We start from the raw sequence: 288,358 nt of genomic DNA, 5'->3' as shown, positions 1-288,358 counted from the left end.
CTTAAAACCCCTTCAAAGTAGTCCGGACTCCGTGTCGATGCAAGCCATTTTGGGGGGATTGTGAATCATGTAGTGGGCGCGGCGCTCACAGTATTCCTAGCTTGTTTGATCACATGTAAACTATTGCGGAAGCAAATTATATATGCTAAAAGTGGAGCAAGACACCTTATCTTGCATATCAAAAGGCCCTAAACAGTCTGCGGTGCCACGGACTGTTTTGGGGTATCAAAGACGTTGCTTCAGGCATAGAGCTAGTGGGCTACAAGCTGCATACAGAGAGAGATTTGATGGGCAATGTTGGGGTTGCTATGTAAGCTAATGCTAATTCTACGGCTTGGTGCACCCTATTTTTTGGCCAGATAATCTCTCTCTCTCTCTCTCTCTCTCTCTCTCTCTCTAGAATAAATCTCTCAATCGACTCTTTGTGTCTCTCTCTTTCCTACACAGCGAGGGTTGTATTCCCGCCTAAGGATCTCCAGGCCAACCACAGAGAGCACCAGCTCAAGAAAAAGCTTTCCTATCTATCTCCGGCTCCCCAAATTTACTGGGAAAACCTATTATTGTCTAACTCTGCCTACCTACTATTGTCATACATACCACGATGGTCGGCTTAGCAACCCCTAACACTTACATTGTGTAGGATCCGTGTTCAACAAGATGCTCACCTTCTACAACTTGCACATTGATGCATGTTATGCACTTAGTAGCCATGTCTCATCACCCTTTAAGCGCATTCGAATACCTATGACTTCACACACACACGCACCCGTGCGCGTGCGCGCACGCACACACAAGAGGGGAGGTGAGATAGAGAGGTTTAACGGTGCACTCAAGTAGGAAGAAGAATAAGCATTGGAGAATTTTTATTGTCATAGGAACAATCCCATGAGACCTCTATTTGATGAGTCTGGCACTCAAGACCTAATACTTCGGAGTCTAGCACTCAAGCCTAATACTCCAGAGAGATCATAGAGGAACCTTTATCTTCTCGGTCCACCTTGTGAGCCATGCCCTGCCAAGGGCATGTTCTCCCTTCGCTAGTCCGAACAGCAGCATGCCAAAAGACACGCGCCATAGACAACAGCTCCTGGTTTCATGTGCACTGTGTTGGTCCTCTTCCATCCACTTGATCTGTTGGCACTGTTACAGATCTATCCATAAACGAGCATCAGCTCCGCTTTGTTGCGCAACCACGGGAGGCAGACACTGCACGAAACCATTCTCGTCTGCACATTGTTCTTCCTCGGATTTTCATCCGCCGCTCCTGCTATTTCCATGATATCAAAAAACAACGAAAAAATCTCTCCTTTGTTTCTAGTAGCGCGACATATGTGCCCTCTTTCTCTCTCCTCCACGTCCCATATTTCCCAGTTTTTTTTCTATTGATGAAACATGCGTGCCATCTTATTTGCATACATTTCAGATACAGGCTTCTATTTTTCTTTCTTACTAGTCATCTATTTCTCTTTCTCTCTAAAGGAAAATATTTACCCTAGGTAATGTATCTACGACTTTGGGTCAATTTGTTTAGGCAATATCTAGCAAGATCGGGTTTTGCCATTAGGAAGTGAAATGAAAAGGTGATCGAAGAAAAGGAAAGGGCTGGGGTGGGGTGGGCATGTCTTGCAGAGGAAAGGTGGCGGATGCAGACGGTGAGGACAAATGCTACAAAAAAATTACAATCATGCGATGAGTGTTTAAGCTCGCACCAAGTGGGTACGAACGCAATTGCTTAGTGCAATCGTATGTTGATGCTCACACATTGAGCTCGAGCCTTAATCTCACAATCGATGTGCCTGCTATTGAATTTTTTATTGGAGCGTGCAACCAAGATAACCTAGTGAAATGGAGAAGGAGCAAATACATTTATCAAGTCAAACACATTGTGTATGGAATTAATATATGAACAAGGACTATCAATCATTCTTGCATTCAAAAGTCCAAAATAGTAAAAATTTATGTAAGTCTACATCTGATTACTTAACTTGGACAAGTATAAAATGGCATATATATCGACCAAGGCATTGCCTTTGACAAATTTCGTTTTCAATAGCCCCTAACTGACAATATCATTGTAAGTTTTGTTGCCCATATGAGTGTCTTGGATAGTGCCACATGCCTTCAAGATGCAAGTATAGGTGATTGTATCTCGAGAGATGCACTCGCTTCACATCATCTGAAGACAGTTCAAAGCTTCCCTTCCTGTCCTTGTTCGCATTGGGCGGCCTCCCTTGTGCTTTTGGGCGGCCGACTCCTAAAAGGACACCACATTTCGTTTACATGTCGACCAAAGCCTCACCAATCACATCATGTTTCTCCCAAAGCCTTTAATGGCATACACACTCGACCAAAGCTAGGTATGGCCTTTGGGATACTTATTAACAATCAAATCACTGCGAAAGACAACATTTTTCTCCAACAATCCTTGACTAACAGTCACATTGTGAATCCTCTCCACCATATCAATGAACTACTCAACCATGTAAGGCATACCTTGCAATCAATGCTTTGCAAGAGATGACAATCCGGCAAAGATGCTCCTCAAAAACTTATTGCCCTCTAAAGTTCATCACGTTTGACATATTGACCAACCAAGGAATTACCAAGTACTCCATTACTGTAGAGCACAATGTGTATCCCATTTAACTTGGTTGAAATCCTTCTTTTGAGCACATGCTTTTAGCCCAATCACGAAAGAGAATCTTACTGCCTTTGACTCCTCATGATGCTCTACCTATCTACCCTTGACTTGAAGAAATCTCATCACTTGTTGCTTTTTCCTCTTGTGGAAGCAGAGTGACATGACAATGGTTGATTTGGGTGCCACGGTGGGGTTATCTTTGAGTTTGTTGAGAAGTTGATTCAGTTCTTTGCAGTAAGATGTTGACTGAGCCAACTGAGCATTTGTAATATTTAGATATACTTGCAAACATTGAATTGATGATGTGGAGTCTTGTAACACAATGGTTACCTCCTGAAGCTGCTGCTCTTGTTGCTAGTTCTTTGCTCTTAGGGCTTCCAATTCTACTTCGGACTTTTCAATCAGCTTGTCTAGTTTCTTGTTTGTGGTATCCATGGATTCTTTGTATGCTTCATTAAAGGAATTTTCTAGCACAAGATTTTCATTTGAGTACTCTATACGTTGATTCAAGTTATGAAGCTATTGATGGCGAGCGTAAATCTCCTCTTTCATCCTTTCCATAGCTTCATGAGCATACTAGGCATACTCATCGATCTCTTCCAAGTTTTTTAACTTTTTGGAAGTTCCCTCTTTAGGCTGATTTGACTGTGTTCTTGATCTTCCATCAAGAGTGCTTCACTTGCCTTGTCAGCTTGTTCTTTTGCAGGCATCTCAGAAGGTTTTGTGTGTTCTTCTAAATTTTCTACATTACGAGCCTTGCATCTTGTCAAGGTTGTTCACTAGGAGGAGTTATGCGTGGACTTTCCTCGTTGTTGCTTTGTTGCTGGTCGGGTTGTTCCTCTCTTGGTGGTGTTGATTCTTCTTCATGTGCCTTTGCTTGTTCTCTTTTTGACGCTTCTCTCTTTGATAGAAGCATTCCAATCCTGCCATAGGATCATCATGTGGGTAGTACATGGGATTCTTGAAATGGACTTTGAAACGCTTGGGTGAGGGTTTCCACTTTTCTTCAAAATCTCCTTGGAGTCCTCTTTTGAGTTCAAATGCTGGCTTCTCTTTCTACCCTTTCCGCTCTTTGGGCCGACTCTTCTACTGGTGCAGCGGGGTAAGGTTGCTTCTTTGGCATTGCCTCCTCGACTTTGGCTTTCCCTCTTTCTCTAGTTTTTCTTTCTATGGGCGTTTCCTCTTCATCCTCTTCTTCTTTGTCGCTTTTTGTTGCCTTTGTTGCGGCCACAATTGCTGTGGTTGCCTCTTGTTCTGAGACATTGACAATTCTCATCCTTAACCTTGTGGCCATTGGTGGTGCCATGGTTTGTACTTCTTCTTTGTCTTTTCTTTTGCCTGCTAGCCATAAGTTTTGTTTTGAGGATGGCGATAGGTGTTTTGCCTGGCTGTCGATAGCATGATATGCTATCCTTGTGAGCATTTTTGGAGCCCCCAAGAAGGAACTGTTCTCTAGATTCTTTACATGCATGAAGGTGGTATGAATATAGTGGGCATGATTTACTTTGATAGCCCCCTCTTTCTTGGATGCATGTGTGAAGTTAGATGCCACTACATGATTCAGAACGATGTACCTTGGTGACCTCTTTGTGGTGAAATAGAAATGCTGATGGTAAAATCTAAGTGCTCTCTCTATATCCTTTTTATTGAGATCCAAGAATGATGTGGATCTACTAGTGAAAATGCCAGTAGTAGGCAGTTGACGGTGTCTCATTGGCTTTCCCCCCTTGGGCAATCTTAAAGCATCTACCACCCACCTGATCCTTTGTGATGTTCACCTCTATGGGAGTGACATTCAAGTTTAAAATAGTAGCCTGACCTTCTCCAGTGATGCTATGCAACAACTCTAAGCTCTCTTGTAGTCTACACGATAGGGTTCCTATTGGATGTAATCCTTGAGGTAGATATTCTCCCACAATGGTCTAATTGCATCTTCTTTTTCTAGGTCATGAGCTTCCTTGGGCAACATTTTCACTTCTACCATGAATCCTTGTGCACTTTTGAATATGCCATGGTATACTATGACATGTTGGCTCTCTAGTTGTTCTTTGGCCAACCATGTAACATTTGCCTCCTTTAAAGATTCCTCTTCTATCTGATATGGGGGAAGCTCAGCTAGCTTTGCCTTCATAGTTTTCTTCTTTGGAGCTCCCAAAGTGGATGAGAAAGATCCTGACAGAAAAGCACCAAATCTGTTTATCAGTCTTGTTCCAATAGCTCCCAAAAAACTAGAAAAGCTAGTAAAGAATCAAGGTGCACTAAAAACACAAATTTTGGCAATCTTTATCTTAGGCGCGCCTAAAATGCGAGAGAGAGAGAGAGAGAGAGAGAGAGAGAGAGAGAGAGAGAGAGAGAGAGAGAGAGAGCATGCAAATTGATGCTAGATTGGATGTACAAGATGTGTATGTGTTGCAGGTGATAGGCATGAAGTATGATGGATTTTTGACCCATGTGGTGAGAGTTATGGGCAACTCTCTGTCCGCTTTTCCGCTATCAGATTTTGTGGTGTTTTAATGAGTTATACTTTGACAAACTTGATGAAAATTGACCTGGTTCTTCATGTGAGCCATTTAAACATATATGTGACTAAATTCGATGAGTCAGGTCCCTCTACTCACAGTTCTATCTTAGGTGTACCTAAGATAGATTTATGTGATTTTGGCTCTTTTTGGGCTTCTTTCAATTGGAGTGATTTTGTAGGGTTGAAACTTGGCTGATGATGAATTTTGGGCTCAATTGCTAAGCTAGCAATCAATTGTGTCTACTTTTAGCGTCTTTTGGGCGACGGTAAAGTGCAACATGGGGTAATGCATGAATGAGAAGAGTGTACCAGTAGGTTGGTGTAGACTATGTGTTAGCTAAGGAAATCATGCTTAGGTGAAAAGATGTGCAGAAAATGCTTCAAACATGGTAGATTATCTTCGATGCACCTAAGATAAAATTTGCATTTTAGTGTCATTTATGCCCCTAACTTGCCCTATCTAGATTCTACTATGTTAGTTATGGTGGGTGATGGACTTGGTTGTGTATCTTGCACTTTGTGTTGATCTCTAAGAAGTTGATTGTCATAATAATCAATATCTAATTCTCCTAAATGATTTTCTCATGTTAAACTGATCATTTCATATGGGGAAGTGCCAGGGGAGAAAAAGCTAGAATATTGGTTAAGCTAGCAGACCGGCCATAGTAGGATCCAAAGGAGGGAAAATAGGGATCCAAAGGGGGGGGGGGGGGGCATCTGCTAAAGAGCCATGTGCAACAATGGGCTAAAAAGACCCTAAGGTTCATCCCATTAAGACTTCCAAAATGCTAAGGTTCCAAAATTCAAAGGTTGTGTCCAAAGGTCAACCTTAAGGGAATTGGATGCTTTGTGTGTGTACAAGAAAGTCTTTGCAATCCCTACTTGGGAGGGGGCAAGCCTTGCATGTACAGGATGAGAGAAAAAACCACACACACACACACTCACACACAAGCTCCCTTTACACAAAGGGATGAGGGACACATGTCAGCTCCCTAGGCCAGATGCCCACAAGGTGTACCCAATTCCTATTGGATGGCCTTGGAGGTGGACCAATGAGAATTAGGCTAGAGTAAATCTAGTTTAATTTATTTTAAAAAAATACTTAATAAAAGAACCAATGAGAATTAAGTCCTCTAGAAGACTATTGGACAATCTCCCAAGGGGTCCAATGAGCATTCAGCAACCTAATGGCTTGCCTGATTCCTATTGGCCAGGAGGCAAAGGGGTCCAATGAGATTTTAGTTGAATTATTAAATTACCTAAAGCTCTCACAAAAGGGGAAAGGGGGAGACATGTCAGAAGGCTATCACTCTTGCTGCTTAACAAAAGGGGAAAGGGGGACACATGTCAGAGGGACGTCCAATGAGGGTAGAGCAAGAGCAAATAGCAAGAGGGCTCGCCCAAAAAAGAGAGGAGTCTGATTTTTGAAAGGCATTATCACACACACACACACACACACTCTCACACAGTCTATGTGAGAAGTAAAGAAGACTATCTCTTCCCAAGCTTTAATGGAGAGCTCATCACCTACTCCAAGCTTGTGAGATAGAAGCCTACATCGACACACTCTTGGCATGTGGATGCAAATCCAACCAAGAGCCAAGCTTCAATGCATGCTCATCTCCTCTACCGAGCTAATTACTAAGCTAAGCTATGCTAACATGAGTGATTATGTGAGGAGATGTACATCTTTCTCGTAAGATACTCCTTCTTCCTCTCAATCTACTCTCATACCCTGCTAGCTCTCACCATCTTCGAAGGTGTGTGAGGTCTTGGGTCTGAGACCGGGGATAATTGATGTTGTGTTCGCTAAGTGTTTTGCTTAGTGCATGAAGCTTTCATCTTCATTGCACTAGCTAGTCTTGAAGGAACACAAAGAATTGTATTGTACAATGTCTCTCTTGATGGGAGAAACCATAATACAAAGCCTTTTGGAGGGGGGACCGCCTCCATGCAAATCCGGTCCTCAACTGTTGTCAATAGCTTAATTTCTCTCTCTTTTGAAAGTATTGTTCATGCTATCTAACTAGGTGTTATGCTTTTTGTTGCTCTCTCCACCCAAGCACTCTTGTAATTCTCATTAGGAATCTATTCTAATGATATGCCCACTATGTTCATGTTAATTTCCGCTACACACAAGTTTTTAGGCCATTAAATGTTACATTGGTATCAGAGCACAAGGTTTCTCTTTTCTTGCTCAAGAAGGGAGGTCCTCAAGCTAGCTATAAATGGTTGGTATTATTAATTGCATGTGAGTAAGTAGAATAGGGATTTTTCAGCCTTGCAATGCGCCTGCCTTTGTGAAGTTAACGGGGCATCACCGTCGAGAGGTATGGTCTTAATACTGGAGTCCTACGGGGCTTGCCTACGGCTTATTAACCACTATTGAGCTATTAGAAGCTTCACATGAGCCGGTGCTGTTTTGGTGTTGAAAGACCCTCTCTTCTATTCCTTGCAATTAATGGTATTCGAGCCACGGGTACAATAGCTTGAGTGCTTTTTCTAAAGGGGTAAAGAGGAGTAGCAACTAGGGCTTGAAGTGCCAAAGTACACCTAAAAAGTTTACACCTAAAAGTTGTTAGAATGGCTGACAATAGTAAAGAGAGTGAAATTAATGTTGATAACTTTGATTTTGCTAATGAGCAAGCTACTAATGATGATCCGATGCTTGTTAACTATCTTGTTTCTAGGCTTCAACAAGCCATGGGCAATCCATCTCTCCAAAGTGAAGTGCAACGGCAGCTTCGTGCTCACGGGATTCTCCAAGCTCATCACCATGACGAGAGAACACCTAGGAAGCCTCCTTGTGAGACTCCCAAAAGAGTTCTCTCTCCGATTCGGGAAGAAGAAGAGAATCCATATGAAGGGCTCAAGAATTTACTTCTTGATGATGCATCTCCTTCCCAAAGGAGAACTCAAGAGCCTCCATCGAAGGAACGAGAAAGAAGTGAGTCTCCCGCCACCTCGGCGGAGATGGCTCCACGAAGACGGCGGGCTAAACGCTCTCCATCACCACCAAAGCGGAGAAGACCATCGCACCCTTCTCCACATCATAATTCAAAGAGGGATGATAAAAAGCAAGAGAAGAAAAAGGCGAGAAAGAGGACACCCTCTTATCCATCTTCTTCCTCCTCTTCCTCTTATGAAAGTGATGGTGAAGACGATGAAGATCAAGACAAGAAAAATACGAGAAAGAGGTCACCCTCTTCTCCACCTTCTTCAAATTCTTCACCTTCTGAAGAAAGTGATGGTGCAATCTTTGAACCATCAAAAAGAAGAGGCCATAGGAAATCCTATGCCGCATGGAAGAGGTCATCCAAGCTAAAGAAGTTCAAAGAGGGAGGGAAGAGCATCTCTTTCCTTACCTATGATGCTACCTTTGGTGCTACGGACAAAGTCTTGGTCTTTATCCAACAGTTCGGTGCGGCGTTTGGAGATGAGGGCTTCACGGAGTCCTCTAAGCTACGCCATGTAGCTATGCACTTTTAAAAGTCCGCCAGGCAATGGTGGTCTAGCCTACGAGCCAACGGTGAAGCTCCACGAACATGGAAAGCTTTAAGAGCTTCCATTATGAAGCAGTTTTTGGCCACCGATGCCAAAAACAAAGTACTCATTGAATGGCGAAGCTTAAAGCTCTCTCCCTATGAATCCATCCACAAATATGTAGACAAGTTTTGGGACCTACAACTCAAAGCCACTGTCTTCAAAAAGTTGGATTTTGGAGAGCAAAAGCAACAATTTTGTGCAGGCTTAACCGAAGAAATGGCAGAGTATGTCAACTCCCAAAGGCCACGTACCATATCGGCAGTAATACACCATACTATGGTGGCCTCTCGAATCAACTTCCAAACGGGGGCTAAAAGAAATAATAAGCCCATGGAAAACAAGGGTTCCAACGAGCCTAAGGGGAAGGACAATGTCCAAAAGTCTCCTAAGGGCAACTCCAACAAAGCTAAAGAGAAGGGAGTTTACAAAGGTAAAAACAAACTCTCTCTTGAAGAGCTTGAGCGTTATCGTAAGGATAACCGGTGTTTCAAGTGCGGTGAACAAGGGCATGCGTACCGCGCTTGTCCCCAAAAGAACAACCACCAAGATCCTCCTAGAGCTTCCTTGGTTGAAATCCAAGAGGAGGAGACTCACCAAACTCACCACAAAGGATCTCCTCTATGCCATGCTTGGGGAAAGGTAAGAGAACATTATGCTTTTATTCTCTTTGACCCTGATTCTACTCACAATTTTATATCTATAGAGTTGGCCACCAAGCTAGGCATACAAGCTTACGATTGGAGATGTCCTACCCGTAGATAGTGCTTTCAAGGAGCAAGAAGCTTCAGTCACTCCCTTAATCGGGAAATTGAGGCTTCATATTCAAAGCTATTTGGACAAAGACATCCCTTGTGAGATACCTCCTAAACGAGGTAATGATGACCATGCAATTGAACTTCTTCGAGGAAGTTCACCGCCTAACAAACCTCCTTATAGAGTTTCTCAAGCTCAACAAGAGGAGATTATGCGGCAAGTGCATGAGTTAGTTGAGAAGGGCATGGTTAGGCCTAGCTCATCTCCATTTTTCTCACCTGTGCTATTAGTGCAAAAGAAAGACGGCACATATCGAATGTGTGTCGACTATAGAGCACTAAACAGGATCACTATTAAGAATAGGTTTCCCGTTCCACGGGTAGAAGACCTATTTGATAAGCTACAAGGATCGACCTACTTTAGTAGATCGACCTACTTGAGTAAGATTGACCTAAAAAGTGGCTATCATCAAATAAGGATAGTTGATCAAGACATTGTAAAGACCGCATTTCGCACCACATTTGGTCTTTACGAATATATTGTCATGCCTTTTGGCTTGACCAATGCACCAGCCACATTCAACCGCTGGATGGAGAAGCTGTTCAGGCCTCATCGAACCTTCACTGGAGTGTTCTTTGATGATATTATCATCTACTCTAATTCATTAGACGAACACAAGCAACACCTCCAAGTAATATTTCAAGTTTTAAGAGAGAATAAAATTTATGTTAATCGAAAGAAAAGTGAATTTTTCTTGCAAGAGATTCAGTATTTAGGTCGCATTATCTCTCAAGATGGCATCCAAATGGATCCATCCAAATTAGAGGTAATAAAAGGATGGCCTAAACCAAGGAATCTTCATGAACTAAGAAGCTTTATAGGTATATGTGCATACTATAGACGCTTCATAGAAAAGTTCTCACAAATTGCGGGACCATTACATGACCTAACAAAGAAAAACGTTAGGTATACATGGTCTGCTAAAGAGAACAATGCTTTCGAAAAGCTTAAAGAAAAGCTTATCTCTCAACCTGTGCTTACACTACCGGATCTCTCAAAACCATTTGAGGTCCAATGTGATGCTTGTGGTGATTGCCTTGGAGTTGTTTTGCTCCAAGAAGGGCACGCCATAGGCTATGAGAGTCGAAGGCTCGACCCTGTTGAGCAAGCTCTAGGCATATATGAAAAGGAACTCCTTGCAGTTCTACATGCCTTAGACTCATGGAAGCACTATTTATTAGGGACTCCTTTCATTCTGTGAACGGATCACCAAAGTCTTAAGTACTTCATGACGCAGACCAAGCTCTCGGACAAACAAATGAGGCGGGAAAATTTCCTTTCGCAATTTCATTTTCATATTGCTCACATTGCTGGCAAGCATAATCAAGTACCTGATGCACTCTCAAGACGGCCGAGAGTGAATGCGGTTTCCATAGCAACTCACAATGATCTATCTTCAATGATAGATGAGTATGCTATTGATTCCGATTTTAGAGATGTGATTTCAGCCCTTGCATTAGGGAAGAAAGAAGAACCATTTACTTTACAAGATGGTTATCTTCTCTATGGCAATAGACTATGCGTTACTAACTCACTACGTGAGAAAGTAATGTATGAATCTCATGCTCCACCTTATGCGGGGCATAGAGGGATTCAGTCTACCTTAAAGGGAATTGAAACATATTTCTATTGGCCTACCATGAAAGTGAACATACAAGAGTATGTTTCTAAATGTGTGGTATGCCAAAAGACAAAATTTGATAGAGGGAAGCAACTTGGATTGCTTCAACACTTGCCAATCCTTAATTCACCATGGGAGAGCATATCCATGGATTTTATCTTTGGATTGCCTAAGTCTATCCATGGGAATACAGGAATATGGACGATAGTAGACAGGTTCAGTAAACAAGCTCATTTTATACCTGTCAAAAAGACTATCAAAGCCCATCAAATGGCAACCCTCTTCATTTCACAAATTTTCAAGTACCATGGCTTGCCAATGTCCATAGTGTCGGATAGAGATCCTGGAATGACTAGTAATTTCTGTAAGGCTCTCTTTGAGAATTTAGGGACAAGGCTAAACTTCTCTTCGGCTTATCATCCACAAACGGATGGCCAAAGTGAAATAGCTAACCTAACCATTCTCGATCTACTAAAAGCCTATGTAACGGAACTAGATCAAAGATTCCAATGGGAGAAGTACTTACCCTTAGTGGAGTATGCTTACAATAACATTGTACATACTTCCACGGGAAAAGCACATTTCGAGGTAATTGAGGGAAGATCAAAAAGTCCCTTGCTACTTAAGGTACATGGGAAGATCTTCGCTGCAGATGAGTATAGCCGAGACCTACAAGAATCTTTTCAAAAGATTAAGGATGCTATCTCTATCTCACAGCAAAGGCAAAAGGCTGCTGCTGACAAGCACAGAAGAGCCCAAGCCTTTAAATAAAATGATTGGGTCTTATTAAATTTTTCCAAGGCTCGATTAAGGCACACGACGGGCAAGAATGCTACGGGACACCAAAAGTACTATGCTAAAGTAGCAAAAAGGTACTATGGTCCCTTCCAGATTCTTAGGCCAATCAATGAGATGGCCTATCAACTCAAGTTGCCCAATCATTGGCTCATACACAATGCTTTCCATGTGAGCCTATTAAAGCCTTACAAAGAAGAGCCACCTCAAGAACCAACTATTGAAGACCCACCGGAGATCGAGGACCAAGAGGAGGTGCTGCACCCCGAGTTCATTCTCCGACATAAAGACATGGTATTAAGAGGCGGTAAGACTATCCGACGATATCTTATGAAGTTTAAGAATTATCCTTTTGAAGATGCTAGATGGATGCAAGGCATACAATTAAAGGATAACCTAAACCTTGTCAATGCTTACAATGCTTCCCAAGAGTAAGCAAATGTACAAAATGTTAAAAATGAACAAATTTTTTTTGTCTTATAAGACTCTCTTTTTCTTTATTGTGCACAAAAATGAAGTAGTATGCATGCTTAGATCAAGTTTGCGGAGATGACATCTCCCAAACACAAAGTAGAGCTTGTCACTCTACTATGGAAGACTGATAGGACTAATGTGCAGACATGCTTGCGGCAACCTCAGGCTCTCAAGCGCCAAATGGACTAGTCATCCATTGTGGAATGATGTCGTAGGGTAACATAGGGATCCTCTACCCGCTAAGAAAAGGACTCATGAATATGCTTTATCTTCTCTACACCATAGTCGAGGACGACTATGATTTCAAGAGAGAGCTAATGTCATAATAATCAATATCTAATTCTCCTAATTTTCTCATGTTAAACTGATCATTTAATATGGGGAAGTGCTAGGGGAGAAAAAGCTAGAATATTGGTTAAGCTAGCAGATCGGCCACAGTAGGATCCAAAGGAGGGAAAATAGGGATCCAAAGGGGGGGGCCACCTACAAAAGATCCATGTGCAACAATGGGCTAAAAAGACCCTAAGGTTCATCCCATTAAGACTTCCAAAATGCTAAGGTTCCAAAATTCAAAGGTTGTGTCCAAAGGTCAATCTTAACGGAATTGGATGCTTTGTGTGTGTACAAGAAAGTCTTTGCAATCCCTACTTGGGAGGGGGCGAGCCTTGCATGTAGGAGATGAGAGAGAAAGCCACACACACACACACACACACACACACCAGCTCCCTTTACACAAAGGGATGAGGGACACATGTCAGCTCCCTAGGCCAAATGCCCACAAGGTGTACCCAATTCCTATTGGATGGCCTTGGAGGTGGACCAATGAGAATTAGGCTAGAGTAGATCTAGTTTAATTTATTTTAAAAAAACACTTAATAAAAGAACCAATGAGAATTAAGTCCTCTAGGAGACTATTGGATAGTCTCCCAAGGGGTCCAATGAGCATTCAGCAGCCTAATGGCTTGCCTGATTCCTATTGGCCAGGAGGCAAAGGGGTCCAATGAGATTTTAGTTGAATTATTAAATTACCTAAAGCTCTCACAAAAGGGGAAAGGGGGACACATGTCAGAAGGCTATCACTCTTGCTGCTTAACAAAAGGGGAAAGGGGGACACATGTCAGAGGGAGGTTCAATGAGGGTAGAGCAAGAGCAAATAGCAAGAGGGCTCGCCCAAGAGAGAGAGGGGGCTGATTTTTGCAAGGCATTATCACACACACACACACACTCTCACACAGTCTATGTGAGAAGTAAAGAAGACTATCTCTTCCCAAGCTTTAATGGAGAGCTCATCACCTACTCCAAGCTTGTGAGATAGAAGCCTACATCGACACACTCTTGGCATGTGGATGCAAATCCAACCAAGAGCCAAGCTTCAATGCATGCTCATCTCCTCTACCGAGCTAATTACTAAGCTAAGCTATGCTAACATGAGTGATTATGTGAGGAGATGTACATCTTTCTCGTAAGATACTCCTTCTTCCTCTCAATCTACTCTCATACCCTGCTAGCTCTCACCATCTTCGAAGGTGTGTGAGGTCTTGGGTCTGAGACCGGGGATAATTGATGTTGTGTTCGCTAAGTGTTCTGCTTAGTGCATGAAGCTTTCATCTTCATTGCACTAGCTAGTCTTGAAGGAACACAAAGAATTGTATTCTACAATGTCTCTCTTGATGGGAGAAACCATAATACAAAGCCTTTTGGAGGGGGGACCGGCTCCATGCAAATCCGGTCCTCAATTGTTGTCAATGGCTTAATTTCTCTCTCTTTTGAAAGTATTGTTCATGCTATCTAACTAGGTGTTATGCTTTTTGTTGCTCTCTCCACCCAAGCACTCTTGTAATTCTCATTAGGAATCTATTCTAATGATATGCCCACTATGTTCATGCTAATTTCTGCTACACACAAGTTTTTAGGCCATTAAATGTTACATTGGTATCAGAGCACAAGGTTTCTCTTTTCTTGCTCAAGAAGGGAGGTCCTCAAGCTAGCTATAAATGGTTGGTATTATTAATTGCATGTGAGTAAGTAGAATAGGTATTTTTCAGCCTTGCAGTGCGCCTGGCTTCGTGCAGTTAACGAAGCATCACTGTCGAGAGCTATGGTCTTAATAGTGGAGTCCTACGGGGCTTGCCTACGGCTTATTAACCACTATTGAGCTATTAGAAGCTTGACAGGAGCCGGGGTTGTTTTGGTGTTCAAAGACCCTCTCTTCTATTCCTTGCAATAAATGGTATTCAAGCCACAGGTACAATAGCTTGAGTGCTTTTTCTAAAGGGGTAAAGAGGAGTAGCAACTAGGGCTTGAAGTGCCAAAGTACACCTAAAAGTTGTTAGAATGGCTAACAATAGTAAAGAGAGTGAAATTAATGTTGATAACGTTGATTTTGCTAATGAGCAAGCTACTAATGATGATCCGATGCTTGTTAACTATCTTGTTTCTAGGCTTCAACAAGCCATGGGCAATCCATCTCTCCAAAGTGAAGTGCAACGGCAGCTCCGTGCTCACGGGATTCTCCAAGCTCATCACCATGACGAGAGAACACCTAGGAAGCCTCCTTGTGAGACTCCCAAAAGAGGTCTCTCTCCGATTCGGGAAGAAGAAGAGAATCCATATGAAGGGCTCAAGAATTTACTTCTTGATGATGCATCTCCTTCCCAAAGGAGAACTCAAGAGCCTCCACCGAAGGAACGAGAAAGAAGTGAGTCTCCCGCCACCTCGGCGGAGATGGCTCCACGAAGACGGCGGGCTAAACGCTCTCCATCACCACCAAAGCGGAGAAGACCATCGCACCCTTCTCCACATCATAATTCAAAGAGGGATGATAAAAAGCAAGAGAAGAAAAAGGCGAGAAAGAGGACACCCTCTTATCCATCTTCTTCCTCCTCTTCCTCTTATGAAAGTGATGGTGAAGACGACGAAGATCAAGACAAGAAAAAGGCGAGAAAGAGGTTACCCTCTTCTCCACCTTCTTCAAATTCTTCACCTTCTGAAGAAAGTGATGGTGGCTCATTGTACTATGTAGACGATGCGACTAGGAAAACATGGGCTTATGTAATGAAGAATAAATCCAATGTGTTTTTCATGTTTCAAAGGTAGAGTTTTTGTGGAGAATGAAGCAAGTACCAAGGTTAAATGCCTCAGATTCGACAATAGACGCAAATATTGCAACCAAGCTTTTGTGCTAGCAATGGAATTTGGAGGCAAAGGAAAATCCCAAGGTTACCCCAACAAAATGGCATTTTCGAAAGGATGAACAGAACAATCATGGAGTGAGCACGAAGCATGCGGCTACATGCAGGCTTACTGCTTGAACTTTGGGCGGCATAAGCAATAAGTACGTTTGTGTACTTGATCAACCGGTCACCCTGAACAACATTGGATGGGGGAGTTTCAAAAGAGGCATGGACACATGTAAACCAATAAATTATACATTTGTCAAAGTGTTTGGGTGCGAGGCTTTCATGCACGCGCGCGCGCACACGCACACACACACACACACACACTCACACACACACACACAGAAAGAGAGAGAGACTTATTCAACAGTGCAATGAGAGAGAAGTAAAATTTTGTAAAAGAGAGAGGGGGGTTGCTACTTTGCTTTTAGGATGCCTTGATGAACTCAAAGCTTTTGGCCAGTGTGCTCTAGCCATGCTTTCCTACTTTTGGCCAAGAGCAAGTCTATTTTCCATATTTAATTTAATATTCAAGAAGATATTTTATCACATGGCCACCATGCCCTGCCCATGCCTCTGCAAAGCTTAGTCACGATGCCATTTCACTAAGTGGCCTAGTGTAGGTTTGCCTGTTGCAATCATGTTGCGGTGCTTCCTGGCTATCTCTTTAAATTTTTAATGCTAGCTTTTGGGCGTTACATTACTTTAAAATTTTTTTTTTAATCTATATTTTTTAGAGTTTATACGAGGCAGGAAGCCAAACTATGTGAAACTCTTTTGAACTGCTTTTTGGGGATCTTACATCCTCCCACACTTTAGAAATTGAGGTGTCGTCACCTCAACATAAGGCAATGGAAGTTATTTAAATATACATAATGAGTGCCTTTATGACCAAGACATCTACTCACATGGTAATTAAAATGGATTTTAAAAGTCATTTCATGTCTTTTTGTGTGACCTAAAAGTATGAAACTGGGAAATCTCTGCTAATGTCTTAAAGTGATGAGGTGGTTCTCGACTTACTCTTCTTTGATTGTTGCTTGTACTTGATTTACTGGTGCATCAGTGTGTTTGACATTAGGAGAAGTATTTGGTCTGTATGGTAAGGCATTTCTCTTAAAAAGAGTATTTCCTTGCTGAAAGTTCCTTTGAGCTTGGTTTTGTCGTTGAGGATAATTTTGTCATTGTTGAGGATTAAAGTTACCTTGTTGTGAGGTACCCAAATTACGATGAGAACTAAAGTAGCTAGGAAATTGGCTTCTTGGCTGAAGAATCTTAGGGAGAAAATAACATTCACTCCTTCTTGATGATTTGGGTCCATGCAAATGTAGCATAGCCTTCCTTCCTGGCTTTCTCTCTTAAAAAGATTTCATTAAGATCCATAGATGTTATTGAGATTTCTCGTTCAATTCTAACCTTCTTAGATTCCTTGTTAGGTTTGGAATCGATTTTATGCTTACGTTGAGCATTCACTTCCTTTTTAGTGGGCTTACCAGCTTCCATTACATCAATAATTATAGTAAGATATAATGCTTGAAGTTTCTCCTTCAAAGGAGAATGTAATCCCGATACAAACCTTTCTTGAGTTATTCCTCTAGGAGCATACTTACCCAGGGTAAGAAAGTGTTGATAGTATGCCTCAAGGTCTAGCGTGCCTTCATTACTATCCAAGAACTTATTCATCCTTTTAGAATGATAAGTCTTGTTTTGATAGTTTTTACAGAGATGAGCTTTGTTGATTAATGCCCATGTTATATTAGCTGGAGCGACGTGGATTCTCTTGGCAATGATCTTTTCACCATCTTTTGGCTGCCTTTTCTAGTTTGAGACTAGCTATAGTAACCTTGTTCTCACTTGAAAGCTGGGCGAGATCAGAATAGTCATCCATCTTCTCTATCCTGTCTTCAAGTACTTTGCGAAAATCTTTGTCTTCCCCACTAAAGGTACTAGGTTGGGACTTGCGAAGCACATTAGAAAGAGAATGGGGTCTAGGAGGGCCTCTTTATTTGGTAGTTTAAGGGAGCCAAAGCTCTACTATTAAGAAAGCATCCAAAGGAAAACTTTTGAATTCAAACAGGCAACACGACTAGCTTATTTGAATTTAAATTCTCCCCCCCAAAATGAAATTTAAAATCTAGCAGGCAAAACCATATCATGTAACATATCTATGGAAAGAGCTTGGCGTGTAGATTATAGATCTATGATCTCCACTCAAATCGGACATTGTATGTAAGAGTTATGGAAGGCCAAAATCATAAAGCTGTCCACCCCCGTTTTGGGGAAAAAAGTGCATCCTTTGACATTCTTATACCCTTCTTACACACCCACCATTCTTGCACAAATGGCATGCACCTATTTGTCAAAATATTAATCACCTCCATAATCTCATGGCAAATAAACCTTCCTAGACCCCATCCTCTTTCTAATGATGGCATCAATGCCTCTCTGAATGGCATTCTGGACTACATTACCTCCAGCATTGGTGATTACGGTGGGTGCTCTATTAGGTGTAGAGGGTCCATTGGTGCTTCTCGGAGGCATTTTAGCAGTTTAATTGTGCAAGTAAAATGAGTTTATAGATATAGCTTAAATTTCCAAGAAGATCTACACAAAATCAAGTAACTATGAACTTGTCTATGAACTTGCCTTCCAAATATGAGATTTCAAGCAGGATTCTTTACATTAAAAATGCCATGAATATCATTTCAAGTATAGTGTCTAGCAATGGGCTTCCATAAGATATCTTTCTGGTTGGGATTAAGAGAATCGTCAAGATGTTAATGAGGTTCTCAAGCACTTAAGTTAGATCTTTTGTGACCTTTATACAATTATCTTAAAGTTGTTATTCTAATAATTTAGTGATATTATTTCTCAAGACTATGTCGCTACTTCATTTTTTTGGTCCACACAATTAAGTAAAGTAGGGTCTGACACACAAGAAGCATGCTGCGAGTCCCAATGAGTGCAACTAGACAAAGGTGCATTCAATTTATTTTCATTCAAAGTCTGCACTAGCCATTTTGGCATATTTTTAGCTTCCTCATTCTCAACCCTCTCTTTGTCAAGTACATCTTGTACATTTGAATCAAAAATTGGATAACATGTATCATTAGAGTCTTCCATAGGGTGCACATTAGCCTCGTTGGAGCCTACATTGAAATTTGCACTGAAATGAGGTCACAAAGTATCATATATGTCCTGTGAGCTCACATGTGTGTTTTTGGTACATGACAGCAATGGCTGAACAAAATATTCCACAAACACTACATCTCAAGAGACCAAGATACATTTAGTTTGCAGATAATACAACCTGTGACCTTTGCTCTCAGCACTATAACCATAAAAAATGCACTTTGACAGCGTTGTGATCAAATTTTTTTGCTGTTGTTTAAGAACTAAAGCATAAGCTAAAAACCAAAAATACACATGTGACTAATAGAAGACTTCTTGCCATGCTATGCATCATAAGAAGTAATAGTCTATAAAGCTTTAATGGGACATTTGTTAAGTACATAAGTAGCACACACAACAATTGTAAGCCAATATGCATGTAGTAAAGTTTGACTTTGGTCATACATCATTCCATCTCCATAAGTGACCTGTTTTTTCTCTCGGCAAAACCTTTTTGTTGAGGACTATACAACATTTCACATTGGTGTTTTTCCTACGACTAGCCAAAAATGCATTAAATTCTTGAGATATATATACCCCACCCAATTAGAATGGAGGGAGACCCTCAAGGGGGTCACTTAATAATTATGTGACTATCATGTGAGTGCAACAGAAAGGGTAAGTAATTTTTTTTTTCTCACATTTTCATATACAAAAGAGTACCCTAAAATGGAGTTTGATTTTTTTTTAACAGATTGAATAGGTAAAGGGTGTATTTTATTTGTTGAAAATTCATAGATAAAGAGTTTTATAAATAGTCATTGAACGCACGTGATATACACAAATTATACATAGTGACCCCCTCGAAGGGTGGCCACAATACAAAGAGATACATTTTTAGCCATAGATTGAGATTATTTGAAGCACATAAACACTTCCTACATTGATATTAGTGGATATACACATGCATGCTTGGAATAATCACCAATGAAAAACACAAAGTATAAATAATTATACTTAAAGATGGAGTTTGCGTTTGAGCACAAACATCACTATGAACAACCTGCAACTTGTGAGTGACCCACACCACACCATCCTTTAAAAAACTTAAAACTGAGGTCAACAAACAGCTTTATGCATGAGTTTTTACAATAGGAATTCATGTAATCTATGTGTGGTACCAAGATTTTGCCCAATAAAGGGCCAATAAAAGTAAAGAAGGTGAAAATAAGATATGTGTCCAAATGGTGTGCAAAGGGACGTTCTATCCTTATTGGAATGCTCTAAGCTCTTCGTTTGGCACAACCTCCTTTTGGGGTGTTTTTGGTCATAACTCCCTCATATGATATTAGAATTAGGCAAATAGACTGTCATTTTGTAGGTTTTGGCCCATGCCACATGCATTGGTGATGTTAGAGAGATGTTCTATCCAAAATGGAATGCCCTAGGCTCTCCGTTTGGCACAACCTCCTTTTGGGGATTTTTTGGCCATAACTCCCTCATATGATGTTAGAATTAGGCAAATAGAGTGTCATTTTGTAGGTTTTTGCGCATGTCAAATGCATTAGTGTTGTCAAAATCAGGATATTATATCTTCTAATCATAGTTCCAAATAGGCTTTACTTTTGGTGACGGTAAAAGCTACATTTAATGGGGCCTCGTGTAAGTCATGTGCAGTTAATGAAACGATGATCATTGTATATGTAGATGGCTTATAATTGATAATTATGCATATATCTAGCTATTGTTCTAAGTAACATAGGGCCTTCTCTCATATGATATGCTCTTTTTCCTATTCTACTAAAAGCCCTCCAAAAGACCTCTTAATTGTCCTCATGTAATATCTCAATTATTAGACCAACTCTAGTGATATTCCTAGTATTGAGTTTATTGGAAGCTTGAGAAAAAATTGGAAATATTTTTTCCAATTTCTTATTGATATGCTAGCTTGAAATAATGTTTGTATATGGCTTCGTTGTCAACTTATACATTCCAAAAATCTGCAATTTTTGAAGATTCCAAACATATATATCAATTTAGGGAACATTATCCTCTTAGAGCAATTCTCATGTCATGGATTGGAAATCATAGTGAAAGTACAATTTAGGGATTTTGATGGAAAGAAGAATGGGTGTAGAAGAGATAGAACTCCTTTGAAGTTGAACTCTATATAGATAGCAACTACCTTGCAAGAAATACATGTAAAAGAATACTCGACTCATACCCAAATCCAACGTAAAATATGCAAAAAATATATACAAAAACACAGAAATTAGTATTTCATTCTCTCTACTTCACACACACACACACACACACACATCCATCTAGATAGGAAACCATCTTTAACTATTTATCTCTATCCCACCTTGGCACAAACATATGCACGAAGATGCTTATGATGCAGAATGTGAAGCTTGAAGATGATATCACACATGTGTACAAGCTTTATGGCAATGTAACCTCGTGGGATCACTTTAAATATCACCTAACATGGCCAGGACCATACAAGAGAAGGTCAGAAGTATGTTGTCTAATGCACAGCTGCCAAATGGTTTTTGGGCTGAAGCTGTATCAACAGCGTTCATCTTGTAAATAGATCTCCTAGCAAGGTTTTGCAGAAGGATTCAGTGCCAGAGATGGTATGGTCAGGCAAAATGCCCTCATACAAGCATCTCAGAGTCTTTGGATGTGAGGCATATACTCACGTTCCAAAGGAATTTAGGAAGAAACTTGAGCCAAAGAGTAGAAAGTGCATCTTTCTAGGCTATGGTAATTCTGGTGAGATGGGGTACTGACTTTGGGATCCCGAATCTAGAAAGGTTGTCCGAAGCAATGTGTTCACTTTAATGAATCCAAATATCATTCTAAACGAGAGAGGGTTGAGGAGATTAGAAGAGTTGTCTTCCAAGAAGATGGACCTGCACGTGCAAGACAAAATGTCAGGGCTCAAGAGGAGCAAGGACATGATAGATTGGAACCACAGGTTGTGGGTGAGCCTGAGCCACCTATTGTGCGTAAATCTGGACGTATCACGCAACCTCCTGATAGGTTTTTTCCATCTATGAACTATGTCATGTTGACTGATTGCAATGAGCCTTCATGTTACAAGGAAGCAGTGCAAATGAAGGACTCCGGGAATTGGCAATTGGCCATGCAGTCAGAGATGACAGCTCTGCATAAAAACTAGACATGGAAGCTAGTTAAATTACCACAGGGCAAAAAGGCTCTACCTTGTAAATGGGTTTACAGGTATAAGATCACTGCTCATGATAGTCAACCAAAGTACAAAGCAAGTCTTGTTGCCAAGGGATTTAAGCAAGAACAAGGCATTGACTTTGATGAAGTCTTCTCTCCGGTGGTCAAGATGACTACATTGAGATGCTTTCTTGCATTGGTTGCCATATTAGATTTGGTGTTGCACCAAATGGATGTCAAGACAACGTTCTTGCATGGTGATTTAGATGTGGAAATTTACATGCAGCAGCCAGAAGGGTTTGTTGAGAAAGGCAAGGAAGATTTGGTATGCCAGTTGTTAAAGAGTCTTTATCTCTTAAAACAATCACCGAGGGCATGGTACCATAAGTTCCACAAGTTTATGCTTTCTCAAGGCTACAAACGTAGTGAGTTCGATCACTGTCTATATACAAAGAAGGCTAAGGATGGTAGTTGGCTGATCCTTATTTTGTATGTGGAAAGGCATTGAGTGTTCCATTGCCACCATATGTGAAACTTAGCAAACAAGATTGTCTTGTGTCTGAGGAAGAACAGGCTGAAATGGATAAGATTCCATATGCGTTTGCAGTGGGTAGTTTAATGTATGCAATGATTGCTACTCGCCCATACATTGCATTTGCAGTGGGAGTAGTAAGTACTTCCGCTCGTACTCCTTCAGTGTCGACCTCCACAAGTATGTAGACGTTGTGTGTATCCTCTAGCATCCAGTCGATTTTCACGGCATGCATGTGCACACACACACACACACACAGATGCCTCAACGACCTGTGCGGATTGTAAGGTGAGATATCCCCAACGGTAGAGAAAGAGAGAGTGAGTTTGAATTTGGAACCAAAAGGTGCAACCTGCACCGACACAGGCTACAGAGAGAGAGAGAGCGCGAATGCGGCCAACTAGCTTAGAGAGAGAGAGAGAGAGAGAGAGAGAGAGAGAACAGAAAAATGTTGCCACTACATGTTCATCTTCTTCTTCGAAGGTGTGCAAGCTCAAAACTGATGATGCAGCTACGCATGGAGCTACGTGTCACTTCGAAGACCTCGGACTGCAACGACCTGTGATTGCTCATGACTGCGTTGTGGTGTACGTGCTTCAATCCCTGCTCACCATTCGCTCCCCCTTCTTCCACGCCACTGATCTTGAGAGAGGTTGCAGTTCCCTCTCTCTCTCTCTCTCTCTCTCTCTCTCTCTCTCTCTCTCTCTCTCTCTCTCTCTCTCTCTCTCTCTCTCTCTCTCACACACACACACACACACACACACACACACACACACACACACACACGTTTGCAGGTTCCATTGCATTAGGAGATAAATATAGAATTGAATATTAACTTGGACGATACAATGTCAGCAAAAGTGGATCGGGCAATTGCAAAGCTGATGATGATTGTGATTGTAGCGATGGTGGGTAGATTGTGTAAATGGAGGAAGGTAACAGCAATGGAAGCACATGGCTATGAGGCAGATGTAATGCTGTCTGTGATTGTGTGACAACGTTAAAAGGTAAGAGACTCTTTCTCTCAAATTTGTCCAAAGATTGTGGTGTCGATGATGAGTCAATCTTAGTTATGTGAAGAATCCCACAGTGAGGGAATGTTTGATATCCCCAACCGCAAAAATCGTGATGTTGATGTGCACACATTCAGATCTGATATGGAAGAAGGGGCCAACGATGATGGCATGCAAGGGTATGGATAAGCATCCACATGGATTTTACTAGCGACCCTTTTCCAGCCCACGACCCGGAAGAGGCTCGACATAGCAAGAAGAGCAATAATATTGGGAAGGTAATGGGTACCTGCAGTGGAGATGGCATACTACATGGCGTGGCGCCTTATTAGGGAGCGCTGAAGGTAAGAATCCCCTATGAGCTCAAGAGGCCTGCCATTTTGAGGTGGCGAATGCAAAGAGTATGCACAATTTCTCCAACAATGTAGGGCAAAGGAGGAAACAAGGGGTGCTCTTCATGGTTGATGAGAGCCAGTTGGGGGGTGCCCAAGAATATGCAATGAATCTGTATGAGAACATACATTAGAAAGATTGAGAACCGGCACCACCATGAGATTCTGTGAGCGAGTGGCACACCCACGAGGGATGCATCCACCTCCCTTGCAAGAAAATGTGTCTTTAACACCAGGAAGAAAGACCTCAGAGCCACGAAAAACAAGTAGAAGGTTGTAGGTTCTTTGCGGATGCCAATGTCCATTCTGTCAAGCTAGAGAGAGAGAGAGAGAGAGAGAGAGAGAGGAAGCCGTAGTTACCCTGCTTTAGTTTTGAATGCAAGCTTACGTCTTTCATCCAAAGCTTCCATCGTAGAACAATATCCATCGCGGCACCAAACGAGCATGCATTCATGCCACGACCCCTGATTATACAGAGGACCATGTAATGCAGGGCATTCGATTGGGCGCCTACAAGCGTAGGGTGTTGATGCATGAGTATTTTATTCAACATTGTGGAGGCTTGCAGATGAGCGTGAAGATCATCGAAGGCTTGCAAGGCCTTTGCGAATTTACAACTCCTAGACACAATTGCATGCCCTTGAAGCCTCTTAGGCACTATGGAGGCAATCATGTCGAATACACTCCAAAGTCTCAACCAGATTCTTGAAGCGCGGACTGCCAGTTTTTTGCACATGGCAAGTTGCAAGCTCTTGCTGCAAGGATGAGTGGGTTGGGATCTTGAAAGGTGCGGGGGCGGGGGGGGGGAGGGGGGGGGGGGCAAGTGAGAAAAAGAGGGTCCATGCCGCCGCCTGAGGCGGCGCCACTATACTAGTTGCCATAACAATCAATATCTAATTCTCCTAAATGATTTTCTCATATTAAACTAATCATTTAAAGTGGGGAAGTGCCAGGGGAGAAAAGGCTAGAATATTGGTTAAGCTAGCAGACCGGCCACAGTAGGGATCCAAAGGAGGGAAAATAGGGATCCAAAGGGGGGGCCATCTGCAAAAGAGCCATGTGCAACAATGGGCTAAAAAGACCTAAGGTTCAGCCCATTAAGACTTCCAAAATGCTAAGGTTCCAAAATTCAAAGTTGTGTCCAAAGGGTTAAAGCTTAGGGGGAATTGGATTCTTTGTGTGCTCTCCAAAGTCAACACATATCCCTACATGGGAGGGGGCGAGCCCTTCTTCTAGGGGATGAGAGAGAAAGCCACACACACACACAGGCTCCCTTTACACAAAGGGAATGAGGGACACATGTCAGCTCCCTAGGCCAGATGCCCACAAGGTGTGCCCAGTTTCTATTGGATGACCCTTGAAGTGGACCAATGAGAATTAAGCTAGAGTAAATCTAGTTTAATTAATTTAAAAACATTTAATAAAAGAAACCAATGAGAATTAAGTCTCCTAGAAGACTATTGGGCAGTCTCACAAGGGGTCCAATGAGCATTCAGGAGCCCAATGGCTTGCCTGATTCCTATTGGCCAAGAGGCAAAGGGGTCCAATGAGAGTTTAGTTTAATTATTTAATTACCTAAAGCTCTCACAAAAGGGGAAAGGGGGACACATGTCAGAAAGCTATCACTTATGCTGCTTAATAGTCATTTGCTTGACTTGGGGAGAGCCAATGAGGGCTCAGCAAGAGCAAATAGCAAGAGGGCTCGCCCAAGAGAGAGAGGGGGCTGATTTTTGCAAGGAATTATCACACACACACTCACACAATCTCCTGTGTGAATAAAGAGAAGACTATCTCTTCCCAAGCTTTAATGGAGAGCTCATCACCTACTCCAAGCTTGTGAGATAGAAGCCTACATCGACACACTCTTGGCATGTGGATGCAAATCCAACCAAGAGCCAAGCTTCAATGCATGCTCATCTCCTCTACCAAGCTAATTACTAAGCTAGCCTATGCTAATATGAGTGATTATGTGAGGAGATGTACATCTTTCTCGTAAGATACTCCTTCTTCCTCTCAATCTACTCTCATACCCTGCTAGCTCTCACCATCTTCGAAGGTGTGTGAGGTCTTGGGTCTGAGAACGGGGATAACTCAAGTTGTGTTTGCTAAGTGTTTTGCTTAGTGCATGAAGCTTTCATCTTCATTGCACTAGCTAGTCTTGAAGGAAAACAAAGAATTGTATTGTACAATGTCTCTCTTGATGGGAGAAATCATAATACAAAGCCTTTTGGAGGGGGGGCCGGCTCCATGCAAATCCGGTCCTCAACTGTTGTCATTAGCTTAATTTATCTTTGTTTTGAAAGTATTGTCGATGCTATCTAACTAGGTGTTATGCTTTTTGTTGCTCTCTCCACCCAAGCACTCTTATAATTCTCATTAGGAATCTATTCTAATGAAATGCCCACTATGTTCATACTCATTTCCGCTACACACAAGTTATTAGGCCATTAAATGTTACACTAGTCGGTATAAGAGTCGGTATAAAGCACATTATTTAAGTCATAATAACCTCCAATATATGCGTTAGAATAACTGTCAATATGTCCCTCGGTATGGGCGCCAGTAATTGTTTTTTAAAACAAAACAATTTGAATGTACTTCTCACACGCTTGGCAATGGATATATCGATGACGCGTCAAACCGTCAGTATCTGGACCCTCGGCTTGGAAAACACTGAATGGAGAGAGGTTTTCTTAGCAACAACAATAGTTCTCATTGGAAAACATTTCATTGTGTCCTATGATGTAAGAATGTACACATTCCAATCATATGTAGAGACCTTTTGCATTGTTGGGAGCTCATAGAGCTAGTAAAAACATCCTTGATAAAAAATCCATTATAAAACCAAGCGGTTTATCCAAAGGTTACTAGTACCCTTGTTGGTTGAGGTGTTATTGATGTAGCCCCAGGTTGTGGGTTCAACCCTCATAGAGCACTCGATGGATATGTTACTCCTTGGGGTGTATAAGAAACGGGGGTAGAGCTTTGGGAAAAAGTTAGATTTTTCCATTTCACTTTTGTGGTAAAGAAAATATTTCATTATACTTTCTTGGATTGAAGGGAGCTTTGAACTAAAAGAAACTTTGGACTGAAGGGAACTCTTTCTCCTTAGACAAGAGAGAACTACCCTAGGCTAGGAAGCCACCTCACCCTAAATTGAAAAAAGGTAAGCTATTTAGTATCCTTTGGACTGAAGAAAGCTGATAAGAAAGCTTTCCTTTGGACTGAAGGGAGCTCTTAAAGTCTTATCATGTTACTTTGGACTGAATGGAGTTCTTTCATTGATGTCTTATTATGTTAATTTGGACTGAAGGGAGCTCTTAATGTCTTATCATGCTACTTTGGACTGAATGGATCTCTTTCATTGATGCCTTATTATGTTAATTTGGACAGAAGGGAGATCTTAATGTCTTATCACATTACTTTGGATTGAATGGAGCTCTTTCATTGATATCTTACCATGTTAATTTGGACCGAAGGAAGCTGCTCTCTTCTCTCTTGTTAGACTAAAGGAAATGCTACTTTTTATCCCATACCACAGGAAGCATCCTATCCTTCTTTGTGGTCCTTCTCTCAAGAAGTTGTTGCTTGTAGATAATGAATTGTCTGGGGTAGTGCCCTCGAACGGTTTGACCTTGTCACATTAGATATCATAATTTTGTTAATGGCAAAGCCACTACCCGTCTTGCCTTACCTGCAGGAAGGAGTGGGCCAATCTCATTTCATTGAGGGAGAAGACCTGACATCTGCTCAGTGACAAGCCAAGTGTGGTTGCTGGTTCTCACCTTTTCAACGGCACGGCACAAATCTACCCACCTTGGGAAATTGCAGCTTAGAGTAGCTCGTTCTCCTCACCACAAGCAACCTCTTTACATCACAAGTAGCATTCCTTCAGGAGTCTCATGCTGATGAATCAATTGCTTGCATCTGGGTCCTTGTTCGACACAATCCTGCCCACATTGGATTGGCTGATTGCAAGTTTCTTGTCTCGTTAGATGCTAGTGGCAATCAGCTAGAGGGCTTCATTTTGTTGGAGCTAGCCATGGTAGGAATGTAGCTGGAGGTTATAGAGAGATTCATTAAGCCTCCCCCATCTTATTGGTTCTCTTCTCTATTTGCAAAGCCTTTTTAATTTCATCCGTATCTTGACATTGCACCACACCATTTCCACCCCAGGCTCAAAAGCCTCACATACTGTGATCTTGCCAACAACAATCTCAACAGCGCCATCCCAAAGGACCTGGACATCATAACCTACGTGACTGTGATTCCCATTTCTGACCAAAACCTCACCAGAGTTTAGGGCAATAGAGATTTTATGGCAAATATGGAAAAAATTGGATCAAGGCAGAATAACCTCATTCCTTCCCTTGTTGGGCTACTATAATGCAAGGCAGCTAATGAGAGATTGTTCATTTTTTAATACATGGAGGATGGAAGCTTGGACTGTTAGCTTCACTCTATGGCAGAAACATAAAGCAAAATAGTCACAATGAGCAGCCTATGTCTGCTTGTGATGGAGCTTAGTCAGGAAAGTCAAAAGCTATGTGCTTTTGACACAACCAAGTCAAGGGTTTTCTATTCTTACGGAAGTGTTTCCCCACATTTTCTATCAGAACCTTAAAACAACAAACGTGCAATGATAAGCTATCCATAGAGGTACACGATGTAATACGGCATAATGTCTGCATAAAAATGCGTACAATTACACCTTTGCTCTGGAAGTTTGGAGTTATGCTTAGATTTGAGGGGTGGACTTCTCTCATGGTAAGCACTGAACACAAGACATACTATGTGAATGCGTTTCTACTAAGGTCTTTGACCTTTAAGCTACTAGAATTTTCATGCACCTGCTCTTTTATATACTGCCATTCATTCTCCCTCAAGCATTGTGAAGTGGTTTTCTTGTATCCAACATTTTTCCCACCCTTCCTTCAATTACATGTCTCATCACCCATCCAACTAAAACCATAGCTCACCTAGACAAGGGATACTTTGTACTTGGTCTAAAGCAAAATCTCATCCTAGTAGGAGAGCTCGCTTCAAAGGGAATTACTTTCTCAATCACACATGATAAGTGCATCTTGCAAACACTTGATACCAATCACAAGCGTTTCTCTATATCTTCCTAAGGAAGGGCAATTATATCCTCTAGTCTCTAGCAAGGTTGAAGCCGAAGTACTTGCCTCTGTCATCAATACTCCTAAACAAGAGGAGACTCTTACTTGGCACTATAGATTAGGTCATGCCTTGCAACAAGTGTTTAAAGATATGCAGCAAAAGGTGCTAGTGGTGGGTATGCCAACCACAATTACAAAAATCACATTTTATGAAGCATCCATATTGGGCAAGGCTAAGGGATTTCAAATTTCCAAGGTCAAAGTCCCATACAACTCATCCTCTTGAGCTCATACACTTAGATTTGTGTGGCCCAATGCAGACACCATCACTCGCCGGTAACAAATACTTCTTAATCTTCATGAAATACTTCCTAATCTTCACGATGATTATACAAGATACACTCATGTATATTTCTTGGTAGATAAAGGTGCAACTTTTATCAAATTTCAGGCATTCAAAGCTGTGGTGGAGACATAATTGGATAGAAAGATCAAAGCCTTGAGGATAGATAATGGTGGGGAGTGCACAAGCAGTGAGTTCCAAGAATATTGTGTATCACAAGGTATCCGACGGGAATTCACAATTCCGGATCACCCTCAGTAAAATGGAGTTGCCAAGTGCAAAAATCACACCTTGGTCAAAGTAGAATGCTCAATGATATCACTCGCTCGACTTCCACTCACATATTGGGAAGAAGCTATAGCCACTAGGGCTTACCTCCAAAGTCGCATCCTTTCATGTCAAATCCACACAAAACGCCTTATCAGTTGTGATATAATTGCCCGCCCAACATATCACATCTCTAAATCTTTGGATCCTCGGCATACCCTCTCTTCACTGGTTCTCATCTGAAGGTAGATGCTGAATTTTGCAAAGAATTCCACGAAGCAGAAAGACAACTGGGCACGCAAGAAGTTTGACGATTGGCGAAAGATTTTTGGCGTAGATTGTGACGTGCCTCTAGAGAAGATTGGGCTTCGACAGCTAAATGACATGCTAACTAAGTTCTTTCTTGTAGTGTGCAAGCAGGGTGGGGGGTTATTTCCTTCTGATACGTTAATGGGGATGCTACGATATTTTGGTAGGATGATTAAAGAAGAGCAGGATCTAAGAATGGCTGAAACAGGTGTTTGTGAAGTAGCTTTTGATATTGCACGGAACCCAATCTTCAAAAGTACGCAAAATTCTGTTTTGGTTGCTATGCGAAGGTATGTTGTTGGGGAAGTTTGTAAGGACAGAAAGAAGGCACATGTGATTGGCATTAGCATGGAGGAAGAAATATTGAATGATGTTGATTTTAGTATTCAACATGGTCGTGGATGTCAGATGCGGTTTGCTTTCTTTTGCATGCTGCATTTTTCTGTTAGGGGTGGACTAGAGCTTTACAAGATTTAGAGGGCTATGTTTTCTCGTGGTAATGATGAGCTTGGTAGATATGTGAGGTGGGATTATTTTACTGGTTTTCTTTGTGTATAATGCGTTCTATTTGTCTTTTGAATGTTCTTCTTTTCTATGTTGCAGATTTTGTGAGTGTCAGAGTAAGAATTACAAGGTTGACCTTATGCATTATTAGCCTTAGCACTTTAGGCTTGTTGTTTTACAGTCCGCGATAATGATGTTATTTCTACTTTTGATCAACTAATGCGGCACATGCCTCGTGCTGATGAGGGTGACAAAAACCTGTTGTATGTTTTTTTACAGCCTATTAACATTCCGCGTACAGAGGTTTGGCCTTGATCTTGTATCTCATTCAATGTGTTGTTCGTTGGTTCTTTGATTATGCTACAATCTGATTATATGATTATGTGCTTTGTATAGATATGGTACAGTCGTAATCGGGTTTCTGTGAAAGTGTTGAGTGGCCTTGTCAAGAGTATTGGGGAAAGAACTGGTACAGTTTGTAATTTCACCAACAAGAGTTTACGCAACACATGTGTGACTCGAATGAGTCTTGGGCAGGTACCTCGAGATGTTGGGATGATGGTAACTGGCCACAAGCGCATCAACTCATACGATAAGTATGATATGTCTAGCAAAGTGAGAATGGCTGTTGCACATGACATTCTTTCTCAGCCGTATAATGAGCTCGGTAAACTCAAAGCTTATCCACAGGTGTTGGAAGAGAATTTCAACAAATTCTGTCAGAATGTTGAAGGTGCTTTTCTTTAATTGTTTATTTTGTGTATTTATTTATTTGATTTTTCTTGATGTATGTTGCTTTATTTTCCTTTGTGCAGGTAGTCGTAGCAATGTAAAGGTGGCTGGTGGTTCTTGTAGTGGTAAGAAAAGTGATCTTGCACGTTTTGGGACTGATTCTGCTGATGATTATGGTAGTGGAATTGCCAATGGTCTATGTGCTGGAGACATGGAAGCTGGAGAAATCTCTGCAGGGCCTGCTCTCGAATCTCTTGTTGGTGGAGGTGTCAAAGATATGCATGTTCAAAAACAGTCTATAGGATGTGCAGCAAGAGGATGTAGTGGACATGGCGTGTCTCGACCTGTTGTTGGTGGCAAAGAGGGTGCAATAAAACATGTTGGAGTGCAGTCTTCTCATGGAATGTGGTTCTTGCCATACAGGATTGGCGATGACATCCCTTTTGAAGAAGATATTCTTCAAGATCTTCCAATCAAGTCCGCTCAAGCTCTTGGGATTCATCCGCGAAGTGGTTCAAGCGACAAAATGTCTTTCTTTTTTGGTTGTAGCATTAGTAATTGTGTTTTGAACGTGTATGTGGGCAAGGAGAACATGTTAGTTGGTGACTTTGGGAAGTAGTGGGTCTATGCACATAGGAGTTCTTTTTATTATTTCTGGCTCTGCTAGAAGTTTTTGTAGACTGTGTATTATTGTCATGGTGATACTATAGCACACCTACTCAGACATAATGCGAATAGCAAGTTGCATTATTTTGATGATGAATGAGTGTTGCTGAGTTATGAGCATCTGGTTTAATTTCCCTGTGCTGAGTTGTGAGCATCTGGTTTAATTTTCTCATGCTGAGTTGTCAGCAGTTGGTTTAATTTCACTGTGCTGAGTTGTGAGCATCTGGTTTAATTTCCTCATGCTGAGTTGTCTGGAGTTGGTTAAAATTCCCTGTGATGAATTGTCAGGAGCTGGTTAAAATTTCTTATGCTGATTTGTCAGTTTCTGATTTGATTTTGCTTTATTTTAGTGTGTCTAATGTATGATGAGTTATCATGTTTATATAGCAAGCTGATCACTGTCTTTGTAGTTTAGGAAGCACTCTGTATGCTGAGTTATCATCTTATATAGGCTACTGTTGCACTCAGAGACCATCAATTTTTTGAGTGCTGATGTGGCAATCATCCAACGATAGCTAACTTAGATTCCTGTGTATAATGACTGTGAATTTAATGGTCCAGATGTATTGCCTCCTGACCCTGGACCTTGACGGTTTGGAAGAGATTGTCCTCCTCACACGAGAATGGTGCAGCTCAAAAGCATATGCATATTTCCACAGAGCTGGTATTGCTGGCATACAACGATCTTGGTTGTAGCAGGTTCAAGATGTTGAGCACCTTGTCCACAATCAAAAGACTACCTCGTGACCTTCCTACTTGAGAAACACTACGTTAAAGTCTTCGAGAATCGCAAGAAAGTGTGGATTGAGCATGTCGATACCGTCAAGGTCCAGGGTCAAGGGACAATACATCTGGACCATTAAATTCACAGTCATTATACACAGGAATCTAAGCTATCTATAGTTGGATGATTGCCACATCAGCACTCAGAAAATTACTGGTCTCTAACTGCAACAGTAGCCTATATAAGATGATAAATCAACATACAGACTGCTTCCTAAACTACAAAGACAGTGATCAGCTTGCTATATAAACATGATAACATTATGTTAGACACACTGAAATAAAGCAAAATCAAATAAAAAACTGGCAAATCAACATATGGAATCTTAACCAGCTCCTGAAAACTCATCACAGGGAATTTTAACCAGCTCCAGACAACTCAACATAAGGAAATTAAACTAGATGCTCACAACTCAGCACATTGAAATTAAACCAACTCCTGATAACTCAGCATGAGGAAATTAAACCATATGCTCACAACTCAGCACAGGGAAATTCAACCAACAAGGAGATTCAACCAACAGATGGCACATCATCTCAAGGACTTTCAACCAAGAAGTGCAGCACTCATTCATCATCAAAATAATGTAGCTTGCAAGCATTTAAACCAACTGTTGAATCTCAGCACAAGGAAATTCAACCAACATCTGGCACATCATCTCAAGGACTTTCAACCAGGAAGTGCAGCACTCATTCATCATCAAAATAATGCAGCTTTCTATTCACATTATGTCCAAGTAGGTCTGCTATAGTATCTCCATGACAATTACACACAGTCTACAAAAACATCTAACAGAGCCAGAAATAATAAAAAGAAGTTTTATGTGCATAGATCCACTACTTCCCAAAGTCACCCATTGACATGTTCTCCTTGCCCACATACACGTTCAAAACACAATTACTAATGCTACAACCAGAAAAGAAAGACATTTTGTCGCTTGGACCACTTCGCGGATAAATCCCAAGAGCTTGAGCGGACTCGATTGGAAGATCTTGAAGAATATCTTCTTCAAAAGGGATATCATCAACAATCCTGTAAGGCAAGAACCACATTCCATGAGAAGACAACACTCCAACATGTTTTACTGCACCCTCTTTGCCACCAACAGCAGGTCCAGACTCGCCATGTCTACTACATCCACTTGATGCACATCCTATAGATTGTTTTTGAACATGCATATCTTTGGTACCTCCACCAAAGGGGGTTCGAGAGTAGGCCCTGCAAAGATTTCTCAAGCTTCCATGTCTCCAACACATAGACCATTGGCAATTCCACTACCAGAATCCTCAGCAGAATCAGTCCCAAAATGTGCAATATCACTTTTCCTACCACTACAAGAACAACCAGCCACCTTTACATTGCTACGACTACCTGCACAAAGGAAAATAAAGCAACATACATCAAGAAAAATCAAATAAATAAACAAACCAAAAAAAAAAAAAGCACCTTCAACATTCTGACAGAACTTGTTGAACTTCTCTTCCAACACCTGTGGATAAGCTTTGAGTTTACCGAGCTCATCAAACGACTGAAAAAGAATGTCCTGTGCAATAGCCATTCTCACTTCGCTAGACATATCGTACTTATCGTATGAGCTGATGCGCTTGTGGCCAGTTAACATCATCCCAACATCCCGACGTACCTACCCAAGACTCATTCGAGTCACACATGTGTTGCGTAAACTCTTGTTGGTGAAATTACAAATTGTACCAGTTTTTTCCCCAATACTCTTGACAAGGCCACTCAACACTTTCACAAAAACCCGATTACGACTATACCATATCTATACAAAGCACATAATCATATAATCATATTGTAGCATAATCAAAGAACCAAGGAACAACACATTGAATGAGATACAAGATCAAGGCCAAACCTCTGTACGTGGACTGTTATAGGCTGTAAAACAACATACAACAGATGTTTGTCACCCTCAACAACACGAGGCATGTGCCGCATTAGTTGAGAAAAAGTAGAAAGAACATCATTATCCCGGACTGTAACAGCAGGCCTAAAGTGCTTAGGTTGATAATGAATAAGGTCGACCTTGTAATTCTTACTTAGACGCTCACAAAATCTGCAACATAGAAAAGAAGAACATTCAAAAGACCAATAGAACGCATTATACACAAAGAAACCTAGTAAAATAATCCCACCTCACATATCCACCAAGCTCATCATTACCACAAGAAAACATAGCCTCTCAAGCTTGTAAAGCTCTAGTCCACCCCGAACAGAAAAATGCAACATGCAAAAGAAAGCAAACCGCATCTGACAACCACGACCATGTTGAATACTAAAATCAACATCATTCAATATTTCTTCCTCCATGCTAACGCCAATCACAGGTTCCTTCTTTCTGTCCTTACAAACTCCCCCAGCAACAACAGACCTTCACATAGCAGCCAAAACAGAATTTTGCGTACTTTTGAAGATTGGGTTCCGTGCAATATCAAAAGCTACTTCACAAACACATGTTTCAACCATTCTCAGATCCTGCTCTTTTTTAATCATCCTACCAAAACATCCTAGCATCCCCATTAACGTATCAGAAGGAAATAATCCCCCACATTGCTTGCTCACTACAAGAAAGAACTTAGTTAGCATTTCATTTAGCTGTCAAAGCTCAATCTTCTATAGAGGCACGTCACAATCTAGGCCAGAAATCTTTTGCCAAGTCAAACTTCTTGCGTGCCCAATTGTCTTTCTGCTTAGTAAAATTCTCTGCAAAATTCAGCATCTGCTCCTCAAGAGTAGCATCAACACTCAGAAAACCCTTTTCACACATACTTTTCCCTTGAACCTTGACATTGGCTCTAGGACATGTAGCCTGCACGTCATTTTTTTCACATTCTACAGAGTCCATATGAGAAATTAACCCTTCGCCACTACCTGCAGAATTTGCTAAATCAAGAGGCAGGAGGCAAAATGAAGGTGATGTGCACATAGCACACCCTGCACACAAAAACCAAAAGCGAGCACCAACAACAAATTGTGAGCACCACAAATCTGAATCTTAAACACTAAGATCTACAACAAACGGAAAGCATTAAGACCAAAAACACAACTTAAACAAATAAACAGTATGCAAGCAAAGAACATGACTTTGTTGGTCAAACTTTGCAAGAGTGACATGCTCGCCTTGGTGTCCTGCTCATCACTGTGTGCCATGTCACCATTTTCCAACCCCCTCTCTCTCTCTGTCCCATATCCTCATGAGGAGCAACTCGTGTTGTGATGGCACTCTTGCCTTGCTCATCATTGAATCAGCAAAACCTGTTAACATCATTGAATCAGCTTTGGCATGAGTGCCATCCTTGAAGATGGTTGCCTTGGCCAAAAACGCCCTACTTGAAGAGGGTTGCCTATGGGAATAGCCCTTGGCCAATGACCCTACCTAAGCGCTGCTGCAAACAGTGCAACGAAAAAACAATTGTTCCACGGCTCTCTCCTGCTTGCTCAGATGCCCTCGCTGCAGCAGTGCGTTTTCCTTGACACCTTGCAGCAACGAGCTCCGAAATGCAGCTACTTAGCCTTTACGACTACTCCGCATCTCTCCACAAAGTCCTCTTCCGAGGTAGCTCTTGCGTTTACTACCCATGGCGCCCGTACTGTTTTCCACGAGCAGTGCGCGCACACAAACACACACACACACAATGAACGAGAGAGAGAGAGAGAGAGCAGCCCCGGTCACGTGAGGGTCTCCTTACTGTGTTGCCAAGTAGATGTGATCTCCGGCCCCTTAGCTGCGCACACAGACATGTATTCTCTAGACGTTTGCATAGTTAAGAAAAGTTACCTCATCTAGCTCCAAAACGAAGGAAACCGCCTCTGCCTGGCATGGAGGAGAGCCACTCCGTACTGTGCAACCTCAGAAACTTCCCGCGCCTTGCGCAGGAGCTTCATGCCGCAGAACCCTACCCCCGCCATGCGCACTTAGGTCTAAAATTTGTTCACACTACTTGGCTCCCTTCCCTTGGACCCTTGATGGTCGGGAAAGGACCTTTAGTGTCCTTTCCCCCGTAATCAGTGCTCCCACGTGGCTCCCGACTCCCCGCTGGTCGCCACATGGTCACACTGATTACGGGGAAAGGACACTAAAGGTCCTTTCCCTACCCCGTCTCCACACCACACTTGCATTGTCAAAAGACAAAAGGCTATTGTTATTGGCAGGAGCATGGAGGTTTCCCCAATACAAGTGTGTAGAGTTTGTGAGAAATACACATGCAGATGCAATCAATCGTATGGTACTGTCTAACAATGTCAGAGTTTTGTACACCGGCTTTGTTGACGGCCCTCAATTGGGCGTATATGATGTCCATAGCTATCATTATAATGTTGAGCAGGAGAACAATGTCGATGAAGGGATTGGGATACGATATACGCCGCTCGTGTAAATGATGGTGAGTAGCTTGGAGGGCCACAAATTGACAGTGAATGCATGCACTCATGATGAGTCTAGACGAGAATGTGTTGTGCTCGGGGATAGGAGACAAGGCCATAGTAGTGTGGGAATCTAGGAAGAAAAGCCCTAAACACAGGGTGATAGCATGCACATTGAGAGGCCATCACCATGCCATCTTCTGTTTGATTACATGGCTTCCCAACGCCAATATGTAGATCAAAATATGGACTTTGCACCCACACATTGTTATACCCATCCTCGTCATGAGCTACATATGCTAGTTAGTGGGTCTGCTCATAAGACCATACACAAGAAGTTTTGCACAAATTCTCAGTATAATTCCCATGTTGTGACTTATCTCAACATCATGAGGTTCTGTGAGGGAGGCACCGCATGCCTAGCTAGGTATGATTGGGGACAGGGGACCACCGGCCCGGTGGGGGGGCCGGTGGTCCCTTGCCCCCAATCGTACCTAGCTAGGTATGCGGTGCCTCCCTCACAGAAGCTCATGATGTTATTCATTGTATGAAAAACACTGGAAAGACTCTGTTTTCCTTCATGAGAAAATTTCTAAATCTTCTTGTGATAAGAGTGTGGAAGAGGGGAACTACATGGTCAAGAGTGAATATAAGAAGGATAACTACATGGTCAAGAGTGAATATAAGTATTGGTGTGTGGCTATTTTGGAGGGCCATACTGCACCTTTGAAGTGCTTATTAGCCACCTACATCAACACCTCCCACGATGTGCTTTACATCTACAGTGCAAGCTTAGGCAAAACCATCTAAGTTCGGTGCATTTTTATTAGCACCATATTATAGCCTATTACCCTAATTACATATGCTTTCCAAACTCTCCCTACACCACTAGCTTGACGAAGTAACATGTCTGTGAAGAAGATGTCAAAAGCGATTATAAACGTGTATATGCTTTGTAAATAATGTATCCTTCAATATCATGCATGTGTGCCACATGCAAACTTTCTATGTAAATTTTAATAAACTTACGACTCTTTGTATAGGTTGATTATGGAGAAACAAAGATTAAGGATATTTAGGGTAGGTTACAAACCCACCCCAATTTAGGGACAAAATATTGGAATATTCTTAGAATCTTGCTTATGCGTCCCTATTTTATTTACTCAAACTTGTACCATTACAAGTTCTGACCGTCTCTAATGCCTCGAGACCTGTCAAAAATTGAAGTTTCTAAGATATAGCAGTGAAGATAAAGTCTAAACAAAATCAATCTTGGTATTAATCATGTCATATTTTAATGTCGAATCTAATGCAATTTTCACATTCCAAAAATCACTAGATTTGCAAAATCCCCCTGAAATTGTGAGATTTTAGCTCATGAATGTCTCTAAATTGGCTCCTCTTTGCTATGTTACCAGACTTAGAAAGAGCTTTAAATAGTGCAGACTTGTGTACTCTATAGGCTATGTAGTTAATTTTGCTGGGGTAGAGTACATGGGCGGTGTGATCTATGTTCATATACCAACCATGTTTGATCTCTTTGGGGTAGTATGTGAATTTACATTAAAGAGACAAGAAGTAAGATGTACGCGAGAAGATGCCATATAGTTTGTACATATATAGTGTTAGATGTATCCTATGGTGCAATGCATCATGTGCAATGATTTATTTAAAACAAGCATTGTATACTCTTTTCACTCCTTATAAAAAAGGACACACCACGTGCGAGCGAAGAGTCTTGGAAAACCTTCTATTTACGACTCATGTGAGGTAAAAATGATCCCCCTTTCTGCACTTGTATGACATATAGTTACTAAAATTATTATGCCGCTTGCTTGTATATAAAGATAGGTATAGTTTCTCACCTTCAATTTTTAAAAGACCAAACTTAATTCCATACAACTTACGTTTTTAAAGTCAATGCCTTAATCATATTGACGTGTATTCTCTTTATAAAGGTTATCTAAGAAGCACATATTTATATGGTCTATCAACAGGACATCCTAACAGAGTGTATGTTGTCTTCGGCTTTGTAAAGACCAAGTCTAGGATGCACACTTCTACACTACAACAATTCACCCCAATAAGAAGGTGTATTCCGAAGGGCTACGACGGGGCGAAAGGGTGCCACTATGCACCTTGGATTGTCTGTCGGGATGATAACAAAAGAATATGACCCTCGATATTGGCCACAGAATAAGCTTCAAAATACTCCTTTTACAAAACCATACAATTGTAATGTCCATGTATGGCTTTGTATCTACCCCCTTCTTCTTTGGTTTGGCAAGATGGGTTATGGTTGGGTTTATGACCATGGAGAGCCGCAACGCACTGTGCGAGAAGGGTGACTCCATGGTGCGTCGGTGGGTGTGTGTGTTTGGGTTTGGGGGGGGGGGGGGGGGGGGGGGGGGGGGGTTGTGCTTTTATATCTTCATGGCATGAAGAGTCGAGCAGCGTCGCTTGCATGCTCGAGTGCTCTAAACTTCAGCTCGTGGTGGGAGTTCAAGTCTGCTCTACCCTCCATCTTTTGTTAAGGGTGAGTGAGTGGCAAGGTTGGGGATATTGAATGTATTGAATAAAGCCAACTGGCTGCCAATAATAGGTGCCACCAATAATGGCCAATCAAACCGCTTCGATATCTCTCTTTTGTTTCCACCTAGGCCTCCTCTACCGCAATTTGATCCCACTCCTTCGAGTAAGGCTTTTTACACTCGTCTTTGTATGCGTCACGGGATTTTAACTGAAAATGGGACATAATGTTTTTAGCAACATTTGTAATCCACACATTGGAGACATCTGGGAGTGGCTTTAACTCTACATGATTTATCTCGATGATTACTTTATTTTTACCTTGTCTTGTTTCCATGGCGTCATACACTATGCCTAAACTGTATGGTGCATAGCTATCAAATACGAAACCAGATGGCCTTTTCTGCATTGTCCATGACCCATGCCCCATTTTGAATTCTATAAAGCTTCCACGATGTTAGTGCAGATCATTGTCATGCTACCATAGCCAAGGCATTTTGGGTCAGTTACTCTAAGGATGTCAATGATGAAAAGTTGTGACTCTTCTACAAGCCATCTCTTGGCCGTACTTCCCTACAAACATGCTCTTTGGTGCATGAAAGCTTTTAGCATTTCCATAAAGCACTCCAAAAAGAACATCCATTTGCTATGGACAATACAAGTCACTACCACTTTGCTCAAAACATGGACAAAGAAGATGAATCTATATTCTTGACACACTACTTAAGAGAACTGCTCTACCAAGCACACTGCATCAATGGAGTTGAATCGAGCTACCTGTATGGAATCCTTGCGGATCTCGTTGGAAGATATCCATTGCACTAAGCTTCTAATCTTGTATATGGTGGTTCTAATATAGTGTGTGAGGCAATCCTTTAGGACAAAGGGGAGCACAGAAAACAAAAACGTGTGCCAATCATGAGATTTCAAACCTGCAAAGTCATCATCCCGTGTAAAAGTTGGTTTAAGACAACTCATACTTCTTGTTCTTCTCTCTTGTGTAACACCCACGGTGCCTTAGGTAACTCTACTACTTTATCAGACCCTTTGAGTGCAAGTCATCACTTTGGCTCTTTTTGTCCTCGTTACCTATTATTGTCCTCCAAAGGAGATCCATCACGTTCTTAAAGATATGCATTGAATGGAGAAAATAGTTGATTACAAAATCACCCCAATATGGCAGGTTAAGAGCCTCTGCATGCTAGGTGCAATGGCACCAGTAGCTGACCACACATCCCTCCAATGATCGACGGCCTTTAATAATTTTGATTGCATCCCTAGTAGCTGACAATCGCACAACTCATGTTTTTTGAGAAGTTGTCTATGGGTTTCTTTGTATAAAGTCTTTCAAAGTGCCTCTGAGTACCAAGCATGAAGGCTTGGGCCGCACAATGAAATTCCATGGTAGCCTGATACACATAGATCTTCACACCAACAAATGTAGAGCAGTAAGTAAGAGGAGATTCCTTTGAGATCATGTGAAGAAAATGGCAAATAACTTACCAAAGCATTTTTTGTATTTAGCTAGCCAATCGTGCATTGTCACTAACATCATGTGGCACGACCATAATGTGAAATGATGTATATAAGTCAATCTACATGGGTTTTGATTTATAGCATTGGGTGCCACAATGTACATAGTCTCACATGCTTATGAACACAACTAGAATATGCTTATGAACACATTGTGTTTCTCATACTAGAATATGCAATTTTTTAATTTGAAAATGTTTCTAAGATAAGGGTATGATGTGGAACAATATGATCCTTATACCAATTTTGGCTTTTCCCCATTCCATTTGTTTTTTTTTTTTTTTTTTTGCAAAACAAGCTATTTTTGAACTAAAAAAATGGTCACACAAAAGGCGTAGAAATAGTTAAGGAGCATTATATTTTGACTCAATAACTTAAAAATAGGGGAGGCAAAGAGACACTAACTTCAACCCCGCCCCCCCCCCCCCCCCCCCTCTTCCTAGCTTATATCATCTAAAAAAACTCCTTTTACTTCTTTTTTTTTTAATTCAAATTGGGCTGATTGTGCATTGGGAGAGAAAGGTAGGGGTTGCGCTCAACAAAATGGTGCTATATATATGTAATTGGAGGCAAGGTTGCAAGTTTTAGTCAAAGAGACTAGGACTTTGGGTATTTCTTGTGACTATTTAGAAGTGGATCTCTCATGGCTGAACATTTCTACTTCTTAAATGTAATTTGTTCTTCGATCATTCAATGATGTATTCAATTCTCTTATAAACTCTCACAACTAGATGCCTGGTGTCTTCTCAGTTGCACTGCCAACTTTGTGACATAGTTTTTGGTGAACCCGATGGAGAGGGGGAATAGGGAACACACCCAGCACACAAAATATATGTCTCTCTATAGCCCAGGGATTCCATAGCACCCCTAACCTCTCAAATAACACCTTCAAATTGGCTAATTTGCACTAACAACTCCACTTTAGCGTACAAGAAAACTATCTCACACCTTGGAAAAAACACTCCACAGCACAAATGCACCCACACTGCTCAACTCACCCTTTCCAACTCACAAAACACTCATAATCTACCCTCTTGGTAGCACCTTTCGAGCTGCAGGCAAACCCTTTGCAAGCAATGGCCAATACACGAAGAGCGAGAGAAAAGGAGAGGAATGGGGAGAAGCAACACAAGAGATTGGGGCAAATGAGTGGTATTATTGCATAGGGAGTAATACAATCAATGTATGCAGCTTCAATGGCAAGCTTAGCAACACACAAGCTTTAAGCTTCCACTCACCCACACAGGCAAAAAAGCCCTCAAATTTTCGCATTTACAACCTTTTATAGAGGTGCCTCTAGGAGGCCCAAAAAAAGAAGAAAGGATGAGTTTCTTCTCCCGTGGCCTTCACTTAGAGCTTCTTTTAGAATTTGATTGCATTGCCAACACTTGGCATAGTTTATTTTTGGAAAGAATCCCATGGTGTGCACATTTGTCCTTTACCCCTTCCATTTAGCCGCCCGGCTTGCCTCTTGGGCCTTTCTTGCCTTCGCTTGCTCTTCAAATGCCCTTGTCGGCACCTCTTAGCAGCGAGATCCCTCCTCTGTCGAGGCAATAGCGATGTCGCTATTTTTTTATTTATTTATTTATTTTTTTGGGGGGGGGGAGGGAGGGTACACCCCTTTTCCTCAAACTTTCTAGCCCTTGGCGGGCGTGGGCACCGGCCCCTCTTACTGGCTACCACATCATCACCTAACTCCACACCACGCGGCCGCCCGCGGGCGCGTCACCTCCCTTCACCACCGACTCGCGCCAAAACCGCCGATATACCGCCTCGCAGGGCCGCTGCGCAGCGCCACGCCTACGCCATTGCCATGGGAGGGAGAGCTCCCCTCTCTCTCCCCTTGTGTGCTAATGAGGAGCCACGCTCCGGATCATATACCGCGGCCCCTGGCCCTCTTCATGCGCATGTGGGACTTTGGCGCGGACACGTGGCATCTCCGCAGGCCTTGCCCCCCCAAGGGTCATGACCCCCTTCAAAAACATTTGGAAAAAACTTTTTTGTTTATTCCTTTTACCAGACTCCCATTCTGTGCTCCAAAATTGGACTGCCAAGCTGTAACCACCTACTGAAACTCCACTTTCCCGGCTCCAACCACACCCTCTGTCTCTACATTTTGATTCCTCGGCATCCTCGAACCAAGGTCTTCAAAAAAGGAAAAAATCATCTACAATCAACTTTAGACAAAGGCACCCCGTTTTTCGACTTCCATATCTTTCCGCTCCGGATTCCGTTTGGCATGCAGTCTCTTTCTTGGTAGCTCCGTATGCTGCACACCCTGCTGTAGAACTTTGTCGGTGCTCAAAAGATGCCAGATAGCACATTCTCCAATGTGGCCAAGTGGGCTCAGACCCAGCCCCCGAAAAAACTTCAAATGATCATATCTTGCAAACCATGGCTCCGATTCGTAATCCGAAAAGACGGGTAGGCTCCATGAATTGAGCTCTACGCATCTTTACCCCAAGTTCCACTTGGATCACGTGTCCCCAGCTGCCATGTCCGGCAAGAATTTGCAAACCACTAAAGCTTCAACCTTCAATAACATCGGCTCCATAGCTCGGTTTGATGAACCGTCTGGACCTGCTCCTTCAACACTTCAAACTCTTCATTCCTGGACCCAAAGGCTGCACTTTGCATCTCCTTCACCTGCTACCCAAATTAGCCCCTTATGGAGCCTTCCCTGGCCTATAAGCCGCATCATACATACACTTCCGTTGCTACCTGCCATCCCATGACTCTCTTAGCTGCTCCATTCCTTTGCCATGCTTTTGCTTGCCTGCATACATCTGTCCATGCCATCTTCTAGAGTCAACACACTTTGGCTACACTATCATTGCCCACCCCCCTGTTGAGCATTCATGCTCAACCACATAAAAGCTTTATTCCACTATAAACTGCAAAACCTGACACACACTATGAGAAAACTAAAAAACCATATGTACATTGTTTTATTGCACTCTGTTGCCAAACCTTCAAGTGGGTTGCCCCACCCCCTGCATAAGAATCTGATGCACCACTTGCACTAACTCCCTTTCAAAGTAGAGCTTGAGACGAAGTCCATTTATCCTGTGTTTAAGAAACCGACCATCCAACCTGACTAGTGCATAAGTACCATTGGGAAAAACTTGATGAACCTTGTAAGGTCCCATCCACTTTTTCTTGAACTTCTTCTGAAAGGTGAAGTCAAGATAACTCTCGTACTTCATCACTAGATCACCCTTCTCAATCTGCTTAGCTGGCAAATGTTGGTTGAATTTTGCTACCCTCTTTTCTCGTTGCTTCACATAAAAATCCGCCGCCGCCCCATGATCCATCTTCAAAGTTTCGAGACTTGTAATTCTATCCTGCAAAATATCTTGATGAGTTTTATCAATTCGCCATAAACCTTTGAGAACCCCTAGTTGCACATGCACAGGCATGATCGCTTCCTTGCCATATACCAACTCGTACGGAGTGAAGTTGGTTGCCACCTTATATGAAGTCCTGTAAGTCCACAAAAATTTATCAAGGTTAGATTCCCACTCTTCAACCTGCTGGTATATATACTTCGTAAGCATCTTGACTATCTGCCCATTTGCACTCTCCACCAAACCATTGCATTGCAGGTGGTATGGAGATGAAAATGGGTATTGGATCCCCAATTTGTCCACCAGAGCACGCACCAACTTACTCTTGAATCCCTGTCCTCGATCCGATATAAGCACCCAAGGCACTCCAAAACAACAACATATGCAATCAAATACAAACTGAGCAGTATGCGTATTTACCTCCTTGACTGCTTTAGCCTCGACCCACCGTGTAAGGTAGTCTATGGCCACCACCACATATTTCTTACCTCTCGCTGACTGGGGCAATGGACCAATTGCATCCAAACCCCACTTTTCAAATGCATCATGTGCGATGATAGCCCCTTGTTGCTCGGCTATCAGTCGTCTTTCACCCATCACTAGGCACTGATGGCACGTCTTGCACCAATAATGCACATCTCGCACCACAGAAGGCCACCAGAACCCACTTCTTAAGATACGAAACAAAACTTGACTCTTACCCTGATGACCCCTTTCCTCATGGCATTGCTCCAATACCATGTCAATCTCTTCTCTGTAAAGGACACAACGTAGCACCCCATCTCGACCGTGCACCATAAGATCTTCGCCAATAAAAGTGAACCTCTTAGCCTTTTGAACAACTCTCCTCTTTTGTAGTTTGGAAAGCCCGTCGGAACATTGACCTGTACTCAAGAAATCATCAATATCCTTCAAAGTCTCTCTACCTATATAAGTGGTCGGCCCCACATACAAACTCGACACTTGAGTCTGAACACGGCTGCTAACCAACCGATTTGCTTCCTGGTTTTGTTCTCTCCTCACATGTTTGAATTGCACTGCTTCAAAAAAACTTCAACAGCTTCTTTATAGAAAAAAACCAATTCTTGAGAGAATCCCTCTTTACCTGCCATTGGCCCAAAAGTTGTTTGATAACCAATAGAGCATCACCTTTTATGACCAATCGTGATATGCGAAAGTCAATGCATTGCTTAAGCCCCAGGTGTAAGGTAAGATATTCTGCTTCATTGTTGGTATGCACCTCCTCCAAGTCGTAAGCTTTGGAGAAAATGATTGTGCCATGCGGATCCTGAATGACTACACCTCCACATGCTTTCTGTGTTACTCGTCTGTAAGCGCCATCAAACCACATCGTGAAGGCCCCTTCCAAATCAGGTTCCTCCTTATCCTCCTCTTGTACCACCCTTGGATAAATTTGTAACTCAACCTCCTTGTTGACTAGGATATCCGTCAAATGAGACTGCCGAGCGTGATCCACTTTGAACTCAAACTCAAACTCTTGAAGCTTGATCACCCACTTCATGATCCGCTTCCCTGGCTTTAAGTGTAGCACCACTTCAAGCAAAAGATTGTTAGCAGTCAATACATAAAACTTTCGAACGACCAAATATACTTTGAACTTTCTGCAAGCAAAGACCAAAGTCATAACCCACTGTTCTGCCTCTGTATAAGTAGCTTCACCCGGACTACTGACCCTGCTTTCGAAATAAATAGTCTTATAACTCCTTCCTACCTTTTGTAGCAATACTGCTTCAATAGCCACCGCTCCCACCGTCATAGCATTATAAAAATCATCCTCATGATTAGGAGGACACACTGTAGGTAATTGACATAGAATACCTTTCACTTTATCAAAGGCCTCTTGAGCTTCCTCATCCACTAAAATCCATGCACCTGTTGAGCCCTTTTCTGAAGAGGGTAGACATATTGAGATAGCATCTAAAAGAAGCGGGATAAATACTTTAACTTATGCACGAATGACGCCAATTTCGTTGCACTGGTTGGAGGCTCCATAAGAACCAATGCTTTCACCTTCTCTGGGTCTACTTCAATTCCGTTCTGTGATACCACATGACCTAGCAACACTGACATAGAATGCCTTTCACTTTATCAAAGGCCTCTGGAGGCTGGAGCTTCCTCATCCACTGAAATCCATGCACCTGTTGAGCCCTTTTCTGAAGAGGGTAGACATATTGAGATAGCATCCATAAGAAGCGGGATAAATACTTTAACTTATGCACGAATGACGCCAATTTCGTTGCACTGGGTGGAGGCTCCATAAGAACCAATGCTTTCACCTTCTCTGGGTCTGCTTCAATTCCGTTATGTGATACCACATGACCTAGCAACTGAACCCTTGGTTGTGCTAGCTTGCACTTCTTTGGATTCAATTGACCTCCTCCTTCATCTAGCCTTTGAAAACACAGCCTTAACTTGGACAAATGTTCTGCCCTGGAACTCTAGTAACCAATATCATCCATAAACACTCTAATGAACTTATCCAAGTAGGGTCCGAACACCTTGTTCATCCAATCTTGAAAAGTCACAACCCCATGGAGAAATGAAGGTAGTCTTCAACTGGTCCTCCAAAGCAATACTGATCTGAAAATACCCTAAAAACCCATCCATAACGGAATAGCGCTCATGTCCGGTAACTTGGTTTAAAATCTCATCTTGAAAAGGCAAAGGGTAATGATTCCGGTTGGTTGCAGCATTCAAAGGCTTATAATCTACACATACCCGCCACTTTCCATTCTTCTTCGGGGTAATGACAACAGGAAAAACCCACTCAGACTCCTTTACTGGATATATAATACCTGCCTCGAGCAACTGGTTGATCTCCTGCCATAGAGCTTCCTTTTGAATATCTCCCAACCTCCTGAGCTTCTGTGCTTTTGGCATGTATCCTTCTTTAAGTAGAATCTGATGCTGCACTCCTTTAGCTCCCCTCATATCCTCATACTCCGTTGCAAATAAGTCAGGGTAGGATGCACATAGGTCTATATAGCCTTCTTTCTCTTGCTTTGTTAAATCGGAACCTAGCATATCTTCTACCTCTTTAGCTTGCAAACTACAAGCAGGAACTTGCATACCTTTCCTTGCAGTGGTAGAGTCTACTGTGACTCCGAAAAAATCTGTATCCAGCTTCAATAAATCCTCATCACTCTCTTCCTCTTCGACACTGGTCAACCCTTCATCATAAGTAGACTCTGTTTCGTACTCATAGCTGGTACTGAAATCTCGATTATCTCCACCTGCTGAGGGATGAAAGAGACTTTCCCTGGTCTTTAGATCCAACACAATGTGTCCGCGATTTTCCCGATCTGGCAAGGTAAACACCCCTGTCCCTCAATCTTGCTTGGCTCCAATTGCCAACAGCCATGGCCTCCCCAATATGATTGGATAAGCATTCTCTCTTGCTTTCATGATAAAAAAAATAAATTAAGCATTCAATTCCCATAACCTTTACCTTCACATCCTGTGCCACTCCTAAACAACGAGCTTTGGCATGATTAGCCATCCTCATTCGCACATTGGATCTGACAACAGCTTTAATGCCAATATCCCTCATAGCTGACTCCGTAATAACACAAACTTAGACACCACCATCGATGTAGGCTTGAACCTGTTTCTTCTTCTCAACCAAAACATCCACCACCAGAAGCACATCGGTCGGACTCTCCACTTTTAAGGCTAGATTCTGCACTGTATGCACCTCTCCTCCCACTCGAGGAAGCCTCGTGCTGACATTGGTTGACCATTGCCTTCTTAACTTAGAGTTTAATGCAAGCAGCTACCCAAAAGTGATGTTAGCCTTTTGATTTTGAACATCTCTTACCAAATCATACTCCGGATTACCGCGTCCCAATTGAAAATCCTTTTGGGTAATTCTTTGTCTTCGCCTCCTTCTGCTTGGCTGTAGCTGCTCTCTGCCTTCATTTACCTTCTCTTTCCCCTTCTTTGCTCTAGTTTCACGCTCCGTCTCGGTCTCCCTTTCACCTTGTGCTCTTTTGTTGGCCAAGATGTCAACCTCCTGCCTGTCAACACCAATAATGTTAACCCTTGGTATTTCATCATTACCTGATGGAGCCGCCTGTGCTTGGTTTTCAACTTCTTGCTGCCCTCTTTGGCCATTAAACTGTGCTTGACCACGATCTCGACCAAATAGAGGATACATGCCGTCCCTTTCCCTTGGTGGATGAGGGCAATCTGGAGCATAGTGGCCCTCTTCACCACAATTATAGCACCTCCCAGGCAATTGCCTAACTCTGCCTCTTCCTGTCCTTGCTTGACCTCTGTCCATAACACTTAAGCACAACTCTTGCATTTGCTCAGACAAATCTTGAACTGTACGTACCCATTGTTGAAGAACGGTTGTTGCCCCTCGATTAGCATGATTCTCCGTTTGAACTTCTTCTCTCGGACTAGAAGCCGAATTGGGAATCATCGTCTCATATCCCAATGCACCTTGCTCAATCTTCTTCTTTAATTTACGGCTTTTAGACCGCGCAATAGCAACTGCCCCGCTGTAATTCTTCGGGCCCTCGAAATCCACCTTTTCACGAACTTTGGGATGTAAACAACACATAAACTTTTCCAATTTAAAGTACTCACCACCATTGACCAACTGCATGGCCACTGCAAAGTCCCTCCAGCACTATTCAAAGCGGACGAGGAAGACGCTAAATTCTTCATTAACGTCCTGCTTCAAATTTTTCAACCTTGCATCCAAGACGACAAGAGACACCTCTTTTCGAAAGTCTTGCAGAAAACCGACCCACAACGCCGGCCACATAATTCTTGGCTCTCCCTCCAACGCATAGAACCATGTCTTTGCTTTTCCGTGCATCAAAAACGGGATCGTTTGCATCTTGCTAGCTTCATCCGGCATATGCAGCGACACCATATACAACTCAAAATCGGCCATCCACTCTTCCGAATCTCCTTCTCCGGCAAAAATTGGTCCGTAACTATGTGTTGTCATCCCTCCTTGATGGAAATAACTGTCTTTGATCAACACCAACAAGCAATCAGCTGCTCCTCAGTAGGGGCACTATACGATGGAGAGGGGGAATACGGAACACACCCAGCACACAAAATATCTGCCTCTCTATAGCACAGGGAATCCACAGCACCTCTAACCTCTCAAATAACACCTTCAAATTGGCTAATTTGCACTAACAACTCCACTTTAGCATACAAGACAACTATCTCCCACCTTGCAAAAACACTCCACAGCACAAATGCACCCACACTGCTCAACTCACCCTTTTCAACTCACAAAACACTCCTAATCTGCCCTCTTAGTAGCAACTTTCGAGCTGTAGGCAAACCCTCTGCAAGCAATGCCCAATACACGAAGAGCGAGAGAAAAGGAGGGGAATGGGGATAAGCAACACAAGAGATTGGGACAAGTGAGTGGTATTATTGCATAGGGAGTAGTATAATCAATGTACGCAGCTTCAATGACAAGCTTAGCAACACACAAGCTTCAAGCTTCCGCTCATCCACACACGCAAAAAAGCCCTCAAATTTTCGCATTTACAACCTTTTATAGAGTTGCCTCTAGGAGGCCCAGAAAAAGAAGAAAGGATCCTCCCGTGGCCTTCACTTAGAGCTTCTGTTAGAATTAGATTGCATTGCCAACACTTGGCATAGTTTATTTTTGAAAAGAATCCCATGGTGTGCACATTTGTCCTTTACCCCTTCCATTTGGCCGCCCGGCTTGCCTCTTGAGTCTTTCTTGCCTTGGCTTGCTCTTCAAATGCCCTTGTCGACACCTCTTAGCAGCAAGACCCCTTCCCTGTCGAGGCAATAGCGATGTCGCTATGGGGGAGATACACCCCTTTTCCTCAAAAATTTTGGCTCTTAGCGGGCGTGGACACCGGTCCCTCTTACTGGCTGCCACGTCATCACCGAACTCCACACCATGTGGCCGTCCGCGAACGCGCCACCTCCCTTCACCACCGACTCGCGCCAAAACCGTCGACATACCGCCTCGCAGGGCCGCTACGCAGCGCCATCGCCATCGCCATCGCCATGGGAGGGAGAGCTCCCCTCTCTCTCCCCTTGTGTGCTAATGAGGAGCCATGCTCCGGATCATATACCACGGCCCATGGCCCTCTTCATGCGCATGTGGGACTTTGGCGCGGACACGTGACATCTCCGCAGGCCTTGCCTCCCCAAGGGTCATGACCCCCTTCACAAACATTTGGGAAAAACTTGTTTTTTTATTCCTTTTACCAAACTCCCATTCTCTGCTCCAAAATTGGATTGCCAAGCTGTAACCACCTACTGAAACTCCACTTTCCCAGCTCCAACCACACCCTCTGTCTCTGCATTTTGATTCCTCGACATCCTCGAACCAAGGTCTTCAAAAATGGAAAAAATCATCTACAATCAACTTTAAACAAAGACACCCCGTTTTTCAACTTCCATATCTTTCCACTCCGGACTTCGTTTAGCACGCACTCTTCCTGGTAGCTCTGTATGACGCACATCCTGCTGTAGAACTTCGTCGGTGCTCAAAAGATGCCAGATAGCACATTCTCCAATGTGGCCAAGTGGGCTCAGACCCAGCCCCCGAAAAAACTTCAAATGATCATATCTTGCAAACCATGGCTCCGATTCGTAATCCAAAAAGACGGATAGGCTCCATGAATTGAGTTTTACACATCTTTACCCCAAGTTCCACTTGGATCACCTGTCCCCAACTGCCCTGTCCGACAAGAATTTGCAAACCACTAAAGCTTCAACCTTCAATAACCTGGGCTCCATAGCTCGGTTTAATGAATCGTCTAGACCTACTCCTTCAACACTTCAAGCTCTTCATTCCTGAACCTAAAGGCTGCACTTTGCATCTTCTTCACCTGCTACCTAAATTAGCCTCTTATGGAACCTTCTATGGCCTATAAGCCGTATCATACATACACTTCCGCTACTACCTGCCATCCCAAGACTCTCTTAGCTGCTCCATTCCTTTGCCATGCTTTTGCTTGCCTGCATACATCTGTCTATGCCATCTTCTAGAGTCGACACACTTTGGCTGCACCACTGACATGAAATAAACTGTAGTGAGAGTTTGTAATGATGGAGAATGAATTTGAGATGACGAAAATCTTTGTAGACTTGCATACATGGTTGTCTCTTTTATTATATCGTCAATAATTTTAAGTGGAAAAAACATAAGAATTAATTGAAACTTGGAGAATTTAGCAAAGGAACAACATCAGCAAAGTAATAGTCAACCTTAACGGGATCATCAAGCTCTAACCCTTTCGCATCTAAGGCCTCATCATTACGATGTTTTACTTCTTCACCCTTAGATAATAATCATCAAGAGTAGCCTATTTGTATTGGCTTGCAAATGTGCTGAGTGTGCCACCTGCATGTGCACTTGCTTTATGTTTATGTGGTCATCCCACATTTCTAGCAAGCTCAAGAGATGGATTTGTGCTTGTGTCTTCTCATGCATGGAACAAACCTTTGGTCTACCCCTTGTTTTAGATTTTGGTAACCTCTCTGGCCCTCTAGATTGTGGTATCGCTACATTTAAATTTGGTAAGTCCCCTTTGTCTTTATCAAGCATAATATCTTCCCCACCCAAAATCAAAGCATCATGCACATTATCCACCTAGCATGGCGATTCAACAATAGAAGGATTGCAATCAACAACAATTGAATCAAGAGTTACATGCGTGGATTTCCAAGGAGATTTGAAGTGCATAGTATTTTGGATGACATACAGGCTAAGGTATTCTTTGGACGCCCTTCAAGCCAGCATGAAAATATTTGACTTCGATGATCGAAATTCTTCACCATGAAAAAACACCACCAAAAAATGTATTTCTCAAAGAATTTGGTTAGCTTGAAAAGTTAATCAAATTGTGATATCTCAATCTAGTAATAATTTTAGTTTTCCAATCCTTCAAAGTGTCATAATATTCTGATCATTTTCTTTAATTTTAATAAACCAAAGAACTTAATGTATTTATTTAACTAGAGTCACTCTTTTAATTGCACACAAACACTCAAGTATGCAAAGAAAGGTGTGTATATTTGTAGATAAACACACCTATATATACACAAGTAACCAACTAACAAATAAACGAACGGATTTACACCCAAAATATATATGCATTCTACAAACAAAGATGTTGAAAGGAAATATATAAAGAAAATGAGTGATAAGGTAACAGAAACATAGCACACAACTCATTTTTTGAATGAAAAAACATTAAAACCCAAGAAATATATGATATCTTGGACTTTGTAGCCGAGAATTTCTCAGAACACAGGTTTAGCACATGAAATACTTGTATTTCACTACAACATATGGGGTCCATTATGGCCCCCCATACCGACGAAAATACAATGTTCATAAAAGGCAGCGGCAGCGGTATAGATGCCGGTATATACGTCGATATAGTCACGTAGTATAATCATTGGTGTAGGTGTCGATATACACGTTGGTACTGCACACAAACATCGATGCCTATACCGGTGCTCATACCGATGACCATAGCTGCAAAAAAAATTTGGGCAGAGTGCAGTGCCCCTTGCAGTAACAAGAACACATCACTTGCAGTATTGATGTTTAGCAAGGACAATGCACTCCCCCAAAAGTAACCGAGTACATGTTGTCACATGTACTGTAGTGGTTGCCAGGACGTGTATAAATGTCACACTTCATGACGGGCAACCAAAACAAGATGTTATAGACATTGCCACAAAGACCAAAGTACATTGTCCAAATTGAAAGAGTTGTGCATAAGTACAATCAAAACAAACGTATAATCGAACCTATTCAAAATATATGGAGTTGCCAATTATATACAATCAAATACGATGCAACCATCATGATATAAGATTATTGTAGAGTACTCATATACAAATATAAGGGTCATATGGATGAACACTCCCATATGCAAATTATACAACAAATATATTGTAGAGTACTCATAAAGAAATGTAACGGTCATATGGTAGAACACTGCCATATGCAAAACCATACAGCAATATACTATAGAGTGATCATCTGTGACAACAAAACTATGGCATGCCACTGTCATAAGCAACATAGGCTGCATCAATCATGGTGACAAAACACAACATCATGATGTAAACATACTTTAGAGAACTCATATATAAATATAACGGTTCTATGGTAGAACATTGCGATATGCGAACCATACGGCAATTATATTGTAGAGTGATTATCCGTGACAAGAAACTATGGCAGACCACTGCCATGTGCCAAACATGTTGAATCAATCATTGACATGCTGTAATCTTGGTGACAAAACACAAAGTATACAAACGCATGTATCAAGTCAAACAATGAAAACAACGTTTCAAACCACATAAAAGAACACTAAACCAAATATGGACACTCATCTGAAGGTATATTATCCCATGCAATCACCATACCGCACCCCTCCAAGTCCTCCAATAGCGTTACAAGGCCATGGAGATATCCAAAAGTCTCCTTCGCTTGTGTCAGAGGATGACCTACTGCCAACTCCTACAACAAATGCTCAGAACATGAGATCAACAAACATGACGTATTTTATATACAACAAAGTGATACATATGAACTCACGGTGCATCGTCTCGTATCCGCCGCTACCAATATACGACACACCCACAAATTGTAGATGTGTGGCTGTTGCATCCCTCTGCTGACGATACCTCTCTAGAGTCTAGTACTACTCAGGTGAATGCACTCCCACTCCTCAGCATCTAGCCATACCGACTTTGATAAGCCTTGTTTGTAGGCATCACAAACCTCTGATCGCCAATGCAACTATGTGTTGAATCCACTCTGAGCTGACAACTATTGCATTCGCTAGTGCATGGCCTTTCCGTCCGTATCCATCAATAGAGCTCCATCTCTTATGTGGTAAAATGTGGAGTCATCACTGTCATAAGCACCCCAAGGTGTGCGTGGTGTATCAAGCGGCGTACCTATACCTAAAACACTTTGTCTAGGAGTGGCCGTCAGTGACGATGCGTTTGTCACACCGCCTCCACAACATCCACCTCCTCCTCCTCCAGAACCACCTCCACACATAGACCCTCCTCTGGAACCTCTCCACCAGAATGCGACCTCGACCTCTCTAGACAAAAGAGACCTAGACTCTCATACATCGCACTATGCCGTCAATCGTTGTCACACGCTCGACTGATGGAGCCAGAGGTAGCACCAAATGGACTGTCGCAGAGTCTGGAGTGAGACTTTGAGGAGTGGTTCCTTACGTGTGATCCAATACTGTGATGGAGGACGGCCTAATAAGCGGGTGGTGCACAAGAGATAAATTGTAAGATCTGGTCCTCTATCATGTGATCCACAATAAGTTTTGGAAAAATTCTCACAATAATTCTCACATTGTGGCTTACCTCAACATCATGAGCTTCTGCGAGAGAGGCACTGCGCACCTAGCTAGGTACGATTGGGGGCAGGGGACTGTCGGCCCGGTGGGGGGGCCGGTCGTCCCCTGCCCCCAATCGTACCTAGCTAGGTATGCGGTGCCTCTCAAGCAGAAGCTCATGATGTTATTCATTGTCTGAAAAACATTGGAAAAGACTCCCTTTCCTACATGAGAAAATTTCTAAATCTTCTTGTGATCCGGGCTAAACGACGGTGTTTATTCCTCCCCCATCGCACTCTGAAACACAACCTCTAAACAATAAGCATATGCATAACAATATAACCTCTTAGCTCAGATGTACATAACACTTTTGTACCACGATAAACAATGCAAGACTAGGAAAAAATCATAGCAATATTACAAAAAATGCAAAATTGGATTCCATTTCATTATAGGTATAAATAAGATTATACAAACGCTTCATAAGCAACCCCTCAAATTCTATCATCGTCCTCGTACAAGACATGGTCTTTCACCTCCTCGTGTGCTTGGTCCTCTTCTATAGCCTCCTCCTCTTGTGGAAGGATTTCTTCCTCCTAGACTAGCACATGCATCCCATAGTACTCTTGTGAAACCTACTCTACATCCACATCATCGTCGACATAAGTATACCTTGCACTCGTACCTCCCATCTTATTAAAGGTTGTGATATGTCTTGCACAGTTATTCCATCCCATAAAGTGCGTAGCTCCTCCACAAGTGGTGATAGGTGTACATCCATGTTTTTTACTTTGTACTTACATGACACAATAAGGGCTAACAATAGAGGACCCTTTTTTCTGGCAAGCCATGGTGGAATGTTATACTTAACCAAACAGACAGGCCATGTGCTCCATGATTTGGTTCGTAGACCAAATGAATTTACACCGTCCATAGCTAGGCCCAGATGTAGATTCCGAGGCTCTCCAACAAATAAGGACCACTTGCTATCTATGTGTTTCCAAGCATCAAAATTGCACTCATTTTTGGATTTTCTCTTTAAATTCCATGACACTAATTGGACTATGGATTTGCATCTGAACATGCTCTTGATTTGGGGGATGATAGGAAAGTGTCTAAGGACCTTTGCTTGGACTACTTCGTCCACAAGGTCTTCCCTAAATCTTTTTGCTTTACACTTTGGACATATGTGCAGGTGCTCGTACTCGTTCCGAAAAAGAACGCAATCATTCAAACATGCCCCACGTGTTTGAGGCATGTCATTCCCATATGGAAAAATTTGATCTTTCAAAGGATGCAAAGAATCAGTATTCTTTTCGCATTTAGAACTATAAAAACAAATCTGACTAATCTGGTGGAGCAAAAAAGTTCCAATTACACTCTACCTGAAGAGTTCAGAGACACTTGCATCCAACCATCCATAAATGGATTGAAGAATGAGCATCGTGAGTGACACATGCAGAATGGAAATCTTTGTGCCATTGTAGAGTGGCAAATGAGCTAGTTTTTGCATGATCTGATCTTCTTTATCGGCTTTTGATCGTGGGAATTCACTAATATGCATGAAACCCACATCATTGTGCTTTCCATCGTGGTCTTCATCCATGTCGTAAAATGTATCAAGCATTTCTCCCATGTGTTCATTCTTTAAGGAAAAAACAAGATACCACCTGTCATAAAATCTAACATCTAATATCTAACCAACCCAAATGATTTTCTCATATTAAATTGATCACTTAATGTGGGAGAATAAACGGGAACAAGTGTTAAGATATAGACATGTGCTTATAGATCTATCTCAACACGGGGCCAATGGTAAAGGGGCCCAAATGAGAGATGGTCTATCAAAGAGCAAGGATAACAAATGGAGCATAATACCTTAGGGTTAGCTTCATTGAAGACCTCCAATAATGTGTGTGAAAGGCCTTTGACCTTAGGTAAGCTAGGGCTGAGAGCTTGAGGCGCGGGAACCCGACCCAGCTCGAGGTGCTTGTCCTGCTTGTCATGCTTGATGACTAAGGTGCTTGAGGTGCTTGATGATTGAGGTGCTTGAGATGCTTGAGGTGCTTGACATGCTTGAGATGCTAGGGTTGCACTTGAGGTGAGAACCCAGCCCAAGCATAAAGTGCTTATGAGCCAAGCTTGTGGTAGGAACTGGGCCTATGCATGAGGGGCTTGAGGTGTCAAAAAGTCAAAGATTCAATCCCTACAAGGAGGGGCGAGCCCTACATGAGGGGGGATGAGAGAGAACACCCACACACTCACACAAGGCATGCATGGTACAAAGAAAGCAAAAGGGACACTTGTCAAGTTCCTCCTCATGTTGCCCTCATGGTGTGCCTGAAGCCTATTGGTTGGCCACCCAAGGGGTCCAATAATAATTTAGGAGATTTAATTAATTGATTTGGCATTTATCTAGCCCTCTCTCTCAAAAGGGAAAGCGGGACACTTGTCTCAAAGCTACCCTTGCTGCTTGTAATGCCTCCTGCTTGTGATTGGCTAGGCCTGGAGGGGTCCAATGAGCTTCAAGCATGAGCTCAAAGGGAGGGTCGACCCAAGCAAGCTAGGGGGTTGCTTAGGGGGTATACTCACCCACACACACTCACAAACACTCTCATTGTGTGCTATGCAAAGTGCAAGAACTCCCTCTCCTTCTCCAAGCAAGTAGAGGTTGAGAGCCTACACCAACACTCTTGGATATGGAGTGTAAATCCAACCAAGAGCCATGCTTCAATGCTCAAGCTTGCCATCTCCTTCTTCTTCATTACTATGCTATTATGTATGCTAGCAACAAGAGTTATGATAAGTGAGGAACTAATTCTTTCTCCTACAAAATGTTTCTTCTTCCTCTTCCCTACCCTCATTCCCTGCTAGCTCTCTCCACCTTCGAAGGTGTTTGAGGTCTTGGGACTAAGGCTTGGGATAGTTAAAGCTTTCTTCAAGTTTATGTTATGTTTGTGATGCATGAAGCTTTCCGTCTTCATTGCATCACCTAGGTCACAAGGAACACAAAGATTGTATTGTAATAAGTCTCTCTTAATGGGAGAAATAATAATACAAATGCCTATTGGAGGGGGGACCGGCTCCACATAAATCCGGTCCTCAACTGTTGTCATGTTCTCTAAATTCTCTCTCTTGCAAAAGTATTGTTCATGCCAAGTTAACTAATTGCTATAATTATGTTGCTATCTTCAATTATGTTCACCCCCTATGCTCACAAAGTCATTTCTCAAAAGTACTCTCATTAATTTCCGCTACTCTCAAATTAATTTCCGCGACTCTCAAATTAAATAGGCCAATTTCATTACATTGGTATGAGAGCATTTGGTTTCTCTTTTCTTGCTTAAGAAGAGAGGTCCTTAAGTAGCCTATAAATGGTTGATGTTGTTAATTATATTTAGGGTAAGTGGAACTGGGATCTATTATCCGTTTTGTTGAGCCCACTATGTGGGGGATGGTGCACACCTCGGGAGCTTTGGACTTAATAATAGAGTCTTTTTAGACTTGCCTACGGCTTTACCATTATTGAGCCATAAGAACTCCGAAAGAAGCTAGCCCTTGGCAACTCTGCTATGTTAGACCTACTCCTCTACTCTCTATAATTAACCACTTCGAGCCGTGGGTGTAGATACTTAAGAGCCGATTTTCAAAGGCTAAGAGGAGTGGCAACTAAGGTTTTGAATTGCCAAAGCATACACTAAGTACATACATAAATTTTGTTAACATGGCTGACAATAATCACGAGAGTAGAATGAACATTGATAGCTTTGATTTTGCACATGAAGGTGCTAATGATGATGCTCCCATGTTTGTGAATTATCTCGTCACTAGGTTGCAGCAAGCTATGGGCAACCCTGCTTTGCAAGCCGAAGTTACTCAACAACTTCGTGCTTATGGAATTTCCCTTCCTCTCCAAGAGGAGAGAGAGCTTAGGAGGCCTCTTGAAGAGACCCCCAAAAGAAGACTCTCTCCCATTCGAGAGGAGGAATCCAAAGAGCAAGAAAGCAATGAAAGTTTAAGTTCCTCTGAAGATATGGCTCCACGAAGACAGCAGTTTAGACGATCGCCCACTCCTCCCAAGAGGAAAAGATCAACACATAGTCCTTCTCCTCATAACTCTGAAAGGCAAGAGAGGAAACAAAGGAAGAAAAGGGCTAGGAAGAGGTCACCCTCTTCTCCTTCTTCTTCATCTTCCTCCTCTTCTGACGAAAGTTATGGTTATTCTCCTAGAGAATACAAGAGGGGAGGACATCGCAAATCATTTCCTGCATGGCGAAGGTCACAAAAGCTAAAGAAGTTCAAGGAGGGAGGAAAGAGTATCTCTTTTCTCACCTATGATGGCACCTTCGGTGCTACCGACAAAGTGTTGGCCTTCATCCAGCAATTTGATGCGGCCTTTGGAGATGAGGGCTTCACAGAGTCCTCTAAGCTACTCCATGTAGCTATGCACTTCCAAAAATCAGCTCGTCAATGGTGGGCTAGCCTTCGTGGAAATGATGAAGCCCCAAAGACATGGAAAACTCTACGAGTTTCCATCATGAAGAAATTCCTTGCAAGCGATGCAAAGGACAAAGTGCTTACCGAATGGCGCAGCTTGAAGCTCCCCTCCCATGAGTCTATCCACAAATATATAGACAAGTTTTGGGATTTACATCTCAAGGCTACTGTCTTTCAAAAGATAGACTTTGTCGAGCAAAGGCAGCAATTCTGTGCGGGATTACCTGAAGAGATGGCCGAATACATCAACTCTCAACGGCCTGGTACTATTAGCGAAGTAATCCATCACACCATGGTTGCTTCACGCATCAATTTCCATCAAGGGGCTAGACGTAATGTCAAGCCCATGGAAAACAAAAACAAAAATGATGCAAAGGGGAAAGCCAATGTTCAAAATACTTCCCAAGTCAATTCCAACAACAACAACAATCGGTCCAAGGAGAAGGGAGTTTACAAAGGTAAAAACAAACTCTCTTCTGAAGAGCTTGAAGCTTTTCTCAAGGACCATAAGTGTTTCAAGTGTGGGGAGCAAGGACATGGCTATCGTTCTTGCCCCAAGAAGAATACTCGCAATGAGACTCCTAAGGCTTCCACCATCAAAGCTCCAAAAGAGGATGCTCATTGCAAAGGATCATCACTTTCCTATGCTTGGGGAAAGGTAAGAGAGCATGATGCCTTCATCTTGTTTGACCATGGCTCTACTCTCAACTTCATATCAGCGGAGTTGGCCACCAAGTTGGGCATTCAAGCTTTTGAGATGGGAGATATAGAAGTGGTTGATGCAGCTTTCAAGGGACAACAAGCCTCCGTTACTCCCTTGATTGGGAAGTTGAGTCTTCATGTCCAAAGCTATGTCGACAAGGAAGACTTCTTCATCTCTCCTCTCCAACATGAGGATGTTATCCTAGGGGCACCATGGTTTGATCGCATGGTTGCCAACATGAAGTTCCCTGAAAGGAGAATCTACTTCAACTACAGGGGAAAGAACATGTATATAGATGCTAGTGAGCGTGGTCACACTATTCCACTTGTAAATCCTCTTGCTTTTGATAAGTCAATGAAGAGCTCAGTTTCTGCGTACATGATTTTTGTCAAAGAGTCTCTAAAAGATACTAATGTTTCATCAAATGTAAATGGTAGGAATCAAGAAGAGTTAGACTTGTCTAATTTTCTAAAAGGATTCCAAGATGTGTTCATCGATGATATCCCTATGGACTTACCTCCAAAACGAGGGGATGATGACCATCATATTGAGCTCCTTCCTAGAAGTTCACCACCTAACAAGCCTCCTTATCGAGTCTCACAAGCTCAACAAGAGGAGATCGTGAGGCAAGTACCAGAGCTGGTAGACAAAGGGATGGTGAGGCCTAGTTCCTCTCCCTTTTGTTCTCCAATCCTTTTAGTGCAAAAGAAAGATGGTACATACCGTATGTGTGTGGACTATCGAGGACTAAACCATATCACTATCAAAAATAAATTTCCCGTACCTCGGGTAGAAGATGTGTTTGATAAGCTACAAGGTTCGACCTACTTCAGTAGGATTGACCTTAAGAGTGGCTATGATCAAATAAGGATAGTGGATGAAGATATCTTAAAGACCGCGTTTCGCACAACGTTTGGTCTTTATGAATATCTAGTCATGCCTTTTGGCTTGACTAATGCACCAGCTACGTTCAATCGTTTGATGGAGAAAATTTTTAGACCATACCGCAAATTCACTGGAGTGTTCTTTGATGATATCATCATCTACTCCAAGTCTTTGGAGGAACATAAGCAACATCTCCAAGTGATTTTTCAAGCATTGAGGGAGAACGAGCTTTTCCTCAACCAAAAGAAAAGCGAATTCTTCCTTCAAGAGATTCAATACCTATGTCATATTATCTCTAAAGATGGTATCCGAATGGATCCATCAAAGTTAGAGGTAATAAAAGCATGGCCTAACCCAAGAAATCTACATGAGCTAAGAAGCTTTGTTGGTATGTGCACATACTATAGACGCTTCATAGCAAAATTCTCTGAAGTAGCAAGACCACTATACGATTTAACTAAGAAGAACGTTAAGTTTGTATGGACTGCTAAGGAGCAAAATGCTTTTGGAAAGCTCAAAGAGAAGCTTACTTCCCAACCAGTCCTCGTGCTTCCTGATCTCTCAAAGCCATTTGAGGTCCAATGTGATGGTTGCGGTGATTGCCTTGGAGCCGTTTTGCTTCAAGAAGGGCATGCCATAGCATATGAGAGCCGAAGGTTCAATATTGATGAACGAGTCTTGGGCATTTATGAGAAAGAGCTTTTAGCTGTTCTACATGCCCTAGACACATGGAAGCACTACCTATTGGGGACTCCATTTATCCTACGAACCGACCACCAAAGTCTCAAGTATTTCATGACGCAAACCAAGCTTTCCGACAAACAAATGAGGTGGGCAAATTTTCTTCCGCAATTTAATTTCCATATTGCTCACATAGCTGGTAAGCACAATCAAGTGGTTGATGCACTTTCACGACGACCCAAAGTTAATGCGGTATCTATAGCTACTCACAATGATCTATCCTCTATGATAGATGAGTATGCTACTAACCCTGACTATAGAGACATAATGTCAGCCCTTGCTTTGGGGAAGAAAGAGGAACCATTCACCTTGCGGGATGGTTATCTTCTCCATGGAAATAGGCGATGTGTTACCCATTCCCTTCGTAAGAAAGTTATGTATGAATCCCATGCTCCTCCCTATGCGGGGCATAGAGGTATTCAACCTACTCTCCGAGGAGTAGAGACGTACTTCCATTGGCCTGCCATGAAAGTGGACATACAAGAGTATGTTTCAAAATGTGTAATATGCCAAAAGACCAAGTATGATAGAGGGAAGCAACTTGGATTACTCCAGCCATTGCCTATTCCAAATTCACCATGGGAGAGTATATCCATGGATTTCATCTTTAGATTACCCAAGTCTATCCATGGGAATACAGGAATATGGACAATAGTTGACAGGTTTAGCAAGCAAGCACATTTTATTCCTGTCAAAAAGACTATTAAGGCACATCAAATGCCAACTCTCTTCATATCTCAGATTTTCAAGCACCATGGATTACCCACATCCATCGTGTAAGATATAGATCCTAGAATGACCGGTAATTTCTGGAAAGGTCTCTTTGAAAATCTAGGAACAAGATTGAATTTCTCTCCGGCCTATCACCCACAAACGGATGGCCAAAGTGAGATAGCCAATCTTACGATACTCGATCTACTCAAGACTTATGTTACCGAAGTAGATCAACGCTCACAATGGGAAAAGTACTTACCTCTTGTATAGTATGCCTACAATAATACTATACATACTTCTACAGAAAAAGCACCTTTTGAGATCATTGAGGGAACACCTAAAAGTCCCTTGCTACTCAAAGTACATGGGAAGATCTTCGTTGCCGATGAGTATAGCCATGACCTACAAGAATCTTTTCAAAAGATTAGGGAGGCTATATCAATCTCTCAACAAAGGCAAAAAGCTGCTGCTAATAAGCACAGAAGAGCCTTAATGTTCAAAGAAAATGATTGGGTCTTACTCAAGTTTCCTACGGCTCGATTAAGGCAAACGACGGGCAAAAATCCTACGGGCCATCAAAAGTATTATGCTAAACTAGCAAAAAGATACTATGGTCCTTTCCAAATCTTGAAGCTCATCAATGAGACGGCTTATCAACTCAAGTTGCCCAACCATTGGCTCATACAAAATGTCTTTCATGTAAGCCTAATTAAGCCCTACAAAGGAGAGCCACCAACTGAACCAATTATTGAAGACCCTCCCAAAGTTGAAGACCAAGAAGAGGTGCTACAACCCGAATCTGTCCTTCGGCATGAAGATAATGTACTACAACATGGTAAGATTATCCGACGGTATCTTATTAAGTTCAAAAATTATCCTTTTGAAGATGTTAGATGGATGCAAGGAATACAGCTTAAGGATAGTATGAACCTTGTCAATGCTTACAATGCTACATTAGAGTAAGAAAATGTACAAATTTCTTTTAAATGACTCATGTTTTTGTCTTATAAGACTCGTCCTATTTTTAATTGTGCACAAATTAAACTAGTATGCATGCTCAGAATCATGTTTGTGATGACGACGTCTCTCAAACACCAAGTAGAATTTGTCACTCTACTTTGGGAGAATGAAATGGACTAAAGAGCCGACATGCTTGTGGCAGCTATGTCTCCCAAGCACCAAATGGATTAGTCATCCATCTTGGAAAGATGTCGTAGGATAAAAAGGGATCCTCTACCCGCTAAGTAAAATTGACTAATGACTAAGGCTTTATCTCTTCTACCTCATAGTCGAGGACTTCTATGATTTCAAGAGAGAGGTAATGTCATAAAATCTAACATCTAATATCTAACCAACCCAAATGATTTTCTCATATTAAATTGATCACTTAATGTGGGAGAATAAACGGGAACAAGTGTTAAGATATAGACATGTGCTTATAGATCTATCTCAACACGGGGCCAATGGTAAAGGGGCCCAAATGAGAGATGGTCTATCAAAGAGCAAGGATAACAAATGGAGCATAATACCTTAGGGTTAGCTTCATTGAAGACCTCCAATAATGTGTGTAAAAGGCCTTTGACCTTAGGTAAGTTAGGGTTGAGCTTGAGGCGCGGGAACCCTACCCAGCTCGAGGTGCTTGTCCTGCTTGTCATGCTTGATGACTAAGGTGACACTTGTCAAGTTCCTCCTCATGTTGCCCTCATGGTGTGCCTGAAGCCTATTGGTTGGCCACCCAAGGGGTCCAATAATAATTTAGGATATTTAATTAATTGATTTAGCATTTATCTAGCCCTCTCTCTCAAAAGGGAAAGGGGGACACTTGTCTCAAGGCTACCCTTGCTGCTTGTAATGCCTCCTGCTTGTGATTGGCTAGGCCTGGAGGGGTCCAATGAGCTTCAATCATGAGCTACAAGGGGGGGTCGACCCAAGCAAGCTAGGGGGTATACTCACCCGCACACACTCACAAACACTCTCATTGTGTGCTAGGCAAAGTGCAAGAGCTCCCTCTCCTTCTCCAAGCAAGTAGAGGTTGAGAGCCTACACCAACACTCTTGGATATGGACTGCAAATCCAACCAAGAGCCATGCTTCAATGCTAAAGCTTGCCATCTCCTTCTTCTTCATTAATATGCTATTATGTATGCTAGCAACAAGAGCTATGATAAGTGAGGAACTAATTCTTTCTCCTACGAAATGTTTCTTCTTCCTCTTCCCTACCCTCATTCCCTGCTAGCTCTCTCCACCTTCGAAGGTGTTTGAGGTCTTGGGACTGAGGCTTGGGATAGTTAAAGCTTTCTTCAAGTTTATGTTATGTTTGTGATGCATGAAGCTTTCCATATTCATTGCATCACCTAGGTCACAAGGAACACAAAGATTGTATTGTAACAAGTCTCTATTAATGGGAGAAATCATAATACAAATGCCTATTGGAGGGGGGACCGGCTCCACATAAATCCGGTCCTCAACTGTTGTCATGTTCTCTAAATTCTCTCTCTTGCAAAAGTATTGTTCATGCCAAGTTAACTAATTGCTATGATTATGTTGCTATCTTCAATTATGTTCACCCGCTATGCTCACAAAGTCATTTCTCAAAAGTACTCTCATTAATTTCCGCTACTCTCAAATTAAATAGGTCAATTTCATTACACCACCCATTTCGGGCACCCACAAGGTTTTAAGGCACCACATAATAAAAACCATTTTCTCTCTCTCTTTCTATGTTCCAAAATATGGGTGTATGAGAGATGGTGGTCGTAATCTAGAATACAAAGACGTCAAAACATTAATCTTTGCAAATTGTCAAGCACTATAGATGTATCTCTGACGAGTCTGACGAGCAGGGGGGTGTGTGTGTGAGTGTGTGTGTGTGTGCAATTGGCTGCTCTTGACCTGCTGCCAGCCTTGCTTCAAGGTTTCCTTGCAAAGCTCTTGAGTGACGTTCAAAAAACCCCAATATTTTGCTGCTCATGTCCGCTTCACTGATGCAAGCCAATTTCAAACCTTCAAAATTTCTAATGCTTTGATTTGCTTGGTTTTGCTGCTCCTTGATTACACATCAGCCCTGCCTGTTCTACAGCTCCTCGATGATTGCAATGTTGCAAAACCAATCTTGCTTCCATTTGCTCGATTGCACTGCTACTGGCCGTTAATTGCTTGCCTTTGAATGCTTTCCCAAGCTTGGATGTGATTCTTGCCCAAGCTCCTCCTCTTGCTCTAATCACTCGATTGTTGGAATTAGGGTTGCAAGCAAACACACACAGCTTGGAGAAGACAAAGGAAGCTCAAGGCACACAACAGAGAGTGTTTTACTTAGTGTGAAATAGAAAGATAAGATAGCCCTAGAGTGATGGGCGTATATACAGTGCACGGGGATAAAACCTCTTGGTGAGGAAAAAAAATGCCCCGACGGTCCTAAGGTGTTCACACACATCACTACCACGTGTATATGGTAACAAATCCCCCCTGGAAGTGATGCGGTGAACGAGAGCTGGCACCTATAGTAAAGGGAAGTGTCATTCCCTGTGAGGACATGATCAGCCCACAAAGGGGAGTAAGCCCAAAGCTTTGCGAAAAGTTTCAAACTTCTCTCGAGACAGTGCCTTTGTAAAAAGGTCTGCAAGGTTGTTGTGTGTTCGCCTATAAGCCAAGTTGATCTCTCCTGTTGAGAGCCTCTCCCTGACATAGTGGTAATGCACCTCAATGTGCTTTGTGCTAGCATGAAAATTTGGGTTCCTTGCAACTGCCAATGCGCTCTGACTGTCAGTGTAGATAGTGTTGGTAGTGTCCTCTCCAACACCCAAATCATCCATAAGGCGTATGAGCCATACACCCTCAACCATAGCTGCCAAGACTACCATGTACTCAGGATAGCAGCTGGAAGTGGCCACAATAGGTTTCTTCTTGCTCAACCATGATATGCACAAGGTTCCAAGCATGAAACAAAAATTACTTGTGAACACTTGTGTGTCAAAACAACCAACCCAATTTGAGTCTGAAAAAGCATGTAACTCTAGCAGCAATGATCCCCCCTTGGAATAAAACAAGCCAAGATATAAAGTGCCACTCAAGTAGCAGAAAATCCTCTTGACAACCTGCCAATTATTACCCCCTGGGCTATACATAAATCTACTGACCTGTGAGACTGCAAACTGAATATCCAGCCTCGTGTTGCATACATAACTGAGGCATCCAATAGCAGTTTGCTCAAGAGTGACATCTCCAGGATCACAAGCATCGTGAAGATTCAATTTCAAACCTGTTTCCATGAGAGTGGCAATAGTTTTGCAATCCTCAAACTCACATATCAATGTCTCTATGTAACTTTTTTGACACAAGGCAATACCACCATCACAATGCTTAAACTGTATACCCAAGTAATGATGCAACAATCCCAAATATTTCATCTTGAAAGTAGGATTAAAAACCAATCTTGAATTCAAAATATGTCTTTCATTTGGTCTAGTGATCAACAAATCATCCACATAAAGAAACACAATGAGAAGTATATCACCCTCACGCTTTACATACAATGTACTTTCTGTTGGACTGTTACAAAATCCTCGTTTGACCAAATGAGTGTCAGCTTTCTCATACCAAGCACAAAGAGATTGCTTCAATTCATACAAATCTTTCATCTGTACACTTTTTCCTCTTGTCCTTTCTTGAAAAAAATGCGAGGCTGCGTTACATAAACTTCCTCAAGTATGTCACCATTCAAGAAAGCAGTAACAATGTCTGACTGATGTACAGGTCAACCAAAACGAGCTACCCAATGCACATAGAAAACGCACAGTAGTCATACGAGAAGTGGGATAATATATGCCATTCTGCTGTGCATAACTTTTTGCAACAAGTCGAGCCTCATAGCGATCAATCTCACCATCCGGCTTGCATTTCAACTTGTAAATCCACTTTGTACTAATGGGATTTTTTCTAGGAGGCAAATCAATAAAGTCCATGTGTCATTTTCTATAAGTGCATCATATTCTGATTGCATGGCAGTCATCCATTTTTTCATAATTCTGTGCTTCATCAAAAGACAGAGGTTCCTCAACATCATGTAAGCTAGACAGAGCCAAAGCATGCCAATCTGATTCATAAGATGCATGGCGAGAGCCTGAACGAGTAAGAATAGACAAAGGTGCATCCAATTTACTATCACGCGAAGTATGCACTAGCCATTTAGGCATAACTCTAGCCTGCTCATTCTCAACCCTTTCCTCATCAAGTACATCATGTATATCTACATCGATAATAGGCTAATCTATAACTTTTTCAGAAACCCCCATAGGCTGTACATTTGCCTCATTGGAATTTACATTCAAACATCCACCACTAAAAAGAGGCAACAAAGTGTCATAAATGTCATGTGAGCTTACATTACTGTCTCTAGTGCATACAGTAAGGGCTGAACAGAATCTTTCACAAACACAACATCCCGTGAGATGAGCAACTTATTTCTGCAGGTGAAGTCATTTCAGACAGTTCCCTTTTGAAGATTGTTCTTGATGCCTTGCCAAATTCTTCGTAGACTTTTGCTAGTACTTGGAGACTTATGACCCAAGGAGATCCTGAAGCTGTCAAAGTTCGATGTATTATGCGCATTGTTGTTGCAAGAGTCACTTCCAACAAAAAAAAAAAGGACTAGACAACGTGCAATTGAACAGGTCTTATTGCTGCTCAAAGAAAAGGTGGTAGCATCAATGCAGCCACTTCTTATGCTTCTTCTATGAGTGGAAAATCACATGTTCCTAATGCTTCTATTGGCAAAAATTCGTCTAGAAATTCTGGTGATAAGGGAAAAAAGAAGATGTGTTGCGACTATTGTAAAGCTAACAATCACTTGATCAAGTGGTTTCCTATGTTGAAGGCCAAAGAGGCTAAGAAGAAAGAGGTTGGTTTCACTCAAATGTAGCTATTGTTGAGTCTTCTATGGAAGGAGATTGTGATGCTGATGTTGATGCAGAATAGGCTTTTAGTGCAAAGTGTATCTATAATCTTACTGTACATGATGCATGCATGTCAATTGCTACAGATTCACATGTATGGTATTTTGATAGTGGTGCTACAAAGCACATTAACTCACATCATGATTTGTTCACCTCTCTTGAGTCTGTCCCTCATGGGAATTTAGTTACTTGTGCCAACAATGCCTCTTATCCGGTTCAGGGAGTTGTAAAAATGTGCCTACTACTGCAAATGGCAGTTCTTTCACTCTTGTTGACACACTTTATGCACCTGGGATTAAGAAGAATCTTTTATCTGTATCTGCACTTTCTAGACTTGGACTTGTAGTCAAGTTTGTGGATGGCATATGTATAATACATGATCTCAATTTAGGTGATGAAATTGTTGCATCTGGCATTTTATGTCATGGGCTGTATAGGCTCACTTTATATGACAAGTGTGGGCAAAATTTTGCAAATGCAGTTGTGGATTCTAAGGCTATTTCATATGAAAAACTTTGGCATGCACGTTTTGGACATTTGAATTTTTCCAGTTTGCTGCGTTTGCAAAAATCTGACATAGTTGCTTCTTTGCCGCCTCTCGAAGCCCCTGTCAAACATGTTTGTGAAGGATGTATTTCGGGTAAGATGTAGCATTCAAAGTTTTCAAAGGATGGTTTAGTTAGGGCCACATGCAGGTTGCAACTTGTGCATAGTGATGTTTGTGGACCCATGCCTGATTTTCTTGTACTCCTCCTCTGCTCTTTGAAGCTTTTGTTCTGCTGCCTGACTCTGTCTTTCCATCTCTTGGCATCTTTGTAGTGCCGTGTCCAGATCGGCTTACAGCTTGGTTTGTTTCTCTATGTTCTCTTGGTCCTGTTTTTGCAGTGAGTCCACTTCAGCTTTGATATGAACTTCATTTGTTTTGAGATTATCAATTTCAATCTCGGTGACCACCATCGATCTTGCTCTGAGCCCGGTGAGTTTTTGCATCACTACATCCCAATCATTGGTTTGTGGCTGTAAATCCATTGTATCTGTGGCCATCTCCTTCAACTCCACTAACCGAGGGCTCTGCATATATTCCTTGGGTCTTGTGCTCGATAACTCAAAAGCTGCATTAGCTGCCTCTTCTCAAGAGTACCCAGCAGCTAGGAGATCAAGAAATATTCTATAGTTTCTTTCTTTTGGATCTGGCTTCTCATCTTTTGGCTCAACTTCTGCCTTCTCCTCTTCCTCTTTGTTCTTCTCTTGCTTGGAGTCTTGTTGCCCATCCGGTTTGTTCAACTCCTCTTTCTGTTGGGTTTGTGGAGGACTAAGAGGAGGTGGTGATGGTGGTGGACTAGATTCTCGGCTTGATGGTGGAGTTGGTTGCTTCTTCTTGAAATCCCGATCCGTCTTTGTTTTCCTCTCTCTTTCTTGGCCTTCCTGCTCTTCTAGCAGTTGCCGTCTCACTTCGTCAACCTCTTCTTCTGTAAAAGGTATATTTGGGATATTCTCCGCTGTAGCATCTAAGATCTCGAAGTTCTTGATATAATCTTCAAACCAATCCCTTTGAAACCTTCGAGATGATCGAGACATAGCCTCAAGTGATGGCTTCCATAACTCGCTCAGATCCCCTTTTAGCGCTCTCTCGACTTTGAAACTTTCCATTAGTCTTTCTAGCCTTGATGCTTTCTGTGACTTTGTTTCCTTGATTGGCACCTGTAGAGTTTCTATCTTTCTCTTCTTTGGCTCTAGCGGCTTTTCTAGCACTATCTCTAAACGGCGCTTCAACCTTGTGGCTACCCTGGGTGCCTTAGTAGGTTCTTCTTCTTTGTCTTCCTTTAGCTTGAGCCAATCATTTTGTGAGGGAGGTAGAGGCCAGTTTCCCTTGGCATGCAATGCTCCATAGACGAATTTTGTTATCAACTCACCAGGTACAATATAGGTGGGATTTTTGGTCCCCATCTTCACAAGATTGTCGTGGATGTAAGCGGCATAGTTTATCTCCTTTGGTTTGCTCTTCTACATTGCCCAGGTGAAAGTGGTGGCAATAGCTCCAGGTGGCATCCTATATTTCTGTGGCCACTTGGTACACATGTGGAAGTATTGATTGTATAGTTGGCTCATGATAGCCACCTTCGGGTTTGCAATATCTTCAAATGTATAGTTATTCTTCTTTTCCGAGTAGACCTTAATGTCATCTCGCCTCTTTGTCACACTGTCTCCTTTGTTAGAGATGTCAAGTGTTGCTGCCACCACCTTCTCTGTGATGACAATCATTGTATTAGGCTTGCCTTGCAGATCTGTAACTCGGGCTATGCCGTCCTCTTTGATTGTGGTGACAAATTCCCACACTCTTTTAACATCAATCCCTGCTGGCAAGGCTTCAAAGTAATTGTGGAGATCCACTTTCTCCAAGTAGTCTCCCATCTTGCTCGTGACAAACTCATTGAGCTCTTGAGGTATCATGGGTAGCTCCACTGCATTTCCCTCCGGATCTTAAATACTCCTTGGTAGATTCTCATATCATTGGTCTCTAGCAGGTGCTTGTGGGCTTGTGGGCTTGAATCCAAGTGCTTGTGGGCTTCAGGGTTCCCTCTAGGATAACAAAAGGCTCCACTTCTTCTAAAGTAGTCCTTGATAGTCATCCTCTTCTTCTTTGCAGGTGATTTTGTGGCTGCCATGGATCCTGTTGCACTGAGTAGTCCAAAGTTAGCGTTTTTTACATATTAGTTGATAAACTAAGCTCTGACTACCCAAATGACTTGAAAATTGAAATAAGAACTCAAAAGGAACTAGGGAAACCCTGCATATGCCCATAGTAGATTTCTGGCTGAAAAATAATCATGTAGACATCCTACGTGTAGGATGTATACCTTCTCTGTTTTTGGTGAAACTTGACAGGCTTGTGGCCCTTGGCCTGTGCAACATGGCTATGTACTTGGAATTTGGCTTGGACATCAAAAAGTGTAATTTTGAACAAATTTAGGCTTTTGGCTCACAAAATGGGTAGGATGTCCTAAACAGGTGGCAAATGATATTCAATTGGGTTGAAATTTGATATATAGGCTTATTATACCATGTAAAAGGCTCCCATGAACTCAATTCCTGCACAGAAGGTCAATATGACACTGGAGACATCCTACGCGTAGGATGTCTATTTTCTCAGAATGACTTCAATTTGGTTATGTAGGTAGCCCTTAGCATGTAGAACATGGCCCTGCTCTTAGATTTTGATTTGAATAAGCATTGGTGTTGTTAAGAGCATGTGTAGTGTTTTTAGGCTCAAATAGTGCATCTTGGAGGTTTTGGGGGCCAAACGCGATGGGTATGGCTTGAAATTTGATACATGAGCTTGTGAAGGTGTTATAAAGACATTTGGAACTCAAAAACACCAACTGGAGGTCAAATAGGTCATTTAGATATCCTACGCGTAGGATATCTATTTCATTAATTTTCATATATGACCCCACAGTTAGCTTGGCAATGTGCTAATGAGTATATTGTGCAAGTTTCATGTGATTTGGACTAGTTTTGGTAGGTCTATGACCCATTATTGCCTCTATGCTTTGAATTTTCGTTTTTTGATTGCATATGAGGTCAACTCTTATCCAAATGTGATGAAACTTGATGGCTAGCATGTCTAAGCTATGTAGAAGCTGTGTATGAGATGAGATGTTGAGTTTGGTTCCCAAACATGGGCTTGAGACATCCTATGCGTAGGATGTCTCCTAATGAATTTTATATGAGAAATGCTATCGGTACATGCCATGAGCCCCCCTGAGTCCCCTTTAAGCCCTATTTCAATAAAAAAAGTCAAAAAGATAGATAGAAACTCCCTATTTGGTTTTCAGAGCTTCTGAGCCGTTTTCTGACTCTTGGAGTGTTTTTCGGCGATGAAATTTCTTGATGTTAGTCTCCATAGCTTCATGGTTCCTTGGGGATCCTTGCCATATGGTTTTTGTTGGCTTTGGCTTCACCGGAGTTCCGTTTGGCAATTTGTCGCTCTGGAAGCGCCCGTGGCTGCGTTTGCATGCCGTCGATGACTTGTGGTGGTCTACCCCCATAGAACTTGGTTGTTGATGGTCTAGGAAAGCCTCTCGTGAAGTTTGGTGGCAAATGAACATCCGGTCCGACCGTGAGAGCTAGTTGACGCTTTGTGTGTCTGCTGTCATTTCTGAAGTTTAGTCTCGCTTCGGGTCGCCTTATGGCCATCTTAGCTATATAGCCTTCTAGAGCATGTCGAGATGCTCTTATCCATGAGTTTTGGTAGCATTTGGATGACTTTCCAACGATTTACCATTTGGTGGCCTCTTGCAGGGCTCTAAAAGTTAGGGTTTTTCCCAATGGTTTTTTTTCCACCTTTGTGCATTCAAGAGTGGTCTCATATGCTACGGTATACCGTTGATAAAGCCTTATTGCTTTTTGGGTTAGCCGTTCGGTGGCCACCTCTACCTGTAGGTCTCTACTGCTCGTTTCTCGCGTGAACCCTACACTAGTTTTCACGACAAAACATCAAACATACGAGAAAAGCTCAAGATGGTGAGCCTACCTCTCATATCTGGAGCCTGTCGGGTGATCGTGCGCGTCGTAGAAGCAGCTGGAAGTCCTGTTCGCTCTAGGTGGCAAGAGCTCTCTCTCAAGAAGGAAATAGTAGAAATGAGCTCTAAGTGAAGTGAAAAAATCTTATAATGGGGGTCCCCGAACAACTTTCTATGAAATTTTGACATGTGCTCCCAACTTCTTGCGAGATGCGGTTTAGGCTCGAAAAGTTCTTGATTTGGACTTTGTTTGCCCAGTTTCCGAGAAATTTGACGTTTCGGTCAAAATCTGGCCAAAACACGCCTTCCGTTCCATTCACATAATTGCACCCCCATTGTACTATAGGTTGTCCTATAGTCACTGATTATCCCCGTATTTTTTGTTTTTTATTACGATCGTATTTCACCTTCTTGTATTTTTGAAGTTTTTTTGCCGATAATTAGTAAAATTAAAAAGAAAATAGCAAATTAAACCCAAAAAATCCCCAAAAATCATAATAACTCAAAAACATCATCGCAAAACACTATATACACTCACATGCAATTTTTATGATCGGATTTCTCCGTTTTACTAATATTTTACCCGGAAAATGGCTATTTTTACATATATACACACACCTAGGGGCCTGATTTGGAGTTTGGTCCCATATACTTGTAGATTCGTGCTATATAAGGACATGTGTACTTAGGTTAGTCCAAAAAATTTCGCAATCAAACAGAAAACCTTCAAAATAGTCGAAACATGCCCTTTTTTACTCTTTTTACCTTCATTGGGTCCGCATTGGAATGCCTCCCCCCTTCCGAGTCGGAGTCCTCCCCGATGACATGGTATCGCCTCGGAGTATGTGCAATGCATGGGTTAAAAATTGTGCTAATGTGCGGCCTTGTAATGTGGCCCTATTTGATGCATACTCAGTCAATGCATGGAAAAATCAATGTTGTGCAAGAGGAGGGAATAAGCAAGATGCTTATTGGCATTCGACATCGAGGTTTCCTGTTTATTGTTGATTTGGTTGGCGGATTTTCTTTGCAAGTAAAGGTTGTAACTCTACAGCTCTTTGTTTGATCGTCTTTCTTGCAAAAGTCGCTTGGTTTGCAGCTACTGTCGACATGGCCATGGTTGTCTCCGTGGAGAGAATTGTCGTGGTGGAATTGGCCATAGTCTTTTTCTCTTTTGCTTTCCATTTGTAGCTTTGTTTTGGATGTTTTTGTAGGTTTATTGCCACATCCGTGGTCGTCATTGTTGTTCTGCTGATCGGCACCCACATAGATCGGTTTGCCAGTTTCATATGTAGTGTGTGTCTGCATGCTGGTGTTGTTTGTACTAAAGGGAGTTCCTGTTGCTTTTATTTCGAGATCCAAATGCGAGTCGCATTTAAGTTGTTATTGAGCATTCTCTTTGGGATCCATATCTTTTTTATTCCCGTGGTTGTTGGTTGAACTGTGTTCTTCTGTTGACTTCTTCTGTTGACTTCTTCTGTTGTATTGTGGTTTGTATGCCATGTCACCTCTATCCTTCCGCACCCATACTTGTCTTTCGCGTGTTGCTAACCTTGATCTATTCACTGTGGTCTATGTTGTCTTATTTTTGTAGTGAACATGGTTGGCAGTTCCCTGGTTGTTCTCCATGGGTATCGTGTTATTCTTTAGTGGCACCCATCCTTTTGGTTCTTTATCCAGTGATTGTGGTGTTGTCATCTGGTTCTTCTGGGTTTACTGAGCAAAGGCTACCACCTATTGTTCTTGTGCATGCTAAATTTTGATTGTATCCGAATTCCAATCTATCTGCACATTATACTCTTTTTGCCAAGGTTGTTTCAACAACATGGGGTGTAGTGTGCTCTCATCCTCAACCACGTAAAACTTGTGGGGGTAAATATATTGATGTATTTGTACATGCAATATAGTCCAGCCCAATGTTCTTAGCGAATGTGATGTACTACTTTCCAACACTTGTGGAGTAGGATGTAGGTGATCTATGGGCTTGAGTTGTTTATATAATTTGTAAGAGATCAGATTTTCTTGAGCTCCAGAATCAAGCAATGCCGTCGATTCAACTTGATTTCTACCCACTTTGATTGCAATTATTGGTTCCACTGTGTCTTCACCAAAATTCGTTAGTCGAATAGTATTTATTCGCAACGGTGATCCACTTTGTTGTTGTTATCGTAGAAGCCTTATTTTTCCAATGTGTTCTTTTGCTTCTGCTTGGGCTTCTTCTCGTAGCCTCTGTTTCTCCTTCATCCGTTGTTTTTCTTGATGGATTTGTTGAAGCATATCCTGTGTTAGTGGTAAATGATACTTTTTTAATCGACACCCACTTATCCAATTTGGCATTTCTCCTCGCTTTTTAAAATTCTTGGCATGTTGCTTCAAAGTATAAACAAGTACATAATCACCTATTTTGAACTCTTTTGTGCGCACATGCTTGTCCAAAAACTCTTTTTGTCTTCTCTTTTTAACATAGATCGAAGCTACAGCTTTCAGTCGAAGTTCATCTAGCTTTTCAAGATTATCTATTCTTGAAGAGAGCTCATGCCCTATCCATTCTAAGTGTTAATTCGCTACTCGTAGAGTTGGAACTAAAAACTCTATGGATAATATAGCATTTAGACTAAACACCATGGTGTACGGTGTTGTTCCGATCGATGTTTTGTAAGCTACCTTGTATGCCCATAGTATTGAGTGTAACTGTTGATCCCAATCTAACCTTGACTTTGATACAATTTTAGTTAGAACATTGCATAGTGGTTTATTTGTGGCCTCAGCTTGTCCATTTGACTGTGGATGATATGGAGCAGATTTTCTATGTATGACCATGAATTCCTCTAGCAGATATTCAATGACTTCATTAAGAAAATGTGTTCCTCGATCACTGACAATTTCTATTGGTAATCCGTATCGTACAAAGACATTCTCGTACAAAAATTGTGCAGTGGTTCTTGCATCTGCTTTTTGTGTTGCCTTGGCTTCCGCCCATTTTGTGAGATAGTCCGTAGCCACAATGATATATTGGGTATGGGTGCGGTATACAGGGGGTGAAATAGGCGCCACAAAATCAATGCCCCATTTTGCAAATGCCCGTGTCCCCATCATCGGCCTTAGTGGCATCTCATCTCTCTTTATCGACACCTTAGTGCGCTGACATGCATCACAACGCTTTACAAAATCCTCAGCATCCATGTGCAATGTAGGCCACCATATTCCTGCAGTTAAGACAATTTTTGTCGTCTTATCACCTGAAAAATGGCCTCCACTTATTCCTCCATGTGCGTGTTCTAGAATCAGCAGGTATTCTCTTTCACTTGCGCAGATTCTAAGTTGATTGTCCTTTCCTCGCTTGTAGAGTTGATTTCCAATTAAATTAAAGTCGCGAGCCTCTAGCTCTATAGCCCTTTTTTGCACTTTTGTTATGTTTTCAGGAAATGTCCTTGCTGTTAAGAAATCAATGATATATTGACTCCATGCAGACGCAATGTTTACCTTAAACAATGTCGCGTGATCCACCGGTCGTTTGGCACTACATATAGTACCATTGTTAACATAAACATGTGTGTCGGTATACATAATTGGCCAATAAACTCCTAATTATTTCAGCCTTTGGTGTGTTTTCATTGTTGAACAATGAAATGCACAATCGTGGATGTGTGCTTCTTCGAGATAACACTCGAATTCCTCTGGATTTATACATAATTGTAGAATTTGATCCGAGCCTAGATGGTACAGTCGTCCTGCAATCAACCAGAAGTTACTTGTTTGTTGAAATATTTGTTGTTTGGATCTGTCTTCCTTGTTATCAAATCTACCTCCAAAGGAAAGAATGCTAACAATTTCCTGAGACCATTTGCGTATCATTTCAATATTGAAAAGATAAGCATCAGGTATGTCATCGTCTATTCCTTCAAGAGATTTCCCGTTTTACAGCCTTGAAAGATGATCCGCACATAGATGAGTTTTACCCTTTTTTACTACCACTATGAAGCCAAACTCTAGCAATATAAAAAACCAGCGTACAATTCTTCCAGTATTGCATTGTTTATTTACTAGATACAAAAGAGCTTGATAATTTGTGAAGAACACAAATTTATTTGCGAGCAAGTAATGCCGAAATTTCTTTACAGCATAAATCATTCCTAATCCCTCTCTTTCAGTGGTGGTGTAGTTCTTTTATGCACTATTTAGCTGTCGGCTCGCAAAACAAACTGGAAAATCCATTATTTCGTCTCCAGGTTGAGCCAGAATACTCCCAATTGCATATGCAGATGCATCAATGTGAACATGGAATATCTTTTCCCAATGTGGTGCTTTAAGTACAGGTGTTGATACAAGGTTTTCCTTAAGCTTTTGGAATGAAGTTTCACACTCCTCAGTCCAGTCAAAACTGACTAATAAACGATACAGAGGTTGTGCAATGACTGCATACATATATATGAATCTTTGATAATATCCGCAGTGTCCCATGAAGGACTGTACTTGTTTGGCATTAGTAGGCCTGGGCAAGTCTACTATGACTCTTATTTTGTCTAGGTCAGTGGTTATGCCATTTCTTGAGACAATATGTCCTAAGATGCGGCCTTGCCTAACCATAAAAATGCACTTTTCCGGGTTGAGACAGATTCGATATGTTCTGCACTTCTCAAATACCTTTTGTAAATGGTCAATATGTTTTTCTCGTAGAAGAGATTGGACACAGAGATCATCCATATATATTTCTAAGATATTCTCAGGTATTCTTTGAACGCATGAATCATTAACCTTTGGAAGGTAGCTGGGACATTGGTTAAGCCAAAAGGTAGAACTCTATACGCATATATTCTCCACTCTATGGCAAATGTTGTTTTGTGTTGATCCTCTATTGCAATTGCCAAGTGGTTATACCCTGAAAATCCATCTAGAAAAGAATAAGCCCGTTTCCCAGCTACCCTCTCAAGCACATGTTTTGTGATTGGCAAGGGATAATTATCCCTTATTGTGGTTGCGTTTACTTTTTTGAGGTTCACACACACACACACACGCAGATTTTCGTTATTTTTGGGGACAACCACAATGGGTGACACCCAATCTGTATGCTCAATTTCATAGATGAATTCAACATCCATCAGCTTGTCAATCTCCTCTTTGATTCGTTGAGCAAATGTGTCATTATATGTGTAAGGACGTTGTTTGCTAGGTTTGGCATCTGATTTCAACGGAATTGTATGTTGACATTTCGATGGATCAACTCCTTTGAGGTCTTTGTAGGACCATGCAAACACATCTTTATACTTCTTGAGAAGTTGTGTTAGCGGTTCTTCTTCTTCATGCTCCAAATCAATTGCTATATAGACAGGCTGAGGCTTTTCGCCTGGCATAGCGAGGTCTATCCGTTTTGCATTTTTCGGCCCATTGTAAGATTCCTAGTTTATTCTTTCCCTTAGTGGTGGTGTCATTATGATTTTTCTGTTTTGGATGGTGAATTTTCGATAGTGGGATGGTACTTTCATGTTTCCTTTTTCTGAATCCTCCTTACCATCGCTTTCTCCCTTAGTAGTCCATACCTCTCGTAATGACCGTTTTAGTTCTTGGTATTTCTTTTTACGCTCCATTTTGGTCCACTCTGGGTCTTTTGTATTTTCCTGTTTTGATTGTTGATATTTTTTTATTTTGTTTCTGTTTTAATCTTCCGTACTTGTTTTATTTCCTCACGCTTCCTTTCCCTTCGAACTCTTGAGAATCTTCCTGATATTTGGTCTTTTACACAATCCTCTGCCTTGACAAGCATTAGATAGTGAGTTTTATCTTTTATCCTGGGCATCAGGTTCTCTCTAATTTTATTTTCTGCTCTTTTTTTCTATAGCATTCCTGGCGTCTAGGGTATTGATTTGCAAAATCACAAAACTTGATATTCGGTGTTGTCTCCCCACGCTCGCTTGAGCTGTCTGAACACTCGTTATCTGCATCGTTATTTAACTCCAGATGCTCAGATGAGTCATAAAACTCTTCTTGTTATGGTGGGTCTACATTCTCATCTCCTATTGGTATAAGGCTTACCATGTAATAGGATAGCACATCATAGCCATCCTTATCGTAAAATTTTGTCGTTGGGCTATCTGTAATGGTATAGACATCCAATGTTGCTAGTATGTGTTTCCATTCCAGAGGTTCTAAGGCATTTTTGGGAAAAGGTTCCGGAATGTAATCCTTGTCCTCAATAGCTCTTTCTAAGACGCATTCCTCTCTTTTTAAGCTCCCACAATGTGAAGCTCCGCACATCCATAGCTCTTTCTTCTGCCCTAACCATGCTGGGAGTTCGGACCCTGCCAAAGTAGCTGAATCAAACTCTTCCACTGGTGTCTGGTTCACATCTTTGTAACTATGGTCTTTTAGGTATATTTTGGTTGTAGTCTCGCCATGTCTGAGGTATATGTAGTCGTAACCCCAATCCTGGACCATCTTTAATTGTCTCATGAATGGTCTTCCCAAGATGATCTCGTAATTGTTCTTTTTGTCGAAATCAACTATTGTAAATGTATGCTCATACTCGATTCCGCACGAGGTGACAATTACTTTTTTTAAAAGTCCTAGAGGCTTTTCCATGAACCCATCTGCCAGTTGCAATTTCATTCTGGTTGCTCTCAAAGCCGGTTTTCCCCATTTTTTCCAGACTTCCTTGGTGGCAATAGCAACTCCTGCTCCACTGTCAAGAATAGCTTTGGAAACTACTCCTTGGAATTCTACTGGTAGTGTGGTATTTCCATCTTCTCCCTCGCAATATTCTCCGACCTTGGTTAAAGGTACTGGCCTCGTGTTTAGTTGAGGCTTGTCCAATTATCTGATCCCTTCTTGAAGCTTCGAGGTGGGGTCTTTTACTCCAAATTTTTCTAAGCATTTGCCTACGATGGTCCACATGTTTGGCCGTAACCTCAGGAGTTCGGCTAATGTGATTGTGCATGTCATAGGGGTGGACAATAACTCAATCAACCCTTGTGAATCCATCACTCTGTTGGAAGAAAGTCTTTGAGATGGGATTATTCTCACCTCAGACTTAGTTTCATACTCCCCTAGGTAAGAGGGTAGAGTTTTTAGTGAGTCTGGTTGGCTGTGCCCCGAACTAATTGATCCCTGGTCTCCCCCTTGTGAATGCATATCAAAGTTCATTTGTGATCTTGCCTCAAATTCTTCAATGGGAGGTAAGATCTCATTTTTCTCCTTTCTCGTGCTATTTATTTGGTGGCTCACCCTGTTAGCTACGTTGGCGTCATGGATTTGCTTTCGCAGGTCATCTAGACTGTTACAATCCTTACCCATTTCTACCAATGTTTTAGGCTGGAAACCATCAATTGTCTCATCTCTTGTATTTGGCACTATGATAGGTTCTCTCCTAGACTCAGAGGCAGTCATGAGTCTCTCCTTCGTGTCTACTTATTTCTGTAAAGTTGGTTTGATAGGGGTTGGAGCTAGTCCCTCGAGCCAACGTGCAGGTTTACCAAGCGGGTTTCTATCAAGGATTGGGCTGTTTCAATCATCTTTCGACACATTTCCAACCTCTATTTTTCTATGTCTGCATATGGATAAGTCATCCATCTTTGCTCTTGGGTTTGGTTGTTTTTGAGTCTGGCTTTGTATGCTTTTAAAAGTACGTCTAACTGCTCATTTACCTTTTCTGCCAACACTGATCCTCCTGATCCTGTACTTTTGGGTTCTACTATTTTCTTGGGTCCTATGGTTGCCGCAGTGTGTGAGCGTAGACTAGCTAGATCCTCTAACCGCTCTAATCTATCCTTGTGTGTTTTAACTCCTCAGATAGAGCCGTTTGCTCTCGTTCTCTCCTGGCTTTCATACGCGCCTTTCTAGCTTTCCAAGTGCTTCTCTGATTTTTTATTTTTTCACTTGAGGCATCGATATTTGGCTCTTCAATTATGGATTCATTTGTCATTCTTTGCGCTTGGGCTCGTGTCACTGCCTGAATAGGTATTACTGTCTCGTTTTCTGACCCTCCACTGGAAGGCACTGCTTCTAGTATGTTCAAGGTAGTCTTTGCTCCTTTGCTCGGGTTCTTAGGGCAGTCAGGAATCAAATGAGTAATTACACACTCGGTGCAATATGCGTTGACTCTAATGATTTCATTATGAGGACAGTCTCTTAGCCAATGGTCTCCACCACACTTGTAGCAGGGTCCCTTAGGCTATTGAGGTGCTCCTGGAGATCCTCTTTGTTGGTATGCATGTCTCTGTCCGCCCATGCTTCCGTTGGCTATGAACAACAGTGTTCATTCATCCAAGCTATATCTTCCTTCTCCTGCTGCCTGTGCAGATGTTGGTGGTCCTGTACTTCCCATCATGCTCCAAGGTTCTAGTGTTGTGGATTCTTTCGGTGGATAATAGACACGATTTGCAGTATATCCATTGGAATCTTCGTAATATGCATGCATAGGTACCAAAGCCTTCTCTTCTGGTTCGTTTACTGTTGTGTGTATCTTATGCCGATTGGTTGTAATCCTGATAGGGGTGGTTGTTTCCCCAATACTGATTGTGGTCTTTCTACACCTACAGGTCCTGGTAGGTTGCCTGCTTGATACCTAGGCATCGATGGAAGTTGAGGAGATGCTACCTGAGCCTAGGGAGCATAAGGTCGCTCTCTCAAATATCCCTTGTTATAATAACATTCCTCCGTCACATAGTTTGTCCATTTTTGTTCAATAGCACACCAATTTGGCTGTTTAGCCTGAGGCTTGGCATACATATTAATCTTTTTTAGCACTTCCTCTACAAGCTGCTCCTGACTTATAGCTACTTCTCCTTTCGGTGTTGTCTTAGCGGACTTGCTTCCACTTTGTTGTGAGGATGAATCATTATCAAGATCCTTGAATTCACCCTCCTTGTAGACCGCACAATTGTCTACAAGGTAAAGAACCTCCTTAGTTAACTCATTTAACGTCGTGCTCCTCTTCATATGTAAGTCCTTCTGGAGATCTGCGTTCCTTAGTCCCTGAATAAATATAAGCATAAGTCTGGACTGAGTTGGCAGTTCTTCCACAGGGCAAAACTTCACATATCTTTTTAGTCGTAGGGCTGCCTTTCACACAGATTCCCCTTCTTTCTGTTTGAATTTATGGATTTGTGAGACTGTATTATGAGCTATCCCCCTTTGTGAGAATTCCTCAATAAACTCGTCAAACACCTCCTCCATAGACTCAAAGTCTCTACGCTCCACAGAGTCAAACCAAGTAGCAGTATCCTCCTCTAGGGTAAGTCCAAACCCTGCAAATTGGGTAGGGAAGTCTAACACCTCTTCAGCTCTAATTACACGCACAAAGGCTGCTACATGATCCATAGGATCTCTGTTTTCCGTGTATTTCTTGTTTACCCATTTTTGCACCTAAGAATGTCTAATTCTACAATGGTCTACAAATCTCATCATTGGTTCTCCTCGTCCTACTCGATATACCTCCTCTAGCCTTTAGTAGTAGGAGGGTTCCTCTCCCAGAGGTGCCCCTAAGCCATAATTTCTGATGCTTTTTGCAAGAGGTTGTTCATCTCTTTGAACTCGTTTTATTGGTTGTCTTCCACGCTCTATTGACTCTTGAGTTTTTGGCTTACTCTCGTCTTGATACTGTGAATAGAGTGGTGGTCCTTGTAAATCTCTTAGCCCTCATGCGGCTGGATAACCATCTCAGTTTCGGTCTTGTTCTAATGTCGCACTTTGTCGAAGCCATGCTTGCAATGATGGTTGGGTTGCTTGTTGGTTCTGGTAGTTGAATGTCTGTTTGTCGATTAGAATGTGAGGTCGCTTCATACTCTTTTGAAAATGGATTTGTCGACTTGCTAGGGATATAGGTGAACCTTGGCACTTCTTCAGGGGTATATGTTGATGTTTCTAGAACTGTTGCCTTTTCTACCTCCTCTGGGAAAATACGTTTGTATTCTCGTCCATACCTGTCAACAAAAATGATATCCTTCCCCATAGCAATTTCATAAGAGAATAAGTAAAGAACCTTGTTTTTGCTTAATTCATTTGGGTAGGGTTCTTTGCATCGAAAATAAGAGACTACTCCCTTGCTCTCATGCTTGTAAATTCCCACATTCTCATTATAGGTAGAGACCCTGGTTGTTTTTTTATCATACATAAAAAGAGCTCCAGGTCGATCAATTTTTGGAGGCGGTTCTTGAGTTTCTGAACCATTTTTCCTTTTGCCACGTTATCTCCATATCTGTTGTAATCCTCATGGTTACTAACTATCAGATAGTGGTTCCCCTTTTTGTCTTGGAATCTATCTCCATCATCATAGACTCAAATTATCTGCAGTCTTTGAGTAGGTCTTTCTTCTATACAAATACACTTGCGTCCCCTATAGTCAGAATAAACTAGGGCTCCCCTAGAGTTTGTTCCTTCTAAGAAGATTATCGTGAACTTGGCATCGTTCAAAGGGTTTTGGGAGGTACTTCCTCCTAGCATTGGTCCTTCATCGGAGAAACCTCCTGGCTGCTGACTACCCATCATGAAGAAGGACTTATCTGATGAAGTGTCAGTATCACTACCCTCCTCAATGATCGGTGCTAATGGATCTAGCCTTGCCTTAGTTACACTCTCCTTAGTGGACACTAAGCTACCCTGATAACCTGCCACTTTTTTATCTCTAGGAATGTGTCTTCCTGATCTTAAATTCATCAAACTTATCAATGCAATTTATCACAAATCCAACCACTTACTTGGCAAAGAATCAGTTTCCGCACTTCTTGCCTTGCCGTTGAATATACCTATACACAAGCGTTTAATTTTGACAATTGAATCAAAGCATTTAACCGCTAGAGGTGGTCTTAGTAATGATTGGTATAACTGGAGGGTTTACCTCAACCACTACTGTACTTTATACACTTCAGATGTTCTTGATTAGGTCTGCTAATCTGGAACTGTACTTCACTCGAATATTGGTCAGTTTACAGGGAAAGTCTTAATTCAGTCTTTGCTCCGTCAAAAGGTCAAACAAGGTCCAATTTCACTTCTGAAAGAAGTTATGGAACTCTTAAATCAATTGGAACATCACTCTATATGTCCACAGTCAGATTTTCACTTCACTAAGCCCCTATAGACATACTACGCGTAGAATGTCCACCTGCTCTGTTTTGGCTAGATTTTGCACTATAGATTCCCCTTGATGTGCTGAGTCCACATCTGTTTTAACTTTTTGATTTGGACACCTATAAGCTGGTCAATTGATCAAAAATCTGTTCCAGCAGCCTGATGTTGGTCTAACCAGTCAAATCAACTCCAATTTGGACCAAAATTGACTAGGAGGCTTGCCTCAGGCTATACAACACCTTGCTATGCCTATAGTCAGTTTTTGACTTCAATATCATGCAGTAGACATCCTACATGTAGCATGTCTAACTGCTCAAAATTGCTTCAAATGCAAACCACAGACTCCTCTTAAGGTGCTGATCACTTTGGTATGCTCAAAGTTGGATTTGGAGTGCTAAATCACACACAACACATCCTACGTGTAGGATGTCTAAGTGATCTGTTTGACCCCAAACTTGAGCCATAGCTTCCCCTTGATATCAGCAACCCAATGCTATGCGTAGATTTTAGTTTGGATTTCAAAAGACCCCAATTTTAGTTATCCTAGCCCTTTTCAGTCAAAAATGCTAAAGTCTGCTTAAAACCCAATTTTCTCACCCAATTGAGATGAAACCTTTCTCATGCACTCAATAAATCATGTAGATCATGCTCATGCAGCCATCCTATGGTTTTGGTCTTAAATCAATGTCTTGGCACAATTTGGGTAGGATGTCTGGCAATTTCCTTTCTTTTGGCCTTATCCTGTCAAGATATGGTCAAACTTCCACTTTCCATGTGAAAATAGGGTAAAACCTACCTTCTAATCACATTGGTCAACTTAGATTTTCAAAATTCTCACCAGGACACCTTGTAGACCGCGTAGGATGTCTACTGGATTTTTTTTAATTTTTTTTTTTGACAGAAGTGCTCCCTATGCCCTGCAACTCTCTCAGAAATACTCACAGAAACTTTTGAACTTCACTTCAGCTTCTAAACACTCTTTTCCGTCTTTTACAACTCTTTGATGAGCCTAACCAGCAAATATAACATGCATGAAGTGCTCCAAATCATAAATCATGATGTCCTACTTATCCTACTCCTACTCATCATGTGAGATGGTGATTTTGGTGTCTCGATTGCTTCCTGGCCTCTCCGGACTCTCAAGCTGTCCTTTCACTGTCTCTACCACTCCAACTCCTACTCTCTACACCACAACTTAACTAATACCTAAAACTACCTAAGTCTACCTGAGTCGAAGGATCTAGGCTAGACACTCGCTCCCTAGACTCCTCGTAAGACCTAGAGAGTCCTTCACCCTCTGATCCTATCTAAATGTAAAACAAGACTCTGGCACGCCAGAGAATCCCTATCCTCAAGGACTAGTTTCGGTCACCTACCTAGGGTTTTCGTCCCAGGCAGCGGCGCCAATGTTGGCGGATACACCGCGACGGACATCAGCACAGCGAGAACTCACCTAACAAGATTTGTGAGCTAAGGATGAAGCTCGACGCGCAGGCGCATGGAAGCAAGCATAGGGTGTCAACCTACACTCGCCCTACACTCGACCGACTCTCGACTACTTCCTACAGAGGTCTCTACCCAATGTCTAAGCTACAGCCTTCAGGAGTACATAAGAGGAGATTTCCTACAACGCTTTCAAGAGCCAAATACCCATCAAACGTTCTCGAAATGCTACGGAACTTGAAGGAAACCCTATTAACATCAATAGGTCGCTCTCCCTAAGGTCCATGAACCAAAACCCCAACCTTAAAGACCAGGTACAAAATCACGTATGATGTCTGGTCGAAATTTGAAGGTCGTCGTTTCCGAAAACTAAAGTGCCTAATGTGTAGCTCTACTCAATGCAAACGCGTGAATATGTTGAAATGCGAAAACAGACAACGTATGCTCACCGAATCACCAGATATAGCTCGTGGATCGAGCTCGCAAATCCAGATCGTACACACTCAATGTAGGTGTTGCGCATAGCTCTTTTCGGGGGCAACATGATGCACTTCTCCGCACTCGATTCCGACCACCAGTGCGTGCGTAGCATCAAGATAAAACTCTCACTCTCTCTCGTACACAGAGTACGCTCACTCACACAGACAAAACTTACAAAATGACAAAAGGTTTTTTGCATTAAGGTCAAAAGTGGTATAAATACCTTACAATCTCAAACCCTAATGTTCCAATTTAACCATTCACCTAGTCTAAATGTCAAAAATGGGATACAATCTAGAAGCTTCGGCAAGCCCCACTATTTACAAAGGTGAAATGACGATTTTTTTCAATTAAGGATAATTACCAAAAAAAAATCATGTCGGGCAATCATCCTCCGTTGGGTGTGTCCAACCGCTAAAACAGGCTACATCTACCTTGAGTTGTTCAAAATTGCATGGTTGGTTTTCTTCCAAGAAAAGGTCTTACCTTTTGCTTTAAGTTGATATATCATAGGAACATCGATTTTGGCATAATCACGGATATATTTTTGATAAAATCTAGCCATGCCTAAGAAGATCTGAAGCTCCTCAACCATGGTGGGATGTGGTCATCGAAGAATAGTGGCAACCTCGTCGGTGTCCATCTTGATGCCAGAATAAGAGATCACATGATCGAGGTAATGTATCTCTGTTTTAAAGAAATCACACTTGCTTGGCTTAACATACAGGGTGTGAGTTCATAGCTGTTCAAACACTAGTCATAAGTGTTCTATGTGTTTATCTTCAGTCTTACTATAAATGAGAATGTCATCAAGGAAAACCACATCAAATTTTCCAAGATAGGGACGTAAGACACTATCCATGAGTTTCATATATGTAGCTGGAGAATTGGTTAAACCAAAAGGCACAACCAAAAAATTCAAAATGCCCGAACCGTGTTCTAAAGGCAGTCTTAGAGATATCTTTCAAAAGGATACGCACTTGGTAGTATCCTGAACAAAGATCTATCTTTGTATAGTATCTTGCCCCATGGATTTGATCAAACAACTCATCCACTTGAGGCAGACGATACTTGTTCTTGATGGTTATGGCGTTTAATCCACAATAATCTACGCACATGCGCATAGTACCATCTTTCTCTTTTACTAATCGAATTGGCGATGCCCAAGGAGAAGTGCTAGGTGTAATGAAACCACGGGCGAGGTAGCCAGTAAACTGATGCTCAACTTCATTGGCCTCACAAGCACTCACACGATAAGGTGGTTTACTCACCGGTTTAGTGTTTGACACGACATCTATGCCATGCTGCACATCATGTGTAAGGGGTAAACCCGGCGGTAAATCACTTAAAAATATATCACTATACTCCGTGAGTAAGTGAGTCAGATTTTGTCCTGCAAAAGGAGAAAGTAAACTAGAGCTATATTGGGATGGAGAATCCTGTAATTCCTTTAATGTTTGTTTTACAACAGTTGCACATTGCTCAACATAATTAGAATTGAGAGAACTTTGCTCTCTAAAATTGTTAGCACTTTGCTTTTCATTAAAATTTATTGCACTTTGCAATACCATAACTAGAAGCCACAACACTTTGCTCTTGAAAATTCACAAGACTTGGAGACAAGTAGTAACACAAACATACTTCATCTATTTTTTATAGAAAGCTCGACTGTACATATAAGAGGTGCAGATGGTATATTTTCTTACCAAGCAAGAGCACATGTTTACCATTGGTCATAAAGGATAAGGAGTTGTGTTTGTAACTAATGTGAAATGTGTTTCCTAAACCATGCAGCCACTCCCGTCCTAAAACTACATCAGCACGGTCCATGTTCATAACTTGAAAATCAAGGGTCATTGTATAATCGTGTATCATACTTCTTTATCATTTCTAGATATCTGTTCTACCACATATTTGTGGGAGTAGGGAGTGTGTAAGCTTCAATTTATTAACTAGCTTATAGTTCAAGAAGTTATGAGCTGCACCATCATCCACTAAAATACAAACACGTTGTCTGTTAATAGTGCCATGCATTCAAATCAACTCATGGAGGCCATAGGTGAGAGCTACCACATTGAAGCAGGCACACAACACTTGTGCTTTTCGTCCATATGAAGAACCTCTACATCACAATATTTAGGAGATGAATCTAATGTGAGGTGTTGCACCGTGTGCATGGCCTTTTCCTTGCCTTGCAAAAGAGGACAATCCTTCTTGTTATGTTGGTCTGAAAGACATTTGAAACACAAATTGTGTTTCTTTGCACGCTCAAATTTGACAGTGCTGAGAGACCCACGTGGAGTATCTCGTGATTGCTTAGGCTTCTTAGCCTCTTGAGGGGGCGGAGAGGTGGATTGTCTCTTGTTCCTCTTGGAACGTGTGGGAGATCTACCTCACCATTGGCTCTTAGCCAAATTGCTCTTAGCAAAAGTATTCTTAGAGTAGGAAACATTTCCCTTCCTCTCTTGGTCATCATCATACGTTTGGGCATGAGCGATGGCTTCTTCCAAAGTTTTGGGATGTTGGGTCTGACAAAGACTGTCTTCATGTCAAGACCCCTATTGAAACCTCGTATCTTTTGGAATTCATCTAGATCTTCTAGTTTTAATATGATTTCTTGATACTTAGAAAGATATTGAGTGAGAGAGAGGCCAGACATGCGGCATGCATCCCATGCTAACCAATTCTTATCTTCTTCATTGAAGTTCAAATACTATCTGGAGAAAGAAGCTTGAAAAGCAACCCAAGACTGAGGACGAGCATCTATTGGAAATGGCATCCACCACTCATAGGCCTTGCCTTTAAGAGATGAACTTGTTTCCACAGCTATCCTAATATCTAAGATGTGTCTTAGCCTATGAATATCACTCCATTTGTGTAAGAACGTATTGATTGCATCCTTGTTGTTGCAATTACGCTCTTCACTATGAAACTCAAGAATGGTGATATTCTTAAGTAATGCATTGCTACCTTCTGCATCTTTTGAAGCACTTGCCTCATGGACTCCTTGAATTGTGCAAATAAGGGTTCCTTAAACCGTGCGTGCTTGGGTCCCTTGAGCTATCTGTGAATTCATAAATTTCATAAGTAGCTTTGTAAGATTTGTAACATTTGCATATAATGCAGAGAGGTTGCGTTCAAGTACGCTTTGCCGATTTTCGAAAGTCTTGAAAGCAACCATATCTACAAGACCATGATCTCCTAGACCATCACCATCATGCATATTAGTGTCGGCAGCGCTCGTGGTTGCCGGATTTTGATGTGCATGGTCAAACAAAAGGTGTGTGTTTGTGGTATATCCTCGGCAGCCATGGTAAACACACGCTAATGTAGAAAAAGAAAAAAATTGTCAACTTGTACCTTGTAAAGCTTGAAGTCGTTGTGTTTTTCATGCTCGATGACGTTTGTGTTGCATGCGATCCTCACCTTGTGGAATTTGTAGTGTTTCACGTCTTGTTCTTTGTAAGAACATCTTTGTTAATTTTTCACAAAAACTCGTTGTTTTTGTGAAGGCTTTTGTTCACTTGTGAAGCATCCTTCTTGAAGCAAAAGGAATTTTGGAAGAAAACTTGCATTTCACTAAGGAGTGAAAAGGAAGGTGAAACTACTTCCTTGAAGTTTGTAGCTTCTAGCTTTCTTTTTCAACTCAAGTCTGTTAGCTCCCCTTGTCGTATACAACAAGTCCCAATACCTTGGATGATAGGGTGTTGGCTTCTTACCCTCATGGGGTGGGTTCAACCCTCCTTCATGCAAGGGTTTAGAGGGCCTTCCTACACACGCAACCAACAAAGCCTCGATGCCGTAGAGTTGTTGACCGAGTTTCCTTCGTCATCTATCTTAGACATCAGCCTTGGATGGCAATCGTGGGTGATTGTCGTTCCTGCCTTCTCTTTTGTTGCATTGTGGGTTGTCGTCTTCCCTGCATGTTGCCTGCGGTTCCTGGGAGAGGAGATGTGCATCGCATGCACATGCAGCCACTTTTCCCCTTTCCCATAATAGCTTGGATACCACTGAAAAGAGGAGATTAGTGCAATGTGCTAGTCTCCACCCAACCATGCTATCTTATAGCCTCCCCCTAGTATACACACTGTCCGACCGTGCCGTTGACCTTGCCCATAGGACTCGTGTCCTTACACCATGAGCGTCATGAAAGTAGCTAGCGCATTGGTTAAACTAAAAGGCATAACCAAAAAATAAGAATGTCCAAACCTTGTTTGGAAAGTACTTTTAGGTATATCAATAATCTTACTTGATGACACCATGATCAAAAATCTATTTTTGTAAAAATACGGACATATGTGATTTTATCAAACAACTTATCTGCCCTTGGTAATGGATACTTATTCTTATTAGTATCTGTGCTAAGAACACGGTAGTCTATGCACATGTGCATACTACTGCCTTTTTTCTTCACCAACAAAATGGGAGAAGCCCATGGTGAAGAGGTAGGTTGAATAAACCCTTGACTAAGGTAGTCAAAAAGCTGAATTTCCACCTCGATAGCCTTAGAATGACTCAATGTAGAAGGCGGTGTCGAGGATTAAGTAGTTTGGGAGGAAGAACTGGCTAGGCACCGTGCCTCTTGCTGTGTGAGAGATGAGCAAGACACAAATATGCATGCAAGATGCAACAAAAAATTACACAAGACTCAAAACCTATAAATTTATTTTAATTCAGAAATTGTGTACAAGATTCCAGTGTTTTTCACTTGCACCAAGCGCTCACTGCGATGCTTGCCTACAAAATGAAGTCGCGGAGCGGAGCGTGGATCGACTCTCTCTCTCACACACACACACAGTGAGCTTACACAGTACACAGTACGCAGAGAGATGTTAGAAGGGTTATCTCCCAAATCCTTAGTATTCACAAAGAATATGTTAGTATATACAAAGAGTTAGAGGTAAGTGAGTTAGGCGGGCGGCCGGCCATATCCGCATAAGAGGCCACTTGGGCTTTAATCCCAACAACCTCCCACTTAAAGTCCAATGTGGCACTTTAAGTAACTGTAAATCTATGAACATAAATGTACAAAGATTTACATGGCTGCCATCTATCCAATGCCCAATAACTCACGACAATGCACAAAGCCCTCTCCTGGAAGTCCCTTTGTGAGTAGATCAGCAGGATTGTCCTTGGTGTGGATCTTCAGCAGTTGTATCTGCTTGTCTTCAAGTACTTCCCTAATGAAGTGATATTTCACATCAATATGCTTAGTCTTCGAATGGAACACTGGATTCTTTGCCAATTGTATAGCACTTTGACTATCACAATATAACTCTGGCATATCTGCATTGATTCCCAAGTCTGCAACCAATCTACCAAGCCAAATAGCTTCTTTGCATGCCTCATTTGCTGCAACATACTCAGCTTCTGTAGTAGACTGCGTAACACAATCTTGTAATCGAGATCGCCATGATATGGCACCTCCAGCCAATGTAAAGACATAGCCTGATGTAGATCTCCTCTTATCCAAGTCTCCTGCATAATCTGAGTCAGTGTATCCTCTGACACTCAAATCCTGACTACCATAGCATATGCGCATACTCTTTGTATGTTTTAAGTATCTCATGATACCTTTCACTGCCTCCCAATGTTTCTTGCCGGGATTTGACATATATCTGCTAACCACTCCCACTGCAAATGCAATATCCGGACGTGTAGCAATCATTGCATACATCAAACTACTCAAAAGAATGGGGTTGCAGAACGTATGAATAGGACCATACAAGAGAAGGTCAGAAGCATGTTGTCAAATGCTGAGTTGCCTGATGGATTTTGGGCGGAAGCAGTGGCTACAGCAGTCCATTTGATCAACAGGTCTCCTAGTAGGGTTCTGGATAAGAGTGCAGTGGCCGAGATGCTATGGACAGGCAAGGCACCTTCGTATAAGCATCTCAGAGTCTTTGGTTGTGAAGCTTATAGCCATATTCCTAAAGAGTTCAGAAATAAGTTAGAACCAAAGAGCAAGAAGTGTATATTTCTTGGCTACGGAGAATCGGGCGAGATGGGTTACCGGCTTTGGGATCCTGAGTCCAGAAAGCTTATTCGTAGCAATGATGTGCATTTCAATGAAGCCAAGTTTCACACTAAGCCAGAGAAGACAGAGGAGATCAGAAGAGTTGTCTTCAGGGAAGATGGACCTAGTGCTAGCACATCAAGACAGCATGGTCAGGCTCAGGAACAGCCTATAGTGGCTAGAGAGGCAGAATCAGTTGTGGTGAGACGTTCTGAGCGTGTCTCCAAACCACCTGATTGTTATGTGCCATCTCTAAATTATGTCATGCTCACAGATTGCGGAGAACCATCTTGTTACAAGGAAGCATTACAAGTGGTTGACTCGAAAAAATGGCAGTTGGCCATGCAGTCAGAGATGACAGCTCTGCATAAAAACCAGACATGGAAGTTGGTTAAATTACCACAGGGCAAAAAGGCTCTACCTTGTAAATGGGTTTACAGGTATAAGATCACCGCTCATAATAGTCAGCCAAAGTACAAAGCAAGGCTTGTTGCCAAGGGCTTTAAGCAAGAACAAGGCATTGACTTTGATGAAGTCTTCTCTCCAGTGGTCAAGATGACTACATTGAGATGCTTTCTTGCATTGGTTGCTATATTGGATTTGGTGTTGCACCAAATGGATGTCAAGACAGCGTTCTTGCATGGTGATTTAGATGTGGAAATTTACATGCAGCAGCCAGAAGGGTTTGTTGAGAAAGGCATGGAACATTTGGTATGCCAGTTGTTAAAGAGTCTTTATGGCTTAAAACAATCACCGAGGGCATGGTACCATAAGTTCCACCAGTTTATGCTTTCTCAAGGCTACAAACGTAGTGAGTTCGATCACTGTCTATATACAAAGAAGGCTAAGGATGGCAGTTGGCTGATCCTTATTTTGTATGTGGATGACATGTTGATTGCCGGCAAACACTTGGAAGAAATTTCAGCTTTGAAGTCAAAGATGGCAAAATCGTTTGACATGAAAGACATGGGTGAGGCAAGTCATATACTTGGTATGCGCATTGAGAGAGACAGATCAAAGAAGTTGATTTGGTTATCTCAAACAGAGTATATTGACAAGGTTTTGCAACGTTTCAATATGGAGAAGGGAAAGGCATTGAGTGTTCCATTGCCACCATATGTGAAACTTAGCAAACAAGATTGTCCTGTGTCTGAGGAAGAAAAGGCTGAAATGGATAAGATTCCATATGGTGGCAATGGAACACTCAATGCCTTTCCCTTCTCCATATTGAAACGTTGCAAAACCTTGTCAATATACTCTGTTTGAGATAACCAAATCAACTTCTTTGATCTGTCTCTCTCAATGCGCATACCAAGTATATGACTTGCCTCACCCATGTCTTTCATGTCAAACGATTTTGCCATCTTTGACGAACGGTTAGCTCTTGTACACAGTGACCTATGCGGACCAATGCCTAGTTTGTCACTAGGGGGAGCAGCGTACTTTTGTACATTCATCGATGACTATTCTCGCAAAGTATGGGTTTACTTCTTGAAGCACAAGGATGAGGTGCTCAAGGTCTTTAAGACATTCTTGCAGCTGGTGGAGAATCAGAGTGGTCAGAAGCTGAAGTGCTTGAGAACTGACAATGGTGGAGAGTACGTTTCCAAAGCTTTTCAAGACTTTTGTCAAGAAAAAGGGATTAAGCGGGAACTTACTGCACCATATAATCCTTCACAGAATGGGGTTGCAGAACGTATGAATAGGACCATACAAGAGAAGGTCAGAAGCATGTTGTCAAATGCTGAGTTGCCTGATGGATTTTGGGCGGAAGCAGTGGCTACAGCAGTCCATTTGACAACATGCTTCTGACCTTCTCTTGTATGGTCCTATTCATACGTTCTGCAACCCCATTCTGTGAAGGATTATATGGTGCAGTAAGTTCCCGCTTAATCCCTTTTTCAAGACTTTTGTCAAGAAAAAGGGATTAAGCGGGAACTTACTGCACCATATAATCCTTCACAGAATGGGGTTGCAGAACGTATGAATAGGACCATACAAGAGAAGGTCAGAAGCATGTTGTCAAATGGACTGCTGTAGCCACTGCTTCCGCCCAAAATCCATCAGGCAACTCAGCATTTGACAACATGCTTCTGACCTTCTCTTGTATGGTCCTATTCATACGTTCTGCAACCCCATTCTGTGAAGGATTATATGGTGCAGTAAGTTCCCGCTTAATCCCTTTTTCTTGACAAAAGTCTTGAAAAGCTTTGGAAACGTACTCTCCACCATTGTCAGTTCTCAAGCACTTCAGCTTCTGACCACTCTGATTCTCCACCAGCTGCAAGAATGTCTTAAAGACCTTGAGCACCTCATCCTTGTGCTTCAAGAAGTAAACCCATACTTTGCGAGAATAGTCATCGATGAATGTACAAAAGTACGCTGCTCCCCCTAGTGACAAACTAGGCATTGGTCCGCATAGGTCACTGTGTACAAGAGCTAACCGTTCGTCCCTACGATTCCTCTTTGATCTGTGCGGTTCCTGTGTTTGCTTACCATAAACACAATGCTCACAAAACTCGAAATCTTGAAATGAAAAGCCAGGCAAATAACCATAATGAGAAAGTATTTCCATTCCTCTTTTTGACATATGTCCCAACCTACGATGCCACAGTGACACACTTGGCTGCTCAATCACATTAATTACATGGTTTTTAACCTCTGAAACATGTAAAGTGTACAGAGTTCCTGACTTGCTGCCATGTGCTACAGTCATCGAACCTTTGGAGATCTTCCAAACGCTGTTCCCAAAAACTATCACATAACCCGCATCATCCAACTTCCCTGTACTAATCAAGCTCTTTCGGATTGCTGGAACATGTCTGACACTCTTGAGCCATAAAGAAGAGCCATTCTGAAACTTCAACTGCACATCTCCCACTCCAAGTATGTCACAAACCTGCTCATTGCCAAGTCTGACATAGTCTTTAGTAGCCACATATGATGTAAACCACTCTTTGTGCGGAGAAACATGTAAAGATGCCCCTGAGTCGATAATCCAATCACTCATAGCATGTCCATCCTCTGCAGTCAAGAAAACAGAATCAAGATTGCTTGTAAGGAAGATATCACCAGCTGCTATACCAGAATCACTGTCTGAACCAGATCCTGTGACATTCACCTCTTCAATCTTCACTGAACTCTTCTTTTCATCTTGCTCAAAACTCTTTGTTTTGCCTTTTTCTTGTTTCCACTTCGTACAGTCTCGCTTCATGTGGCCCTTCTTGCCACAATGGTAGCATTCTATGTCATCCTTTGACTTCGAATCACGAGACTTACTTCGGTTTTGTGCCTTCTTACCCTTCTTCTCTTTAAACTGTCGTCTCCCTCGAACGACCAAAGCACTATTGCCTTTGCCTTTGTCAATGTTCTTCCTGTTCACTTCCTCTGTGAGCAAGCTGCCTTCTACATTGGCACTTGTAAGACCTTCTGGCGCGACAGAATTACTTAACGCTGTACGAAAAGTATCCCAACTGTCTGGCAAAGTGATTAAGAGAAACATAGCCTTCACTGAATCTGGAAAGACTATCTCCTGTGCTGTTAACTGGCTGAAAATTGAGTGAAATTCATTCAGATGATTTGACATGGCTGTCCCTTCCTTCATCTTCAAATCCACCAATTTCTTGAGCCAGTAAATCTGAGAAGCAGCACTTTGTTTCTCGTACATATCACATAGCTTTTGCCATACGCCATACGCTGTAGTCTCTTCTGCTACGTTGAAGTAAACATTTTCTGCCAGTGTTAGCATGATTGTGGAACAAGCTAACTCGTCAAGCTCTTCCCACTCATCTTGAGCCATAAATTCTGGTCTCTCCCCTTTGAGCTTCAGTGGCTTCACTTGTTTTTTCTGCACCAAAACCTGCCAAATCTGCTTCTTCCAGAATGGAAAGTTTGTGCCATCCAGCTTCTTTATGTTGTAAAGAGTCTCACTGTGAGAAGATGCCATATCTGCCAAACTGTTTACTCCTGAGAAAAATCCGGCAGAGTTTCCCCTGTAAACTGGCCTCTGTACACAGTAAACAAGCTATAATCAACAAGCTGAACACCTCTCCTCAGGAACTGTCAGTATTTTTGAAAATTTTTGACAGAGTCTCCCCTGTAAACTGAGCTCTGGGAACCAAAAGATAGCTCAAGAAACAATCATAAATAGCTGACCAATGACAAATCTAAAAAATCCCTGTAATATGCTGTCCTGTAAGCATACACTGTCTCCTCTCTGGGCGATGACAGAACCTGTATCTGTCTCAAGACTGAACCCTGAACAATGCCTCAACGGCCTGACGCATAAGATGCAATCCAGTGTCTACACAAAGTCATACATCCTAAGGGATAAAAGTCGCCGAAGAGGATGCGTGTAGAGGGGAACTCCAGCAACCTAATCCACCTCACACTGGGTAACCCAGCCCCCAGTGCTTGGCTTCAAAAAACCTCACACACGACCCTCTCAGATGGCTCAGCAAACTGCCCAGAACTAGCATACATCCTATAATAGACCAATCACTGTCCTATGACCGCTGCGGCGGTCTGTCTGCTAGCGTGACTCACAACTAGCAGACCCACAATCACAGTACATCAATCTGCAATACATGCCAGTGGTGTCAAGCCGTCGTATGGCCACACCTCCCCTGGAACCTGGCAAGCACAAGAAGTAACAATGCAGACTGCAATATATATATCTGATGATATATATGTGTACCTGGTCTATAGATGATGCTCTGAAGACGAATAAGTGATGTATGTCGATGTCGATATTGATGTCGACCACCTCCTGCTTGCCAATCTACACAAGATGGATTTCTTTGCGGCTGAAATCTATCTTCTGCTGTAGTGCTCAGAACGAAATTCTGAGGGCATAAACGGCTTCGAAAGGGGGGTAAAACCCCAGGTCGCCTGATGGAAACGCTCCCGGAACGCCGAGTGTGAATTTTCGAACTCCGGATCCAGAATCTGTCGGAAAAGTGCGCGCGCGCGCGATTGCGCAAATCCGCACTGAACCAAGGCTCTGATACCAATTGAAGTCGCGGAGCGGAGCGTGGATCGACTCTCTCTCTCACACACACACACAGTGAGCTTACACAGTACACAGTACGCAGAGAGATGTTAGAAGGGTTATCTCCCAAATCCTTAGTATTCACAAAGAATATGTTAGTATATACAAAGAGTTAGAGGTAAGTGAGTTAGGCGGGCGGCCGGCCATATCCGCATAAGAGGCCACTTGGGCTTTAATCCCAACACAAAACTCTCTCTTTGCCTCTATGTTAGCTCTCTGTGACTAACACTAGAGTAGAAGCCCATAGTAGATCACCGTCTTCTTGTCAAGCACTTGTTATCTTCATGCACTTCATTTGCACCTCCTCTTCTTTGCTTCACACAAATCACACACACTAACTCCTTCATACACCGGGATACATAGAAGACACACACTCTAGAGCTTTGAAGATCTCCACACATGAACTTCTTCTCTTTCACTATCTTATAGTGACACACACTCCGGAGCTTTGAAGATCCACACACATGAACTTATTCTCTTTCACCGTCTTACAGTGAGAGAGAATCCTTGTTTAGTCACAAACCTTCTTGGTTCACGCACTTTGTTCGCACTCATATATATAAGCTTATCTTCTTGCTCTCGAGTTCTTCTTTTCCTGAAAAGCTATCTCCTAATGATGTTGAATTTGGTGATGCTCGTGAGACATCAAAAGATGTAGAACAGCTTTTCCTTTGTCTTCAAAAGCTAGATTGCCCAAAAAAATCTTATTAGAAATTTCCCTTGTAAGCAGTTTTTGTACCTATCTATAAATAGCCTACTGAAAAATCCAAAAGCTCGCCATAACCTCATTAATAATGACCAAACCAAGCTTGGTTGTACCTTCCAAAGTAAGACATTGGCTTCACATTCCCAAAACACCAAAAAGGCTCATTACAATCTTCATCCGTGACTACAAGGGGCATGACATTAACTCCCTCTAAAGCTGCATAGCCTTCGATATATGCCAATCTACATGAACTTCCCCTTGATATCCATTGCAAACACCTCCTTGTGGTAACACTGCTCCTACACCCAATTCTCATACCATTCATATACTACTTGACATAAGATATTCACACCATAGAATCCTCCCGACCTAAACACCATGAAGGTCCTCTGACATAGACCATAACCTGTAAAATATCCTCTAGGATGATACGGCATATAAACAAGTTGCCTAAGCACATAATCATCACCATAAGGTTTAATTTCCCATACTCCACATGTCTTAACCAACAGCAAACGTTCAATGGAAAAGCTTTCTATGCCTATGTCAAACACTACCACTAGTACATAGCATAGATGACCTCTACAAGAAACTAAAACCCGTCCTGAAATACCATGTAATGTCCACTTCCCATCCAAAGCAAGCATAGAAGAGACCCGATTCCCTTTAATAAGAGGCATCTAGAACATCATTTACCACATCATGAGTAGAGGAGTCACCCAAAACCAACCACAACCTATACACCATCCAAGAAAGCTAAATGAACCCAGTATGATCTTCGTTCCTTGCAATACCCATGGCAATTTAGTAGATGCACCCACCCCCTCTAGCTTCATAGTCATCATAGAACACTTGACAATCTTTATACGTGCCATACACAGCTAAACTTGGTTTATCTACTTTACCTTAACAAACTACCTCAACATCTAAACCTAAATCCATAGTAAGCTCATGAAGGCATGCAATCATAAGAACATCATCATGAATGATAGGATATGGTATGCCTTCATCATTTTGTCAAAAAACGTAGAGTTTTAGCTTCATGTAGATCTACTAGATCAAGTTTAGGGACAACCTCTTACTTAAAACCTAGAATGACATGAAACACCTTTGATTCACTAACCACACAGATATCTTTATCCACACAATTATCACCAAATAGTTCTTCAACCTCTACTATGTCACATGCTTCCATGTTGTTTGGAAACTCATTAGCGCATTGCAAAATCTCTTCTAGATAGAAAAGAATCAATGATGATTTCCCCTTCCTTAAGTCGTCAACATATGACTTCATATCTTTTGCAACAACCATAGACTCAACATGAACCTATGTATGCATCTCTTGTGATGTCTTCATGGTCCCCTGTACACCAGCATCATCCTCAATCTTCTCACGTTCTTGCAAATATCTTTGTACCTTTGCTTCATAGAACTGCACATGCATTTGATAGATAGCATTCACTTCCTTCTCTAGATCGTCATCATAGCCCTCTCATTAGTGAAAATAAGAACAATCAGATCCTCTTGCACCTGCTTTGAAAGATCACTTCCCTACTCAAAGTCATCATATGTAGAACGCTATGTATGTATCACTACATAACACGCATCCTTACCCCTACGCATGAATTTGAAATAGATACTATGTCACACCCCCCCTTTAAACCAAGTTCATCATCGTCTTCTTCTATCTACTTGCATAGAACCTATGAATCATATTCAACTTTGTCTTCTTCAATAAGTATTTTGTCTTCACCTAACCCTTGCTCCCAACAACCATGTTGAAGAGCATCTTGGAATTCATACCAGTCTTTATTATGTTTTGCTTGAATTTCCTAAACTTTTTTCTTTAGTTCTTGAACTATGTGTTCAAAAGCTTGAATTATCTTAGGTTCTCAGACATCATTATAGTCTATCTGTCCTTTGTAATGGCTTGAATATATGTCCATGTCAAATCTATCAAATATCCTGATATCCTCATATACTTTCTCAAGTACTGCCTTTATCCTTTGAATTTTTCTCTCAATATGTTCTTGTCTTCTTCTTCCCCTGATTCCTAGTTTCACATTGAGTTCACCAAAGATGTCGAGGATTAAGTAATTTGGGAGGGGGGACTGGCCAGGCACTGGGCCTCTCGGCCTCTTGCTGTGAGAGAGATGAAAAAGACACAAATACACATGCACGATGCAGCAGACAATTACACGACTCAAAACTTGTAACTTTGTTTTGATTCAAAAACTACGTACAAGATTCCAGTGTTCTTCACTTGCACCAAGCTCTTACTCTGATGCTCGTGTTAGGGTAAGCACAACTTGTGGCACCACTATGGGAAAGCCCTCTAGCCACCTAGGAAGAGATAATTGATGACATGGTCCAATAGCAACATGATGAAACCCATCTAGCCAATGACTGTAAAGCACCAAGCATATATAGATGCTACTTTCTAATCAAACAGTTGCACTTTTGGGTCCTATCATTGTGTCTATACTCTGGCTCATCAAAGCTCAAAGCCACATAGGGGAACTTTCCCACAACGATAAAGAAAAGCTTTGTGACCTCAAGGCTATGAGAACTTCAAGGCAAGAGAATTTGATACATGAAATGTATGTAACATTTGGCATTGGGCACATAAGCACGACATCAAGCAAGTTCAAAAGCATCACTAGCACCAAGCTCAAGCACAAAGGGCACTCCAATATGAATGTGAAGCTATGAATGATATGTATGCTATATTTGTGCCCAAAAGCACTTTACATGGGTTTAGACACTGCCAAAAGGAGTCCTTCGTGGTAAGACTACCCACAAACACAAGCACACACACAAGTACACGACATGTTATGTATGTGTGTATTACATTGTTGGCCAAGAAGGCCGCATCCTTGACAAATCAGACCAACAACATAATGAAGTTCAAAGAATGCAACATTACAAATGAAGATGAAGAAGATGAAAACATGACGACGACAACACATAAAGCTAACAAAATGAGGATAAAGACGGAGCAAAATTTGTAGATGACATCAACAACACATTTGACTCTGTGACACTTGAGGCAAATAGACAAAATCATTTAAAAGCACCTTTTGTATTTTGATCTACCACCTAGTTGCCTAAAAATCTCTAGGGGAGGTGCACACATTGATCCTACACCCAGTTGACAATTCTCTGGGGAGGATGTTGTGACTTTGGTCTTACACCCAGGAAGATACTTTTTATATTTTGGGTGCTACCTTTGACTCACTAAAATGTTTCCCATCTACACATAAACACATGAAAGCTTTGTAAATCCCAAGTTTGTCTTAAGGGGGCGTATGTTAGGGTAATCCGAACTTGTGGCACCACGATGGGAAAGCCCTCTAGCCACCTAGGAAGAGATATTTGATGACATGGTCCAATAGCAAAAGGATAAAATCCATCTAGCCAATGATTGTAAAGCACCTAGCCTATATAGAGGGTACTTTTAATCAAACAATTGCACTTTTGACTCCTATCATTGTGTCTACTCTCTCTCTCTCTCTCTCTCTCTCTCTCTCTCTCTATGCTCTTGCTTTTGGCATAACATAACCCTAACTACCATCTCTCTAACCCTAACCATAACACCATGGTTGAGCTAAGGCTTCACCCTTTATATCCTAGCACTAATCATTGGTGATTAGGGAGTACACTTTTGCAACCACTAACCCATCACCCCGCCTACAAAACATTGTCTCCTTGCCTCTATTTAGCTCTCTGTCACTAATACTAGAGCAAAAGCCCACATTAGCCCACCATCTTCTTGTCAAACACTTATTATCTTGACACACTTCATTCGCACATCCTCTTCTTTGCTTCACACAAATCACACGCACAAACTTCTTCATACACCGAGCTTCATAGAAGACACACACTCCAAAGCTTCAAAGATCCCCACACACAAACTTCTTCTCTTTCATTGTCATACAATGAGAAAGAAGCCTTGTTTAGTCATGAACCTTCTTGCTTCATGTATTTTTTTCGCACACATACACATAATCTTCTCTTCTTGCCCACAACTTCTTCTTCTCTTGAAAAGCTATCTTCAAAAAAAAAAAACGAAAATGACATCCAAACGATGTTGAATTTGGCGATGCTTGAGAGACATCAAAACTTGCATAATTGTGTTTTTGTTGTCATAAAAATATGGGTTTCCCAAAAAAGATTATTTTTAGAAATATTTTTGATAAGCACTTTTTGTACCTGCCTATAAAACAACTTACTGAAAAGGCTAAAATCTCCCCTCAACCTCATCAATAGTGACCAAACCAAGCTTGATTGAACCTTCCAAAGTAAGACATTGGCTCCACACATACCCAAAACACCCAAAACACCAAAAAAAGGACATAATTGAACAATCTTCATCTGTGATCGCAAAGCGGCATGACATCGGTTTACTAACGTGCTTACTAGTTGCAACCACATCTATGCTATGTTGCAAGAATGTTTCACTAGTAGCCCACATGGTAAATCTTGTGAAAAAACATCACTGTATTTTTTTAAGAGTTCCTTCAATTTATTAGCAAGATTTGCTTGTTGTGTTGCTTGAGACTTATAAGAGAAGTATGAGAGGAAAGAGAAGCATGTAATAGTGATAGTCTTCAAACATAAGAATCATTATCAACATTTGATAGCAAATGACACAAAGAGTTCTTCTATTTTATCATTGGAAAAGAGCTTCATAAGCTTGACTGTACAAATGAGTGGTGAGGGAGGTACATCTTTTTCCCCCTACATTAGTATGTGTGTACCATTGGTTTCAAATATAATATTATTATGCTCATAGCTATAATGTAATGATGAACCTAACCCATGTAACTACTCTTGACTCAACACCACATCTGAGCTATCTATGTTCATCACCCAAAATTCCAAGGTTGTTTGATACCCTTGGATCTCAAGAGGTACACCTTTAACTTGGGTATGCAACACTTCAACATCATGGCCATTTATTATAGCTACCTTGTAGTGGTGTGAACTAGGTCTCAAGGTAGATCGAGACATTCTTTAACTTATAGTTTATGAAAATTTAAGAAGCTCTATCATCCACTAGGATTCTCACCTTTTGACTTTGAATGTAGCCATGCATTCTCACAAGCTCATGTGGGCCAAATGCCGGTTCCCACATAGATACAATACTACAACACTCATTAACCACTTCGGTATGTGTCATCTCCACATTTGAATAACGAGAAGAGGATTCCAGCGGAAGAAAATGCACCATGTGCACCGCGTTTTCCTTACCCTTGACAAAAAATTTCCCTTGGGTCATGCCCGTTTCCAGTGCAAGAAAAATAGAACTACTCTTTCTTGAGTAGCAAATTTTCCCTTGGGACAATCCTTTTTTCCATGCCCACTTCCCATGCAAGTAAAACATAATTTCTCTTTCTATGCTTTTTTTAATCCCTCAGTTGAGAGATGGCCTCCATGCCTCTTGGGCTTCTTGGACGCATTAGATGAGGCTACACAATTTTTTCTTTTAATATGTGATTGACTGCTATTGTGAGATGCACATACATGCAAACTATCAGGCATATGCATTTTATGCAATGATTTATCATCAATAACATCATGAAAATGTGCTTGCAATATAAATTCCTCAAGAATTTTTGGATCCCAAGGTTTAACATGCTTCTGAAGATCAAGATTTAACCTACAAATAAACCCTCGTACTTGTTGGAAGTCATTTATACCCTCTAGTTTGAGGATAACATCTCTATAGTGGGAGATATATTCAAGTATTCTTTTATGTTGTCTCATAGAACACCTATCCCATGCTGTCTAATTTCTATCCTTCTCATTACTAGGATGAAATTATTTTCAGAACACATTCTTGAACCCATGTGCGCATGCGCATGGTACAATGCCCTTCTCCTTGAGAGACATCCATCATTTATAAACTTTGCCTTTCAGTGTCAAGTTGGTTGTATCGTCCCATTTATTGAAAAATATATTTACCATATATTTTGTTGCATTCTTTTTCCTCCCTTGAAAAGACTCATGGTTTTGTGTTTTCCAACAACTCGTCCACCTCTTTCTGAGTAAGAGTTTGCAAACAATATGTATTGGAGCCTTGCTCTAGTGCACCACGGGTATAATTTTTAAGCCTTGAGTCGAAAAATTTCTTAGGCAGCTCACTTGAATTGCCCTTGGCCTACTGATTCATAAATTGCACTACTAGATCAGAAAATTTAGTGACATTCTCATTTAGATGCACAAAATTTGCTTCTAACATAAACATCTGCGATTACAATGCTCTAAATTCTTGAAGGTCAAGCAGTTCTATTTGAGCTGCAGGGCAAGAATTCTCCATGAGAGTATCCTGTTGAGGGGCAACGATAGGCCTAAAGGGTGACAGATGCTCAAAAATGAAAGTATGATGCATGCTTGTCTGAATCCATGATGCAATGCTATTGTTAACGGAAAAGTACCTTGTAAAAAAGAACACCTTGCAAAATCTTAAGCTTTTTGCTGATAACCGGAGAATCTGTAACATTTAATGGTCTAGTAACTTGTGTGTAGCGGAAAATAGCATAGACATAGTGAGAATTTCATTAGAATAGATTCCTAATGAGCATAGCAAGAGTGCTTGGATGGAGAGAGCAACAAAAAGCATAACACCTAGTTAGATAGCATGAACAATACTTCAAAAAGAGAGGGAAATTAAGCTATTGACAACAATTGAGGACCGGATTTACATGGAGCCGGTCCCCCCTCCAAAAGGCTTTGTATTATAGGTTTCACCCATCTCAAGGGAGACATTTTACAATACAATACTTTGTGTTCTTTCAATAACTTGCTGGTGCAATGAAGATGAAGCTTCAAGCACCAAGATCACACTTATAAAACACAATATCAATTCCCTCACTGTCTCAGACCCAAGACCTCACACACCTTTGAAGATGGTGAGAGCTAGCTGGGTATGAGAGTAGATCGAGAAGAAGAAGGAGTATTCCCACGAGAAAGAACCGACGTACAATCTTGAAGACATGACCTCCAAGATATTGTTGCTCCAGCAAATATGAAGACATAGCCAGATGTCGATCTCCTATTGTTGACACAACCCACATAGTCTGCATCCGCATAACCCACGATGGATGCATCACTGTTCTCAAAGCGTAAATAGCTGTCGATCGTACCTTTGAGGTACCTAAGAATGTGCTTCACTGCTTCCCAATGCTTGCTGCCAGGATTTGCCATATATCGGCTCACTACTCCCACTACAAAAGCAATGTCTGGTCTTGTGGCCACCATAGCATACATGAGACTGCCCACTGCCAAAGAATTTGGTACCTTAGCCATTTCAACTCGCTCAACATCAAATTTGGGTGCATCTTCCTTGCTCAGTTTCAAGAATGCCTACATTGGTTACTGAATGCTTTCCCCCCCTGCATATTGAAACGCTGCAAAACTTCCTCAAGGTATGTTTCCTGAGATAACTCAAGAATACGACGTTTGCAATCTCTTCTGATTCGCATGCCAAGAAAGTGTGTAGTATCCCCCAAATCTTTCATTGCAAAATTATCCCTAAGTGTTTTCTTCAAGTTGGCAATTTCCGCAATGGATTTCCTAGCTATAAGCATGTCATCAACATACAAAACTAGAATGATCATCCAGCCATCATCTAGCTTTCTTGTGTACAAGTAGTGATCCTCTTCGCTCCTTTTATATCCTTGAGACCTCATACATGCATCAAATTTATGATACCACTGCCTTGAACCCTACTTTAAGCCATAAAGTGCCTTTTTGAGCTTACATACTAGCTCCTCACGAGATGCATTCTCCTGAACAAACCCTTCAGGCTGCTGCATGTAAACATCCTCATAGAGATCCCCGTGAAGAAATGCTATCTTCACATCCATTTGGACAAGTTCCATGTCCTCGATTGCTACAAGATCAAGTACTGTTCTAAGTGTTGTCATCTTGACCACAGGCGAGAAGATTTCATCAAAATCGACTCCCTTTTGCTGTTTGAACCCTTTGGCTACAAGTCTAGCCTTGTACTTTGGATTTGGATCACCTGAGGTAAATTTCTTCTTGTAAACCCATTTGCAAGGTAAAGCTTTTGCATCATTTGGAAGTTCTACCAAGTCCCAAGTGTCATTAGCCAGAATCGAGTTATACTCATATTTCATAGCCTGCTCCCACTTCACCACATCATCCGTCATCATGGCTTCTTGGTAGCAGCTTGGCTCACCGCCATCAGTCAACATGATGTAATCAAGACCTGGCACGAAACGCGTAGGTGGACGAGAGACTCTAGTAGACCGTCTCACTCCTTGACCATTGCTATCCGCTCCCTCTGGAGCATTGCTAGTGGAAGGTATATCACTAGCCCACTGAGGTGATTTCACTGTCTCTGAGGCAACATCCTCAAAAGTGACTCTCCGAATTTATATTTCCTTGATAGGTTGTTTATCCATCTTCGACTCATTGAAGATCATATCTGAACAACAGATGACTCGATGAGATTTTGGGTGCCAGAGACGATATCCCATCTCTCCATCTACACCATATCCAATGAAAATACATTTATGTGACTTTGGCTCTAACTTTTGGCGAAGTTGTTTAGGCACGTGAGCATAAGCTTCACAACCAAAAACACGTAGATGGTCATAGTGGGGCTTACGTTTAGACCATAACTCTTCTGGAATCTCATAATTCAATGGCGTACTAGGCGAACGATTTATAATGTGCACTGCGGTCAAGACGGCTTCTGCCCAAAAGCCTTGTGTGAGATTTTCCCTAGAAAGCATGGCTGTGACTCTTTCCTGAATCATACGATTCATGCGCTCAGCAACTCCATTCTGAGTTGGTGTGTATGGTGCAGTAAACTGCCCCCTTTTAGCACAAAAATTGTCAAACTCCTTGGAGACATACTCTCCACCGTTGTTAGTCCGCAACCTCTTGAGTTTCTTGACAGACTGATTCTCAACGAGTGCTAAAAAAATTTGGAACACATAAAGAATTTGATCCTTATGTTTCAAAGGATATGTCCACACCTTTTCATCTATGAATGTCACAAAATAGATGCCCCCCCCTAGAGATTTGGTTGACATAGGACCACAAACATCACTATGCACTAAATCTAGAGGTTCAACTCGCTTTTGACCCAATGGTAAGTGCGCGGACCTAGTCTGTTTGCCATAGATACAGTGCTCACAAACAGGAAAGTCAACATAAGACAAGACAGGAAAGTAGCCAAAATGAGTCGGAGTTATCATTCCTTTTTGGCTAATATGACCTAGCTAGCAATGCCACAACTCAGTAGACGGCAGCTCGGCTATAGATATGTAATCATGACCAACGTCTGACACATGCATGGAATACAAGGAACACAACTTATCCCATACATCTCTAACAGTTCTTTCTCCAACTATAGTAAAGTACACAGATTCGGCCAAATACAAACAGAGGATAGATTTGGCCTTAGCATCAAGTTTCTCCCACTCAACATCTGTATACTCGTCCTCTGGGAGCTCCATGATAGGATCTAGCTTCCCTTTTTTTATAAGAACATCTTGAATCTGCTCTTTCCAGATAGCAAAATTTGTCCCATCAAATTTCCGGATATTGTAAATATCTTTTTCACCGCTAGATGACATGGCTGCAAGCCAAAGATATATGGTGATAAACACTGGTAATTCTGGAAAAAAATCGGTAGAGTTTCCCCAGAAGAACTGACAGAATCTCAATCTAAAACTGTCACAAGAGATCAGTAATACATCAAAAGTAATGCTCTCAAATCATAAGACAGGCACATCAACCACTAACTGTGCATAAAAAGTCAAAAGCTGACCAAGACTGCCAACACGGCGTCAAATGCACCTAGCCCTCTCTATACATGTCCTATCCCTTTGTTTGCATTTGGCGGAATCTGTGTACTTTACTATAGTTGGAGAAAGAACTGCTAGAGATGTATGGGATGGGGACTTGTGCCTGCCTATGCCACACCATCTAATTGAGCCTGCGGATTCTACAGGAGGCTATACTGTGTCGTACAGCTGGTTTCGTCGCTCAACATGGCTAGACGTGCCCAGGCCTTGGGGAAATAACGCCTTGAATGCCTCTCAGTACTCCTACAAGTCCTGCTATGTATAAAGGTGAGAGCCCCTTTGTGCTTCTCACTTAGATCGTTTGCGCTACTGTCTGTTTTTCTGCATTGAGGGATTAAGTGAGGTGAAGGGAGAGATTCTTTCATTAGTAATCATGCCTAAGAAGACAACACAGACTGCTGGGAATGAACTCGAGGCTATGCAGGTTAGCATGCTTCTTGAAGGCTGTGGCTTGAAAACCTGGATTACTTGTTTGTTCTCTGAAGCAACATAATATAATGATTGTTGTCGTACATTTAACTCCTCTTGATTCTGGCTTGGCAATAGCTGCGAGACTCTAGTTAAATGTTTCCTTTTTAGCCATAACCATTGGGCTACTTACTATACATCCTGGCCCTTATGACTCAGGCTTGCTAACTTGTTCATTATGGAACTACATCTGTTATTGGTTGATAGCCTGTATAAACAGCGATTATGTGTTTGGTTCACCTTACTCAGCTTTGGTTCACCGTACTTGGCCTACCGTTGGTTGGATTGAGGTGGGGATTGGTCTATTGCATCTTTAAAGCCCTAATGATACTGGGAATATTTTGAAAAATGTCATAAGGAAAGATCACCTAGTAGTTGACCCTGCTAAGCTTTGTATAGGGCTCAGTATATGCGGGCTAGTAGTTGAGTTGTTAGCTGGCTGTGAATATAAGGCACTTATGGGTTGCTATATTGTTGCTCCTTCCTTTGACTATATAGTAAAGACACAATTTTTAATTTAGTCCTGTAAGATGGGCTTGCTGTTGAGTCCAGGCTGATGTACATACTACTGGCTTTTGCATGGCATGACTAATCTAGAGTAGCACTGGGACTAAGATAGAGTGAGCTAGATGGATGTCCATCCGTAAAATAGCATTACATTAAACTGCGGAAATACATAAGGTTGTTAACATAGAATAAATTAACTGTTGGCTGAGTGTGCTTGACTATACTGACATTGGTACTTCTTCAGGGCGTTTTGTTACATTGCCAAACTAAGGGAATCATGAAACTATGACTAACTAGTTGGTTTAACATGGATCATCGGAACGTATATGGCAATGGTAAGGTGCATCCTAACTGCATATGGGTCACAAATTCATTTGGCTGATTATGGATACTGTATATGGTGGTGAATCTTCATCAGTAAGTAACACTAAGGTGTCATAAACTGGTCATTGTTTGAGCTTACTATAATGGTGAATCTTCATCAGTAAGTAACACTAAGGTGTCATAAACTGGTCATTGTTTGAGCTTACTATAATGGTGTTTAAATATACCTACCCTATGGGTGTTTTAAGAGGGGTCTGGCATATGAACATGGATTGAGAGATGGAAGGTATGGTATGTCTGGAATAACTCTGGCTGAGAAGGCTGCTGCTGTTGGGAAATCCGGCCTGAATTCTACTTTTTGTAAAAAAAACCTATGGCTTGCAATATGTAACTTGTGTACAAAGTAGACTAAATAAAGGTTTTAAAAAAAGATCATAATCGGGTATTTACAACAAAGTATGGCCATAGGATGGGCCTCTCCGTTCTGCATAATATTCACAAACATTGTTGCTGGATTTAGTTGTTTAATTTTATCACCATCAGCAGGTACCACTCGGTTGATCAATGATTGATCTACTGTGCGCTCCTTGCCGCACTGTCGAAGCAAGGGACTTGCCAATACACCGTGTGCGAGCCACAAATGGCTCCAAGCACACAACAAGCATAAACTAGCAAGCGATGAAGAAGAAGCTGCAGTCGTGCCGCGCTCAACCGCTTCGCCGCCGTCGTGCCTTCGTAATGCTCGATCGCACACACACACACACTCTCTCTCTCTCTCTCTCTCTCTCTCTCTCACACACACACACACAAGGAGGTGAAGAAGAAGAAGATGGAGATGGGGCAAGAGCACTCTTCTATTGCACAAATGAGAGAATGAGTAAAAATTAGGTTTAGTTGGCTTTTATAGGAGCTCACCCCATTCACACTTGGGCGCCCATGCTTAGCCAACTAATCCCTTGAATGTCCCAGTTAGAGTGCGCCTCTCATCGGCGATCACTCCTACCCTTTTCCTATTGGTCCGACAAGCCCGATACCTGACTCTAAATAATACATAATACACGTCCGTCGTAGGTGATAGGGTGTCCGTGTGCCGTGAGGGTTAACATGCCCCCCTTCCTGATGTAGATTCCGTCCTCGGAAGCTATTGAGTTGAAGCTGGTTCGTCGAGGTGGAAGAGCATTTGAGATGAATGTCCTTAGCCTTCTTTAGTCACTGCAAAATCAAACAACATTGGCACAGTAATTGCATTCTCTTAAAAAGCATATGCAGTTTTAGGTAGACAAATTGATTGGTAAAAGAATTTCAAACAATTTGTTAGCAATGAACATTAAATTGCAATGTAATCAAATGCATAAACAGATGTAAAGGTAAAAAATTAAACAAGTCTGGGGTCGCTAATTTGACGGTCGAAAGGCACTAGAGATCGAATATTAATACCATGGGTAAGCTTCTTAATTATCTGTGGTCAATTAAGTTGTTTAATCGCGAGAGCCAAGTATTCATGTTCGAGGGCTTACTAGAGGCTATATCTAGAAAACCTTGTAGTTAAGCTACCATAAAAGGAATTTCTCATGAAATCATCGCCTGACTGATTACTTTTTCTTTGACCCCCCAAAGTCTTTTCACATTGATTCAATTATGATGTGTGTGCTTATTTTGTATGCCTTGGGTTTTTTGCTTTTCAAGGAAAAGCGCCCACACTGGGAACCTCTAGGGCTCTAGTACCATAGGCAATACATGTGAGTGAAGTACCAAATCAAGCTGAGATTTCTCTTCCAGCTTAAAATTTTACATTGTAGCACTTTGAATTTTTGTTTGTTCATTTTCAGCATTTAAATTTTGTAACTTTGGGGGGTCATATAACACTGTTACCCTCCCCAGGCTCATCACATTAGTAAACTCCCTTTATAATACTTAAGCTAAAGGTCAATAGGGTTAAGCCCACTAGAAAGCCCTAGTACATTTCATACAATGCTGCCTAAATCGGATTAAGAACCTAAGTAACCATTGATTATTAGGAAGGCATTCCCCATGGTATTAAGAGAAGATTTCTAATACCTAGCTTGGTCAAACTAGCTTAGTCGGATTGCTTGATTTTTAAACCTAGACAAGTGATTATGACAAAAGATTGCATTGAATTAAATGTTTGATACTAAGCCAATGCGCTGAATATTATGCTACCAATCACAATCAAAGCAGACAAACATGGATGCAAAAAGATAAGGGCAATGCTAATGGACAAGAAACACCTGTTTGTGTCGATGGTTGCGCTTGATTTGAAGTGTGAACGAGAGAAAGATTCCATGAAGGTCCAAATCCTATCAATAGCAACACGCTCTTGTACACACTATGAAACAAAAGGAATACCTCCAGGAGGCACATTAGTGGGAAAAGAGAACTTCGCTAATCTCTCAACTCTAAAACAGAAACACTCCTATCGTACTAATCTTACCTACCCTCCATCACTCAAGTGATGAGGATCAAAGGTGTTTTATGGCATAGGTTTTTGTTTCACTGTACCAGATGTGACATGTGTAGGTCTGAGTCAATGTTTTGACTTTTAATGTGCATACTCGTTTGCAAATTGCTCTTGCTCTTTATTTTTTTGTTTTTTTTTTAAAAAAATTTGTGAGTATAAAGCTTTATATGTACATTCCCTAAGATTGGTGATTGAGAGGTCAGGGAAAAAGGTTGAGAGGGAAACAAATGAATGAGGACTGTCAGCAAACACTCCCCCCTTCCTTGGGTAGATCATACCGTTTGAAATGAGCTTGTCACCCTTTGAAACCAATTGTTCCAGTTGGTAATAGGTGAGGATTTTTGCTAGTAGTTTTCTATTACCCTAGGTGCCTCGTCAAGTTGCAACGGTGGTAAGGTACTCTCCCAAGATCGAACTTGAAGTGGTTCATCAAGTGATTCTTGAACACTGGGAGGTGTGGATTCTTTTGTAGCTTCATGGAGGTCCACTACTATAGATGGAGGCTGTGTAGAAGCTTTTACCTCTATGGATGTATTACATGAGGAGCTAGAAGCTTCATGGGACTCCCCCCTTCCTGAGCTAGGTGGAACAAATCGTTTTTTCTTTGGTACCCAAACTAGCTCTGAAGCGGGTGTGTAGCGTTCTGTGATTTTTCCCTTTCCACGATCATTGATTCGTTTTGGAGCTACGGGATTGGGCTCACTTGGGTCAGGTGATAGGTAAGAGCACAATCTACGTTTTGGCACCCAGATTTGATCATTTCCTTGATAGTAGCCTTGGGCTTCCAATAGTCGTTTAGGGATCCATCGCAACATTTTCTTACTTTTCTTGGAGCGAGTGGTACGTTTCTTACAAGGCTTCTGTTTTTTAGCACTAGCTATGGTCACTAAAGAAGCTTTAGGGATCCACTTGTATGTTTTCTTCGTTACCTTAGGATGAGTCTTGTCGGAAGCGATATGCATTGCTTGTAGCATATTTAAGGGTATAGGCATTTCATCCCCCTCAGGTGTTACCCAGGTCGTCCCCCTATTTCCCCAAGTGTCTATGGTTGATGCTAGGTGGACCCAATCCACATTGTCCGATTCCGTCATACCCGATAACACATCCATGTAAGGAGAATCTTGGCCAATGTCTGTATCCTTCTTACAAGTGTAACAATATTGTAGTGGGGCCGAGTGAACTGTGGTGTCAGAGCGATGATCAATAATGGTTTTACTCCCTAAGGGGTGTACCTTACCAGTCACCAAATCCACTCTAAGGACAGAGTCTTGGAATTGCAAATAGACATGATTTTTAGACCAATCGTGAACCATTTGTGCTTCCCTCATGAATGGTCGTCCTAAAATCATTTCATATGACATAAGGTGTTTAGAGAAATCCATTACAATGAACGTATGTCGTACCTTGTGTCCTAGAACTTTGATCTTAAGATCCTTGAGCATCCCCATAGGTTTGGCTATGGTACCATTTGCCATCTTTACCACAATGTTAGTAACACTGAGGCGGGGTTTTCCCATGGATTCCCAACAATCTTTTGTAACGATGCTAACTCCCGCACCACCATCAAGAATTCCCTTTATAGTTAATCCCTTGGTAGTGATGGGTAGGGTCGCATTAAACTCGTCGCCTTCAAAATACTGCCCTAATTCCTTAATGGTTACCTCGATCACAGACTCGTGTCCATCTAAGTCAAGTGATTGCACATGATTTTCCTCATCAATCACAATCGAGTCAGGCCTATTTGGTTGCGCAAAATGCGGTAATCCCGTTCGTAGCTCTCCGTTAAGGAATGCTCGAAGTGCAAGGAATAACTCAGGATCTCCATACAGCTTTGCTATGATCGTGGTTCGGACCTCAGAAGACATGAAGTCCACTAGTTTGGCAACATTCATTGGCGTTTTGCAGGGTGTAGGTCCTTGACTAGGAACTGGTGAGGATGGAATCTCATATTCCTCAATGGTATCAGGTATTCCTTCGTTAAACATCCTTTCCAACAAGAAAGGTGTATGCTCACTTTCTGATGTCCCGTCCTCACTCCCTTCTTGGATGATACTAGATATGGCTAACGGTCTATGGTTCATGTGGGGTGGATGAACTTGCGTGGGAAACACTGTGTCATGAATTTTGACATGCATGGGTTCTGGTTCTAGTTTCCTTTGAGTCTCCTCCACTAAACCTCTTAGATGTTTCACCTGCTTAATCTCGTCTACTGGGTTTGGGTACGTCCCAATCTTCTTTTTACGATTCTTCCCTTTTTGCCCCTGCAGTTTATCTTGGGGGTCTTGGATTGGATTTGGAAACACTTGTGGTGTTTTCAGAGGCTCTTATGATTTTCTCTTATTCGGTTTTCATTTGGTCCCATGTTACGGTTTTCCTTGTCGGTCTTTCCCTTTGTGGTATTGGTTCTAGTCTCCATTGTCTCGATTGAATCTGAATCATCCTCGAGGTCATTCATATACACGGGGTCATCTCCTGTTCCTATGTTTGTTTTGGAACTTGGCTTTGAATTTTCCATATTCTGCGACTTCTTCCTTCGTGTCTTCTTTTTCTTTGCTTGGATAACTGACGCGGTATCTCTCTCTTTGAGGATATGGCCTGGCCCTTGAAGCATGGACCGTGTAATCGCATAAGCGGGTGCGACGGGTGGTATTGGCGATGTCGCACTAGCAATTTCGACCAAATTTAGGGGTGTGATTTTAGGCGCATTTGGGTTATAGGGGCATTGGGCAATCAAGTGATCTATGCCACAACGATTACATGTGAGTATTGGCATTGCAGACGTGCTCCCTTGATTCATTTGCATTTGTGCAGTATTCTTTTGCAGCCTAATAGGGCACTCCGCTACTCGATGTGGTCCACCACACTCGTAGCATTGAAGAGGTGGCCTCCTAGCCTGGGTGTTGATATTTTGACCTCTGGATGCGAGAGCAGCAGCTTGATAAACCGGCTTGACTTGCCCCCAACAATCTTCCATGTAGTATATAGGACACTCTTCCAATGTATCAAGTCCGTAGGCAATACTAGTGTCTATTTCCTCCTCACAGCCATCTGGATAAGCATTTGATGGCTCGCAACCCACTTGGTTCATAGGGGCGACCCTTGGATGCGGGGGCTGCGGTCCTAGCACAGGAGGTGGTAGCGGTGTAGCTTGTACAACATTTTGAGATATAGGGACCATGTGTTGTGGTAGTTGCTCAACAGGTGGAGCAGGCATCAATACAGGAGCTCGAGGCGCATCCATCCAGGCTACAGGTGGTCTATTTGCCATCATACGTTTGATCATTAAGCAATCCTTAGCTTGGTGACCATACCTACCACATGCGTTGCAAGTTCCATTAAATTTTACTCTAAACGTAGGGCACTCACTAGTGCTATGTGGACCTAAGCAAATGGAACACCATTGTTGCTCCCTTCCTGGATACATGTGACTATTTTGAGGGGGTCGATTATCCTTAAGAGACTCTTGGATTGCCTTGGTGAGGTCTGTCAAGAATGTCTCAAATACCTTTGGCTCATTGGCAATGGGCTTTGCAGTCATGGGTTCATACTCAATGGCTTGTGAGCTAGTGGATCTCGTGTCAGTAGACACCCTCATGCCTGCTATCATCAAGTTGTCCTCTAATTGGATTGCATTGGCAGTGACATCTTCCCAGGTTGTGATACCTCTAATCACTAGTCCATTATAGATTCCTTCATTCCTCAACCCTCGAATGAATCGATCAAGCAGTTGGTTATTGTTGAAGCGCTCATTTACAGGGCAACGAGAGTTTAAGTGCTTTAGACGACTAATGAAGTCCCTTACTGACTCTCCTTCCTTACGTTCGGCCTTCTGTAGCTGAGATGCTACACCCCAAAGCACACCTTCTCGTATGTACTCCTTTCGAAACAACCTTCGAAGGGTAGGGTAGATTGTTTTCTCGTCCACCCTTAGGGTCCTATACCAATCTCCAGCCTTCCCACTTAATGTCAAGCTTAAGGCATTGCACTTATGTAGTTCGTTGCGTTCCCCTAAGGAATCACATACTTGTTCAAACACTTCAATGTGTTTTCTAGCATCTTCGTCCCCATTGAATTTTTGCGTGAGTTTGGCGATTTGTACTGCCTTACTTCTAGGCTCTCTATCAGATGCGTGACGCATATTTTCCGCGATAGATCGACCTATGGTTTGAGCAAACGCTGCCAAGTCACCTATGTGAGGAGGCAGGGCCGGTGGAGGTACTCTTGGAATCATATGTGGGAGAGGGACGGGTGCCGGTCTTGGCATATGTGTGGATGATGCAGGATATGGAACATAACCGGGCATAGGTCCACTCGGATAAGAGCTAGGGAGCGGCACTCAAGGAGCATAAGCAAGTGGTACAATTGGAGGTGTGGGGGCCATGTGTGCATAAGGGGCTAGAGGCACATATGGTCGAGGCCCCATATTAGGTACTATGACACTAGGTAGTGGCACTGCGCTAATCGTAGATGTCATCGGTACATTCTCTGTCAGGCTTATCCCTGGAGTGAGCACTGTGTTTTCCTTAATAGAGGGTTGAGCCAAGTTAGGGAAGCTAAAGTTGTCGCTCGGAGGCTCAGATTGCATAGAGACCCCAGGTGAAATGACGTAAGATGGGTCCATGGGACTCATTAGAGGAGTCTCCATTTGTGATAGAGTAGGCTGTTGAGCCTTGCTCATATCCAGAAATCTCATGGGGCCAGTTGAGAGTATATTTACCCCTCGGTTTTGCCTTTCTGATTGAATAATGCCATGGATAACATTACAGATCATTTTTTGTTGATCTTCGATGCTCGTGGCACTAGAGGTGGATTGTACAATCTCTATCCATCCTACATGGTAGGCGTGGCCAGAGTGTAGATCCGTCAACACCTCAGTGTGGAGGTCGTATGTCCAATGATCATTAATGAACAATCCTTCTAGAGTCGACGTGTTAACGGTTTCTTGTGAGGTAGAAGCAATGTTGCTCCGCGTGGTTTTACTTGTCACCAACGGTACTCTAAAGGGAACTTCTGAAGGAGGCAGCTCAACAGGGCCTTCTTGGTAAGAAGTTGGTAGGATATCCACATGGACACTCTTTGGGGGTGTGGGGTCCACGTGCGATGTGAAAGGATAGTCCACTTCCCCACCCCCTTCGTGTGCTTCATATGCATCAGGTTCCGAGCGAGTAGCTCTACCTAATGTTTCCATGAAACGGCTAAACATACTAGTACTAGGCTGTGGAGCTTCGGGAGGTGCATGGCCTTCTCTCTCAGTGTTTTGGGTAGGGTATGCTTCCATGATTTCTGAGTCGGAAGAGGAATCACTAGCAGCTATCTTAGGGTCTTGGGTGGTGCTACCTTGTGTCCCCGCTGAGGGTCTAGAGCTTATCGTGGATGGGTAATGGGTGTCCGTATGAACAGAGGCACTCTCAATATGCTCTTGTTCTAGCACCCGCCCAGAGCGTAAGTGCATGTGCTTTTGATACCCTAAGGTGTCAAAAAGCTGCTCTAGGAGGCCTTGTGACTAGTTTTTAGCGTGTTTTTTGTTTGTTTTTTTGCTAGATTTTTTAGAGCGTGTCGTGGAATGGGCCGTGTGATAGCTCGAAACGAGCGTATCGCTAGGAGGGACGCGCCGTGCTTTACAGCCCTCCGTTTGGTCACTCTATGCCCTCGGAATCCCTAAAACTGTCAATTTCCAGTAGGGAACTAGGCCCAAACTAGAAAGTCTAAGGGTGCAAGTGGGAAGAGAAAGGAGGAGAGTGGAGGACTTGTCCCACATGCTCTCATTCTCTCTTGAGGGAGTAGGGTATATATATAAGAGTGAGTCTAGTATATATCATAGGACTGAGGCCTGGGCCTGGGCCTGGGCCTGGGGAAATGATCCCGATCCCGATCTATTTTTTATACAAACCAACCCGCCCGTTTTAAGAGTCACGTTTTTTATTTTCGAAAAATTTAAACGCTCGCTCGCGTTTTTATTTTTCGAATTTTATTATTATTTTTTTTAAATAAATTTTTTTTCTCAGAAATATTTTTTTTTAAAAAAAGATTTTTTTTTTTGATGCAGAAAATACAGAAATGCAGAAAATTGAAAAAACGCAGAAATGCAGAAATGCAAAAAATTACAGAAATTGAAAACGCCGAAATTGAAAATGCAGAAATTGCAGAAATTGAAAAAACGCAAGAAATGCAAAAAATTGAAAAAGCACAGACAATAGCAGAAATTGAAACTTGACAGAAAATGCAGAAAACGCAAAAAAGAGAAATCTCCACACACTCCTTCCCTGCCTTTCCTATGATAGAAGTTGCACCACAAGGAAGCGTAAAGTGCTAACCGAGCTTAGTGTAGGGCATATCCCCGGCAGCGGCGCCAAAAATGTGCGCTCCTTGCCGCACTGTCGAAGCAAGGGACTTGCCAATACACCGTGTGCGAGCCACAAACGGCTCCAAGCACACAACAAGCCTAAACTAGCAAGCTCAAGAAAGCAAAGGGTGTGTCACTCACCGCTCTACGCTCGCCTTCGTGGTGGATTCCTCGCCGCGATGAAGAAGAAGCTGCAGTCGTGCCGCGCTCAACCGCTTCGCCGCCGTCGTGCCTTCGTGATGCTCGATCGCACACACACACACTCTCTCTCTCTCTCTCTCTCTCTCTCTCTCTCTCACACACACACACACACACAAGGAGGTGAAGAAGAAGAAGGTGGAGATGGGGCAAGAGCACTCTTCTATTGCACAAATGAGAGAATGAGTAAAAATTAGGTTTAGTTGGCTTTTATAGGAGCTCACCTCATTCACACTTGGGCGCCCATGCTTAGCCAACTAATCCCTTGAATGTCCCAGTTAGAGTGCGCCTCTCATCGGCGATCACTCCTACCCTTTTCCTATTGGTCCGACAAGCCCGGTACCTGACTCTAAATAATACATAATTCACGTCCGTCGTAGGTGATAGGGTGTCCGTGTGCCGTGAGGGTTAACATCTACTTTGAGCTCACAGTAAATGAACCACTTGTTTGTATACACTAAGTTTTGGCCTATGACCATATGATAGTTTTTTTTAAACTTATGCATCTGTAGAGGTAGGTATAGCATTTTGTGTAGTAAGAGGTGTAGTCCCTCATACTATGGCTATGTCAACTCGTGCTAAAGATCCTGTATCACTGATAGCTTCTTCTTGGAAATAGATTTATGGGATTCAGGAGGATGTTTTGGAAAAGAATTTGATTTAATTTCAAAGACAAGGTTATGCTACAAATCCTCATGTTGAGGGTCTCCTTGAGAGATGCTGGTTTTTTTTGAAAAATAACCCGTTTTTCAAACAAAACTCTGGCAATTTTTTACATACTCGTCGTTATGGTTGGGAAATATGAGGATAAGCTATATACTATATCGTATACACTAAATTACACTCGACTTTTCGTTAGACACAACTCAGTAAAAACATTGGGTGTTATGCACGAATTGGGTGATTGTAAAACACCACCACTTGGCCACCTGCACTCTATGCATGTTTGAAAAGCTTGCAGTGTTTTTAGGTAACCTGACTTGTTAATGATACTTTGACGTGGGGAGATTTCGTAAATATTTGGATTAGGCACTTCACTGGCCTCCCCTAGGATGTCATGACCTATGGGGAAAACTATGGCCTATATACTTAGACCCTTATTGTCTGCACTATTAGGTGTAGCAGTAATTTAAGTTTTCAGTAGATTGACATGGATAACAACTGACTAGACCTGATGATACCTGTCTATACGCAGCCAGATCTAACGAAATGTTGCTCTGTTTGTATGGATGCAGGTAAGGGTCTATCTTGTTTGCTGTTGCTTTGTTTACTGCTATCCGACTCAGATGGGTGATTGTATCATCCCCCCATTTACGATGTTCCAAGCTTGATGGATTTTGTATACTGTAATAATGCAAAATGTCTGTAATAACAAGGGATGTTTTGTATTATCTTTTGTGAGAATCAGGAGTCTGGAGTCTATTGAATATGTAAGTATTCAGTTGTGGTTATTGTAGCCCTAGAATAAATGAAACACACACACTTTTAAACACAAGATTATCGCAATTTTTGCGATACTCAGGGCTCTGACTCCTGGGTACACTAAGGCTGAAAACTAGTTAACACCCACTACTGTAAACCCTGAAAAGGTTGGTAGGTGTTAGGTGGTGTTGTACTAGCCTAGGGTGGGGTTCCTCCTCCTGGTCATGATATCCTCTACGGGATGACCGATAGTTAAGAAGGAGGAACTACCAATGATTTTTTTATCCACACCCATCTTGACATGCTTTAATTCACTTACTTTTCTCATGAAAAGCAATACAGACTTACCTCTGGTAGGAGGGCAATTGCTCACCGGTCTGTGACGGCCATCATATTTGTAAAGATATATGCTGCCCAATGACTTGACCACACATGTCCCTACCATATTTTTAGAACTAGACCGTATTTACCATGGTCTGCTAAAAACAAGCTCCCCACAAATAAGAACTAATGTTTGGTTGTACTTGAACAGACTTTGACTCTGGCGCAAGGGATGGATATACCTATGGAACATATCTCTATGGCCAGTTGTCTGGTCTTAAGATGTATAAATGATCCCGAAGCTTTTGTTCTTATTTTGGAATCCTCCGTAGAGGAGGAGTCTTCTTTGCTTCACCTCTTATCTTTTAATGACTGAGTCAAAATCCTCGCTACATTGGAAAAGAATGTCACTGAAGGACGGAAGATGCTGGCTGATTTGGCCTTGCAATCTCCAGTTCTAATTAAAGGTCATAATTTGGATTTAGCTACTTTTTCCTCCAGCGGTGCTGAACTGTCTAATTTTCTAAAAAAACTCTGTGGTCTTAACCCGGTGTTTGTCTCTACTCCTGCCACACCGATGGTGCAAAATGGTGGGCTTTTCTGTCGGGACAAAGCAGCTCTTGAAGCAGTAAAGGAGTTCCAAAATAATTTGTGTACACTTAGTGAGGCCACCCTCCTGGAAATGGTGCCTAAAGTATCAAAGGTCTTCCCCTTTCTGCCTTATAAACAGATTGAAGTTGAATCTCTAAGCATCGATCATCAACTATGGGCTATGTCTAATAAATCTTTCATGGCCCCTATTAAATTAGAAACTTGGGTCTTTTTAGCTAACCTCCCTGCAGCAACCATGGAAGAATGCAGACTGCAAGTTCTTAAGGGTGTTTAGTTTCTGGATAAGGGAGATCTTATCAAGGCACCATTCAACATGAACTTCCTTGATCCGGCCAAATGTGCGTCCACTACTGGGATTTACGCTAGAACTAAAGGAATGATGATCTTCTCCAAAAGTAACCGAGACTACTACACAGAGTCCATTTGGAATATTTACAGGCCGTACCTCAAATGTGCTTGTAAATTTCTTGACAACAAAGCCGCTTGTGAATCAAGCATCATCTGGTTCGACCATGCTGTTTGGTACACCTTGAACCATTTGGAACTCTTATTTCCAGACAAACCTACAGAGTTTCTCCTCACCCTATTCTGTTCTTGGCTGGGAGGTCAAGCTAAGGCCCTGGTATTAGCACATATAGCTTTTTTACATTTTAGAGATATGATGTTGGATATCTTGAAGGAGCTTAAGGAGGATGTCCCGGGAACATTCTTAACTACTTACGGTAACTTCAAAGGAGTTAAGAACATTATTGGAATACTTAAACCTTGTATTGAAGAGGATTCCACCCCCTCATTAAAACGACCTATTGCCTTAACCTCCCCTAACAATGCCTTTCCGTCTTTTTTAACCCCTAGTTCTTCCTCTAACTCTGTTAATAGGGGAAGAGCTAGAAGCTTTACTAGAGGAAGAGGCAGAAGCTTACCGGTGCGACATCTCCTTGATATGTAATATGGTTGTGCAGGTTGGCTGGACTATCTCTGGAAGAAGATGTCTTGCGAAGGCTACGGAGAATGTGAATCTCAGTTTTGTGCACTGCCTTTATATTAACAAACTTTTTGACTTTTTCACACCTAGAAGTATCTTCTTAGATGCATTTTTTTATTATTTTGGTGATAACATCAAGCTTGATAATGTTCTGATTGGATGGAAATATTGTGAACCAATACAAAAACTGTTTTATAAAACTGATTTTCTCGCTGAGGAACAAGTTCCTGTATGTCATTGTTCTAACTTCCCTGATTACGTAAAAGAATTTGAAAAGTTTGGGGCCCATGTTTGTACTATGGACCTTAAATTTATTAGCAATCCAAGTATCAGAAGCGTGTTGGCTAAAGGTCTTAATCATATACCTTGTGAACCTCTTAACCCACACTTGGCTATGGCCGCATTATTAAACTGCCTGGCAGATCTTACTACAACACTCCAACTTAGCTCAATATGTCAAAATCAATTTTCTAAAGAAAATTAGTTCTCTTCCCATAAAATGGCTTAGCAATGACACTAGTTGGTTAACACCTGCTCTTGCGATCAATTGTCAAGAAGTGGCCAGCAAGTGGTTCATTGTCGGCTTAGACAAAGCTGCAAACAATGCTAGTATCATGTGTAAAAAACTTGCTTGGGATGCAGCCAAAGAACAACTTAGTGGAAATGAATTTTACTCATCTAACCATACTCCTTTTGTGCTTACAAATAATATCCTAATTGAACTACAAGCATTAGGATATGGTAACACTTGCAGGAAACTACCTATTTTATTTCCTACATATAAGAGCCATAAGCATAAGTTTCGATGGATCTCAGATGCATCCAAATGTATATATACTGATATCACACAGAACATTACAGTATGCCTTAATCTTATTTTACTCGAATTTGAAGCGGTTTGTGAAAGAAAGAAGACACTATGCAAGAACTTCTTTGGCCTTGACATCTGCCCGTTCTGGATTATAAAAAATGCTACAGATGTATTATTAAATCTACCAGATAAGATATATAGCATCTTTACAACTGACATTTCTCAATGTTATGAGAATATACCTTTATCAGGAGACTTTGGCCTGATTAACACTCTTGAAAAGATAATTGAGTTGACCTTCAACTCCAAAAATAAGCAAGGATACCATATGATTTCCCTTGTAAAGAAACCGAAATGGGTAAAGACTACTACGCTTAAAACGCCACTTCATTTTGATCGATATAAGCTATTTCAACATATTATCTGGGTTCTCAATAATTGTTTCGTACGTATCGGAAACTCATGTTTTAGACAGGTACTTGGCATCCCTATGGGTTTCTCATGCTCACCGGTTATGTGTAATTTGTACTTAGGCTACTTTGAATACTCTTGGATATTAAAACAACTGGCGTGTCATCATAAGGCTATGATGCTACCTAGCTTTATGTATACTTTTCGGTTTATGGATGATATCTTTAGTATTAATAACCATGCCAACATTGACTCCTTCCAAAACATTTATCCCTCAGTACTCTCAGTGGTTCCCACTGCTGCTCATAACATTGATATCAATTCAAAATCATTTGCAATAAGTACAAATTATCTCAATATTGGGATAACTCTTGTCTCACCATTCTCTGGGGATTTTTTAACAAGATTCAATTGGAAGCGCGATAAGCTGGAGATCCTACCCTCTGAGTTTGTGAAAAGGAAAAGTAACCGACCACATAAAACTGCAATTAACTCTCCCTTGGCATGCTGCATTTAATCATGTACTCTTCAACTAATACATATGTAGCTTTCGAAGAAATCACAAAATTGCTTAGAAAATTTCAAGGAAATGGTTTTCAGAAAACTGAGCTGCTGAGCTTATTGTCTAGGACGATTGAAGAAAAAGATTGGCCTGGATGTAAAGTAAATAAAACTTTGCTCATCTCTATGATGAGGTAGTAGGCCCATACTCTATGGGCCTGCTACCTCTTAGAGTATGGTGCCTGGGATTGGGAGGGCACACGCACGCACACACACACACACACAAGTGGTGATTCTTTACGCTACATGAATACTATGCTAGAAGAAACTGCATCAACCATACACACACATATGGGTCTCGTGAGCCTGAATGGCTGGGCATGCTCACAATCGGTCTGATTTCCAGAAGTCACACACACACAACACACACACACACACACACACACGTACACACACACACACACTCACACATACACACCCAGGTAGTGGCTTGTTGCTCTGCATAATTCTATACTAAGCCCGATGGGACCGCATAAACAGTACACACACATACACATACACACATGTGGTTTGCTCGCTACACCGCGTAAAAAAACTATACCTAATGTTTGCAAGCTACATCCAACTAATTTCAGGCTTGACCATATTGGATTAAAATACGGGGTGGCTGAGGGCTTAACCGGTAGTGTCCCTAGTCGAACCTTTCAACACATGATACTACCACATGGACCAATAGGGGTTTTTTTTAAAAAAGGGGGACGAGTCCTTTAAAGACTTGGCTCTCACTTGTTGGGTAATTTACTGTGAGACTACCCAGTGGTAGCGTGGCTTGCTCTTCACCGAGCCCTGCATTTCTGCGTATGTGGAAATTGCACCATACAAGGCGATGCCTCCACGGATATTTGATGGGGACTTGTGCCTGCCTATGCCACACCATCTAATTGAGCCTGCGGATTCTACAGGAGGCTTTACTGTGTCGTACAGCTGGTTTCGACGCTCAACATGGCTAGACATGCCCAGGCCTTGGGGAAATAACGCCTTGAATGCCTCTCAGTACTCCTACAAGTCCTGCTATGTATAAAGATGAGAGCCCCTTTGTGCTTCTCACTTAGATTGTTTGCGCTACTGTCTGTTTTTCTGCATTGAGGGATTAAGTGAGGTGAAGGGAGAGATTCTTTCATTAGTAATCATGCCTAAGAAGACAACACAGACTGTTGGGAAGGAACTCGTGGCTACGTAGGTTAGCATGCTTCTTGAAGGCTGTGGCTTGAAAACTTGGATTACTTGTTTGTTCTCTGAAGCAACATAATATAATGATTGTTGTCGTACATTTAACTCCTCTTGATTCTGGCTTGGCAATAGCTGCGGGACTCTAGTTAAATGTTTCCTTTTTAGCCATAACCATTGGGCTACTTACTATACATCCTGGCCCTTATGACTCAGGCTTGCTAACTTGTTCATTATGGAACTACATCTGTTATTGGTTGATAGCCTGTATAAACAGCGATTATGTGTTTGGTTCACCTTACTCAACTCTGGTTCACCGTACTTGGTCTACCATTGGTTGGATTGAGGTGGGGATTGGTCTATTGCATCGTTAAAGCCCTGATGATACTGGGAATATTTTGAAAAATGTCATAAGGAAAGATCACCTAGTAGTTGACCCTGCTAAGCTTTGTATAGGGCTCAGTATATGCGGGCTAGTAGTTGAGTTGTTAGCTGGCTGTGAATATAAGGCACTTATGGGTTGCTGTATTGTTGCTCCTTCCTTTGACTATATAGTAAAGATACAATTTTTAATTTAGTCCTGTAAGATGGGCTTGCTGTTGAGTCCAGGCTGATGTACATACTACTGGCTTTTGCATGGCATGACTAATCTAGAGTAGCACTGGGACTAAGATAGAGTGAGCTAGATGGATGTCCATCCGTAAAATAGCATTACATTAAACTGCGGAAATACATAAGGTTGTTAACATAGAATAAATTAACTGTTGGCTGAGTGTGCTTGACTATACTGACATTGGTACTTCTTCAGGGCGTTTTGTTACATTGCCAAACTAAGGGAATCATGAAACTATGACTAACTAGTTGGTTTAACATGGATCATCGGAACGTATATGGTAATGGTAAGGTGCATCCTAACTGCATATGGGTCACAAATTTGTTTGGCTGATTATGGATACTGTATATGGTGGTGAATCTTCATCAGTAAGTAACACTAAGGTGTCATAAACTGGTCATTGTTTGAGCTTACTATAATGGTGTTTAAATATACCTACCCTATGGGTGTTTTAAGAGGGGTCTGGCATATGAACATGGATTAAGAGATGGAAGGTATGGTATGTCTGGAATAACTTTGGTTGAGAAGGCTGCTGCTGTTGGGAAATCCGGCCTGAACTCTACTTTTTGTAAAAATAACCCATGGCTTGCAATATGTAACTTGTGTAGAGAGTAGACTAAATAAAGGTTTTAAAAAAAGATCATAATCGGGTATTTACAACAAAGTATGGCCCTAGGATGGGCCTCTCCGTTCTGCATAATATTCACAAACATTGTTGCTGGATTTAGTTGTTTAATTTTATCACCATCAGCAGGTACCACTCGGCTGATCAATGATTGATCTACTTTGAGCTCACGGTAAATGAACCACTTGTTTGTATACCCCCTGTTTGTATACACTAAGTTTTGGCCTATGACCATATGATAGTTTTTTTTAAACTTATGCATCTGTAGAGGTAGGTATAGCATTTTGTGTAGTAAGAGGTGTAGTCCCTCATACTATGGCTATGTCAACTCGTGCTAAAGATCCTGTATCATTGATAACTTCTTCTTGGAAATAGATTTATGGGATTCAGGAGGATGTTTTGGAAAAGAATTTGATTTAATTTCAAAGACAAGGTTATGCTACAAATCCTCATGTTGAGGGTCTCCTTGAGAGATGCTGGTTTTTTTTGAAAAATAACCCGTTTTTCAAACAAAACACTGGCAATTTTTTACATACTCGTCGTTATGGTTGGGAAATATGAGGATAAGCTATATACTATATCGTATACACTAAATTACACTCGACTTTTCGTTAGACACAACTCAGTAAAAACATTGGGTGTTATGCACGAATTGGGTGATTGTAAAACACCACCACTTGGCCACCTGCACTCTATGCATGTTTGAAAAGCTTGCAGTGTTTTTAGGTAACCTGACTTGTTAATGATACTTTGACGTGGGGAGATTTCGTAAATATTTGGATTAGGCACTTCACTGGCCTCCCCTAGGATGTCATGACCTATGGGGAAAACTATGGCCTATATACTTAGACCCTTATTGTCTGCACTATTAAGTGTAGCAGTAATTTAAGTTTTCAGTAGATTGACATGGATAACAACTGACTAGACCTGATGATACCTGTCTATACGCAGCCAGATCTAACGAAATGTTGCTCTGTTTGTATGGATGCAGGTAAGGGTCTATCTTGTTTGCTGTTGCTTTGTTTACTGCTATCCGACTCGGATGGGTGATTGTATCATCCCCCCATTTACGATGTTCCAAGCTTGATGGATTTTGTATACTATAATAATGAAAAATGTCTGTAATAACAAGGGATGTTTTGTATTATCTTTTGTGAGAATCAGGAGTCTGGAGTCTATTGAATATGTAAGTATTCAGTTGTGGTTATTGTAGCCCTAGAATAAATGAAACACACACACCCAGAGTAACACATGAACACCACATACACACATCATGGACGCGAACGCATGTATGAGCAGCTGTTGTAGGTCGAGATTGGACTGAGACCTTCAAGCACTGAGGTCGTCAGGCTGCAGGTTATTTCATGGAGTTACCAACATGGACATTTGTGCAAGCTCCAATGGATGACAGTGGAAGGCCTCTCCTTGCTTGGAAAACTTAAGCTCCATCATATATGTATAGATTTACTTTAAGATTATTTTGATCAAGAAAACTCACACACACACACACACACACACACACACACACACACACACACACACACACACACATGCCCTTCCATTTTGGGGCTATTCGAGACCTTCAAGCACTGAGACCGTAAGGCTGCAGGTTATTTCATGGAGTTTCAAACATGGATTTTTGGGCAAGCTGCAATGGATGACGTGGAAGACCTCTCCTTGCTTTGAAAATTTAAGCTCCATTATATATGTATAGATTTACTTTAAAGTTATTTTGATTAAGAAAAAAAATTTGACACTCTTTGAGACCCCCCCTCTCTCTCTCTCTCTCACATTGGCACACACACACACACACACACACACACACACACACACACACACACATGTCCTTCCATTTTGAGGCTATTCGAGATCAGTGTTCAATTAAAACTGGGATTTAGTGCATTAATTAAAAAATCTTAGCTAGATTCGAAGTTCACCTTGAAGTAAATCGGCAAAATTTCGCTAATATGCATACGAAAAATCTTTTAAAATTTGAAATTTTATGGCCATTTGCTTTCCAAAAACAAAGTTGAGCCAAGCTTCAATTAAGGAAAAGTAAAGTTGGAAAAGTAGAGTCAAACCTTTTTCTTATTCTTTGAAAGGTTAAAAATTGAAAGCTAAAAAGTTTAAGAGGTTCTACGATTTTAAGCTTTAGAGAAATGGTACATTTTGTAAAGTTTCCTTTGAAGGGAAACAGTGAGCGACACTTGGAGGATTTCTCTTTCCTTAAAAATTTTAAGCTGCATTATATATAGTATAGAAGTTAACATGCATTGCCCAAGCTATCCAAGTTTAGTGCTTATGCAAGTTTAGTTTTTGATTTGATATTTACGATTACGATCTTCTCGGCTTTCGCATGTGAACTTCTCCGCCTTCAATCCCATTGCCTCCCTCTCTTAAATATAGGTGTTACTTAGTGATGAGGCTAGCATTCTTAAAATCAAATCAAGACTTCAAATCCAAAGCTAATAGTCAACTCCTCCCTCTCTACTCAAATCTCGTGCTGCCTTTGGCAAAGTTAATTGAATCACGTCCTTTAGGCTAGATGCTCATCATCCCTATCATTTGCCCTTTTTACATTTTCGATGTTGGACGTGGAAGGGGAATAGTAGTGTGAGGAGGGGAAACACTCGTTAGAAAAGAGGATATTGGAAAATGTCAGCACGAGGGAGGCTTTCCCTGTCTGCAATCCGACACGTATCTCTCTGTGGGGCAGTGGGTGGGATCGCCTTCATTGGTCTGCTATCGAAGAGGCTGAACTGTTGAGAACAGCGAGAGAGCGAGGGCGCCAATCAAGCTGTTTTTGATACCCTGCATTGTCCCCCGCTCTCCAGCACAATCCCAAATCGTACCTCTCTCTCTCTCTCTCTCTCTCTCTCTCTCATTCCTCTCGTCCCATTGGTACATTTCCTGTATGCAGCACCAACGTCTCTACGTTTGCTGCTGCTTCTGCATTGTTTGATGCCCATCCACAGGATCTGAATGGCAACACGAAAAGGCACAGCCATGGCAGACTCCATCGACAGGGCTTCATCAGATCCCTCTTTGACGATAAAGGATGATTTAGTGAACGATGAGAACCGAGATGACAATGAAGCAGGAGGTGATGCATCAGGAGCACTCGAGAATTCTAATCCTCGCAAGAAGCGGAACAGCAAGATAGGTGCACTAGCGCTCATAACCAAGTTCAGATTGTCTCTTTCCCGCAAAAGAACCAGCAAACCCCATAGAAGCATATCAATTGCAATTCAAGATATTCGGGACTGGAAACAGCAGCGGGCTGTTGAAGAATTTCGCAAGCTGTTGTTTGGCGAAGATCTATTACCTCCTCATCTTGATGACTACCACTCGCTGTTGAGGTATACGACCATACAAATGAGTGTCTCCTCCTTGAACACATGTGCTATGGTCTTCCTTTATCATAATCATGGTGGCAAGTGCAAGTGCTTGCACAGGTCCCATGTGCAAGTTGTACACACATGCCTAGCTTGAGGAAGATTCCCCATGCCCTGTTGGGCATGCAAATTTTAAAGATGCATTGGCGAAAGTTTGTGTCATTGTCCTAATTAGATCGAAAACTGGCCGGTTGTTTTGACAAAACCCAGATATTGGGAATGCATGTATACTAGATGTACATACATGCTCTTTTTTGAAGTTATTATCATTTACACCAGGGCTTTGTGCCCGTCGTCAGGTTCCTCAAAGCCAGAAAATTCGACTTAGAGAAGACCAAAACTATGTGGAAAGACATGCTACAGTGGCGGAAAGAGTTTGGTGCAGACACAATTGAAGTAAGTTCTGTACTTTCATTTATTCCAAGCAAGATGGCATTCAATTTGTCACATTAGGTACCAGTTACCTTGATTGTGTCTTTTTGGTTGTTGAAAGAACTTTTCCGCCGTTGTGTGTCAGAAATCTTTTACAAGGCCCCACTCTTGTTTCCTTATTCTTTACAATGGAGAGATGTCCGTGCCGAGAGAGAACTTATGGAGTGAATATCTTGTTTGGATTTTGGTGATGTGTTGTAAGTACAAGTTTTAAGAGTGCAGAAGAAAGAGGAGAATGTTGATGCCTTTTTTGCGCCAAACACCTTTGCATACCTTGAGTAACAGTTCATTTTTAGGCTAGAGTTGGAAGTTGAGATTCTTGCATTATATAAAAATAGGTTTTGAAATGCAGATGATTTCTGGATCATAGTGGTGGCATGTAAGTCTTCAATTATGTCAAGTCTTGTCAAATTATGTATGTGCTAACGAAAGGTCTTGGACATGCAGGATTTCGTTTTTGAGGAACTACATGAAGTTAAAAAGTGCTATCCACAAGGCTTTCATGGGGTTGACAAAGATGGCCGGCCAGTTTATATTGAGAGAATAGGAAAAGTGGACCCACAAAGGCTATCGGAAGTCACCACTTTGGATAGATACTTGCGGTATCATGTATTGGAGTTTGAACGAACTCTCAACAAAAAGTTTCCAGCTTGTTCAATAGCTGCAAAAAAGCACATTGACTCAACAACAACAATTCTTGATGTTGCTGGAGTGGTAAGTTTTGGTCCTTATTCATAAAACACCTTATGAGAATCTTGAATTTAGTAGGCTGAGCCTTTATCATTGACAATTTAGTCTAATTGGGTAAACAAATTTGTGGGGAAGAGAAAGAAAGATTCTATGAGCCTCTTCAAGAGGCCAAACTTGTCATATGAGACAAAGCAATGTATGCTTGTGATATCTTGAAAGCGAGAGCTTGAGCTTTGGGGGGGGTCGCTGACTAATTAGAGTAACAATAGCTGGTAGAGGGTGATGTAGGTGAGGGTTGAGCTCTAACGTTAGGGGTTTAAAATGCAAAGCTATATGCGTCGGGTGTACAAGCATGCTAGGCATAGTCTATCTATCTCCATCTTGTCCTTTAGCGAGGGTTTAGCATGGTATGTATTAAATTTATTTTAGGGGTGGGGAGTGAAGAGCTAAGCTAATCTTTCCTGACACTTGCCCTCTTTGAAGTACTCAACATGTTGCTCTTCTGTCAATTTGGGCCATGTGGATTTCTTCTTTTGATTCTGCTTCCCCTTGGAAGACTCTTGCATGGACTTTGGCTTGTGTGTAGGATAGGTCAATGTGTAACAGACTCTTGCCTGGACTGTGGCTTGTGTGTAGGATAGGTCAATGTGTAACAGACTTGGACACTCCAAGTCAAGAATCAATCGCGACAGCACCACATAACCACTTCAAAACAATTCACAGATCACAATAGATTTGCACTGGCCCGGCGGAGTTCCGTGCCTAGAGATATTGGCCCCAAAGACTGGTGCCCCTTTCGGTATTTCTTTTTATATTAATCAATCATCAAAGTACAAGAGAGTGGTTAGGGTTTCACTCTCAGACGCTGCGTCCAGATGCTCTGAGAAGTGAGGCCCTCACCACTAATTTAAAGGTTACAAGGGATGCCCAAAAGCAGAGCACCAAAAGCTTTTAAAAATAAAAAGCATAAGTTCTCTCTCTCTCTCTCTTAGAGAGTCTCTTTTTTTAAAAAAAAAGCAAGTTCTCTCTCTTTCTCATGGCGTAGAGAAAAAGCAAGATTCGCGTCGCTCGTCATTTTTTTTTTCAGTCTCCATGATTTTCGGAAATTAGGGTTTCTGGCAGAAATTAGGGTTTGCAAGAATTTTAGGGTTTCTGGCAGAAATTAAGGTTTCTGCTGTCCGCCACATCATCACTTTGTGACACAATGAGCCAGCATGCATACTAAAACCTTCTTTGGCATGTCCCAAAAGCCTTTAAATGGATTCTAACTTTTGCTTTAGGCAATATTTGTCATAGGTGGCAGCGAAAGATGCAATGAAGACAAGAACTGGCTCGTGATCCGATGGGTACCTCGATTCCGATTTAGAACACCTGCAATGTCACACACATGAACAAGGCACACGTGTGGAGAAGAGATATCACTGAGGTAGAGAGAGACAGGACATTTGAGAATGAGAGAGAGAGAGAGAGAGAGAGAGAGAGAGAGAGAGAGAGAGAGAGAGAGAGAGAGAGAGAGATCTGGGAAAGGCTCTCCATGCTGATAACAATCTGCTCATACAAGTGACCAAGGGTGGTTCGGCATAGAACTGACATGCCCAATGGATAGATCCGAGGACACACAACTACGACTGTTACTGACACTGCCAACTGTTCCTGCACATGAGACCACTGACATGGCCACAACATGGGCTGGACTCTCCACCACTGATCCACCTCCTGGCAAAGGAAAACTAGAGAGAGAGAGAGAGAGAGAGAGAGAGAGAGAGAGAGAGAGAGAGAGAGAGAGAGAGAGAGAGAGAGAGAGAGAGAGAGACGAAGGCCTCAAGGCTGCCATGGTGGATGCCCTCTAGAGGAAGTAGGGATTTCTGCTCTGACTCGGCCTCTGACTCGGCCTCTGACTGCTATGCCCACCGAATGGGCTGCCTTGAGGAGAAGTGTGGAAGTGAAGATCTGCTGCCCATTGCCATGGAAGAAAAGCCTGCAAGTGCTGCCCATGACCATCGCCAGAACTCCACAAGGCTGACCATGGAAACGTTGGGGAAGTGACCCCCTCTGGCTGGAAAAACGCTGGGCAAGGCATCAAAAACGCTGGGTATGGGGCTGCACAAAAACGCTAGGCAAGCCCTCTCCATACCTATGGTGACTGGCCTGCATATTGCCCAATGAGACACCCTAAAGAGGGTGCCCGCTCTAGGGATGGTCTGTATATAAAGAAGTGACCCCGCCCCCCGCCCCCTCAATATAGGCTGTTGCCCGACCCACTCCTCCAACAACCCGACCTGGTAAATATGGGAGAATAGGGAAAGAGTAGAAAGAAGGGCACCGGATGTCCATAGGCTCAGGGGGAAAAATATGCGAGGGCTAGGGAATACTATTCCCAGCTTGCAGGACAATTGGAGACCATGGAACCAAGCCAAAAACCAAGCCAAACATGGCTAGACACTACCCGACATGAGAGACCTACCTCACACTGGCCGGACACAACCACAGAACAGCCCCCACTCCCTAATCTACTCCTGGGAGATACTGGAGCTACCATTGGACATGAAAATGAACTCTTAACATCCCTTCTCAGATCCTGGACGGGAAACAAGTCCAAGGAGCTGGAGTGAGCAATCTGCAACTGTAAAGATAGGGTTTCGTGAACAAGGATATTTGCTACAGAACTCTGGGGTCAAATCAATACACGGCTGTTGTATCAGCCAACCACTACCCCCGAAAGACGTCTGCGAAGTATAATGCGTCCGTTGAAAGTAAATCAAGCTCTATCAAGAATCTCCTCAAGCCAACCAACTCACAAGTCGCACAACTAGCATCTGTAGAAGCAAGAGTATGCATCCGAACCGAGGGTAAAAAAAAAACATAGAAGATTGGTACCCGGATCATGTCCCAACTCTAAAGTACTCCACCCTCGAGGAAAGAGTCGGAAATCTTTGGTTATATACCACATGCCTGAAACTCCAAGCGGCGATGGAAGTCCAAGGAAAGGGACAACCGAGGCTACTAAGGAACTATATGTTCGATGACAAAGAACCAAACAACTGCACCAACCACCATATAGAATGATGAACTACATACTGTATTTGAAGGAACTTCATTGGAACTGAGAGTGAAATTGTAATTGAACTTCAATTGTCTCGAACATCACTCGAGAGAATATCACCCCACTCTTAGAGAACAAACATCCGGCAGAAGAAAACACACATCAATACTGAGACTGTAGCTAACACGGCAAGATCAAGAGACCCTGCATCCAAGTTCTGCGAGAGAAGAATAAGGTGCTATGCAAAGCCACCAAATATTCTGTCAACCCTGTTCGTTGCACATGGAACCACAAGAACGGTATGGAAGTAGTCTTGGAAATTGACTCCCAAGCTGGCTTCATGTCCCCCTTTGAAGGGAGAACACCCAAACCATGGACAACTGTCATAACTCTCCAATAGTCTGTGCCTGTGTAACTGAATCATCCAAAGGAAGGTGAATCTGAAGAGAAAAAATAATATACCTGTGGAACCCGGAACCAAATCTAAGAGAAGCAAGGAGACTGTCTCCCCACTGTAAAAATGCTCGAGCTGATTGTAATTGGGTCCTAGTTCGAGAAGGACCACTATCCACTTGTAAGAGAGAGAACATGCCAGTCTAAGGATAAGGGAAGTAGGTGCGTGCTAAATGGTACAGCCTCCGAGGATCATTCTGGAAGACAAGGCATAGGAACTACTGCTCGGATGCAATGGGAAGAGCAACCGTTACACCACAAATCCGAAAGACGAGGCAACCACCAAAAAGACGAGGCAACCACCGAAATGGCTACGGAAAACATCTGCGAAGATAATAACTGCACTGTGGGCTCAAGCACACCATCCAAATCCGCAAGAAATGGGCAAGGGAAACCAAGGACTAGAAGACACCGTGCATGGTACTCCGTTGAATGGAGCACCGGAAGTCGATTGAAGATAATAACTTGGAAGCTCCCTCTGAAAGAGAAGTATCCTCAAAAGTACGCTTTGAGGTAATAACTGCCTCAACCCACATCGGAACAGAGCAAAAGACTGTCACACTGAAAGCTCAAGAGCTAAAGCTGAGAACTCCAAAATAAGAAGTCCCTCTCTTGCTCAATCCTGGGGAAAGAGAATGAGTACCACTAGAAAGAAATTTGAGACAACCTGGAGTAAAACTGCTTCATCTGTAATTGAATAGCAAAACTTGAATCTCATGGAACTTGAGACTCAAAGAGAATCACACCATCGGTAAACTCGGACTACTAAGAATAGGAAGACCTGAATGGTCATCACTTGAGGATCATGTTTGCAAAAGAAGCCGTCGGGGTCCAACAAGACCTAGCTACTCAAGAAAACTCTCTGAGATCAAACCAAATGTCCGCCACATCTCTGCATCTGCCAAGATTACACCTGTAGGTACAATCCAATACAATATGCCAAACGGCATACAACTCGAAAGAGCATATATACTCCCATTGTTTTTTTTTTCCCCGAGAAAAAGATCCTTCTATTAGTCAATGAAATTGCCCATAGGTCTACAACCACCTCTTCGAGAGAGGGCTACAACAAACATGATGGGGAGACTCTCCCAATGAAAAAACAACATATGTACAATGAGGCTAAATCAAGAAATGGAAGGAGGGAAAAGCCACACAGGTGGACAATAGTGCCATCTGAGTACACCTTGGACCATGGTGAAAAAAGGCCCAGTACGCCACAATCGAAGGAAAGCCTCTCTACGCTCCTGCATGCGGTCGGAGCTGCCTTGGAGTCTCTCGAGCTGTCCTTTGAGAGTAAGGATCAACTCTAGCCAAAGATCGCGAATAGTCTCTGCTGGTGGTACAGGGCAAGCCTCAAAGATGCAGAAGCAGCGGGCCCGCCAGATAAACTAGAGTGTCAGGCCACTGATGAGCTCTTAGCACTCCTCTCTCTCACTGCACCACTCTTGTGGAGTAAGCTCTATGGCAGGCTGGCGTGTAGGTCGCCCCCCCCCCCCCCCCCCCCCCCCCCCGCCCTGCACCACTATCATCCTGCTGGTGGAAGATAGCTCAAACTGAAGTGCCGGGCCCGTGAGAGTAGACCAAGCAGTTGCCCCCCAAGTGTACTGCCGAGCCGTGGAAAGAGCAGGCATCAGCCGAAGAACACGAAGCCACATCTGCTGTGCCAAAGGATAGTCCCAAAGACAGTGACGCTGACTCTCCAGAAGATGGTCACAAGCTGCACATGCGGCCTAGAGACCACTATGTACAAGCCAGCTCCCAACTGCTGTAGCTCTGTGTGCGACCTGCCCCCACTGGAACAAAGTGACTTGCCTCGGCTGTCTCGAGTCTTACCACCTCTCCCAAAAAGCTTCCAAGAACTCAGCTGTGAGACCCTCCTCCTGCCAATCAGGTGCTGTAGTAGGTCGAGCCTCTCTCTGTGCTGCCAGTATGTGTCACCAGGAGGTGTATTTTTTCCTGTTGCCTTCAATAAATAAGTACTAGATATTTTTATTTATTTTTATTTTTACTTGTTTCCCTGGGACCCTTAAAAAGGTCCGAGTGGACATTGCATGGCCAGTGTGAAATGGCTGCGGCCGAATAGGTTTCTCACATCGGGAGTCTGGGTCGGTCAGTCGGAGACTGGTCGGGCCAGTTAGCACTGAATTCTGATGAGTATGGAAGCCTGTGCCCGCCAAATGAAATCTGGGCCACTCGGAAAGTCACTCACAACTTTATAAGTGAGTGGGAACTAGGGAATTAACTCAAAGGGGCAAATTGAACACTTGGCAGTTGTAGAGCCATTTGCAGGACACCTCAGCTGGAGGGGGCGCCCATTTGAGGTTGGGGTTGATTTTTGCTCATGCAAGTGACCTACAGTGTGTGTGTGTGAGTAGTGGGTGAAGGTCTACAGCTTTAATGGAAAGCTTGCCTTCTCCTCTGTCTCATGTAGCGCGATGACTTGCTCTCGTGCATCTCTCTCTCCTCTTTGGCACACATGGTAATGCCCCACTAGTTGGGCTACTCAGATGAACATGTACAGTTCTGGGGGTTTATGCGCGTTTGCCAAGGCAAGAGCCTTCTGAATAGGAACCGGATTAGCTAATTGCTAATCCCCCACAGGTACGCACAGTTCCATCGCGAAAGATTGCGAGTTCGGAGAGTTTTCTCGCGTGAAAACTCGTCCAATTCACAGGGGAACTGTCCCATTGTGTGCGGGAGCCCTTGGGACATGCGTAGGTGTGTTCGCTCCGCTAAAAACAATCCGAAACAGCGAATTACAGCCTGCTGTGTTTTTCTGCAGGTTTAGGGTTTCACACCTAAACTGCAAGGGAACACCGGGGGAGCCTCGTGAGAGCCTTGGGATGCGTGTACAGGCTTTTGGGCACCTGGCAGTGAAAAACAGGGAATTACAGCCCGCTGAATTTCTGTGACAGCTCACTAGAAAGCTTCCAGATAGCGAGGGAATCCGTCCTAGACAGGTGCTTTTGACCTACAGGGGTTCTTGCGCCGTTATGTTGCCAAAATCAGGTCGAAAACCTGCGTTTTCAGCCCTCGCTAGGTTTGGACAGCTTTGTGAAAGCTTGTGATAAGTGGTCGGATCGTCTACCTTAATTTGAATAAAGAAATACCGAAAGGGGCGCCAGTCTTTGGGGCCTACAGGGTGTCAGTCTCGTGTGCGCAGGGACATTCTAGTCGCTGAACGCAACTGTGTTCTCTTCCCTTCTGAGTGCTTTGTGTAAAATTAACAGGTAATTGAAGTAGTACCGCCCTCTACGTTGTACATGCCGGTTATAGGGTTCCATAGACGGGATAGTCACTTTTTCTTCAAAAAGTGCAGCGTGGATTGTTGTGGGTGAAAACAACACAGAGCTTGTCGTTGTGGCAGAGAAGAGAGACTAAGTACCTGAAGAGGGATCTTCCTCACATGGAACAGAGAAAGTTCCTTCAACTCTTCAAGAAGAGGATAGGTTGTTTAGATGTCACTGCGTTGTTGCATGGACATGTTTCAGCAGTTGGCTAACAACCCAAGGATGCAGGAGTTCTTACAGGCTCCGACACAGGGTTTTGAGCCTCCTACACAGGGCACGACTGAGCCGTTGCAGGAAAAGGAGATTTCCAATGCGCAGAGGACTCATGATGCTCGAGGGAAAGCCCATGTGGTTGAGCAACTAGCGGTGTCCAATGATCCAAAGCAACTTGCTTTAGCTGGACAAGAACCGTTTGTGAATGGTCAAGGGAGTAATGAACACGCTATGCGTCAGACCCTTCCATTACCTAATACTTATTCTGGTTATTTTGGAGGTGGTTCAGTGTTTCAAGCTATGGCTGGACCTTCCACAGGTATATGCCAGGGAATGTGTTCGGGACAATGCAAACAGGCATGGGTAACCCTATGTACGCGAACATGGGTGTCCAACCAGGTTTTTAGGGTGCCTATGGCCAGTTTCGAGTGCCTGGAACACAATTTGGTATGGCTGGTTTTTCGCAGCCATACGTACAAAATGCAGATATGACAGGGAAAACAGTTGATGCGATTGCTGGAATGAACACTCATGGAGCACCACTGTTACAGGCACTTGTTTATGATAATGTGGCTCCTTTGAGTCAGCCCAAGGATTACAAGGAACGTGGGCAGGGAGTGAAGTTTGAAACTTTCAGAGGAAGTGAGGATCAATTGAAGGCTTTGACCTTCAAACAGCAGTTCGATGCAGCTTATGCTGGAGGAAACTTCACGGAATCTTCAAAGATACGCAAGGCTGCCACTTTCTTGAAAGGGAATGCGCTTCAATAAAGGGAATGCGCTTCAATGGTGGACCGCATTGTTGAACCAGGGTCAAGCCCCAACAACGTGGGTGGACATTCAAACAGCTTTTTGCGCCTGCATGGTTGACAAACACTTTTGAAGTGGATGTGATGACAGAATGGCACGAGTTGAATGCTAAACAGTGTGCGAATCTGGAAGAGTACAATAAACAATTTTGGGCCGCACTGTTGCCAATCACCTCTTACAGGTTTGTGCCATTGTCAGAACAGATTGAGAAGTACCGTTGCGGATTGCCCAAGAAAATCAGGGACTACTGCACAAAGACTACTGTCATGAATATGTTTCAGTTGATAGAGAATGCAAGAGTGGCCAGCAATCTGTTGAAGGGAGATTCCGTTGGATTTAATAGCCACAAGAAAGGGTCCTAGGGCAAACAGTTTTCAGCCAAGGGAAATGTTGCAGCAAAGCCTTCTGAGCCTCCCACAAAGAAGCCCTCCACTGAAGAAGGTGATACGTCCAAGAAGCAGTCTAAGTCTTCTCGTGACGAGGACAAGGACAAAAAAGGCATTTTTCTGGCAAAACTTTTGAAGAAAGGAAAGCTCTTAGGGAGGCCAAGAAATGCTACATTTGTGAACAGGAAGGACATTTTGCAAATGAATGCCCACAGAAGAAGTCACAGGATAAGGATGACAAGTCAGGATAAGGATGACAAGTCAGACCATAAAGGGAAGAAGCCAAAGCCAAGTGCAGGACTTGTTCCAGATTTGGTTGGAGACAGCCAAACACAGATGCCACGGAGTTGTGCAGAGCTTGGGGCAAAGTTAGAGACCATACAGTACTGGTTTTCTTTGATCCAGGAGCCCGTGCAAATTTCATATCACCAGAATTGGCATCAAAGTTGGGCATTCGTGCAGAGGAGATGGGTATGACAGGGGAAGAAGGTTTGGCATGCCCAGGTCATTCAGAGCCTGTTACTCCCATTTTGGGAAAGCTTAGTCTACACATTCAGAGCTATGTGGATGCGAAAGAATTTCATATTATGCCACTTGAGGGCTGTGATGTGTTAGTGGGTATCCCATGGTGTTACAGGTTGCATGCTATGGTGGATACTTACAACAAAAAGATTACCCTTGTACATAGAGGAAAGACTCATGTCCTTGATGTAAAGCTTAAAGGCGAGTCTGTTCTAGTTGTTTCTGCTTCTGCTATTTCATCTGTAATAAAGAATCATCTTTCTGCGTACTTGATCTTTGCAAAAGAAGTACCTCAAGCTGTATCTAATTTGTCTACCTTAGATAAAGACAATTCAACTTTTTTGAGTGGTTTCAGTGATTGTTTTTCGGACTCTTTGCCAGGGGGTTTAGCTCCTGAGAGACTTGAGGATCATACTATAGATCTTGTGCCAGGTTCTAGTCCACCGAATAGACCACCATACAGGGTTAGTGCAACCCAGCTGAAAGAGATTATGAGTCAGGTCAACGAGCTTTTAGAGAAGGGGCTGATTCAGCCCAGTTCATCCCATTTTTGTTCGCGTGTACTCTTAGTGCAGAAGAAGGATGGTTCATGGCGCATGTGCATTGACTATCGCGTCTTGAATATGAAGACCATCAAGAACAGGTTCCCCATACCGAGGATAGATGACATTCTTGATCAGCTTGAGGGAGCGTGATTGTTTACAAGGATAGACCTAAAGAGTGGCTACCATCAGATTTGCATTAGGCCACAAGATGTCCATAAGACTACATTTAGGACAACATTTGGTCTCTATGAGTTTCTTGTCATGCCATTTTGTCTCACAAAGGCTCCTGCCACGTTTAATAGAATGATGGACAGAATTTTTAGATCACATAGAAACTTCGTGGGTACCTTCTTTGATGACATCATTGTCTATTCGAAGTCCGAAGAGGAGCATAGGGATCACTTGACTGCAGTTTTCAATGAGTTACGTAAGAACAGGCTACTCATTAATGCGAAGAAGAGTGAATTCTTTTTGCAAGAGATTCACTTCCTTGGGCACATTGTTTCAAAGGATGGGGTACGCATGGATCCCGCTAAAGTGGAAGCAATTAGGTCATGGCCAGACTTGAAGTCCGTACATGACATTCAAAGCTTTCTAGGCTTATGTTCCTACTACAGGAGGTTCATTTGAAATTTTGCTGAGATTGCTTCTCCACTCCATGCATTGCAAGGGAAAGGAGTTACTTTCAAGCAGCCAAGGAAATTTTAGCGTTCAAACACTTGAAAGAGAAGCTGACTTCAGATCCGGTAATCATTTTGCCAGATCTTTCCAAACCTTTTGTGGTTCAGTGTGATACGTGTGGCCATAGTCTTGGTGCAGTTCTAATTCCAATGCAGAATGCCCGAGTAGTCGCATATGAGAGCAGAATTCTTTTGAAGACTGAAAGGAACTTGCAAGTCTATGAGAAAGAATTGTTGGCAGTAATTCATGCTCTCACTAGTTGGAAACACTATCTGCTAGGGGCTGATTTTGTTGTCCAAACAGATCATCAAACGTTGTCATATTTTCTTACACAGACGAAGTTGTCTGAGAAGCACATGCGATGGGCAAACATCTTGTCAATGTTCCATTTTCAGATTGTGCATGTGCAAGGGAAAAAGAACGTGGTGGCTGATGCGTTGTCACGAAAGCCCCAAATTTAAGCAGTGTCAATTCCGTACCATTGTGAACTAGACGAAATGAAGACACAATATGCTGAAGATTCAGATTTTGCAAGGATCTATGACCAGCTTGTTGATGGGCAACATCATGAGCACTATATGCTTAAGAATGACTTTCTCATGATGCATGGAAAGTTATGCGTTACTAAACAGTTACGGCCAAAGATTTTGATGGAAAGTCACGCTCCACCTTATGCTGGGCATCGTGGAATTGATGCGACAGTGAAAGGGGTTGAGGCATTCTTCTATTGGCCAACTTTACGTTCAAGATGTTGACACATTTGTAAGATCATGCTTAGTATGCCAAAAAGTCAAATTTGACAAACAAAAGCAACCGGGATTGTTGCAGCCATTGCCGATCCCTGATAGGCCATGGGAAAGCATAGCTATGGACTTCATCTTTGATCTTTCAAGAACGCAAACAAGCAATGATGGGATTTGGACTATCATTTGTAGGTTTAGTAAGCAGGCCCATTTCATTCCTGTGAGGAAGAAGATAAAGCCAGAACACATGGTCAAGATATTCATCAGCAATATCTTTAAATATCACGGGATGCATCAGTCAATTGTCAGTGATAGGGATCCACGTATGACGAGTCTTTTCTGGAAGGCATTGTTTGAGAACATGGGCACTACGCTAAAGTTCTCTTCTTCGTTTCATCCGCAAACTGATGGACAGTTAGAAGAGGCAAATTCTACTGTCCTGGACCTGCTTAAATGTTATGTGTCAGAGCACAAGGCAACTTGGGAACACCATCTTCCATTGGTGGAATATGCTTACAATATCACTGTGCATACGTCAACAGGTAAGGCACCATTTGAGATAGTGGAAGGAGGGAAGAAAGTCCCGCCCATTTTGCAGACTAAGGACAAGATATTTGAGGCAGACAAGTATGTGCAAGATATGGATGAAACATACAGGAAGATAAAGATTGCTCTTGAGAAGACTCAGGCTAAGCAAAAGAAAGCTGCTGATCGTCACCGTCGTGAACTTGTATTTTCACTTGGTGATTGGGTGCTTTTGCGCTTTGAAAAGGCCAGGTTAAGGAAAAGGAAAGGCAATGCTTGTTTTTTAAGCTCAGTATGCGATATTATGGTCCTTTTCAGATTTCAGAAAAGATCAGCGATAGCGATGTAGCTTTTAGGTTAAAGCTACCAGAAGGCTGGAAAATACATAATGCTTTTCATGTCAGCCTTCTAAGACCCTTTGTTAGTGATGTGCCAGTGAATATGCTTGATGAGGAACAACCCGAAGTGGAAGAATTGGATGAAATCCTTGTTCCTGAACAGATATTGGCACATAAAGAAAGAAAGGTTGCAAGACGCTATTTGGTGAAGTTCAAGAACTATCTATCGTTGGATGCCAAATGGATGTCTGAATTGGTTGATGCACCTCAGCTATTGCAATTGTATCTTGAAGCCTTTCAGATGGAACCCAGTGACTTGATGTAGCCTTTTCTGGAGCAAGGCAAGAGCATGGTTCATGATGCTCAAGAGAGTAGTTAAGCAATTGTATCTACTCTTTCCATGCAGAATTTAGCTAGAGAAGTTTGTGCTTGAGAGTACACTAGAAGACTTCTATGCTTGATATATGTGTCGTAGCCAGGTTGGTGGGATTGTTTAATCATCCAACGCTACATTTCCGGAAGCATGTATATCTTGGATCCCATCATAGAATATATGTGATATCAGGAGATACCGCATGTATTATTGGCATGCAAGCGAGGTCGCTTGCAGTATTTCAAGGGGGGGGTGTGTCACCAGGAGGTGTATTTTTTCCTGTTGCCTTCAATAAATAAGTACTAGATATTTTTATTTATTTATATTTTTACTTGTTTCCTCGGGACCCTTGAAAAGGTGCAAGTGGACATTGCATGGCCAGTGTGAAACGGCTGCGGCCGAATAGGTTTCTCACATCGGGAGTCTTGGTCGGTCAGTCCGGGACTGGTCGGGCCAGTTAGCACTGAATTCTGATGAGTATGGAAGCCTGTGCCCGCCAAATGAAATCTGGGCCACTCGGAAAGTCACAACTTTATAAGTGAGTGGGAACTAGGGAATTAACTCAAAGAGGCAAACTGGACACTTGGCAGTTGTAGAGCCATTTGCAGGACACCTCAGCTGGAGGGGGCGCCCATTTGAGGCTGGGGCTGATTTTTGCTCATGCAAGTGACCTACAGTGTGTGTGTGTGAGTAGTGGGTGCAGGTCTACAGCTTTAATGGAAAGCTTGCCTTCTCCTCTGTCTCATGTAGCGCGATGACTTGCTCTCGTGCATCTCTCTCTCCCCTTTGGCACATATGGTAATGCCCCACTAGTTGGGCTACTCAGATGAACATGTACAGTTCTGGGGGTTTATGCGCGTTTGCCAAGGCAAGAGCCTTCTGAATAGGAACCGGATTAGCTAATTGCTAATCCCCCACAGGTACGCATAGTTCCATCGCGAAAGATTGTGAGTTCGGAGAGTTTTCTCGCGTGAAAACTTGTCCAATTCACAGGGGAACTGTCCCATTGTGTGCGGGAGCCCTTGGGACATGCGTAGGTGTGTTCGCTCCGCTAAAAACAATCCGAAACAGCAAATTACAGCCTGCTGTGTTTTTCTGCAGGTTTAGGGTTTTGCACCTAAACTGCAAGGGAACACCGGGGGAGCCTCGTGAGAGCCTTGGGATGCGTGTACAGGCTTTTGGGCACCCGGCAGTGAAAAACAGGGAATTACAGCCCGCTGAATTTCTGTGACAGCTCACTAGAAAGCTTCCAGATAGCGAGGGAATCCGTCCTAGATAGGTGCTTTTGACCTATAGGGGTTTTTGCGCTGTTATGTTGCCAAAATCAGGTCGAAAACCTGCGTTTTCAGCCCTCACCAGGTTTGGACAGCTTTGTGAAAGCTTGTACTAAGTGGTCGGATCGTCTACCTTAATTTGAATAAAGAAATACCGAAAGGGGCGCCAGTCTTTGGGGCCTACAGGGTGTCAGTCTCGTGTGCGCAGGGACATTCTAGTCGCTGGACGCAACTGTGTTCTCTTCCCTTCTCAGTGCTTTGTGTAAAATTAACAGGTAATTGAAGTAGTAACGCCCTCTACGTTGTACAGGCCGGTTATAGTATGTGACGTCCCAGTCGAACAGTGTACTGAAAGAAAGGGACACCTGGGTGGTCTGTAGAGGAGAAAGGGTCCCTCCAAAGCCACTCTCCAGGATCCCACTGTACTCGTGCCAGTGGACAGCTCTCCCAAGCCCACAGTCTCCAGTGTCCAGTCTCAAGAGCTGCTGGGTCAGGATCGATGACACAAGTCCTCCCACAGATGCCCACCACACGGATCCTCTGAAAATAGCACTCTGCCACCTGTGGGGCCTCTACTGCAACTCGGTGTAAGCGTCCCTCACCCTGTATCTCAAAAAACAGGGAGGGTACAATCTCTGAGCAAGCCCAAACTGAGATGAGAACCTCCAATCGCGTGAAGGCTTCCATCCATCTGGGTGCTGCTGGCTCGAGAGGTGTGAGCCACTCAGCTGGTATTGCCTCTAAGATGTCCTGGCACATGCTTTGCACCCCTCTCATGCCCTGTATAGCTGAAAGCCCTGCAGCTCCTCTGATAAGCCTGAAACTGTAACTAGTCACCTAAAGAGCGTGGTGGACTCGCTGCCATGGGACCCCAGGAAACATGAGGCCGACTACCAACCATGTGGCCTCTCTGAGTGCTAACCATGGGGTTCCAAACAAGGGGTTGTCTTAGGCGCTCCTCCGTGCAAGTAGGCTGACGCTGCTCCAGGCCTCGCCGTAGATGCTCCCAAGATCGGAGCAAACTCACAGCGAAGCAGTCCTCCAGTCTCCTGCTCAAGCCAACTCTGTGCATCTCTGTGAAAATCCATCTGGTCGAAGGTCACCAGGGGCCTCCAGTCTGAGGCACCCTAGCACGAAGCCGCAGAAGTAAGAACTCCTCCCAGGGCTCCTTACTTGGAAGAAGTCCTTTGACGATGAACTTCCCAAGAAGGGCTCTGCTCTGCTGTGCTGGGTCTATGATCCCAAGCCCTCCCTGAGAACAAGGAAGAGTGATGACTTGCCAAGGCACTTTGGCCCGGGCTATCTGAGTGTCACGCCCTGACCAAAGGAAGTTCCTTATCAGCCTCTCTACCTGGCTGATACAAGAACTCGAGAAGATCTAGCAAGAAGTGATGTACCACATAGTAGCCACCAACACCTGGTTGGCCACTACAACTCTGCCTGCCAAAGAATGTCGTGTGGAGCTCCAATGTAACAACTTCCTCTTGATAGACAGGAGGAGGGGAGCAATCTACTGCTCGGGAGACAAGTCCAAACCAACCTGATAGCCCAAGTACTGAACTGCAGTCCTTGGGGGAATCCACCTGAAACCCTCACCTGGCATCCAATCGGGCAGAGGAGCACTACCAACCGAGAAAGCCACTGTCTTTCTCCAGTTGATCAGTGCGCCAGATGCACAACAGGTCTCTAGAGCCTGCTCGCACCTGTGAAGGTTGGCCTCTTGGCCATCCAAGTACAAGGCTGAGACGTCTGCAAACTCAACGTCCGGTGCTCATCTCCCCGAATAGGAAGTGCTAAGCCCCGTAAACCAACCTGCTGCGACACCAAAAACCTGCTCATTGCCTCAGCATAGAACAGAAAGAGGAAGGGGGCAAGAGGGCAGCCCTGTCTGACCGAACGTGTGAGCATGAAACGATCACCTCTACCTCCTGACAAAAGTACTTGACTGTGTGCCCGTCTGTACAAAGCTGACACCCCTCTGATCCAAGCATCTCAGAAGCCCATCCTGCGTAGAGTGCCCTCCAGAAATTCCCAGCCAACTCTGTCGTAAGCCTTCTCAAAATCGAGAAGAAGAATCACCAGCTCCTCACCACGGAGCCGCGCTAGGGCAGAAGCCTCCCAAAAAGTAAAGATGTTGTCAAGGATACGACGCTCCTTGACAAAACCTATCTGAGTTCCATGTATAAGGCTCTCTAGAAGTGGCTGAATCCTCAAACTCAGAGCCTTGGCAAGAATTTTGTAGGGCCTAGGCTGAGTTGAGGATGGTGATGGGGCGCCACTGTCAAATCTCATCCAAGGAGCCACCCTCCTTGGGAATGAGGTAGATCAGGCCCTCTTATACTCCCACTGTTGTACCTTGCTTCCTTAAAATCTTCATCGAAACTATCCTTTCTACTTGTGCTGAAGAGAATATACCCACCTTTGAACTGTGCAATCAATATCCAATACACAAGATAACTCCAATTGTCATGAGGACGTGGCAACTGCTAACCTTAGTTGTTGGTTTCTTTCCAATGATTTTTGTTTAATTTTTGAGACCCTCTTTTTGAAGTTGCAAATGATCGGACATTGTATGGCCAATGTGAATGGTAGTTTCACCCACAGACGAGAAGTTGGCCAGCACTGGAACTTGTAAAGTAAAAGGATGTCTAGGCTCAGTTCAAGATCATGTAGGTCCACCCGTCGCACTTAGCAAGTTGGTGGATACTAGGAAGTGAACTCAATAAAGGCATAAAGTCAAGGTGGGATCACCAACAGAAAGTATCCGACAGTTGGGCCACATTGTACTTTTGGATGCGGTCCCAATGAGGATAGATGGTCAAATGACCAGTGGGAGCCCAACGGAAGCATCTCCTAAAAATTAGGGAACTGCTATTTTGGGCCGTGAAATATGTTCGCGTCATTACCTTCGGTATGATCAGGGGAACATTTTACAACTCTGTTGCAAAGTCAACTGATGCACATGTTGAGAGATTTTTAAGCGAGAAGCCCAATGCGAGGAAATTGCATGCATGAGTGCCAAGTGGCACTTTTTGGTCAATTTGCGAAGTCTGGGAGAACAGAACCCGTAACTGACTTTTTGGAGGAGTTTTGGAGGTTGTTAACGCTGATTTTCAGCCATTTCTCTCCATTTTTGAGCTTCCCATGACTTTGCCAGGTCCAAGGAGCTCATTTTCAGCAGTGGAAGGCATCAGATGCGTGTTTACAGGGCTGTTTTGCTGCGTTTTCAGCGATACGCAGGTTTTGGCAGCCATGGAAATCTTCCCCTTTTTGCATCTATTTGTTCAGAGATGCATTACAGGTCAAGGGCAGCAGAGGGGGCGCTCGATTTATGTTGGGGGGATGCTTTATTGAGAACCTGTCTCACAGGTTAAGAGATATGGAGTGCTTTCTTTCCCACTCATGTACAGTGTGGTGCTAGGAGTGATGCCCTGCACGCTACACACTGCTCTCTCTCTCCCTCCCCTACGTGCAGTTATGTGATGCCCCACAAGAGGGCTCTTCATTTGACTGATGTACAGCTGTGTGGGTTCATGCTTTTGTGCTGAGGCAAGAGCCTCTTTGAGCAGGAACAAGGGTAGCTAGCTGCTACTCCAAAGCAGACACCGGTGAGGGTCATAACCTCACCGTACAGGTGCAAATTCAGCGTTGTGTATGCGATGTAAATTGACTGTTTTTCAGCCATACGGACGCTAGAACCATTGGGAATAGTACCCCATTGGCAGAGGACAGTTAGGGGACTGTTTGGGGCTGAAAACAGGGAAAAAACCAGTAAATACAGCGTGCTGAATTTACTATTTTTGGGCAGGAATCAGAGGGTTTATGCTAGTGGAAGTGAGTTCTAGCAGGGGAATTGGTTTCGCGCAAGTTTTGGGGTTGTTATGCTGTCGAAATTTGGCCAAATCAAGTGGTATCTAGTTGGATATAGACAAGGATTCCCAGGACTCTACTTTGTAAATTTACCCTCTCAAAGTATAAAGAAATACCGAAAGGGGCGCCAATTTTGGGGCCCACAGGTTGTCGGCGTCTGTTCGGAGCATTCTAGCTTTCGAGCTGTGTGTGTACTTAGGTGTTAATCCCCGTTACAGGTTACCTTTGCAAAGTACTCTGTGTGTGTCTAAAGTAAAGAATTTTGGGTGAAAGCCAAAGCCTACCGCCCCACGGGCCGGTTTCACCAATACTCAAACGGAGAGTGAAGGAACTTGCTTGGAGAGCAAGCCCATAAAGGACGCTGGGGCTGGTTTGTAACATGCCAGAAAGCTGGGCAAAAGACTACAAGGGAAGAACCTGCTATACTAGCCAGCTGTGGCCAAATCTGCGCACCTGAAGAAGGGCTGTCCCAAGGTTGGAGCTCTCTCAAGAAAAAACCGCCAACTGAAGGTTGCAAACTTGTCCCAACACAGGTGCTGACAAGCTCACAAGGATAGTAAACTGTCCCACAACTGATTCTGACAATCTCACAAGAGGGCAAGGAAATGACCAAATCTGTAGGGCCACACTATCATCGGGGAAAGGAGAGAACATGGAGAAAGGAAGGGTCCACACTCCAACAAAACCTCCTCGAATTGTTGTCATTGTTGGCTAAGGGTTTGGCACCACATGCTCCATCTCTAACCCTCATCCAAGGAAGCCGGATGATCAAACAAGAAGTGGTTTTGGAGATAGAATATCCCCCTCTACCTGTCGAAGTTTACTCCAACACATGCACTTGAACATGCACTCGAACATTCAGGTGCACTGGAACATGCACCTGAATTTCTGCATACTGGATAAACAAGAGTCTATTGAAGCGGAACTGGAACTTCCATCCTTAAATGGAAAATGAAAAATCATGGAACATCCTTTGCTTCAAGAAGGGAAGAAACCCCCCTCTGTCATCCTCAATCCACAATCTGGTACAAAAGTGCAACTGAATTATCAACTTGCTACCGATCGGATAGGTAACTCCGTCGACAATTCCAAGAAAGATGTGCATTCGCAAAAGGCAAAGCAGATCTGCCAATCCATCTCCTCGAAGAAAACACAGCCATAGAAGACTTATTCAGAAGTGATGAAGAAGATCCTACTGCTATCCAAACACTTCTCTCCGAAGAATAGCTCCCCCTTTTGATCCAACAACCGCATGCTTGCTCCCCTTGTGGGAAGGCACGGTAACATGACTCCATCTGGGATAACCAAAGCAATCCAACACTGCTACACATCCTAAAGTCTCCATCCGGTCCCCCTCGGTGAAGAGAGGTTGGGGTAATCAAGGGTAAAGACGGGGAAGTTGTAGACGAAGATCCAAGGCCTTCACATACTCAAATCTGCCCCAAACTTGGAGAAAACTAGAAAAAAAAACAGCAAGCTTCTTCTCTCTCAATCATGTCCAAAAGTGCACCGAATCAGCCACATCCGAGCATCCAGGTGATCGTATCACCATAGGGCTCCAATACCGTGTCAAAGGTGGCAGTGGAAGATGCAATGAAGACAAGAACCGGCTCGTGATCCGGTGGGTACCTCGACTCCGATCTAGAACACCTGCAATGCCATACTCGTGAACAAGGCACACTTGTGGAGGAGAGATCACTGAGGTAGAGAGAGACAGGACATCTGAGAGAGAGAGAGAGAGAGAGAGAGAGAGAGAGAGAGAGAGAGAGAGAGAGAGAGATTTGGGAAAGAATCTCCATGTTTATAACAATTTGCTCATACAAGTGACCAAAGGTGGTCCGGCATAGAGTTGACATACCCAATGGATAGACCCGAGGAACCTCCTCGCAAAGGAAAATTGGAGAGAGAAAGAGATGCCCTCAAGGGTGCCATGGTGGCTGCCCTCTAGAGGAAGTAGGGATCTTTGCTCTCCTCGGCCTCTGATTGCTATGCCCACCGAATAGGCTGCCTTGAGGAGAAGTGTGGAAGTGAAGATCTGCTGCGCATTGCCATGGAAGAAAAGCCTGCAAGTGCTGCCCATCACCATCTTCAGAACTCCACAAGGCTGACCATGGAAACGCTGGGGAACTTCTGGCTGAAAAACGCTGGGCAGGGCAGCAAGAACGCTGGGTATGGGGCTGCCCAAAAACGCTAGGCAACCCCTCTCCATACATGTGGCGGCTGGCCTGCATACTCCCCAATGGGACACCCTATAGAGGGCGCTCCCTGTGGGGCCGGTTTGTAAATAATGAAGTGACCCCCCCCTGCTTGCCTATATAGGCTGTCCTCAGCCTTTGCCCGACCCACTCCTCCAGCCCGACGACCTTGTAAATATGGGAAAATAGGGGGAGAGTAGAAAGATGGGCACCGGATGCCCATAGGCTCAAGGGGGAAAATATGTGAGGGCTGGGGAATGCTATTCCCAGCCTGCAGGACAACTAGAGACCATGGAACCAAGCCAAAACCTGAGCTAAACATGGCTAGACACTACCCGACATGAGAGACCTACCTCACACTGGCCGGGCACAGTCACAAAACAACCCACTCCCTAATCTACTCCTGGGAGATACCGGAGCTACCATCGGACATGAAAATGAACTCTAACAATATTGTCGGATCTCTTTTGGTAGTCCGCAACAAAATTGCTCAATCTGGTTCTTCAGGGTGATCTTCCGAAATGAGGACACTTGGCAAAAGGTATCCCAAAACCTCTTACAATAGTCAACCAAAGTGTCTTCCTTTTTCATCCTCATTCTTCCGCTAACCACGCTGAAGTAGAAATTTTGTTGAATTTGATCCACTTTGTAGGTGCTTCTCTGTGCAGAAGCAAAGTAGACCACATGTTTGGACGTTACCTTTCCGATAAGACGCCGCCCTTCGTATCTTGTAGGCTTCCAAGAAACGACCTCCCGAAAAGATGTTGTCAAACTGTTGTATAAATGCAAGGGCTTGATGGCTGGTGCAGCGGAAGGGTTTAAGGATTTTAACTCGGATCTAGTACTTTGCACAAGCGCAAGACCACTTTACTTCACTTGAGAAACTGAATTGAAAAAAATGAAAGAGAGAGGCAAAGAGAGACGCACTGCATGTTGGGTCCCAACCACCCTCAAGAGTCCCCTTCTTTGTTTCCAGAGCAAGTACTTGCTTTAATTACTTGCACAAATGTTGATACGATGGCTAAATGCTGATGTTGAACTCTTCATGCAAAAACGCTAGGCTGGATCTGACGTGGACACTGAGAATCTGCAAAACGGCAAGGCTGATCTGATGCTATAGGCTGAAAACACTGATCTGGTACAAAAACGCTAGCCGGTCTGCTGTAAAAATGTTGGGGCTGAATCTAATGCAAAAAGGCTGGCTGATCTGATGCTGTAGGCTGAAAATGCTCGTGCTGAACTGTTGGTACTCAGGGGACTGATGATGATGGAGGTGTTGGCGATGGAAATGCTGGTGGGTGCTTGTGTTGCGGGTACTGGATTCTATTGTCTTTAAAATGAATGCCAAGTGACTCTTTTATACGTCTTTTAGCCATTTGCCCTACCTACTTTTAATAAATGTTATGTCAAAGTCACTTATTAGTAAATGACTCAAGTGACTGTATTGTGCAGGTGAAGGTATGTAACTATGACCTCTGCCTAATCATGCACATCCTTCTAGAGGCTCACAAAATGCAAGGCTAGAGCCTAGGCTAACTAAGACCAACGCTAAACTGTAGCAGTAGCTTGTCCACGTGGCTCTAGTGCAATGCGCACATGACCTCGAGGGGTTACTTTGTAGCTTGAAAATGTGTCAAAGCTTCATTGCTTGACCCCCATCAATTGATAGTAGAACAGCATGCGAAGTACTAGGAAGAAGGCAAGGTTACAGTCGTGGGGAACAAGGGCACATCCTTGCGAAGTGTCCGAAGGCGGAAACTTCGAATCAACAGATGAGCGAGCAAAGAAAGGAAAGACAAATGCAAGACTGGTTCCAGATTTCATGGGAGTGACCTTAGAGTAGATGGATGAGAGTACTAGATGGATGAGAGTACTGAGCTTTGTAGAGCGTGGGGCAAAGTACTAGACTAGGAAGTCCTTATATTCTTTAATGGAGGAGCCAAGGCCAACTTCGCGCCTCAACAAATGGGACCAGAGTTGGATGTGCTCTTAGCGGCACCAATGCATGATGTCACCGTTACACTTGTCATTGGCAAACTATGGTTGCATTCTTGGGGGTATCTAGGGTACAAGGACTACTATATCATCCCACTAGGGGGGGTGATGTACTCTTGGGGGTACCTCGGTTCCACAAGGACTGTGTTGTTGTCGATTATTGGCAAGGAAGGCAACATCGAAGAATAAGAAAGACAAATAAGTTATCCTAGATGTAAAATAAAAGCGTGCATCCGTCTCCCTTGTATTGGCTTTGGTCATTTCTAAATTAATGACATCCACCTTACAGAGTGAGCAAAGCTCAGAATGAGGAAAATGACGAATCAAGGAAAAGAACTTCTCAAAAAGGGTATAAGTCAACCTAGTACATTGCCTTTTTGTTCACCAATGCTTCTAGTTTTAAAGAAAGCTGGATCTTGGGGAATGCCCATTGACTACAGAGCTCTCAATAAAATCACCGTCAAGAATAGGTTTCCAATACCCAGAATCGATGATATACTTGACAGACTACAAGGTTCTTTGTGTTTTAGCAGAATCAATCTGAAATGTGGCTATCATCATATCAGGATCGCTCCTGTAGATGTGTACAAGACTGCGTTCAGGACATCCTTGGCACCTTCTTGGACGATATTATCGCATTCTCCAAGAATGAAGAAGATCACATGAAACATCTCTTACATGTTTTTGAGGCATTGCGGAAACACAGATAGTGATTCATGGGAAAAAGAGTGAGTTTATCATGCCAGAGATACACGTCTTAGGACACATCATCTCAGAAGAGGGTGTACAGATGGACCCGACTAAGATAGAGACCATTCGGAATTGGCAAGAACTAAAGAATGTGCATGAAGTTCGAAGCTTTTTGGGTTTTTGCTCATATTAGAGGCGGTTTGTAACAAACTATGACGTGTCAAAGCCTTGAAGAAGGGAGCCAACTTGCAGATGTCGGCTGAGGGGCCTAAACTCTAAGAAGAACAAGTAACAGAAGAAGAAGTCCTACCAACTTATGGGGACCCCGTTCGATGGGGGGCCCCAAGTGACAAAGATTAAAATAAAGCAAGACCTGTACACACACACACAAACTAATGACGTGACAGATTTTTGAAAATTGCGCTGACATGATGATGTGGCAGGCTGTACGGATTTCCGTAAATTGCGCTGACAGCTTTTTGGCATTGCTTTTGGACCATAAGCTTTTAAGTTTTAAAGGCTTTTTACTGTAAATGCTTTTGGGGCCTAGGGCCTTTAAATATGAGGTTAGGGCTCATTCTCTGGCATGCTTCCTGGAGAAGGTGCAGAGTCTGGGTACCGGCTTGTACTGTGTGGATGTAATTTAAAGAAATACTGAAAGGGGTGCCAAGGTTTGGGGCCAATACTCTTTGGGGTGGAATTCCGTCACTCTGTCGCGTGTCGTCTCTCTCTCTCTCTCTCTCTCTCTCTCTCTCAATTCAGTTGTTATTGAAGTGCTAAGAGTCTGTTCAGTCTGTTTTTTTCTATTGGCACGTGGTGCCCGTCTTGTGACAGTGGTATCAGAGCATCAGGCATGTGCTTTTCTGAAAGCATACCCGTCCTACAAAAGAGCAGACAGAGCTATTGGATTTTTATTTGAGGTATCTTCGCCATCCAACCCAGACTTATTAGCCACTCCCACCCTTACTTCATCGCGCATCGGACGCGCTCCCGTCTTCACCGCTCATGTCTTACAAGGCATAAGCCATAAAGATCACTTGCAAGAGAAGTATCCAAGATTTGTTTCAAGTCACTGTTTTTCTCAAAAGCAGTGCCATGCAGATATTGATGTCTACAGTTACCAAGCAACACACTCCAAGGACTTGAGTGGGGTATCTTGAAATGCTTGCCATGGAAACCCTAGGAGATTATAACTTGAAATTTCTCGACATCTCTCAGTAGATGTCTCTTCACAAGCAGATGACCTTGGAGGTTCGGTGTGATTGCTATCACTTGGGACTACCATCGCTGCCAAAGAAACACTGTCTGTCCAAGAGCTGATGGAAAATGCTGTGCTCGGCTACGACCTCATGGAAGGAACCTAACCCTAATTTTTGGTGCAGGTTTCAAGATGAAAAGTCAGTCGACTTTTCGAGCTCCATTGATGTCGAGATTGCCTTTTAAGTTTCAAATGTGTTTGAGAACTTGTTTGATGATCCTGTTTGGAATCTGTTTGAAATGGATGGTATCTGTTTTGAACCTGTCTTGGTGTCGATTTGAATTGCTTGACTCTGGTTTTAAATAATGGTTTCAATGATTGGTGATTTTACTCCCGGGTGGAAATACTGTTTTGGTATTGGTTGAACCTCAGAACGACGCAGGCCGATGCCTGGGGAGCGTTCCATCGTATGCTAGAAAACCTCTGAACGATGCAGGCCGATGCCTGGGGAGTGTTCCGTTGTATGCTAGAAAACCTCCAAACGAGGCAGGCCAATGTCTGGGGAGCGTTTGGTTGTATGCTTGGACCTCCAAGCCACGCAGACTGCGGTTTGGGGAGCGTTTGGTTGTACAATCCTCTGAGCTCATGGCCTAGACCTTTTTAGGTTTTTTGCGGGGGGAGTGACGAGGTAGTCGTTGAGTAGCTTCATATCGCAGACCACTTGTCTCGGGGGAGTGCTCAGCGGCGCTGTTTGTTGTGTCTTGTAACATGCATATGTAAGCATTTGTGTTGCATTGTGATATGCCAATTAGTGAATATTCCTGATTGGATGAGATTGCCTGGGTATGTAATTTTTTAGTGCATCAAGACACCCATGGAAGATCAGTACGGTCTGGGTGTGATGGCTAATTTAACTACGCCGGAATATCAAGAGTTTCAATCTGGACGAAAGGAGAAGCTAACTCCTTGATCAAAAGAGCAGAAAGGAGAAGCTAACTCCTTAATAAAAAGAGCAAGCTGATTGTCCTTGGGAATGTCCCTCGGAAATTTTTGAGCTAACTTGAGTTGTTTTGCAGATATGTTGTAATCGCGGACGATTCTCTTTCAAGAAGGGGAGATGTAACAAACTGCTGACGTGTCAAAGCCCTGAAGAAGGGAGCCAAATTGCAGATGTCGTCGAGAGGCCTAAACCCTAAGAAGAACAAGTAACAGAAGAAGAAGTCCAATCAACTTATGGGGACCCTGTTCGATGGGGCCCCAAGTGACAAAGATTAAAATAAAGCAGGACCTGTACACACACACACAAACTGATGACGTGGCATATTTCTGAAAATTGCGTTAGCTGATGACGTGGCAGGCTGTAGGGATTTTTGTAAATTGCGTTGGCAGCTTTTTGGCATTGCTTTTGGACTAGAAGCTTTTGAGTTTTAAAGGCTTTTCACTGTAATTGCTTTTGGGGCCTAGGGCCTTTAAATATGACGTTAGGGCTCATTCTTTGGCATGCTTCCTGGAGAAGGTGTAGAGTCTGGGTATCGGCTTGTACTGTGTGGATGCAATATAAAGAAATACCGAAAGGGCGCCAAGGTTTGGGGCCAATACTCTCTGGGGTGGAATTCCGCCACTCCATGTCGCGTGTCGTCTCTCTCTCTCTCTCTCTCTCTCTCTCTCTCTCTCTCTCAATTCAGTTGTTATTGAAGTGCTAAAAGTCTGTTTAGTTTGTTCTTTTCTATTAGCACGTGGTGCCCGTCTTGTGACACGTTTCATTAGAAAGTTTGTAGAGATTGCTTTGCGGTTGCATACCCTGACTCAAAAAGGTGATCGTTCACTTGGGGACCCTCCAAAATTGTAGCCTTCCCGATTCTTAAAGAAACGTTGACGACTGGTCTACCAGTGCGGTCTTAACGCAGGAGGGCCATGTCATAGCTTACAAGAGTAGAATGTTCTCTACACTGAGATGAGAGGGTTGCATAGATCTAGGAGAAGGAGTCGTTAATAGTAATACACACTCTCACTTAGTGGGGACATTACTTGCTTGGAGCAGATTTCATAGTATTTACAGATCATGAGAGTTTGCGATGCTTCTTGTCCCAGAAGCAGCTTGCAGATAAGCAAAGAGATGGGCTTACATTTTGTCTCATTTCCATTTCTAGATTATTCACGTTAGGGGAAAGAAGAATTTGGTGAAAGAAGAATTTGGTGAAACATGCGTTATCTCGAAAGCCACAGGTATTGACCATCTCGGCAATGCACAATCAGAATTTCAAAGATATCCTTGATCAGTTGCTACAAATCCTGATGTGTAACATGTGATCGGAGGACAAAGGTGTTAATAGAGTGCCATAGTCCTCTTTTTGTTGAGCATCGAGAATACCTTGAATGGGGTGGAAAAGTATTTCTACTGACCTCAACTCAACAAGGACATGGATGAGTTTGTATGCACTTGTTTGGTGTGTCAAAAGGTCTAGTTTGACATACATAAAGAATATAGCAATGGATTTCATCTTCAATCTTCCAAAGACTCAGGGTGGGCATGATAGCATTTGTACTATTATCGATAGATTCGACGAGTGGGCTCTCTTCATACTGGTAAAGCCAAAGTGTTTCTCTCACATGTTTTTTGACTACATGGCATGACTACATCTATAGTGTTAGATAGGAACCCCAGATTTAGGAGCTTGATCTGGAGAGTAGTGTGGGAGAATGTAGGCACTCAACTTAAATTCTCATCGTCGTTTCATCCACAGACAAAAAGGAAATTAGAGATAGCCAACTCTATGGTTTTGAACTAGTTGAAGTCTTATATCTCTAATCACAAGACTCAGTGCGAGAAATATCCGCCTTTGGTGGAGTTTGCTTATAACAACACTGTTCAGGCCTACAGGGAAGGCACTGTTTGAGATTGTTGAGGGTGTGTGAAAGGTTCCACCAATTATGAGCACCAAGTGCAAGATATTTGAAGTAGGTCAGTACACATTGGATCTAGACACTCCTTTCGCCAAGGTAAAGGAGGCACTCCTTTCGCCCAGGTAAAGGAGGCTCCGGAAAAGTCTCAAGCACAGCATAAGAAGGCAGTAGACAAGCATCGGTGCGACTTGTTGAAGGAGAATGATTGGGTGCTACTTCGGTTTGAGAAAGCACACCTACGGAAGAGGAAGAGTAAGGAGAGTCTTTTCCAAAAGCTTAGTATGCAATACTATGGGCCCTTCCAGATACAGGAAAAGATCAACGATGTATCCTTTCGGTTGAAGTTGCGAGATACTTGGAAGATTCATAATGCATTTCATGCGAGTCTATTTAGAACTTTCAAAGATCAAGGGTGAGAGGACAAGGAGCCAGATGAGCAACCAAAAGTGGAAGAAACGGAAGAGATTCTTGTTTCAAAACAGGTCCTAGTGCACAAGGTCTGTCAATATCTGGTCAAGTTCAAGAACTGTTCAACTCTTGATGCAAAGTGGATGGAGGAGGAGGACTTAGCAGATTCTTCTTAGATACTAGAGCTCTACCTTGAGGCTTTTTGTTTCTCATCGACTATTCTAAAAGTGACCGATAAATCAGTAGGTTGAATTTGGTGCGGTGCGGATTGCACGAGGGGAACCACTCCACTCCCTTGTCACATGTTCCCTAAAATGGAATAAAGTCGCTAATTTCTCCATGAGATTTTAGGGATATTGACAAGCTCATGGTATTGTGCTGAATGACTTTTATGAAAAAGAATCAGTAGGTTCAATCTGGTGTGGTGCGGAGTGGACGAGGGGAGCCACTCCACTCCCTCGTTAGAGGTTTCCTATAATGGAATAAAGCCACTAATTTCTCCATGAGATTTTAAAGATATTGACAGGCTGATGATATTATGCCGAACGACTTGTATGAAAGATGTACATTGAAATGGGAATTCCTAAAATGAACTTGCCAAAAAGTTGAAATGAGTGCATCATTTTATTTCTTTCACTTGACAGGTGATGTGAATGTGATAGTAACGAGGTTTAGAAGATCAAGCCATCTGTGAAAAGATCAGTGCGGTCTGGATGTGATTGCTAAATAAGTTACAATGATCATGATTCTCTTCTAAGATCTCATGATGTGATTGTGATGTGAATGTTCAGTGACTTCCGTCTTTGTGCAAGTGTTGGATGTGCGCATTCTAGTGCATAGGTACATAGAGTCAGTGTCTATTGAGCTAGTTTTTGTCCTTTGCCTGTTTTGTAGGCGTAATCGAGGGCGATTACTCTTCTTTCAAGAGGGGGGTATGTCACAAGTTAGTGACGTGGCGAAGGATTAAGCATATGGCCGAGGGGCTCAAAAACCCTAAAAAGAATCAACTGTGAGATATGTACTGACATGGCAGCGTACGGTCCAGCCCGGAATTCGCCCACGTGCTGATGTGGCAGCTGTTTTGTTCTGCTTCCACTGCAACTAGAATGCCACAGAGAGAGCACTCCATACCTATTTGAAGGCCCTTGGGCCCCAAAAACGATTGATATGAAAAGCTCTGGGACCAAAAGCTCCCGAAAAAAATCAACTCAACTCAAAAGCCACACAAGCACCAATGCCTTCCTAATAGAGCAAGGACATACAACTCAAAGGTTTACTAACTTCTTTCTTTATTATCATCTCAAAGCCACTCCCTTTAAACACCACCTCCCCCTACCAAAGAAAAAAAGTAAAAATATTTTGCTGGAATCCTTTGAGGATGTGCGTTTATATGTGAATGTGCAACAACCCAGAAACATATGTAGCCAGGAATTGACACCAAGAACAAAAAATTAGACACGAAGGCCCATTACGTTGTCCCCAAGTACTAGTTTACAAATCACCAGGTTTACATGTTGCCCGACTTTGTACTTTTGTGAAGTAATAAAGGAAGAAGTATTGAAAGGGGTGCAAGACTCTGGGGCCAGTGCATCTGGGAACACCACCGCCGTTTTGTGTCAACTCTCTATTTCCTCTTCTCTCTCTTTCTATTAAGTTTGGTGGTTGCAATTTTCTCACGTGTGTTGCTATAGATTTCTCGCTTGGAGTGTCCAACCCTGTTACACTACCTTGTATCACTTTGTTGTTTGTGAGTTTGAGGATTACACACTCTTGTAATTGGTTATGAGTTGTATTTTGGCCTTGAACTCTGTGTCCTCAAAGGTTATAGAATCTTTCTTGCAAAAGCAAAAAGATATAGGGTGTGTCTGTAATGATGTATCATGTGATGTTTCGGTGAAGGACAGGCCAAATAGAATGTTGTGGCCTTCCTCATTCACCAGTTTTTTTAATGGACCAATAAATTGTGTAGCAGCTCTCGAAGGGGGAGGCCCTCAGTAAAATTGTCCACTGGCATGTGAATTCTTTGACATGGCAAGTTGGCTTTCACTCGGCAACTCCTGCAGTTATGTATGTACTTCAGTTTTAAATCTATTTGAGAGAGGTTAATTTCTGCTGCTCTATTCGAGATAGTATTACAGGTCATGTTTTGCATATATTTTAGAATTGTTGAAAATCCTCTCTAATGGAGGTTTGATGTCCATAATCAGAGCAAGCTTTCAACTATGCTGCAGAGTGATGAAAAAGCTTCGTTCATGTGCAGGGAATGAAAAATTTTAGCAAGAATGCAAGGGACTTAGTCACGGGAATTCAGAAAATTGATGCCAATAATTATCCAGAGGTGGTCTTTCCTTGTGTATCTTTAATTACTGATTTATAAACCCGTCAGTTGGTGTGGTAGGCTGAATTTCAGAGTCCCTTCATGCATGTGCACTTTCTCGAAGTTAAATGTATGCTCTTACTCATGTTGTATCATTGCTATGCTTTTCCTCGCTGTGTTCTTGATCTTACTCTAAATGGGCAGACACATAAGTATCTGCTTTGTATGTTAGAAAGATCAATATTGTACTCGTTTATTTGGTGCAGACTTTACATAGGCTGTTTATTATCAATGCTGGAGCTGGCTTCAAAATGCTATGGGGTTCAATAAAAGGTTTTCTAGATCCCACCACGGCATCCAAAATTCATGTAATCTTCTTTTTCTATGATAGCATTGCGATACTGTTTGTCAGTACTCAGAATTTGTTTTGAAAATGGCGTGATGCATGAATAAGGGACACATAACTACACATCTGGTTTTCTGCGAATCTAGGATGAAGTCCGCAAAGCTATAGGGTCATCCAAGTGTCAAGGGGTGAAACTTTTACCGGAGGCCTTAAGAAATGTGCAAGGGTTCTGTCAAATTGTTTCATTAGTGGCTAGAAAGGATAAAATGTTATCTTTCTGGTTTCATGAAGACACAAACTTTGTGCTCTTCTCAACTTGGTGTGCTTATATTGCAACAACTCACCTTGATACTTGTTAAATTGTCTGGACACTCATTTTCTGTTAGTACATTTGATTAACTTATACAGTTAAGCTTGTTAGGCATTGAGATAAATCCTTATGATGTAAGGTTTAGACATATATAGGCTCTTGAAATACTGAGGAACTTCGTTTTGAAGCTCATAATGTTTAAAGCATGGTGTAGCGAAGGAATTGTTTTGCAGAGTATGTTTTGGCTGGTCTCATGCACTAATAGTAATCACTAATGCTGCACAATATTTATCACTGTTAGTCAGGAGGTTTTGCCTACATGGGGCATTTATCTTTCAATTTGATTGTGAGGTCCCCTCCCTGTCTCACCTTGACAGAACTAGAGGACACCTAACGGTTGCTAGATCCTATGCGGAAGCAAACAAAAATTGGCTAAGAAGAAAAAGAAGACCAGTGAATGGTCTCTCATTACTTAGTGAGTTTAGTCCAAGCCACCAGTGAAAAGGAGTCTAGCTCCGCCCCACAGGGGAAGCATAATTACGTACTATCGGTCCTATTCTCATTTTCCAGGAAGAGAAGTATCCTCGGTGCCTTTTTCCCCATAGCTTTCAGAGACACGTACAACGAGTTCCTTCTGCTCTGGCATAATGAGATATCTAATGACGTACTCTATTGCACAGGGCAGAGAGTTCCCGACTGATCCGTCTCGTAGGCTTTGGCAACCTGAGCCAAGCCCCCACTTTCCACCCCGCACTCACACAGATTCTTTGTGTGGCCTAATTATTAACACATTGTTGTTCAACATTTAGGTTTCTTTTTATATTTCCTCGACACAAGTTCGTTAAGACAACCCTTCAAACATTGTCAAATCGGCACCAAAACATATCTTTTCTAGAAAAAGTACTCAACAAACAATACTTCATTGAGAATTCCAATGTCCTGGAGTCGTGAGGACCTCCAGCGAGTGTTAACTCCACCCGTTGTCAACTGACCGCCCATACAACCAGTCCATGATCCCACCCAATTCATGGAGTAACTCTCCGGGTAAAAATCATGTATCCACCGCATAGAAAGCAAGCTATGGACATATCCATCGCATAGAAAGCAAGTTGTGGATTTAGCTCCTGCGATAACTTCGCGAGCTACCGCCCTGTGATCAGTAGGGGGTTCAGACTAAATCAACATTGAAATAATGAATGAAATTTGTTTGAGATAGTTTTTCCTACCAAAACCATTCTTTCCTACTTCCAAACAGTCTTTCCAGAAAGCATTTCTTTCCTATTTACTTCAAACTTAAATTTAAATAAAACCTTTAAAAAATACCAATGCCGCTGTCTTTGTTGGATTTCCAACATAGTTCGGGGAGTTTAAACATTTCTAAAGTTATCGTAATGCAATGCTTATTATAAAATACAAAAATTAAATTCATCCTACCTCATGAATTTCCTCTTCGATGCCTCGTGAGATGGCCGGATTTTACCGTTGTTTGCCATGTTGCTAGTTCCTGCCTTGCAGTCGTTAGCACCACCAAAACATGTTCTCTTGGGGGCCATATCTCACTACCTTGGGTTAGAAAAACTCAAAAGAAAGAAAGCTAAAATATGGTATCAAGTAACCATATCAATAATGATTAGACATTCACAAGGATTAGGAAAAGGAGTACCTAATCTTACTCGTAACAATACTCTACATCTAGGAGAGTGCAATGAAATGCTTTTTAAGCCATAGCTTTTCTCAAGTAGAAGTCGATTTGAATCATGGATTATCATACATAAACTCGTGCAAAGCAACATTGACAAAGAGGAAACTAGTTAAGATTAATCGACATGCTATTATGCACAAGTGATTTAGAGTAAAAGAATTCTTTCTCTAATTAGGTATCTAATGTTACATAAAAAAGAGGGTAATTCTTCCCTAATCTAGTCACTTGACCATGAATGAAGAAAACAAGCTTACCATAAACACACATGCATAATCTTTACGATAATATTACCATAATTACATCCACCATGTGCAATATAGGAATCACATACATGCATCACTTTTGGATCATCATTACTATACACAATGTATGCCTATAACCATGCATAGACTTGGATAAAAGAGAGGATTAAAATTTACTTTACCATGCATATATATGTGTAATTAGATTAGTGCAAATAGAACTCCAATCATACATAATCTCTATTGCACAAGGGAATATAATCATGCAGAAATTTAATGCACAAAGAGAGATTGATTTCACCCTTTAATCCTGTATTAACTAGAGCATAAGAGGGAAGATTAAAAGATTAATTCTTTCTTAATCATGTACTAAAATCACATAAGTGGGTAGGAAACAATTAAACATTAATTATGCATATTAGATCTCTTTGAGAGATTAGGGTAACTTTAACGCTCTTTAATCCGGCAAAGAAAAGAATGATCACTAGGTAAGAGTCTATTGATAATCACCCACATTAATTAAATTGTAACCATCTAGCACGAATAATAGAATAGGGTAGGCTCAACATAGATCCTCCAGAGAGAAGATGCTATGGAGCAATTAGAGTAATACAACTTGAACTAATCACCTTGATTAAACCTCTTTGTGTATGCTAATGGATGTAGGTAAGCTCCTCCAATGGAAGCTCCGGCAGCAGCACTTTCTTATGAGACTTGGGGATTGTGTGTAAAATTGGGTGGAAATGCCCCTTATATAGGCTTCTGGGGTTGCTTGATGGCCCAGGCTTGCCCATACCTCCCTTGCTCGCCCCTTCTTGCCAAAAGAAGAAGTAGAGGTGTCACAAGCCTCTCACTAACCACTAGAGGTGTCCCCTTTTACCTAATTAAGTGATACACCTCTCTAGTCCATACTTAGCCTCCATGCCACACTCCCACACTTGACCCAACACTTGGCACAAGACTATTTATGTGCATGACCCATGGCCATACATGATGGGGTTACATGACCATGCATGCACACCCATGACCATGCATACCCATGCATGCACATCCACATACATGCCATACACATACCTTAGAAAATGCTAACCTTGATCTATACTAACCCAAATTAAACTCTGAAACTTGCTAACTCGAGACAGACCTGCAGGTAACAGATACGACTACCTATCATAAATAGTAGCTTCCGGCGTCCGGACTCTATTTTGATCCACAGTTTGACGAGCCGGTCGACCCTAGACCATATCGAGGGTCAAAAACTTTCTATTTTTGAAATTTTTTTCACTAAAATTGAATTTGACCAGAATTAAAAGTTCTCCAAGGATCACAACATAAAAATGACATCTGATCACTGAAACCTGTTAAAAATAACATCTTTTGCCAAACTGATATTTAGACTTAAAATTTTACATAGGTAACCCTCTTCTAGGGCAGGTAGAGACCTTACATTGATATTCTTTATTTTTCCCTGTCCTCTCTTTGAGTCAGCAAGATCAGACTTTTTGTGTGTAGGATTATACTAAAGCCAATAATGGCACACTCTCTTCAATGTGAGAGTGCATGTCAAAGCATCTCTATGGAATCTGCACTAGTCATTGCACCAATGATTGAATTTGAACATTCAAGAATTTTTCAGTTTTTGGGTCTGGTTAACAATGATTCTTGTATTTTATTTGATGCCTGAAATCTGCAATATTCATTCTTTTCAAGGTTCACTGTGGCAGGTTCTAGGAAACAAATATCAAACCAAACTTCTGGAGTTGATAGACTCAAGGTATACCCAAAAAGTGTATGCTTTAAATGTTGGAGTGAATTTGTATTATCTTATAACGATCTCGGTTTTGTCTTAAGGGTGGGTTATATTGCAGTGATTTGCCAGACTTTTTTGGAGGAACTTGTGTGTGTACTGAACATGGTGGCTGCATGAATTCAGACAAGGGCCCCTGGAATGATCCTGACATAATGACGGTATTTCATAAATGGCTGGCCTTGAATGCATGATGTTATTGTTTTTTGTAAATCATCTCTTTCCTTAACAATTGCTTGCTTTTTTGTGTCCCTGTTTTGATAGAAAGTGAGAGAAGGTTTTGCAAGAGGAGCTCGACAGATCATAACGTTATCAGAAGATGGACCTGTTGTACTGGAGTCCAAAGTGAGTTTTTTCTACATTAAAAAGTATCAGAGTGTGTGGACACGTTTGTGTGTGTACGTACATGTGTGCATGGACCAATTCGCAGGGCTTAAGAATGTCCCCAACTTGCCCAGTATATTGCGCCCCCAAAATTGTTCTGTTGGGATCTGCTTATTTTCGATTATGTATGTCTACTTATGACGTGCATAAGACATGAACACACCTGGTGCATATAGACATTCTCCTTTAGGCATCTTTGGTAATTAGTAGTGGTTTCTCTTGTACTTCTTGTGTATACTTAATTTTTGTAATCTCTCTCTCTCTCTCTCTCTCTCTCTCTCTCTCTCTCTCTCTCTCTCTCTCTCCAGTCCTTAGCCTTAGTTCCCGTTAAATCATTTTATCGTGTTCGTCCCCTTTTTTTATTTGGGATGATAGAGGAGATACTACCGGTTGTACATTGATTTGTCTCATAGGCCGTGTTCGGCCTCCAGAAAGAGGCTGATTTCTATTACTTGAAAAATCCCTCAAAACGCCCAGACGGTGCCAATTCGAAGAGCAAGTACATAATTGTTTACAAAGCAGGTCCGAAGGCAACAAACTGGCAATTGTAAAGACTGGATACAACTAGCCACATGGGCAAACTGTAGAATCTGAAGCCAGGGGAAAAACGTCACAAATTGATGACGTGACAGTGCAACCCAAACACACATACACACAGCAAAGTGATGACGTGGCTGACTGTACGGACGCCCGAAAAATGCGTTGGCAGGCTGTTTGTACAGAAATCCGTGGAACGCGTTGATAGCTGTTGACGTGGCAGAACTGTACGGAAATTCGTGAAACGTGCTGACAGCTGTTGACGTGGCAGACTTTATGGAAATTCGTAAATTGTGCTGATTGCGCCAAAAGCTTTTGAGACTTATTTGCATTTAAGTTTGAAGCTTTTGGGACTGTAAACACTTTTGAGTTTTGAAGCTTTTGGGGCTCTGCTTTTGGCATCCCTTGTAAGAATAAAGAGCCCACAAGGCCTCAGTCTCCAGGGCATTTGGACGTGGAGTCTGAGAGCGGAGGACCCTTCAGGAGTTGTACTTTGCTCAAAGATACCGAAAGGGGCGGCAGTTTTGGGGCCAATCTCTATGGGCACGGAACTACGCCGGGCCGTGTCGACCAAATGAATTGTGATTTTAAAGTCGTGAAGTATTTTAAGTGATTCTCTCTTGTGTCGTGGACACATTCCAGACTTGGGGTGCCCACGTTTGTTACAAAAAACCTCTTTTACAGAGAGTAAAAATGCAATGGCAAGGTAAGCGGAGAGAGGATGACAACAACCTCTTAAAGATAGACACTTCCACCAAAAGCACACTCTACAACTGGATATCAAGAACTTGAGCCACCAAAAGCCGGAAGCGATGAAAAGGAACATATGCAATAGCAAGAGCTTGACTTCGACCATACGCGCACCAAATTGTATCATCTGATAGCAAAAGACAATGGGTAAATAGAAAGGAGGGAGTAGTCGATAACGAAGATGATGGACAAGAAACAACTGACATCACAAGAGACCACAGGAGGAGGCCACATGTTGGGGTAGCAAAGTGCTACACTGGAGCAAACAAGGAGCTTTCAGCGACTATAGAGACCGGTCCACTTGCTGAAGGTGGCTCCTGAAGACGAGAGCTGGGAAGGGAACACCAGGAAAACAGTGAAGGAGGTTCGGATGACAACCATGTGAAAAGCTGTTGTAGAATTGTGGTAAGAGCGAGAAGAGAGGAGAGCCGTGGGCTAACAAGCCACTAAACCACAACCCAACAAACCACAACCAACAACCTTAAGCAAAAACACCAAATCCGGAAAACAAAACAAGAAAAAGAATGAAAGGAAACAACAAAAACAAAACAAACAAAGTTAAAACACTCTGAGGACAAACTTCACCCACACCCACCATAGTCACCACAAAAAAACAGAAACGGCGGAAACAAAGACGGAGAAGGGGGAGTTTTGGAGTTTCAATCGATGTTGAAACGATCAAGAAACGGCGTTTCTTTCGGTTATATTATATATATATATATATATATATATATATATATATATATATATATATATATATATATATATATATATATATATATATATATATGAGAGAGAGAGAGAGAGAGAGAGAGAGAGAGAGAGAGAGAGAGAGAGATGAAATGTTATATTAACCTCTTCAAGAGGCCAAAATGACCTATGAGACCAAAAGGTTACATCCATGTGTGACTCTACTACTCTTGTCAAGGGAACATACATATAAAAATAAATGAGGGTACCTAGGGTGGGTAGGTATGTAAGCCTAACCTACATCCTCATCATCATCAACGTCTTCATCACATAATACATCAGCTCAAATCATATGAGGAGGGGTACAATCACATGAGAGCTAATGAGGTGCACAATGGGGGAAGTAGACAATGGTGATCATCCCATCAGCTCTTTCATGGGTCCCTGCAATATGGCCTCAATGTCCTCCATGGTTAGCTCTCCGGGGGCGCGTGCTCGATGTTGCTCAATGATGCTCCGTAGCCTTCGATGTAGACCTCGTCTACAGTGTGAAGATCCTTGCATCCTCTAGCGTTGTGAGCGGCCAAGGTGGATGGCTTGATTAAGAAGAATGCCCCGATGAGGGTGTGTGAGAGGGGGAGAGAACAGTGCACAAAGAGTGCATAGTTTTTCGACAGAGAAATGCAAGTGCATAGAAATGATACTCATGCTAAAAGATAATTGATTGAGAATAGAAAGTGACATGCAAATTTTTTACTCTAGAAAAATAAGGTTAGAAACACCGGTTCTCTTGAAATGGAACGGTGGGAAACGGCCAATCCGTGAGATCATTGTCAACGCCTTTAGAGAATATCGGGGGTAAGTGTAGTACGAATAGATGAGGGAGGATGGATGGAAGAACCCTTAGCCTCAATTGCTTCTTTCATTGTTCTTGCTTCCCGTTGGCAACTCCTTAGGCACAACCAAGGTCTGATACTATGCAGAGAGAGGGAGAAGGAGAGAGCTTGAGCTCTTGCAAGCATACACGTCTACAACCAAGAGAGCACACAATGGAGATGGGAGATTGAAATCGGCCTGTAGGGCGGTAGACTTTAGCTTTCACCCGATTCTTTACTTAACAAACTTTACTTGAAAATTAAAACACAAAGAAACTTCACGAATAAGCTTGTGACTGGAAATTACACTCCAAACAAAATCACGGCTTGGGAGCTAGAGTGCTTCGAAGCAGACAGCGACACCCTGTAGGCCCCAAAGACTGGTGCCCCTTTCGGTATTTCTTTTTCCTTATTTCAAATAAACGATCTGAACGCTTTCACCTAACTCTCACCAAGATGTCCAAACCTGTCCATGGCTGTAATTGCAGGTTTTTGACCCACCAGCATAATGGCGCAAAAGCCCTTATAGGTCGAAAGTACATGTTAAGGACACTTTCTTGCAATTTGGAAGCTTTCCAATGATCTACAAGTCAATTTCAGCATGCTGTAATTCTCTGTTTTGTCACTGTCGGGTGCCCAAAACCTTGTACACGCATCCCAAGGCTTTCTTGAGGCTCCCCTGGTGATCTGTTGCAGTTTAGGTGCGAAACCCTAAACCTGCAGAAAAACACAGCAGGCTGTAATTTTCTGTTTTGGATCGTCCTGAGCAGAGCGAACACGTCTACGCGTGTCTCAGATGCCCGCACACAATGTGACATTCCCCTTTGAACCGGACGAGTTTTCAGGCGAGAAAACTCTCCGTTTTCGCAATCGTTCGCAATGGAACTGTGCGTACCTGTGGGGGATTAGCAATTAGCTAATTTGGTACCTATTCAGAAGGCCCTTGCCTTGGCAAACGCGCATAAAACCCCCAGAACTGCACATGGTCAACTGAGAAGCCCAACTAGTGGGGCATTACCATATGTGCAAAGGGGGGAGAGAGATGCGCGAGTCCTCGCGCTACATGAGACAAGGGAGAAGGCAAGCTTTCCATTAAAGCTGTGATTACTTGCACCCACCTCTCTCTCTCTCTCTCTCTCTCTCACACACACACACACACACACACTGTATTCACTTGTGAACAAAAATCAGCCTCCTCTCTCAGTTTTGGGCGCCCCCTCTTGGATGAGGCTTCTGAAGCGCGTGTGTGGCTTGTAGATTGCTCTCCTACTGCCATGTGTCCACTTTATTCCTTTTGGTTTAATTTCCTAGTACGCACGAACTATAAGTGTCGCGTGGGGCCTAAATGACTTTGAATTGAGCATAGCCACCCTTTTACTGCTCGGATTTCAGTGCTGATCGGCCCGCCGACCATCTCCTGGCGATCTGCCCTTCACTGCTGCGGGTGAAACTCTCCGCCATCGGTCGTTTCAAACTGGCCATACAATGTCCGGTCATTTGTGACTTCAAAAAGAGGGTCCCAAAAATTAAATAAAAATCAAGGGGAAAGAAACCAGTAACTAAGGTTAGTGGTTGTCACAGCCTTGTGACATACCCCCCTCTTGAAATTGCAAACGTCCTCGATTGCATTCCAAATATACATGCCATAGATGATTTACTGCTCAGATTTCAGTGCCGATCGGCCCGACCATCTCGTGGCGACCTGCCCTTCACTGCTGCGGGTGTAACTCTCGGCCATCGGCCGTTTCAAACTGGCCATACAATGTTCGGTCATTTGTGACTTCAAAAAGAAGGTCCCAAAAATTAAATAAAAATCAAGGGGAAAGAAACCATCAACTAAGGTTAGTGGTTGTCACAGCCTTGTGACATACCCCCTCTTGAAATCGCAAACGTCCTCGATTGCATGCCATAGATGATTTAGTGGGGTTAACACTCTTTTATCATCACATGTATCTGCAAAAAAGGTCATGGAATATAGACACAAATGACTTTATAAAACCTGCTTGCTTTCTTCTATCATAGAATTGAGCATTGTACCTTTGACACTTGTAGAGCGATGTACACTTCTATTGCACTGAATCGGTATGTGCATATGATGTGCTAGCTCCATCATTGCCCCTCGTTTGAACACGTTGAGTTGGGGCAATATATTCAGTGACTCAAGTAGTTCACACTCTTCCATCGACTTCGCATCCATAGGTGGATAGTTCTTGAACTTCACCAAATAGTTGTCGTGCAACTTGTCCCTTAACTTTTTTTTCCTTATGTGGCAAAATCTGCTCAGGAACCAATATCTCATCAAGTTCCTCAACTTCTGGTTGATCCTCACTTGGCATATCTTTTGGCACATCACCCACAAAGGGTCTTAGAAGACTCACATGAAGCGCATTATGAATCTTCCAAGTGTCAGGCAATTCAGCCTATAAGCAACATCGTTGATCTTATCAAGTACTTGAAAAGGCTCATAGTAATGCTTGCTGAGCTTAGGAAACAACCTTTCCTTGCCCTTCATCTTCTTTAACCTTTTTTTTTTTCCGAGAAAAAGATCCTTCTATTAGTTCACCTCATTGGCAGAAGAACACGAAGCCACACCTGCTGTGCCAAGGGACGGTCCCAAAGATAGTGACCTTGGCTCTCTACAAGGTGGTCACAAGTTGTGCATGCGCACGAGAGGCCACTGTGCACAAGCGAGCTCCCAACTGCTGTAGCTCTGTGTGCGACCAGCCACTGAAACAAAGTAACTCGCCTCGGCAATCTGGAGTTCCACAACCTCTCCCAAAAAGCTACCAAGAACTCTGTTGTGAGACCCTCCTCCTGCCAATGAGGTGCTGCAGCAGGGCGAGCCTTTCTCTGTGCTGCCAGTATGTGACGTCCCAGTCAAACATTGTACTGGAAGAAAGGGACACTTGGGTGGTCTGCAGAAGAGAAAGGGTCGCTCCAGAGCCACTCTCCAGGGTCCCACTGTACTCATGCTAGTGGACAACACTCCCAGGCCCACAGCCTCCAATGTCCAGTCTGAAGAGCTGCTGGGTCAAGATCAATGACAAGTCCTCCCACAGATGCCCACCACTCGGATCCTCTGAAAACAACACTGTCACCTGCGGGGCCTCTACTACAACTCGCTGTAAGCGTCCCTCCCCTTGTAGCTCGAAAAACAGGGAGGGAACAGTCTCTCAGCAAGCCCGAACAGAGATGAGAACCTCCAGTCGCGTGAAGGCTCCCATCCATCTGGGCGCTGATGACTCGAGAGGCGTGAGCCACTCAACTGGTACTGCCTCTGAGATGTCCTGACACATGGTCTGCACCCCTCTCATGCCCTGTAGCTGAAAGCCCTGTAGCTCCTCTGACAAGCCTGAAAACTGTAACCAATCACCTAAAGAGCGTGCTGCACCCGCTGCCATGGAACCCCTGGAAACAGAGTGCTAACCATGGGGTTCCAAACAAGTGGTTGTCGTAGGCGCTCCTTCGTGCAAGTAGGCTGGCGCTGCTCCAAGCCTCGCCGCAAGTGCTCCCAAGATCGAAGCAACCCCACAACGAAGCGATCCTCCAGTCTCCTGCTCAAACCCACTCTACGCATCTCTGTGAAGATCCATCTGGTCGAAGGATGCCAGGGGCCTCTTGCCTGAGGCACCCTAGCACGAAGCCGCTGTAACAAGAACTCCTTCCAGGGCTCCTCGTTTGGAAGAAGACCTCGGACGATGAACTTCCCAAGAAGGGCTCTGCTCTGCTGTGCTGGGTCAATGATCCCCAGCCCTCCCTATGAACAAGGAAGAATGATGACCTGCCAAGCCACTTTGGCTCGGGCAGTCAAAGTGTCTCGCCTTGACCAAAGGAAATTCCTGATCAGCCGCTCAACCTGGCTGATACAAGAACTCGAGAAGATCCAGCAAGAAGTGATGTACCACATAGTAGCCAACAACACCTAGTTGGCCACTACAACATTGCCAGCCAAAGAAAGTCGTGCGGAGCTTCAATGTAACAGCTTCCTCCTGATGGACAGGAGGACGGGAGCAATTTGCTACTCGGGAGACAAGTCCAAACCAACATGACAACCCAAGTACCGATCTGCAGTCCCTGGGGGAATCCACCTGAAACCCTCACCTGGCGTCCGGTCGGGTACAGGAGCACTACCAACCGAGAAAGCCACAATTTTTCTCTAGTTGATTAGTGCGCCAGATGCACAACAAAAGGTCTCAAGAGCCTGCTCACACCTGTGAAGGTTGGCCTCCTGGCCATCTAAGTACAAGGTTGAGTCGTCAGCAAACTCAACGTCCAGTAGCTCATCTCCCCGAATAGGGAGTGCTAAGCCCCGTAGACCAACCTGCAGCGACACCAAAAACCTGCTCATCGCCTCAGCATAGAACAGAAAGAGGAAGGGGGCAAGAGGACAGCCCTGTCTGACCGAACGTGTGAGCATGAAACGATCACCTCTACCTCCTGCCAAGAGTACCTGACTGTGTGCCTGTCTGTACAAAGTTGACACCCCTTTGATCCAAGCATCTGAGAAGCCCATTCTGCGTAGTGCCCTCTAGAAAGTCCCAATCAACTCTGTTGTATGCCTTCTCAAAATCGAGAAGAAGAATCACTAGGTCCTCACCACAGAGCCACGCTAGGGCAGAATCCTCCCAAAAAGTAAAGATGTTGTCAAGGAGATTGCGCTCCTTGACAAAACTTGTCCGAGTCCCATGTATAAGGCTCTCTAGAAGTGGCTGGATCCTCAAACTGAGAGCCTTGGCAAGAATTTGTAGGCTGAGTTGAGGATGGTGATGGGACGCCACTATCGAATCTCATCCAAGGAGCCACCCTCCTTGGGAATGAGGTAAATTAGACCCTCACTCATGCTGTCAGGCATCACTCCTGTGTGAAAGATGTACTGAAAAGCACTACAGAGATCTGGGCCAAGCAAGTCCTAGTACTCCAAGAAAACACTGGGAGTCAATCCATCCTCACCTGGACAGCTACCACAAGGGAGGGCACTAAGAGCCGTGTGCAGCTCCTCAAGCTGAAGTGGCAGCTCAAGCCTCTGGCGCATCTCCTCAGTCACAAGGCAACGCATCTATTCCCACACCTACTCCCTGCATGCATCCTGACGCTCTGATTGAGGCTCTGTAGACAGTAACTCACAGTAAAAGTCAGTAGTAGCAACTGCACGCATATCCTTGGGCTCAGAAGCAACTGACCCGTCGGGCCTCCTCAACTGACTGACCTTGGCATGCAAATGCTGAGGTCCCACTGCCTCGAAGAAAGCACCAGTCACTCTGTCGCCCACCTGTGTCCACTGAGATGCTTGTCGATGGAAAGCAAACTCATGTCGTTGCTCCACTGTACTAACTAGCTCCTGGCGAGCCTGCTGTAGCTGCTCCTCCAACCAAGGACTGTCTGGATGCTGCTCCTGCATCCTTTGCAACGAAGCAATGCCCTGTTTGAGACGTTGCTTCTCCTCTCTCGCTGCAGCCCGGCGAGCCCAAGACTCCTGGAGAAAGAAACGACTAATCTGAGCTAGTCCTGAGGCCACTCTGTCAGCAGGAGAATCCTGCCTGTCCAAGCTCTCTGTTCAGAGAGCCTCTACTCGCTCTGCGAGTGCAGAGTCCAGCAAGACCCTCTCTGGGATGCGAAGCATCTTGCTCCCCCTCCTCTGCCTGTCTGCCACTGTGAAGATCACTGGTGCATGGTTCGAGAAGGAGGTCCTTGCCAGAATGCCAACTGTCCCACCCATGTCACTGAAATGGTCACTAGTGTAGAAGCGATCTATCCGCGATAGATTCACTCCTCCCACTGCGGTCTGAACGAGAGAAGGCTAGGCTGTCTGGGGGCCTCACAAAACTAGAGTGCTGCCACACACCCGACACCCTCAGAGTCATACAAAAGCTCTCCCAAGCTGCCAGCTCAACTCCATGCACAGTAGCATGGCTACTACCAATTCTGTCAGAAGGGTCCTCCAACATGTTGAAGTCCCCCCATGCACCAGTATTCTGCCTGCGGCAGAGACTCAACTATCTTTGACCAAAACTCTGCTCGTGCACTCGCCACATTGGGCGCATAGATGTTGAGGAAGCCCACAAGGCAACCCTGAACGTGCATAGTAATCCACTGAGCCCTGCCTGGCACATTAATCCTTCTGCCCACAATGGCCTGCTGCAAAGAATCCGCAATAGTTATACATACCCCACCCTGGATGCCTCCTGTTCCAAAAGCAGCTCACCAAAAAGTATCAGATCGTCCACACAAGAGCTGACCACAACGTCTAATGCGGCTCTCACACAGATGGTGCTCCAGTAGCATAAGGAGATCAATCTCTCTTCCCACAAGGCAGCGCTGAAGCTCCTGATGCAGTCGGCCCCGCTGACGTTGAAATTGGGGCCCACCAAGTCCCTGCACGTTCCATGAGATGATCCTCATGGGGAGCGAGAGAGAACAGATGTTGCCGCAGCAGCTAAACGTGCTATCTTCGAGGCTGGCTTGGATGGGGAGTAATCCGCATCCAAGCGTCCTCTAGATAGGCGTGACTGCAACGAGTGCCTGGCCCAAGCCCAAGTAGAGCGAGCCGTCCGTAAAGCAACCTCCTCTGTCCAGGAGTCCTCATGAATGTGTACATAGCATGGCAAGCACTGCGTATCGGCAAAGAAGTAAACCACAATGTGTCTACATCCTGCTATATCTGGAGGGGTCACCGCAAACTTGGCCAGTGGCCACAAAGTCTGAAGCATGTCTGTAACTCCTGGTTCTCCCATGTGGTGAGAGAACTCTAGGACCTGTGTGTGCAACCACCCCAACACTGAGTCGAGAGTCCACTCAGTCTGGTCCCTACCGCAAAGGGGAAAAGAGAAGCCAATCGCTGAGTCCAAGGCCTCTATCCCCCTAGTTGCAAGGAACAGAACATGACCCTGAAGTAGGCTGCCTCATGGTCTGCTGAGGGGTCGCCGAGAAAATGAGTAAAGTCGTAGTCGAAGAAGTCCCACCGGCGCCGAATGTTGATGCTTGTCAGACCACGAGGGATAGCTGCAAAAGGAGACGTCTGTACCTGTAGAGGGGGTTGCAAGAAAGGCTGTCCCTCTCTCGTCAAGCGACTCGTGGCCAAGGCGCTGCCAAGAGATCTCCTAGCAACCGGAGATGGCCCTGCCCCCTAGGTCGGCTGTGGAACTGGAGCGGGAGGGGGGGGGAGTAGGAGCAGAGGGAAGAGGTGGAGAAGAGGGGCGGGGGGAAGCGGCAGAGGTAAGAGGGGCGGGGGGAGGAGGCAGCGGGAGCAGAAGGCGATGATGAGGAGGGGGGGAACTCTGGGGGGGGAGGGGTTGTCGAGGGTGAAGCTGAGGTGGGGGTTGGAGCAGGGACCTCATCCTGCTCAAGAGGACAGAAACGGTTCCCCGTGGGAACCCACTGCTGCTGGGCAGGCGCCAGAGGACCACTCTGAGTGCCAGGTTGTCGCTGTGGCCCCTGTCGTCGTCGACCACAGACCTGCTCCAATCCCTTCTCCGGTGGAGCCCTAGGCTCGGAGGGAGGCTCTGCATGTGTGCGCTGTGTCTCTGCCTGTGGCTGCTGGGCAGCCCTTGCAGGCTGGGGCTGAGTCTGTGGTGTAGGTCGAGGCCTCCTCCGTGGACAGGCCTTCGCAAGGTGGCCCATCTGTCGACAAATGAAACACTGGTTTGGGAGGCCCGAATACTCCACGCTTTGTCTAAACCAACCCCCACTCACCCGAGGCAGAAGAATGACCTTCGGGAGCGTGTGAGTGTCCCTAATGGTGGGCTCAGCGGGAAAGAGCAAGTCGAATGGTGGGCTCAGCGGGGTCGGGCGAGGGGGCTTCGGTAGAGTCCCTCTGTGGCGGAGCTGGAGCCTCCATCTGTGTCTGCTGCTGAGTCGAAGAAGGCGGGAAGGATGCAAAGCTCCCAATAGGCCGTGGGGACAGGCTCCTGTGAGCAAAAAAGGGGGGGGGGGGGGGGAGGGAGGCAATGCAAACGGGAGAAAAGGGGTGGGCGAGCGGGGGGGGGGGGGGGGGGCTGAGGCGCAGGGATCGGTTGAAGGCGGAAAAGCTTGGGGCGGGTAGGCTAAGGCGGTCAGCGGCCGCGGGGGGGGGGGGGGGGGGGGAGGGCAGCGGGCTGGCGACAGGCGGGGGTTGGCAAGGGCAACAGGGGTAGGCAGCGGTAGGAGCTGCGGGGAGGAGCAGCGCGCAGGGGGCGGGTTGAGGCTGCGCGCAAGGGGAGGGCTGAGAGCTGTGCTCAAGGCAGGGGTGGGGATGGCGAGAGCAAGGGGGAGGGGGGGTACGAACAGCAGCAACGAGCTCGCAGGTCCTTTGGAGTTGTCTCTTCATCTTCTTTAACCTTGCCTTTTAAAACCGCAAAAGAACCCAATCACTAGGTGACGAACACCTACCCTTTTTTGCTTTGCTTGAGTCTTCTCCAAGGCAAGCTTGATTTTCTTATACATTTCATCCATGTTTTCAATATAGCGATCTGCTTCAAAAATCTTGTCCTTTGTGTGCAGAATGGGAGGAACCTTTTTACCACCCTCGACAATCTCAAAAGGTGCCTTGCCTATTGACGAATGCACCGTATTGTTGTATGCATACTCAAGAATGGGTAAATATTGTTCCCACCTGCCCTTTTTATAACATTTCAGCAGATCTAAGACAATACAATTAGCCTCTTCTGACTGGCCATCAGTTTGTGGATGAAAATGAGGAAGAAAACTTTAGCATGGTGCCCATGTTTTCAAACAAGCCTCTCCAAAATAGGCTCGGCATACGAGTGTCACGATCACTAAAAATACAATGTGGCAATGGGCATACCATGGTCCTTAAACACATTGTACATAAGCAACCGTGCCATCTGATCAGATTTTTATCTTCTTCAAGAATAAAATGGGCCTGCTTGCTAAACCTACAGATAATGGTCTATATACCATCATTCCCTGTCGGCGTTCTTGGAAGATCAAAGATAAAATCCATAGCAATACTTTCCCATGGCTTATCTGGAATAGGTAGTGGCTGTAACAAGAGCTCATGGTGTTGTCCATCTTGTAACTATTCAAAGATTCTTGCAAAATCTTCATCAGTGTTGTACTGTTCCTTCATGTCATCAAGCTCATGATGATAAGGAATTGACACAGCTGAAATTTGTGGCTTTCTTGATAACGCATTAGCCACAACATTCTTCTTCCCTTCCACATGCATAATCTGAAAGTGAAACATAGAGAGAATGTTTGCCCATTGCATATGCTTTTTAGATAACTTTGATTGTGTCAAGAAGTATCGCAAGGTCTGATGATTTGTCCAGATGACAAAATCAGCACCGAGCAGGTAGTGCTTCTAACTTGAAAGCGCATGAATCACAGCTAGTAGCTCTTTCTCATAGATTTGCATGGTCTTTTCTGTCCCTTGCAAGATTCTGCTCTTGTAAGCTACTACCCGACCATCTTGCATTAACATTGCCCCAATACTATTGCCACACGCATCACACTAGACCACAAATGACTCCCTGAGGTCTGGTAAAACAATTATTGGATCTGGAATCATCTTTTCCTTTAAGAGGTTAAAAGCTGAAATCTCTTTTTGCGTCCACTTGAACGTGACCTCTTTCTTTTGCAAAGCATGTAGGGGTAAAGCAATCTTGGCAAAGTTTCTGATAAACCTTTTGTATTAAGAGCATAAGCCCAAGAAGCTACGTATATCATGCACAGTCTTCATATTTGGCCATGTCCTTATTGATTGAACCTTGGCGGGATCCATTCGGACACCATCCTTTGACACTATGTGGCCAAGAAAGTGGATCTCTGCCAAGAATAATTCACTTTTCGTAGGATTGACAAGCAACCTGTGATTGCATAGCTCTTCGAACACAACGGTCAAGTGACACCTATGCTCCTCTTCGTTCTTTGAACATACCATTATGTCATCAAAGAATGTGCCGACAAACTTTTGATGTGGGCGGAAAATCCGATCCATCATGATTCATTGTATTGAACGTAGCAGGAGCATTTGTAAGACCGAACGGCATCACTAAGAACTCATAGAGACCAAATGTCGTCCTAAACGCAGTCTTGTGTACATCCTCTGGCCTGATACGAATCTGATGGTACCCACTCTTAATGTCTATCGTGCTGAAAATTGCAGCACCCTCTAAATGGTCAAGAATATCATCTATCCTTGGGATAGGAAACCTATTCTTGATGGTATTCTTATTCAACGCACGGTAGTCAATACACATGCGCCAAGAGCCATCCTTCTTCTGCACTAGAAGCACTGGGGAGCAAAAGGATGAAGAACTAGGTTGAATCAACCTTTTTCTAAGAGCTCCTCTACTTGGCCCATAATCATTTTCTGTTGAGCCGCACAAACCTTGTAGGGAGGCCTATTTAGTGCGCTACAACTTGACACGCAATCTATCGCATGATCCTCAGGCCTCTTCGGCGGCAACTGAGATGGTAATGAATCAGAAAAAGTCACTAAACTCTCGCAAAAATGCAGACCTTTCTTTATCTAACACGGATAAATTTGACTGACAAATATCTCAAACATCACGTGGAAAAATCAACTACGCGGAAGGATGTTTCTTAATTACAGAAGTGACAGCCTAATCAGATACAATAGGGATAGACTCCCCTATAAGCTTTACTTCAAGGATGTGAGTTTTATCCCTATGCTAAAGGTGATCTTTTTGTTGAAGACATCCAACATTCCATGTATACGGTGTCACAATCCAATGACGTGGCATGCCCAACAAATACACACACACCCTCCCCGGTTGGCCAGCTCCCGAAAATTGCGTTGAACTGCTGACGTGGCATGGCTTGTACGACGTTGGAATTGCTGACGTGGCTGAGTGTACGGACGCCCGTATTTTACGACAGCTGTACGGAAAAGTCTTCGCAAAAGCAGCGTGCAGCTTTTTGGGCTACGCTCTACGCAAGAGAGAGAGAGAGCTTTATTTCACCATTGCTTTATTTTAGCAAGCCCTGTGAGAGAAAAGTTGCTTTATTTTTACAAGGCTTTTGATTTACAGCTTTTGGGGCTCTGCTTTTGGCATCCCTTGTAAAACCTTTATAAGTGTGGACAGGGCTCTCACTTCTCAGAGCATTTGGACGCAGAGTCTGAGAGTGAGACCCTCCCACTCCCTTGTACTTTGAGTTGCAAATTAATACAAAAAGAAATACCGAAAGGGGCGCCAGTCTTTGGGGCCAATATCTCAGGCACGGAACTCCGCCGGGCCGTGTCGAATCAATTGTGAATTGTGAATTGTTTTGAAGTGAATTCCTGTCGTGTCATGGTAGATTCTTGACTTGGAGTGTCCAAGTCTGTTACAGTGGTATCAGCGCGCGGCCGATTTCTCTTTTATCGGGAAATTTGATCCTCTTTACGCGGCACTTATGGAATTAGACAGAGATCAGTTGACTTCCTGCATCCGGAGATGCGGGAAGAGATCACGAAGAAGATTCACGCGAGGAGTACGGCCCACCTTGGCCTACTCAGGCCTAGCTTGAAGAGATGGAGCGTCGTCGATTGATTGACGATGCAACAAAGATGATGCTAAATTTTGTGAAGAATCTGAAATTTGCAAAATTTTTGACTCAGACCTCCTTCAACGAGGTGCACTCACAGTGGCGGCAAACCACAAAACCACCCCTCAAACCGGCACTCAAGAAACCTCCTACTCCAAGGATGTTTACAGAGCAAGAATTAGAAGAGGTGGTTGATACACAGATTTCTCAGCTTTTTGACGCGCAGAACAAAGCTGAAAAGCACGACAAAAAGCAAAAGAAAGGAACTGACTTCCCAGGTTATTTGGGTTGTCAATCTGCTTTTGCCTTGGCAAGAAAGCAAAAAAAGCATGTCAAATTTGAAGGAGTATCTAGTTCTTCTTCTTCTTCTTTTGACAGTTCTTCAAGCTCCTGTGACTCGAGCGAAGAAGACAAAAAAGAGAAAAAGCGAAGCAAAAGGCAAAGCTTCGGAAAGGGCAAGAAAAAGGCAAAGAAGCCTAGATTTCGCCCAGTTTCTGACAATTCTATAGAGGACTCGTCTTCAGATAGTTCAGACTCCGATGATCACCGATTCTATGCAAAGAAGAAGAATTTCTATAAAGCCAACCGATATGACTTTTTGGAGGATAAAAGCAAGAAAGTCTGAGAGTTTAAAGAAGGTGGACAATCAATTACATTTGACACGTTTTCTGGATATCGAGATGCTTCGAAGGTTTTTGCCTTTATATAGCAGTTTGACATAGCTTTCTCTAGAGGGTGTTACTCAGAACACTCCAAGATTCGGAGGGCTACCTCTTTACTTCAAGGGAAATGCTCGAACTTGGTGGTCCACGCTTCTATTGAACAAGACAGGGCCAGTTAAATGGCTGAAATTTAAAAGAATTTTTATTTCTTCTTGGTTGACTCGGAGTACGAACACGACATACGAATTGCTTGGAACCATCTTCGAATGACCAAGAAGGATACACTGGACGCACATTGCGAGAGATTCTGGAGCTCTTTTCTACCAGCCTCTTCATTTAAGAAGATCTCGTTCAAAGAACAGTTGAGCAGTTTACCCTGGGACTTCCTACAGAGATACGAGATCACTGCTTAGAGCAAAAGTCAGATTCCATTCAGGAACTGATGAGTCATGCGAAATGGGGTTTTGCCATTCATTCAGGCAGTTTGACCTACCCCATAGATGAAATCATGACGCAAAGGACCGAACAGACTTTGAACAATGAAAGTAGAAAGAAGAAGAGCAAGAGCAACCCAGAAAAGAAAGAAAAGGATGCACGACCCAAGCTCACTCTTCGAGAGAGGGCTAACTACATCAAAGAGGGGAAGTGCTTTGGATGCGGGGAAAGTGAGCACATCTCCGCGAAGTGCCCTAAAAAGGCACCGAAAAAACATAATGGAATTTTTTCAGCAGTTGGTCAAGAATCCAAGGATGCGAGGTTCTTACAGGCTCCTATACAGGTTTACAGGCTTTGATATAGGGCATGTCTTTAGGTGTTGTAGGAAAGGGAGATTGTCACAAACTGGTGATGCGGCATGGCCCTGGACATGGGGCTACAAAGCACATACACACACACCCCGGCTGGCAGATAGGCCCGAAAAATGCGGAGGCTGTGCCACGTGGAAATTGTACGGCAGCTTCGTGATTTGCGGCGGAAAAAGCGGACAGGCTGTACGGACTTTTTGCTTTTGCGCAACATTTGATGACGTGGCAACATACGGAAATCAATGATTTTTACGATGGCTGATTTTAGCACATCTTTTGGGCTAGTTCCTTTATTTAGGAGGCTTTTAAAAATTACTTGCTTTTGGGACTCTGCTTTTGGGCATCCCTTGTACCAATAAATAGTGGGCTAGGCCTCACTCCTCAGAGCATCTAGACGTAGAGTCTGAGAGTGAGCACCTACCCACTCTCTTGTACTTTGAACACAGATTAATACAAAAAGAAATACCGAAAGGGGCGCCAGTCTTTGGAGCCAATACCTCTAGGCATGGAACTACGCCGGGCCGTGTCGACTCAAGTGTGAATTGTGAACTGTTTTGAATTGAATCTCTGCTGTGTCGCGAAAGAATCTTGACTTGGGGTGTCTAAGTTTGTTACAGTGGTATGAGAGCTCAGAAAGATTCTTCTTCTACGGAGGGTCCGATCCTTTTTGCAGCGCACACAGCTTTTGGAAAAAAATATGTGTCCCGACCCTCGACTTATTAGCCACTCCCACTCTTCATACATCGCGCATCGGGCGTGCTCCCGTCTTCATCGCATTTTACAGGGCATAAAGCCATTAAGAATCCTAGATTACACATGGGTTCTCGTGAAGAATCTGAGGGAGATGACACCTCTCAGTGGGAAGGCAAAGAAAAGTTGAAAATCTGGCGCGGGAACTGAAGAAGAATGAAGATTTGGCAATTTTTTTTTTGGAAAAATTTACTAGAAAAGGAGTACAAACGTCAACTGTAGATTGGCATATGTGTGAACAGATTGATTAAGTACTCCAGGGACCTGAGATGGGTGATACACCTGAAGGATTACCCGATTGATAAGATTTACTCGAGATAGCGTCTGGCCATTGCTTCTCCTCTCAGATAGGGAGGAAAGCCGAAAAGACAAACGAGTGCAGAAAAGCAGAACTTGTACTCGCAGAAAGACATGGGCAAGCTAACCACAAAGCAAAGCTTCGGAAAGGGCAAGAAAAAGGCAAAGAACCCTAGATTTCGCCCAGTTTCTGACAGTTCTACAGAGGAGTCATCCTCAGACAATTCGGACTCCGACGATCACATCTTTTATGCAAAGAAGAAACATTTTATAAAGCCAACCAATATGACTTCCTGAAAGATAAAAGCAAGAAAGTAAAAGAATTTAAAGAAGGTAGATAGTCGATTTGAATCCTTTTCTGGGTTCCGAGATACTTGAACACTGTGGTCCACTCTTCTATTGAACAAGGAAGCTCCGATTAAATGGTTGAAATTCAAAAGGCTTTTTATTTCTTCTTGGTTGACTTAGGAGTACGAACGAGATATACGAACTGTTCTTGGAATCATCTACCGATGACCAAGAGAGATTCTTTGGACGCTTATTGCGAGAGATTTTGGAATTCTTTTGTTAAAGGAATAGATTGAGTGGTTTTGCTGCGGACTTCCTACAGAGATCCAAGACTACTGCTTGGAACAGAAGTTTAATTCTTTTGAAGAATTGATGGGTCATGTGAAATGGGATTTTGCGATACATTTGGGAAATTTGACTTACCCCACTGATGAGATCTCGACTCAGAGAACCCAACAGGCCTTTCACAATGAAAGTAGAAAGAGAGAGAGTTCCCAGAACAAAGAAAAGAAAGATGCACGTCCTCGATAGACTCTTAGAGAAAGGGTTATCTATCTCAAAGAGGGGAAGTGTTTTGGATGCGGGGAACATGGACACATCTCCGCGAAGTGCCCTAAAAAGACACAGACAGAACAGGCTGAAGACAGGTCAAATAGTTCTAGAGCAGTAGAAGAATGTGGCAAAAAAGGCAGATGAAAACAGAACTGGTACCACATTATGTGGGGCCTGAACCAAATCAGATGAACGGAAGTACAAACTTTGTCGCACTTAGGGTTGAAAACTTTGACTATCGAGTTGAGAAAGCGACTTTGGCAAATGAAGGGCAAAGAGATTGTACTCCATGGAATTCAGGTTCTTTACTCGATTTTTCCGGAGAGAACTCAATGATGATTGAAGGTTGAATTTGTTTTGACCTTGATAAAGAACGCCAAGATTTTTCTCCACTCATGCCGATTGCTTTTCTGAGGGCCTGCCAGGGGAGTTGCCACCAGCTCGTTTTGAGGATCATACCATTGATCTGATACCTGGAAAAACACCACCGAACCGGCCACCTTACCGTGTGAGCCTAGCCCAAACGAAGAGATTATGAACCAAGTGAAAGGCCTCTTGGAAAAGGGTCTTATCCAGTCGAGTACTTCATCTTACTGCTCTCCGGTGTTGTTGGTTTGAAAGAAAGATGGATCTTGGAGAATGTGCATTGATTATAGAGCTCTCAACAAAATCACCATCAAGAACAAATTTCCGATTCCTAGGATCGATGATATTCTAGACCGACTACAGGCATCCTCTTGTTTCAGCAGGATCGATTTGAAGAGCTGATATCATCAGATCCGAATCGCGCCGGCAGATGTCTACAAGACAGCTTTTCAGACGACCTTCAGTTATTCGAATTTTTGGTGATGCCTTTTGGCCTTACCAATGCTCCAGTGACCTTTAACCGAATGATGGACTTGATTTTCAGAGAGTACATATCTTTTGTTGGCACTTTCTTTGATGACATTATTGTCTTCTCCAAGGATGAGGCAGAACATAGAGAACATCTGCTACAGGTCTTTCAAGCATTGCGAGATCACAAGTTGGTGATGAATGCAAAGGAGAGCGAATTTTTCCTACCAGAGATACACTTTTTGGGACACATCGTCTCAACAGCAGGAGTGCAGATGGACCCGGCCAAGATTGAGACTATACGTGATTGGCCCGATTTGAAGAATGTCCATGAAGTTAGAAGCTTCTTGGACTTATGTTCTTACTACCGGCGGTTCATTAGAAAGTTTGCAGAGGTTGCTTCCCCTTTGCATATTTTGACACAGGAAGGAGTCTCTTTCTCGTGGGGACCCACAGAGGTGACTGCCTTTTAGACCTTGAAAGAGAAATTGACTACCGGACCAGTTTTGACTTTGCCGGATTTGCAGTAGTCATTGAAGTATATGGTGATGCTTGTGGTCGTAGTTTGGGTGCGGTCTTAATTCAAGAGGGCCATGTCATTGCCTATGAAAGCCGATTGCTTTCAAGGCCGGAATTGAGAACACAAATATATGAGAAAGAGCTTTTGGCGGCTATCCATGCTCTTACTCAGTGGTGACATTACCTACTCGTACCGATTTTACGGTTTTTACAGAGATACACTTTTTTGGGACAGATCGTCTCAGCAGTAGGAGTGCAGATGGACCCGGCCAAGATTGAGACTATACATGATTCGCCTTATTTGAAGAATGTCCATGAAGTTAGAAGCTTCTTGGGCTTATGTTCTTACTACCGGCGGTTCATTAGAAGGTTTGCAGAGGCTGCTTCCCCTTTGCATATTTTGACACAGAAAGGAGTCTCTTTCTTGTGGGGACCCACAGAGGTGACTGCCTTTTAGACCTTGAAAGAGAAATTGACTACATGACCAGCTTTGACTTTGCCGGATTTGCAGAAGTCATTTGAAGTATATGGTGATGCTTGTGGTCGTAGGTTGGGTGCGGTCTTAGTGCAAGAGGGCCATGTCATGCCTATAAAAGTTGATTGCTTTCAAGGCCGAAATTGAGAACACAAATATATGAGAAAGAGCTTTTGGCTGCTATCCATGCTCTTACTCAGTGGTGACATTACCTACTCGGAGCCGATTTTACGGTTTTTACAGATCACCAGAGTTTACGCTACTTCTTGTCACAGAAGCAGCTATCGGAAAAGCAAATGCGCGAACATCTTGTCATAGTTTCACTTCCAGATTGTCCATGTGTAGGGACAGAAGAACTTGGTGGCAGATGTTTTGTCCCGGAAGCCGTTGGTTCTGGCTATTTCTGCGAAACACCATAGTAGCTTCGAGGATATGGTCGATCAGTATACCACAGAGACAGATTTTGCAGATGTATTCAGTCGAATACAGAATGGGGAGGTAGTAGCGGGATATTCCATTCGGGATGGCTACTTGATCAAGAAAACGATGTTGTGCGTTACACAGTTGTTGAGGGAAAAGTTTTTAACCGAATGCCACTATCCACCATTTACGGGTCACCGCAGCATTGCTACCACCTTGAAAGGTGTGGAGAGATACTTCTTTTGGCCGAGACTCAAGAAGGACGTGGACGATTTTGTACGCAGTTGCTTGGTATGCCAAAAGGTCAAGTTTGACAGGCATAAAGCACAGGGATTGTTACAGCCTTTACCCATACCCATCGCCCCTGGGAAAGTATTGCTATGGATTTCATTTTTGACCTCTCGAAGACAGAGTGGGCACGATGATTATCTGGACTGTTATTGACAGATTTAGCAAGCAAGCTCATTTCATTCTAGTGAAGAAGATAGTCAAGCCGGATCACTTGGCGAGACTGTTCATTGCCCAGATATTTAGATTACATGGCATGCTTGAGACAGTTGTCTCTGACAGAGATACCCTATTTACGAGTTTGTTTTGGATGGCGATCTGGGAGAACATTGGCACACGGTTGTAGTTCTCGTCATCTTTCCACCTGCAGACAGATGGGCAATCTGAGATTGCAAATTCAGTCGTACTGGATGTGTTGAAGTCTTCTTCTTTAGATTAGAAGACTACATAGGAAAAGTATTTTGCCCTTGGTGGAATTTGCCTACAAATACACGATCCACTCTTTGATGGGGAAGGTGCCATTTGAGATTATTGAATTTGCTACGAAGTTTCCACCCTTCCTTAGCACGAAAGATAAGATTTTTGAAGCCGAACAGTTCACGAGGGACTTGGACTTGGTTCGAGAGGCTTAAGAGAAATTTCAAGAAAGACATAAGAAGGAAGCAGATCGACATGGTCGCGATTTGAAATTAAAGAAGAACGATTGGGTGCTCTTACGTTTTGAGAAGGCACGCCTGAGAAACGAAAAGGAAAGGAGCGGCTTTTTCCTGAGCTTCGCATGAGATACTATGGACCTTTTCGGATAAAAGAAAAGATAAATGATGTCTCCTTTAGATTGAATCTGCTCGATACTTGGAGAGTTCACAATGCTTTTCATGTGAGTCTCTTGAAGCCTTTTAAAGGCGATGTGCCGGCTGATGGGAAGCCAAATGAGCAACCTGAAGTGGAGGAAAACGAGGAGATGCTCGTTCCAGAGCAGATATTGGCACACAAGATAGAAAGATAAAAGGTAAAGCGATAAGACGGTTCTTGGTTAAATTCAAGAACTATCCCGCATTGGATGCGAAGTGGATGGAGGAGGAGGACCTGGCAGATACTCCTTAGATTGTGAACCTTTACCTTGAAGCATTCGGTTTAGCATACTTTACTCGGATAGAACCCCGATTTCAGCATGGGCGAATCTAGTGCAGTGGGTATGCACAAGAGGAGAGTCACTCCACTCCTTGTCGACAGATTGTCCCAATACCCTGATTTGATATAGAGTCACTAATGTTCATTTGGGTTTCAGGGATACTGCTGAGCTGATAGTATTCTGCTGAATGACTTCATGAATTGGAATTCCCGACAATATGATACCGATTTGTACTTGACTTGTTTGAGTGCAGGAACTGATAGACGAAATGACTGCAGCATTTTGGTCTGATAAATCTCTATAGACATGATTGCAATAAGGATTAGTCAATCAGGCATCTGAGAGGTTCAGACTGTATCTAGATGCGATTGCTAAATACGTTGCCGATTAATCATGGTCTGAGATTAGAATGATTGTTGAATGTGATTTGTCCTATGATGTCAAGTGATGTCCTGTCATGTGATCGTCGATTGGTACATGTGCTAGATGTGTTGTTCCTAGTGCATATGTACTAACAATCAGTGTTTACTAAGACAGTTTATCATTGATTGCTAAGACAGTTTATGGCCTCTGTTTGTTTTGCAGGCATAATCGAGGGCGATTACAATGCTTTCAAGAGGGAGGTATGTCACAAACTGGTGACGTGGCATGGCCTTGGACATGGGGCTGTAGAGCGTACACACACCCCCCGACTGGCAGAGAGACCCGAAAAACGCGGAGGATGTGCCACGTGGCAATTGTACGACAACTCCGTGATTTGTGGCGGGAAAAGTGGGCAGGCTGTATGGATTTTTTGCTTTGGCGTAGCATTTGATGACTTGGCAGCGTACGGAAATCGGTGATTTTTACGCTGACTGATTTTAGCACAGCTTTTGGGCCAGTTGCTTCATTTAGGAGGCTTTTAAAAATTACTTGCTTTTGGGCATCCCTTGTACCAATAAATAGTGGGCTAGGCCTCACTCCTCAGAGCATTTGGACGCAGAGTCTGAGAGTGAGCACCTACCCACTCTCTTGTACTTTGAACACATATTAATACAAAAAGAAATACCGAAAGGGGCGCCAGTCTTTGGGGCCAATAACTCTAGGCACGGAACTACGTCGGGCCGTGTCGACTCAAGTGTGAATTGTGAATTGAATCTCTACTGTGTCGCGGAAGAATCTTGACTTGGGGTGTCCAAGTTTGTTACAGAGATTCCCCATGCACATGGGCCTCTTGATGGTTGAGGGAAAGCCCACATGATTGAGCAACCAGGGGTGTCCATTGATCCAAAGCAATTCGCTTTACTTGGAGAGGAACCGTTTGTGAATGTCAAGGGACAAATGAACAGGCTATGCGTCATACCCTTCCATGGCCTGCTTCATATTCTTGTTGTTTTGGAGGTGGTTCAATGTTTCAAGCTATGACTGGACCTTCCATAGGTTTGCAAGGTTATATGCCAGGGAATGTGTTTGGGACAATGCAACCAGACATGGTCAATCCTATGTATGGGGACATAGGTGTCCAACCAAGTTTTCAGGGTGCCTATTGTCAATTTTGAATGTCTGCAGCACAGTTTGAAATGGCTGGTTTTTCACAGCCATATGTCCAAAATGCAGATATGACTGGTAAAACAGGTGATGCAAGTGCTAGAATGGTCAATTCCGGAGCACCACTTTTACGGGCACGTGTTTCTGACAATTTGACTCCTTTGAGTTAACCTAACGATTACAAGGAAGGCGGGGAGGTAGTGAAGTTTGAAACTTTCACGGGAACTGAGGACCAATTGAAGGTTTTGACCTTCATATAGCAGTTTGATGGCGCTTATGCTGGAGGAAATTTCACAGAGTCCTCAAAGAGACACAAGGCTACCACTTTCTTGAAAGGAAATGTGCTTTAGTGGTGGACCACATTGTTGAACTAGGGTCAAGCACCTACAACATGGGTCCAGTTTAAACAGCTTTTCGCAACGTGTGGCTTACATTTGAAGTGGATGTGATGACAACATGGCATGAGTTAAATGCGGCAAATTGTGTGAATCTTGAAGAAGTGATGGTAGAAGATGTATGCCGTTAGGCAACAAGCTCTGTGGTGCATACACAGGTTCAATTATATATATGGTCAGCTTATCTAAGTAAACTCATGGACACCTTTGGCCTTAAAAATATGTCTTTGCCATTATCTTCTCTTTTTGATCAGGCCTGATACATGTGGGTGAGATTGAGGGCTGAGAGAGGTAGATTCTTGTACATCGCTATATGTTACTTTGCCCCCAGCACATCAGTGTATGCTGTACCTAGAGGACAGTCCATGTCTTTGCATTAGATGAGGACATATGGGAGTTTCCAGAGATGGTGACATCACTCTTATGGGGGACTTCATTGCCCACACGAGAAATCATCAGATAATTTTTTATGATACCTCATATGAGATACTGAGAGAGCTAGATACCAGTGATGGGGCTTGACTGATGCTCACAAGATGAGTACACTGAGTACGCAAGATATTTGATGGAAATAGGGGCCTCACATGAATTGCCATGTTTAATGGCATACAACAGTTTTCCGCAGCAGCTGGGTTTACTTGCTTCCCACATAGGCATTGGCCAGCACAATGGACTATGTCATGTCACAACCGAGCTTCATCCCCTGCATTCAGGATTTGACAATAGGACCCAGACCAATGGGTGTAGCAGTGGAATCGTGGATCATGCTCTTTTGACACTTTTAGTTTGATTTCAGTACAGTGGAGCTCAGTGTTAGGAAGGAGGACACATACCTACTATACATTTACACCAGTACACCAGAGACTGACTCTTTTTGTGCATAGGAGATCTAAGATTGTCTATGTACAGTAGCCAGGCTAGGGCTCTCGGTGGAGGAGATTACCACTTTACTGACTAAGACATTGCATGATGTAGCAGTAGAGGCATACCCACACACCCAACCTGATTAGAGACGGCAACCTAGGAGCGCGCCTCAAAACAATCGGTATGATGAGGAGTGTAGAGAGATGAGAGCACAACTTCAGAGGGATCTTCTCCTAGGGGTCATCTCTCGAATAGCCCTCTGATGCCTTGTGCGATGGAAGAAGCGAGTGTTCCTAGCTTAGATGTAGCGAAACTTATACCAATTTTCTTTAGTGGAGACTCAGGAGAGGCATTGCATCTCTTTCATGAGCATTCCCCTCCCCGAGCAGTGATCACTTCCCCTGGTGTGGGGTTAGTATGCAACATTCTTATATACGGTCCTTGGACAAACACCCCTTCCGGATCTTCCTGAGCCATGCCCATCTACAAGTACCTTCTTTAATTTCTTTACCACTAAGATGCTAAAGACGGCCATTTTCAGGATGAGGACAAGGAGGGCATATGATCATGATCATTCATGGTCTAGTAGCAGAACACGTTATGCATGCTAGAGATATACTGACAGAGGTTTTGTTCAATCGTGTCATATGTGAGGGTCTATGCGTGTCTACTATTGTGCCTATCTTCAAGGCAGGTGATCCTATGGAGCTTGGAAACTACCGTACTATTATGATTGGACACACATTGGCACGATTCTATGCATCCATCCTTGAGCAGCAATTGAGCAGATGGGCAGAGAGAGAGGTCATATGGGCAGCGGGATAGGCCGGTTTTAGGAGATGCTTCTCCACTCTTGACTATATTCTGACACTCAGAGTCATCATCGAGGAGAGTAGGACACATGGGAGACGCATTTATTGTAGCTTTGTAGATTTCCGCAAAGCATTTGACATGGTTGTTGGGTTAACACTAGACTTGTAATGAGCCACAAAAGTGGCTGAAGCCACAAAAATGGCTCACATTAGGATTCTAGTATATGAAACATGACTTTTGTATATGACATCAAAATTTCATGAAACTTCTTAATTGTGGGTGCATGATATGAAAAAGGTTTCTAAATACACAATTAACATGAAAAGCTCAAAAATAAAAAAATTACTTTTCTAAAATTAGTAAATTCTACGTAAAACTGCACTTCAACACTTAACTTGGAGAAGTAAAAAATGTCGACAGTCTTTGTATATGGGTTAAAAAAGCTTGGTACATCTATCACATACCTATTGAGGGATTTTTCAAAGAAGTTTGGCCCTCTTAATAATGATTTGATTTACTTTCAAAAGAAAATATAAAAAAATTGTCAATCCACACAAATTAGTTGTAGAAGATGGCAATGGAAAGACACCTTCAGGCCTTCATTTAGCTATGTACTCGTCCCCGGACACTAGAGAGCTCCCAGCAAGTCAAATTGACCTAAAACAAGCTGAAATTAGGTCAAAATCAGCAAATTACAGGTTATGACAGCAAAATACAGGTTTTGCAAATGATGTATTAAGATGTGGGAACACTTTTGCTAAGTCCCCGCTACCCAAAAACACTGAAATTGCCGAAAAACAAGTCCTAAAACAGGTGTTTTCAACAAATTTCAGATTTACGCAGGCTTTTGCAAGTGTTTTTATGATGGGACTACATTGGGGAAAGTGCAAATTGATGCAATCTACGCACGTTTGACAAATTTTGGCTATGTATGACCATTTGTGGCTCGATTACGTGCAATTTGATGCTACAATTTGGGGCTTTTGCTCTTACAGCTTCTAAAGGCTGTGCATTAGCCTTATGTATATTCTGTGAGGCTAAAAACAACTAAATTGGTTGTTTTTGAGCACAAATTCGCTCGCTGAAATTTCCTGCGCATAAATTTCAGAAAATGTTTTTTGTACCCAAATCGAAGTATTTTCCCTAAATTGCTCCTGTGACCATTTTGAGATGTAGTGCACATCTCTGTGAGGCTATACTCCGGTCTTTGTGCATTTTGCCAAAAAATTCAGCAAATTAGCCATCTTATTCGTGCAACTATGACGTCATCTTCTTCGGATGTGAAGAATCTCTTCGAGATTAGGAGGTTCGATGGAACAGGTTTCGACCTTTGGAAAGACAGGATCGAGGGAATCCTATTTCTTAAGGATTTTGAAGGGGCACTTGAACAGCTAAAGCCACAGACTATGACGGATGAAGCATGGGTTAGCCTGAACAGGAAGGATGTTACATATATTAAAATGACGATGATCGATGAGACAGTCATTGATGTGAAAGGTCTCACAACTGCTTTTGATGTGTGGGAGAAGTTAAAGAGAATGTATGAAAATACAACGCTTGTCAACCAAGTGCATTTGATGCGAAAACTTGTTGGAATGCAACTAGATGAGTCCAAGAGCGCTGCAGAGCACTTGTCATTGTTCGCCGCAGGTACTTTGTCGCAGTTTCAGGCTTGCCTCCTTTTGATGATAAACTGAAAGCTATCTTCTTGCTTATGACCTTACCTGAGTCATGGGAAACTTTGGTGGTTTCATTGTCCAATAACCCCAATTTGACCTTTGATGGTGTTAGGGGTTCTATCTTGAATGAGGAAATCAGGAGGAAAGCAAGTGGAGAGGGAGGCAGCTCTGCCAACAAGGTTAGAGGCGGGACAGAAAAGAAGAATGCTTATGGACAAAGGAGTAAGAGTAAGAGTAAGGAAAGGGGAAATGCCAACAAAGGCAAGGGTGATGTGACTTGCTATGAGTGTGGCAGGAAATGTCACAAGAAACCCGATTGCAGGTACTATAAAGCCAAGTTAGAACGGAAAAAGAATGGCGGAGACAAAAAGAAAGAGAAGAAGGAAGTCAAGACAGATGCACAGGATAGCTCAAAGGACAAAGAGAAGGCTAATGTGGCTTCTAGTGTCGTGATTGAGGAGCTGTCAGATGTAGAGGACATCTTGTGTGCCTCTTTGTCAGATGATGATGCTTATGACATTTATGCCTCTCTTAATGTTCATTCACAGGACATGCAGATCACCAAGAGTGATCTTATTGATGCTTTGTTGACTGTCAATGATGCATTATCCCTGACTTGGATTGTTGATTCTGGTGCTTCATTTCATGTGACTCCTATCAAGGAGTGTTTTTCTACTTTTGATGCAGGCAAGCGTGGCCATGTATACCTTGGAAACAATCATGCATGTTCCATTGAGGGTATTTGCACTGTGCATCTCTCCATAGATGGCACAAATGAGCTTGTCTTGCATGATGTTAGATATGTGCCGGGAATCAAGAAGAGTCTGCTTTCTGTTGGCCAGATGGATATGCATGGTTACAGCATCTTGTTTGAGAGAGGATCATGGAAAATGACTAAAGACTCAAGGATGATTGTAAAGGGCACAAAGAAAGGGACACTTTATTGCATGCATGGAAAGGCCGTGTTAGGCAAGTTTATTGCATTGGTTGAAATTAACTCTCACATGGAGTTGTGGCACAAGAGGCTTGTCCATATGAGCCAAAAGGGCCTTTCTAAACTCTGTACTTTGAACAAGCTTGATGCTAAAGGCACAAAGCTTGACTTTTGTAATGAATGTCAATATGGCAAGCAAGTAAAGCGTTCTTATTTCTCTGGTGTCTCTCGTAAATCTTGTGTGCTTGATCTTGTACATTTTGATGTATGTAGCATGCCTACTAAGTCTATGGGAGGTGCATGCTATTTTGTCTCCTTTGTTGATGATCATTCTAGGAAAATTTGGGTTTATTTGCTTAAATCTAAGGATGAAGCCTTTGCTTCGTTTAAGAAATTTCATGCATTTGTGACCACCCAAACAGGTAGAAAGCTAAAATGCTTGCGTACGGACAATGGGGGGGAGTTCACAAGTGCCTAATTTAACAAATTTTGTGAAATTTGGGCATTAAGAGGGAGCTTATTGTGCCATACAACCCCTCTTCTAATGGTGTGGCTGAAAGATTTAATAGGACACTTTGTGAGAGAGTGAGATGCATGCTGTCCATAGCTAATCTCTCTCATGGATTTTGGGGAGAAGCTTTGAAAACTGCAGTGCATATATGCTATCGATCCTCTCACATGTCTTTGAAAGGTGACATCCGTGAAGAGGTTTGGTCTGGCAAGCCTGCTTCATATGATCACTTACGCATTTTTGGTTACGAGGCTTTTGTGCATGTTAGACCTGAGTTGAGGAGTAAACTAGATGCCAAGTCCATTAAAGGCCTCTTCATGGGATATGGTGAAGAAGGCGAAATGGGTTACAAGATTTGGTTACCTCAGCTCAAAAGAGTTGTACGCAGTCGGGATGTTGTTTATAATGAGGCAAGGCTGCTTCAAAACAATTGTGCCTCAAAGCATGACCATAAAAGGGTCAAATTTCAGCATGATCAGCCACCTGCTAGGCCTATTTTTGACCCTCAGGATGCACCACATATGGCTGAAAATGTAGATGATCCAGTGGTGTTTGAGTCAGATGATGTTGGACAGCAAATTGAGGCTCCTGAAGGGCATTTACAACCAAGAAACAATGCTGAAAATGGTGCTGAAAATGATGTATAGCAGCCCATTGTTGATGATTTTATCATGCCACCTGATGTAAACCCATTTCCAGATAATGTGGATCGTTGGGTGAGGCGGTCTACTCGTCAAAGACTGCTTGTGAGCAGATATGATCCCTCTTTGCATTACATTATGTTGACAGATGAGGGAGAGCCTCTTATGTATAAAGAGGCAAAGACATGTGAGCACGACAAGTGGGAGCTTGCTATGCAGGAAGAGATTAAAGCTTTGCATGCTAATCATACTTGGGATTTGGTTGAATTGCCCAAAGGAAGGAAGGCTATTCCTAACAAATGGGTGTATAAAATCAAAACAGTTTATGTAAAACCCAAGTATAAGGCAAGACTTGTGGCAAAGGGATATGTTCAAACCAAGGGCACAGACTTTTAGGAAGTGTTCTCTCCCGTTGTGAAGATGACCACTTTGCGTGTATTGTTTGAAACGAACGAGGAGACAGGATCTCCCGGCTACACGGACCGCCTACAGACACACGTCGGACAAACCATCCGACCATAGCCACCATCCGGTAGCTTCCCTGTGTTGGGGCAAGCGACCGAGGATGTAGGCGTGCACCTGTAAGACCGAGCGTCCCATACCACCCAGCCTCACCTCCTCGAGGTGACCTCGCGCACTCCTAGCCTCGCGGGCTAAGCACTGGCACTCTGCCAGTGGGGGTCGATAACTGAAAATGAGGCCTTGGCCTTTTATAATAATAGCCGGCCACACTGGCCGTGTTCACACTACGTCCGCCCGGACACTGGACGCCCATCCCGACAGCATCTGGGCTAGATTCCCTCTCCTATGAGCGGAACATAACACTACTCTTGATTTGGAAATGGACCAAATGGATGTACATACCGCTTTCTTGCATGGTGATGTGGAAGAAGAGCTTTACATGAAGCAATCCGAGGGTTTTGTTATTCCTGGCAAGGAACATATGGTATGTATGCTCAATTGTAACAAACTTGGACACTCCAAGTCAAAAATCAACTGCGACAACACCAAATAACCACTTCAAAACAATTCACAGATCACAATAGATTTGCACTGGCCCGGCGGAGTTCCGTGCCTAGAGATATTGGCCCCAAAGACTGGCGCCCCTTTCGGTATTTCTTTTTATATTAATCAGATCAAAGTACAAGAGTGTGGCTAGGGTTTCACTCTCAGACTTTGCGTCCAGATGCTCTGAGAAGTGGAGCTCTCTCCACATATTTAAAGGTACAAGGGATGCCCAAAAGAAGAGCCCCAAAAGCTTTTAAAATAAAAAGCATAAGAGCTCAAAAGCTCTTCTCTCTCAAGTCTTCCCCGTCGAAGAGGGTATCGTGTTATTGTAGGCAAATTTCACCAAAGGTAAGTTCTTTTCCCATTGAGTCTTCTGATCCGAGATACAAGACTTCAATAAATCTAAAATCACTGAATTGGCAATCTCAAATTGCCCGTCAGTCTGCATGTGGAACGATGATGAGAACTGCAACTGCGTGCCAATGTTCTCCCAAATTGCCTTCTAAAACCAACTCATAAATCTGGGCTCTCTGTCGGAGATAGTCATCTCAAACGTGCCATGTAATTGGAAAATCATCGTGATCATTCTGTGTTCTCGGGAGATCAAAAATGAAATCCATTTCAATACTTTCCCAGGGGTGGGTGGGTATGGGTAAAGGGTGTAACAATCCCTGTGCCTTGTGCCTGTTAAACTTGACCTTTTGGCATACTGCGCACAACTCTTCCACGTCCTTTTTGAGTCACGGCCAAAAGAAGTATCTCTCTACCCCTTTCATGGTGGTAGCAATGCCGCAGTGACCGGTAAAAAGTGGACAGTGGCATTCAGTCATAACCTTTTCCCTCGACGGCTGTGTAACGCACAACATAGTCTTTTTCATCAAGTAGCCTTCCCAAAGGGAGTATCCAACTACTGTCTCCCCATCCCGTATCCGTGCGAAAATATCTGCAAAATCTGTAACTGTGGCATACTAATCGACCATATCCTCGAAGCTCCTATGATGTATCGTGGAAATAGCCAAAACCAACGGTTTCCGAGACAAAGCATCTGTCACCACATTCTTCTGTCCCTACACATGGACAATCTGGAAGTGGAACCGTGACAAGATGTTCGCCCACCACATCTACTTTTCCGAAAGCTGCTTCTGTGATAAGAAGTAGCGTAAACTCTGTTGGTCTGTAAAGACAGTAAAATCCGCTCCGACTAGGTAATGCCGCCACTGAGTAAGAGCATGGAGAACCGCGAATAGCTCTTTCTCATAAATCTGTGCTGTCATCTCCGGCCTAGAGAACAAACGGCTCTCGTAAGCTATGACATGGCCTTCTTGCATCAAGACCGTACCCAGACTACGACCACAAGCATCACAATATACTTCAAATGACTTCTGCAAGTTCGACAAAGTCAAAATAGGTCCCGTAGTCAATTTCTCTTTCAAGGTCTGAAAGGCAGTCACCTCTGTGGATTGCCACGAGAAAGGTACTCCTTTCTGTGTCAAGATATGCAAAGGGGAAGCAACCTCTGCAAACTTTCATATGAACCGCGTGTAATACGAACACAGTCCCAAGAAGCTTCTAACTTCATGGACATTCCTCAAATCGGGCCAATCACGGAGTCTCTATCTTGGCCGGGTCCATTTGCACTCTTGCTGCTGACACAATGTGTCCCAAAAAGTGTATCTCTGGTAGGAAAAATTCACTTTTCTTCGCATTAATCACTAACGTGTAATCTCGTAATGCCTGAACACCCCTGTCATTGCAAACGAAGTTTGCCAATGCTTGGTGTAATGGCAACATCCCATCCGGGTGCCAGTCGAACTACCTCCGCCTATGGCGTCAGTTTGTCGGGCGTAATTTCCAGATCGAGCCGCCAATTCCAAGTGAAAAGAAGTTGGCCTTGGCTCCTTCAAAAGAGCTTCCTGATCCTTCACTTTGCCCCAAAAGCGGCAAAGTTTGTACTTTCATTCATTAGATTTGGTGCAGGTCCCACGACATGTGGTACCAATTGTACTTTTCTCTCTGCCTTTTCTGCCACATTCCTCAGCTGCTCTCGAACTCTCAGGCGTGTCGTCGTATTTATCATTCTGTTCTTTCTGTGCCTTTTTAGGGCACTTCGCGGAGATATGTCCATGTTCCCCACATCCAAAGCACTTCCCCTCTCTAATGAAGCGAGCTCTCTCCTCAGGAGTAAGCTTGGGTCGTGCATCCTTTTTCTCTGGGCTGCTCTTTTTCTTTCTACTTTCATTCCCAGAAGTCTGTTTGGCTCGTTGTGTCATGGCCTCCTCTGTGGGGTAGGTCAGACTCCCAGAGTGAATGGGAAAGCCCCGCTTCGCATGACTCATCAACTCCTGAATAGAAGCTGACTTCTGTTCTAAGCAGTGATCTCGGATCTCTGTAGGTAGACCCAAGGTAAACCGCTCAATCTGTTCTCTGAACGAGATCTTCTTGAATGAAGAGGCGGGTAGAAAAAAAACTCTAGAATCGTTCACAATAAGCATTGATTGTATCTTTATTGGTCATCCGAAGATGGTTCCAAGCAGCTCGTATATCTCGTTCATATTCTTGCGTCAACCAAGAAGAAATAAAAAGCTTCTTAAATTTCAGCCATTTACTTGGCGCAGTCTTGTTTAAAAGAAGCGTGGACCACCAAGTACGAGCATTCCCCTTAAAGTAAGAGGCAGCTCTCCGAATCTTGGAGTGCTCTGAATAGCGTCCTCCCGCGAAAGCGATGTCAAACTACTGTATAAAAGACAAAGCCTTCGAAGCATCTGAGTATCCTGAAAAATTATCAAACTTGATCGAGTGGCGTGAGATGTAGCCTTCTTTGCCTTTTTCTTACCCTTTCCGAAGCGTTGTTTCTTGCTTCGCTTTTTGCTTTTTCTGTCTTCTTCGCTCGAGTCTGAAGAGCTAGAAGAACTGTCAGATGAAGAAGAAGAAGAAGAAGAAGAACTGGGTACTCCTTCAAATCGAACACGCTTCTTCCGTTTCTTTGCCTTATCGAATGTTGACCGACGACCCAAATATCTCGGGAAGTCAGTACCTTTCTTCTGCTTTTTGCCGTGCTTTTTGTCTTTCTTTTGCACGTCGAAAAGCTGAGCAATCCGTGCATCAACCACGTTCTCCAGTTCCTTCTCCGTATATTTCTTGGAGGTAGAAGGTTTCTTGAGAGCGGGTTTCGGGAATGGTGTTGTGGTTTTCTGCCACTGTTCATGCACTTCCTGAAAAGAAGTCTCGCTTTTATATTTTGCCAATTTCGGATCCTTCGCAAAACTGAGCATCATCTTCGTTGCATCGCCGATTAATTGACGACGCTCCATCTCTTCTCTCTCCGCCTGAGTAGGCCGAGGCGGGCCATACTCTCTGCCTGAATCTTCGTTGTGATCCCAACCCACATCTCCAGATGCAGAGGGAGTCGACTGATCCTTGCGTGAAGCCATAGGTGCCGCGGAAAAAAAAAAAATTGGGGATCGGATTTCCTGTAGAAGAGAAATCGGCCATGCTCTGATACCACTGTAATAGACTTGGACACTCCAAGTCAAAAATCAACCGTGACAGCACCAAATAACCACTTCAAAACAATTCACAGATCACAATAGATTTGCACTGGCCCGGCGGAGTTCCGTGCCTAGAGATATTGGCCCCAAAGACTGGCGCCCCTTTCGGTATTTCTTTTTATATTAATCAGATCAAAGTACAAGAGTGTGGCTAGGGTTTCACTCTCAGACTCTGCGTCCAGATGCTCTGAGAAGTGAAGCCCTCTCCACATATTTAAAGGTACAAGGGATGCCCAAAAGCAGAGCCCCAAAAGCTTTTAAAATAAAAAGCATAAGAGCTCAAAAGCTCTTCTCTCTCAAGTTCTCCTTAAAAAAAAAAAAAAAAAAGCATTCTCTTCAAAAGCAAAATTCGCGTCGCTCATCATTTATTTATTTTTTCTTTTTTCAGCCTCCGCGATTTCCGAAAATTAGGGTTTTTGGTAGAAATTAGGGTTTGCAAGAATTTTAGGGTTTCTGGCAGAAATAAGGGTTTCTGCTGTCCGCCACGTCTTCACTTTGTGACATCAATAGAAGCTTGTATGGGCTCAAACAATCATGTAGACAGTGGTACAAGAAGTTTGATCGTTTCATGATTAAACATGGTTACAAAAGAAGCCATGCAGACTATTGTTTGTATACCAAACGTGATGAGGATGGCAGCTGTATTATTCTTGTGCTCTATGTTGATGATATGTTGATAGCTGCAAAGAAAAGAAGCACTGTTGATGCTCTTAAAGGACAGCTGAAATCTGCGTTTTCAATGAAAGAGCTTGGGGCAACTGAACATATACTTGGAGTGCGTGTTACAAGGCAAAGAGACAAGCGCCTATTGTATTTGTCGCAAGAAAAGTACATTGAAAAGGTGCTGGACAGATTTAACATGGCTGAAGCAAAGCCTCTTGGTGTGCCATTATAGCCATATGTCAAGATTTCCAAGGATGATTGTCCCAAGTCAAAGGAAGAAGCCAATGACATGCAAAGTGTGCCTTATGCTTCAGCTTGTGGTTCACTTATGTATGCTATGGTTGCTAATAGGCCTGACATAGCCCATGCAGTGGGAGTTGTGAGCCGATTTATGGCTAATCCAGGCAGGTTGCATTAGGATGCAGTGAAGTCCATTATGAGGTACTTGAAAGGGACTAAAAACAAATGCCTCTGCTATGGTAAAGGACCATTGGAGTTGAAGGGATTTTGTGACTTTGACATGGTTGGTGATGTGGATACATGGAAATCCACGAGTGGCTATGTATTTGCTCCTGCAGGAGGTGCTGTTTCATGGTGATGTAGATTGCAAAAGATTGTTGCATTGTCTACGACAGAAGCTGAATATATTTCAGCCACAGAGGCTTTCAAAGAAGCCATTTGGTTGTCACGTCTATGCAGTGAGTTTGGTTTGCTTGCTAAGGCACCTATGCTTGGTTGTGATAGTTAGAGTGCCATATGTCTGGCAAAGAATGCCATGTTTCATACATGCACAAAGCATATTGATGTACGGTATCACTTCATTCGAGAAGTGCTTGAGGATGGCCTTATTACATTGGTTAAGGTCCATACATTACAAAATCCAGCTGATGCTCTCACTAAGTGCTTATCTAAAGCACATCATCATCTATGCATAGAGATGGTGGGAGTCACGTAGCTTAAAGGCGCTATTTATGCCTTTAAGTGGGAGGTTGTTGGGTTAAAGGCCCAAATGGCCCCCTTTAATGTATATTTTAAAGGTTACTAATCTTTGGTCAAGTTCACATTGAACTTGGCCACTAACTTTAAATTGGTCCTATACACATTAATAAAGGGAATGTGAGTTTGTAACTCACTCAATCATTCCCCCGGCTAACGAGTAGCGTGCTCTCTCTCTCTCTCTCTCTCTCTCTCTCTCTCTCTCTCTCTCATATCGTTCTGCTATAGCGCCCTCCTTCCTGTCTGCACTCGCCCCTCTCCAAGGTGCACATCCTGCACATTCCCGCGTGCTCTTTCACTTGCACACACCGCCGCGCGCTCATCAATGGTGCCTTTAACCTGATTGATGCACAAACTACAGGAGATGGGAGTGCCCAATGAGTTGATTTGGGGGATCATGGCTCTATACAAATCAGTGATGGGACAAGAGGGATATCTGATTTAGTGCACTCCATTATTGGAGTGAAACAAGGTTGTCCATTGTCCCCCACTCTATTTGGTATGTACATAAATGAGGTTACATTGACAGAGACTGTGACAAAGGTGCCCAGTTGGCAGGGATATGGATTCCATTGTTGTTATATGTTGATGGTATTGTGTTGATCTCTGACTCACTGCAGGGCTTGCAACAACATTTGGATGCATTACATAGCTTTGCAGAGGATAGTGGATTGTTTGTAAACCCTTGGTAAAACTAAATTTATGGTGTTGAACACCTTACTGCTGGATCAAGAGATCAACACCTACATTCACTTATGGTCAAGAGATTGTGGAGTACTTAGATGCATACACTTCTCTTGGGGTAGTCTTTACTGGGCCAAGGTTTATTTAAAGAGAGCAGCAAAGACTAGACTGAACAAAGCGTATGCGGCCTTGGGAGGATTGGAGAGGATGTGTTCACAGGTTTAGTTCCAAGAACCCGGAACAAAGCTCTGGCTCTCTGATACCTTGGTAGCTTCAGCTATGCTCTATGGGTTTTAGGTTTGAAGGATACTCATTCAAAAGAATCACGAAAAGCGTTCGTTCATTTTTGCATCGTAGTGAGTTTATTTTCAACATTTCTTCTTTGGAATGTTCTAAATACTCGGTAGTAAATTCAATAAAAGTGGGGAGCTTGAAAGCCCACTTATTGTTTGACTTAGTAACACACTCTTTTGATGTTTTGATCTCTAGTGCTTCTAGTCTTTTTACTCTAACTTGAAAAATGCTAGCCTTTCTCATGGCTGAGTATGCCCATCACCTTCGGAGGGTGATAGAAATTCAGCTCGTTGGTTTTATAGAGTACGTTCAAAGCATGAATGACCTCTATACAAACGTGCACCTACTCTTGGGCAGTGACGACGTGAATACGGATGTCATAGATGTTGTCCAAGCTATGCATGATAAAGGTAATAATCTTATTCTTCCTGTTTGGACAAGCAGCGAAGTTGAAGGCACATATTGTCAAGTTTGGATCTTTGTACTTCTTTGGTTATTTTCAGCCTCTTCTTTGTAGGTTTGTAGTAGTATTTATTTTCAGTATTTAGCTTACATTAGGACTGAAGAATTTGTTCCTTTAGAAGTTGTGGAGTCTGATTTCTAGGATGAATTTGTTCCTTTAGAAGTTGTTTTGTGGAGTCTGATTTCTAGGATGAAGTTTTTAAGTTTATCCTTTTTGTTTGAAGTTTTAGCCAAGTAAGATGCTTCAACTTTATTTGCGTATGCCTTTTCTAAAAACATTCTAAGTGAATAATGGTTTGTTTTATCTAGTTTTGTTTAGTAGCAAATAAAGTGATTTAGTTTTTTTCTTTCTTTTCTTATGTCCCTTGCTTTTGTAGTTTTGTGAGTATTTCATCCCCTCTTTTAATTTGTGTGTTCAAACTATTCTAAACTACTAAGGTATATATAGGTATGGAGAGGCCCTTGGTATCTATGATCAGAGCCAAGGCCTCCGTGCCACATGAGATCATTAGAGCAGAGTTAGCAAGCCCAACCCCCCCCCCCCCCCCCCCCCCCAAATGGAGATAGAGGCGCTTACCAGATCAATCTCCTTTATGCATAGCTTATGGGATACTACCAGAGATAGATATGCCAGATTGACCCTTGAGTCCTCCGGACAATTAGCTTTATAGGGGGACACATCATGCTGGTATGCAGAGATGTCATCATGGTTCCAGACAACTTACCTCCCTTTCAGTACTCGCTTGATGCACCATCGTTGTCTCTTACACGGGTGGATATTACTAGACTCAATTTGCCAGGACCTGACCAAGTTGGACATCAGGAGGACATGGATAGAGCCGACCCAAGAGTGGGGCACGAAGATGGCTTTCTATTCTCCAACTCATAGGGGATGGGTTTGTGATTCGCCCCAGCTATATGATACACATCTATCTCATGGGTTACGGTGTGCCATTGGTCAGATACGAACATCTTCATGCCAGCTTGAGATTGAGACTGGTAGATTCAAAGGGATACCAGCAGCCAACAGGATATGCCGCCTATGCTATACAAAGCCAGAGATGGAGATGCATTATATATGTTATTGCACAGTGTAGTATGAGATGCAGGGCTTCCATTGTCTATTCAGAGAAGGCTTCGGACCCTTTTCCAGAGTCTTTAGCTATCAGAACCAGAGATGTCTCGGATTGTATCTACTTGAGTTACACAGACAGAGAGACAATTTACTGAGGAGGTCTGAAGAGAGACAATTCTAGAGACAGATTACTGATTTCTTCACACCGGCCACTGGACAGATAGAGGAGCAGCCACCGCTGCAAAGCTCAGCTCATACTCACACCTGCGGTACACTCATTGACCGAGCATTGGAGCTAGGGAGATCGAGACGCCCGCGACTGAGGAGAGGAGCTTCACAGCATCGACGGAGACTGCAACAGAGGATTCGAGCCGCACTATCTCGACATCCAGAGTGCAGATTCTTGACCCATTGTATCACCCTCTTGTATTGGGCACCCATTGTATCAGTGATCACACATACCCCACACAGTTCCAGCTAGTAGCACTTCTGGATTCATTGTAGCATCTGTTTTTTGTACCCAGACATGGTATCAAATTCACCAGTTTGTAACGGATTGGTCTCATAGGTCATTTTGGCCTTTTGATATATCATTTCAACTCTCTCTCTCTCTCTCTCTCTCTCTCTCTCTCTCTCTCTCTCTCTCTCTCTCTCTCTCTCTCTCTGTTTCTGTCAGTTCCCAAGCTTATTTTCTCTAGTTTTTTTGGTTGATGTTCTCTGGGGGATTGAGCTAGAAAAGTGATATTTTGTGGTGAATAAAACAGGATAACGAAGAGTCAAATTTCTCAACAGTTGCACCGGATGAGTCTAGTTTGCAGTCTGGACTCCCTGCAGAGTTGTCAACTCAGGGATCCCCCGAGTCTCAAAAACCAGAAACAATTTCTGCTCACAAGGTACCAGAATGTTAGCGCAGTTTGTCTAAAGATGACGTCGAGTAGCTTGGTGTTTTATACTTGTGGTGCAACAGGAGACCTTAACAGCTGCAGTCGCCCTCAAGGCCGATACTGAAGAATGTGTCTCATCAACAGTCAAACGATACACATGTCTTACTGGCAAACTGGAGAGAGATTCTCAAAGTATGAGCTCTCTGCTGATTGGATGTTGTTTATCAGGAAAAAATTTCTTTGAATGCTGCATGCTTCATTTGAAGGATTTAACATTTTTTGAATAGAGTGTTATTATTCAAGTTTTTCCTTATTTTCAAGCACAAAAATGTTGTCACACCAGGTGCAATGATGGCAAGAGGATTGAGCTCTGCTCAGGTTGTCAACTCAGCTTTCTCTAATCTTATCAAGTACCTTGGAAAGTTACTCTCCCTTGTTGCACTGCTTTGGCAAAGGAGCCTCGTTTTAAGAGGTGTTCCCATGGGAAGTTCCAACTCGATCAGCTCTCAAGAGACTGCAAATGTTTCAGCTTGCCAGAGGGGTGAAAAGCCATGCGTTTTGGAACATCGGGTTTCAGTTGTAGAAGAGCAAGTAAGACGTTTCAATGTGTCACCATCAGATAGGCGACCTTTTCTCTTTGTAGACTCCATTTCGTGCCGTGAGCAGATGAAGAGAGTAGAAGCTGACTTGGCTGAAACTCACAAGGTAAGGCTGCACATTGTTAGTGATTGGTTTTTGGTTTTTGCAAGATAAGGTGATCATTCTTTTATATTGTTGTTTGACTTTAGAGCATTCCAAGTGTTTGGGATTGCATTACTGAGAGTAAGTAATAAGCGGCAGTCAAGAAACGTTGAGAGCTCTACAAACATCTAACTAAAAATATCTCAAAATTTGCAGACGTGCCCAAACTTGTTCACATGCAGTGTCTAAAGTATCTAGTAAAATTTTTCTTCTTAGGAGATAGTTACCCTTGACTCTGTATTTAACCATTTTAGCGAGTGTACTTCAAGCTTTGTTGCTACTCTTACTCCAAAGTACTATCTATGAGATACGGAAGTTAGTTTTTGGTGCCATAGGTTGTCTCAACAACTAGTAGTCATGAATCAGCCAAGAAACAAGAATCCAGATATCTTCGTTCTTCAAGCCTATGGGTCCCCAGAAGCGAGAATGCAAGTGGTAGAGGAATTTTTTTCCTGGTGTGGGCTAGAGGCATATAATTATTCTGCCTCTCACCTCATTATACTTGATGAGGCTCAAGGTTGCATAACATTCTGAAATTTATCGTTCATAACTTTACATTTGTGTACATTTGGTCATACAATACAGATGTATGGTTGATATGGTTGATTTTTAAAGGTCGCTAATGTTGCATCTTCTTCAAGACCTTTTTATCACACCTTTATGGCCCATTGATGAGCTGGGCCCACGTTCAAGGCCATTGATCATGCTCTTTGAGGTGGGAGCTTGAATAAGATTAGGATGGAAACAGTCACACAACGAAAATGTGTTATTTTTATACGTTTCTGTAATTCGCACACAGCCACATTTTGCTACCTTGCCATTCACATTTCGCATAAAAATATTCTGACTTTTGTTTGGACATGCCATGCAAGTTGAAAGATTGTAATATGTTTTTGAGAATCTACAATCAGTAAAAACACACGTCTTTTTATTTTGGTAAGACTATAGATCACTAGTGAGAGGGACTCAAGGCAAGTAAAAACCAAGAAAGAACATAATATACAAAGATGCCTCCCAAAAGTCAAACTCAGTTGAAATATCATGCAACTAGAAACAGTTAAACATGAACATCTCTAAAGTTTTTTGAGAGATGTCCTCATGTTGAGGGAGAAATGTAATGGGTGTAGGAGAGACGCCACAAAGAACTGAAATGGGTCTGTTGGAGGTCTTTTCTAGACTTCCAAATGACCGTTAAGCCCAACAACAAACCCAAGCAAAGAAAATGAAGGAATCCTCTGAGGGATATGACCCAATACCAAACATCTAAAAACCCCTTTCAAAGCAAACAAAACAAAATTAATTCAAAAGATTTTGGCAAGGCCCACAAAGGGTACCTGGGAATGAGGACAATACCAAAGTAAATGCATATGAGTCTCCTTGAAGGACGGCAACAACCACATTGCCAGTGTGATAGTTTGCGCTTAGCAAGAATAGTGCCTATTGGAAGCACACGAACAAGACATTTCAGTAGAAACGATCTTTCCTTAAGAGGAAGGTGACACCTCCATATCCTAGCAAGATATGTACGACACCTCCGTATCCTAGCAAGATATGTACCCCACTGAACCTCATTTTTCTACAAGATGCCCAAGAGGAAGGTTGTAATAGGACATATACGTTTTTAGGTGTAATCTGAGATAATGAATGGAAAGGTGTAAATATGCCAATCTAGCCATCCTTTTCAGAATTTAAAGGGGCATTGGGAAAAAAGGTTAAAAGCCAAGCTTTGATGCCACATAACCGGCAATGATTTTTCAGGCCAAAGTGATGATTAGCCATAAGAAATGAAACACGATACCCATTGGCATTCACAATACCATCAATTGTGTTTACTTCTTTTTGAGCCAAAAATAATCTTTTTTTTTGCGTGAAAAAGATCCTTCTATTAGGCTTTTGAAATGGCCCAATGGGGTACATCTCCCTAGCAAAGTGGGTATCTCTACAAGAGAAAAAGTGAGAGTCTTCCATGCTAAGAATAAATGATAGGCTTGGGATTCAACTCTTTTCGAGAAGGAGGTGAAGGTGTGGATAATGTTTTGTGGAAAGTTGAATACAATGATGGCTAACCAAAAAATGGGAGGGGGCAAGGGCCATACACGTGGTCGATAGTGCCACTGGATACCCTGGCCCACCACAAATAAAGGCCCTGGTTGCCACAAGCATATGAAAGCCTGGTGTTGTCTCTCTGCTTTGTCTGAGCTACCTTGTATCCTGTCATACTAGTCGTGGTGTGTGTTTACTCGGACCAAAATGTAGGAGTTGTCATTGCTGGAGGCTCAGGTGTGCCCTTAGAAACTCTGCAGCAGCAAGCTAGCCATATAGGCTACTAATGAGCTCCCATATGGGGTCTCTATTGAGTCCAAGCTGCTCTCAATAAATCAGTCAGCGAACACTGCTGAGGTGGTCCTACCAGGGGCAGGATCCCAAGGGTATCACTATCTCCTTGACACATGAAGGCGGGTATCGAATCAAAGCGACGCAATTCCTTCCAACGGCTGGACATCATAAACAAAGTACGCAATATCTACTTCCAAGACGAATCACGGAAGGTGCGAGCTAGCGATGCAAACACACTGGGTCACCAGGAATGTGACCGGGGTTGCAAATTGACGCGACTCCAATGGAACGTGGGAAGCCCGGCGGCAAATGGCTCAGCCGTGGCTCAAGTTATACACAGAAGACATGCCCAGCAGGGGTATTTTCGAGTCGTCAGGATATGTCGGCTCCAATTTTTTTCGGTGAGGGCTCTAGGTGAAGAGTCCCTCCATGCTCAGCAAGCATCCATAAAGAAGCAAAGCCACGGCCAGTCATCGGGCAGCCGTGGGGGCACAATGCTAAGTGTCCCCCTCAGCAATCACCTTCAAACGGGCGACCAGTTGGATCCGCCCTCAAAAATGAAATTTCTCATTAGTCAGGCTCGTCAGGAGTTGACCAGCACCTTGTGAAGAGGTAAGCGGACCCGTAGTCAATCGTGACCATCATCCATTGAGCTTCAACCTGGTATTGGTATGGCTTGGAAGAGCGGTCCAAGGTAAGGGGCCAACTCATTCAGATACAGCCTCCGCTGTAAGCAAGGATGGCGAGGTGATTTTTGCATTGGCACTTCAAGCGTGGTGGCACAGGCTAAGAGTCACAGTGGCAGTGGCTCATCATCAAAATGCAAGAATATGCACATAGTCCCCTGTGATAGGGTCACGGGCAGCGTGACAGGTTGTCCCTCGTTCAAAACATGCAAACCCAGCATCATCGAGCTTAAAGGGTACAAGGAATGAAGAATGTACATGGAGTATGATCCTTGACACGAACATCGACGGCAAGTGCAAATTGTCTACGAGGGCTTCGAACCCGAATAGCAAACAAGCTTGGACGGAATCTCGAGCTCAAGAACTCACAGGTAGGAAAGAAAAGCAAAGCAGTTCAACTGCCTAGGCCTGGGAACCTTGGTCATCATAACAGTGGAGCTAAGTGAAGCTCACCAGCATCTCCAACGGCAAGCCCCCATGGGAAATCGGAACAATAGTGCCTTGGATGGAGGGCGTGTTAGGAATACTCCACCCTCATGCGAGTGGGAACCGAAGGACTGGAAAGAGACTACTTCAGAGGAAGTAGGAACAGGTACAAGGATGCTACCACCAAAATGTATCATCATCATCGAGCACAACGAAGCCGCGAGCTATAAAGCACCCGGGATGGGATGGGGTTGCTCATCCTTCTAAGTATCTCCTAGACTGTGTTGGGCGCAGTGTCAGAGACGCGGTGACTTGAAGTAAGACAACATTCAGCATCCAGCTGCTAGCGAGCGTTTATCCTAAGATGACCAAGGCCTACTTCGACGTAGTCAGAGCAAAGGACTAGAGCCAAGGATTCTTCTCCGTCAGAGGACAACGAGATGTCACCCTAGCGAGTAGTCCAGTGGGACTCATCGAGGTCAGGCTAGACAGCTCCCTCATTCAGCAGCAACGAGGTAGGTGCCAAAGATGGCCCTCCTCAGCATCGGCAAAGATAAGTCGGCAGGGAAAGGCCGCGCTAGATCAACGTGAGGTCGAGAGTACGTCTTGAGGAGAATTCAATCGGCAGGTGAAGGCAAGGCGACCGGATCCTAGCTCCTATCTTCAGCGGGTGAGCCGATTACCTCCACGTGATGAAGTGGAGGGGGACACTCCCGTTACCGGGCACTCTCAAACCCTCTCACGCGTCCGTAGTACCCAAACGGTGAGATGAGGAGAAAATCAAGGTCAGGACTATGTCCCATCGTCCGTCTTCCGCAGACCGGGTCCATCGCACGTCCTGTGGCACCGAGCCGTGGTTTGCCAAGATCGGGTGGTCACGTCCCACCGTCACCCCGGAGGTGCCCGCTCGAGCGGAGCACAACGTACACACCCCCCCTTAGAAAACTCTCGTCCCGAGAGTAGCATTGTTAGGGTAGGAAACTTCCTGGTTAATGCTTTGGAGGGTGTAGAATGAGTGCGTCTACTTAATCCAAAATGGGCTGCATGAGCGGTCTTACCGAGAAGGTAGTGTCTATCTCAAACAGCCGTGCTGTGGTTGAAAGGCAGAAAGTTGTGGGTATCAAGTCCGCTTGGCACTTTTGATGGGGCTTGAGGGTAAGAATATACATTGAGTGGCATAGACCACGTTGTTGCGTTGATCCATGCCGAGGAGCCTGAATGTTCTGATCTGAGTCTTGCACACATGAGGGTAAAACTTGAAGTAGGTAACTAGTAGAGAAGAAGATGGCTGATCCGCTTCTGTTCCTTGCTATCTGCTTGAAGCTTGTCGCTTGAGTTGAGCCTGAATGCTCACATGTATCTGTCTTGCTCTGGAAGAACTTTGACTTGTTCTTCACAAACTTGCCTTCGTTGGCCGACGAAAAACAAACCTGAGAATCACTCATCTTGGGTCTTCTTGTTTCCCTTTGCTTAGATCCACTGCGATCTGGATGAAGGGTTGAAGGTGCGGTTGAAAGAAGAGGGTTGATGGTGGGGCTCGTCCTCTAGAGCCCGATGTGGAAGCACCACCTACCTTTTCTTGTGTACCCGTGAGGCTCCACTTTGAGCCGAACGTGGGTCTTGACTTCGTGTGTACCTGTAGGGGCTCCTGTCTGAGCTGAATGTAGGTGTACGCTCGTTGCACTTGAATGGGCTCCTTGTGAGCCGGATATAGGCGTCTCTGCTGTCTTACCTTGGAGGGGCTCCTGTCTGAGCCCCGATGTAGGTGTCTTTGCTTGATGGGTCTATGTCATCGTTGGGTGAACATAGCCTTGGTTGCCTGTCTTCTGCTCAAGATGTGCCCACTCTGATTGGGCTGATGTTGTCTTAGGTGTATGAGCAATGCTATCTCTAAGACCGTCACTGCGGGAGGCATCACTCATCCTCCGGCCTTCTTGTGAGGGGGCCTTCCTCATGTGGCCCATGCGTTGAGCTGTCTTTGTGGGGGGCTATCCCCGAATCGTTGTGCTTTGGAAAAAGATGCATGGACCGCCCGCTCCAGGCCTCCAGCTTCGCTATGGTGCTCGATCCACCACTTCTGGGTCATCCGGCTTAGCTTTGGTGCTCGGTCCACCCGCTCGCAGGTACCCGGCTTCGATGTATCTGTGCGCGGTCCACCCAAGTCGAGTTGGGTCCCTGGCTTTGCTGAAGGGGTTTGGTCCACCACTTATGGGTCCCCGGCTTCGCTGTATGGAGAGGGGCACGGTCCACCCGAGTCGTTTCGGGTCCCCGCCTTTGCTGATGCTAAACTGGCTCTTACATAGGCTGATGGTCTGCAGGCACATGGTCCTGCTTGTGAAGATCCTGTCTCTCTGTGAGCTGGGGCTCTAGTGTAGCCTGATGTTCGGCAGGCACTCGGTCCTGCTTTTGAAGTTCATCTCGCTGCTTTGAGGCTCAAGATGTAGCCTGATAATCCGCAGGCACTCGGTCCTGCTTTTGATGATCTGGTTGGTTGGTTGCTGCTTGCGTCTCGATTGAGTTGGGGAATTGTTGCCTTGCTTGGCTCACCCGCTGAAGATAGGGGCTAGGATCTGGTCACCTTGCCTTCACCTGCTGATTGAGTTCTCCTCAAGAGGTACTCTCGACCTCACGCTGATCTAGCGCGACCTTTCCCTGCTGGTTTATCTTTGTCGATGCTGAGGAGGGCCAAATTTGGCATCTACCTCGCTGCTGCTGATGCTGCTGAATGAGGGGGCTGTCTAGCCTGACCTCGACGAGTCCCATTAGACTACTCGCTAGGGTGACATCTCGTTGTCCCTTGACGGTGAAGAAGCCTTGGCTCTACTCCTTTGCTCTAACTACGTCGAAGCAGGCCTTAGTCATCTTAGGATAAACGTTGGCTGGCGGCTGGCTGCTGAATGTTGTCTTACTTCAATTCACGGCGTCTTTGAAACTACGCCCAACACAGTCCAGGTAATACTTAGAAGGATGAGCAACCCCATATCATCCCGGGTGCTTTATAGCTCGTGGCTTCATTGTGCTCGATGATGATGATACATTTTGGTGGTAGCATCCTTGTACTTGTTCCTACTTCCTCTGAAGTGGTCTCTTTCCAGTCCTTCGGTTCCCACTCGCATGAGGGTGGAGTATTCCTAACACGCCCTCCATCCAAGGCACTATTGTTCTGATTTCCCATGGGGGCTTGCCGCTGGAGATGCTAGTGAGCTTCACTTAGCTCCAAGGTGGTGGTACCAAACGTACTGTACGTGGCGTATATGTACGTATTGTACGTTGTTCCGTACAGGAAAAAATTTTATGTACGTAAAAATACGTACTCTTGTAAAAAAACCGCAAAATACTACATTTTCTAAGACTTTTCCAATATAAATAAAGAGAGAAGCCAACAACTTATAGAGACATTCAAAGACATGTTTTACAACCACATACTATTCAAAGACATGTTTTACAACCACATACTGTGTAACTACTGCAAGAGACTTAAAAGTTAAGACGACATTGATAATTGAACAAGAACATTCAAAGACATGTTTTACAAGACAACCACATACTGTGTAACTACTGCAAGAGACTTAAAAGTTAAGACGACATTGATAATTGAACAAGAACATCAAGGCTCAAGAGTCAAATGAGATTTGAAATAACAATGAACACACCAATGCTGAAAACATCAAATGACAAAGTACCATAGGTGATAGCCTACAAGGCCCATGCCATAACAAAAGGCTCATCAGCCATCATAAATGAAAGCATCCTACTCAAAAAGTTTGTCTACATAGTAGTAGAAAGCACTAAATAGCTAGCTCAAAGCTAGCCCATCATCCATGTGATGGCCTCATCCTCAAAAGTCATCATCAAATGCAGATGAAGACTCTGTTGAAGAGACCAAGTCCCCATCCGTCAGGACATTGCCCTCTTCATCATACTCTGGCTCTGCCATCACGGACACCTGTGCCACATGTAGATCATCCTCTACTGCTTCTGTCGAAGCCTCAATGAGACGAACAGCCTCGTTTGCCCGTTTCCGAGAAGAACGAATAGGTAGCTTTTCTTTACGAATGCTCTCTCTTCGAGCACTATCTGGGTCTGGATCATGCTCACGTAGAGGAATAGCCAAAGCTCGTGCGCGTGACCTCGTCACACGCCGATCAACACTCTCCAACTCCCTGTGAAGCAGCCGAATAATCTCCTGCTCATTTCTGATCTGCGCCTCCACCTCCTCTAGCACAAGGATTTGCCACCATCTTCACCTTGGTTGGGTCCGCCTGTTGAAAAATGAAAACAGAGGAAATGTTATTTAGTATGTGCTAAGTACTCAATGGCCGAGTGTATCATGATTCATGACTATATCATTCATGTGAAAATTAATAGTAGACCTGCTTCGGTGTTCCCAAAGCGTGGTAGGCTCGCACAAGCCTCATATTTGCTCGGCAATAGACTAACTTCTCTAGTTGAGAAGTGCTGAGACGATTGCGGATCTTCGTATGTATCAAGGAATAAGCACTCCAGTTGCGCTCGCATGTACCAGCCGAGCAATCCTACAACAATGAGCATTGAGATTTAACATATGTCAGATGGCAATAGTAAGTACTAAGTACATTGTACAAAAACTGTAAGTCTCAAGATTCTCAATTACCTGTGAAAGTACTCGTAAAGCCAGATGTGTAAGCGTTGGAAGACCTTGTCTCCCATAATTCTGCCACCATGTAAGAGGAAACTTGGTAGCCTCTGGCCTCAGCACCACAGCTCTAGCAAAGGATGCTTCTAGATTGTTCATGAAGCTGATCATCTCTGCATCAATCTCCAGCTGATCGTCAATGTCGTACATCATATTGATGTAATCATCCTTGAGCTTTAAGAGAGTCCTCTCATGGAAAAGCTCTGGCGTCTTGTAGAAAGGATGAAGCAATGCAGCCATCCCATGAATGGGACGACTCATGAAAGTCCATCTCCTTTCTACAATGGCCATGATATCATCTCGGCTGAAATTTTCAGCAATAAAATAAAGTTGAATTGGCAAATTCAAATGACAAGAAGTCTACTAGAAGATTTCAAAAGACAAGTACTTACCAGCTCTGTGTCAGAGACACGCACTCTGTAAGGTGTCTCTTTATCTCCATGAAGAGATGATAGACTAGGCCCAATGTAGAGCCCTCCATGTCTGTGACTCCAAGAAGCACATATAGTGGCTGCAATGCCACTGTCAAACTCTGAACCTATGTCCAAAAGGACTCATCGAGCACCCGTCGCTGTATGTATTTAGTGGGCTCTGTCTGCGAGTGATGCATCAATCTCCACTTCGGGTCCACGACTGTCTGGAGAAGTGGATCCCTCAATTTGAAGAGTCTCTGTAGCACTAAATACATATAAGCAAATCTGGTCTTTGAGAGTCGCACCATATCAAGTGTACTGTGGCTCCTGAAGATAGCTAAAGCTTGATGTTTCTTGCGGAAAAAGGTGGTCATCTTAGTGGCATCTGTAACAATAGGCAATACCCAAGGCAACTTGCTTATATCCTCCATAAGTAAGTTAAGACAATGCGCAGCCGAGGGTAAGCTGCCTCGACCATTTCACCCATATGTTTACAATTTGAGGCATTGTGAGTCACAACTTGTACCACATTATCCTTCCCAACCTCATCACTAGCTTTCTTGATGTGCCCAAAGATAAACTCACCACTGATGCGCTCTCCGGCCTTGCCTGTATCCACAGCGCGCAAGAAGTATGTGCCAAGACAAGACGACACAAGAATATTAATGATGTGCCGCCTATGAACATCACTCCAGCCATCTGATATGATGGTGCACCCAAACTGCTGCCAACCGGGGACCAAAGCCTTATCTATCAAAGCCTTCTGCTCATCAAGCATTGTAGTGCACATCTTCTTATACTCCACCCCTGACCATGAATCTGGGTGACCAACATCAACTATAGCCCGAACCATCCTCTTCCATTTCTCAGTCCTCAAAACATTGAAGGAGATGTTGCACTCAATGAGAGTACGCGCAATCTCCATCTTAGCCACCTTTTGACGCTCCTTCACCCAAGAGAGAGAGTTCACACACGAAGGCAAGGTGCTTTGCCTACGTGCATCCATATCACCTCGATCTTCCTCCTCCTGCACAGCTCGAGCCCTCTTTCTACTAGAACCAACTCTGGGATGATCCTCTTGAACCTCGGAAGATAAACCACCAAAATCCCCAATAAGAGCATCATGAAGAGCATCTTGTGTGTGCTGGCTACCTGTATTTGTTTTTTGGTGTTGGTACTTCTGGAAAATTCTCCGCAATCAGCTTGTCCCTAATATCCTGTGGAACCTTTTTGCACCCTCCACAACTGTTGGTCATGCCAATGCCTGTCAGATGCTTGACGACACGAGAAATTGTACTCGTGAGCTCAAAATTACAGTACTTGCATTGCCATCGTCGAGTGCCGGAACCCGCTTGGCCTGGAGTGTTGATAATGCGGATGACATTGGTATGTTCCTTCCAGTACGGGTTGCATGGCTTAGGCATGATGAATTTGTCGCAAACAATAAGACAGACACGTGACACGAGTGAGACAAAGAGACACAGAGAGAGAGAGAGAGAGAGAGAGAGAGAGAGAGAGAGAGAGAGAGAGAGAGAGAGAGAGAGAGAGAGAGAGAGAGAGAGAGAGAGAGAGAGAGAGAGAGAGAGAGAGAGAGAGAGAGAGAGAGACTTTACCTGCACAGTGCACACTTTCTCTGCAGAGAAAAGTGACTGGTTACTGGTTCTCTGCAACTCAATGCAAGCGCCTTAAAAATAAGCCCCAAAAATTGGTCGCCTGGGCCTAGCGAAACCCTCACGCTTGGAAGGGGGCAGAATTAAAAAAAAAAAAAACCAGCACCGTACGGATCGAAAGGATCCGGACGTACGTGTTGATCCTACCTTGCTTAGCTCTACCGTTATGACGACCAAGGTTCCCAGGCCTAGGCCGTTGAACTGCTTTGCTTTTTTTCCTACCTGTGAGTTCTTGAGTTGGACATTCCGTCCAAGCTTGTTTGCTATTCGGGTTCGAAGCCCTCATAGACAATCTGCACTTGTTGTCGACGTTCGTGTCAAGGATCACTCTCCCTGTACATTCTTCATTCCTTGTACCCTTTAAGCTCGATGATGCTGGGTTTGCATGTTCTGAACGAGACCCCGCCTGTCACGCTGCCCGTGACCCCGCCACAGGGGACCGTGCATATGCTTGCATTCTGATGGTGAGCCACTACCATTGTGACTCTTAGCCTGTGCCACTAGGCTTGAAGTGCCAATGCAAAAATCACCTCGCCGTCCTTGCTGACAGCGGAGACTGTATCTGAATGAGTCGGCCCCTTACCTTGGACCGCTCTGCCCAGCCATACCAATACCAGGTTGAAGCTCAATGGATGATGGTCACGATTGACTCCGGGTCCGCTTACCTCTTCACAAGGTGCTGGTCAACTCCTGACGAGCCTGATTGATGAGAAATTTCATTTGATCCAACTGGTCGCCCGTTTGAAGGTGATTGCTGAGGGGGACACTTAGCATTGTGCCCCCGCGGCTGCCCGATGATTGGCCGTTGCTTTGCTTCTTGATGGATGCTTGTTGAGCATGGAGGGACTCTTCACCTAGAGCCCTCGTCGAAGAAAATTGGAGCCGACGTATCCTGATGACTCGAAAATACCCTTGCTGGGCATGTCTTCTGTGTATACCTTGAGCCACGGCTGAGCCATTTGCCATCGGGCTTCCCACGTTTCATTGGAGTTGTAACTAAGTCAGACTTTGTAAATAATTAATTTATTTACGAGAAAAGAATTATCTAATTAGTTGTGTGCACACCAGAATAGACCTAGCAGTTCTAAGGCCTCAGGTGAGCCTAAATGCGGGCTAGAACACCTCAGAGGGACCTTAGCAGAAATTACCCTGAAGCCCTAGTGATTGGGAAATCGGGTCTTTAGAAAGGGGTAAGCAGTAGCCTCGGATTTTAGGCTCAGGAAAAATACGCGCGTCAGTACAAGCACATGAATGAGATGGGGTCCTTAGTGACCCTAAGGCTAATAAAGCTAATAAAGCCTTAGGGTAAGTTTGGAGAAATTAAATTTAACGGTCCGTGCCTGGGCGGGCGGCCGGACAAGTGTGAACACGTAAAGGCGGTGCAGTGCCCGTGCGGCATTGCGCCGGCAGACCTTTGGTGTTCTCATAAAAGAATCATTGGTAGCAGTTGTTAGTTAGTTGCACATTTTTTTAATTAATGAGCTAGAAGTTTTTAAAGTCAAAAGTTGAATGGTTTTTAAGTTTTTAAAGTAAGTGTGCCAAGTGGCACTCTTACCAATGCAAACTAACTCTCTCTCACTCTCACTCTCACCCTCTCTCTCTTCCTAGCGTCCCCTCTCCCTGATGGCTATTTAGGAGCTCCCCCTCCCCCATTTTCAGGGTTGGCAGTGCACCTACCCTCCCTAATGTGAGCGTGCTCTACGCGGTGGAGCCCTCCATTGAAGCTTGAGAGCAGCCCCTTGCGACATATGTGGTAGCCTTGTGCTCCCATTGTCAAGAACAAGGGATCTCACAGTCATAGACACCTTCTGGTGAAGTTTCATCGCGAGAAGTTGCCGTAGACGCTCTCTTAGCAGAGTGCGGCTGCTGAAATTCTCTGTTTTCAGCCCCTAATCACCTCGATTAGGGCTGTTTTCAGCAGATCAGCCATAGAAATTCTCTTCTCTCTCCTTATCCTAAGTCTACATCAAGTTTGGCGCGATTCCATCGCGAAGAAGACCTCTGTTTCGGCGTAGGGGTGTGCACAGGTAAGAATTTCAGGTTATGTGCAGAAGGAATTGGAAGACAGTTTCTCCGGAAGACATGTTTCTCGACGATCCGTCGCAGCAAGAAGTGCATTCAAGGGAAAGGACTCCTGTCCACAAGGAGTCTAAGCATAGAAAGAAGGAGCACCATAAGAAGAAACACCATAGGCAGAAAACATTCAAGTCGGGAGATAAAGATGTGAAATTCGACACCTACAATGGACGGCGTGATAATGACAAAGCTTTGGCTTTCATCCGCCAATTTGAAGTTGCATTTGCAGAAGGGAATTTCAAGGAAAGATCCAAGCTTCGCCATGTCAGTTTGTACGTGAAAGGCACCGCCAGCAATTGGTGGTTAACCCTTATTCTGGAAGATCGCAAACCCCAACATTGGATTGCCTTCAAGAAGGAGTTCTACGCACAGTTCCTTCCTCCAGACTATGAGGAAGAGGTAAAGAAAGAATGGGATTGACTTTCACAGTCAGAGAACGAAACTGTTCCACGCTATGTGGATAGGTTTTGGGACGTTCTCTTGAAAGTCACTCCATTCAAGAAGATTGACGATTCGGAGAAGATGCGCAAGTTTGAAGCAGGTTTGCATGAAGCTTTGCAAAAGGCTATGAAGCTTTACCCTCGAGGTAACTTGCAGATACTTATGGAATCAGCCCGCATAGCTGACGGAATACATGACAAGGGTACTCCCAGGAAGATGGAGCAAAGCACTTACCATGCTAAGCAGAAGGCTCTCCATGAGCAGCCTACCTCTTCTACTTCTTCTCAAAAGAAGAAAAGAACCGCCTCCGAAGCAGAAGCAAAGCCAAATCAGCCCAAGAAAGGGGGATATCTCTCTCCTGCTGAGTTGCGAACATACATTAGTGAAGGAAGATGCTTCAAGTGCGGACAAGTTGATCATATGAAGGGTGACTGTCCTACCAAACCTCCATAAAGACCCTCTTCCAATGCAGTCCCAGATGTACAAGGAAATACAACCAAGGATGGAAAAGAAAGAGCTCTTCTCAAAGCATGGGGTAGTATCAACAACCAGCGGGCTCTTATTTTGTTTGACCCTGGTAGCACAGACAACTTCATCTCTACCAAGCTAGCTGACGACCTGAACCTGCAGCCCAATCGTTTCGGAGTCTCTATTCAAGCGCAATCTGCTTTCAAAGGGCAGAACTCAAACTCTACTCCAATCATAGGGAAGTTGAATCTAAAGGTCGACGACTACAAGGATCAAGAGTCTTTCTTACTAGCTTCACTTGAAGGATGCGATGTTATCTTGGGAATGCCTTGGCACTACAAGATGCATCCCATTCCTGACTATGTTCAGAAAAACTTATCTTTTGCTCATAAAGGAAAGGAGTATCTTGTACTTGCAGATGCAGGTGATTGGGGTATTCCTATCGCCAACCACATTGCCATCAAGAAAGAAATGAAAAAGTGTGTTTCAGCGTACTTGATTTTTGCAAGAGAGAGAGATGTGTCTGTTTCACAACTTTCTTCCTCTTTACAGCAAAAAAGACTTAAGCTAATAGAAAGATATAAAGATTGTTTTGCAAATGAACTTCCAAATGAACTCCCACCTTCACGACCTGAGGATCATACCATTGATTTGATCCCAGGAAGTTCTCCTCCAAATCAGCCCCCTTATCGAGTTAGTCTAATGCAACAAGAGGAAATTCTCAAGCAGGTTAACGAACTTTTGGAGAAGGGCTTAATAAGGCCTAGTACTTCTCCATATTGTTCACCTGTCTTGCTAGTACAGAAAAAGGATGGCACATTCCGTATGTGCATAGACTATAGATCTCTAAACAAGATCACAATCAAGAATCGATTTCCAATCCCTCGGATTGACGACATTCTTGATAAGTTACAAGGAGCCAGTGTCTTTAGTCGTATAGACTTGAAGAGCGGTTATCATCAAATCCGCATAGCTCCTCAGGATGTGCATAAGACTTCATTTAGAACAACCTTCGGGTTGTATGAATTCTTAGTGATGCCTTTTGGACTCACTAATGCACCAGCTACATTCAACAGAATGATGGATAGAATCTTCCACTCATACATAAGCTTTACAGGCGTTTTCTTTGATGACGTCTTAATCTTCTCAGAGACGGAAGACGAACACTAAAAGCATCTCGCCTTAGTGTTTGAAGAATTACGCAAACACAAATTATTTGTGAATGCTAGGAAGAGTGAATTCTTTTTAAAAGAAATCCACTATTTGGGCCATATAGTGTCTCACAATCAGGTGAGAATGGACCCTGATAAGATTCAAGCAGTTGTAGAATGGCCTACGCCAACTACAGTACATGATGTACGAAGTTTCCTTGGCCTCTGTTCTTATTATCGGCGTTTCATTCGAGCTTTTGCCGCGATAGCAGGTCCCCTCCATGACCTGACAAAGAAGCGGATTCCATTCCATTGGGGGTTTGGACAAAAACAAGCTTTCGAAAAGCGTAAGTATCTACTCAGTCACGGACCCGTTCTCACCGTCCCTGATCTTCGCAAACCTTTCGAGGTATACTGCGATGCATCTGGAGATTGTGTAGGAGCAGTTTTGAACCAAGAGGGTCACGCGATAGCCTATGAAAGTCGGCGCCTTAAAGATGCAGAGTTGCATGTCTCCATATATGAGAAAGAGCTAATGGCAGAAATTCATGCTCTTTCCATTTGGAAACAATATCTATTAGGAGCTGATTTTATTATCAAGACAGATCATCAAAGTCTTCGCTACTTCCTCACACAAAGAAAGTTATCAGAAAAGCAGATGAGATGGGCCAACTTTCTTTCAATGTTTCATTTTCAGATTTTACACACTTCTGGAACAAAGAATGTAGTTGCAGATGCTCTCTCCAGGCGTCCAAAGATCAATGCACTAACAACAATTTATCATGAGGAACTAGAATCTCTCAGCGAGATGTATCCTCAAGACCCAGACTTCGCCACAATTTGGGCAGATCTTCAAGCTGGTCACTCAAAGCCACCGTATTCTATCAGGGATAATACACTCTATCGTCAACAAGCAATATGCATAGCTCAGCCCTTACGACAAAAGGTGATGGATGAAGCACATAATTCTCCTTATGCTGGGCATCGGGGAATTGCTTCCACCACTAGTGCCCTCGAAAGGTATTTCTTTTGGCCAACACTCCGTGCGGACATTGAAAAACATGTACGTGAGTGTTTAGTATGCCAAAAAGTGAAATATGACAGACATAAAGTTTATGGCAAGCTTCAGCCGCTCCCTGTGCCTAACACGCCATGGGAAAGTATTGCCATGGATTTTATTACGGATCTTCCTAGATCCAAGAATGGAAATGATGCAATCTGGACTATAGTAGACAGGTTCAGTAAGCAAGCACATTTTCTTTCAGTAAAAAAGACGATCAAAGCTGATCACATGGCTAGAATATTTCTAGCTCAGATTTTTAAACACCATGGATTGCCAAAGACTATTGTCAGCGATAGAGATCCCCGCATGACTAGTCTATTTTGGCAGGCATTGTTTGAAAACTTGGGAACTAAGCTTGATTTTTCATCAGCTTATCATCCTAAAACAGATGCTCAAAGCGAAATCGCTAATGCCACTGTTTTAGATCTCCTCAAGTGCTATGTTTTGGAACGACAATCCGAATGGGAACAATACTTACCAATAGTTGAGTTTGTGTATAATAATACCATACATTCCTCAACTGGTAAAGCCCCTTTCGAAATTATTTATGGGAAGCCATTCTTACTTCCTATTATGGTGACCAAAGAAAACATCTTCGCCGCAGATGAATTTGTGCGCAATATTGATATTGCCCATCAACAAGTAAAGCAAGCGATTCTTCGTACTCAAGAGCAGCAGAAGAGAAAAGCAGACAAGCAAAGAAGGAATCTCAATCTTGAAAAAGGACAATATGTCCTGCTTCGGTTTGAGAAAGCTAGATTGAAAAAGCGGGTTGGCAACGGGAAAGTTGTCAAACTTTCCCATAGATTTTACGGCCCTTTCAAAATTACAGATAAAGTCAATGATGTGACTTTCAGATTGGATTTGCCTTCTAACTGACGCATCCACAATGCTTTTCATGTCAGTCTCCTCCGACCATATGTTGGACCTCCTCCAGTGGCGCCCGTACAAGAAGATCCTCCAGAAGTCGAAGAGACTGAGGAAATCCTTCAACCTGAACAGATAATATACCACTCGGAGAGACAACTCAAGTCGGGGAGTCTACATCGAAAGTATTTAGTCAAGTTCAAGAATTACACTCCTTTAGATGCAAAGTGGATGACTGAGTCCGATCTCAAGGACTACCCTGACATCTTGCACAGTTATGTTGACGCTCTACAGTTGAGGTCAACTGTTTAGAACCAAGAGGGATGTAACTAAGTCAGACTTTGTAAATAATTAATTTATTTACGAGAAAAGAATTATCTAATTAGTTGTGTGCACACCAGAATAGACCTAGCAGTTCTAAGGCCTCAGGTGAGCCTAAATGCGGGCTAGAACACCGCAGAGGGACCTTAGCAGAAATTACCCTGAAGCCCTAGTGATTGGGGAAATCGGGTCTTCAGAAAGGGGTAAGTAGTAGCCTCAGATTTTAGGCTCAGGAAAAATACGCGTCAGTACAAGTACATGAATGAGATGGGGTCCTTAGAACAGTGACCCTAAGGCTAATAAAGCTAATAAAGCCTTAGGGTAAGTTTCGTGAAATTAAATTTAACGGTCCGTGCCCGGGCGGGCGGCCGGACAAGTGTGAACAGGTAAAGGCGGTGCAGTGCCCGTGCGGCATTGCGCCGGCAGACCTTTGGTGTTTTCATAAAAGAATCATTGGTAGCAGTTGTTAGTTAGTTGCACATTTTTTTAATTAATGAGCTAGAAGTTTTTAAAGTCAAAAGTTGAATGGTTTTTAAGTTTTTAAAGTAAGTGTGCCAAGTGGCACACTTACCAATGCAAACTAACTCTCTCTCACTCTCACTCTCACCCTCTCTCTCTTCCTAGCGTCCCCTCTCCCTGATGGCTATTTAGGAGCCCCCCCTCCCCCATTTTCAGGGCTGGCAGTGCACCTACCCCCCCTAATGTGAGCGTGCTCTACGCGGTGGAGCCCTCCATTGAAGCTTGAGAGAAGCCCCTTGCGACATATGTGGTAGCCTTGTGCTCCCATTGTCAAGAACAAGGGATCTCACAGTCATAGACACCTTCTGGTGAAGTTTCATCGCGAGAAGTTGCCGTAGACGCTCTCTTAGTAGAGTGCGGCTGCTGAAATTCTCTGTTTTCAGCCCCTAATCACCTCGATTAGGGCTGTTTTCAGCAGATCAGCCATAGAAATTCTCTTCTCTCTCCTTATCCTAAGTCTACATCAAGTTTGGCGGGATTCCATCGCGAAGAAGACCTCTGTTTCAGCGTAGGGGTGTGCACAGGTAAGAATTTCAGGTTATATGCAGAAAATTACAGCAAGCATGTGCGTGTGCATTTTGCTTGTTTCTCTTTTGTGTTCGATGCATGAATGAATGAGCATGAAGGCAACACATAACGGAAGATGGACTCTCCTCTGTGAGAGCTTCCGATGAGCTGTTTCGGAAGATAGACTCTCTTTTCGAGAGCTTCCAACCAGTCTCGCAGAAGAGGGGAAATCCCCTAAGCAGTAAGAAAGTGGAAACACTTTCTCAGTCAGTAGTCAGAGCAGAACAGAAGAAAGAATAGAGGACGGGCGTATGCCCCGTTCCTGTGCTTGTAAAGATTCTCCCTTAGTAATAAAGATATTCTCTTTATGGGGGGGGGGGACCAGCCCATCTTCTGGTCCCCAATGAAGTGTCAAGTTTTCTCGCTCCATCTAATTCTCTTGAGTATTTGAAGTGCAATTAAACGTCAGTTTACGCTTTCGTATTTTTGTCACAGGAGTCGCGTCAATTTTCAACTCCGGTCACATTTTTGGTAACCCAGTGCGTTTGCATCGCTAGCTCGCACCTTTCGTGATTCGTCTTGGCAGTAGATATTGCGTTCTTTGCTTATGATGTCCCGTCGTTGGAATCTGCAAGTTTGCCATCTAGGTAGCCAAATGAAATTATGCTACGCACCCAATCCTCATCCACTCTTGGCAACCACTTGTGATGGCCTTTTAAATCTGTCACATATGCATTCCATAGCTAGGTGAGAGGTCTGACATTGAGTGGGATAAATGGAATGACGCCGGATGGGCCAGCATGCTTTTTACACCGTTGGTCAAATGCATTTTTGGTTGGGGCACAGGTTATTGGAGCTATCTCACAGGATCTGCAGAGGGGTTGCTGCCGCGTGAGAGATTGATGCGGCTATTTGACCTGTCTGGCACACCTTCATCGAGGGACAAACTCTTTCACCTTCTCATCAAAGTTGATGGGTTTACTTTGATCCTTGCTCGGGTTGTTAGGAAGCAACTCTAGTCTTTAGCATTGCTGAGAGTGCTATCATGGACATCACATTAGACTAGAGTTTCAGGGTGAGGTTCCACCTAATCAGCAGTTGACTGTCCATTGGTAGCATGTTAGAGTGGTAGGCTCTTTTTGAGGAGATCATGTGTTGACCTTGTTTTCACTTTGGAGAGTGTGGATTTGGCAAAGAATACCCCTTGTTCAATTGGATTATGTACTATTTTTAGCTACGACTACAAATGAATAAAAATCATTTTTGTGTACACAAAACTTATTCATGAATTTATTGGTACCAATTAATAATTAAACAGACTGGTAAATTTTCCGGTGCAATGTGTCATTTGGAAATTTATCGGTGTCCGGATAGTATGATAAGTAGAATAGTAGCCGAACGTAGCACAAAACAAGTTTATTTAGAAAAGTCACGATTTAATATATATATATTTTTTCCGAGAAAAAGATCCTTCTATTAGTTAATGAAAACTGCCCATAGGGCTACAACCACCTCTGCAAGAGAGGGCTACAACAAGCATGATGGGGAGACTCTCCCAATGAAAATACAGCATATATACAATGAGGCTAAATCAAGAGATGGGAGGTGGGAAAAGCCACACAGGTGGACAGTAATGCCATCTGAGCACCCCCTGGACTATGGTGTAGAACGGCCTAGGGCGCCAGAGTCGAAGGAAAGCCTCACGGCGTTCCCGCATGTGGTCGGAGCTGCCCTGTAGTCCCTCAAGCTGTCCTCTGAGAGTATGGATCAGCTCTAGCAAAAAGTCATGAACAGTCTCTGCTGGTGGCACAGGGCGAGCCTCAGAGAGGCGGAAACAGCGGGCCCGCCAGATGAACCAAAGTGTCAGGCCACTGATGAGCTCCCAACACTCCTCTCTCTCACTGCACCACTCCTGTGGAGTAAGCTCTGTAGTAGGTTGGAGTGTAGGTCGCCCCCCCTGCATCACTATCATCTTGCTGGTGGAAGATAGCTCAAATTGAAGTGCCGGGCTCGTGAGGGTGGACCAAGCCGCTGCCCCCCAAGTGTACTGTCGAGCCGTGGAGAGAGCAAGCATGAGCCGAAGAACTCGTAGCCACACCTGCTGGGCCGATGGACAGTCCCAAAGACAGTGACGCTGACTGTCCACCAAATGGTCACAAGCTGCACATGTGGCCGAGAGACCACAATGCACAAGCCAGCTCCCTACTGCTGTGGCTCTATGTGCGACCAGCCACTGAAACAAGGTGACTCGCCTCGGCTGTCTGGAGTCCCACAGCCTCTGCCAAAAAGCTGCCAAGAACTCGACTATGAGGCCCTCCTCCTGCCAATGACGTGCTGCAGCGGGGCGGGCCTCTCTCTGTGCTGCAAGTATATGACGTCCAAGCCGGACAGTGTACTGAAAGAAGGGGACTCCTGGGCGGTCTGTAGAAGAGAAGGGGTCCCTCCATAGCCACTCACCAGGATCCCGCTGTACTCGTGCCAGTGGACAGCACTCCCAAGCCCATAGCCTCCAGTGTCCTATCTCAAGAGCTGCTGGGTCAGGGTCTATGACGCAGGTCCTCCCACAGATGCCCACAACTTGGATCCTCTGGAAACAACACTCTCCTACGTGCGGGGCCTCTACTGCAACTTGCTGTAATCGTCCCCTACCTTGAAGCTCGAAGAACAGGGCTGGGACAGTCTCTGAGCAAGCCCTGACTGAAATGAGAACCTCCAGTCGTGTGAAGGCTCCCATCCACCGGGGTGCTATTGGCTCGAGAGGCGTGAGCCACTCAGCTGGAATTGACTCTGAGATGTCCTGACACATGCTCTGCACCCCTCTCATGCCTTGGAGCTGGAGAGCCTGCACCTCCTCTGACAAACCTGTGAACTCTAGCCAGTCACCTAGAGAGCGCGCTAGACCTGCTGCCATGGGACCCCAAGAAACATGAGGCCGACTCCCAACCAAGTGGCCTCTCTGAGTGCTAACCATAGGGTTCCAGACGAGGGGCTACCGTAGGCGCTCCTCCGTGCACGTCGGCTGTCTCTGCTCTAGGCCATGCCGTAAGAGCTCCCAAGATCGAAGCAAACTTACAGCGAATCGGTCCTCCAATCTCTTGCTCAAACCAACTCGGCGCAACTCTGTAAAGATCGATCTGGTCGAAGGTTGCCAAGGGCCTCTTGACTGAGGCACCTTGGCACGAAGCCTCTGCAGCAAGAACTCCTGCCAGTGCTCCTCGCCAGGAAGAAGTCCTCTGACGACAAACTTCCCAAGAAGGGCTCTGCTCTGTTGTGCTGGATCAATGATCCCAAGCCCTCCCTGAGAACAAGGAAGTGTGATGACTGACCAAGCCACCTTGGCTCGGGCAATCTGAGTGTCGCGACCTGACCAAAGGAAGTTCCTGATCAGCCTCTCTACCTGGCTGATACAAGAACTCGAGAAGATCCAGCAAGAAGTGATGTACCACATAGTCGCCAACAACACCTGGTTGGCAACTACTACTCTACCAGCCAGCGAAAGTCGTGCTGAGCTCCAATGTAACAGCTTTCTCTTGATGGACAGGAGAAGAGGAGCAATCTGCTGCTCGGGGGACAAGTCCAAACCAACCTGACACCCCAAGTACCGAACTGCAGTCCCTGGAGGAATCCACCTGAAACCCTCTCTTGGCATCCAATCTGGCACAGGAGCATTGCCAACCGAGAAATCCACTGTCTTTCTCCAGTTGATCAGTGCGCCCGATGCACAGCAGAAGGTCTTCAAAGCCTGCTCACATCTTGCACAAGGCTGAGTCGTCGGCAAACTCAGCGTCCAGAAGCTCATCTCCACGTATAGGGAGTGCTAAGCCCCTCGTACCAACCTGCTGTGACACCAAAAATCTGCTCATCGCCTCCGCATAGAACAGAAAGAAAGGGGGCAAGAGGACAACCCTGTCTGACCGATCGTGTGAGCATGAAGCGCTCACCTCTACCTCCTGCCAAAAGCACCTGACTGTGAGCATGTCTGTACAAAGCTGACACCCCTCTGATCCAAGCATCTGAGAAGCCCATCCTGCGTAGCGTGCCCTCTAGAAAGTCCCAGTCAACTCTGTCGTATGGCTTCTCAAAATCGAGAAGAAGAATCACAAGGTCCTCCCCATGGAGTCGTGCCACGGCAGAAGCCTCCCAGAAGGTGAAGATGTTGTCAAGGATAGTGCGTTCCTTGACAAAACTTGTCTGAGTCCCATGTATAAGGCTCTCCAAAAGTGGTTGAATCCTCAAACTCAGAGCCTTGGCAAGAATTTTGTAGGCTGAGTTGAGGATGGTGATGGGGCGCCACTGTCGAATCTCATCCAAGGAGCCACCATCCTTTGGAATGAGGTAAATCAGGCCCTCACTCATGCTATCCGGCATCACTCATGTGTGCAGAATGTGTTGAAAGGCACTACAAAGATCTGGGCCAAGCAGGTCCCAGTACTCCAAGAAGAAGCTGGGAGTCAGCCCATCCTCACCTGGACAACTACCACGAGGGAGGGCCCTAAGAGCCGTGTGCAGCTCCTCAAGCTGAAGAGGTATCTCTAGCCTCTGGCGCATCTCCTCAGTCACAAGACAAGGCATCTGTGCCCAAACCAGCTCCTTGCATGCATCCTGTCTCTCTGACTGGGGCTCAGCCAACAGTAACTCACGGTAATAGTCAGTAGCAACTGCACACATATCCTCGGGCTCACAAACAACTGACCCATTGGGTCTCCTCAACTGATTGACCTTGGCATGCGAGTGCCGAGGTCCCACTGTCTCAAAAAAAGCACCTGTCACTCTGTCACCCACCTGAGTCCACTGAGATGCCTGTCGGTGAAAGGCAAACTCATGGCGCCTCTCCTTTGTGCAAGCAAGCTCCTGTCGAGCCTGCTGTAACTGCTTCTCCAACCATGGACTGTCTGGATGCTGCTTCTGCATCCTCTATAGTGAAGCAATGCCTCGTCTGAGACCCTGCTCCTCCTCTCTCGTTGCAGCCCGTCGAGCCAGAGACTCTTAGAGAAAAAAGTGGCTAAGCTGAGCTAGGCCTAAGGCCACTCTGTCTGCAGGTAGAGCCTGGTTGTCCATGCCCTCTGTCCAGAGAGCCTCTACCCTCTCTCCGAGTGCTGAGTCCAACAAGACCCGCTCTGGGATGCGAAGCATCGTGCTCCCACTCCTCTGCCTGTCTGCCACTGTGAGGATCACTGGTGCATGGTCCGAGAAGGATGTCCCTGCCAGGATGCCCACTGAGTCCCCCAAGTCACTGAAGTGGTCACTAGCGTAGAAGTGATCTATCCGCAATAGCTTCACTCATTCTACTCTGCGGTCCGATCTAGAGAAGGCAAGACTCTCTGGAGGCCTCACAAAGCCAGAATGCTGCCGTGTATCCGAGACCCTTAGAGTCATACACAACTTCTCCCAAGCTGCTAACTCGACTCCATGCACAGTAGCATGGCTGCTTCCGATCGTGTCAGAAGGGTCCTCCAACATGTTGAAGTCCCCTCCTACACACCAATGGTCAACCTGTGGCAAAGACTCAACAATCTGTGACCAAATCTCTGCACGAGCACTCGCCACATTGGGCACATAGATGTTCACGAAGCCCACAAGGCCACCCTGAAGCTGCATAGTAATCCACTGAGCCCTGCCTGACACAATAATCCCTCTGCCCACAATGGCCTGCTACAATGAGTCCGCAATAGTCATACATACCCCACCTTGGATGCCTCCAGGCCCAAAAGCAGCTGACCAAAAGGTATCATAACGTCCACGCAAAATCTGACCACATCGCCGAATGCGGCTCTCAGACAAATGGTGCTCCTGAAGCATAAGGAGATCAATCTCTCCTCCCACAAGGCAACGCTGAAGCTCCTGACGCAATCGGCCCCACTGTCGCTGAAACTGGGGCCCACCTAGTCTCTGCACGTTCCACGAGACGATCCTCATGGGGAGCGAGAGAGATGCTGTTGCAACAGCAAGACGGGCTATCTTTGAGGCTGGCTTGGATGGGGAGTAATCCGCATCCGAGCGTCCTCTAGATAGTCGAGACTGCAGTGAGTGCCTGGCCCAAGCCCAAGCAGAGCGAGCCGTGCGTAAAGCAACCTCCTCTGTCTAGGGGTCCTCATGAATGTATACATAGCAAGGCAAACACTGCGTATCAGCAAAAAAGTACACCACAATGTGCCTACATCCTGCTGAGTCTGTTGGTGTCACCGCAAACTTGGCCAGTGGCCACAAAGTCTGCAGCAAATCTGTAACTCCAAGTTCTCCCATGTGGTGAGAGAACTCGACAACCTGTGTATGCAACCATCCCACCATTGAGTCGAGGGACTACTCTGTCTCGGTCCTACCACAGAGGGGGAAGGAGAAACCAACTGCTGAGTCCAAGGCCTCTATCCCCCTAGCGGCGAGGAGCAAAGCGTGGACCGTGAAGCAGGCTGCCTCGTGGTCTGCTGCGGAATCGCCGAGAAAGCGAGTGAACCCGTAGTCGATGAAATCCCAGCGGTGTCGGAGGTCAATGCTCGTCAGACCACGAGGGATAGCTGCAAGGGAAGATGTCAGAATCTGCAGAGGGGGCCGTAAGAAGGGCTGACCCTCTCTCGCTAGGCGACTCGTGGCAAAGGCACTGCCAGGAGATCTCCTAGCCGCCGGCGAGGGACCAGTCTCGTGAGTCGACTGTGGTATTGAAGCAGGAGGAGGGGGAGAAGGAGCTGAGGGGGGCGGAGGAGAAGAGAAGCGGGGTGGGGCGACAGAGACAGGGGGGCGAGGTGGGGAGTAGGCGGGAGCAGAGGGCGGGGGAGGGGATGAGGAGGAGGAGGGGAAATCTGAAGGTGGGGCGGCTGAGGAGGGAGAAGCGGAGGTGGAGGCTGGCGTAGGGGGCTCCTCCTGCTCAAGAGGACCAAAGCGGTTCCCCGTGGGAACCCACTGCTGCTGAGTAGGCACTTGAGGGCCACTCTGAGTGCAAGGCTGTCGCTGTGGCCCCTGGCATCGACGGCCACGGGCCTGCTGCCACCCCTCCTCCGCTGGAGCCCCAGGCTCGGAGGGTGGCTCTGAATCTGTGCGCTGTGCCGCTGGCTGCGGCTGCGGCCCAGCCTTGGCAGGCTGAGGCTGAGGCTGAGGCTGAGGTGCGGGCCGTGGCCTCCTCCGTGGACAGGCCTTCGCTAGGTGGCCCATCTGTCTGCAAATGAAGCACTGTTTCGGGAGACCCGAGTACTCCACACTCTGTCTAAACCAATCCCCACTCACCCGAGGCAGAAGGATGACCTTCGGGAGCGTGTGGGTATCTCTGACCAAAACTCGAACTGAAGGGATGCCAGCCGCCTTGGCAGCTACTAACGCTACCGTACGAGGTGTCTCCGGGACAGTCTCGATGGCGGAGCCAATCCTAGAGAGAAGTGGAAGGTACTCCCTCCGTAAACCCGGAAAGCAGCCTGAGATGGGGATGTCTGCCTCCTCTACTAGCACATCCGAAGTCGGGTCAAAACCATGTCGCCACTGTCGAAAGTGGGCGCGTGATGCTCGGATGGCCAGTGGACTCATAGCTATGACCTTGGAGGCCATCTCGGAAGTCTCGAACTCGATCTGATAGTACCCCCGTCCGAGAATCTGGACATCCAAGATCTTGTCCACCTCTGCGAGAAGGTGGGCCTGGAGAAGGTCTCGTAGCTCTCCTCTGTTAGGACGGGTGCCGAGAACCTTGCAGATGACAGAAGTCGCCTGCAAGCGCTCTACCTCTGCGGCAAGGCTCGCTTGCTCTGTCGGCGAAAGAGCAAGTCGAATGGTGGGCTCAGCGGGGTCGGGGAGGGGGCTTCAGGTGAGTCCCTCTATGGCGGAGCTGGAGCCTCCATCTGTGTCTACTGGTGAGTCGAAGAAGCGGACGGTGAAGAAAATCTGCAACCGAGCACGCCGAGCACTTGTCCGAAGAAGAAGTGTTGTAGAGCCAGGTGCAGAAGACCTTCGGGAACGATGAGGACAGGGGGGGGGGAGGGGGGATGGGGGACGGATAAAGCGGCGAGCGAGAGTTCAAAAGGCTGCGGGGGGGCCGGGGGGGGAGGGAGAAACGGCCAGGGAATGGGGGGCAGCGGACGGGCTTGGGGGCAGCAATGGGCGAGGGCGGCGGGCAGCAGAGCGCAAGGGTGGCGGGCAAGGCTGGGTGAGGGGGGCAGCGCGAGGGCGAGGGGGCTGGAGGCAGCGCGAGGGCGAGAGAGAGAGGGCGGGGGGGGGGGGGTGAGGGGCAGTGATGGCGCAACAGGGGGGGGGGGGGAGCGTGCAGTAGCAACGAGGCTTACCCAAAACGTTTGTAATGCTTTTTACGATTTAATATTTTTATCGTGGCCACCCAAGAAAGTAGACAGTCAGACACAATATAAATACGTTCTGTCGGGAGTAGGTAGACTTAGTCGGGAGGAGCCAAGAAACATCAAAGGAAAACTTGTTGCAGATAGGCCAGGAACCCCCATTTTAGCACTCGTTTTTAAGCTTAAGGTTTAAAAACGTTTTAGAGTGAGTGGCCGAGCCAGTTTTACGGCCGGTAGCTTTTGGCGGATTAGGTTCTTGATTTGCAGTTGCTGATTGGGCTTTTGGTGGAAGTGCCTTATTTTCAGAAGTTACTGTCATCCTCTCTCCGATTAGCTTGACAGGGCACTTTTTACGCTCTTTAGGAGAGGTTTTTTACCTTGGCATTTTGTCTTTTCTGTTTGGCCATGTGCCTAGTTGTATCTAGTTTTTTTGTCTTCCCTTTGATGCCTTGAGGCTTGCTATGTACTTGCCCTCAAAACAGACACCATTTGGGCGTTCTGGGGGACCTTCTAGTAATAGAATCAGCCTCTTTTGTGGAGAGAGAGAGAGAGAGAGAGAGAGAGAGAGAGAGAGAGAGAGAGAGAGAGATGTTACATCGACGTCTTTTAAAGGCCAAAAGACCTATGAGACCAAAGAGTTACATTATGGTGAACTTTGATACAAGGCCTAGATAAAATGAAACAAAGAAACTACTAGAGTTATAAAAGGTGGGTATCAAGAGCCTAAAGGGCACATATATAAAAGGTGGATGTGTATCTTAGAGAACATACACAAAATGGTGGATATGTGTGTATTAGAATCCGGAGATGGCTTGCATTGGTGGGTGCATGATCGTGTCGATGCCATCCATGGTGAGAGTCCTTAGTGTGCATAGGGCGTCTCCCATGTCTCGCCAATATAGATTTGATCCTCTATTGCAGCCTCCTCCGGCGATGGAAGCATCCTCATCCTGGCAGGCCTCCTCGATCTCCCCAGCTTTGTTGCTCGATCACTTAGTATACCTCTACTAGTGATATGACCTGTATCCTTCCTCTCTGGTTGCTCTCGTCTTTGCTCAATCTGAAGTGGCCATGTATCTCATAGTATGTTGTAAAGTTGCATATATAGTGGAGCTCTGTCTCTGGCTCTCTTTGCCACAGCTGGCACTACGTGGCCTACTTTGAAATTGGCGAGTTTCATTCTCCAAGTAGTGTGATGATGTCCGAATATGTTCAATAGCACATCGTAAGACGTGGGATAAGTGAGGGTACATGTAGGCACGCCTACATAAGAAACCGTCCTCTTTGAGCTGCTGGAGAAAATACCTCTATATGTAGTCATCTTCGTGCCCAGCTCCTGCATAGGCTGTATCCATGTCTTTGGGTATCCAATTGAAACATATCTTGTTCTATAAGTCTAGTGACCTCCCTCCCTTTATATATGTGTGTGAGAGAGAGAGAGAGAGAGAGAGAGAGAGAGAGAGAGAGAGAGAGAGAGAGAGAGAGAGAGAGAGAGAGAGAGAGAAATGAAATGAAATGTTATATGAATGTCTTCAAAAGGCCAAAATGACCTATGAGACCAATCTGTTACAAAATGGCGAATCTAATACCATGTCTGTGTACAAAAGAACTAGATACTACTTCTAGAATCCATCCTCATCTGCACTCTGGATATCGAGAGAGTATGGCTCGAATCCTCTGCTGTAGTCTCCTTTGATGCTGTGTAGCCCCTCTCCTCAATCGTGGCCGTCTGGATCTCTGAAGCTCCAGTGCTCGGTCGATGTGAGTGCTGGTAGTGGCCGAATGAGTGTGGGCCGAGCCCTGCAATGATGGCTGCTCCATATCTAGTAAAAAAAAATCTGTAATTTGTCTCTGGGACTGTCTCTCTCTCTCTCTCTCTCTCTCCCCTCCCCCCCCCCCCAAAGTAAAGTGTCTATATATCTCTGTAACTCAAGTAGATATAGCCCAAGACATCTCTGATCCTCATAATTCATGACCCTAGAGAAAGGACCGAAACCCTCTTTGAATAAGCACAGTGTAACCGCGAAACGTTTCAAGGCCGAAACGTTTCACCTGAAACGCGGCGTTTCACCACGAAACGTTTCAGTCCAAAATGAGAGCACAGTGAAACATGAGACCAAAACATGCGTTTAGCGACTTTGAAACTAAAACTATGGTAATTTGTTGTAAGTGAAACATCTTGTGTTTCACTTGGTGGGCCAAACATTTCAAGGCCCGAAACGTTTCACCTGTCCTAACCCGTCGAAACACGTTTCATGGTGACGCTGAATTATAAGCAATGGAAACGGCCCCGTATCTCATAGTACACTGTGCAATGACATATGTAATGTAGCTTTGTCTTTGGCTCTAGCTGGCATAAGCGGCATATCCTGTTGTCTGCTGGTATCCCTCTAAATCTACCAGTCTCAATCTCCAGCTGATGTGAGGATGTGCGTATCTGACCAATGGCACACCGCACACCATGAGACATGTGTGTGTCCATGTAGCTGGGTCGAATCACAAACCCATCTCTTGTGAGGTGGAGAAGATGCTCTCTATAGAAAGCCATCTTCGTGCCCACCTCCTGTGGCGGCTCTATCCAGGTCTTCCTGGTATCCAGCTGGATCAGGTCCTGACGAATGAGTCTAGTAATCTCCACCCATGTAAGAGACATCGAGGATGCCTAAAGAGAGTACTGGAAAGGGGGTAGCCTGTCCATGGTGAAACCATGCGTCTGAAACCATGATGTCATCTTTGCATACCAGCATGAAGTGTCCCTCTGAAGAGCTAACTGTCTGGAAGACTCAAGGGCCAGTCTAGCATATCTGTCTCTAGTAGTATCCCACAAGCTGTGCACAAAGGAGACTGATCTGGTAAGCGCCTCAATCTCCATAGGAGGGGCAGCTAGCTCTGCTCGAATGATAGCGTGGGGTAGGGAGGCCTTGGCTTTGATCAGTCGAGAGATCATAGATACCAAGGGCCTCTCCATACGTCTTCAACCATCCTGGCCTACAGAAGGTCCCCATGTCTGCACCCCATACAACATAGCTGAGGCTACTAGGGTATCAAAGAGCCATAACTTTGTCCGAGGTTCCTGGAACTGAACCTGCGAACACATCCTCTCCAAGCCTCCCAAGGCCGCAAAAGCTCTAGTTAGTCTAGTCTCTGCTGCTCTCCCCAAAGAAAACCTCGGCCCACTGAAGACAATCCCAAGGTAAGTGTATGCATGTGTATACTCTACAATCTCTTGACCATATGCGAAAGTCGGTGCTGATCTCCTGATCCACTGTGGTGTGGTGTTAAACACCATAACCTTGGTTTTACCAAGGTTTACAGACAATCCACTATCCTCTGCAAATTTGTGTAATGCATCCAACTGTCGCTGCATACCTCTAGTGAATCAAAGATCAATACAATATCATCAGCATATAACAACAATGGGATCCACGTCCCTGCCAGCTGGGCACCTCTATCACCCTCTCTGTCAATGTAATCAGACACCTCATCAACATACATACCAAATAGAGTAGGAGACAATGGGCAACCCTGTTTCACCCCAATGGTGGAGTGAACTAAATCAGATATCCCCTCCGGAGTGCGTACATGTCCCATCACTGATCTGTATAGAGCCATAATTCCCCAAATCAACACTATGGGCACCCCCATCTCTTGCAGTCTGCGCATCCATCGAGCTCTCGGTACCATGTCAAATGCTTTACGGAGGTCCACAAAGCTACAATAAATCCGTCTCCCATGTGACCTGCCCTCCTCAATGATGGCTCTGAGTGTCAGAATATGATCAAGAGTGGAGAAACTCCTTCTAAAACCGGCCTGGCCCTTTGCTCATACACCCTCACCCTCTGCCCAATTACTCAACTGCTGCTCAAGAATGGATGCGTACAACCGTGCCAATGTGTGCCCAACCATAATAGTGCGGTAATTCGCAGGCTCTGTAGGATCACCTGCTTTGAAGATAGGCACAATAGTAGACAATCTCCAAGTCTCAGGTAACCCCTCACACATGGCACGATTGGACAACACTGCAAGAACCTCTACCAACATATCTCTAGCATGTGTAAAGTGCTCTGCTACTAGACCATCATGATCATATGCCTTGCTGGTCCTCATCTTGTCAATGGCTCTCTTTACCATCTCAATGGTAAAGAAGGTGCTGGTGGGTGGGCATGGCTCTGTAGGATCTAGAAGGGGGTCCTGTCCAAGAACCGTATATAACTGTTAGATATGTCAAGCCCGTGGGCATTGTCCCCTATAGCATGCAAGTTAGCTTCACTTAGAGCTCAAGTCTTGCATGGAAAGTTTTGGCTATTTTTATACTTGTAAGGTTTTTACACTTTAAGAAATTCAATCATAGCGTGAGTTTTTCCTGTGTCGAGATCTCTCTCTCTCTCTCTCTCTCTCTCTCTCTCGCCTTCTGCTGGATCTTCTTTCCTGCACCGCCATGGTTACATAGCTCCAATTGCACCAACAATAACGATGAGGCATACTGGCCCCACACATTAGGAGAAGTAATCATTGGGGGAGGGGAGTGCTCATGAAAGAATCGCCATGCCTCTCCTGAGTCTCTACTCAATAACAGCTGATACAAGTCTTGCTCCATCTGGGCCAAGTAAGCTCGTTTCTTCCGTCGCACAAGGCGTCGGGAAGCAATCCGAGATTGTCTGTAAGTGATGACTCCTAACAGAAGATCCCTCTGAAGCTGGGCTCTCATCTCTCTGCACTCCTCATCATACCAACTATTCTGGGGCATGCTCCCAGAGTATCGCCTCCGACCCGCGGTTGACTGTGTGGGTATGCCTCTGATGCTGCACCATGCAGTGTCTCAGTCAGTGAAGTGGTGCACTCCTCCACTGAGAGACCAGGACCAGTTGTGCATAGACGGCTATAGATCTCCTCTGTATAAACTGAGTCAGTCTCTGGTGTAAATGTATAATGAGTGTGCGACCTACCTCCTGATATCTGGGTTGTACTATATTGAAATGAAACAGAAAATGTCAAAAGTGCATGATCCACTACTATGCCCACTGGTCTAGCTCCCACTTTGAAATCCTGAATACAAGGAATAAAGCTCGGCTGTGCCATAACATAGTCCACTGTATTCGCCCCGTGTCTGTGTGGAAAGCATGTGAAACCGACTTCTCCAGCAAATCGCTGTAAGCCATTAAGTATGGCTAACCCTGTGCAGTCGTTATCTCCGTGAGGTATCTCCCATAATCGGCCTGTCTCAGCTCTCAGCCTCACCCACATGTATCTCTCTCCGTACAATATGTAGTAGTGGCTGTAACTCCTCCCTAAATAGCACTGCTACTCCATCTCTATAAACGGCCATCTTTCCCTTCTCCCTTGCCGCCGTAATCTCTGGCATTACCTCTCTCATATGCGCAAGCTGAGAGAGAGATTTGATTTGATTTGGTATTAACGTCCGCGGGGGGACCAGAAATGACCCATGGGACCTCAAAGTGATACATAGTCTCCCCTCACGGGGGTGTATGGTGTGGTGTGTGTTATTCTCTTTTTGTTTTCCTATGAGTGTCTTTTGATGCTCTAGTATGCGGGTGAGGTATGTTCCGAGAGCTATAGGGGAGGGGTCTGTCTTGGATAATAGGTCCGCAAAGGTAGAGCGAGAGTATATCTAGAGAATATTAAAGGGAGGGGGGGGGGAGGGGAGGGGAGGGGGGGGACTGTTCATAGTAAAACCATGGTTCTCAAACCATGCTGCCATGTGTGCATACCAACATGACGTATCTTCCTATGCATACAAACGAGAGAGAGAGAGAGAGAGAGAGAGAGAGAGAGAGAGAGAGAGAGAACCACGGTGGTCGCTTAAGGTTTATAGAACCATAGGTGCTCTACTTGGCCACCTTCACCAGATGTCTGTTCCACTCTTATGTTTTTGTATTACTACGACGGTTTCTTTTCTTTTGTTTTGTTTGCTGTTCTTAAGGAGGTATTTTTGTTTGTTTGTCTTGGTTTCCGTTTGTTTAGCTTGCTGGCTTTTATGCATCTTATTTCTTTTGTGTGTGATACTTGTGCGTGTGGATTTTCATGTACTTGGGGTGAGTGCGTTCTGCATGATTGCTTGTTGTGTGTATGTGTATGATTGCCCATTCTGCTTGTTTACTGTTCGCTCTTTTTTTGTTTTTTCTTCTGTTTGATGGATGATTTAGGTTTGGAATTGGTTTGGTGGGTGTGCTGGGCGGTTTGTGCCTTGCCTTCAAATTTGCACCATGAATTGCTTTGGGGTGCAAGTTGAAGAATGTAATAGCCTTGCTGATCATTGCCAGGAATGGCTAAAGGCTATCTCTCTCCCGGATATTTGGTGCAAAGTCTTCTTACGGTGGTGATGTCTCTTCTGCTGGAATGGACTGTTGTATACGGCCTTGGAGATCGGGAGTCATTTTCGGCCTCCTCTTGACGTCAGGGTGACTTGTTTCTGCTTCAACTCTCGGCTACTTTCTTCCTTCACTCCCCTGCTCCTACATATTCTTGTGTAACCCATCTTTTGTAACTTTGCATCACTGGTACTTTTGTTCCCTATGATTCGTATTCATTGAATATCACAATTGTTTTTTCGCGATCAGATCCGTATGCTTACGGGCTGATGTAATGCCTCGGTCTTGTAATCAAATAACTAATACGAAAGGGTACCAAACCCCACTTGTTTTGAGAGAGAGAGAGAAAGAGAAATGAAATGAAATGTATTATTAAACGTCTTCAAAAGGCCAAAATGACCTATGAGACCAAACTGATACAATCTTTGTTGATCTATTCCAATGTCTGGGTACAAAAATAAAATGATAAAATGTGAGAGAGAGAGAGAGAGAGAGAGAGAGAGAGAGAGAGAGAGAGAGAGAGAGAGAGAGAGAGAGAATTTTGGAATTCTCATGTAGGTATTGAAGAGGCTACTTGAAAATCAAGTTGAGATAATGCAACGGTTGGATACCCTTCATAGTATTAGACAGGTTTGTTCAATACATACAACTCACTATACTTGGTAGTTTATCCATATTGTGGTAATTTATCTGTATTGTTAGAGCGTACTTGTTTGTTATGACAATTGTTTTGTCGTATTTGTGTCTCATTGCTTGTGCATTAGTCTAGGAACCAATTGTTGGATGGAGTGACACATACTTGTGCCATCAAAAGTTCTGTCAAACACCTAATACTGAAAGAGTCAGTCTTTAGCCAACTTGTTAAATCACACTTTACAATTGATGCCACTTGTGATGTTGCCCCATCCACACATGGAACTTACCTTGTCTAGCAATGATGAGGCTAATTTGTTATGGTAAAGTGTGGCCAGAAGGCCCAAATGGTTTACACGTGGAGAGGAATGACCCAAATCTGCCTAGTGCTCTCCAAGGCTGGCAAGCAGATGTGATGTGTGCAAAGCATTTGAAAATGAACAAGTGAAAGCTGAAAAATTGTGGGATCCAAAGTGAAGAATGAAAAACTATGGCAAGCACGGCAAGACCTGTTTTTGGAGCTCCTCATGTGCATGTCCACACAGATCTTACAGGTATGCAAGTTGAGCACCTCATCTATGCCACATGCACCCTTGCTCCTTTCATTGCACTACGCTTCAAATGAGCAAAGTCAACTATGCACACCATTGTGCCTTGGCACAAGTCGGGGGGACACTCACAACCCTGGCAACACAGGGCTATCATGATTGGCCAATGGCCAGTCCAATCAAGCTCTATGGAGCACTATTTAAGGGAGAGCTAAATTTTTACGTAGAGAGCGCCATGGGAGGCTCTTCCAGCGCTTTTAGACCTTTGGTGTGCCTTTAGAGATGATTCGGGACATTCACTCTCTATTTGAGGAGGTGACCAGCCGAGTATGGTGTCCATCTGGCATCTCAAAGCCCATTGCTAGTTCTATTAGTGAGAAGTTGGTATGCCCACTCTCCTCTGTAGTGTTTTGTCTCTACATTGACAACATAGCAGAGTATGTAGCAGAGAATTAGGACGTGGATCTAGCAAATACCTTTGTTTATATTATTCTATACAATGATGATATCATTTTGGTATAAGAGACAGGAGAGAGACTACAACATTATTTCCAAACCTTGTACGAGTTTTGGATGCAGAGAGGCCTCACAGTGAACCTGGAAAATCGAGGTTGTGGCCTTCCATACCTCTCGACAAACCTAGAGTAGAGTTCTATCCATGCTAGCAGGAGGCCATGTTGAGGTAGCAGACTCCTATGTGTACTCAAGGGTGGTCACTTTCACAACCACCACAAGCCACTTCTCCATGGCGAATGCAGCTAGAGAAAACCGTTTGGGCACTTGGACTCATGGCCTCTTAATGGACACAAATTGAGGACCATACATTATAATGTTATCACGCATCATCTCTCATCTAGCGGAATCCTCAGTACTGAGTGCATGGTCATCGACCAAAGCGGAATGGATACTTTGCGTGACTTGATGAGAGTGAAATTGAAGAAGAAGAAGTTGCTACACCCGGAGGACTGTTTCTGGATCCTCCTCCATCCCCATCTACGCCATGGATTGCGTTAACTTAATGGAGGCCTTGGTGAAATACATGATAAAGATGATGCTGCAGCAGGAGGCTCAACGGGCCGAAGCCCAAGAGGCAAAGGAAGCTCAACGAGCCAAAGTTGCAAGGGAAAATGAAGCTCAACGGGTTGGAGTCGAAAGGGAACGTATGGCTCTAGAAAGGGAACGCGAAGCTCAACCCATAGCAGTTGAAGAAAAGAGGGCGGCTATGGAGCTAGAGCGTGAGGCACTGTGGGACCAACGGCCACAAGACTTGGTTCTTCACGTGCTCTCTTTGAAGAGCGATCCACCCAAGGAGGTTGACGAGTCATCACGTAGACTAGGTGGAGCCGACAACTCCAACAATCCAGTCATCACTGAAAAGTTGACTTCGAGTAAGTATGATGGTAAGATGCGATTTATTTTCGGATGGTCAATTTAACGCTTACTTTGCTACTAACAAGAAAAACAACAAGAGCAAAGTTTTGATAGCGGCTATGTATTTTTGGGATGATGTCATCAATTGGTATCAAGCCTGGCAAGAGGCAATTGGCCGAGAACCTTGTGTGCCGAGGATGATGTCCCATTGTCTTACACTTGGGCCGACTTCCAGGCTAAGGTCAAGCATCGCTCTATGCCATCAGCAGTACCTTGATCGGTTGAAAGAGGAATGACGAGATCTCAAGCTAAATGGGACTCTAGTTATGGATTTTTCTAACCGTGTCTTGCAGATTGGTGTCCAATTGTGTAAGTCGATTGAGAAGCGTAAGGAGGCTTTCCTCTTTAGTCTAGACGAGTACATTAAGTACAATGTGAGGGTTTTCCGTCCCACTGACTACCGACGCTGTGAGGATTGCTCTTAAACTGGAAGTTAAGCACAACAAAGGTAAGCCAAAGGAGAACAAGTGAAGTATCCTGCAGGACCAACAACATCAATAGAATGGTAAATACATTGGTAAGAACCATAGTATTGCTAGGTTGAAGGCCTATGGTGGGTGATGGCGAAGCTTTGCCATGGCTTGGAGGAGCAAGAAAAATAGAGAACGAGAGAAGAGGAGAGAGATATTCGACACTGCAAGTAAAAGAGCACGCTATGCTTGATTGTATTTCTTTGTTAAAAAAAAAACTTACAATATAAAGCAAAACTGGCCATGCAAATTGGCTCTAAACTAAACTGTCCTCTGCATGCTATAAGGGGAGTATCCCACACGAGGGCTTGAACCCAACAATCCCCCCCTCAAGCCCGAACTAGACAGACCACTCTCATGATACCTTGAGTTTTTGGTATACTTGGCAACCGTGAGTTTTAGGTTCTCTCACAACCAAGGATTTCTGGTGTATCCATAACCTAGTGCTAGGATAGTAAACCCCCCCTTGATCAGATGGGTGTAGGTAAAAAATTTAGCTACCAATGAGTGGAGTTTTTATTTCATTGCCAAACCTTGGGTTTAAGGTGTACCCAATAACCTCATGAGAAGCGGGACAAAAATGTGCTGAGAACAAAAACTGGTATATTTGGGAGGTCTTACCACTTTGCATGTGTGGCAGTGTCTATAACCCATACAACTTATCATGGCAATAGTTGACAATCTATAAGCTAAGGCTTTGATTGAAAATTGTATGATGGTTTTGACCATAGACAAAAGATGACAAATGTATGACACTAAAAGTGGCAAAAATAGTTTTGAAAACTTGTGCTGCAATCTCAAAGCAGATCTTGATGTTCAGCATCTGTTGATGTATCTCTTGGTTCTTGAAGCAAATCTTCTTTGAAAAGAGTCGGCAGTTGCCTTAGTGATAGAGCTTGCTTTGCATGCATTTGAATCTTTTCCATGCTGGACGGCTTGTTGAGAATCCCTTGGGTAGGTCGCACATACCGCCAATGGTATTTTGAAATGCTCGATGTAGCCAAGCAATTTTCATGTGTTCTTGTGTGCATTTTGATATGCTTTTTCAAGCCAAGGACAAGACCTTTGAGCATCTCAAGATGATATGGCAAAACTTCCACCAAGCTATTGACTACGCTTTAAGATGCTGCCTGTGTAAACAGCGTTTTGAGATGCCCTACAGGTTGAGCTCTTGCCTGCGACACCACGGAAATGAGAGCGTTTCAAGGTTTGACTGGTGGGGGGTGTGAAGACCCTCTAGCCAAGGCTCAAATAACACGGCCAATTGGAAGATAGTGTGAAAATCACAATAAAAAAAGGAGCTTCTGTAGCAGCCGAAACAACGCGTGATAGCGTGGATGACAGTGTTGCTCGGAGCGGGCTGAGAAGGCCGAAAGAAGGGACGCTCTAGTGTCGGAATATCGTTAGCATGCCAGGGCGAATCTTCTATTGCTGGTTACGGTCAAAACCATGTAGGTCGACCACCGCCTTTTCCCCCTCTGCAGGCCGCGGTTCTCGCGAACTGGGTTGAGCCAAGACCGGGCAGAGCTTTGATACCAGATGCTAGGTTGAAGGCCTATGGTGGGTGATGGCGAAGCTCTACCATGGCTTGGAGGAGCAGGAAAAACAGAGAACGAGAGAAGAGGACAGAGATAGTCGACAGTGCAAGTAAAAGAGCATGCTATGCTTGATTGTATTTCTTTGTTAAAAGAAAAAGCTTACAATATAAAGCAAAACTGGCTCTAAACTAAAGTGTCCTCTGCATGCTATAAGGGGAGTATCCCGCGGGTTGACACCAACAATTGAATGAGGGCTTGAACCCAACAAGTATCTCTTCTTGTTAATCTTCCACTACACCTAGAGCACAGAACTCTGGACCTAACAATGATATTAAAGGAAAGACTAAAACTCAGGAAACCCCTAATTTGACTCCATGAAAAATTTGATTAAGGAATAATAGGAGGTTGGTTAAGTCTTGAAGAAAGAATGGAATATGGAAAGGAAGGAAGACGTAAGTACCACACTAAGGTCACATGAAAAGAGATTGTCCTAAGAATGAACCCACAACACCCATAGAACCCAGATCGTTTATTAGTGTCATAAATGAGTTAAGTAGTGCACCTCAAGTTTCTAATGATCATCTAGCTGAGTCTCTCATGAAGTGTTATGGTCATGTGAGTGGTCAGCGCATTGTGATCTTATTTAATCCTAGCAATATGGAGGATGTGATTATTGAGTCTTTTGTGAAGAGCACATGTTTACAAGCTCGTCCAATGGATCCCATTGCGGTTTCTGGATTGCTCCTGGCATGCACTTTTCTATCACCTAGGAATGTCCTAAAGTAATAGTGTCAGTTGAGAACATAGGTTCTCATCATCAGTTTGTTGTTTCTCCTCTATGTGAATGTGATTTGATTTTTGTCATGAAGTGGTTTCGTGAGCTTGATTCACAAGTTAATTAGAAAGAAAACTTTCTCTCTCTCTCTCTCTCTCTCTCTCTCTCTCTCTCTCTCTCTCTCTCTCTTTTAGATGCTCTCCCATGGTCATTCACTGTGAGCAGAGTATTCCTTCTTTGTCATTAATCTCTCACTCATGTTTTGAAAGGGGATAAAACACAGTCCAGTAACATTTCCCAGTACATTGTCAGACAGTTCAGAAATGAACCAGTCATTGCATTGTAAGGAACGTCTCTATGCCATTCATTCTCCTAAGCATAAGAAGCATTTTGTGTATGGTAGAGATTTAGCAGTTAGTGTAGATCATCAAGCCCTTAAGTGGCTTCTACCCATGTGTAGTACATTTTGGAGTGACCGTCAAGCTAGATGATTCGAATCTTATGAGCAATTTGGTGGTTTGATTGATTATGTTCCTAGTAAAGCTAACCTAGTTACAGATACGACTAGTCACGTAAGACGAATCTTGGCTCTTGAGTCGAGGTCCACATTGCACAGTACCGATTTAAAAAGTATCTTTGGTTCGCATGAAAAGTCAGTAGGTATTTTTTGAGTCTCTCATTTGTGACAGTCGTCTGTATTTTCTTCACTGTCTTTATGGGTTACCTTCTCATAAAAAAATTCATATTGCATGATGCACATGATTCACTCATGGATGAGCACTGAAGCATGTACATCACTTTAGAAAAAGTAGAAAGTTGGCATTCAAGAAGTACACAGTGTTTCACCATTGTAGGGCATGTCATAAGTTTGCATGCTCATTCCTTCGCAAGACACAGTCACAACAGAAGCATTAGCACGATTGTCTCTATGAAGCATTGATATTCCCTTTGTGGTTTGCCAAAGTTGATAGTTTTAGGTAGAAAAGTCGGTTTATATCTCATTTTTTGCAAGCACTCTTTGAAAAGTATAGCACTCAGTCACATTTTTCATTTGCATTTTTTTTTTCGAGAAAAAGATCCTTTTATTAGTTAATGAAACTACCCATAGGGCTACAACAATCATAAGGGGGAAACTCTCCCAATGAAAAAACAACATATGTACAAGGAGGCTAAATCAAGAGATGGGAGGAGGGAAAAGCCATAGAAGTGCACCGTAGTGCCATCTCAGCACACCCTCGACCATGGTGAAGAAAGGCCCAAGTCGCCAGAGTCGAAGGAAAACCTCTCTACGCTCCCGCATGCGGTCGGAGCTGCCCTGGAGTCTCTCGAACTCTCCTCTGAGAGTATGGATCAGCTCTAGCCAAAGATCTCGAACAGTCTCTGTTGATGGTACAAGGCGAGCCTCAAAGATGCGGAAGCAGCGGGCCCGCCAGATGAACCAGAGTGTCAGGCCGCAAATGAGCTCCCAACACTCCTCTCTCTCACTGCACCACTCCTGTGGAGAAAGCTCTGTAGCAGGCTGGAGTGTAGGTTGACCCCCTTGTCTCTCTATCATCCTGCTAGTGGAGGATAGCCCAAATTGAAGTGCCGGGCCCGTGAGAGTGGACCAAGCAGCTGCCCCCTAAGTGTACTGCCGTGCCGTGGAAAGAGATGGCATTAGCCGAAGGACACGAAGCCAAACCTGCCGTGCCAAAGGACAATCCCAAAGACAATCGGGCTCACTCTCCACAGGATGGTCACAAGCTGCACATGCCGCCGAAAGACCACTATGTATAAGCCAACTCCCAACTGCTGTAGCTCGATGTGCAACCACACTAAAACAAAGTGACTCACCGTGGCTGTCTGGAGTCCCACAACCTCGCCCAAAAAGCTGACAAGAACTCAGCTGTGAGACGCTCCTCCTGCCAATGAGGTGGAGCAGTAGGACGAGCCTCTCTCCGTGCTGCCAATATGTGTGACGTCCCAGTCGAACAATGTACTGAAAGAAAGGAACACCTAGATGGTCGGCTGAGGAGAAAGAGTCCCTCCAAAACCACTCTCCAGGATCCCACTGCACCCGTGCCAGTAGACAGCTCTCCCAAGCCCACATCCTCCAGTGGCCAGTCTCAAGAGTTGCTGAGTCAGGATCTATGGCACAAGTCTTCCCACAGGTGCCCACACCTTAGATCCTCTGGAAACAACACTTTTCCAACTATGGGTCTCTATTGAAACTCGGTGTAAACGACCCTCACCCTGTAGCTCAAAAAACAAGGAGGGTACAGTCTTTGAGCAAGCCCGAACTACGATGAGAACATCCAATCGTGTGAAGGCTCCCATCCATCTGGGCGTTGTTGACTCGAGAGGCGTGAGCCACTCAGGTGGTACTGCCTCTGTGATGTCCTTACACATGCTCTGCACCCCTCTCATGCCCTATAGCTGGATGCTCTGAAGCTCCTCTGACAAGCTTGAAAACTGTAGCGAGTCACCTAGAGTGTGTGCTGGACCCTCTGCCATGGGACCCCAAGAAACTTGAGGCCTACTACTCACCAAGTGGCCTCTCTGAGTGCTAACCATGGGGTTCCAAACAAGGGGCTCTCTCAGGCGCTCCTTTGTGCAAGTAGGCTGATGCTGCTCCATGCCTCTCTGCAGCCGCTCCTAGGAGCGGAGCAGACTCACAGCAAAACGGTCTTCCAGTCTCCTGCTAGGCCAACTCTGCGCATCTGTGTGAAAATCCATCTGGTCGAAGGTCGCCAAGGGCCTCGAGCTTGAGGCACTCTAGCACTAAGCTGCTGAAGCAAAAACTCTTTCGAGGGCTCCTCCCCTAGAAGTAATTCTCTGACAACAAACTTCCCAAGAAGGGCTCTACTTTGCTATGCTGGGTCTATGGTCCCGAACCCTCCCCGAGAGCAAGGAAGAGTGATGACCTGCCAGGCCACTTTGGCCTGGGCTATCTGAGTGTCAGGCCTTGACCAAATGAAGTTCTTGATCAGCCTCTCTACCTGGCTGATGCAGGAACTCGAGAAGATTCAACAAGAAGTGATGTACCACATAGTAGCCAACAACACCTAGTTGGCCACTACAACTCTGCCTGCCAGAGAAAGTTGTGCAGAGCTCCAATGTAACAACTTCCACCTGATGGACTGGAGGAGGGGATCAATCTGCTGCTCAGGAGACAAGTCCAAGCCAACCTACAGCCCAAGTATCGAACTATAGTCCTTGGGGGAATCCATCTGGAACCCTCACCTGGCAGCCAATCAGGCGTAGGAGCACTACTTACCGAGAAAGCCACTGCCTTTCTCCAGTTGATCAGTGTGCCTGATGCACAACAAAAGGTCTCGAGAGCGTGCTCACAACTGTGAAGGTTGGCCTCTTGTCCCTCCAAGTCCCTCCAAGTACAAGGCTGAGTCGATTGCAAACTCAGCATCCAATAGCTCATCTCCCTGAATAGGTAGCGCTAAGCCTCGTAGACCAACTTGCTGTGAAATAAAAAATCTGCTCATTGCCTCAGCATAGAACAGAAAGAGGAAGGGGACAAGAGGGCAACCCTGTCTGACCGAACGTGTGAGCATGAAACGATCTCCTCTACCATCTGACAAAAGTACCTGACTGTGTGCCCGTCTGTAGAGAGCTGACACACATCTGATCCAGGCATCTAAGAAGCCCATCTTGCGTAGAGTGCCTTCCAAAAGTCCCAGTCAACTCTATCGTAGGCCTTTTCAAAATCGAGAAGAAGTGTCACCAGATCGTCACCCCGGAGGCGTGCGAGGGTAGATGCCTCCGAGAAAGTAAAGATGTTGTGAAGGATACTACGCTTCGTGACAAAACCTGTCTGTGTCCCATGTATGATGCTGTGTAGAAGTGGTTGAATCCTCAAACTCAGGGCCTTGGCAAGAATTTTGTAGGCTGAGTTGAGGATGGTGATGGGCTGCCACTGACGAATCTCATCCAAGGAGCCACCCTCCTTGGGAATGAGGTAAATCAGGCCCTCACTCATGCTGTCAGGCTTCTCTTCTGTGTGCAAGATGTACTGAAAAGCGCTCCAGAGATCTGAGCCAAGCAAGTCCCAATACTCTAAGAAGAAGCTGAGAGTCAAACCATCCTCACCTGGACAACTACCACGGGGAAGTGTTCTGAGGGCCGCGTGGATCTCCTCTAATTGAAGCGGCAGCTCAAGCCTCTTGCGCATCTCCTCAGTCACAAGACAAGGCATCTGTGCCCGCACCTACTCTCTGTATGCATGCTGACGCTCTGACTGAGGCTCTGCTGATAGCACGTTACAGTAAAAGTCGGTAGCAACTGCACGCATGTCCTCTGGCTCTGAAGCGATAGACCCGTGAGGCCTTCTCAATTGGCTGACCCTGGCATGCGAATGTCAGGGCCCCACTGTCTCAAAGAAAGCTGGTGTCACTATGTCACCCACTTGGGTCCACTGAGATGCCTGTCGATGATGAAAAGCAAACTCCTGGCGCCTCTCCTTTGTGCTAGCAAGCTCCTGGCGAGCCTGTTGCAACTGCTCCTCCAACCAAGGACTGTCTGGATGTTGCTCTTGCATCTTCCGCAAGGAAGGAACGTCTCATTTGCTCCTCCTCTCTCGCTACATCCAGGCGGGCCGTAGACTCTTGGAGAAATAGCCGACCAAGCTGAGCAAGTCCAGAGGCCACTCTGTTAGCATGAGAGTCCTGCATGTCTAAGCCCTCTGTCCAAAGAGCCACCACTCACTCTCTCAGCGCAGTGTCCAACAAGACCCTCTAAGGGATGCGAAGCAACGTGCTCCCCCTCCTTTGTCTATTTGTCACTGTGAGGATCATTGGTGCATAATCCGAAAAAAAGTCCCAGCTAGAATGCAAACTGAACCACAGAAGTGGTCATTAGTGTAGAAGCGATCTATTCGAGATAGATTCACTCCTTCCACTCTGCGGTCTGAACGAGAGAAGGCTAGGCTGTTTGGGGGCCTCAAAAAGCTAGAATGCTGCCATATATCTGAAACCCGCAATCATACATAACCTCTCCCAAGCTGCCAACTCAACTCCATGCACAGTAGTATGGCTACAATGCACCAGGGTGAAAGCATTTCAACCTGTCGCGCTTTTTGTGCTAGTTAGCAGTTTCAAGTTAGCACATCTTCAAAAAGTTGGGCGTCCGGTAAATTTTTTACAAATAATATCAAAATTTGTCGGAGGTTGTACATTTGGATTCCTTGTTTCAAGTGCTTTCTATTGATATATCATATGTCATAGATCTTGGAGATGTAGCTCAAGTTATTGTACTAGTTAGTATATGCCAAAATTGTGCTAGTTAGCATTGTCCGGGACATGAAAAAGCATGACAGGCTAACATGCTTTCACCCACCATTGCTCTATCCGTGGCAGAGACTCTATAATATGAGACCAAAACTCTGCACGTGCACTCGCCACATTGGGCGCGTAGATGTTCAGGAAGCCCATGAGGCAACCCTGAACCTGCATAGTAATCCACTGAGCCCTTCCTGGCACAATAATCCCTCTGCCCACAATGGCCTGCTGCAAAGAATCCGCAATAGTCATGCATACCTCACCCTTGATGCCTCCAGGTCCAAAGTGTAGCTAACCAAAACGTCTCATAGCGACCACGCAAAATCTGACCACACCCACAAGGCATCTCTGAAGCTCCTGTCATCACAGCCGACCCCTCTGACACTGAAACTGGGGCCCTCCTAATCCCTACACATTCCATGAGATGATCCTCATGGATTTAGTGAGAGAAAACTTATGCTGCCACAACAGCCAACCTCGCTATGGTTGAGGCTGGTTTGGATGGGGAGTAATCCGCATCCGAACGACCTCTAGACAAGCGCGAAAGAAGTGACTGTCCCGCCCAGGCCCAAGCCGAGCGTGTAGCCCGAAGGGCTACATCCTTTCTCTAAGAATCCTCGTGTACAAATACATAACAAGGAGGGCTCTGAGTGTGAGCAAACAAATGCACCACAATGTGCCTACACCCCGTTGCATCCAGAGGCGTCACGCTGAACTTGGCAAGAGGCCAAATGTCACGTGACACATCCAACCTTATGTGTCCGTGGACAATCTACAGCATGGCCAGGGTTCAATTTAGTCAAGTCAATCTAGATTAGGAAGTGATCTGGCACTTTTGTGAGTTTGTTCGCAGACCGTGCATGACCAGTCACTTAGATTAGATGCATATCCTCCGGTTGCACACAACATGATCATAAGCATTCCCATTAGAATCCATCAGATCCATCAGGGGAATTTTCCAGTGCATTAAACCTATTTTCCCTATTTTTGACATTTTTCATTTATTTATGAAGTGACTTTTGTTGGGAACTAGGTAGGGCAATTCTGCTAAGATAATATATAAGCAAACTAGAGTTAGCACTTTCTGGCAGAAGAGGTAGCAGGAACTCAATTCAATAGGCACCTTCTCAGCAGGACCCTGCAAGCCTAGCATTTTTGCATCTGCAAGAAGGTCTAGCGTTTTGCACCCAGATCAGCCAACGTTTTTTTGCATCTGCAGCAGCAGCCTGGCGACAGCAGAAGACAGATCAGCCCTAGCGTTAGCAGTTTGCACCAGCAGATCAGCAGCGCTTTTGCAGATCAAGACAAATCAGCCCTAGCGTTTTTGCATCAGCCTGACCCCTCAGCGTTTTTGCAGATCTTCACGACGGAATCAGCCCTAGACTCAGCGTTTTCAGTTTTCAGCAGTTAGAACCCGCAGAACAAGTCCCGAACCTCGCAGATCTCACTTCCCCGCAGCAGTTCCTCGCCGCACGGTGGGATCCATCGAAGTTTGCAGTTTCAGCCCGGAAAACACAGATTTCAGCATCTACGTTTTCAGCGCGTTGTCGTCGCATTGTCGCCATCGACATCGTCATCGACATAGAGTCAGAATTCAGCAGATAAAGGTTTGTAGATTTCAGCCATTAGCATTTTCAGATTTCAGCCCGTCTCGTCGTCGTCCTTATCGTCGGCGGCAAGTCCAAAGCATTGTAGAGATTGTGCAATCATAAGTAGACTGCTCTCGCCATAGCAAGTGGGGCCTTCGGAGGAGGGTTTCACAACTTTCTGGTGTCGTATTCTTCTCTCTCTATCTCTCAATCTCATGTACCTTGATTCACAGTGTTAATCCACTTCGTTTGTGTCCATTGCACTCTATCACTAAAGGAACGGAAGGCTCTCCCTTCCGTAAGTAAAAGGAACCCTTGAGCACAGTTCGGAGCACTCATCTTGAGCAAAGTTCAACATTCACTTCCACTGCACCTTACACCAAAGTGTCTACACCAGATCTGTCACCCCTAAGTCCCCTGTGCAGTGTGAGAACTGAGAGCCTGAGTCTGTAGCCAGTCAAGAACTGTGTGGTGGGTCCACTTTGTGAGATCGCTACAGCACAGCGGAAAGAAGAAACCCACCGCTGTGTTTAAAGCCTCAATGCCTCTAGCTGCATGAAAGAGGACGTGGACTCGAAAGCAAGCCTCCTCCAGGTCAGGAGAAGAGTCACCCAGAAACCATGTGAAGCTGTAGTCAAAGAAGTCCCAGCGTCTGCAAATGTCGAAGCTAGTCAAACCTCTAGGGATTGCTGCAAAGGGAGAAGTCTGCATCAAAACAGGCGGCGGCCTCAAGTGGGGCTGTCCCTCTCGAGCCACACGGCTCGTAGCGAAAGCACTACCAAGAGAACGCCACGCGGGAGATGCATGTCCAATCCCCTGCGTCTGAGGAGGAGCAGAGGAGGGGTCGGGAGATGAGGTTGTGGGCCCTATCGGGGAGAGAGGAGGGGCGGGAGACGAAGGTGGAGGTGGGGGAGGGGGAGGGGGAGGGGGAGGAGGCGGTTGAGGCGGAGCGGCTGCGTCTGAGGGAGGAGAAGGAGGTGGCGGTGGAGGAGTTGAAGTTGACGGGACCTCCTCAGTCGGGTCCTACTGAAGGGGGTCAAAACAGTTCCCAGTCGGAACCCAATGCTGCTGAGCTGTAGAAGGTCGACCACCAAGGGGAACAGTGGGGCGAGCCTGCCCGTGTCGGTAGCGGCCAGGCACCTGCTGCCAATCGTCAGCTGTGTGATCGCTGCTATCAATCGAGGTACCAGCTTGTGCGTCTTGTGTAGCTGGCTGCTGGGCATGCTCAGCCTTCGGAGGCTGCACATACGCTGTAGGTTGAGGTCTCTTGCGAGGATAGGCCTTTGCCAAATGGCCCATTTGTCTACAAATGAAACACTGATTCAAGACGCCCGAATACTCCATGCTCTGACGGAACCAACCTCCACTCACTCGAGGTAGTAGGATGACCTTCGGGAGAGTGTGGGTGTCCCTAACCAGAACACGTACTGTGGGTATGCTGGCCGCCTTGGCAGCCACAGAGGCTGCCGTGCGAGGTGTCTCCAGGATAGTCCCAATCGCTGAGCTGCACCTATCCTGGAAAGGAGCGGAAGGTACTCTCTCCGCATGCCAGGGAAGCAGACTGAGATGGGCAGGTCTGCCTCCTTGACAAGAACGTCAGTAGTTGGGTCGAAACCATGGCGCCACTGTCGAAAGTGTGCTCGAACTGCTCCGATGGCCAGGGGGCTCATCGCAATGACCTTGGACACCATCTCGAGAGTCGCAAACTCTATCTGGTAGTAGCCACGTCCGAGAAGCTGAACATCGAGGATCTTGCCCACCTCTGTGAGAAGGCGGGCTTGGAGGAGATCATGCACCTCCCCTCTGCTGGGTCTGGTGCCGAGAATATTGCAGATAACAGAGGTGGCTTGGAGGCGTGCCACCTCTGCCTCTAAACTTGCTTGCCCTGTCCGCGAAAGAGCAAGTTGGATGGTGGGTTCTGCGGGGTCGGGCGAGGGGGCTTCAATGGAGTTCCTCTGTGGCGGAGCAGAATCCTCCATTTGTGTCTGCTGTTGTGAAGACGGGCGAAGGCAAACGAGAGCGTCGAAGAAGAGGCTAAATGAGTCGAATGGCTAAGTTGCTTCCACTGGAAACAACACCAAGGCCAAGCTCAGGTGAGCAAACTAGCGAGCAATACAAGAAGGGGGGGATGAGCGAGGAATGCAGGGCAAGCAGCGCTGGGCAGGGCACCAAGCGGGCTACCTCTGCGCGGCAGCCTACCTACAGGGGGCAGCGCGAGCGCGGGCATGTAGGTTGGGGCAGATGGCAGTGGCGAGAGCGCAAGGACATGGGACAACGAGGGCGAAAGGGCAGGGGGCAACGTGAGCTGATGGGCGGGGGGAGGTAGCGATGGCGAGGGGGGAGCGTGAGCAGCAACGAGTCTGATTGTGTTTAGTTCTCTTTCTAATTGAAGTTTGCTGTTTTGGTTCAGTTCAATATTGTTGCAATGTTTTCTACCACCATGTTAGGTGACTAGTCCATTTGCATTTCACCCTCAGTCTTTTAGGAAGCGTAGTCTATTTTCAATCATTAGAAAAGTAACAGATGTGTATATGAATTTACGGTTGCCTAACTATGGTCAATGCACACCAATTTCCGTGTTTTTTGGTTGACGTTGTTGAGCGCATTTCAAACACCCCGTTTTTGGTAAATTTGTACATATTTTGGGGTCGATAACCACAAATGAGGCCTTGGCCTCCCTTTTATAATAATGGCCGGCCACACTAGCTGGGTTCACACTATGTCCGCCCGGACACTGGACGCCCATCCCGACGGCGTGTCTCCTATGAGCGGGACATAACATACTTCCCCCCTTAAGAGCCATTGATATCCTCATCAATGAAGTGGGGATACTGAGCTTTTAAAGCTCTAACTGATTCCCAAGTAGCAAATCTTTCAGATTGACCCTTCTATTTAATTAAGTACTCGTCATAAGCCTTTTGGCGCGAATGACGGGTACGATGATCTAAACTGCCTCTGGTTCTCGAGGAATATACTCAGTTTGCATATCTTGCCATACATTTTCCTCGATAGGTACAACAACGTCGGCTTCGCCTAATTTTCCTTTAAGGCTGCTAACATGAAACACCGGATGTACACTAACATCCGAAGGAAGAGCCAGTTTATAGGCAATTTGGCCATCTTCTTTGTGACCAAGAATGGACCACAATATCTAGCTGAAAGCTTATATTGCTTTCCTGTTCGCATAGTCTTGGAATCCTTGGGTATCCTCTGATAGACCCATTGTCCCACATCTAGAGTCCTTGGAGATCTCTTTTGATTAGCATAAGTAGTGAGTCGATCACGAGCCGTTCTTATACTATCTTTAGCCAATTCGAGCATTTCTTGCATGTCATACAAGAAATCACGAGCCTGGCGTTCCTTGACTTTCTCTAAGCCAATAGCAATCGGAGATTTAGGCTCAAATCCATACATTAGCATGAATGGGCTAAATCTAGTAGCAGAATGCTTGCTACTATTATAGGCGAACTCTAATTGTGGAAGATATCTTTCCCAATCAGATTGCGTGTGAGAGACATAAGCTCTCAACATGTTCTCTAACGTCTGATTCATTCTCTCAGTTTGTCCGTCGGGATCAAGATGATCAGAAGACGACATATTCAACTTCGTCTGAAGATGAGCAAACACATCTCACCAAAATCGGCCAGTGAACTTAGTATCTCGATCACTGATGATATCCTCTGGCATACCATACAACTTGTAAAACTGATTGACAAATAAAACCGCCAACTCATGGCTTTTTACTGTCGACTTCGTTGGTATAAATTTTGCTCTTTTTGTAAGTTTATCGACCACAACCCAAATGGCGTCATTGCCCCGACTAGTATTTGGCAAACCAACGATGAAGTCCATGGAAATACTTTGCCTCTTGGCATCTGGGATTTCCAATGGATCTAACAGGCCAGCTCTGCCTTGTTGGCGTGACACTGAGCGCATCTCTTCACATATTTCTCTATGTAAGAGTGCATAGCTCTCTATCGCTTCACATAGCTCTCTATGTAAGAGCGCATCCTTGGCCAATAGAAATATCGTTTGACCAAAGCTAAAGTTCTCTGGATGCTTGGGTGCCCAACGCTAGGAACATCGTGGCATTCGAACAAAATCCTTTGTCGAACCTCATCGATTTCCGGCACGCTGGCTTTTTCGTTTTTGAACAATAGTCCACCTCTAATGGAATATGGTCTCTATCTCGTCTCTCTAGCACGACTCACTTGGGTCTCCGGACCACCCAAGCCTCTACGCGAGTCATGCCGCGCTTTGACCTCATTCCATATCTTGCTAAAATAGCTATCGGAACAACATAGCCCTCGGAGAGAGGTCAAGATTTCAGCCATAAACAAGGCATTAACCTCAAGAATCCTGCTGAGTGCTTCGACAACTCGATTGCTGGATCCTTTTCTATATCGGATCTCAAAGTCAAACTCTTGTATAAGCTCAACCCTTCTAGCCTTCCGGCCTCTGAGATCACCCTGATCACAGACATAGCGCAAGGAGTGATGATCTGTCCATTCAACAAAGGTAGAGCCGTACAAGTAGTGTCGCCATTTGCTCAAGGCGCGGACTACGGCATAGAGCTCCTTCTCATACTTTGGATAACGCATCTCAGCGTCAGAAAGTTTCTTACTTTCAACCGCAACAGGACGTCCATCCTGGCATAACGTCGCACCAATGGCATAATCACTAGCATCCATTTCAACCACAAACGGTTTGCTAGGATCCACAATGTGCAATATTGGCGTAGTAGTCACCAAGTGCTTTAGTGTTCGAAAGATCTCGTCGAGACGCTCATTCAAGACAATAGGGGGGTTACCTTTACAGTGAGGACCCGTAGTCTTTGGTCCTTTCACACCTCCTTTTAAAAGTTGCATGCATGGAGCAGGAACTTTAGAGTAGTCCTTGATAAATTTGCGAAAGAATCCTAAAGAGCCTAAAAAAGACTTTACTTGGCGCACATTCTTCAAAATGGGCGAATTTCGCACTTTATCCAACTTTTCAGGGTCGACGTGAATTCCATCGCGAGCAATGATGTGACCCAAGTATAGAAGCTCTTTCTTGAAGAATTCACACTTAGAAGCTTTAGCATAAAGCTTCTCAGTTCTTAGTACTTCGAGAACAACGTGTATATACGCTGAGTGCTCAGTCAAACTTCGGCTGTAGATCAAGATGTCATCGAGAAATACATAGCTGGAGCATTGGTCAAACCAAAAGGCAAGGCCAAAAACTCATAATGACCATAACGCGTATGGAAGCCTGTTTTAGGAACATCTTCCAGTTTGATTCGTATCTGGTAATAGCCTAATTGTAGGTCTATCTTCGTAAAATACAGTGCTCCATGGAGCCGATCTATCAGATCGTCTATGCGCAAGAGCGGATACTTATTCTTGACAGTGAGCTTATTCAATCCCTTGTAATTCACGTAGAAGGGCATAGTGTTATCCTTCTTTCGAGAAAGTAACATTGGCGCTCTCCACGGGGATTTACTTGACCGAACAAAACCCCTGTCAAGGTAATCTTTCAGCTAACCGCTGAATCTCGTCCTCTTTGGTTTTACTAAACCGATAGGGTTGCTTTGAGAAGGGTTGACTACCAGCCACCAACTCAATGCCATGATCTATTCCTCTCGAAGGCAGCAAGCCAGGAAGTAGATCATCAGGAGAAACATCCTTGAAATCAGTCATGATTCCTCGGATAAGGTTGGATTTGTCGGAATCCCGAAGTTCATCAGAAAAACATAAACATTTGTACGAAATTCAGTAACAGAAGTAGTAAGCAATAATGAATCAAACCAAGTAGATGGTACACATTCATAAAAGTCAACAACAGAAGACTTTGTGTCTTTATACATTTCCAAAGCAGTAACAATTGGTATTGCAAAACCATTATTTACAGAAATCTGATTACAAAGCGACATAGATACATGAGGCATGTTTTATTTAACAAAAACAAGAGAGTGATGTACATAGTCTATATACAATGAGTTTTGTTTATCATAAAACCATGGAATTCATAAAATAACATCTGCTCTATCGAGGCGCATGATATGGAAATCCAGGTTCTCTTTGTAATCAACTAGCTCGAGCGACAAATCTGGAACCATCTGATTCCATACATCCGTATCCTCGCCACGAGCCATCACGCGATACTCATGGTCACTGTCCCGCGTCTGCAGGCTCAGTTTTTGCAACAATTTTGCATCCACAAAGTTGTGTGAGCTTCCATTATCAAGGAGTACGGTCACGTCGTGACCATTGATCTTCCCGGGGAAATGGAGGAAGATCATGCTTATCAAACACTTTGGTGCTAAAAGTGTAGTTAGTGCATTAACTGTGCGCTAAAATACAAATTTCAAATTGAAATGAGCTAACCAAAAATTTGGATATACTGCTGGAAAGGCTGCCAGTGGATGGGTGGGTATGATATTACTTTCTTCTCTTATCTTGTAGAGCATCGTGGCCTTAGCCACATCATCTTCGACATCTGTCGGAGCTTAACCTCTAAGTAATGCCCAACGATACTCCTCACGTAGGCCGAGGATATACATGTGGACAACATGTTCGGAGTCCAAATTAGTAAGGCATAGGGCTTTCTTGAAGGTGGTAGTATATTGGTCGAATGACATTGTTTCCATGATAGGCTCTGAAGCCTAGCGTATGCCTTCAACGGATCCTTTCTGGCGAAGGGATCAAAGAACTTCTCACAGAAATCAACCCACGTCGCGGGTTTTTTTGTCATGTTACACCACCAGATTAGTGCGGCACCTTTCAAGTACCGAGGAAGCATCTGCATCCTTTGTACATCTGATTTTTCATGGAGATCAACAAAAGTTGTCCATTAGCAAAGCCAATCATTGACTGCAAACTCTGTACACTCTCTCTCCTCACCAGAGAATTGAGTGAATTGTCCAACCTGTGCACACATTATCGGCAATTTGCATCTGCAATTGTCGACTTTCAAATTCGCTCATTGAAAACATCACAGTCGTCGACTGAGTTGTGTTTTTAGGAGCAAAATACGAGCATCAAAAGGCTATGTAAAGCCTCTTGAGATGACAAATATTAATGTTTATATTCCATGAAAATGGCGTATAGAAACAGAAAATAATTTCTTACTTGGAGTGCCCTCGCCTCGCGAATCAAAACTGGAGGACTCCATCACGGGAAACCCAGAGAAATATCAAAATTCGATTGAATTTGGATTTTTCGCATCGCGAGAAGATGAAATTCTATGCTCAACCGCGTGAATGGGAGCGTATTAAGTGTAGCAAGTGATGAGCGGGGCGCGTCGATACAAGCAGGGGTGAGAGAGAAGGCTTGAGAGAAGTGAAAATATAAACTCTCAAAGAGTTGTATTTTAAAATCAAACTCTCTGTAAGAGTTTTGTTTTTTTTAGCGGCACAATTTTCACATTTAAAATGGGCCAAAGTTTTAAACAATTTGGCCACCCCCTTTAAAAAAAAGATAAATAGACTTAAGATGGGTAGCGTGAAAATTCGAGAGAGAGAGAGAGAGAGCGTGAGTTTCTTTCAGAAACATACATGCAGAGGGAGAGGACACGTGTGCACGGCTTCTCGAGCAAATCCACACCTCCTCCACGCTGGAGTCTACCCTGGAGTCTGTTGCCATGTAGGAGTACTTTTTAAGAGTCTCTCTCTCTCTCTCTCTCTCTCTCTCTCCCCCCCCCCCCCCCCCCCCCCCCCCCCCCAACCACACTGATTCTCTCTCGCTTGCAACACTGCAATCGGTTCTGTCTTCTGAGAGTTTCTCTCTCTACAGCCACACTTGCTGTTGTGGACTGGACACACAACTCTCTCCTGCTTGCGAGAGAGGTTCAACAGAGAGGTGTGTTCTCTCTTTATGTCAACAAGAGAGCAATGAAAGGTCTGATTTTCATCGAAAATCGTCCAATCCATGACTGCTGATCACTTCAAGTAGAATCAACAAAAATACTGAATTAAACATGGAAGTTTGATTTTTCTGCAAAAAACTAGTAAAAACGCCACTACAGTACTCAAATTGTGATTTTCGTCAGTTAAAATTAGCATGCTCATTTACATAGGAGAAGAGAACAATGAACATATCAAATTTTGATCTATAGTTACATCAATTAGCTTGCCCAACTCGAAAAATGTTCCATATGTGTGCATAAGGTCTACTAGTAGCCAAGCTGGCTCTGATACCAGGAAACGAATGCAGGGAGTGGATGTCTCGGCTACACGGACCGCTTACAGACACGCGTCGGACAAACCACCCGACCATAGCCACCATCCGGCAGCTCCCCCGTGCTGGGGCCAGTGACCGAGGACATAGGCGTGCACTTGTAAGACCGAGCGTCCCATACCACCTGGCCTCACCTCCTTGAGGTGACCTCCCGCACTCCTAGCCTCGCGGGCTAACCACTGGCACTCTGCCAGTGGGGGTAGATAACCACAAATGAGGCCTTGACCTCCCTTTATAATAATGGTCGGCCACACTAGCCGGGTTCACACTATGTCCGCCCGGACACTGGACGGCCATCCTGATGCCGTCTCTCCTATGAGCGGGACATAACAACGGCACTATCTACAAGCCGCGCTGCCAAAACAAGGCTTTTTCGATAATTTGAGCCTCGAAATCCTCCCCGTCCAAGCCGATCCTAAACACCTTCGAGGCCTTTTTGCAAGCCGCCTTCTCAAAGCCAAAAAAGAAACCCACTTTAGATGCTCCTGTCTTGGGCTCCAAGATCCTTGCTCCAATTCTCCAATTTTCTGCTAAAGAACTCGGCTCTGATCCTTTTCAAGTTCCAAGCCTTTAGTGTCTAGCCACTGACAACGTTTTGAAACTTTGTCAGTAGACTCTGACTTGGGAAAGCAAGGTCCAAGTAGGAGGAAACAAGGGGTCAAAGATGTTGGGACCGGTTCGGCGTTTCAAGACGCATGCAACAGAGGGAGGAGTGCTGACAGAGCTGCCCATCGGGCGCTAGGAGAAGTGGCATTTAAAAACGCATGTTGAAAACGCGACGGTGCTTGAAGAGGAGACTTCTACGATGCTGTAGGTAGTGTGCCATGGGGGGGAGGGGGGGGAGTCAACAATGGTAAAGAAAACGCAAGGTGTGGAAGCGTTTTAGAATGTCGTTGCAGAGGAGGAAGGAGTAATGCCGAAAAGAGGAGGGATCTCCAAGGGTTCTCCTCAAAGGCTCTTCTCAACTTGCTCTTCTCCACGCCAAGGGCTCTTCAAGCACACAACTCTGATACCATGTCAAAGTCAACGATGCGGAAGCATAGAGACCAAGGGGAGAAAGCAAGAGAGAGAGAGAGAGAGAGAGAGAGAGAGAGAGAGAGAGAGAGAGAGAGAGAGAGAGTCTTGTGAACCAATCAACCTTGGCAATGAATAACTGATACAATGTACAATGGGAGCAAGGGGTCACATATATATATCCACCTCAATAAATTGCCCTACTCAGACTTTGACAAATAACTAAAATAAATACCTAAAAGCCAAAATAAATAATGGGATCACTTTGGACAGTTCACTTGAGATGCCAAAACACTTGCATGCTCTTTCATGTAGTTTTTTGCCCTCGACTAGTCTTGCCATGACAGCTTGCTGTTTGTGCCAATTTCGCACATAGAGGTACATAGATTTGAAATTTGTGGTCTTCAGAACTTTTGTTGTAGAAGATGCAAAGAATTTTTGAGGCCCGAAAGCATCCCTTTTGGAGTTGTGGTTTTGGAGATACAATCTATTTTCCGCAGGGTACAGGATATGGCAGCTGATAGGCAGTTTGGTGTATTGTAGGTTGTGGAAGCAATGTGTTTGGTGGTGTGTCTACACTTCAAAATTGTGAGCACTTTCGTAAGGTAGAAGACCATGACAGGTATGGCAATCTATCAAAAGTCTTTTTCAAGGTGAAAATCAAAGTGTGGAAACTCATGTAAAGCAATTCAACGAGCTATGGAAGAGATGGCATGTTGCTTTAGGGGTTGAAAATCTTCCCATGGTATTGAGGAAGAACAGGTTTCTTGATAGTCTCAAAGCTAGTCTACATTTCAAGGTAGAGTTAAAGCAACCAAGGACATTTGATGAAACGGTTGGAATGGCAAAGAATAAAGAGTGAAAAATGCAGCATTTAAATGAGTTTGGCATCAAGGGGGATCCTAAATTTAAAGTAAGGATTATGGACCAACCACATGTATCTACACATGAGACAATGATAGGGAATAATGGACAGGTAGCTCATGGTGTGTATGGTGGTACTTCAGGCACCACTGAAGCTCTTCACAGAGATATAGTAAAAGATGGCAGGTCTTATGAAAAACCTTATTGTACATATGATGGGAGATGGAAGAGGTCGAGGATTTACTCATGTTCGTGGCTATGGAAACTATGAAGTAGGTGCAGGTGGTAGAGGAAGAGGCTTGTATGGTAGAGGGGATATGTTTCAATGGTATAATTGTGGTGAATGGGGTCATAAGAGCCCTCAATGTGACAAACCAAAGAGAATGGGTGGTGATATGTTTTCTCGTACTCCGCAAATTCCTTCTCGAGTTCAAGATTATGGTATTGAGATCAAAGGGAAAGCAGGGCCAAGAGGTTTGATAGCCGAAGAGAGGGGCAAAACAAATGTGGTAAGCATAATCCATTTGGAGAAGAACGAGGATGATTCAGGAGCTATGGTAATGCCTTTAGGTAAGAGGATTACAAGAGATCATGACATGAGTGATGCAAGTCCCAACCATAAAAGAGGAAAATAGGTTGAAACAGGTACAGGTAAAGAGAAGAAGAAGAGAAAACCAAAGCAACATTACAATGCATCCAATTTTCCTTTGGGAGAAGGGCAACCAAATTATAGATTAAGGGCTGATTTGGTGAGCAGAAAGGCTTATTTTACTTTTGGGCAACTCACGGAGATGTGCCCTAATTTAAAAGAGACAATGGAAGTATGTGGTCAATCCTATGAAGGAGGAGCTTGGTAGGGGGTTTGTGAGAGTCCTATCTTTGAATGAGCTACTTGATATATGTCCTACTGTGGATGCATGGCATAAGAGAACGTGCATTGGAGAGGCGTATATTGATGGAGGTACATAGGTATGCGTTATCACTCAAGCTTGTGTATCAAATTTGGGACTCAACATGGTGAAGAATTCAGGTTTTCGTATAAAGCTTGCAAACCAATCAGGGTGAAGTTTTTGGGAGCTAGAAAGGATTTGGAGGTGGTTTTATTTGATGTTAAAGCGTTGGTCAATTGTCATGTTACGCCCGTGGGTATTGGTGCATTCTCTTTCATCCTTGGAAGACCATGGTTACAGGCAACCAAAGCTATACAAGATGGTGATAAGAAGAGGTTTGACATGGCTATAGCAAGCAATCTTTGGATGCTAATTTTGATGAGCAAGATGATGAAGAAGAGTATTCAAGTGAAGAAGAAGACAACGAGGATGACGTCAGTGAAGTGGAGGATAGTAGCGATACTGATGCAGATTTCTTTGCCTTATGGAGAATGTGGATATCTCTGGTCCTTATGAGAAAATTGAAGAGCTAATGCAACCCAAGGTTCAACCTAATGTCAAGCAAGAGCTGATTCAAAGCATGCTGTCTTCGGATTTGACTAGTCATGAGAAGCGTGAGTATCTTGCCATGATACAACAACTTCCCAATTTATTCATCACTTCTTATGAGAAGAAATCCACATCCCAATCAAGGAAGGAGCTCAATCCGTACGCCAAAAGATAAGGAGAATGAGATAGGTACAACTTAATGCTTTAAAGGGAGAGGTAGACAAGCTTCTCAAAGCAAAATGGGCGAGTCCTGTTGTTGCCACACCCAAGAAGGATAGAAAGTGGAGAATTTGTGTTGATTATAAGCGATAGTTATCGCGAATGACCATTTTCTGGTCTTTGTTCCTTGTTCCCATTCCAACGTCCCGTTCCCAATCTCCGTTCCGTGTTTCAGACGTGAGTATTTGTAATAGGGCCCATTGTTGTTCCTCGTTCCCCATTCCGATTTTCCGTTCCAAGTAACTATGTAAATTTAAGTCTCTAAATGTAGCCATGAAGAGAGATCCATACCCTCTTTCTTTCATAGATGACATACTTAATTCTATCGCTGGGCACGAGAGGTATAGTCTATGTGATGGATTCTTTGGATATTTTGAACTCACCTTGGCTTCAGAAGATCAAAAGAAGACCACCTTTATCACACCATGGGGATGCTTTTGTTATTGTGTGCTTCCTTTTGGTGTTATGAATGGCTATGCTTGGTACCAAAAACACGTCAATAAGGTGCTTTCTCCCTTTCTTGACAAGATTTTTGTGCTAATTTTTTCGATTTCATGCTTCTTTGAGTGCTAGGCTTCATTATGGCCGAGTCTTCCCTTGATCTCCGAAGTCATGACAGAAACTCAATACGTTGAACTTTGTGTTGATGTATGCTCATGTGTGTGTGTGTGTTGTGTTGGGGAGCATATGTTAGTACCTAGTTCCACACCCACTATTGGGCACTGACGACGTTAGTGGGGATGTAGTGGTATTTAGTCAATACTATGCATGATGGAGCTGATGGTTTATATTGTCTTGTGGGTGACTGCCATGGGTCTATACCTTGCACTTTCCTTCAAGGGTGAATCTGGGTTTATCTTGGATTCATCTAGGTATATAAGTTTGTGAAGGATCTTATTGATGATTTTTGTGTTTGTAGCTCTAGAAAGGATCATTTTGCAAAGATGGGGATGGCATTGAAGCAATATGATAAAAGTGGAGGGCAACTCAACCCAAAGAAGTGTCACCTTGCTCAACGAAGAGTAAAGTTTTTCGGGCATAGGATCTCTGAGGATGGGATTGAAGCAGATCTTGACAAAGTGAAGGCTCTGGTGCTCCTCCCATCACCTAAAGATACAAAGCAACTTGCTACTTTTATTCAAAAGGTGAAGTATATGTCAAGGTTCATTTATTTGTACTCTCAACTTCTTTATCCCTTAAAACAAGTAGCAAGGTTGGATCCTCTACAATGGACAAATGAATGTGAAGAGGCATCAAAGAGGTTCTTAGCTCTCTTCCTGCTATGCAAGCTTCTAATTGGAATAAAGAGTTTTATGTGAATCCATCAGTAGGTCACGATGCTATTGGGGCTATGTTGCTTCAACGAGGTAACAACTCCCACTACATGAAGCCTATCTATTATGCTAGCAAGGTGACACTAGAGGTGGAAAGAGGCTATACAGAAGTAGAGCTTATTATGGTGATTGTAATTTATGCATGTAGAAGGTTTCGGCACTACCTTCTTCCCAAACATTTCACATTTATCACTAGCTACACTCTTCTACCTCAATGGTGAGTAGCTCTATCTTATCTTTTCTTGTTAAGGAGAGTACAAAGGCTACACTGGCCGATTTGCTTACCTATAAAGAAAGCCCTCTTCTTATTAAGGAGGATGCTGTAAAGAAGCAACACTTAGAAGCTTTTGTCATAGACAATGCCTATTTATTGTTTTTTGATAGCTCTTATGGGAAAGCTTGTGGTGAAGCTTCAGAAGGTGTTGTAATTTATGATCCTCAAGGTGCTTTGGTAACCAAGAGGAGTTTGAAGCGTACAATACAAAGCAACAATGAAGCTGAATATCCTACTTTAAAGAAAGGACTACACCTTTGCCTTGAGCTTGGTATCCATCGTGTGAGGATAAGAGGCGATGATGTTTTGGTGGTTAAGCAGGTGCTTGGGGTGTGGCAAAGTAGGAATCCAAGACTAAAAATTTTGTGTTTTCAAGTGAAGAATTTGCTTAAGCATTTTGAAGCTTGCAGTTTAAGGCATGTGGACAAGTCTCAAAATGAAGAAGCACATGATGTTGCTCAAGCTTCAATTGGCCAATTGTATGTGATAAGGGCTGATTCTCTTCTTTATTTGGGAAGGGAAACTTTGGAGAGGGAAGAAGAGTCTCTACAGAGAGGTATGTTTCCGTTAGAGTTAAGAAATCAAAGAAGTATGCCTTCCTTCATCATGCCAAAAGATATGTGTTGCTTGGTGATGCCTTGTATATGAGAAGGGTGCCGTGGAAAGAAGAAATTTATAGAATTTTAGAGGAGAATCATGAGGGTCCTTGTGGTGGTCATTTTACTTCAAAGATGACTTTGCATAAAATCTTGCAGGAGGGATATGTGTGGCAAAGCATCCAACGTGATCTTCATCATTGATGTAGGTCTTGTGAAGAATGCCAAAGCATGGCAACTAGGGTTCTCAAATCAGAAGTATGAGGGACCATTGTGGCACATGATGTGTTTGAGAAGTGGGGTATTGATGCAATAGGTCATCTACCTATAATATCTAGAGGCAAATGGTACATACTTATCGCTGTTGACTATCTATCTAGGTGGGCCGAAGCTAAAGCTGTTAAGCAAATCACAAGCAAAGATGTTTCCCAATTTTTATACGAAGATATTTGCTGCAAATTTGGCATGCCATTGGAGTTACTTTTTGACAAGGGTCTAGGTTTTAGAGGAGAGCTGGTGGATTATCTATGTGAGAAGTTGCATGTGCGTCGCAGATTTACTACTCTCTATTATACCTAATGTAATGGTATGAATATGGAGAGCCCATAAGAATGCTTACAAAGATGAAAAAAATAATGTGAAGACTTGGGATTTAGATCTACCTTGTGCTCTATGGGCTTCCAGGACTACCATCAAATATGGTACTGGTTTCTCTCCCTTCCACCTATTTTTTGGCAAAGAGGCTTTGCTTCCTATTGAAGTGGAAATACCAGCTTTGAGGCTTTGAAATTTGTGGTCTTTAGAACTTTTGTTGTAGAAAATGCAAAGAATTTTTGAAGCTTGAAAGCATCCCTTTTGCAGTTGTGGTTTGGGAGATTTAGTCTATTTCTTGTAGGGTACGTGATACGGCAGCCCGTAGGCAATTTGGTGTATAGTAGGTTGTGGAAGCTCCCTTGTTTGGTGGTGCGTCTACACTTCAAAATTGTGGTTTTGAAAAGTGATTTGGTGAAGGGGGAAGCTCTATTCCTCAAGTACATTGGTTGACGTGTGTTGTAAATCCATTCCAGGGCAAGTGTTTCCTAGCTTCCATGGTGGTCTTTTGGGTGGGCGTGTGCTTGTGAATTCCAAGGGGATCACTTGTCGAGTTCTGGTTTTGTTGGGGTTCTTTTGATGCCATGTGTGGTACTGGTCTTGTGTCTTGAGCGCTATTGGGAGACATTTCTATAGAGGTGCCCCTTGTTCTTGTTTTCCCAACAACGTCTCTGAGGGAGATTCCCCCAAAGGAGATTCTTGTAGAAGATTGTAGACAAAGTTGAAGACATGAACGTGGAGCAGATTATTCTGCTTCGCTTTTGGTACAGCTCAAAGAAGCAAAACTGTAGTCCTTTTTTAAGTTCAAGTATTGCGGATCCCACACAACAGAGTGATTTCTTCGTAGATTCCTTGGTGGTAGTTTGCCATGCAATTCTATATGAGTAACTCACCTTGAAAAGGGGGGACGTCACGTGCACATTTAACCCTATGTGCATTTAGACAAGCTAACTCCTACCTCTAGGGCTTATGATAGCCTAGGAAGGGTTCTGGCACCTTGTCAACGTGTATGTAGGACGCGCATGCCTAAGCACTTTAAATAAGCTGCATACCCTCTGATTGCAAAAGAGCACCGCTAGTGTCTGCTAGGTATAGGCACTGGGGAGTGTTCCCATACAGTTGCTTTAGTACCAAGCCTAGGTAATAACTGCATACAAAGCACCTCTTATTAGTAGTTCATCAACTTATTAATAAGCGACCTATGAGCATCATTTTATAAAGTCGTGGAGGCTCAATCTGACACTGCTCAACCCAGGCTTTATTAGCTATATAGGTGACCCTAGGGGTCTCCTCTTCAGGAAGAAAAACAGTACCTATAGTAGTATTACCCAGCAGAACAAGAACACCTGGCGTTTTCCATGAGCACATCCAACACCCATAGTGTCCTCAACCTAGAGTACCCGATCAGCCCATCGGTACCAGCGTTTTCAGTTTTCAGCTCAAAACAGCAGATTGGCCAGCGTTTTCAGATTTCAGCCCATCTACTTGGTCATCATCAGCACCCTCGACATCGTAATTAGCAGATTGGCCCATAGCCTCATCAGTTTAGTAATCCCGTACCAGAACCCTAGCGTTTGGCATCTTGAGCCCTCAGCCTCGTAGATCCAAGCAACTGCAACAAGATCCCATCAGCATCTTAGCATCTAGGACCATTGTATCAACATTTGTGCAATCTAAAGCAAATACCTGTCTAGCGATAGAGAGGGGGCCCCTTGGCGGGGGGTTTGGGACCCCATCTGGTGTTAAGTCTCTCTCTCTCTCTCTCTCTCTCTCTCTCTCTCTCCTCTTCTCTCACCCTATCATTCTCTCTTCTCTTTCTCGTCTTTGCACATCTCGCACGTGAAGTAAAAGGAACCTTGAGTATGCACTGAGCACTCATCCTGAGCATTCACCATCAATCATGTCAGTTGCACATTACACTTGTGTTGGTGTCCCCTCCTCTCTTCACTCTCGCTTTCCCTCCTCTTGTCCATGTGCCTTGTTCTTGTTTGCTTTATTTTTACCTATTTCTAACTGTGTTTTGCTTGTGATTGCTTGCTTATGTGTGTGGAGACTCCTCATTCCTCCCTACCAAGTTCCCCTCGTGGCTTCATCTGACTCCAGTTGGCCTCAGTTCCCGGGCCTCAGTTCCCTCTTCTACGGTCCTAATTGAGGTGTGCTTGATTTTGCCGTTTTCAACAGCCATCTTCACCAAGTGGAATGGTGTCTTTTGTGGTTGACAATTCCTACTAGGGTGTTCTAGTTTAGAGGTATTGGTGCTTCCTCCTTTGGAGATTGGTTGGAGGGTTCTTGGTGTCTCCCTTTAGCTTGTTCTTGGTCTCCCTTCAGCTTGTTTATTCCTGCCGTCGCCGCTTCTGCTTGGTTTGCTTTTGGTTCTATGATTGCTGACTCATGCTAGTTAGGGACTCTTGGCCCACATTGTGTAGTTGTTCCTTCGAGCAGCTAATCGACTACAGGTTTCATTTATCCTGCTAGTCTTTCGCCCATCTCTCAGAAGCTGGTTGAAGTCCTCTCCTCTATAGGTGGCCAGGACACTCATAAAAAGGTGTTTCCCTTGGCCTTTTGTATTGTCAGTCATATCAGTTTCTTCAGTTTTCCATTTTTCCCTTGTGGCCAGCCGCCAGTTGTATCAGCTTTTAGATTTGTTTTGCCTCCAGCCCCACTATGTAGGACAAAATTGTACTTGGCTTTCGAGATCAGCACCATTTGGATGTGAAGTATTGGGGTGTGTGTGTCTTGGGCTTCTCAGTTATGCCCCATACCTTCTGGAGCTTTTTTCTCATCTCAGCAGCTTGGATGTGCTTACCTTTCAAAGGCTTTGGTGGATGCCGTCTCCCTCTCCCTCTTTTCTCCTATCGTATTTGCTAGGGCACTTTTTACCCTGACTAGGAGGGGTTTTCCCCTGGCTTTCTTTTTTTTTTTCCCGCTTTTTATGCTTTTGGCCGTTGGTCTTTGTAATTCCCTGCAGGCATCTATACTTCCCCTTGGGGTAGGCACCACTTCGAGGTCTCCAAGGGGGTCCAAGTAATAGAATGCCACCTATGCATTTATGTGAGAGAGAGAGAGAGAGAGAGAGAGAGAGAGAGAGAGGTTGCATTGTTATAAGTGGATTTTTTTGTTTGTGCAGCAGAAGAGAAGGTTGGCATGTTTGTGATAACAGATATCTTCATTTTTGAGTGTACAGAAACTTATGAATTGCATATACCCATAACGCCGACATTTGGAGGGTTTGTATATTACCAACTTGATGCCTGTGAATCGTCTCAGAGGGCATGTAATCTAATCAAGGGTAGTTGTTTATTATACCACGAAAAAGCACAAAAGCAATTTATTGATTTTTTCGTACACATTGATGCTTTAAGTGGGTTCTTTTTGTAAAAATAAGTAGTGATTCTTGTATCAGAGCATTCACATTCATGTGATTGTGGGTCCATTGACTAGCAAGGAGCTACATTGTATCCTCAGAGAAAGGTGAATCATCTATTACTGGCATGTGCTTTTGCAAATGTCCTGTTCAGTGATAGCCCATCTCATTTTAGTGATAATGAGCACCTTGTATGCTTTGACTACATGCATATTTCTACTTAGTATGTTCAAGACTAGCTGGACAGATGTTTGAGGTCTCTTGGGATTGTTCTGATGACGTCAGAATTCTTCCCCCCCGTGCCCCCCCCAAAAAAGAAAAAAAAAACGCTGGATTTTGGACCTTTTGTAAATACAAGCATTGAGAGTACGTGACACCACACATGACAAAAGCATGTAAGTTGTTTAGACGTGCCTTCAACTCATGTCAAATATTACAGTTGTTTTGTTTCCAACATTCAATAGTTGTATCTAGCCTTGTGAAAATGCAAGAGAAGCAAGGGTGACTCATGTAGTAACTGATCTAGCTGATTCAGCCATTGTGACACCCTAAAGAATCACTTGTTCTTTTTTTAACATTTACATTATAAACTATACAGACATTTATACTAATCCTTTGTGGATTGATGATTTGGAATCAAAGTATTAATGAGCATTCATAAGTTGGTTCTCCATGCTAGATTGAGGTGGTAAAGGTGTCTACTAAAAAGGTAGTGAAAACATATCTTTTTTTTTTTTTTTTGGGGGGGTTCCAATCGCACAAATCCCATGTGAGTTGTCTTAGTATCATAGAACATAACATACAAAGAAAGTCTCCATTGAACTTTACAAAGCAATGTGAAAAAACAACACATAAATGTCATGAATTTGTACTAGTTTAACCAGAAGATTCTCTATTAAATTGTGTTGTATGGGCCCCATAATTAAGTTTCATGCATTTGAGCATGCGGATGTAAACCATGTTGCAAGATTCATCATGTTTATATGACATGCATCTCCATGTTAATACTTAGTGTACTAATTATTTCATGTTATTTCATCATGTAGAAGATTTTTCAATATCTAGTCTCTTTATAATGGAGCTTAAAATTTTCAAGGAACAAAAGACCCTCCACAAGTCACACTTTGCTTCATTTCAAAAAGAACTTTAAAAAAAATTTGAATTGAAATCCAAAAGTGAAGGGTAAGTACTAAGATGGTAGAAAATGAAAAGGCTTCTCAGTCCTACCAATGTAAAGTCAAAAGAGCTTAGTACTATATTTTTCATATTTATGGGAAGGCCATGTAGTTTCAGTCATACTATTATTACTTTTAAAGGCCATTTGAAGAGTGGCTTCACTTTTCATTTTGAAGCTATAAAGAACTTCCCTCTATGTCACCCAATAAACCTCTCTTTGGAAGCTTGCACGAATCTTTCATGTCGTAAGTGATCTTCGATCACAACACTTGAAGGTCAACAATTGCATACACATGTTCATGTTGTGTGTGTGTGTTTGTGTGTGTGTGTGTGTGTGTGTGTGTGTGTGTGTGTGAGAGAGAGAGAGAGAGAGAGAGAGAGAGAGAGAGAGGACCCGCTACCTTTGTGTGTGTGTGTGTCTCTGAGAGAGAGAGAGAGAGAGAGAGAGAGAGAGAGAGAGAGAGAGAGAGAGAGAGAGAGAGTGGACGTGCCATTCATTGAGGTGTTAAGAGCGTTGCACGAAGGCCCTCCAATTTTGCATTGCATTAATGAAGCACAACGAGCTCGACGATTCAGCGATGGAAGTCTAACGATTTATTGTGGATGTCATGTACACATTGCACGCGCGCACACGTGTGTGTGTGTGTGTGTGTGTGTGTGTGTGTGAGAGAGAGAGAGAGAGAGAGAGAGAGAGAGAGAGAGAGGGAGCGATGTTGTTGATTGCAAGCTTGTGTGTGAGTAAGATTGTTGAGAAATAGAGAATGGTCCATTCGATTCATCCTGTGTGTGTGTGTGTGTGTGTGTGTGAGAGAGAGAGAGAGAGAGAGAGAGAGAGAGAGAGAGAGAGAGAGTGGTCCATTCCGTTCATCCTCTGTGTGTGTGTGTGTGTGCGTGAGAGAGAGAGAGAGATTGTTGAGAAATAGAGAATGGTCCATTTGATTCATCCTCTGTGTGTGTGTGTGTGTGTGTGTGTGTGTGTGTGTGAGAGAGAGAGAGAGAGAGAGAGAGAGAGAGAGACAGAGAGAGAGAGAGCGATGTTGCTAATTGCAAGCTTTTGTGTGTGAGTGAGATTGTTGAGAAATAGAGAATGGTTCATTCGATTCATCATGTGCGTGTGTGTATGTGTGTGTGTGTGTGTGAGAGAGAGAGAGAGAGAGAGAGAGAGAGAGAGAGAGAGAGAGAGAGCACGTGTGAATGAGTAAGAGAGAGCGCCATTCGCTACAACCTATGCAAATGATGAGTGTATGTGTGTGTGTGTGTGTGTGTGTGTGTGTGTGTGAGAGAGAGAGAGAGAGAGAGAGAGAGAGAGAGAGAGAGTGGGGTAAGAGGGTTCTCACACCGGCACTAGAGAGAGAGGGGGGAAGGAAAATAAGCATTGGTCGTACAATTAAGAGATGGAAAAGGTGGACAACGGGAGGCAACTCTTGCAACACTCAACTATTTTTGGTGGTTTTTATGCTAGATTTCTTTGAGCTTGGCGGGTGATTTCGCCTTCGAATGGAATTGACTTGGAATTTAAAGGTAAATCTCCAAATTCATAGTTGGGATTGCTGTAGACCTAGGTTTTTTGAGCGCTTAAAGGAAATTAGAATTTTCGAGGCAAATCTCAAAATTTTGTAAGAAGGGTTACACTAAATCGAATTGAGATAGAATGCTTCTCTCAAAAGCTTAAAAAAATTATATATGAGAAATTTTAGGGACAACTTTATTATATTTGTTGGCTTTTACACTCAATTTCTCTATACTTTGTAGGTTTCTGACCTTCAAATCTAGAATTTCAAGATAGTCTTCAAAATGTAGAATTTTAAGATAGTCTTCAAAATTTGTAGGTGGGATTACACTAAACGAAGGATTTTTAAACAATTCGGCTATACTTTGCTTTTTCCAAAACATTAGGAGGAAACTTTACTATATTTGAAAGGTTTTTTCATTAAATGTTTTTGCACTTTGTAGATTCTGTTTGCTACCATGGCTCTTTTGGAGCATGGAGATATTGCATTTTTTATGTTTGGTCATACAATAGTGTGCAACATTGAATAACAATAACTCGGTTGTGAAGCAGAGGCAAATAGGAGATAAGCACCGTTCGTTGGGTGCTGTGTACATGGGTTTGCTCGAGCCATTAAGTGTTGGGGCTGGTAATGAGAGGATAAAAAGATAATGGCTTAGGTGGAAACAACTCTAGTCGTGACTCAACAGACTGTGCTTGTGTGTGTGTGTGTGTGTGTGTGTGTGTGTGTGTGTGTGTGAGAGAGAGAGAGAGAGAGAGAGAGAGAGAGAGAGAGAGAGAGAGAGAGAGACGCAGGAGCCCATTCGCCTGCACAAACCTAGGGACACATTCTTCTCCATGCACTCTCCCATCCTCACATCATCATGGATGCAATTGAAGTGAAAAGTCAAAATGGGTTATTTTTATATAATGTTGAAGACGAAAAGACCTTAATGGAGATGCAACGATGCAGTGCATCCTAGCATTAGATGCACTTGGGATTTTTCTGTGGCTAGCAATGTTGTTTTATATTCTGGAAGACACTGCCTAACTACTTGAGATGCACATATTTTTGAACAACATGTAGATGTTTTAAATCTATTCCAAGATATGTGTGTGCATGCATACACGTGTGTGTGCATGTGTGTGTGTGTGTGTGTGTGTGTGTGTGTGTGTGTGTGTGTGAGAGAGAGAGAGAGAGAGAGAGAGAGAGAGAGAGAGAGAACATAATTTTTAACAGCATAGGAAGAATCCAAATGGACATTGAAAATCTAGCAAGAAAGTCTTGAACTCAAGACTTGGTATGTGTGTGTGTGTGTGTGTGTGAGTGTGTGTGTCTATTTCTGAGAGAGAGAGAGAGAGACTTTCCTCAGCATCTTGGTTGCCCTCCAAAAGAGCGTGACACTAACCAAAACATGTTTTGTTTCAAACAGTGCACGGTCGTGAAAAACCCATCTTTGTGCAATTCATGGTTTTGATAGCATGGTGCAACAATAGCAAGTTGGTAGAAATTTGGTACATTGGCATTGGTCGATGAGTAGGGAGATATGAGTAGTTTGAATTTGTTAGAAGTCGTGTGAAGGATGAGTCTGTCGCAACCAGTCAGCTAAAAGCACTCCATGCGCTCATCATGAGAGAGAGAGAGAGAGAGAGAGAGAGAGAGAGAGAGAGAGAGAGAGCTACCTAGCAAGTATTCAACTCAAAAAAAAAAGAGAGAAAAGAAGGTGGAGAAAGAGATAGTAAAGATATCCTCGATGAGTCATGATCTCAAGATCTAATATGAGGGGGGGAGAGAGAGAGAGAGAGAGAGAGAGAGAGAGAGAAGACAAACCTATGCATTGTTATCTTTTTAGAGTGATTCCAAGGACTAGAGTTCCATTGTCCAGACATGTGGATGCGTACACACACACACACGGTAGGTGTGTGTGTGTGTATATGTGTGTGTGTGTGTGTGTGTGTGTGTGTGTGTGTGTGTGTGTGTGTGTGTGTGTGTGTGAGAGAGAGAGAGAGAGAGAGAGAGCGATCCAATTGACATGCTTTTCTTGGCTACAACATCGCGTGGGCTACATACTAGTTTCATAATTGAGTGCACTAAAAAATTACCATCTTCACATTATTTGGTATTAAATGGGCATCACTAAACTATCTTTTGTCAATCTTAGAGTCATAGCAAATCACTCAACTAGAACACAAATGGTCTCAATTACACGCTATGGTGTTAAGTGTATGTTTTTGATAAATTCTGCATGAAAAAGTTTCAAAATGTAGCCTGATTTTTAGGATGTAGCCTAAAATGGATTCTAAAAAAGTGTAATTCCTCGGTTCTAATCTATAGACTCCTTGTACATCATGGCATTTCACTAAGACAATATCAATTCTTTATATGGCTTTGAAATACCAAAAGCTGCCTCCTAATCAACCTTTTTAAAATTGCAAGTTTTTGCTTATTAGTTATAGTAGGCATGCAAACTAGGCCTTCAATTATATTGTTTTCTTTTTTGAATGTTACTACCTACTAAAAATGATTCAAGAAGATGAAATATATAAATTTTTAAAGAATTCATAGGTCTTTTGACAATTTGTGAGGTTCATTTGGATTGGAACACTTGGCAATGACTTGAGCATAGAAACTTCACCAAACCACAAGCCAAGTCAATCTATTGCAAGATTGTGTTCAAAGAAAATTAGTTCTCCCTATTAAATAAGCAGTGGAGGAAGCACCTGCCATAGTCTAGATGAGCGTATCGAACAACATTTGGGACCCTCAATGGCCTCAACAATGAAGATCTTCTTATGGAAGGTTCTATGGGGAGCGATGCCTATCGAGGGAAAAAATACTAGCCAAAGGGATAGGCTTTGATAGATGCTCAGGGTGCAAATGGCTAGTCAAGATCTCCTTCACTTGATCCAACATTGTGCAACTACAAGAGGCCTCACGGGTAAAATATGTAAATGGATACAAAAAACATAAAAGGTCCTATTCTTCAGGAAAGACCTACTCTTGGGAGGAAAGAGTTGGAAAAACCAAGTCATCCTTATTTGCATGAAATCTTTGGCTTTACTGCTTCAAACAAGTTTGAAAATCTAGGAACGGGCATGCCTTCGAAAATGACCACCCAGTGGCCAATTTCAAAGAGATTTTTCATGAAAAGTAGGGACGAGGAAAAGGAGGAGGATGATCAAAGAGACGATCAAGATGAATCTAAATCTAAAGACGAAGTAGAACACAAGGAAGATGAGGAAAAGGAGGAGGAGAATGAAGACAAAGCTTTAGAGGACTAAGATTAGAGTGCAACTCCACTCTAATCTTGGTGTAGCTGCACCCACTCATGGGCAATCATTTGAAGAGGGGCAAAAGAGTGCTATCCTTGTGGTGCAAAGTGGCAAAGAGTAGATAGACACAATAGTTACCCACAAAGAGATGATAGATTTCAAAACTCGTGGCATGGATGTGGAAGCCAGAGTCATATGTGCCAAGACTCTCGGTGAAACCTCTCGGACTTATGAGCTAAATGAAGTCATTGAGTAGTAGCTAGCCCAAGAGCACCTCCCTCTCCTCCAAGATATGTTCCCCGTTGGACACAAAATGAATTGAATACAATTTGATTTTGGAGGCACTTGAACAATTGATGAGGGTGTCATAGCAGAGCTTTCAATGGAATAGTTTTGAGATGAGAAACAAGATATCCCATAGAAGATTCAAGAAGAAACATATGACAATGTCAAAGAGAGCTTGGAGGAAATACAAGTTTCTATACATAGCCAACATCATTTACTTAAAGTCAAATGACCGAACAAAGGATTATCAAATGGCGACACACTCTCTTCCTCTCATAAAGGGGGAGATCATATTCATGCACTGGAAGCTTTTGCCTCTGGGTCCTGACAACGCCTTGAGAAGACATGATGGTGTTGCTAAAAGATTTACAAAAGGCTCTACCATGGAAGGTATTCCACATGGAGCAGAAAGAAATACCTCAGTAAAGAACCAAATGACATGATTTTTTATTGACAATGCCCACATGGAAGTTTGCATCGATGCCAGCTTTTTTCCTCATGAGAAGACATACATGGAAATCCTTTAAAGATCATGGTAAAGATCATCAAGCCTAGCTAGCTAAAGAGTCAAACTTGACTTCCCTCTGCTATGAGACCAAGACATACATGGAAATCCTTTAAAGAGCTTGTTGAAGAACATCAAGCCTAGCTAGCTAAAGAGTCGAACTTGAATTCCCTCTGCTATGAGGCCAATAGAGAAGTTTGCAAAATAGACACTCAAAGCGGACATTACCACATTCAAGGGAGTGTAAGATGTGGGCTCTATCATGCTGACCAAAATGGTCTTGACAACACCTTGAGAAGACATGATGGTGTCCTAAAAGATTTAGAAAAGGCTCTACCACGGATAGCTATTCCACATGGAGAAAGAAATACCTCAGTAAAGAACCAAATGACATGATTTATTATTTGATAACGCCCACACGGAAGTCTGCATCGATGCCAATTCTTTTCCTCATGAGAAGAATACATACACGGAAATCCTTTAAAGCGCATGCTGAAGAACATCAAGCCTAGCTAAAGAGTCGAACTTGACTTCCCTCTGCTATGAGACCAATAAAAGAAGTTTTCAAAAGAGGCACTTAGAGCGGCCATCACCAAATTCAAGGGAGTGCAAGATGTGAGCTATATCATGCTCATCAAAATGGCCAAAAATTTATTGACCCATTCATGTTAGATTGAGGTGATTTTTGATGAGCATTTGCAGGGGACGGTCATAACCTTCAAGAAATATTATTGATCTTTTTATGGTAATAAGTTTGATTCCACCTCGTTTTGACCTCCGTTTCCACTATTGGCAGTATTGCACGTGCATTTTTTCCTTTTAAGCTTTTTGACATGCATTTTTTTTTTTGGGTAAAAATGAACTTTGTAGTCTTCTATAGATTGTGCTATATATCAAAGGTTACTTTTGTACAAATTTTCCTCTACATAAACGGCCTTTTCATCATGTGCAATCATCCACTATGGATGGCAACAATGATAGTTTTCGCATGTTGTCTTTGAGGACAAACTGGATGGGAAAAACTATCTGCTTTGGGGATACATGATGCAACATCTCCTTGTTGCAAAGGGTATTTGGAATATTGTGCAGCATTATGATGTAAGACTACGTTCTATGGATGATAGTGTAGGCTCATGCAATTCTACTGATAGAGTTGTTTTGCCTAATTGTTGAGTAGGCAAGTTGGAGATTGGATGGCAGAACGAAAGGGCCATGCCACCCAATTAACCATTGTAAACAATTTTGAACCTTCAAAGACAATAAAAATTTGACTGAGAGCACCACAACTTAAAAAAAATGAAACCACCAAAAATTGAAAAGAATTTGTTTTATCATTGTTATAAATGTGCTAAATAAAAACAATTGCCAACATCAAATGTAATAACATTTGCATATAGTGTCAAATGCTTCATCAAAGAACTCGGCGAAAGAAATTACATAAAGATGATTAGTCGAATGTTGTGGTATAAAATGGGAGAACCATATCATCCCCAATAGATAAAACTATGAATGTGCTAAACCAAAAACATATGATAGTGCATGAGTACGTTACCTAGTGAAAAGGTCTCCTCATGCTGCAACGACGTTTGGGTTGAATTTTCCAAAACAAAAAGAGAATATTTAAAAATAAAATAAAAATTATCATTTATATAAATGCGCTCAATACAAAGAATTGCCAACGTCAAATGTAATAACGTTTGCATATAGTGTCAAATGATTCATAAAAAAACTGGACGAAAGAAATGACATATAGATAATAAGTCAAATGTTGCGGTACAAAATGGGAGAACCATATCATCCCCAATAGATAAAATTATGAATTTGCTAAACCAAAAACATATGGTAGTGCTTGAGTACGCTACTCTGGTGAAAAAAGGTCTCTTTACGTTGCAACCACATTTGGGCCGGATTTTGCAAAACCAAAAGAAAATAAAGAATCTTTTGGTAACACCTAAACAGGGTAGGGTTATGATTGGTCATCGCCCACCACTGGTTAAAAGCATTTGAAAGAAACAGAGAAATCAAATCAAACACTTAAGAATTGATGGAATGCTAACTATAAGTGCAATGCAAATGTACTTACAAAATCGCCATCAAAAGTTGCCCATATGTCACTGCCTAAGTGGTGCAAACTCTCTGACTCCACTCGCACCTTCGATGCCTCTTTCTGCTTCTTGTCTTGTTAGGGTTTTTGCATGATTCTTTTTTTTTCTTTCTTCGAATCTTCCTTGTCGATCCAAGATGAGTTGGGCTGGTCATTCTTCATTGCTTCGTATACTTCTGAGTGCTTGTGCTTCAAGTAGTCACACATCTGCGTATGCATCTATTTGGTGGAGAAACAATGCTTCACAATTTTTACATAAAAAGCATTGTGAAACATGTTGATTACCTTTTTCTTTGTGCTCATATGGTATTTCTTTTCATTTTGTTCATAAGGTGGTGACAGAATACATGGTAAGAAAAAGTTGTGCATGTCAATAGTCATCTTTCTACCATTCTCATTTGTGTGTATCTCCCTGGTGGTAGGGTCTATGGTGTAAGAAAGCTCCACCCGCTTACCTTGGTGGTATCAAGGGTCCACGAAGAGGATCTCGATAGGGGTGAGTCCAGCGGTGGTAAGTGGTGTGCCCTATGGTGTAAGTCAAGATGTGTCATGAGGTGTAAAGGTAAAAGTGGCCGATTATTGATCAAAAGCCAGAGTAGATGACGATTGTGAAGTAGGTGTGGGAGCACCAAAAGAGGGAGAAGGTATGGGTGCTCGGTGGCTCTGAGGTGGCATGGAAGCATCGGTGGCACCACAACCACAGCATGCGCCTCTTCCATCACTAGACTATCACACTTGCGAGCGATGACTCACGTGAGTGCTTGGTGGAGATGAATGACTCAGAGCGATGTGATAGCTTTGAAGATGTAGAGTGTGAAGGGGATGGTTGGTGTTATGTGCCATCACTATGGTGGTAAGGTGAAGGGGATGATTGGTGTGAAGTGTAAGTGCCATGTGATGGTGTTGGCGATGTCATCTGTGATGGGCAAGTGCCCTGAGGTGGGGTAGAGTGAATGTCCTCGTACCATCTCCTCTATGTGGGTTTCAGAGATGCTAAAAGTTCTTTTGTGTCCCGTTGACCATAGCCCCCTATGTGTGTGTGAATAGTGAAAATGTGCAAAAAGGGGAAGAAATAAAAAAGAAGTGCAAGAATGATGGCCAACTTGCATCATAAACAAGTAAACTTATAGTTAAAATCATTTTGATTCAAATTTCAAAAACGTATCCCAAATTTGAATTGCATCAACATTTTAAACTTATTATTGAAACTTAAACTTGTGAAAAGCAAAATGCATGCTTTCATTGCATTAGAACATGTTTAGCTAGTTACAATGGAAGTATACCAGGTGTTTCAAGTACAACGTATTAGCAGTTTAAGCAGACTCTCTCTCATCTTGGCACAACTTAGTATAAATCTCTATATCTATGAAGAGATATCCCCCTAAAGGCACAACTTAGTATAAATATCTATATCTATAAAGAGCTCCCCCTCCTAAAGACACATCCTCTAGCCCGTTTATTGTTATTTATGTGAGTTCTTCAGCGTTTTCCTCTATGTTTTCTTTAGTGTTTTCTTCTTGGTTTCCCTTTGCATTATCTAAAGAATTTTCTATGCATTTCTTGTTAGGATTTGGATCGTGCTAGCTATGGTGGATGAAAGAGAAACATGGTGCAAGTGTGTGAGTGTGTGTAAGCAAGCTTATCACTCAAGTGAATTAGGTTCCAAGATAGATTAGCTTGGACTCATAAACACAATCTTGAGTATTGACTTAGCTTAGCACAAGCTCACCATAGACAAGCATGTAGTGAAAAATGAGTTGTTATTTATTGATTCAAGAAATGAGCTTTAAGTAGCTCTACAGCCTTGCTCCACATTATGTGGGATAAATCCACTCTCCTCTCCTTCACTCACACCTTAGGACAAAGCTCACACTTTACAATCCTCCCCTTGAGGTTTGGACTAAGACAAGATACTGAAGATGCATGATCCACACTGGCTAACAAAATCCACACAGGATGGTGATATCCACACAGGAAAGTAAAGTCCACAAAGGATGGTGATATCCACACATGATGGTAAAATCCACACAAGAACAATCCACAAAGGATGGTGATGTCTACACAGGATGATAAGGTGGTATCCACACAGGAAAAAAGTCCTCCCCTACAAGTAGAGAGTCTGCATCTTCAAAATGGGTCTTCCCAAATGCTACCTTCTTCTTCGTCTTTTTTGTCTTCTATTATGTGAGCTGATCCTCTGTCAGGTCTCTTGTCTTTGTTGCTTCTACTGTTGCTTTTAACTGCTTTCATGGTCTGACTTCGTATCCTCCCCTTGAACAAGTACTTCTGTCCCCTTTTTTGTGGTACAATCAGGCTTTATTCCATGCGTCATAATGACATGCAACAATATGCTAAAATATCCTATGAAAAGGTTGATGCAAAAATTAATGCTCTCTTTCATCTTGGTTATACTTCGAGAGCCCAAGCATGCGGAATTTCTCATACACTGTGTCACAAAATTATGGAGGGATTTTAGCAATTTGGAGACTCTCCAATGCCAATTTCTATCCCATCACAAAAGCACATAATGTCATCCATGTAGACAAATATAATTACAAACATTGCAAGAAAGTGTGTGCTTGGTTGCAAGATTTCAATTTGTACTTTGGATTTTTCCCTTCAATGTGAAGCTCCTCTTCACTGTCGGTGAAGCCCCTCTTCACAGATAGGGAAGATAACCTTTGTTTTTGCTTTTGATGCTTGAAAGAACTCCCTCTTTGAAGCTGTTGAAGTGGGTGTTCAAGCTCTTTTGAGCGCCTTGGAGAATCTTGATGAAGCCTTAATAGTTTGAATTCTTCGACTTTATGCCTGGACGAGCATTCGGTGCTGGAGTGAAAACAGACTCTAGTGGCCTTGGAGGCTTGCCTTGGAGCCAGTGCATAGGGTGGGAGCACCCCCTTGTGGTAGCTTGGCGACCTTGGCTTCTCGGACGTGGGATCCCTTGCTAGTGCCAGTGGGCACGGCAGGTTTGAAGTCCTTTGAGGCAGCGCGGGAAGGGGGGCTTTGGGCCTCTTGGAGTGCTCGGCAGCAGGCTGTGGGACTACCCTCTTCAGGGAGACGGTCTTTCAGGGCTCTTGTGGCCGGGAGCAGTAAGGCAGGCGGGACTGGGTGCTAGAGGGGGGCTTCACCCTTGAGGCAGTGCCATGGGAAGGGGGGCCCCGTAGGGGCGGACCCGAAAATTCCTTAGGGAATGCTTGAGCGCGCGTGGCCGGACGCGGTGGGGCAGCGATGGTGTCCGATCGGGTAGGCAAGAGCGCCGACGCAAGCAGGAGCGGACGGAGCAGGAATGGGCGATTGGCCGGTCGGGGTCCGTTTGGACCCGAAATTTTTATGCAAAGCAGTTGACCGCCGGGTTTAGGTCCGCCAGCAGGCCATCACGTGCGTGCTTTCGCCAAAAAAGGGTTCGCCGACTGCCTTATTTAGGCAATGGTCCCACGGACTCTCTTTTAAAAAACCCAACAATAGATGGAATGCTTTAAGTGCTCCTTCCTCCACACACACACACACACACACACACACACACACACACACACACACACACTCTTAGAAATCTTATTGGAGGCTGGAAATCAAGCTTGTGAGTTAAAGGCTACAAAGCTCTATTTTGGTGAGATTAATTGAGAAGCCTTTTGAGCTCGGATTGCAGGGCTTGAAGGCTCTACGGAAAGCTTGTGAGGAGATCTTCGAGATGAGGTGACTAATGCAAAAAGAAAACGAGTTTAATGAGTTCAATTGAAAGGTCAAATGATGCAAAAATTGATGCACAAAAGGTCAATCTAAAATGCAATTCAAATGATGCTAATCTTCTCCCTAATTAAGTCTACCTAGCCATGGAGGGTAGTGGCCTCTTGGGTGTGCCAAGGACATGCCCACACATAGCTAGATTAAGGCATAATTAGTGAGATGCAACTAATCATGAAGAATGTTAATGGGCCATTATAATGAAATGCTAATCTGTCTAATGGAGATGCTAATGATTAACACACACTAATGCACAATGAAAATCCTAGCTAGCACACCATAGCTCTGATACCAAATGTTAGGATTTGGATCGTGCTAGCTATGGTGGATGAAAGAGAAACATGGTGCAAGTGTGTGAGTGTGTGTAAGCAAGCTTATCACTCAAGTGAATTAGGTTCCAAGATAGATTAGCTTCGACTCATAAACACAATCTTGAGTATTGACTTAGCTTAGCACAAGCTCACCATAGACAAGCATGTAATTCAAAATGAGTTGTTATTTATTGATTCAAGAAATGAGCTTTAAGTAGCTCTATAGCCTTGCTCCACACTATGTGGGATAAATCCACTCTCCTCTCCTTGACTCACACCTTAGGACAAAGCTCACACTTTACATTTCCTCCTTTGTTTCCCTTTGCATTCTCTGCATTTTCCTACGCTTTTTCTAGTTTTGAGAGATTATAGCCCTCACAGACTCGTGCACTCCCTGGGGCTTGATTGCATCTCCTTGGGATAGAAAATCACCTAAATAAAAAGAACCATGTTGCATTAAAAATTGAGTAAAAAGATGTCGCATGAGGCTGCAAAAAGATACAACTTACTTGTTATTAAGGCTCAAGTAGTACGAATGTGTCTCAAAGATCGGTTTATCTTTTTGTTGAGTCCACCTCAAGAAAATCAGATACTCCCCTACACACGGTAGTAGCATGACCCCTCGATGTTTACATTGAATGAAATTTGATGTTTATGCTGAACCATTGCACCATCTTTAGAGTGATCAAAATGTTGTGAGTCATCCATCTCCACCAGACACTCACATGAGACCCGGGCCCAACACTCCAATAGTGGAAGGAGGTGGATATTGTGGTTGTGGAACCACAAATGCTCCCACACTACCTCATAGCCATTGAGGACACCCATTCTTGCCTCCTCATTTTGTGCTCTGACACCTCTTACATAGTCACCATCTATCCTGACTTTGTCCCCCAAAAGTCGTTCCAAAAATCGACCACTTCTACCTTCACACCATAGGACACACCTTCGCTTGCTATTCTTGCCTCACCCTTGGTGAGAACCCTACCAAGGCTCCCACAAAGTCTTGTCAATCCTGCCAGAGTACGTGGGTGGACCTTCCTTACACCATATACCCTACCACCAGTGAGATTCAGGTAGATGAGAATGATAAAAAGATGACTACTACCATGCACAACTTATGCTTACAGGTATTTCTTCACCATCTCATGAATAAATGGAAAGAAATACAAGGCAAGAAAAAAAAAAGGAAATCAATATGCTTCATAGTGCTTTTTACGTGGAGAGTGTGGAGCATCATTTCTCCACCAAATGGATGTACAGACGGAGGGACAACTAGTTGAATCACAAGCACTCAGAGGTATACAAAGTGATGTGAAGAAAAACTTGCCCAATCCATCCTGGCTTGGCAAGGAAGATTATAAGAAAGCAAAAAAGTTAAATTGGAAATTCCAACAAGTACAAGCATCAGAAAGAGGCAACGAATGCACGAGTGGAGTCTGGGAGTTCGCACGGGCAGTGATGGACGGGCAATTTTTGAGGCCAATTTTGTAAGAACAATTGTGTTGCATTTATGGTTAGCATTTCATCAAATTTTAATTTCTTAATTTAATTTATATAATGCTTTCAATGCTTTTAAATAGTGGGCGATGATCAATTAGGAGCCTACCTCGTTCAAGTGAAGCTATGACGCTAGCCACGAGCTTAGTGAGCTCATGGAGATTTTGAGATCTTGACCCAACAAGGTAAACCATATAAACTTTGAGCACTAATTCCATTTATGTTAAACTATGTATTTTTAATTAGTTTTGTAACCTAAACTTTTTTATTGTCTCCTTTTGTTTTGCAAAATCTGACTCAGATGCTGCTGCAATGTGAGGAACAAGGATTTCATTAATGTGATCACAAACATGCAAACATGTTAATTATGTCGAGTGATCACTTTTCAAAACATGTGATCACGATAATTATTCAGGTGATCTTCTTGTTTACCTACAAAAATTGCTCCAATTGATGGGCCCATTAAACCTTTTACATATCCCAACAGGTCCGTCAAGCTATGTAGCAGACCCAGAGGGCTACCTTGTATATAATAAAATGCTGTCATTTTCAGTCTTTTGACTAGGCCGATCCCTAGGAGCATATCATTCTGCCGGGTATAAGTAATTTTCCTTGTGAAATGACCTAAAGTTACTAATTCACAAGCCTGATATAGGGCTAGACGTGATTTTTATATGGTAACCACATCATAAGAGATTAAAAACCTCGGCTCTTTATCATGACACTTCTAGTAGGAAAAAAAACCTCTTGCGATGCTTGCAAACCAATTGATGATGTATTCGTCTTGTTGACGTCTGTTAAACAGGCCACGTAGATTGGACATGCCCTTTTCTTGTTGAGGATATCCCAATCTCAAATTCTATAGAATAAAGGGGTTGATGTTGGTTTTAGAAGATGAGTATATACTAAAAGTGAGTCGTAAGTCAAGGGTTGGGTGTCTTGTACTATTGTACTGGGTATATAAAGATCCTTGAAGTTTTTCATTTCACACCATTATAGGATTTATCCTAGATAGGCAATCCCTTCTGGCACTTCTTGGCATATAAATTTATTTCAATCCTTATTAGGACTTGCAAGCCATATTATTAAAAAGGGAAAGTAAGACTATGCATCATAGAAGCAAAGAATGGTAGAAATAAAGACATCATTATCTACATGCCTTTCCATCTATCTCAAAAGAAAAACTTGCAAGAAAATTTGTATGTGCATTGTGTAGATCTTGTCTCATTTGGTGCAATGTGCACATGGATGTTATCTTCAAGGTGTCCATGTGTTCATTGCTCTTTCAATGTTCATCCACCTATCAATGTACTAGAACATAGAAATGATCATAAGAATACCCCTTTCTCTGCCAGAGACCCATGAATTCTCCCTTTGTAAAGCTCCTCCCCAATGGAGCCATGCTAGACATCCAAAATGTCCAAATTGCCATTCCTCTATGCGTTAGGGATAGAGATGTATAAGAAGGATAGTAGCACAAAACAAACAAAAACTATAACATTCATAAGAGCAAAAAACCACAAACAACCCAAAGCAAAGTGGAAATAATAGTCACCATATGAATCACTTACAACTATCTCTATGCAGAGCAAGATTGGAGCTCCTAGGATGGAGATGAAGCTCCTTGTGCATGTAAACATGTTGCACTAAAACTTTCTTTAGTGTATTCTTGGCTCCAAAAAGCCTAAAATTTCTCACCCTTTCTTTCCAACTTGAAAAGAATTGGTTTTTTGAAGAGTATTTTCTTATATGCTGCATTATAATCCAGCTACCCTTGGCTATGGATATTGGGTTCCACTATTTGTGCTCATTTAATGTAGCATAGATGGTAATGGTTTCAATGGATGTGTTAGGGTGTTTAGATTCCATTGCTTGAGAAAGATGAGGTGAGAATAGGAAGGAAAAGAAGGCCGTAAGAAGATTTAAAACACTTTTTGGTCGGTGAAAGAGACCTTTTTGAGGTAAAAGACCATGTATTGAAAGCTACCTTAGATTTTATTTCCAAAAAGTTATTTTAAAAAGTCAAAAGCAATTCTAAAAATGAAGGTTCCGTAATGGAAGTCCTCTCATTGGCCTAGAGCACTCTATCTCTAAACGTTAAAAGGCAAAAAAGAGACCTCAAACCTCAAAAAATGAGGGGACGGTTGGTGTGATGGTGCTAGGGATGGTATTTGTGATGGGCAAATTCCCTGAGGTGGGGTAGAGTGAATGTCCTCATACCATATCCTCTATGTGGGTGACAAAGATGCTAAAAACTCCTCCATGCCTCTTGACCATAGTCCCCATGTGTGAACAATGAAAAATGTACAAAAACGAAAAAGAAAAAGAAAATACAAGAATGATAGCTAACCTACATAATAAACAAATAAACTTAACGTTAAAACCATTTTTCTTCAACTTTGAAAAACTAACACAACTTTGAATTGCATCAACATTTTAAACTTATTACTGAAACAAAAACTTAGAGGTGAATGTCTCCCCTCTCGGGAGAGGCTTCTCCAGGGTGCAGTTCGAGTCTGAAAGTCAAGCCATGGAGGTCTTAGCACAGGGCCCTGTGGACTTTCATTTTGCCATAGGCTTTCTTGCCAAATGAACACAGGGAATGGATTTAAATGGACTTGTAGGTGGAACTGCTGTTACAGCTAGATTCCCAGGACTTCTTCCAGAATTTGCTCCGCATGTTAATGAAATTGGGAGATGTATGGGTTTTGTGGTTGGAGATGCTACGATTCTTGATGATGAGGATCGCACAATCTCCATAAGGATGGTGCTCTTCCCATCCTTGGCGAAGAACCCTCCGCAATTTATTTCGCTCCCGACCATTCATGGGGGAGAAATTTTACAGAGGGTTTTCTTCATTGGTCTTCCTGGTCACTGCTTTGTTTGTGGCAAAAAAGGCCATGTTGTTGCAGATTGTACTCGACGCAGGATTTCTCTTAATCAAAGGCAGCAAGCTTCTAAACAAGAGGCACTTCATGCGAATGGGGGATTGGAAGATCACTTGGTAAGGAGAAGAAGTGAAGCAGAGAAATCTAGGAGGAAGGAAGGGAAGAAAAGAAGACGACGAGCTAGGAGAACAGAGGCTCCAAAGCTTGTGTATAGAAGAAGAGAAAATGTTCTCTCCTCGGATATTACTTCTTCACCAGTTTTTCACAATCCGCCAGTTGATCCTCAGGGCAGTGATTTGGATATCAGCTGCAGTTCCGAAGGCATAAATTCAGCTTATGAGCGGCATTTTCCTTCTTTGGTAGAAAGTGCTAAGAAGTCTGCTGAGTCTTTGAAGATGCCTAGGAGGTCTTCAAGACTTAACCCCCATATCTAGCCTTGATTTGAGGCAATCTTGTATCTTAGATTGCCCTAGGTTTTTATTTTTTGGTGATACCATTTATGGTGTTCTCTCTGTATTATTCTGTTGTAATTCTACCTTGGGGTCTGTGCCCTTGAGTTGATTTTAATAGAAAGATTTTCTTTTTTGGAAAAAAAAAACTTAGAGGTGAAGTTAAACATAAATATGTTTAGATAGCTATAATGGGAGCAAGCCAAATGTTTTAAATACAGTGTATTGGCCCTTTAAGTAGGCTCTCTCTCATCTTGGCATAACTCCCCCACAACTTAGCATAACCTCCTATATCCATGAAGATCTCTACCCTGAAAGACACATCCTGTAGCTCGTTCACAAAAATCTCTATAGCTTCCTTTGCATTGTTTTCAACATTTTTGTCACAGTTTCCTTCTTTGTTTATCTCTACATTCTTGAGAGAGTTTTCTTTGAATTTCTCTCTACATTTTTGCTGCATTTTTTGGTGCTAGGAGATTTGTAGCCCTCATAGACTCATTCACTCTAGGAGGCTACTTCACTAACACACTAACATATCGGATGCAAAGCCTTCGGATAGAAAATCACATGGAAAAGAGGAACTATGCTCCATGAGAAATTGATGCAGCAAGAGGCTACAAAAAGATACAACCTACTCGTCGCAATGCTTGGCTATAACAAATGTGTCTCAAGATCAGTCTATCTAACTCAAGAAAAATATCCTCCCCTCTAATATGATAGCAACATAACCCTTCATGTTTAACTTGAACCATCGCATATCAAATAATTTCACTTTGAAATCTTTGTAATCCATCCTCAAAATTTCTTGCAACACTCCAAAATACATGAGTTCTGCTACAATCAAGGAACCGCATTGGAGCATGGTTGTACGCTAGATTGCTCAAAATTTGCCATGATTTTGTAATCAAATGTCAATCCGTTTAACCTTGAAGAGTGGCAACCTTTACACCATGCCACCGTATACAACTTGTACTATGATAAAATTTGGAAATGAGCATCAACATCAAAAACCACCACACCACACAATAGAGATTAGAGATTTACCTTAGAGCTACAACCCCACAAATACTCCCACTCCTCTTTTGTCACATACTCACCTTCTTTTGTGGCCCTTTCGTGGCATCGTGAAACTATCTTAGAATCATGAATGGTGGAAGACTCTCAAGATCTTCAGGATAGCACACCAGAGGTTGCTTTCCCATTTTTAAGGCATGTTGTGTAGGTAGCGAGTCTCTCTTGTTTTCCATTATCGTATCAGGCAAGCCACTTATGCATCACTGGATTTTGAAGCATGTAGAATCAATCTGTCTTTTCTTTCAAATCCATGGCCATTTTCTTCTCCACGCCTAGGCCCACCATCACAATCCAGTCAAGAAACCATCCTCAATTGTCCATCAAAGCACGTTATCTATATGGTCCATCCTAGAGAGCCACTTGCCAATGTACACTAATGACTTTAAAACCAGCCAACCCTCTACCATGCTTCCCTTTGGGCACACCCATCAATGCACATATCCCTTAAGCATTTTCATGCATGCTTGATGTTGGAAGCTTTGTATATGGCTTCTCAAAGCATCAATAGGTACAAGGGCAAATTGGGTGCAATGCGGCAAGCAAGCTAGTTGTTTCTAAAGTTTGTTTGTGTTTTAACAGAAAATATACAAGTGAACTTCACAAACGGCTTGCACACTTTTCATATGTACATTTTTCTTTGCATATAGCTTGCCTAATTGCCTATTGATAGTTTGGGAAAGTCATATGTGTTCTTGTAAGGACAAACCACAAGAGGATAAGCTCTTTCTAAAGTTTGTTTTCCTTTTTAAGAGAAAAAATGTCAATGGATTTCAAGAATGACTTGCCATCTTGCCGCTTTGTGTTAATTACTTTGCATATCTGTTACCCAAATCATCAATAATAAATTGGACAAGCCATATGCAAAGCAAAAACCTTGAATGGCAAGTGCATAAGCCGTTTGTACATTTCCTTTGTATTTTTCTATTAAAACACAAATGGACTTCAAAAATAGCTTGCTCGCTTGCCATTGAGTTGCTTGTTGCTTTGTACATGGCTTGCCCTATGCCTATTGATGATTTGGGCAAGCCATTTGAAAATAGTCAAGCACATATGGAAAGCGTGCAAACCGTTTCTAGAGTCCATTTGCATTTTTAGGAGGAAAAATACAAACAAATTTTAGAAAGAGCTTGCATACTTGCCATTATTATGTGCTTGTTACTTCACATACAACATACCAACTTTCCTATTGATGGTTTATAAAGATGTATACATTCTTGTTAGCACAAACAGCAAGATGACAATCCATTTTGAGAGAGAAAAAACCCAAACAAATTTCAGGAACGATTTTCCATCTTGCTGTTTGAGTTCCCCACTTTGCATACGGCTTGCCCAAACTATCAATAGATACAAGAGCAAGCCATGTGTAAAGCGGCAAGCAAAATGGCAAGCGAAAAAGTCGTTTCTGAAGTCTTTTTGCATTTTTAAGGGAAAATATGTAAACAAACTTTAGAGACAGCTTGTACACTTTTCATATGTGCTTACTACTTCGCATACAGCTTACCCAATTTCCCATTGATGGTTTGTGTACGCTCTATGAATTCTTGTTAGCACAAACCACAAGAGGACAAACCATTTTTGAAGTTCGTTTGCTCTTTTAAGATAAAAAACAAAAACGGACTTCAGGAACAGCTTGCCATCTTGCCATTTGTGCTAACCACTTTGCATACAACTTACCCATCCATCAATAAGAAATTGGGAAAGCCATATGCAAAGCAACAAGCAAAACTGACTAGCGAGCAAGCTATTTTTTAAGTTTGTTTGAGTTTTTTCCTCTTGCACAAACAAACTTCAAGAACAACTTGCTCGCTTGCCATTTCTACTTTCCACTTTGCACATAGCTTGCCCTTGTACGTATTGATAGTTTGGGCAAGCCATATATGAAGCATCAAGCACATATGGTAAATGTGCAAAGCCATTTTTGCAATCTGTTTATATTTTTAAGAGAAAAAATAAAAACGAACTTCATGGCCAGCTTGCACACTTTCCATATATACTTGCTGCTTTGCATATGGCTTTCCCACTTTCCTATTGATGGTTTGGTCAAGCTGTATGCATTCTTGTTAGCATAAATGGAAACATGACAAGCTGTTTTTAAAACTTGTTTATGTTTTTGAGAGATAAAACACAACAAACTTTAAAAATGGCTTGCCACCTTATCGTTTGTGCTAAGAAGAATGCATATGGCTTGCCCAAACCATCAATAAGAAAGTGGGTAAGCCATATGCATATAGATAAGCCCAATTTTTTAAAGTATTCTCTTGTTTAGAACGTTTTTAGATAAAATTTAAAAAAGTGAATCAAATACTTAACTTAAATTTAAATAAAAACACATAAATCCTAAATTTAAATTCAATCTTAAAATTAAATTATAAAACACAAATTGATAAAAAATAAAAACTCAAATCCTAAATTTAAAACATAAAAATAATCCTAAATTTAAAATTTAAAATTTAAAACAAGTGTTGGAATTTATATTGATACTCAAAACAGCTATAGTCAATTTACATTTTTTTAACATTTTGAATAATTTAAATAAGTTCACTCATCTATAGTTGATTGATAAAAAGAAATTTTCAAGATTTCTTTAGATTTTGTGCGTGTACGTGCTTGTATTCGATTATGTGTATACAAATCTACACTATCTATGTGTAGATCTACTCTGTGTGTGTGTGTGTGTGTGTGTGTGTTTCTTTGTGCACAACCACACGTGAGAGAGAGAGAGAGAGAGAGAGAGAGAGAGAGCTTACCTTTAGCAAGCTTGAAGAAGGTGAACTTGTTTTTTGCCATGAATAGGTTTTTTTGCCCTCACAAAGCATCAATATATGCGTGGATATCACAATCAAAATTTGTGACACATATTGATGCAAATATTGACACTAATATCGACATCGAGGAAACATAAAAAAACTACCGCTCTTTTTGCATCAATAGTCTGAAGAGACGCTAATATTGTGAAGACAAAAGGGCAAATTGGGGTAAAGGGGACAACTAAATGGGGAGATGTTGCCACATGGCAGTCATCCTCTTTAAATGCATCCCTCATTATCTTTCTTTTTTGTTTTTTTGCAAAACTCACAATTGTGAGTGATTGTATTATAAAGTCACCAATAGATATACAAATAAACCTCAAGGCTCAAGTGGAGCCTTGAGGGACACTGGATTACAACTGAGCTTATTTACAAGTACCTAGTAGCTAACTATTGCGCAGGGCACGATCGGATGGCGAGAGTTTCCCTAAGCCAATCATCTGAGATATACCTTTTACTTACCACATATATTATATCATTGCTTGCTTGTACACTCTTTGAGAAGCTAGCCATAGAGAGGTTGCTATCAAAGACACAACAATTCCTAGCCTTCCAGATATTACTGAAGAAACAATATCTGACAATTGGAGTACAAATTAGAAGTGAAAAACTTTGAAGCTGTTTGCCACCAAGGCACAAATCCCTCTTGAAAAAATCTATCTTCCACGTCCTTTGTATCAATTTGCACATCTTTCCTGCAAGGCCTCTAATAGTCAGGCATTCCATGAAAAGGTGGCTGAGGTCTTCACTAGCCAATCTGCACCCTGAACATATATCAGGTCCAATACCACACGCTTGAATCTTAAAGCATGTTGACAAGGCCCCACAAAGTACCTTCCACAAAAATATCTTCATATACTGAGGTCACTATGGATTCCAGATGTTCTTGGTGACCTCTACCCATCAAGCCTCTGACCATTTCTTCTTCCATTGCTTGTTTGAAGGGGCAAACCAATCAACCTCATGAATTAACATTTGGTAAATGCCCTTGGTATGGGGTTCAGAGAATTGGCTACTCATGGGCCATTTCCAAGCTCTCCACTCAAAAGTAGATTCACAGATCGGCATGAGAACATGATCTGGGCCTTCTATAACCCGGTTGACAAGTAGCGGCTTAGTGCCATTGAGTTGAAACCGGAAAACCACCCGGTCAGAGGATTTTTAGGAGTTTCTATTACTATCCCAAAAGTGGCTTAGCCATTGAAGTCCTTTATTGTTCATCCTCCTTGCAATTTCTCTCCAATAAGGGTTTACGATAACCCCAATATCTTTAGACAGCCAGGGAGACCAGTGCAAGATGGAGTTCTGGAAGTTGTTGGGGTATAGGCGCCTGTGCCTTGCCTGGCCGCCCAAAGTCTGGGCGCCCACTGACTTGTATACCTTATACATAGCATAAGTGTATAGGGGGTTGCTCACTCTTTTTGAGTCTCCCCACCCATATCTGTGTGTGTGTGTCTCCTTCTCTCTCTCTCACTCTCCGTCTGTGGTGCTCCCCGATCCCCTTCAATTGGTATTAGAGCGTAGGTGCGGAGGGAGCGCGTGTGTGCACAGTCACGACGACAGCGGAGAGCCAGTTTCATTCCCGAAATCGCGTCCGCGCGTGCACTTTCAAGAGTGCAAACAGTGTTTCGACTTCGGCATCGGCAAATTCAGGTTTCCGAGAGCGTTTCCACCAAGCGCCCCTTTCGAAGCCATTCGAGCCATCAAAAACTTCATTCGAGCTACGATTGAGGAGTTGCATTTTTCAGCCCTCTTTTGGCAGTTTATGCTGCGTTTTTGGGTTGAAACGGAGGTTTTTGGCATAGATCCAGGAGTCTACCTTGAGGTTTTGGCACGCTCCGAACGCGCTCGTTATATCAGAATTTTAAAATTCTGAACGCTGAATTTTCTGCAGCAGCAGTTGTTTATTGTGTGTCGAGGATTCCACACATGGTTTGCTCTCAAATGTGAGAGTGATATTTGCTGCAAGTTTCCTCACAGGTGGGAGGATACAATGTATGCCTTATGTGGTTTGATGCGCAGGGAGACTAATGTGATTG

General features: G+C 43.5%; 1 protein-coding gene and 5 pseudogenes across 7 annotated transcripts; 2 read left to right on the top strand and 4 right to left on the bottom strand.

Moving 5' to 3' along the window:
- Nucleotides 1–23,491: 23,491 nt before the first annotated feature.
- LOC147426836 (uncharacterized) lies at nt 23,492–24,135 on the bottom strand (annotated as a pseudogene).
- Nucleotides 24,136–29,809: 5,674 nt separating this feature from the next.
- LOC147426835 (uncharacterized) lies at nt 29,810–31,724 on the top strand (annotated as a pseudogene).
- Nucleotides 31,725–33,825: 2,101 nt separating this feature from the next.
- On the bottom strand, nt 33,826–36,514 carry LOC147426834 (uncharacterized; annotated as a pseudogene).
- Nucleotides 36,515–97,693: 61,179 nt separating this feature from the next.
- On the bottom strand, nt 97,694–98,678 carry LOC147426833 (uncharacterized; annotated as a pseudogene).
- Nucleotides 98,679–127,805: 29,127 nt separating this feature from the next.
- On the top strand, nt 127,806–264,955 carry LOC147426831 (phosphatidylinositol/phosphatidylcholine transfer protein SFH3-like). Of its 7 annotated transcripts, none has more exons than XR_015186311.1 (15): nt 127,806–128,534; nt 128,870–128,966; nt 129,450–129,716; nt 158,411–158,488; nt 158,734–158,835; nt 162,792–162,841; nt 162,936–163,035; nt 163,139–163,219; nt 201,476–201,604; nt 201,679–201,787; nt 201,939–202,300; nt 235,111–235,182; nt 256,580–256,658; nt 259,478–259,703; nt 264,484–264,955. XR_015186311.1 is itself a non-coding variant. In XM_086499314.1 (14 exons), the coding sequence occupies exons 1-13, from the start codon at nt 128,158–128,160 to the stop codon at nt 256,643–256,645; spliced, it is 1,890 nt and encodes a 629-aa protein (XP_086355440.1). In that variant the 5' UTR covers nt 127,806–128,157; the 3' UTR covers nt 256,646–256,658; nt 264,484–264,955. The 7 variants fall into 7 exon arrangements, 4 of the variants coding, with proteins under 4 accessions (XP_086355440.1, XP_086355439.1, XP_086355442.1 ...); XR_015186310.1 differs by having other exon boundaries at nt 264,481–264,955; XM_086499314.1 differs by lacking the exon at nt 259,478–259,703.
- LOC147426832 (uncharacterized) lies at nt 209,624–212,297 on the bottom strand (annotated as a pseudogene).
- Nucleotides 264,956–288,358: the final 23,403 nt, after the last annotated feature.

The sequence above is a fragment of the Adiantum capillus-veneris genome, chromosome 24 (assembly GCF_014529385.1).
Source record: "Adiantum capillus-veneris isolate H3 chromosome 24, ASM1452938v2, whole genome shotgun sequence".
NCBI classification, from domain to species: domain Eukaryota; kingdom Viridiplantae; phylum Streptophyta; class Polypodiopsida; order Polypodiales; family Pteridaceae; genus Adiantum; species Adiantum capillus-veneris.
The sequence above is the reverse complement of the archived record's forward strand: the minus strand, read 5'-3'. Positions and strand labels throughout refer to the sequence as shown.

Coding starts and splice junctions, on each gene's coding strand:
- LOC147426831 (XM_086499314.1), top strand. CDS start 128,158: ATGGCAACACGAAAAGGCACAGCCATGGCAGACTCCATCGACAGGGCT. Junction 158,836..162,791: donor CCACGGCATCCAAAATTCAT/GTAATCTTCTTT, acceptor TCACTGTGGCAG/GTTCTAGGAAACAAATATCA. Junction 201,605..201,678: donor AAACAATTTCTGCTCACAAG/GTACCAGAATGT, acceptor GTGGTGCAACAG/GAGACCTTAACAGCTGCAGT.